This window comes from Argiope bruennichi, chromosome 7 (genome assembly GCF_947563725.1).
Source record: "Argiope bruennichi chromosome 7, qqArgBrue1.1, whole genome shotgun sequence".
Lineage (NCBI taxonomy): Eukaryota > Metazoa > Arthropoda > Arachnida > Araneae > Araneidae > Argiope > Argiope bruennichi.
Window position 1 is genome coordinate 117,891,497 of NC_079157.1, and position 288,358 is coordinate 118,179,854.

The following is a 288,358-nucleotide window of genomic DNA, read 5'->3' on the forward strand; positions in this document are numbered from 1 at the left end:
TCTGTGGGAAACATCTGAAATTAAGGCAACTCTAAAAAAGTCTTCATAACCCCAAATAGAGTTACTACCCACATTTTATGAAATTCTTATTTACAGTTGAATTAAAACAGAAGTTTCATGAAGTGTTATGGAATAACACCAATGCCATCACAAAAGTTTTTAAACATACAAAATTATAAAAAAACATTAGATGATTTATAAATATTGTTATGAAATAAATAAACTACACTTATTTTGTTTAGATATTTTCACATATATCACCAATAAAAATATTTTATTTATAAAAATTAAATTTAGTATGTGTCTTATAGAAAGTAAATTATATGAAATAATTTTGTCGTTTATACACAAGTTAAGTGTCCAATGTATTTTGAATATAAATTGATTTGATCCAAATAAAAAAAAGCACAGCTTGAGAAGATAATCCTTTCAACTTTATTCTTTATTTGAAAATCTTCTAATGGAAATTGATAAACTAATCTTCTGCTCCTTCTGAAAGAAAAATAAAATAATATTATATCACATATATGAGAAATAACCTTTACACATATTAATAATAATAAAGTGTAATATAAAATAATAGGATCACTTACCATTTAGTTCATCATTACCCTCATCATCTTCCTCTTCATCATCTTCAGTTTCAAAAGTGTTGTCAGGAATATCATACAGACGGATAACAGGCTAAATGCATAAAAATAAGTAGTTGTGAAAAATAGTAAAAAATATACTAGCATGCATATATATTTGCTAAACATGCTGACATAACATAGCTTTAACTACTAATTATCAATAAATATTTTATACATAAAAAAGTTATATCAATTAATTTAGCAAAAGCTTAGAAAAAAATTCAGTTGCTTAAAATTCTTCATTAAATATTTATGAATGTTTTAAATTGATGAATTAATATAAGTTAAACCTTAAAAACAACAACAAAAGAAAAAAAAAGAACATGGCTTGAATAAAGTTAGAAATCAATCAGCATTTCATTGAATTTAATTTAATAGTACTTTATTTAATCACATTTTTTTAAGCAAATAAGTTTCAATCTCCATTTAAATATAAAACCAAGACCGGATTAATATGTTTAACCCTTTGACGAGTGGTGGTATCACAGTGAAACCACTACTTCCTAAAAATTATTACTAAATGTGTAGTGGTTTCTGATCGAAACCAAAGGCTCTAAAATAATATTCTAATTTTAATAATTGCCAACAGACTAGTTATTACCTCTCTTGCGTACAAAAAAATGTGTAATTATTAATGCTTCTTCTTGATAATTTCAATTTAATTTTTTCAACAAGCACAAACAAATTCAAAATGCACTCATAAATTTATTGTATGAAAGCTGTCTACAATATACATATTTTTTTCAAATCAAACCGCAAAAGAAAAGTTCTTCATACTTAAAATCTTTTTAGGTGGTTTCAGAGACATACCACCAAGCATCTACGACATGAGATTCTCTACCACTTGAAACATGTTAGCGAAACAGATCTGTTTTCCTCCCCCTGACTCTCTTAGTCAAGTGGCTGATAATGGGGGTTTTGCCATGTGTTTTGTGAGTGAGGAATTTATTTACAATTGAGTAAGGTTTATATGAATAGGATGGTTGAAATTTTCACTTTTCAGTTGTGTTCTTCTTGTATTAGCAAGTAACCAAACTATGAGGATGTTAAATATATTTTCCAATATAGTATATAAAATATTGTTTCTTCATAATTTGAATATAGTGTTGATTGTATTTGAAGTCTAAATGCCATGTAAATAACTTGCCATTGTTAGCTTTATTTGAGGATTACTTGCAATTAAAAATTGTTTATTTTTCTTATATATATTTTTTTCATGTTGTAAGATTGTATAAGGAGTTTTCAATGACAATATTATAAGTTTTAGTATTTCCATAAATAAATAATGAATAATTATGTTACAAAACGAATGAAAAAGTATTAATTATTCATAAGAACAGTATGCCGTAGGTGCGCAGTAGTACTCCAGTGAAACCACCACCACCTTCATGGTGCAGTCTACTATAAATTTTTTTAAAGGTATTTTTCTCTTTCCTTAGATCCTAAGCCTGTAAATTAATTACATAACTTACAAAAATTCAGAAATTTTATGTTTGTGCACTTCAAAGGGTAATAAACAAACACTTTTTTTCTCTCTTTCAGAATTACAATAATTTACAAATGCTGTTGAATCAGATATTACAATTCAATCAACACTGAATTATAGGGGGAGTGGAAAGGATTTGATTTTAACCAATGAAGAATAAGATCAAATTAATGTGAAAAAAAAATGTAGGATATAATACTGGAGGTATTTTAAAAAATAAAGAGCAACATTTCTTCACCACATGCTTTCAAACATTCAAAGGTAATTTCAATCTTGCACGCTGTTTTATTTGATAACTCATTTCATATCAATGAGTGAAGCATTCACAAGATGGACAATCAAAACAGAAATCTCCTACAATTGATTTAAAACCTGAGAAAAGCAATTTCCTATTTCACTATCAAAATCCCTAATTAATAATGATATTTTAAGATTTTACTCATTCATTATTAAGAAATAAAGTAAATAGCTTTTTTATTATTATTATTTAAATCTGTTTAATGAGTGTGCGCTTTGCATTAGTTTAATGAGAAATGAGGCAAAGAAATTATTGAACAATCATATAAAAGACAGAGATAACATACTTTGTTCGGATCTTTCATTATAAGGTATTTGCCTTCCTTTAATTTCATGCACTGATCAATGATACAACGAAGGATGCCCCAAGCATTGTCCATATTCAAATTGATTTGATCAGCAAATTCTTTCGGCTTAAACTGTTGAGTACCCAAAATAGCATGTTTGGCTGAATCTCGCACATGAACACGGGACACATATCTAAAATAAAGCAACATTTTAAGAATTAAAAGAAAAAAAAAAAAAAAAAAAGTTGCCAACAATGAAATCTTTTAAATTATAAAAAGTTCTTAATATAAATAAGAAAATGTACATCTCATACATAAATCCAGGAATGTACGTAAAAATTACACTGAAAAAAAATTCTCGGTAGAATAAAGACCTTTCATAAATTTTTAATCTTGAATACATCTATCTATCTGAAGATCATTTCTTCATTCTCAATATTTCTTTAAAAAAACTCAGAATTAAATTATTGCATGATTGAATATCTCATTAATTGTTTTTAATTATCATTCAGATTATAAAGTTATGAAATTCTGATAATATAAATAGTTAATATGAAATATAAATGTTTTATGAAATTTATTTTTAAAATGCATGAAAAATGATAACACATGGCAGTTATGAAAAATGTTATCAATGAAATTACTTTAAGCTCACCAGTTTAAACCAAATAAAAATTAATAGCATTTATGTAAACTTTCAATTTAGGCACTTACAGTCGATTGCTTTTAAAAATGGAGAATTACTAAAAAGATATTAAGCTTTAAATTTCCACTTAATTTTAAAAGATGGTATTATATTAAAAACTAATCATAACATTTATTTTGATCTCATATTCTAATTTATTTGTCGATATTTTTTACAATTTTATCCATAATTACTTCATTTAATGAAATTTCCAAAAATTCCTATTTATAATATTATAAGTCACTGACTTTTGGCAAATTTCTGTACTCCTAATCAAATCTCATCCTTTCTGTTAAGATATACAGAAAAATATTTTTGTTCAAATGCTAGCAAATTTGTCAGTTGAATTAACGTACATTTCTCTAATTTATACTATAATTATTTTGAAAAAATGTTAATTAATCTTAATAATTCATAATTATTAGTCTTAAGTAATTTTCAAAGATTTATTTTATTTTCTGTATTATTTTAGCAGTCTCGATGATTCCCGAAATGTGTAAAAAAAGCAGTATTTGGTGCACTTTTTCAATTTCACTTGGTTACTGCTTTTTAGATTGAAATCAAAATTTGTCTAGATATATGTTTAACAACAAAAACAGCAATCTTCATTCAACATTAAAAAAGTCTGAATTTCAGCTAAATTATATACATTTTCAGACATAATTTTTCTACAACTAAAGAAGTATTGTTTTAATGTGTGCTTCAGAATAACAAGAAACATTTAGAAATATATATTTTTTGATAGATTGTACTAGTGCTTATCACACAATCCAAAAACGAGGATATGATGTTTGCAGATGTAGAGTATTCAAATAAAAGTTTCTTTGAAGAAGACAGTTGCATAATAACAATTAATTCAATTCCAAAAACCTTCATTTAAAATCTTCCAGTTAAAACTTCATACATGAGATAATAATAAGAAGGATGTGTGATTTCAAGAGTAGGACTATTACCCTTATGTATGTAATTTGAGCTACATTCTCGATTGGCCAATTCTCATTTTGACAATATCTAATGATCTATCTATTAACAAATCTCACTATAGCTAAAAAAAAAAAAAAAAAAAAAAAAAATCTTTAGGGGTACTTGAAATTATGCATGTATTAAGGTAAGCTTTGCACATTAGAAGTACTGAAGACTTCCATACATAACTGAATAGAAGAAGTCACTAAAAAAATGTTGGACAAGACAGAAGGATAATCTTCATGATTGGTTTTAAAATTGTTTTGATGAAAATGTATACCTATATACCTCCCAAAAATTGTAATTGACATGTCATACTAATTATTTCTACAACAAAGCATACAATCTACGGAATTACTTCTTTTAAAAAAATATGCATGTACTTCGCCTATATATGTTATGTGAAAACCAAGGTTCAAGATTACCTCAACCATAAAGCTTGTCAAATTACATTGCTTTCAATGGGTAATATGAAGTTGTACACTAAATAATCACAATAATTACCCAAATTTAATTTGATCAGAACCAGCCAATAATGCCTGAACAGTCCACTTGGCAAGTTTGCAAGAATTATTCTTCAGTTCATTAGCCAGAACAGCACCTCTCTGAGTATCCAACTTCTGACGCCAATCAATATTTCCAGAACACTATAGATAAATTATATAAAAATATTAATATGAACATTAAACCAAAATGATGATCAATACTTCCTGTTAAAGATAAATTTATTAGCTCTAAAATTAAAGTGGCTTATGTGTATATATAACTGCTTTTTTTTTTTTTAAGTAAAGCAATATTTCTTTATAATTAAATATGTCTACAATCACTACACAAAATTTAAATTCTATTAAAATTTCTTTCACTTTATTAAAAATAGGAAACAAAATGTATGAGAAAAAAACATTATAAAATGGTTATTGCTTAAGGCCTTTTCTTTTTAATTTCTACAATAATATTAAAGTATAATTGATAAAGTAAAGAATGAATGATACAAAATAACAATATGTATTTGCAAAACACTTACTCTTGGATCCCATTCATTCAAAGCTTTAATATTTATGAACTGAGGCTCAGAGTTAGGGCCTAACATAACAGCATCATGTTCACAGCGGACAATCAATTCTACATTATCCCCAAGGTCCCACATACGATATCTGGAATAGACAAGAATTTTAATCAATATAAGACTGTTAATTATTTATAATAAAAAAATCTAATGCTAAAATAAATAATGCTAATAAAATAAAGTAATAAAAATCTAGTCAATCAAAATAACTATATCGGTTTGCAATTAATATCATGATATAAAAATAAAACATTTCAGAATTAAACATAAGGCAATTGAGTAAGATTAAATATTTGAATTTCTCAAAATAAATTAAACAATTGTTTCATCATCATCATACCTTTTAAGGCTGATACACTTAGAGTACCAATACGATTTCATCTCCACATTAGACCTAAAATTTTCTTACTTTACTTGGTTGGTCGTTTTATACCTTTACGTGTAATTGTGGATAATGATCGATAGAAATTCTTTTTGTTGTCAAAAGAGACCAGAGATATTATCTTCCAATTACTTAAAATAAGATAGTATTTTTCTTTCGTTTTCCTCCCCTCCTTTGAATCTATATTACAAGAGAATGTTATATTTTCTCATAGCCCATAATCTAATGAAATAAAAAAAATTAAGATGATTAATTATAAATTTTTAGGAATGCTAAGGGCAGCAGAAATAAACTGTGACTTCAAAAAAAAAAAAAAATCATACCCCCCCCCTTTTTTATATTGCAGTTTTCAATCATATTGAGTTCTAATGTTAATTAATTTTGAAAGTAAGAATGAAAATTCAAATTTGACCAATCAAAAATGAATTAAAAAAGATATAAAGAAAAAGTTCCTGAAATGTAATTAATTTAAACTTTAAAATTTTTATGATTAAAATATTTTTAAATACAATTTATATTGTCTCTAAGTGGGACATATTGATTATGCTTGTTTCAATCTGCAGTAAAATACATTTACATAAGGATAAAGCAAATTTATGTTTATTAATCTGTTTATTCTTTAAAATAAAAACAAAAGCCTGATTAAAAAGAAGAATTTACAGCATTAATCAGCTATTTAGATTTTTGATTAATATATATATGAAGCTTCCAACTAATTTTTTTACCGCATGAATGTTAAAAAACTAAATACTTTTATTTGATACTTAAAATATATTTCTCATAATGAGCCAGTTTTCTGAATTTTAAAAAAGCATAACAGTTTACATAATTTAGTTTTTCATAATAATTTTTTAAAATTTTAAAAAACTTTTTAAAATGAAGGAAGCTGAAATTTCAAAGAAAGGATAATATATTAATAAAAAGCAATATAGAAATTTTAATCACATAAATATTTTTTGTAATTTATTTGTTTTCTTAAATAACATTATCATGGAATGGTAAAACCCCCCAGAAATTTCACTTTAGATGATGACTGCTTGTTTATAATGAAATAAATTGACATTAGCAATTTTTCCCCTCACCTATAAGCAACTGATGCAACCTCTCCATCTTCATCAGCTTGAATAAATGGATTAGGATTTTCTAAAGAGTACTTTTCTTCTCCCTAAAGAAAGAAAAATAGATATAAGAGTGCAATTCTTTAATTATAGATATTACTTTAGGATGTACCAAAACAAAAATATATACCATCTTTTAACAATTTTAAAACTGCTTAATTATCAAATAAAATAATCTATTTAAAATATAGTTTAAAAAATGAATATATCAATAATAATGAAATAATTGTATCTATGAAAATTGCATTCTATAATTGCAAATGAACTCTTTTTATTTAGAATAATGCTTGTTAAATATGACAGATAAGATAATTGATATAAAGTGTTATATAATATGTTGCATATATTTCAGATATTACCCATAGGTTGCAATTCTTTTGCTCATTCTTTCAGACTACCCATATTCACAAATTATGTAAGCGTTTTCTCATCAATAACGCCAATATTTCTCTGGGCCTTTCATAAGTGTAAAAAAAGGGTAATATTGTAATTTTTTGTAAGTTTAATTTTATTGGTTTTTGTTGCGCACACAAGAATCACACAAAACACTTTAATTGTAATAAAAACATAGAATTGAGTAATAAAATTTGGATGAGACCAACAGAAATTTCAATACTAAAAATGAAAGTAAATTATTTTGAATTGAAGAATAACTTTACAATAAATCTTAAAGTCAGTATATTTACGAATAAGATGGAAAACAATGTTGTTTCGGATATAAAAAACATACATATATATATAAATATTAGAAAAATATTAAAGGATTTATATGACATATAAATGTTTTACCATCTTAAGAACTTGTTGAGAGAAGTTATGGTTAATGAAAGTTGCTTCCAAGGCCAAATTTCTAGGAGAATTGATACTATTTCCTTCCTCATGAGGTGGCTCAGCAGCAGTTTCGTTTACAGTCAATAAATCTGCAAAGTTCAGAATGATTATAAAATAGTATAGAGAAAACTTTAAATATTGATTCAGAAAAGATGAATAATAATTAAAAAAACATACCAAATTCAGAATCATCCCTCTTATCAAAAAACAATTTGTTCCCAACACGCTGTGAAAAAAAAAAAAAAAACATCCAGTTAAATAACAATTTTGTTAGTATACTACAATTAATTAATTCAATTTAATAACTACAATCTAATTTTTAGATCTTAAAACATTAAGGACCACAATGAAATCTGTAAAATATATGTCTGGGTTTACATGTTTTTGGAAAAACTTGTACATGCTAAAATCCTCATACTTTGTTATTTATGAAGCAATAACAGACGGGATGCACAACACAAGAAAACTTGTGAGTGGTCCTTAATATGATAATTTATGTATATTATAAAAGCATTATGAAATCTTGAAATCTAACTTTTTGAAAATTACTACTTGGTGCTAATAAATATAACAACTTATATATATAAACTGAGTATATATATATAAGTTGTTAAAAATGTAGAAGAATAAATCAAACATGAAAAAAATCAGATTAAATAAAAATAGATTAAAAACTTATACATACTTGAACAACAACATCCCAAGAGTAAACCGATCGTGTAGCACACATAAGAGTAGCAATTATAGAATCAGTAGCAAACACAGTTCCTTCTGACTTGGTAAGCTATACAAACAATTAAATAAATAAAACATAAATGTTATTACTTAAATATATTATTAAAAAGGCAAATCATATTAAAAAAATTTCAACTTTATTTTAAATTGCTAAATAAAAGCCATTCAATGAGAGTAAAAATTACCTGACGGATGATTGGATCATCAGTAGTAGTTACTTTGTGGAAAATCCTATTAACTCTCTGAAGTGGTTTTTCCAGTTTACATGTTACTCTATCATATGATTTATCATAATATTCAACAGCTCCACAAGTGTATCTAAAATGAAAATTTAGCTATTAATAAAATTTTAAATTAGAATCTGAGATGGGGTTTCAGAAAGAAAATTCCATTGAAACAAATATATCATATAAAATATATGTGAGAGTAGGAAATATAGCAACCTATAACCAAAAAAAATACCATAATGCAGTTTCTATGAATGGCACATTTATAGCAAAAGTCATTTACATTTTTTAAAAAAAAGGGCAGGGCTGGATTTTCTATCTCATCTAGAGAATACACACACTAGTTCCTGCACTCACAGTTTTTCCAGTGTTTATTTATTATTTTATATAAAATAACAAAGAGAAAAATATGTTATAGATTCTTATTTACCCCTGTCCTTGAATAAATTTTAATTTAAGAGATCAATTTTAAGAGAAGACAAGTTTAAAGGTGTTTTTGCTTTAGAAATAAGTTCTTGATAAAGTTTAAGTACATTTCTATTAAAGCAAGTTGCAACTTGTATTCAAAAGAATATTAATAAATAAAATATTAACCATAGTTTGTTATATGAATTTTTATTTCCGAAAAGTACAGATGCTTCACTTTAGTAGCTATATTATGCACATATTAGATTTGGGGCCAATTATTGGCAGGGCCAATTTTTTTAAACCTATTTTTGCTATGCAATCTTTCATTACATATAAAAAATATCAAAATTACCAGCTTAATAGACTAAATTATTTAAAGATTATTACTTAGGAGTGCTTTAGCAATTCTAATGCAAAAGGTTGAAATTTAGATAATAAAATAGTTAAGTAAGAGAAATTTCTCTAAAAAGATTATAAAATTGCAGTTTCAAACAAGCCTTTTAAAAATTGGCTAAAACCCATGACATTCTTGATAATAAAAAGAGCAGAAAAGTTAAAAGAGTTTCCAAGGCATTGCGATTTTACTTAAGAATATGTAATAACCACAGAATATTAATGAATTTAAGCACCTCTTTCGATGGACAAGAAAAAGAAACAACTATATTATTATCAGAAATGTTTTCTTTCAGACAGGGATGATTATGGACTTGTTTATAATTTGAGATCGTAAAAATGAATTTTATGTCCCCCCCTTTGCTAAAACAATATAAAAGAATAGGACTTTATTACAATCTTCACTATCTGCAATTTAAGAAATCAAACAGGATTTCATTCGTAGCACTGAGTCAATTTCCCCTCTTATTCTGTGAAACCAGTAGGCTTCACAGCCAATTTAATCAAATTAAGATTTATTCTTGTGTATTTTTGCTAAAATCAAGAATAAAGAATTGTATTTATTATTCTTGTGAAACCTTCATTACAAAGAAAATTAAAAGGTATTACATATGAGATAATGAGGCACTGCTTTAAATATATTATTATGAATATCTACTCACACATCTTTTCCCTCAGTGACATTAGGAAGGGAAAGTTTTCCAAGTCTAGGAAAATCCATTTCTTCAATAACTTGCCATTCTGGTCTAACAGTTACAGAAGCATCACGATTCTTGACAGGAGCTTGACCTTTATTATCAAATTTGTGGCGCATTTGTTTCTGCCACTTACGAACTTGTTGGATTCTGTCCCTATAATTACATAAATAATAAAAAAATAATTAATAGTTGTTTTTTTAAATCCTGAAATAATAAAATTCTAATGGAAAACAATGTACCTTTCTCGCCCTTTAGCTGTCTTGGATAATACTTGCATTTGTGCCTGTTGGGCTTGCTTCATACGTTCTCGATTACGCAGATTTCGTTGCTGGAAGAAAAAAAGGTATTTAAGTCAAATGATCAAAAAATAACCATTCTAATTACAACTTTCTAGAATAATTAAAGTGAAGTTAAAAAAAGCAAGATAAGAGTGAAGAAACATAATAAAAGAGCAAATAATATAACAATGTCCATACAACAGCAAAATATAAACATAATCTAACTCGTAGTGTTTAACTATTTTGCACATTATCCATTCGATAATATTTCTACAAATATAAACATTATGGTAGTGTTTTTGACGCGATTTGGAATTCAAAGAAAAGGTCTTGAGATGTTAGAATAGCAAAATTCTAGTTTAATACATTTATTTTAGAACTATCACAATTTAAAATTATTTTTAAAATCAGTGAAATATGGTGAATAATTCATCTGATTGAATTTTAAATTAAAATAAAATAAAAATGGTAACTAAAACAACGAGAATTTAATTCGTGCATAAAACATTCATTTGTGAATATATTTTATGCATTTAAAATACAAGACATAAAAGTACCTTCATTCCGAGCTATATTAGATGCATCATTTACTATTTTTATTAAATATTTTATACTTACAAATCAAAAGAAAAAAAAATGGAAGGAACACAATACAACAGAAGGATCAATATAAAATCTAAAATAAATAAGTACCTGATTCATACGGAAGCGACCTCTATGATGCATGGGTTTATGAACTCTTGTAGTATCAACCAATTGGAAAGTTGTTTCATCCTCTTCATGAAAGTAAGCATATTGACTACCAGCACCAAACTGACTTTGATATTTATCTGACAAATAAAAATTGAATTGTATATATGAAAATACAGGCATATGCTGAAGGAATCTTTATGATACAGTAATAACTCGAAAATTTGATAATTTTAATAAACAGCACTTCTAATACAAACAAAATGTAATATAAATGCAGAATTAATATCCAAATGCATGGTTGAAATTCAATATTAATAATGATTTAATTGAAAGAAACTAATTTAAAACAAAAAAATCATTATAGTTTTATAATTATGATTTAGAGAATATATATACGAAATCTATAAGATTGAAATTTTCAACTGCAAATGTTCATTCAAGGACAGCATTCTTTAAACCATATGTTTTAAAGCAATAAAGGAGAATTATCATTTAATATCCAGAACAGTTAGCATACAGATAATGCACCAATTTCAAGTAAAATGAATAATGAGATACAGCAATATTTGTTTTTCTAATTTACAATAAGGTCTGAATAAACATAGCAGAATTAAAAGTTTTGTAAGATGGATAGCTGAAAATGTATGCACTTGCATGTAATAGCATACTTACTAGCATAACGTCGATCTTGATAAGTGTTCCCAGTCCAATCAGCAACCTGTACAAGAGAAGTATTAAAGAAAATGAGATATTTAAAGTGACAAGCTTTTTTATATGAATCAACTCCATAAAAGCTCACTAAAAAAACATCAGTTCATTAGCATAACAGTGTGATTTTAGTCGGTATCATATAAACAAACTACTGTCTCATTAATTTAGTAATCAAAGACATACAGTAAATTAGACACATTTTCTTCAAAGCAAATAAAACTAATAATATAATATATTCAGAGACAAATATACACTTTAAAATAAATCTACTATTATTATGACAAGTCTAAATTTAAAAGTAGGCCAAGGAATTCTTATAATTAGCATTTGTTAACAATCCAAGGAAGACTTCTTCCTTGGATTGTTGACAAAAGGATGACAGAATGAACTATAAACAAATATGCCAACAATCTAGAATGCACGCAATGATTTATTGCTGATACTAATAAAAACATTTTTATTACTTACAATTTCATAATAACAATATCCTCAACTCTAGCACATTTAATGCATTTCTACAGAAATAAGTAGGTCTCTCACTTTTGATAAAACAGTAATGCTAACAAAGAATGGGGAGAAAAAAAATCCATTTCCACATGTTCAACATTTCATCAGCTACAAATAAACTAAAAGAAATATCTTGCTATAAATAGGGCCTACAAGCTTTATGAGATTAGAACGATGATGAATTTATAAAATATAATATACATTTTTTTAACTAATGTAATTAAGCTAACCAATAAAAATTTATGGGGGAAAAATGTTGCCCAATACATGAGCATCTAAATGTTACTTAATATTCCAAAATTTTAAACATAAATTGTTCACTAAGTTTATCAGATATACTAGCATTGATATAATTAGTTTAATTCGCATCTGATTTTGCTTTTAAATTTAGAAACAATTTACCATTTGTATAAAAATTTAATTAAAAGTAGGCTTCACACTTTACCTTTCCTAGTCGATCATTTTTCGAAAACTGCTGGTATGGCATATCCAAAAATTGTTCGGGTAAAGAACAAGGTCCCCATCCTGTAGGATTGTCTTGAATATTAGGAATTTTAAAATGATAACTTGATTCTGTCATTTTGTTTATGTGCAATATGTACACAATTTTCTTCACAAAACTATGTTAACACATGCCGCCGCTGCCAACTTGCAGGAACGAACGAATTCTCACATAGACACAGACACAGTTTGCAAAATTATTAAGATAATTTTTTTATTGAATTCTAAAATTAACACCAATTATCATTAAATGTATGTATTTAAAAATAGTGAATAATTTTTGTATATGTCGGTATGCAGTAAAATATTTTAAAACTTTTTTTTATTTCAAAGATTTTAATAGCAAAATTAATAAGTATCTTTTTCCCTTTTAAAATTAATAATTCACTATCAAAACTAGAAAATTTTATAACATACTTTAATCACTAAAATACAAATTTCCAAAATTTTTATTCAGTTAAGAAGACTACTGTGATAACGGGTAGACAACTGGATTATGGGTAATGTCAACAATTCATTTTCACCATACACACATTGCGATCGCAATCACCTAAAGCGGTGTGGGTCTTTAGGTAGCCATTTTTTTTTCTGTAAAGTTTGTTTTTTTACGTTGTTTATAGAAAATACATCCGTTTAGTTATGTCCGAAGCTGCATCAAACGACAGTGAAGCATGGGCATTGTTATCTTTAAAATCTGCCCCGTCCAGTCCTACAAAAATTGTATGGAGTCCGGAACCAAATGCAGCCGCTATTGCCAGATTAGAAGGAAAGGAATTCGAGTATATGATCAGACAGCACCGAATTAGCATAGGCCGAAATAGTAGCCGCGGTGAAGTAGATGTAAACATGGGACATTCTAGCTTTATTTCAAGAAAACACTTGGAAATTTATTTTGAAAGTCCATGTTTCTTTATGATCTGCCACGGAAAGAATGGAGTATTTGTCGACGGTGTGTTTCAGCGGAGAGGTGCACCTCCGTTACAATTACCGCGAACGTAAGTCTTAATTTCATTTTTATCCTGAAATTAAATATGACATTGTGACTAAAAAATTTCTGTTATCCCAGAAAACTTTTTTCAGTAATATTTTATACTATAATAAACAGGCATTATTTTTTGGGTTTAATCTTACACTAATATTTTTGGAATATCAACTAATGCTCTGTAATTATTATTAGAAAACTTGGTTAATTTCGAAAATATGTTAGAAATGCTAGTGAATTTAGAAAATTTTGAAAGGAAAAAAAAAAATTACCTTACATTACTTGTTTTGATTTATGTTAATTGCATTCTTTTATTTAAATAAGGTCCTCTAGCAGTTGAAAATTTATTATAAATATTTCTTAAAAATGTGATAATCACACATTATATGCAAATTATTGAAATTTGGATTTTATTTAATTGTTTGGTAGCTGCTTTTCTGAGTAGTCAGTAAGATTATTGTAAACAATGTGGATAAACTTTTTTATTATTTTGTAACTTTACTTGTTTTAGAAGTATGATTCTCATATTCAAGCATGTTTTGTTGATGTAAAAAGCTTCAAAAAATATATATTTAAATATGGAGTTTCTTGCAAAACTATAATTATAAAATTTTTATCACTGATTATTGTTAATATTGATGTAGGACAGAAGTAATTATGAATACAGATTGATTGATTTGAAGTTTAAATAGTCATTTAATTTTTTATTACAAAAGGATTGTAGTTATTATTAGAATTATGGAATATTTTCATTTCTCAATATAACTTTTTCTTTTCATGTAATTTGATGTAATGCCATTTGATTGCTACGAAGGGTAAATGCATAAACTTTGCAGCAGCCTAACTTTTTTTATTGAAAAGAAAGTAATAATTTAGCCTATTTTGCATATAATATTCAACTCTGTCAAAAGTCTAATGCATTTTCTTTTATAAATCTTAATTTTTAGATAAAAATGATGCATCCTTTTTTGTAGAAGAAAAAAAATTTCTGCCTTTGAACTCCAGTATCGATTTCCACATGCATAGTATCAAAGTACTTTCATTTTTATTACAATAGTTTATAATGTGCTGCTGAAAATACAGTTACAAAAATGGTCAAAAAGGTGTTTTTTTTTTTTTTGAAAAGTATTTAACAAACTTAAAATTTAGTAATTAATAGAAATATAAAAAAAATATATAAACATTTTTATAAATATGAAATTAAGATCCCTCCATATGTATGTATTTTGAGTTTATTCTATCATGCTTATTTTAATCGTTTAATTGCTGCTGCATAAATTCTTATAATTACGAATACAAATTGCAGGGCATATTAAAAAAAATTTAAATTTTGATTAAAATTAATTACAAAGTTTGAATTGCTATCTTAAAATTTAATTGCACCATGTCCAAAATTTATTAAATACTTTTATTACTGTTAATTAAATAATTCAAAACAGATTTAAAGTTGAGCTTAATTGTATCTTTGCGCTTTGTGGTTTGAAGAAGTTGCCACTACTGGTTGCTTTCTTTGGGAGGTCAATTTAGGTATTGTAGCCCAGAAGTGAATCACCATCGGAAATTTTATTTACTTCGTAACAAAATCTGAGCTAGTTTAAGTTCTATCTAAGTACTTGTATTGTAAATTTGCTACTATTAAATATAAAGCAAAGTTTACAATTACACAACAATAATTTTACAACAGTTGTGCTAATTTTAAAAATCTTTTTTTTTTTGGCTGAATCTAATTGTTTTCTTATTTTATAATTAATTTCTTTATATTTTTTTTCTTGTTCCAATGTTTATTGCACTGCTGTTGATTTAAGATGGTTTCTTTTGAGAGAGATTAAATTGGTGACATATTTCATTCAAATCTATAATAACAAACTATAAAAAATAATTGAAATTTTGATTGACTGATTTGATTTGTTTGTGTATCATGTTCTTTTATTGCAAATCAGTTTTTAATCGTTTTATTGAGAAAAATTCATAAGGTAATTTGTTTGTCTGATTTCATTCCTCTCCTATTCTAAAAAAATCACTAAGAATAGAATCCATCGTAGTTGACTGGTAGATATAAGGTTTTTTTTATTTCAAGAATGAATTTATTTAATAGTAAAGAAAGGGACCAATTAATGCATAATCATTTTATCATTGTTATTTCTTTTTGCATACTTACCAGTAGCTACGGAATTTCTGTAGTTATGAAAATTAAGTTAAAACTATGAAATTATGGAAATATAATGAACAACTCCAGAAAACTACAATTAAAAAAAAAAAAAACCAAGGTATTTGTATGTAGAACTGTAAAATATGCTGAAAATATCCTTTTCCCACATCTTCATTTACAGCAATGCAGAATAGGGAAAGTATTTTTAGCATGGTTAGGAAAAGAAAAACACAATCTTATCCCAGCATGAATGCAAAAACTCTGGGATTATTCCTCATAACAAAAGTGAGTTCATTATGATGTTAAACTAAGTGTCGGATATCGATCTCCTAAAACTCTATTATGGATCAATATTCCTAGTTCTCAATACTCATGTGATGTAGTATATAAAACTCAATAACTCTTCAAACACTTACTAAAGCATTTAATCTACTTTAACTACATCTAATTACATTTACGGACATCTAAAACTACGACACACACAAAACGTTACATCAAAACATAAACATTAGAACAGAAGCCCGCCTAACAGAAGTTGCCAGATACAAGAATGATACAATAAAGTTTTTAAAAATAATCTCGTAACCAGTCAGTTTTCTACATCCTCCCACCTTGAGTTGGGAGAGTTCGCAACTCAACAAATCTCAAAGTCACAAATCGAGTCTTTTTGGTCCATGTACGATTCTTCCAGATCGAGTTTTGACAGTTTCTGAAATGGGACCTTCAGGATCTAATACTCGTGTCTGCGACACTTCATGAGCAGCTTGCTCTTGTTGCACTTTAGGAGTAACTTGCTGTTGTTGCACTTTAGGAGTAACTTGCTCTTGTTGCACTTTAGCTCTGACATCCTTAGCCACATCATAAGTTATCTCCAATGGAAACAGTCGTTGAATCGGTCTTAGTATTTCTCCACGGGCTGTTTTAAGTCTCACGAGTCTGGTAATTCCCTCTTTTCCGGGGATGATTTCTGTCACACGTCCCAAGGGCCAGTTGATACGCTTCTGATTATCGTTTCCTACAAGAACAACATCACCAACAGAAATAATCGACTTATTTTGAAGCTTTGGCCTTTGAATTAACGAGCCTAAATACTCAGACCTGAATCTTTTCCTAAGGTCCTTTTGCAAAACAAGACGATATTTTATCCTTTTATTTAGGCTTTTGTGATCTGCTGCATCACAGTCGGGCACTCCAACTTCTCTAATGTCTTGTAGGAATAATGATGGTGACAGTGGAACAAAATCTGTATCTCTTTCTGAAATATAGGTGAGAGGTCTCGAGTTGATTATCGATTCACAGTCGCAGAGTACCGTGATCATCTCCTCATATGACAAAAAGGCATGACCTAACACCCTCTTTAGTACATTTTTCATAACTCGAATCAACCTCTCCCACCAACCTCCCCACCAGGATGCAGTAGGGGGGTTAAATTTCCATTTAATGCGATGTATTGCTCCGTTCTCAACGATCCGGTTCCAGTCTAAAGAACGGAGCAAATTACTAGCACCAATAAAGTTTGTTCCATTGTCACAGTAGATAACTGAACATCTACCTCTTCTTGCCACAAATCTGCGCAGGGCCAACAAAAATGTGTCAGTGGAAATGTCTGATAGAAGCTCAAGATGTACAGCTCTGTACACCGCGCATGTGAAAAGACAAACCCAAGTCTTTTTCTCATCTTTCAAGTACAATGGGCCAGCTAAGTCCACTCCTACAATTTCGAATACAGCAGTGTCTCTGATTCGATCTTTGGTAATTGGGGCTGGCTCTGCATCTAAATTTTTTCCAGAATGCCTCTTGCAGATAACACATTTTGAGATGATCGATCGCACAGTTTTTCGGCCATTTAAGATCCAAAAATGTTCTCTCAGCAGGTTAAGTAGCATTTGAGTCCCCACATGTCCATGTCTATTGTGAAAAGAAACTATTAAAAGTTTCACAACATGGTGTTGAGAAGGAAGGACTACAGGTCTTCGAAAAGAATGGCTGTCTTCACGATACTCAATTTTTGTTCTCAATCTGATGATGCCATCCTCATCTTTGTAAACTCTTAAAGTTTTCAATTTCTCGTCTTTTTCGTTAATGAATGCTTCACTTTGAATGATCTTTATTACTATTTTCTCCGCTTCTTCAAAGTCCTCTGCATCCAGAATATCACATTTTCTCAATTCTTTTGGTTTTTTGCAGTTTCTAAAAAATCTCAATATCCAGCCGATCATACGCACAATTTTCTCATATTGGGAAAAGTAACTATAGTACCAATCAGGCTCTTCCGTGTTCACGTTTTCGATGGCGTGAGCACTCAAACAGGCAGTCGGGGTAGACACAAGAGTTTTCTTTCGTTCCTTCAGCACTTCATCTTCATTGACTACTACATCTGAGAATGGCCATTGATCAGCAGGTAAATATAGCCAATCAGGGCCCTCCCACCATTTGGACTGCACTAGTTTCTTGGCAGAACAACCTCTACTTGGAAGATCGGCAGGATTAAATGAACCAGGCACATGTCTCCAATTTTCTTTGGAAGTCAAAGTTCTGATTTCAGCAACACGGTTTTGTACGAAGGTACTCCAAGCATCTTCTCTTTTTATCCAAGTTATCACTGTCGTTGAATCGGACCACAAATAGATTTTTTCATGTGGGATCTCTTTTGTGATAGATGAGGCAAGGCGTGCAGTGATTGTAGCAGCCAATAACTCTAGTCTTGCAATAGTGGTCTTCTTCTTTCCCGTTGGGGAAACTCTGGCTTTAGCACTTAACAACTGAACTTTGACATACTCACTCGTCTCAACTCGAAGAAAAGCTACTGCTGCATAAGCATACATGCTCGCATCACTGAAAAAATGCAAGGAACATTTCTCATTCGCATCACCAGTTTTTAAATGTCGAGGAATTTGCACCTTTTCGAGATGAAATATGTCTCTCATCCACTTCAGAAACTCTTCTCTAGTATTGGAGTCCACTTCTTCCTCCCAATTCAATTTTCGCTCCCAAGTTTTCTGTAGCAGAAGTTTTGGAAACAATGCAACAGGACAAGTTGCACCAATAGGATCGAAGATACGATGAGCTGCAGATAGAATAGTTTTCTTCGTCACATTCTCTACACAAAGTTCCTTCAGGCTGTTCATATTTATACCCAAAGTATCCAGACCTTTGTCCCACTGTAATCCTAAAACATTCGTGACAGGAGCGCTTCTATCCTTTAAACATGTGCTTTCCCAGCCTCTTAGTTGAAAACATCTCTCAGCCATGACATTGGTCGCAACCTCAATGAAGAGTTCAAGCTCTTTCTCGTTTGGCACACTTGTCACACAATTATCCACATAAAAACTCTGCATTAATAATTTTACCATCCTCTCTGGATATTTCTTATCCTGATGGTTTAAAACCTCTTGCAAGTGGTGCATAATAACAATTCCAAGCAAAAAGGGACTGCATGACACACCAAAAACTACACGACAATGTCTAAAATACTTCAATTTACCATCTTCTCCAATCCACAGAAAACGCAAAAAATCTTTATCTGAAGGTGACAGACAAACTTGCAAAAAGGCCTTGCGAATATCAGCAATAACTCCAATTTTTTCCAACCGAAAACGATATAAGATATTTTGTATCAATTCAATCAAATTAACTCCAGTTTCTAAACAGTCATTGAGGCAAGGGGCACCTTTCTGTCTGGCGGAAGCATCGAATACAGGTCTGATTTTGGTGGTACTATTCTGCTTCAAAACAGGACGGTGTGGTAAATAATGTGCAGGGAGATTAACCTCGTCTTTAGTCACTTCTATGATATCTTCTTCCAACCACTCTTTAAATACTGCTCCATAGGCTTCGAACAGTCCTTCGGTTTTAAGTCTCTTTACAACTTTGTGTAATCTCTTCTCAGAAAGTTCAAAATTGTCAGGAAGTGGAAGATGATCTTCAATCCAAGGTAAACTCACAATATACCTATTGTTCTCTATTTTAACTGTGTCTAAGAAATGCTGCCTCGCTGCTTCTTGTAATTCAATCGCCGTCTTCTTTTCAGATGGGTCTGTGATACCAAGAGAGTCAAGAGTCCACAAATCTGTTATGCAAGCACTTGTCGTGAGCATTGAAGTGATTAATAAGCTTGTATTCTCACTATTGGCACGTCCTATAACCGTCCAACCTAGCTTTGTTTCAATGGCAGTGATTCCATTTTTCAGTTGGAGATGGTTTCCGGTAATCAGCTTTCCTGCAACATCAGCTCCTATGAGAATTTCAATCGGACCATCCAAATCTTCTGCCAAATGAATGTTGTAATCTCTAAGTTCTTTAAAATGTGACCCTCGTTTTCTAGACAATATTGAGTCACAAATCACTTCCTGTCCGAGCACATCAAAATGGCAGCTATACTCCTCGGAAACGCTTGACAAATATATCATATATACATCATGTTGGCAGGTTGAGGTATTGGAACCACCGAACAGTGAGTGTTGTAAATACTCTCTCCTTTTGGCCTTGTAATTCATTTCTTCAGCTGTTGCTTTCAGAATATACGACCGCTGAGATCCAGAATCAATGATGGCTCGAGCTTTACGTTTAGTGGTTTCTCCTCTCACAAGAATGGTTCAAGTTTGTAGGAAAACATTGGAACATTTAGACAAGTTGGCCAGAGCTTCGTCGTGTTGTATCATTGATTCTCGAACTTTAATATCTGTAGGGACAGAGGAAGAATTGGGTTCTGGTGACAATGCTCTACACAAAAATAAATGATGCTTCTTCCCACATAATTGACAGTTGAACTTGGAACGGCACGTCTTCACTCCATGTCCCTCTCTCAAACACAAGAAGCAACAACGGGCCTTCTCTACAGCACTTTGTTTTTCATGCAAAGTCAGTTTAGAAGCTTTTTTACAGTTCCATGAATTATGTTCCTCAGTACAAAAAATGCAAAGCTTCTTCTTATTGAGATTAGAGGCCAAAAGATCAGTTGCTGATGATACTCTTGTTTGAAACTTCTTCTCGTTAGATTCTCGACGACTGTTGGAAAAGCTTGATTTTTTAGGTTGATCAAAACTTTGGGAGGCTAACACAATTCTCTCTTCTCCCTCCACTTCATCCTGAAGAAAGTCTAAAAGCCGATCTAGATCATTACTTGGCATTTTCCTACATGAAGAGGTATCTTTTTCCTCGGTTGTTAAACTATACGTCACCTCCTCACTCACTCGTCTATGTATAGTTCGGAATCGCTCCCAGGCCTTTAAAGTCTCGTCAGGGAGAGAAGATTCAACTAGAGGGAACAACATTGCAGCATATTTATCCTTGGTCACTCCCAAAGTCTCTAAAGCTCTTAGTTTTGTTTCTAATTGATCATACAGTTTACGTATGGGGATTTTTTGCAACTTTTGTTTTAATAGTACAATAGATAACAGATCTCTCACGTAAACCTCGACGAGCAACTCTTCTCTGCCATAGCGTAGCTTCAACTGTTTAACCGCTTTTTCATAATTTTCACCACCAGGGGGAAAACTTTTAATCAACTCGTCAGCGGGTGAACCTTTCTCCATAGCGTGTGCTAAATAAGCATATTTATCATGGTTATCGAGATTGGAATCGTTATCAATTTTTTGAAATTGTCCCCAAAAACACAACCAGTTCCTTATATTTCCATCAAAAGTGGGTAAATTGATTTTAGGATAATGCAATAAATTGTTCGGTGTAGTACTCACCGCTCCGGAAACAGTAGAAGCCGAAGAATGTTCTTTTTTCTCATCCAAAAGATCATGTAATTTATTTTCTAAAATTCGCCACTTATCAATATAGCTCTCTGAAATGTCGATTTCATTATTGATATTTTCTTCAGTCTCTTCAGAAGCAAACAATAGTTCTCGAAATTCGTACTCACTCGCTACCATTAGTTTCGCTTTCTCTTCTACAATTTTTAATTTCAAAGTTTTATCTTCGATAGTCAAATCATTTTCACAGTTCAAAAAATCACTATGAGCAATCGTAAAGAGTCTCCGATACTGTTTTCGAGAATTTTTTAGTTTCTCCATTACGAAAATATAATAAGCTCAAAAGTTATGACTTACACGAATCGTAGCAGATATCCTGTCACGGACGCCAGATGTCGGATATCGATCTCCTAAAACTCTATTATGGATCAATATTCCTAGTTCTCAATACTCATGTGATGTAGTATATAAAACTCAATAACTCTTCAAACACTTACTAAAGCATTTAATCTACTTTAACTACATCTAATTACATTTACGGACATCTAAAACTACGACACACACAAAACGTTACATCAAAACATAAACATTAGAACAGAAGCCCGCCTAACAGAAGTTGCCAGATACAAGAATGATACAATAAAGTTTTTAAAAATAATCTCGTAACCAGTCAGTTTTCTACACTAAGCAATGATGTCTTAACAAAAATAAAAATGCTTAATGTTTATGAAACAAAATTGTAAATGCCTTAAAAATAGTGTTAAATAATTTTATCAACAAAGTAGTGGAATGATTTTTTTTTTAATTTATATATTTAATTGAAAGTAAAGGTCTTCACTAATTTTGAATAATGTTAAAATTCTTTGGAAATGTCTATTCGTCAATAATTTGTTCATATTACATGTAATATATGTACATATTACATGTAATATATGTTACATGTAATATATTGATAAGAAATGCTACAGATGACTGGGTAACCAATGTTGGAGAGTATACTTATTTGGTTTCTGAGCTCTATAAAGTGTTTTTTAATGTGTTGCTGCTGGCGATATGCGAGGATCGAACTCGCAACCTTTGGGTTCGTAGCCGAGTAACAAGACCACTAGACAAAAGAAATTTCTCATGTCTCGTAGCTGTTATCTGACTTATAAAGCGTCACCACATTACTCCCCCTTCAGTTCGTCGGAGGTGAGACGAACGATTTTTTGTCCTGTTTTTGCTGTTATTTGTGGTGATATATTGGCTGTTGCGCCTTATCCATTTTTTTTTTTTTTTTATATTGGCTGATTATTTATCAGCTTCCTTTATTTATTGGCTGATTTTTTATCAGCTGCATTTTTTTTATTGGCTGATTTTTTTTATCAGCTTCATTTATTTATTGGCCGATTTTTTTATCAGCGTTTTTTTTTTTTTTTTACTTATTTATTTCTGGTAGAGGGCGCCACAGCAGTTGTATGAAGTTTGCGTATTTTCGTCATCGGGTCACCAATGTTGCTGCTGGCGATATGCGAGGATCGAACTCGCAACCTTTGGGTTCGTAGCCGAGTAACAAGACCACTAGACAAAAGAAATTTCTCATGTCTCGTAGCTGTTATCTGACTTATAAAGCGTCACCACAAATGTGTTGCAGTGTCAAAAATCTGTGTGCTGTAATTATGCAATTCCTTATTCCAATTGAGTACCTTTTTATTAGCTGAGCTATAATTTTTGCCTGTTTAAAGTTAGAAATAAAATGTCATCACTTATTTCTCTACTTCCATATGGTTCATATTTTCACTGTTATGTTGCGAACAGAAAATGGTTTAAAAGATTGATTTGTTTGCGATTCAAAAATTTTTATATTGAGGCAACTTAAAAATTTGAGATTTTTTAATTACATTCATAAAAATTAATAACATTATTAAAATTCATATTTTATGACAAAGCATTTTTATTTATTCATTTGCTTTCATTAATTTATTTTAAGGGATTTGCTTTTTTACTTTATAAATGCTGTGTTCTGCTTGAATCCATTGCAATGTGCATATTCATATAATGTCGAGTAAAGTTATTAAATGTAATTAAACCTAAAAATTAAATTTCCCCCCGGTTGCAGTTTATGATTAAAAATAGAAGTTTGCATAAGCATTAGAAGTGAAAGTTACTAGGCTATTAATTCAGACTATGAAAAAATATTATATTTTTCAGATTGATTAAAATTTTAAAAATTATTTTTTTGCAGAATTTTATATGAATTCTTTTATTTCTTTTTATTCATAATTTTTTATTTTAGTATATTGCTTATTACTTATGATTTAGACAAAGAGAATTCACTGAGTGTTTTTTTAAAGCTGCATATTTATATATACACACAAATACATATAAAATATATACATTTAAAACACATAGGTGTAAAAATTATTTGGCTGAATATATTGTACTAGAGATCTCAAATTCAATTAAATTGCTTATAATATTTTAGAATTGTTGTGAGCCGAAAATTTCATATTCCATATGAAAAGTAATAAAAAAAATTTTTAATAATCTTATGGTTAATTTTTCTCATAGAAATTGCAAGGATTAACAGAGAAGTTTTTATTAATGCTCAAATCCCTTCGTACAAAATAATTAGATGTTCACTGCATATAAAATAAGTTTGTATGGTTGGTATTTTTTCCCCCTTGCTTTATATTTTGTTGCTCAAAATTAAAAGTGCCATAATTTTACAAAATGTATTCATGATTATATTTTCTAAAAGATGTATGATAGGACATTTGCTTTATGCTCTCCTTACTCCTACCCTTCTCCCCCCCAGTGGAGACTGCAAGTGAAATGATCTGAATGTATGAAATTGACAAAGTAGATGATAAGTGAAAGAACATAGGTCATTCATGGTGAATATGGAGAGTTGATTCTTTACTCTTCTTAATAAAATACCTAATTATATCCCATGATAATGAAGATGAAAAAGATATAAATTCATTGAGTTGTTCTTTATTGGTAAATTAAAGGTTCCTAGAATTTAAAACACCTAGTTAAATCTGCTTTTACATATAGGTACTATATTAATAATTCAACAGGGTTTCACTCTCTTGTTAGTTTGTTTATTCAAACCTTTTGGATGTTTTACCACCTTGTAAGTAATATTACCTAGGTCTGTTATACCATGACATGTGTAGTAGATAATTTCATTATTAAAAAGAGGGAAACAGAAATAAATAATATCATTAATTTTCTAATTTCAGTTTAGATCAAATTTTCCAATTACTTGAAATTAAGGAAAAAATGTCCTTCTTTCGCTTCCTCTAAATCCTCTATTTTAAAAAACTTGCATTTCTTTCACCTGTAATTTATAAGTTAAAGATAGCAATTTAATAATTTTGCTTATTTATTCAGTTTCTTATTTTATGAAAATGGACATTTCAAAATTGCATTCAAACTATTCCTTCTCAAAGTACTTTTGCTTTTAAATCAGTATTACATCTAATTATTGTTTTGAAATATAATCTTTAAATAAGTATGTGACATTAAGACTGGAAACTCCATTATTTGGTTTTTGTTTCTTAGTATACTGAAATATAAAATTATTTGAATTTTTCATTAGTAATCCAGAAAAAAGAAGGGGAAAAAAATTCAGATTATTTTATGGTATGTGTTTATGGGTACATTTTTATTTTTCTTCTAGTTTTAATTAGCAATTTATGACTTCAGAGCTATAATATCATTTCAGATCATAGGAATTTATTATCTTCACTAAAATAATATATGATGAAACAATGCAATTATGATATCATGTAATTGTAAAATATTACCATTTTTTTTATTTTTTTTTGCGGTTAAATTGTAAACAATTTTTATTTTTAAAACTACTTAATGTTCTCTCTCTTTTCCAAATGCAAGTGATACTGATTTTGTTTATGTATTTTTTTGTAACTGTCATATTCAAGTCATCCCTTAAAAGTAAATTTTTCCTAATATTGTATTGCAGAAATCTAAATGATTAAAAATTAATTCCTTAAATAATATTAATTCTTTCGATTTTTTTTTTTTAACTTTATTTTCAAAGTCTAGCATTTGTTTTATCTTAAAATATTGGATTTTTATAGACATGATACTGAATATATATCTTTATATTCTTTTAAGATATCAAAAGTTTAAAATAAAGGAAATTTATATTTAATGAATTTTATTTTAAAGAAACCTTGAACATTGCACCTGCTGCCTCTTCTCTTCACGATTACAAACTCCTTTTTAAAAATTACATTATTTAGAAATAATAATTGTAGAAATTCGGTTTTTAATTTTAAATGCTTATGGTTATATTATATAGCAGTCTTTGTGCCCACATGTACGTTCGCACGTGCTTGTTCCAAGATTTCCTCTATCAACTTCTATTCATTGACACTTCACTGAAATAAATAACAGATAATTTTCCCTCTTTGTTTATATTTAATCTAATTTTTTTTTCATCTATTGAATAATCCTTACGAATTTTGCTTAGTTTGTGTTTGCTTAGACAAGCTTGGTTTATTAATATTGTAATGTTTCATTTCCAGATTACTTGCTTAGACAAGCTTGGTTTATTAATATTGTAATGTTTCATTTCCAGATTACTTGCTTGGACAAGCTTGGTTTATTAATATTGTAATGTTTCGTTTCCAGATTACTTCTGTCAAAGTCAAAACTCAAAAAAACTTTCAGATATTTACTCTATCTTTCGCATTCGTTCATTGAATATGTTTTTATTTGTATGATGAATACTAAATGAAATTACTTGTGAAAATAATAAAGCATGTATATTTGTAACTTCTGCGTCACGTTTTAACAACTGATAATTGAAGTTATCCCCTCCCCTAAAAATGCATGATATACAAAACTTTCCCTTGTATCTAAAAGCAATGTAAAATATAAAGGAGCAGGTAGAGATGCGTTTTCAAAATTTTATACACAGCTTTTTTTTTTTTTTTTTTTCATTTTAAAAATAGTGAAATTAGTCATATTTTCATTAAATTATTTGGCTGTTGTTTTGTTTTCAAATGAAGATATTTTCATGATTCGTCGTGTCACCAAAAAAATGCATTCAGTCAGAGGAAAGAAGATATAAAAGAAATCAATGCTTCAAAATAAGTTTAATTAATCGCAAAAATAAGCTTATCCGTCTCCAGATAAACAATCTTTATGATTTTCCAACGGAAATTGATTGTCATATCTTCCAAAACAATTGTAAAAATAGTCTTTATATTATCGTGAGATTTTTAAAAAAAACACCTTTTTAACTCTTTAAAAAGCCATTTTTTTCTAGTCATGGTAATATTAAAATATTTTTAGGATTGAAATTGGTATAAGAAAAGTGATTCATTTACCTAATTAGCTAAATTTAATTTGGTTAATTAATTAATTTGGCTAATTAATAATTAAGTAACAAATAGAAACACAGCATTTTGTGCGAGATAAGGAACTGAAGCATCTAAGTTAAAGTCTTATTGAAAAATGCGTCAGAACTTATCCCAATCTATATAACTTCATTCCAAGATTGATAAATTTGGTAGGAAGCATATTTTCCATGGCCCTTGAAAGGGTTAATCATGTCAGTTTATTTCCGTACAATTTTTTCTTTTAATTTTAATAATATTTTTAATTTACTTTGAAACACTAACTGAAATAATGTTAATGAATGCTATGTTGGAATTCAAACTCATCCGTCTAACCATTCGAACGTATATATTAGAAATCATTAATTCCGTAGTAGGATTTTTGTTTCCGCTTTTATTAATATTTTCACCTTTTAATTTGCAGCCGACTGATTCAATTGAATTCATATTTTGCAGTCATACCAAATAACAAGAATATATGTTTCTTTTTTATAATGTATTACATATTAATCAATTAATAACCTAAAAAGTCAATCTGGACGATCGCATAATCGCCAAAGGTGGTTAGTATATATATGTAATGATATTTTAAATAGATAATTTAAACTTAATTAATTTCCTAATTTTTATTTTAATTCAGTCCATATTACCTTCACTCTAAAATGTTCTCTTACTTCCTGATCCAATTCCACTTTTTTTTTATTTAATTCAACACGAGTTAAATTGTTGAAGTGGACAAGTTCCCACACTCCGAGTGAAGAGATAAAAAACTGTCAGCCAAGTGAATTCTTTTTAAGCAATTCCCATAATTCCCTTACCTAAATCGACACGTGTAAAGAAATCCCTATCAAAATCTCACAGTATATAATCACGGGGATAAATATTTCATTAGCTTTTCCTCATTTCGCTCTTGTGTTGTTCTGTGTCTCGTCGCTGTTGCTTGTACATCAATTATGCCACTCGGGATGGAATAAAAGCGAACGTAATAATTCAAAGTGTCTGTCTTCGGCCTCTGTTAAAAATTATGTTTACCTATATATGTGTGTGTAACGGTCAATCTGAATAATCGGTTATTATTAATACTAGCCGGTCATTATTGATAACCGCTTCTTTTGGTCAAAGTGAGGAATATCCCAAATTATTCACTTTAACACCGGTAATTATTGGCAATTTTCAATGAAGTTTGTTCACTGTGATTAAACGGTTTATATAGGATTTGGGACATGGGTGTGCCTTTTTGTATATGTTTTTTAAACTTGCTATGAAGTTTTTCTATGATATTTTTTTCTAACTTTTTTTCTTTATTTTATAATTAATTAGTCTCGTCTTTTTTGGGGGTGGGGATGGGGGATAAGTCATTGAACAATCCCAATATCTATCTGTTGAAAAGGTAATAAAAGATATTTTGAAGCATTTAAAAAACAGAACAAAAACGGATGGATTTAATGGTGGATATAGATGATAATTTTTGGGAGGTATTGATATTGATATTGTCTAGCTATTGACAACACATAAAAAAAACGCGAAAAAACTGACATTGACCAAACTTTATTAGTTAATATTAATAATAACGGTTAATGTGATAAATGCTCATAAGTTATTCACTTTAACCGGCTTATTTGGTTATTATTAATAATGATCGGTTAGTATTAATAATTACCGATTGTTCACATTGACCATAATATATATAATATTACTCGGGTACTATTTACATTTGTTCAGATTTTTTATATGCGCTCCAATTTGAAAAGACGAAACACCTTTCCTCCAGTCGCCATTTCTCAATAAATCAGTGTACCACCAACAATATTTTTTTTTTTTTTTTTTTCCCGAACATTCCTTCCCGGCGGACAAGAGGAGGACGTGCGCATGAAGTCCTCTACCTACACATTCACTCACTCACACAGCGTTCATTCATGGGCATGTGATCAAGTGACCCTGCTCTCGATCTACTCGCCTGCGATTTAAACGAACCTCGTTTATCTTGCCGCTTCGGCCAGCGTGTTTACTTTTGGATGGGCCTCTTGTAATCCAGTTATGGTAATTGCACGTTCCATGTGCTTGTCTGCTGTTCAGTCGTCAGCGCTGCACTTCCTCGGTCGAGAGAACCGAAGTTTGTTTGGCGTTGTAGATTTTTTGGATCCTCGTAAAGCACTCGTGTTAGCTCAGTTTTGGCTTATTTTTTTATTAGAAAATGTTTAATCTCATAGATTTTCTTGTGTTTACTATTTGGTAAAAAATTAGGAAGATCTGGTAAACATTGTAGTTATCAGAAATTCGGCCTCGAGATTGTAACGAAACTCCATCTTTTTAAGTTTCCCTAAATGAAAGGCCCCGGTGGCTTGGTGGTAAGGTTTCGGCTTTGGAACCGGAGGGTTTCAGGTTCGAGACCCAATTCCACCGAAGAACCGTCTTGTAAGCGACTCTGGTGCACGTTAAATCCGTCGGGACCAAACTTCCCCATCTGGTGTAGTTGCGGAAGTTTGAAGAGAGGATGCCAGCTGAGATGTCGTTTTCGTCAGCTGACCGCGGTTCAAAATGCCGAGGTCCGTCCCAAAATAGCCCAAGTGTTGCTTTAAAATGGGACGTTAATATAACTAAACTAAATTCCTAAATGGATCAAAAACTACTTTTGGAATTGTGCCTGTCTTTGAACACGACAGCTGAAAATCGTAAATCGCTTGACGAATGAAATTCAGTATAAGATATTACATCCAAATGATATGAAATCTGGGCAAGATTAACTTAAATTTTAGGCAAAATGTGACGACGGGTCTGTTTATCCATTTGTGCCCAAGCGAATTCACTTAAAAAAAAACCCTAGGCATTGAAACTGGCATATGTTTCTATTAAATATGTTTCTTTTATATAAAATTATAAATCTGTATGAAATTTTGGGATAACACGGCTTTCTTACGGGGTGTACTGACTATCAGTATATCTTTGTTATGTAAATGCAGTCGTTTGAAAATGCAACCAGCCAATAATGGTGAACTTTTGTAGATAATCTTTACACCAAATATGTAGGTCTCTACGTAATTTTCGACTAAATCGATCTTCCATGTCCGTCCTATCAATTGTCCACGTATATATTAACACAATGCCGTCCGGCAATATCACGTTGGTGTCCTGCGAAAATTATCGTATCTAATTATAAATAAAATGATCTGAACCAGTAATAAAAGAATCCCGATTAGACAGATGTGCAGAAGGCAAAGTGTAACACAATAACTCAGAAACATTGGTCGACGAAAAGACTATGTACATTTTTGATTCTCTTCTCTAAATGATGAAGCTATGCACTCCCTACCCCTATATTTTATAAGTGTGCGAGGAGATTGAGGTGGAGAATATTATATCTGCTTTATCTGTAAGTAAATAATCCATATTTAAAGGCATGTACTAGATTTGTTTTCGAAAATGCATTTTTGATTAATGGTATTCAATTTTTACCTTACTTTGACGAACAATGGCATGTATGTATTATTAATTCCTTTGAATATTGTTCATTTCCGTCGTGTTCAGCCATTAGTACCAATAGCATTGCTCTATGGAAGTAGTGTCTGCAAAATTACCATTATGTGACGTCAAGAATGAAAATGCATGCTGGTGCGATACGCAAGGTACACTGCATAGATTATTTTTGTTTGGTATTTTGGAATCCATTGCGTGTCTTGCAGGAAGGAGGTAGAGGGGCGTGGTATCTCAGTTGCATTGTAAAGGACATACGTAGTTACAATTATTATGTGTTTGTCACATAACTCTCTCTCTCTTATGTGTTCAACTCTCTCTCTCCGAAAGGAAATGGCGTGGATGGTTCAAATTTAAAAACGGGATCGATGCATAAAGGAAAAATGATGCGAGGCATTCCATATTAACCCACAAGGTTTCACTTTTTGACCTTATATATCGTATTTTTTTTGGGGGGGGGGGCGAGGATTGACATAGCTGCTGACAAATCGAAACCTTAAAACCTGATTACTTAAGTTATATTGATGTTCTGTTTTAAAGCAAAGCTAGGGTTATTTTGAGATGGACTTCATAATTTTAAATTGCAATCAGATGACGAGGACGACACCTGATCTAGCACCCCATCTCAACTGCCGCTTCTCATCAGCGGGAAAACATTTGGCCCTGACGGATTTAACATGCTTAGATGGCAGAATTGGGTCTCGAACTTGCAACCCTTCGGTCCCAAAGCCGAGGTCTTAACCACCATGACCCTATATTCTCTAGAGTGCGATTTGATCATAAGTAACTTCGCAATCTACAATGACCCATTGTCTGCCCGATTTAGCTTATAGGAAATGCAATAAAATGTAAGAGATTCGAACCCTTAAACCGAAACACCGTATCATATTTTAAGTTTAATTATCCTATCTTATCTTTGTCTCATTGGGTGCATTAAACATTGCATTCTGTGCTTAATATGGCGGAAGGGTTGGCCTGATAACAAAAAGGCCAAATAGGCCGGAGTTCTCTGAATTAATTTCTTTGCCCATCAATATCAGAATACAAAGCCAAAAAGATTTATACCAAAAATCTCTGTAATACGTATTTTCTCACTTCTTATTGAGTACTTGCTCTCTGTTTATCTCAATGTAAACACAGCCGCGGCCCGGTGAATCATAGAAACAGTTACCGGTAACGTGTCGGGGCAGCGGTGGACTGGTGGTAGGGTCTCGGCTTTCGGAACCGGCGGGTTTCAGGTTCCACCGAATTCACTTATGCTCTCGAAGAAGTGTCGTGTAATCGGATCTGGTGCTCGTTAAATCCGTCGGGGCCAAAGGTCCTCCCGCTGGTGTGGTGAGGAAGGGTTCCAGCTCAGGTGCGTCCTCGTCATCTGATCGCGGTTCAAAATGACGAAGTCTGTCCCAAAATAGCCCTAGTGTTGCTTTAAAATGGGACGTTTATATAACTAAAACTAAACTAACTAAGCTTAAATGCAGGAAACATAAACAAAATGTTAACGTAAATCGTGGGCCTAATTCTTAAGAAAATTGGCTCAAACTGATTTTATTTTCCACTGATAAATGGTTACACAGATATGAAAAGGGAACCCTAAGATAAGAGTCAAAACTTACAATTTTTAGGTTTTGAAAATGTCCTTAATAGATGACTTAATAGACGCCTTGCCTTCCTCATTTCATTACGATGAACGAAAACTCGGCCGGATAGTCGCGAACCGGATATACGAGGGTATACTGTGCTTCTTCTTTTATTGATCCTTATTTTAAACAGTTTTTCCCCCTTTTCTAGTGCAGTGTTAGCCTATGTGAGGTAGATGGCGCTAACATCGGTGACTATAAATAGCGTCTATGAAAGGAAAAGCTCAGTGTATCTGTGATTTCATGAGTGTGAATAATCGATTAACGTGCAAATTGTCTTTAAAAATGCATACGGACGCAAGCAGTCCCCAATACGGACACATTAAAGGAAAGAATAATAGATGCGATATTATCGGTAACAAGAGACAGGCTGGCGAATACTTGGCTCGAAATTAAATATTCTCAGAGTTTCGAAAGGTGTACGCGTTGAAGTGCATTAATGGTGTGTGTGTGTGAGGGGGGTTGTTTGAAATAAGGATAAAAAAAATATGTCTATATATGTAATAGTTTTTTTTAAAATAAATTTACTTTTAAAATCAAGTTTTTAAGTTTTTTTTTTAAAGTCAGTGCAATTCTTTGTGAGCATTCTGTACATTCGATGAAAAACTAGAGCCGATGCGACAAAAATGTAGCCACTTATGAAATCAGCAGCCTCAAGACGTCCTAAAACCGTTAGAACTTCCATGGCAACTATTTTTACCACTGTTTATTTACAACTTTGCTATTCGTTGTTATATAAAAGGTGGGGCGAAAAAAAAGATTGTTTAAAAGTTGTGTTCAAAACTAAATTTGATTTTTTTTTTTTTTTTTTTTTTTTTTTTAGGAAAGAATAATTGCATGGAAACAATTTATATGACTAGAATTCTAATTGTTTAAATTTTAAAGTGATGCATGAATAGTCAATTTGCATTCATAAGCTCCGAAGTTATTGAGGAAAAACGTCAATATTTAGATAATTAAAGATCTTTCCTTTGTTAACCTTGAAATTGAGTGTAGGCAATACTGCCTGTAATAATATCTTTTAAGCAGTACTAAACATGATTCTGAAATATAGTAATTGATGATTTTGGATGGAAATGCTACTATCAATGTCAAGTGTAACAAGTTTAGTTACTTAACGACCTTTTTAAAGCAACTCTAGGGCTATTTTAGGACGGACATCGTCATTTTGAACCTCGGTCAGATGACGAGAACAACGCCTGAGCTGGCACCCCCCCCCCCTCCTCCAATCTTCCACACCACACCAGTTGGAGGACGTTTGGCCTCGACGGATTATCGAGCACTAAACCCGCTTACACGACGATTCTTTGTTGGAATGGGTCTCGAACCTGAAATCCTCCGGTTCCGAAGCCTTACTACCAGGCAACCTCGGTCCTCCTCAAGTCTAACAAAACTTCATATTTAAGAGGAAAGTTGTTTCATTTAATAGAAGTCTTCCAGCAACTTGAAAAGTACATAAACAGACATTACGTCCTTCAGTCGATCATAGATTTCAATAGACTGTTGTCATTAAATTTGTTACTAATGTTTTTCTACAACTAAAAATTAATAAATATCCCTACAAATATAATTTTTTATTATTTTGGTGCGCAAAATTTAATCATTGTTTTAAGTTCTTTCATGATAGCCTTGCATCTACCGACATTCTGTTTCGTTCGCATTAATTCTGATTTCAATGCTTTGCATGGTCTTGTGCTTACATTTTGTTTCAACAATACAAAGATTGAAGCCTATTTGCCCGGTGTAAACTGCGAGTTTTCCCTTCGAGTTTTTTCCCCTCTTTCGCAAATTTCAGAATTTGAGAAACCCTTTCGAACCCATGATTACCAGTGCTCCCAAGTTGTATCTTACATGTTTATGCATGAATTTTTATCTCAATTATTTATTTTCTTATGAGATCCACTTAATGTTTTAGAAAACTACACACCAAAGTAATGTATTCATAAGTAAATTAAAAATATTTGATTAATTTCATTTTTACTAGTACTATAAATTATTCAGTTTGAAACTAATGCATCTAAAATGCATTGCATATAATCTTTTCAGTCAATCAGTAATTCTTAAAAATAAAACAATGCGTCTTTTTAGTATTCATATCACCTGTTAATCATCCAGTATTCAAGTTTACAAAACTCTAAGCAAAGGGCTGAAAGAAGTACGAATCTTTGAATGCCTTTTTGCGTTTTTATTGCCAAATGGCGTTCTTCTGAATTTATAGGTTTTTCATAATTTTTTGAAGTACTGTTCATTTCAGTATCTTGAGACGATCACTTTTCGACGATTCTATTTCATTGAGGGGTGAGATGGGGAAGGATGAGCGAATTTCCGAAATTGATCATTCTTGACCTTGATTTCCTCCTTATTTGATCGTATTTCGTTCAATTTTTTCCCCCATGTATGTAATTATTGTGTCGTTTCTGACCGTATTATTTTATTTTCAATCCACGAGTAATCCGAGTTTACTTGAATGTTAAATGTAAACATCTGTACTATCACCCTTATTTTGGCGAATTAAATCCATCCCAACGCATGCGCAAAAGCGCGGAGGGTTTTAGAATCCCGTTGGCAAATAATAAGTAGCATTTTTGAAAAACCGTGTTTTACTGAATCGTCCCAATGTTTGGCAAAAATTTTAACAATGGCAGATGTAAAGTACGTTGCGGCTGGTTTTTTGAATGATGCTGAGAGACTTCTTCAGGATTTTATTAAACAAAACAACATGGAGTTTCCAGTTTTCGCCGAGGTATGGAAAAAGCATAATTTTTCTTTGATTTACGCTTATCGGCCGAACGGGAGGGAACTTAGAGAATTCACTCTAGAAATTTTTGAGCTTTCGGCCAGTTTCCTGAAATCCGGCTCATTATTGCATAAGGTGGGCGGAACCTTCTTATTATATGCTTTGTACCGAAATCAGATCCTGTCGCCACCTTTGAAGATTCGTATAGTACCAAGTCTGTTCAAAACTATATTAGCCCTTTTAGATTTATCAGTAGCGAAAAATAAACGATCTTTGCATTATGTCATAAGCTATTTGGTAGAGCATTCATTCGATTTTGTTGCTTCTCCGAAGCTTAAGGGTCCACATTATATAAAGAATGAAAATTGCATAGACGTCGGTAAAAATCATAATAATTTTCGAGAATCTGATGTGAAATATGAAATGACTGAAATTTCCAAAAGTGGTATGCTTCCTGAAATCGATCGTCTATTTATTGAGTACAAAAATACTGTCCTTTCACTAAACACGCCGGTTGGCTTCAATTTAACAACTGGCGATACTTCGCTGAAAGACTTCGCTCATCGCATTGATGATTTATTGACTGAAAATAAGATAGCGGATCAGGATACTAGTACCAACAATCCAAAAGATTCTGCCATAGGATCGCGCCGGGCTCTAATAAAGGCTGCTGCGTTTTCTAATCCAGTGTGCCATTATCTCAGCCATGACGAGAACAACGTTACAACCTTGAGTTTGAGCGAAGGAGTCGAATCTTCTCGTGATATACCATCCAATCCACCTGTTCCTACTACAAAAGTTCGCAAGAAACGGCGTGTTCGAAAGGGCCTAAAAAAAATCGGTCGACCCAAAAAGTTTGTATCTGATGATTCTTCGAGCGAAAAAGAGCTGCAACTAAACCCTGACGAAACCTTGCAGGAAAAAGGATTATCTGGACGCCGCCGAAGAAAACCACGTGGGCCACAATTTACGAAAATACGTCATTATTATGCTGATGATTTCGCAGAATACGATAATTTGAATGTGCCCTCAACGTCCATGGTTTCTACTAATGAAAAAAGTCCTACATATGCCCCCCTGTTTTCTAGCGAAAGTGACTGTTCTGAAGAATTCTAAAAGTTGACAGTTTCTCACTTGATTTTGGAAGTGCAGGACGCACATTTCGAACCAAGGTATTTGCTTTGTGTATTTTATGTATTTATGTGGCAGTGCCACGAAGCTGATTTATTATTATTATTGGTGTTCATTTTCTTGAGAAATGTCGACTCAAAATTTATTTACATGAAGTATTATTAACTTATTAAATATGTCAAATTTGTAATAAAGACATTATTTAATGCAGCTTCTGCTATGTTATTTGCTGTCTTACAATTAACACATTATCAATAATCTTGCATCATTGTTTTAGATGTTTTTGCGTAACATGAATTTATCTTGATCGTTTGTGGTCTACACTGATTCTTCTAAACGGTGATACATTCATTAAATATTGTAGTATCTAAGTTAAAGTAGGTATTGTCAAATTGATGTTAAAAGGACTGGAATTTTTAAGACATGCTGTTCGTAAAATTTTTCTAAATTTGTGTTTGATCTGTTACTTTCCGTTTTTAAATTACATGAAAGATTTTTTGCGGACGGTCATTGTAGTTTTGAATTCCAGTTAGATGCCGAAAGCGATATCTAAACTAATATCCATTCTCATTTCAAAATATGATTGTCTGACAAACGATGGATTTCACGCACACATTTATCTAGCGCATAGATAATATGTGATTGGATCGATAGAAATCTTGCATTCACACATTGTCTCTAATACACATTTTATGTTTAATTAGTGCTTGATGTTTAAACGGAAATGCTATGGTGTTCTTGCAAATTGGTACTTGGGATCGGTATACGAATAAAATACGTAATTGTACGCAAGCGTTGAACAACGGCCATTTTTAAGGGTGTTTGATTAACTATCTGAGAGTTTAAATGAACTATACATAGTTGAACCTGCTCCGTTGCACACATAAACAACTTATATGATGAAATAATTAATCTTGGGAAATAAAGTATCATTGATCTTTTTTTTAAGACGAAAACAACTGTATTTGAAAATTTTATTTGGGTTTGTTTCCAATTATATAATTGCACCTTAATATACATAGCAGAATGAAGAGCCCTTGTAAGATACATTACATTTTATTGTTGTAGTGTTAAGTTTTACACGAAGGTACCGTAATAATCAAGATTTTTACTGACAGACCTTGATATATAATATTACCTAGAACGAACATGTATGCCACTGTTACATGAGCTGAATGCTAGTAGATTTCTACTGCATCCCATGACTGCGGGCTTGCGATTCAGGCGTTAGTATGTTATAAATGAATAGCTTTAGAAGAAGTGCACACATAAAGGGTTTTTATTCCCTGCTCGAATTTAAAGACGGCTAAATGTTGAGAAGCGATTTGCAGCGGGAAGTGATGTCCGCGGTGGCTGGTGGTCAAGTCTCGGTTTCGGAATTGGAAGATTTCAGGTTCGAGACCCGATTCCATTGAAGAACCGTCTGGTGCACGCTTAATCCCTCGGGGCCAAACATGATCCCGCTGATGTGGTGCGGAAGTTTGTAAAAGGAACTTGGGGGTGCCAGCTGAGGTGTCGTTCGTCCTCGTCATCTGACCGCAACTCAGAATTACGAGGTCAGTCCCAAAATACCCTTAGTTTTGGCTTTAAAAGGGACATTTATATAACTAAAACTAAACTAACTAAGCTTAAATTACACTTATAAGCTTTTGGATAGTGCACACACCTCCAATTTCCTTCCGACTTGAAAATGATAGCATAATTGTCGTTAATTATTTGCTTATTAAAAATCACAGCTGGGCAAGAAGTATGTGTGCACTATCCAACTGCCGCTAGTCACATCATCAATACCTAGCAACTAATGACTTGTTCAACACAAATCGCTTTCAACTCTTTGCACTCAGATGGCTTCTCTCGGGCACCATTCTAGGGGATGCGTCATTTTTACATTACTTCTAAAATTTTGATTGTTAAAAATACATACAGTGGTAAGAAGATATCGATTCACTTTTAGGGAAGCAATTAACAAATCCTTATATTAGATGAATAATTATGCATCGAATTACTTTTCCGAGTGCTAAGGGTTAATAGCTCTATAACAAAGTCCACTCATTAGAAAGTTTAAGATAGTTTAATCTTCAATTATATAGTATGTTTTTAATTGTAAAAATAAAATGTTAGTGTTTTATTATATTCAAAGTTTTTGAACTAGAATTTCAATATTCTTTTTTTTTTTAAATATATTATCTAATATGGTAGGAAGAAACTTGACTGGAATAGAAACTTCCGAAGTAGTTCAGGTTATTGTCTTTTACACTTTGCACTGGAAAAATAATTCGATGCATAAATTATTCACCTAATACAAAGATTTGTGTATTGCTCTGAAAAACATACATAATTGTTTTAAGTCGAAATTCTGTGAAAAATGAATCTAAGTCTTTTTACCATTCTGTAAGCGTCTTTAACTATCAAAATTGAAAAATAAAGACGTCAAAATCATACACCATCTTGAATGGTGAGTGAGAGGCACCATCCGAGTGCAAAAAGTTACATGTAGTGAGAATATGTTCAGTGTATCTTTTCCATAGTTATTGTTTTAATAAAAACCAACATCTATTTGAATTCCACCTTTGTGGAGTTCAAACAGATGTTGGTTGGCGATGTGTGTGTGTGGCATAAGGCTACTTTCAAATGTGTGTATGGTGTAAGGCAACTTTCTTGTCAATGGATTTTAACATTTCTGGCCTACTGTGCAGTGTTTACGACGTTTCTGCTCTCACCTGTTGTTCGTTCCCTGTTTCTTAATCATCAGGGAGTCTACCGACTATTAATAGAATGTTCTGAAAACCATGCCGGGTGTCTGTCTGGGACGTTTTAGTTTTTTCAGGGAAGTGCAATGCATGCTTTGTGTGTTGATTTTTGTTGGACCTTGAGGATAACCTGTTTTATTCAAAATAATATCCTGACTTAGAAGTTGATGGATATGTCTGCCTACTAGGAAGTTTATGGTAGTCATGGAAACATTGAGTTCAGTTGAATAGATGTATTGTATTACATAAGAGATAATGCAAGTATTTTTTTTTTTAAAGATAAGGTTTTTTTTTTTTTTTTTTTTGTACTAAGATATATTTATAGGTGTTGAAAATTGAGAAATATGTTATTTTATGAGAATATATTATAATAATATTCCTAAACATTAAAATTCTTGATAATACCTATTAACCCACCAGTTACTTATCCTGCGATTTCCGCGGGCTGACAATCAGTTCAGTTTCTGTTGCATCCCGTGATTTTCGCAGTTTAAAGTGTTTATTTTTACTATTACAGATTTTTATTATATTATTATCGTGTAACATATAGTATCAGTTCACTTTCTTTGAAAAATATTTGAACTTATTTGCGAACATCGCATCTAAATAATGATTTTAAAAAATGACGCAGCCAGATGGTTAATGGACGATATATTGATACTTGATTGCTGAATGGAAGCTACAAAGGTGTGTGTATTTATCAAAATGATAATGTTGACCACTTTTATTACTGTTCATAATCCATTTAATCTACATTTATGGGGAAAATAAGTGCTTTTATGTTGGAAACCAAAAGTTTTTTTTAATACATTTTCAAACGAAACAAAATTAATGAAGTGATGCATTATTACTCGATTTCTAATCATAAATGCTTAGAGTAGATGCCATTGGTAACTTATGCATGTATACAATTTTTATAGTTCGTAGAAGCTTTATTCGTACTATTAAAAAAAATCTGATAATCAGAATGTGTCGCAATATGACGATCACAGCTCGATTCAAACTGAGTTGTGAGTTTTTTTTCTTCTTTGCAACCTGGAAAAAATTATTTTAAGGGTATTGATACACTATAATATCCTTTATAAAATCGAGGTTAATGACATATATTCATGTAAAATCCTGAGTATTTCTAAGATTTACGTCGCTGTTGCTTATGACACTTGTCATAGACAAACCGCTGATGAAGAAAACGATTTTAAGCCGAGAGATTCACCGTCTCTTGCTTTCAGTAGCGCTATCTAGCTATTCATGCGTCACAACAATTTTTTATGGGGCGGGCTTCATTCATGCATTTCAGTTTGAGAGTAATTTAGACTTGAATCAGAGAACGATCACCTCTAATCCAATACCCCCAGTGGTATTGTCTCGACTTGGAGGACTTTGTGGCCACGACAAATGTATATGTGTACCAGCCACCTTATACACGGAGAGTTTTCGGTCGTCGGGGTTCGAACTCACAACCTAAGGGATGCGAGTCCAACACCCTACCAACCAGGTTCTCCCTCGAGATTTATGTTCAAATGAAAAGAATATTTCATTGTTGCTAAATATAATTCGTCAAGTATGTTCAGTTTTTAATGTTGTTTAAGTATGTTTCAAGCATGTGAATGAAAAGAAATATATTTCAAGAGATAGGAAATATCTCTTATCATGTAGCCAAATTTAAAATTCGATGCATTCTTTGTTAAAAGTTTTATTTAAAAAAAGAAGAAGAATTTAAAATTGTTTATTCGATATTTTTAAACTTTCTGCACCAAATTATTACTTATAATGTAACAGCTATTACAGAATTTTGATTCTTGAACCATTCTCTGCATGAGAGGAAAATTTCCATCGTAACATTTAATGAACAAGAAATTGTACTCAAGTGTACTGTAAATTAGTTGTTGCTGGCAACTTTTTTCACGACTATTGCGTAATAAAAAACGTAGCTAAAAAAATCAAATTCGGCAGATTCTCGATGATGCTTCAGTACTTGTCTCCAAGGTTCGGCACACGGCTCAATTTTCCATCCGCTCACAGCTTGAGCTCCATTCAAATCTTGTGTTTCGCTGGACTGATCCAACGAATTCGTCGCTGACTCAACACATGCTCACTGTGCGATGAACTTCGACTTGGACTGCCGGCCTTTTATAGCTTCCGGAGTAGGGCACAGAATGTTCTCGAACAATCAACATAATTTACCTCATATAGGTCCTTTAGCCGAAATTCCTAAAGATTCCCTATTATCCATTTTGTCACCAAGCCCGGGGTGGGGGTGGGGGGGCTGCACTGATCTGGCATCCGAATAGCATTCAATAGAGCTAACCGTAAAACTGCCTTTCCTATGAAGGAACTAACTGTGCTATGAAGCATCATTACAGAATCGTAACAAAATTTTCCAGATTAATAAATTCCAGAAAAAAATTTCCTTAGACCGTTTAAAATATGATTATTAATAATTCAATTATTCTGTGTGATTTAATGCAAACAAAGTTTTTATTACATACAGAATATTCTCAAATCGGAGTCCAGCAACTAATTTCTAAAACATTTGTAATAGGCACTTGCATGTAGTGTAAAAAATGGTATAAATTAATTTTTATATGGACCCTCGGTACCATAACTTATATTTCATAATTTTTTTAATGCAACGAATTTACTTTTATGTAGAATTAGAAATTTTTATTGAATAATCTTCTAAAATATTGCAGAAATTATAACATATAATATTCAATAGTATACATACGACTTCAGTATCGGACGATTGTATTTTCCGTATTCATAGTTTTTAAAAACATGTTTTTCAGCAAAACCGCTTTTGTAGTAGTGAATGCTCAATCACTTCCGTTTCAAGTTGAAAAGAAGATGACAGAAAATTAAAGAAATGACAGAACAATGTAAAACTTAAATAGTATGAGTTATATGACTATGAATATTTGAAGCTTTTAAGGTATGACTACGTTCTTGAAGAATTCTTTGAAAAAATGTTCTACAGTAATTATATCCTTCAATTTCTGCATGAAAAAGATTGGAAAAGACAATTGGGAAACCAAAACGTAGCAATAAAATTTTAAAAATTGAGAAAAAGGGGCCTTTTTTTCAGTAAAGAGGTATGAGGCAAAAAAGTTTTAAATTAAAGGTTTGATAATGATTTGCTTAAAATTTTGCAGATAGCTTAAGAAATATGTTTAGTTCCTGAACTAAGAAATAAGCCATATTCCGATGCACATTTTTAAATATTAAGGTTAGACTAATAAATATGAAATTTTTAATTTTTGACAATTGGGAAGTATTAAACAACTATATAAAATATTTCGAAATGAGTAGATTGCTTATTCTCCAGTTCAGGAACTGCAGCATATATTGAGAAGCTATTATAGCAAACTTGAATTAGAAATATGCGTTTGATTTTTATATATGAGGATTTTTGTTAGAAAATTCCACCAAACATTAGAATTTGAGAAAATGGCATTTAAAAATGCAAAAGCGTATACAAATGTAAATATAAAAATCAGTATAATCAGTAATCCAAAAAGTTTTTTTGTCATCTAGAAAAATTAAAAATTTATAAAAATTATAAATGTATAAATTTTTGATACCTTCCTCGCTGTTTCGCGTTCATTCCATTTTTCTTCTCTGTTTCTTGGGGCATTAACTTCTTAACGACCCTACACTTTATTGGCCAGACAAGAGAATCGGGTACATAGCATTCATTCGTACCAAGTTGTAAATTTTTTTTTTTTTTTTTTTTTTTTTTTTTTGACGATAAGTCGCCAAATGTGACAACCTTCTTTATCACTTTCTAACCCTAAAGCGAAAAACGGATGCCTCAAAAATGATGAATTATCAATATTTTGTGGTTTTAAGAACTTCAAACCAAAACATCATGTTCTCACTTGATAAAAAAGAACTGAGAAACGAATTTCAGACGATTTCATGAAAAAGGCTTTCAAACATTAAAAATACTAATTTTAAAGAAAATCGTTTTTTAACGTAATTAACTACCTTAAAAATATTTTCCTATGGAAGCAAATGTAGATTAAATTGCATAAAATATTTAATTGAGATTTTTAGTTACCAGATGCTGCTAGTTATATAAGATAAGAAACAGCTGAATTTATTGTTTCGACTCTAACCAGTAGCCACAAATTAGCATTGGATTGTTGTTTTGAAAACCACGCGCTTCGTGCGACGGTTTTTGTCAGAAATGTTTTTCTTCTGTTGGTTTATCATCATTTATTTAAAGATGAGGTGAGTTTTGGCTTCGTGACAGATCGGAATATCTTAAGTCTTATTTATTTGGAGATCTGCCGCGTGTTTTGATATGTTACATTGTTGAAATAAAGTGAATAAACGCCTTTCTTTTATGTTATTTCTCTTAATTATTTTCTGAAAATGTAGATTTACAAATCAGTTATGATGAAATTAAAACATATTGAGTAGATGTGTATTATATTTCGGTTTATTTTACGTACTATCAATAAACTGTTAAACTGTTGTGATTTATGAAATCTAATCTGGGGTTGACTGACCTCACATTGGTATATTGTATTGTTTGACAACAGGTTTTAAAACTTTCGCTCTTTTTTCATGTGTTAGGATGGGTTTAATTCTTCAAAATAAGTGTGAGAGGAAAGATGAAAGGAGGGGATGTTCACATTGGTATATTGTATTGTTTGACAACAGGTTTTAAAACTTTCGCTCTTTTTTCATGTGTTAGGATGGGTTTAATTCTTCAAAATAAGGGTGAGAGGAAAGATGAAAGGAGGGGATGTTCACATTTAACAATAAAATAAACTGGGATTACTCGCAGACTGAATTAAAATAATACGAACCGAAACGATACATACACGTGAAAAAAACATTGAACAAAAAAGTATCTAATAGGATGAAAATCAAGGTCGAAGAATTCCGAAAATGCGCTCATGCTTCCACGTCCCTCCCCTTAATGAGATAGAATCGTCGGAAAGTGATCATCTCAAAATACTGAAAGGAACAGCAGAAGTTAAGAATAGGTAAAAATATCATTATTTGAATAGAATTCGGAATTAAAATATTAATTCTGGTCTTTATATAATCTTTAAACAAAGGTAAATGTATCGCTTTTCGTTAAATAAAGTTTCCGACCTTTAACTTTCAGACTTTTATTGGTATGTTGGATCTTTCGCACCGTGTTATTATTTTCACTATTATGTTATAATCATCTGTTATTAGCTGGCTCATTATAATGTAACATCGATTCCACTTTGCTTACTGTTTTTCCTAACTCCATCATCTTTATTTTTTAAACTTCTAAAATATAATTCTTTAATTTTATTGCTCTTAAGCAAATATGTTTTTATTTCTCTAAAGCAAATATGTTTATATTTTTCTAAAGGAAAGGTTAAAAAGGGGAAACTTAATGCAATAACGAAAAAGCTTTCTTTTATCATAATGTAAGTACTACAGAAACGTGCGACGTTGTAAAGAAGACACCTTTAAGGTTTATGGAAGGGCCGCGATGCCCTGGTGGTAAGGTCTCGGCTTCGGAACCGGAAGGTTTTAGGCTCGAAACCCGATTCCACCGAAGAAACATCGTGTAAGCGCATCTGGGACACGTTAAATCATTCGGAGCCAAACGTCCTCCCGCTGGTGTGGTGTGGAATTTTGGAGAGTGGGATACCAGCTCAGTTGTCGTCCTGATCATCTGACTGCACTTCAAAATGACGAGGTCCGTTCCAAAACAGCCCTACTGTTGCTTTAAAACGTGACGTTAATGTAACTAAAATTTAAGATTTATGGAATAATGCTCTATTTGAAGGGAGTGGTTAAAATTGCATGTTATGGTTTAACCTCTTGGCTACGAATTTACTAAATTTCATAATTAAATCACGCATTGTATTTGGAATATTTATTGTTTTAATTCCTAAAATAATATAAGGGTGGCATTTGAAATATTGAAGTGTTTTTAAATGATTTTGCATTTAAATTCCTTAATACTTTCACATAATTACATATTTAAAATAAATTCAGTAATTCGATGTGTGGGTTAGACTTGTCTTTTTATGCGAAGGGATTAACACATATTTTTTTTTTTATGGTACAATTGTAAACAAAGCAATTCTTTGGAGGTTTGATTACTGTATTTAATATTGAAATGAGGACATTCTCATTATATCAGTTTTAAGATTTATTTACTCGTCGTTAATTCCGGTATTTTGAATCCAGATTTTAAAACTCATAAAAATATGAGAAAGTTTGAGAAGTGGATGTGGAGATACCTTTTTGGAAACATTTCTCAGCTATAATATTCTATTATAGAAAAATATTTTCGTATTTCGGGGGGGGGGGGGAGTGTTCTGACTCTGTGACATGGGAAATTATAATTTGTTTCATTTCATTTTGCTTTTTTTTCTAACTGTTAGCCCAGATCTCAATCTCATCTACCTTCAGAGATACGTTGTGGTTTAGTGGCAGAGTTTTTCTTGCTTTCGGGTTTGGATGTCCATGAATTCTAAATTCGTTGCGAATTGGACGCTCGCCTTCTAATGTGATGTGGAAGTTTGGAGAGAGTAAAATTAATTCAGACGTGGCTCTTACTATCAGAACCGTAGTTGAAAATTACTATACTACCTTCACAAAAATATCCATCGTGTAATTTTTAAAACGAATGTTAATGTCATTAAATTCAGCTATCCTTCTTACTACGTTAGTGTTATGCTATCATTATTTAAACAAATTGGTATTCATTTATTTCATTCATCTTTGTTCATTTGTATGTAATACGGTTTGCTTTGTTTTTTTTTTTACTTTTTTATATGTGAAGTATAGAGAGAGTATAATAATCGTCAAAAAATTCGGAATTCGAGTTTTTGATGAATCTCCACTTTTTAAACATCCCGGAGTTCGAAAAACATATTTTTAGGAAATGTCCGTCTGTGTCTATTACAAAGATAACTTACAAACGCTTTCAGCTAGACGGGTGAGATTTGGTATACTGTCCTTACATCAAATGTGTAGATTTCTATCAAATTTTGAGAAAAAAAATCCGTTCAGAGGACGTCTGGCTGACCGAATAACACAATAACTGCAAAACGAAAAAAAAAATATATATATATATATATAATATTTAATATCTATAGTGCAGACATATATCAAATTTCGAGCCAAATACAGCAAAGGATTGAACGTGTATGAGTCTGCATTTTCAGAAACATGTAAACACGGTAATTCAAAAATGCATCGACTTTAATATATGAAATTTAATGTGTGATTTTGTGGCTACATGTGTAGTTATGTGTAAAATTTTTATTTCAATTAGTTGGAAAAAATGTGTCTGAAACACAAATTCTATTTTCGGATATTATAAACCGCATGCCAGAAAGTAATCGCAAAAAAAAAAAAAAAAAAAAAAAAATCGACGATCACACGATAAATTCAGTGAAAATACTAAAGTTGCGTCAAAAAATAGTATTCCATAATTTTTATTCGCCAGTGCCATGAAGGCGTTCTCTGAAATAACACCTTTATTAGAGAGTATGCAAAAACGTTTTTTGGTGACCAATCCCGTTTTCGTTTTTCATTTGTTCGAAACTATTATTTCGATGTTTTCTTACCTTACTGTGATTTCTTTAAATTTAAGATATGCGTGCGCATCATCTAGCGATGGTTGTTCCATCAGCTTACTCATTCTTTTTGATGGATTTTCAGCTGTTGAAACGTAAGCTGATCTACCAAGTTACTTACGTATTAAATGTTAACTGATTTTATAAAAAGAAGCATTTCACGTTAAAGCATTATTATATTAATGGCGAAAATTCCAATTGTTAATCTTTAACACATTGAATTGCCATGGAGGTCACCAATGACCAGCTGTATTTGTTGATAGTGCCACTGGAGTCACCGGTGACTAACAAAGCTGAGGTTATTAGAAACACATAGTTCGAATAAATATTCATTGGTTTAAAAATTTTCAATATTATAATCGTTACTAAAATGGTGTGAAGAAATTAATGCGATATTGAACACAAAAAATTAATTTTTTATATATATATATATGTTTTTGTAAGCTTAAAGTGCATGTCGCATCACTAAAATAAATAGTACAACTTAACTTGATTGATTGAAATAGGATGAGAATGGGATTTTTGGCAACAAAGGCCGTTATCCCCTAATGCCAAAAGAGTTCCTTACATAGATGTTAAAACACTTCAGAGATTGGAGAAGCATCCGAAGGTACTCCTTATTAGAAACAGATAAATATTAAGTTTTGAATAAGATAAATATTAAGTTTTGCAAAACGATTTGACCTATGAGTTGTGTATTTGGAACAAAACAAGATGATATGTTCAATGTTATTTTCATGATTACAAACGTGGCAGTGAACAAATGAACTTGTTTGTTGTAATTAATAGTTCATTAAAATATTCAGCTCATAATGGGAAATTCATGTTGGTCCGACGACTGCGTGGCATTCAACGTGTTAAAAGGAATGTTTTTCCAGCACTGCAGTTAATTTAGCATGTAATTAATTATTGTTCGTATTATAATAAATTATCTTTCACAGAACCAAGGTAAGCTTTATTACATTTGCACTAATAATATCTGGTCTATTCTACGTATTGGCCAAATACATTAGGTCGATATTTTGTATTTATACATAGCGGAAATTTGTAGGTCTCCATAAAAAGGAAAGCGAATAACAAAATCATACGCCGTTAAATCCTACATGTGATCTGTGAAAATAAGAATTTCGCGCCATTTTACTTTTTTAAGTAAAATAAAAATTTGTTCGGCTAATTGTGAAAATAGAAATGCGTTGCTGACAAACTTTATCGCAGTACTTTTACAAACGTAATGTTTATATTAATTCGTAGGTTATCGTATTAAAAAAATATTAAATGTTTTCTGTTCTTTCTAAAAATATTCTTGAAGATTAATCAGATTTTTTTTTTTTTTTAAGAAGTGTTCTTAAAGACAGGCATAGCTAATAACTCTAAGTTGCTGCGTTATGACACCTTTTATAATTCTTGGGTAAATATTTCTAGTATTTATTAAAATAAAAAAATAAATGAAAGATGCCATTCGTGAAACAATAAAGTTCGTGAAAGTTATTGTTTTCGCGAAAAATCCTTTTCTCCTTTAAATAAGCCGAATAAATTCAATCGAATTAAAAGAATTGAGTGAGAGAGAATCATCCAATCCGCGTGGGTTGCTGCATTATAAACATCATCTAACTGTAATCCATTATGTATTTTTCTCTTCCTTACCCTTGAAAATTAAAAATGTTCTGCAATGTCACCACGCAACTGCGCGTAAATACGAAGTAAAAGAAGAATCAGGAAGATGTCAACAAAGTAGTTGAATTCGTCCCACGTGACTTCGTTCTCGTTGCCAGATTTCTCGGCGCACAAACAAACGCGAACTGAGTCAAGGTCAGCGATTTATGGACGCTCTGTTTTTGTTGCTAGACTCAACTGTTATCGTTACTTGCTTAAAAAGAATAAAAAGTGTTTTCTTTTAAAACCCCGAAACTAAATACATTGTTCATAGATAAAACGACTGCGAGCTGCTGCTAAAGTTTAATAATAAATATTAAGTGAAGAGGTTGAGAGAACTGTACATGTATGTTCCATGAAAATATTCATTCAACAAACTGCAGTTTACGATGTTTATCGTTTGAAAACAATTAATAATAAAAATAAAAAGTCATGCTCGTAAATGATGTTACGCAACATTGTGTTACAGAGTGATAAATATGTGTCTGCTTGCAATTTTTTGTTTTTGCAAAAAAGAAACGGAGAAGGGGTAGGACTTCCATTTCCAAGAATCTTTTTATATCATTTCCACAGTTAAGTATAGGAAAATGGAATAAATTTTCGAATATTGTGGCAATTTTTAAAACGTGTCATGTGGATAAATCGTTTGTGTATCACTGTCTCTTTATTGTGAAAAATCGATTGCTCTCTGAATGTATTGTGCACATTAAAAAAAAACAAAAAAAAAAAAACATTAGATCAGTTTTCGATATTGAAACGTTTTTTTGTTGGTAAGATGTGGAAATTTGAAGGATTAGGTGCAGATTTAATTATTGCCATCGACAGTGATTAATTAATTAACTAACGATTTAATTATCGACAACGATTTTAAAATGATGGAAGATTTAAAAAATAAATATCTTGCAGTCTCAGTAAAAGTCTTTTATCTGACATAAATTCCGAGTTATGGCTCTTTCAAATTCGAAAAGTTTGCAACGAGTCTATAGTTTCCATTCGAGCTTTTTTTTTTAAACTTCCCTTCATGATTTTTGATTTTCTATAAATACGAATTTCTTTTTTTTTCTTTTTTTTTTCTTCCTTGCAAGAAATGTTCTGTAGTTTTATGATTTTCAATATTTCAATTTGCTTTCCTAGAATTGATGATCTCATTCTTTATTATTTTTTAAAGTAGTATTTCTGAATGTCTGGATTGATCAGAATAAAATACTTTGTGGCTAAGCAAAAAAGTGGTAGAAAAGGTTATTTTTGGCGGGTGGACTGTACCAGCTTTTAGCTTGAGATATTTTAGACATCCTGTATAAAATGCTTTGGGATTGACGTCACAGTTTCCAGCTCTTACTTTCTCCTATCCGTAGTATAGAAAAAGTATAATAATCGCCAAAAAATTCTAATTAGAGATTTTAACGAATCTCCACATTTTAAACAACCCTGAGTTCGAAAAACACATTTTTGAAAAATGTTTGTGACAAAGATAATTCAAGAACGCTTTGATTTAGACGGATGAAATTTGATATACTGTCTTTATACCAAATTTGTAGATTTCTATCAAATTTTGAACAAATTCCGCTTCTAGGAAGTCTGTCTGTCGGGCTGTTCAAATATAAGTTAACATAACTCCAAACGAAAAGAGTTATATTGATAAAATCCGACGCATAAAAGTAACATCTTTAGTGTAGCTATCAAATTTTGAGTCAAATCCGGTGGGGTATTGATCGACTGTCGGTATGTACTTTCAAAAACATAGAAATGTGTTAAATCAAAGACGCAATGATTTAAATAAATTAAATTTAGTATGGAATTTTGTGGCTTCATTTGTAGTTATATATCAAAATTTTGTTCCGATTGGTGGGGAAAAACGCGTCTAAAATATAAATTCGATTTTAAGATACTATTAACCGCATGCCAAGGATTCATCGCCAAATAATTCGCCAAGGATTCATCGCCAAGTATTAAACGCTAGATTCTGTATAAATGCTGTATTCACGCCAATGCTTAATATTTCATAATTATTGTACACCAGTGTCATGCAAAGTGTTCTCTGGGATAACACCTTTATTAGAGAGTATATGAGAAAGTTTTGGGGAGACCATTCTTGCTGGTGTGTGTGTGTGTGTGTGTTATTTTAATGTATTTTAAGATTTTTGAGATAAAAATAGATAAGGGAGGGTAAAGACAGCCACAAATGGCATCCATTCATTAGTGAGCATTTATACTCACACCAGTCTGACGTTGTAGTATGTTCAGCAGAATTTTTTTGAAATTGCCTGGTTATCTTATGTAACTTCCCTATATAATTTTTTAAAAAATAATTAAACTAACACTAGGTTCTGCATTCTCATGATAGACGCAGTGCGCATTATTCTGTGGTGCAGTGACATTTTGTCGCCTCCCACATGCGGTAGATTCCTAAATTAAGCTGTTGTAGCGTATTTTCGCGTATCACGTACGCATGATTTAATTCCTTTGGTAAATAATCTTTTTATCCTTTTATAAAAGGTAAATCGAATAATAAAATTTGAAATCTAGTTTTAATGTTGGCTTAATAGTTTTCTTTTATATATTGAACAGGAAAGTCGGTTGTTATATGATTCATTTGATTTGTGAAATAAAAATTCTTAGGTCACATCATTAACTAATAATAAAACGGAAAATGTATCGAAACGGTCGGTATTGATGATACAACCATGAATCATTGCGCATAAGACATCGACGGAAATTAATAAAAAAATAAAACTCATTGTGTGAACTATTAGTTCATTTTTTATAATCTTTGAATTTGGGGAAGATTTTATTATTAATAAAACATTATATATAGCAAAAAACATTGTCTTTTTTTTTTTTTTTTTTTTTTTTTTTTTTACATATTTCTCATGTTATCTATCCTTTCCTCGGTTTTCATTTCATCAAGCGCGTCAGTAAATGATGCGAATATTAACCCTTTGCAGTCCATTCATTTTAATGGAATGCTTAGTAAATGAATTTGAAAATTCACCAGCGATTGTAAATATGTAGCTGGCTGGAGTGAAATTTAAAAGAAATTTAGAAAGAACTCTTTATAGGTATGTCTATAAAATATGCTCAGTGATACTAGATAGTGGACCTACAATCAAAATGTGATATCCAGTGTATTGGATTGTAGACCATAAAGAGACACCTTTGCACTCGAATGTCTTCTCTCAAGCACCATTCAAGGCGTTTGCATCATTTTGACATTTTATTTATTTATTTTTTAAATTGTTAAAAATACCTACAGAATGGTAAAAAGATGTAGATTCATTTTTTCAGGAAATTCATTTTGAAACAATTGTGTATATTTATTTTTTGGTGTAATAAACGAGTCCATGTATTGACTGACTAATTATGCATCGAATTACTTTTGCAAAGGGTTAAAATGCGAATGAATAAATATGGTAAATGATGGATCATCGTTTTACAAATCTAGAGAATCTAAGCAAAAATCCTTTTTTTTTTTTTTTTTTTCAGATTGAATTTGCAATTTCAGTCGATGGTAGAACATTCTTTTAGAAAATGATTATTTATTTTCAGCGGAATGCTTTATTTCATAATTCATTTTTAACTGTTTCGCATCAAATCTTAATATAACGGTTTAGTAAATTTCAATTTTTAATATTTGACTTTAAGATTTAATTAGTTTAGAATACAAACACTGTACTGAAGGGAAATTCTAGTTGAAGAACATAATGGCAGAATCTGGTCGGAAAAGACTTATCCTTTAGTATTAAGAGTTTTCGGTAACTGTATAAATGGACCACTTCAGGTGCATTGAATGCACAGCATGCAAAAAAAGTAAATGTATGACCTTCTAATAGATGCTATCTTTTTTTCTTTTTTTAAATTTTATTTTACATATACGCTAAACAGGTGTTTTGTTTTAGACTCGCTTATGTTTGGAACTTTCCATTCTACGCTGATAAAGCGAATCTATTTTTGATAATGAAACATCTCTCTTCCTGTTTCGGCCGCAAGCGTTATCAGAAACTCATTGAAAACGATAGTCACTCGATTGTTGTTTGTATACTATTATTTGTTTTTGCTCCGCAAGTAAAACGTTTCCCTTATTAGTGAAGTTTTTTGTGATAATGGAGTAAATCTGTCGGATTATTATAGGACAAATGTAACACCTGTAGATGCTACGTATATCACCTAGGGTTTAAATGTATTTTATCTTTCTCTGTATTGTGACTCCACTTCCCTTTTCCTCCGAGATGCGCAGTAAAATCCAAAATTAGATAAACATAGGGCATTTGACGACTACCACGTGAATATCATTTGACTCTATATATCATTGCCTCAGACGAAACTTGTGTTCAATCCCCGCCCCCCTCCTCCTGAGAGAAATCTTAACGCTTTGTAATAAAAATAGTCCCCAATTATAGATCTCTCTCTCTTTTTTGAAAGTGAATCACTGACCATGCTGCGCGACTTTTCTATTTTTAGATCTTCGTTACTTAGCAACCAAAAGGATGGATAGTTTTTTTTACCCAACGAATTAATTATTAAAGCGAAATGGACCTTTTATTTTCTGCAGTTTATTAATGTTAAATATTGCACAATTTGAGGGAACTAAATGACTGTTCCAGATTTTCCACGCAGCATCTATAATTGCCCTTTTTACTTTCTTGTATATGAAGTATAGAGAAAGTATTGTAATCATTGAAAAATTCGGAATCGAGATTTTAACGAGTCACGATGTTTTAGACTTCCCTGGATTCGATAAACACATTTTTTTTTTAATGTCTTATCATATTAATTTTTTTTGTCATGACAAAGATACTCAAAGATTACTTTTTGAGCTAAGCGGGTGAAATTTGCTGTACGTTACGTCAGCTTTGTAGATTTCTATCAAATCTTGAGGAATATCAGATGAAGTTTGTATTTCCGACTATTCGAATTTATATTAACACGATAACTACAAAATAAACCAAGCTAAATGGATAAAATTCGGTACACAGATTTATCATCTATACTGTAAACGTCTATCATATTTTAAACTAAATCCTACAAGGGGTTGACCATATGTCGGTATGCACTTTCCGACATATAAAAGCTATAATTCAAAAATGCAAATGACGCCAGATTTTGGTTTCAGTCGTTCCATTCATTTTTTCAAATTTTAAGTGCAACTGTAAATAGAAACGAAATTTCAAATATTTACTCCATCGAAATATTTTTGCCGAAATCCAAGATGGCGACTATTTGGCATATGTTTCTCGAACCTCATGACGAAACCATACCCCAAATTTTCTTTATATGTAATTAAAACAAATATATCGTAATATTTAACTAATTTTTAAAGATTTTTGCCCGAAAACCCTCATCTAGAGATAAAAAAATTACATTAGTATGAAAGTTTACCGATTTTAACAGAATTATATAAATCGGTAGCACTGTACAAATGTTTTCCACTTTGTTGTTCGCGAAATCCAATGGTGCGTTTAGGGTTGAAATTTTTATTTTTTGTTCTTTCTTTCTACTGCTGCCGCAGCGCCTTGAAATCGTTCCAGTGTGTATAAACAGTGATGGGAAAATTTATTAGAGAACTATAAATAGGAACCATTAGTATTCCGAATAATGAATACTCTGCAAGGATACGCTGCTGTTTGAAGCAGCTTTAAGAAAACAAGCCGTCTCCTGAGAACATGAATGGGAAGATCCTTTGTTATCTGATTTGTTTCGTTTTCTTTCTTTCATATGTATTAACCATTTGCACTCTGAAAAGTAATAGAATTCCTTTGAAAAATGAATCTACATCTTTTTACCATCCTGTGGGCATTTTTAACAATCAAAATTGAAAAATAAATAAAGCGTCAAAATGATGCATCATCTTGAACGGTGTGTGAGAGGCACCATCCTAGTGCAAAGGGTTCAAATCTGTATTTCTTTCTTGAAAAATGCTTCAAGTTATTGAAAAATGTTTTTGTGGTTTTTAGTTTGAAATAAAAGCTGGGGGTGCTAAATTTCAATTGTGAAATATACATTCAGATTCGCTTGAGATTCAGATCCGCACATTGGCACATTATGTTTTGTTAAATTTGATTGATTATTATATCTGTTGATTGAAAAATATGATATGCTCTGCAAAAGACGGCTTTTTTAAAAAAAATCTTTAAAAAAGTATGTTTTCCTGTCCAATTTCTCATGCAATTCCTCATAAAAAATGCACTTATAACGTGCACAAATTTCCTTATAATTGGTACTTATATCCACTTTTATTAAATATAGCTCCTTGTACTTTTGGTTTTCACTCCCTTACCGAGGGCCATAGTGTTTAATGTCCAGGGGAAGGGTGAGGGGGGGGGGTGAATAACGCGTTTTTGCAAGAAATGTTTTAAGAGCACTCCCACTGCGTTCAATACTTAAAAATATACTTTCTTCGGTAAGTGATTTAAAAACTGAACCGCCATGTATTAAATATTTTATAATGTGTTCTTCAGGAAATAAATCGGTATGCTTGAAAGAGTTAAAAATATTTAAATAAGTTATTTCACGCTCTCCCTAAACATGCACAACGTAAAATGTTTTTAATTGTGTTGTGTTTGTATTAAATAAGGTGGAGGCGACATTTATCTCATCTTATGGATCGTGCAGATATCTTCTAACGTGACAACAATCATCTTTTCATTTGTGAAAAGATAATTGTAGTCACGTTGGAGTGTTTCCAGCGATACAGTAGAGATACCAATGTAGGTGACCAGAAAAATTATATTCACTCTTGGGACGCGGCTAAATTTAAAGTATCAATAGAAATCAACGCGAGAAAGAATGTTGGCAATCATCAGTAGTGGATCAGAAATTAATCCGGCAACTAGTTTCACATTTTTGAATACGGTCTATCCTTTCCTTTCTTTTTTTTTTAATTTGTACAAAAAGAAAACATTGTAATTGTCGAAAAATTCGAACATGAGCTAATGACTAGTTTCACATTTCAGATATCCTTGAATCCGAAAAATACATTTTTGGAATTATGCCTATCTGTCTGTTTATGAAAGCGAGAACTCAGGAACACTTTGAGCTAGACAGTTGAAATTTGGTATATGAAATTAAAAATTGGGGGTTCCTATTCCAATTTTGAACGAAATCCATTCAGAAGAAATTTGTCTGTTCAGCTATCTGAGGGCAAGTGAACACGATAATTACAAAATGCAAAGAACCAGATAGATATAGTTTGGTTCACTATTCTAGCATCTGAAATGTAAATAATCCATATCAAATTTTGACTAAATCCGACTAGGGATTGACCGTCTTTCAGTCTGTACTTTCATTGTGTAAGGGTATTAATTCAAAAATGCACTGATTTAAATGTAATCTGGTATGTGATACTGTGACTGTAACTTTAATTCTATGTCAAATTTTGATTTTTTCAGTTGTTGGAATAAAGAAGTCCAAAATACGTCTCAGTCTAAATAGCGACACAAGAACAAAAGAGACCGAAATTTTCCCTTTGGTGATTTTACTACGAAATTTTGATAGCGATTTCTTGACACGTGTAGTCTTATGACAGGGAAATTTAGGTATCTTTAAAAGTATGCGGTGGACATTAAGGATAGCTCAGAGCATGAGAATCTGCTGAAGTGAACAATTTTATAGAGCATGTGTACTATTAATTAAATAATAAAGGTTGGAATTGGATCAGTGAATAAGAGAACATTTTAGATTGAAGTTAATATGAGCTAAATTAATTAATTTCCTAATTTAAATCCAAATTAATTTTTCAATTTTTATCTTAATTTAGCCCTTATTAATATCTTATTTAATATTAACTTCATTCTAAAATGTTCTCTTATTTCCTGATCCCATTCCACTTTTTCTTTTTAATTAATTCAACTGAAGCTTTGTAAAAATACTTAGATCCGCGGTTCCGAGTGAAGGAATAAAAAAATAAACTGTCCAGCCAAGCACATTCTTTTTAAAAGATACCTAAATCGACACGTGTAAAAAAAAAAAAAAAAAAAAAAAAAAATTTAAAAAAAAAACACTATCAGAATCTCACAGTATATAAACACTGGGAAATATAATTTCTCCTCTTTTTTAAGCTTTTCCTCATTTCGCTGTTGTGTCGTTCTGTGTTGATGTGTACGTCGCATCTGTTTGTACATATATCATTCGAAAGTGTCTTTTCTCCTCTCTGTCTTCGGCCACGATTCTGCTTCAAAAATTTTATATATATAAATTATAAACGGGAGATTTCTGGTCATTCACAATCACTTGACACCCCGCAAGTGGAATGGTGACACTTCACAACATTCCATATTTTCAACCTCCGTATAGGCTGGTCATTCGTCACTCCAACCCCCGCAATGAAAGCTGTGCCTAAGTACAGCATACGCCCGCCGTTTCCACACCCTCCCCATGCGCATTTAATTAGTGCATAATCCAAATGGCATAGTGGATAAATTTCCGTCTCTTCTAATTGCCCATCAGTCTATTTAAAGTAGAGAAAATTTGGCCGGGTGGATATCAGACTTTCTAGTCCATTCCATGCCCATTCTGATCTGTTTTTTAAACATGTTTACTTCACATGTTTTCATGATCGTAAGAATAGAATTTTGTAATCGATTTTTTTCTTCTTCCGATTATTTCCTCTGTAGTAAAAGTTCTGAAATTTTGTACAATTTGGGGTTCCTGTTGACAATAGAATATTTATTTAATTATAAACATAGAAACAATAAGAAAAGACTAAATATCCTTCTATGAATATTCTATTCTTTTTAAATTCCGAATAAAAATCCAATTATGATTCCCATTTAGTCAAGGCTCTTATACTTGTACCTCGCGTTATTACAAATTTTGTTGTAACTTTTCAGATTTTTAGTAAAAGAAGTATTTTACTAAAAAAAATTAATATTTATTTTGGAAAGCCGCTACTCCATGGGCGTGACATGGAATGAGGATCCGGTTTTAGACTATTAAATTTGTCTGCGAATAAGTTGTTTATCCTCCATTCTTTTTAGAATAGATATTTTCTTATTGCATCCACTATTATGTTCTAAATTAATAGATTTAACCCTTTATAGTTCTATTCTTACCATCTGTAAAAGATTTTTTATGAGGACTCAAAGTATTTTCAATTGATAAATAGGGTAATCGGATGCTTAAAATTTGATTGAGCTGCTGTAATAGCTCGGAAATACATTAAGTTAAACATAATTTAAATTCAAAAGTGGTTATATATGCTTACCACTACCCGTTCACAATGTAAGGGGTTTCGCAGCGACGTTAAGTTTCAGCGTTTCTCATTAAATTTAAACACTTGAAAAGGTTTTCAGACATGAAATACCACTGTGTTATGTTCCTTAAGTCTAAAATATATTTTATTTGTTATTGAATTTATTTAATTTAAATTCAACATTTATTTTGATAAAGGAACAAAAACTTTTCATGCAGTTGGAATTTCTTAAAATTCGAAATCTTCCTGTCATTGATTTTATGCATTTTTTTTTTACTTCATTTTTGAGGCACTAATTATTTCAATACTGTAATTTGTGAAGCTTTAGTTTATTTTTTAAAGCATTACATGGCAAAAATGTTTTAAATAAAATTGCATCAGATTGCTGATGTAATGTAGCAATCCACTCAGCCAACTTAATAAATGCAAAATAAGCTTCAAACTTTAATGTAAGTCATTATTGAATATGAATTCCGTGATTTCTAACTAAAAACCATATAATGTTGTTTAAAATTACCTAAAATTGAGTGGTAAGTATGCTTACCACTTTCAGTTTTCCCTGAACGATCTCTGATAAGAATATTTGCCACCCCTTATTTCATTAATTAAATGGCAAATCAAAGACCTTTTGATGTTTTAGTATTTGCATTATCAGTTTATCATGATATAACCGTAAAAATTTTTATTTTCAAATGTCCCAGAATTATGCTCTATAAAAGGTTAAAGCTGAAGAGTTGTTGAAATAAAATATACACTTTATTCGATGTACATGTAAAACCTAATAAAAATTCACGTTCTTAAATTGTGAATTTAAAAAATTGCGTTTCATTTATCAATATTTGGTATAATTATTATTGACATGCTTAAAATTTTTTACGTAACTAAAGCACTTGCTAAGGGTTTTTTTCCCCCATTGTCTAAAAAACTTTTATTAATTAATTAGCTTTGAATTAGATATGACATCTTCTGCCGTGCCTTTTGATTGATTGTTTTTTTTCTAAAGGATATTTTTTCCCTCAAATTTAAATCAATCATTATTGCGACCCAGTTTTGCAATATGCTTATTATAATTACGGTTTTCTATCTATTTACCTTCCGATATTTACTGAGACGCTCAAAAAAAAAAAATGAAATATTAACCTAGTTATTTTTCTAAAAGTTTTAGGTAACCACTCCACTAGGTAACAGTTGTGCCCGGTATTTATTATAATAAATAACGGACATAACTGTTTTCTGCTCTTTAAAAAAAAAAAAAAAATGGCTACGCAATCAGTTTCTACTGTAAACATATACTTCGCATCATAAAAAATTGTTTAGGCAGGCTGTTTTGAACTCAAGTGTATTGCTTGAACTCGCCCTAAAAAAATCGAGAACATCGTGAACTTTCTTCCGCTGTATCTTTTAACCGCGTGCAAGCAACTGGAAACAAACTTCGGCTAAAAGGAAAGCGTTACGTGCCGTTATTCAGATTGGTATTGTGCAATACAACGAACCTTACGGCTATTAATGGGGAGTTCATTTCGATTCCAGCTAAAATGTCAAGGCGTGTTTGAAAAAACTAGTCTGTTTGCTATTGTCAGTTCAAGTAACCAGTTCGCGTTTCAGACGTTTGTTGATGTTGGCAAACCTCACCTTTTCTCAAATTGTTTGTAAACAGGCTTTCAGCCGTGACGTCAGAAAATGACACGGTTTATCACTGGATGATTTATACTTTGTTTTGTTCTTTCTTTGCCTGCTGTTCTGTTTATTCGTGCAGACGATTCCCCCCCCCCCACCCTGTGATTTATCTTTCATGCACTCCTCCCTATCATCTTTTCGTTTATCAATACGAACGACAAAATAGATACGTGTTATGTAAATTGTTCTTTTATATGTGTACTTTATCGGTTGTTGGAAATCTAAAAATTCTGTCAGGGTGAGAAAAATTGCCCTTTAATAGTTATAAAAGGGAAATAATTCTAAGCATTTGAAAGAAGAAAAAAAAGTTAAATTTGTCGAACAAAAGTTGCTAAATATTTTGTTACTTTTTTTTTTATTTTTTTATTTTGCGAAATATTTTTTATCGTAAAACTTACTCATGGAATATGCTTGTATAAGTCCCTTAACTTAAGAGTCATTAATTCAAAATGAATAATAGAAATGTCTTCAAACAAGGCAAAGGAAGATAGAGATATTACATGTTATATTCTGAATAATATATATTAAATATTGTTTGATTTAATAACTGTCATCGAACTTATTTTATTATTGAGATTATTTTCTCATATTCATATACTGATTATTTTAATTATAGAGAAGTCATTTCTACTCATCCATATCGTTTTCAAAACATTTATTAAGAGAAAAGGGGGACTGTTGTTTATATCTGAGATATTTTATCCGCTTCCCAGTCACCCGATCGAATCGCACACACATAAATTTAACTCATTTTTATTCAAAAGCTAGTACCCGGCGTGTTGCTGCCGCAGAACAGTTAATTTTGGAAATATAATTTAACATTTCAAATAGCTATCTTGTTTTATTAGGAATGATAGAATGATATTTGGTTCGTGCCACGTGTTGAGATTCTGAAGCACTTGAATTTGCAATTCGTAAACGATCTGCTTCTTTGCTCGCTTGTCGTTCCTCGTTTGTTTGAGAAGTTCGAATTCGCTTATTTCTACGTGCTGCGCTGGTAGATAGATCTACTAGGTGACGAACGTTTCGGAGGCATATTTTTTGATGAAGCAATTAACAAAATGTATGCTTCTATAACTGAAATATCGTTTGTCGATTCATTGAATAGAAAAATTTCTATTTTCACTGGAAAATTTCTATTATATATAATTTAACCTTGATCGGCATCGATAATAATAATTTTGTGTGTGTGAACTCTGAATAATATGTGCGGTTCATTGCAGCTTAAATATTGTGCACTTTGAATGGCAAAATCTTGTGTAAATAACTATTCATTAATGAAAAAAAAAAAAAATAATTAGCGCTTTCACTAAATATTTTCGATTTCATTTCACTCATATTGATTGGCATCGATGACAATCTTATTTTGTTTGATATATGTTCGATTCAATCCGAATGTGCATGAGCAGTTTGCCGTTCACTGGTTGTCAATTTTAAATTTATGTTGAATCAAAGAAACGTATGAAACGATTTCTTTGTAAATTTTATTGTGTTTAAAATAAATATTAATAATTGTACTATGCCTGTATAACCTTCACGCAAGTACAAGCAGTAAGTTGGCAAAGTGGCGCATAAAATACGCACATTCATTCATTTTTAAAAATTAGATATATACTCAAAAAAAATTAATATATATTTCCTTATAAGACTATGTTTATTATATCATTTCAACTTTGATCAAAAATATTATAAACATATTCTTATATGCAAATATAAATTCTTTTTTTTTTTTCTGTTTTATAAATGTTGTTCTGATAAAATTCTAATAAAATATTCATCGACTAAAAATTCTTTCAAAACCTCTATATTTTTGGAATACAACTTATTTCTGTTGGTATTCTTTCAGTTGAAAATAGTTGTTGCTCCTGTCGCTATGGATTCAATGAATTTTGATAGCGACTGATAACCAATGACCGAATTTGGGTAAAATCGACTTTATCACAACAAGTGAAAGGATGCTTGTCTCAAGGCTATCTATAATTTAATCTAAAAATAATTCAATAATTGTTGCTTATCGGTAGTTATTTCTTAGCAATTTACTTGTGTACTGTTCGTAGTAGTTTTTTTTAAATATTATTATTACTATTTATGTTTATTGTATAATATGTATGTATGTTATGTTTATGATAACGCGTGTCGCATTTGAATATATCAAGTATACTTCACTCATTTCGGCGTTAGTTGAAGTGCTTTCTTTAATACATTCGTCCTCGTTGGAAGCATCAGTGTTTATTATTTGGTATTGCTCATTTAAAAAAAAAAAAAAAAAAAAATAAGCTCTCAATTTTGCATTGAGACGTTGTGACGTTGCATTGGTGCGTTTTAAGTAATTTTTCATACCTGTTAGGAATTTCAGTTTTGTCTTTAACGCTCATCGCCCCCCCCCCCAATATAAAATCCGTTTTGCTTTTGTAATTCAATCGCAGGCGGCAGTGGTTTATAGCTGTTCAATAGATTTCGAGCCAAAGCTGGCAGTGTGGCTGTTCCTTAATTTTTTACTAAGAGCATCTGTAGAAACAATATTTTTTAATTCTGCCTTGTCTACTTTAGTCTGGATTCTAATTTCATTCGCTCTGGACAATGTTGCATAGCACTTGGATCAATAATAATTCGACCAACTTTGTCAAAACTCTGACTTTGTAACTTATTGATGGTCATAATCACTGGAAAGTGCAACATATTTAGCTTTTCTTTTCAAATTCGCAGATTCCCACTCCATCTCTCTTCGCATCCCCCCCCCTCCTTCATCTGATATCGTTTGACGAACCCCTGATATTTAGATATTATTTAGCCGAAATTGCTAGCCAAGAATTGAAAATTTTCGGTTATTCATTAGGGTTGCCACAAATTGTATCTAAACGTAGAATTAACACATGTTTTTTGTAAACGGTTCACCGTCAAGTGTGATAAAAAAAAAAACTTATTACGATAATAATAATTTTATTAAATATTTCAAATAATACAAAACAAACCTCGAATATCTGGGATCGGGCGACTCGCTATCTACCAATCACAAAGCAAAAGAAGCATAATGTTTACATAGCGCATTTTTTTTATATAATTATGCATTTATAATTTCATTTAGATACATTTTCTAATCTTATACCCAGAACAAAACTTTACTGACAAATATATATAATATATTTCCCCCTTTCGAGGTGATGTTTAAGAAGCGCTATACAGTCATAACATAATACATAACAATAAAATTTAGAAAATATCAAGAATTGTTAAAATAAAAATTTTGATATAAACTACTGTTTTGATTAAATTTTAATAAAAGATAAAATAAATAATTTGTTGAAAATGGATTTTACAATTATAAATGTTATTTATGAATTAATTCCTGAAGTATATATTATTTTAATTATAATATGCATTATTAAATACTTTAAATATTGAAAATTCTTTTTTTTTTCCCTTCCTAGGTGCATTTTTAGGTTTCCTAGTACAAATATAAAAATAGTATTTCAATCTTTAATTGATGAAAGCAGTCCTCCTCGGCGTTCCATACGTGAATTTATGCCTCAAAAACCAATGACACCATTAAGGATAAAAATACCTGACTCAGATATTCCTCATTTACCTGGTCCGGAAGCTCATTTCATGAGTCCAGCACCTTCACCGACTGGTACAATAAGGTTTGTAAAATTAAGCATAATGATATACTTTTTTTATAAATGTGTCTATATAATTAATGAACCACATGTTGTAGCTGAAATAACTGTGTTCATTTTTTCGGAAGGCTTGATTGTTAGCATTATAAAAAAAAATATTTATCCTAATTATTATGATCAGTTTGGAATCTGTCCCTTCCCCCTTTCCCCAATAATTTTAAAGATTTCCTGTGCTGACCATAATATTTTAGCTAATATTTTGAGATGTGATCACTGAATAAGGTTTATAGTTGAGAAATTAGTTTTAGTCATTTGTTTTGCTTTTCTGGAATATATGAAAAATAGCAGACAAGTGATTTAATCTATTAATATTACTTAAACTAGTAAGATTTTCATTGATATAAATTGTGGTTTTGATTAAAGAATATATATATATATATTTTAAATTCTTTAAATGTGAAAATCATAAGTATAAGGGTCTTTTATAAAATTTTAAAATAATTTTCTTAATCTTTAAATTTTTTTTTAATTTTGAAGACAATATTTTTTTATTGCACAGTTTTACTGTATTTTAAAATATGTAATAATATCATATTTATATTTATAAACTTTATAATAATAGTTGAATTGCTATCTGACTCATATGTATATATACAAAAACATTTAATTGTTAAAATTAAACTGTATAATCATTCAGCATATTTTAAATTCAAATTATATTAATTTTGTGGGTTGTTTTTCAGTGCTGCCAATTCTTGCCCTGCTAGTCCCCGAGGTGGCATGGGAAAGAGAAACATCACTAGCGATCTACAAATGGTGGCTGCATATGCAGCTGTAGCTGCTACATCCATAAATGATAAGACTGAACCGAAAATTCTCTCAAACAGTAACAACAACAATAATAACGATGGACAATTTACAAACAATATTGGATCTGGCAAAGATGATAAACCTCCCTATTCTTATGCACAGCTTATTGTGCAGGCTATTTCTTCAGTGCCAGACAAGCAATTGACTCTTAGTGGAATTTATTCATATATTACGAAGAATTATCCATTTTATAGAACAGCTGATAGAAGCTGGCAGGTATTATTAAAAGCATTACATTTTTAAGCAATTATATAGTTATGTATTCTTTACAGGCATTCAAGAAAAACCATCTAAGATTTTATGAAGTGTGTTTGTTTAACAATTACAATACTAAAGACTGGTTTTGTTTTGTATCAGTCTGAATAACTATCTTGTAATAATCAAGTTGTTATTAGATTTACATTGCTATCAACTGAGTGAGTATACCAAATTTGCACAAAAGCAGTTTTGTGGAATTAAGGGAATTTTAGGATTATGGTTGCGTAATTATCTGGTATGATGTGCAACAATAATTGATATTTTATCATAATAATGTATTTAGGTTTCAATACTATCACTGCATTGTGTGAGGCAAAACTCATTCAAACTGCTTTAGCTTTGGACCTATAACTACCAAATATGATATATAGATGTTACTTTTTTGGTAGTAAAGGCTTTCTAAGGAAAAAATCTTTCAAAGTTTTTGTTAGAATTTTTTAAGTAATTTAAAGTAATAGAAATCATGACATTTTCTTTTTTAACATTGAAGCATAATATAGCTCAAAAGTTATTTTTACCTCACTCCCCCCCCTTAAAAATTAGCTTTTCTGTAATATCAATCTTCTGTCTGTACCAATTTTGCTTTAATGCTAAAAAAGTAGTTCTGATCACAATTCTATAACAATGTTCTTCTTTATATATTGCTTGCAGTAAAATGGTAAGATTGTAAATAATGAATGCAAATATTTTAATAATTTTTTTTTTTCTTTTGCTAGTGAACAAAGATAAATATTAAGTCTTTTCAATTCTTTTCTAATTCATTAACAAATTTCTGAACATGACATAGTGCTTAGATGACACCCTCCCCCTTCCGTAAATTATGTGATGAAGCGTTATGAATGTATCAAAAACATTTTGCACAAAATGTTTTTATTCTTATTATTTTAATTTTACGCTTTTGCAGATCAGCTGAATAAAATTTTGCATTTTTCCTCTCCCTCCTCATATTAAAGTATTTCGATTTTTATGTTGAAATTCAATTCGCATCCAGAGCTTAAATTATTCTAAATAAAGTTATGCAGTATTAGGTCTTATTTTACATATTTTTTATAGATGCTGATTAGATTACAATTAAGGGAAATCCAAAGTCTCGTATTAAAATGTAGATTTTTGAGAAGAAATGGCTGTTATAACCTAATGTAAATTTTTAGCTTTAAAATCATTAAAGTTTTCCAGGTTCAGTGTTCTATTCCATTGAAAAAAAAAATTGTGTAAGCATGTCTGGCGAGTTGTAAATCCTCCCAATAATGTTGAGGATATTCGGAGGTTTGAGGAGCGAGTTCCAGCTTCTGTGTCGTCCTCATCATCTTCAAAATTACAAGATCCATAGTGTTATTCTAAAATAAGACAATAATACTATTAAAACTAAACTTCAGGAAAGGTGCATGAAAGTACTTTCTCCCCTCTTAAATAATTGACAAATAAGATCTGTGTCCTCACAATCTGTTCACCTATTCTTGCTCTCTCACATTATTAATAAATCTGTCCATAATTCATACAGTGATACAGCAGAAGAAGAGTATAATACTATCTGTAATATAATTAGATTCGATTTCTTAATGGTTAGAGTATATGTGTCAATCTGTAGGAGAAATAATGTTTTGCCAATAGTTTTTTTTAAAAAAAGCAATGAAATTTTTTAAAGATGTATGTAAGATAGTGCTTAAAATAATTAAAGTTTACGTTGTTTGATATTTTTTTAATATAAATCTTACTAATTCTAAATTACACTGCTTTGAAATCATTATAGTTAAATACAGTTATATTGTGTTCATTCTTTTAAACTCATAGAATAATATTTTTTATTTCAGGTTGTTTCATCTTTGTCAAATTCGTTTTCAATTTAGTGTTACTTGTAAATGATAAAAATATTTGAATTTTTAACATGAATTCTATTGCTTCATAATTATAATACTTTTAAGTTATATGTAAAATTAATTTTAATATTCGTTTAAAATTGTTTAATAAACTAAAATGAAGTTAAGAATTAATAATATTTATAAAATTTTTAACTAAAGCTTAAAGTTTTGTATGATTTGTCTTCATAATTAACAATAAACATACCGGTAATTCATTGATACATTGGGGAAAGATCTTTTGACCGCTCAATAGATTTAGTGTTAATTGATTTATAAAGTTTTGTTTCATTTTGGAATCTGTCACTTATGTTTGAAACAGTTTATCTAAAAGCATTCTGTTTCTGAAAAGTACTAGACATTTTTATTTAGAATAATTGATGTAATCTTAAGGGTATTTACATTTTATCATCACGCTTGCATATTCATAATTTTAAAGCTATTAATATGCATCTGTTAATATTGTTTAGGCTAATAACAATTTGTTTTCAGAAACAGAACTATTATAAGTTTGAGATCAATAGAATAAAAGTTGAAAAATAATTCCTATATTTATTTTGCTGTATTTAGGTGTAATACCTTGTGATTACTGAAGCTGACTGTTTTTCAGAACTCCATCCGTCACAATTTGTCTTTGAATCGTTATTTTGTGAAAGTGCCAAGATCCCAAGAAGAACCTGGTAAAGGTTCTTTCTGGAGGATTGATCCTCAGTCTGAAGCGAAACTTATTGAACAAGCATTTAGAAAAAGACGGCAAAGGGGTGTTCCTTGTTTCCGGCCTCCCCCATATGGAGGTCTGGCATCTAGGTATGTTATCTTTGATGCAGGATTATTATAGTAATACTGGTTTTTTTTTTTTTTTCATGTTTCTTAAATTTGGAAGTATCTGCTATCTTATATACTCATTTTTCAACTATTTTTAATACAAATATATTGTCCAGAAATTAATTGTGAGGGTAATATTGTTATATAACATAGAACATACTTGATAGTCTAGATGCTGTGCAATCTTATTTAATTTCATTTTATGTAAAAAAAAATGAAAATTTGTAGTTTTGACATTCTATTTCAAGACCCTGTTGACAGAAATTTTAGCAATAGAAAGAATATGCAACAGCTTATCTAAATTCCTTACATTTCGTGAGTCATTTTCTTTCACTCTGTTGATTTCTCATTTCTTACAATTTAATATACCATATTGTAATTTTGAACCTGATGCTTCAAATATTTGTTTAATAGCCAATAGTTATATCAAAAGATCCTGCTGATCACTATGCACTTTCATTTGCTACCTAACATACAAAGTGGTCAAAATTAAAACACCCCTACTCTGAGCTCTCTATACAGTGAACTACTCAGAACTACTACTTTGAACATACTATTCAAAATGTAGGGAGACACGAAAAAAAAATTAGTTCCAGAAATGCCAATAGATGGCACTGTATAAAAATATGCTGAAAAGACTCAAAACACACATTTTATTCAGACATATCAAATATTCAATCACAAGGATCTTATTTGTGCAAGGGAAAACTGCACAATAGGGTTCTCTTCTTCTGTATTCTGTAAAATCTGCATTCTGTGGACAGCTAGTTCAACTGTGGATTGTAATGGGTCGATTGAGAGGCTTCTCGCATGCAGAGTGATACTGTTTTTCAAATCTTCCAAGGTTACCGGAGGTCCTCGGTAAAGAAGATTTTTTAAGTATATCCAAAGCCAAAAATCACAGGGATTAAGATGTGTAGAACAAGAGGGTTAGGTTGCCAGAAACGCATGACTAATTACTCTATTATCAATAAGATGTTGCCGAAAAAACTGCTGTACGCAGAGACCAATGTGTGGAGATGCTTCATCTTGTATAAAGGTAATTGAATCAAAACATTAGTGCTGTTGCATTTGGGGCACAACAAAATTTTGGAGCATGTTTTGGTATCTCCTGGTTCTTTGCGTAAATTCTCAAGTCAGCAAAACTCTCAAAATGCAGCTGCAGCATTTTTTTTTTTTTTTTTCCCCCCCCATAAAACAACTTTACAAACAAGGCACGAAGCCGAGCCATTGCTAATAAGAATGATATATTTTCTATTGTACATTGCCATCTATTGGTTTTTCTGGAACTATTTTATTTTCCATGTAATCTGTTCCCTATGTTTTGTCCCTATGAATAGTATGTTCAACAATTTTGGAGCCTTTACGCTGATGGTGTTTCAATTTTGACCTAAATACAACAATTCACAAAGTGTAATCTCTAGAACTCAAGGTGTAAATTAATCTTAGCAGAATGGTGAAAATCAAAAATAGAAACCTTTTTGATAATTTAGGGAAGCATAAGTCAATTTTTATAAAACTCTTCAATAACTAATCTAATTCTTTAACTTAATTGTTTTTTGCTATTGAATTTTTGAAAAGATTTGTACATCTAAGGAGAGTGTTAGTAAAAATATCTTCTTTTTTTTTCCATGTTGCTATACTGTGGACAAGTTTTGAAATATTATTAAATATAAAAAGAAATAAAACTGATTGATATCTTTTGCTTTTGTCATGGTGCTTAAAAGTTATAGAAAGTAAAGAAAATCGACTGTTTAATGAAAATTTATTTCATTTATTTAAGGGAACATTTCTTGCTTATTTAATGAAAGAATTCACATTCAGAATATTTTAGCTCTAATTATAAAATAATTAATCTCTAAAAGTATAGCATCTGAAACAGTAAAAAATAATATTATTAAGCAGTTTAGGGTTGCTCTTCAGCTTTACCCAAATGATCAATAATTCATAATTACAATTGATGTAAACTTGTTTATTTTAAAATTGAGAATGAGAAAATTTAATGAGTTTTTCATATTTTCTTGTTCCACCTATTTCTCTTTGATACTTCCATCGATACATTTATTATCTTCAGTAAAGGAGTATAATTTTGAGATTGTAATTTTCATTTTTTTCTATCCATATCAAAAACACTTCATTTTCCATCATTTGATTGAATGAACAAAATGTGGTTAAAAATATAATCTGCATGCATTTGTTTTGCACAATTTAGAAAAATTGTTATTTTTTACATTCTGTTTGGGTTATTATATCTTTTCGAGATCTAAGTAATTCTATTTATCATTATTAAAATGACGTTTTTCTATGTATTCCTGCTTTCTGCCAAACTGCACACTCAGTTTGATTGGAGAAAAGTTTGATGGAAAGTAAGATGGCAAGATGAGCAATGAATTAATAGATTTAATTGAAAAAAGATGAATCTATAATAAATAAAAAAATTGTTGTACTTAATTTTCTAGGTGATAAATAATAATTTCAGCATGAAAAGGTAAAAGACGAATATTTTTGTTTAATAATTAGAATATTTGTTTATATGGACTGATTTTCATATTAAGATTTTTATTGGATGAGAATAATGGAAGGTATTTGATCGCCTCATAGAAACTAAGTTTTATTTTCTGTTTGAATGCTTTTTGTGTTTGCAACTTAACTCTTTGCACTTTGTTATTGTGCGCTTTATTTTATTCATATCTATGTAGAATTGACATTAATTTAAACTGATATTCATATTTCGAATAATATAATCTTATAGTTATGTATTCTCTAATTTTATTATTTAAATATACTTATTATTTATTTTCATAACCAGGCTTACAAGAAGAACTTCTGTATTCCCATTATAAAGTACTTAGTTGCATAATATTACAGAAATTTCCTTTTTGTTTTCTTTTAGGTCAGCCCCAGCCTCTCCTACCCATGGAGGTATGAGTGGCCTGGTAACCCCAGATTCATTATCTAGGGAACCTAGCCCTGCCCCTGAAATGCTTAATCAAGACTCTGAGGTCAATTCATCATATACCTCAAATCTTCAGTTTTCATCATCTAGAACCTTCTTACCAGTTCATGTGGCAGAGTCTAGGCAGAATTTGTCAAATCCGGGATCACCTGGTGGGTGTGAATTTCATAATAAGATCACTTGAGATAAAATGAACATTGCAGCTAAAGGCTTATATTAAATGGGATATATGTGTGATATGTATTGTGTATGAAATATGCATTTTGTTCTATTGCAAAGTGTTTCTATTTCTTGAAGAACTATATATATTTTGATTGAATACTATCTTCTAAACATCAAAATTTCAGAAAGATTGCAAATTTTAAAAAATAGATAAAAAAATTTTTCCTTTGTCAGTAATTCCTGATGAATTTCTAATACAAACAACAGTAATCCTGATAAACAGTGTAGAATTACTAATTAGAAATATATCCACTCTTCTTTTTACATTTATTGAAATTCTGTTGTTTATTTATTATTTGTAAAGCGTCTTAAGCTTAGCAGAATAACCAATTACAAAATTAACTCGCCCCACTCTAATTTAATAAATCAATTTATCTTTTCCTTTTATCCACGAGTATGCATTTTTAAGAGTATTTGATTTTGTTATGTCAAACTATTTAAATTTTAGCCATATACAAATTTAATAAAAAGAAATTGTACAATTATTAAGTGAAAAAATTACTTATTTCTATGAATATATATAATTTACCTTACTGTCTTTAACGCTTTACAGTTCGAAGATCTCATCAATCTTAATAAATACATGCAAAGTTATTCAATACTAAAAACGAAATGCTTTATTTTTGTCTTATGTGGATTATTGATACTTAATGAGAAAGCTGCTCTCTAAGCAGAAAATATTCTACAAAAGCAGTTTCTTAAAACATAAAATTTTTGTACACCTTAAATTTGATGGTTACTAATATGAAACTTTGATTTTGATTAGGGACTTACTGCAAAATCTGTTACACTAAGTTTCTTATTGTTTACATTTTTGGTTTGGTTAAATACATTTTGTTGTATTTTTTTCTTCAATATTTTCGTTAATTTAAATCGTTTTACGAATATTTTTTTTTGTTGTTGTTGTTTAAGTTTTGTTTTTACTTTTTTTGGTTAATTTTTTTTGTATGATTTTTTGTCTCGAAGGAAGCTACATGAACAATAATTCAGCTCCACAGAACATAAGCAGTAGCCTGCAGCCATCAACCCATTACATAAAGCCAAGGGTTTATTTTCCACAGCCTTTAAATATGATTAGCAATGGTGTTATAAATAATGGAACATATGAGGATCATCATGGGTGTGGTGAGTGGAGCTTTCATAGTTAAGCTGATCTGATAAATTGAGTAATTAGCATTGTATGATTTTATTTATGCTGTTATTAAATGACAAGTTACTTGTTTCTATGAATATAAATAGCCATAAGTGCTTTACTGTTAAAAAATCTAATACAGTATGCCCAAAATTTAGAAATGTGTATAGGGTGAATCAAAAGTTTTTTTGCCAATTTTAAAATTATATTACCACACTTGGTGGTCCCAAGATAATGGATTGTTGTGATCTGTTGGTAAGATCTCTATTTTGGAAAATTTTGTTGGAGAAAGGATTATTAATTCTGGTGTTATCATCATCATATGGGGGGAGAGATAATGATCATGACTGTTCAAAATTTATCCTTGCGTAATTCAAAACCAAATGCTTTTAAAACTTAATTGGATTACTCCTTACTCAGATAAGCAAATTTATGCGTCCTTTGAGGGGGGGGGGAATGGCAAATCTTCCTTTCATTTTCCTAAGGAAAACATCCTGGATTCTGGACAGAAAAATGAATTTCCACAAGTTGTCCTGATATTTTTCCTTTGGGCGGTCTCCTTCACATCATATATTCCTAGAAATCATTGCTATAACAATGATTTCACCATATTTATTGGATGTCAATAATGGTTTTGCATTGACCCAAACTCTCTATTATGATCGTCTGAATGAAACAAATCAGAACATCCATATTGGAGAGTTTCCTAATCATGGGAATAAATATACAAATGCTTAAGATTTAGCGTCTCTATTGTACTTACACTTTCCCACCCCTTATCTAATAAGAATGCATGCTGCTCCTGAGACAAATCTTATAGGGCTTGGAACTTAAATCTTCCATATGCAAAATTATATTAAGGTAACTGCCTACATTCAAGGCAATTTTTTTAAAGGCTATTTTTTAAGCTTTAATTTATGTTTTCTAGTTAAATTGTGTATAAAAATAATAAACATCTATAAAAAAATTTCTGTGAGTGTCCCATTTTATTTTAATTGACGAATTTGATGTAAATTTTAGCAAAATTTAACCAAAATGGTTAACACTCTACATAAAATTCTAATTCAGCAATTAAAGTTTCCTTACACACAGCATACATAACATAGTTATCTTCAAAATGAACTAAAATCTAAGAGATTAATTAAAAAGCAAAAATATTATGAAGGTTTTTATGTTGCAATATAGATGTTATTCTTAAATTTTCAGCTATTTTCTAACAAAAAAGGCTATAAGTAAAAAGGTATTTACTGTACATCAAAACTTTTAGTTCATTTCATTGACAATAGTATAAAGAACATTTCCTGAAAATTTCATTAGAAAATATTAATTAATACTGGAGATGTCATGCTAATGGTTTACAACTTCTATTGAAAAAATTATTTTGAGAAAAACGAGTATAAAGTTTACAGTTAAGGTAAAAAAAAAATAAAAAAATATTTCCTCTTCATAAAACAGTCTAAAATTCTCCACATTTACAAGCTAAAAGACAGGCCTACCTTTTCTGTCATTCCAGAGAGCAGAGATTCACTGTTAGTTAACTACAAAAAAATCCATTTATGAATTGACTCCATTAAAGAATGCTGAACTCATTCTGCATGAAAAGATTATATTGAATTTATAACATACAGTAATACTCTGCTCAATTCTGTGTGTAGAACATTGATGAAAAAAAAAAGAAAATCGTAGTGCTCTAGAGTTTGCATTGTTTTTGCCTTAAGTTACAGATTCATCTTTGGACTTTGACACTGCATGTTTGAGCTGATCTCTAGCAGTTATATAGCCAGTCCCAAAATTGAGTATACACCTGAACATATAAACTATGTGTTTACTTAACAGGCTAAATGTTACTTTAGAGAAACTGTGTTTTTTACTAATGTTATTTGGGCTCAACCTCTACCAACATATGAAGAAAAAAAATTATGTAACCAAATTTATTTTTATATAAAAATTAATAAATATAGTACTTAGATAAAAAAAATTCACAAAAAATGAGTATTACAATTTTATTAATATTGTTTCAATAAGCAAATTAATATTTAGTTTCAAAACTTGTCGCCTGGATGACAACTTGTAATTGCTTAGGCAGGGATATGACTGGCTTTGTGGTTGATTCAACTGAAATTTTGGCCCATTCTTCCATCAAAATTTTCTTAAGAGCCTCTTTATTTATCACATCCTGTTCGTGGATGGATTTCTCATAGATCATAAGTTTTCTATTATATTTAAGTCTGGAGATTAGAGTGGCATGTGCAGCTTTTACTTGCAGTGATACAACAAGTGTTACTTGATAATCCTTGAAATATGCTTCAGATCATTGTCTTGCTGAAAGATGAAGTTTGACCCTAATCTTAATTTATTGATATATTTTTGTAAGATATTCTTTAAAATGTCAAGATATACCTATCTATTCATAATGTCATCAATGAAAACAAGCTTTCCTACTCCATTTTTTTGCCATACAACCTGAAATGAAGATGGATCCACCACCATACTTAACCATTTTTATTGCATTCTTAGGAATCAGTTCTTTTCCAACTTCTCTCCACACTTTTTACTGTCCATCACTTCCATATTATTACATTTTGCATTCATCAGAGAAAATATCATATTTACAGAAAGATTCTGGCTTTGAAATATATTCTTTTGCAGAAGAGTACCTCTTTTTTTCTGTTAGTGCAACTAGTGAGTGGCTTCAGTATCGGATTATAGCCATGAAATCCTGCTTTATGTAGAACATGTCTAAAAATTTCAGCTGACAGTTTTTTTCCAGTTGTTGAGGGCATAAATGTGCGAGTTTTGGAGCAATTAATTTTGAATTTTTCTACTCTGAAGATATAATCCTCTTTGCAGTAATGCTCAAAATGCTTTTATATCCTTTTCCTAGAATATTGGCCACACATCCAATTCTGTGATACTTCTGAGTATTTTTTGGACACAACCATGACTTTTCTCAATCAATAAAGCAATTTCTCAAAGAAATTTGTCATCTTTTGGCCACTTAATGATTAAACGTACATTCTCAGAAGTTTTTCTCCTAGAATTCATTTCGTAAGTTTTTTTATGGTGAAAAAAGTAATTGCATTTGTAAAAATATTATTATTACATTTATATGCTTTGAATGCAACTGCAGAATGCTTTACAGAAAACCATCAGAAAAAGTGGTGATTAACTGACAGATTCTTTAGATGTCAATTTAATTTTTTGTTTACCGAAAGAAAATTAAAAAATTGAAATATTCTGAAGACTTTGTGTTTTTCATTTTTTAGCCCAATATACTTCTTAATATATACTTTAACATTTATGTAAATATTAAGATTAAATGGTAAATTTGTGTAATATTTTTTACACCTTTAAAGAAGAGAGTGATTGGTGTATACTCTATTTTGAAACTTGCTGTATTTTGATGGTATGTGATAAAGATGAAGAGCAGTCTATTCTGCACTATAGGAATATCTGTGTAGAAACTAATATTGAATGCCACAATTAAAAAATAAGTCAGAATTAATTTCAATAGATTAATTCTTGCTCTTTTTTTATGTGCATGTTTCTGTTGTAAAACCATATTTATAAGTATTTTTTTTAATTGACTTTTAATAATCATAGTTAATTTTTAAAAATTTATTTCTTTAGAATTATTTTGAGCTTTTAGTTTTTTATGTTGACCATTTTTGTAGAATTTTTTTAAAGATTGTTCATTTTCTTTTTTCTCTTTTATTATTATTATTTTATAAGAACAGAATTGCATTTATCTGTAGACATTTTAAATGAGGTTAAATTCATCATATTGTTTTTAAATAGTTTTTATAAAGCATTTGGTGTGATCCTGCAGTCATAAGTTGCCTCAAACTGGAGCATTTATGCAATTAAACTAAATTAAATTCTCCAAAAAGTTGTTGCCAAAGGAAATTATTAATGATCTTATTATGTTGGGAAAAAAATTATTGAATTTAGTGTTTCCATTTCTAAAATGATATTGCCAATTTTAAGAGATAGGATTTTAATTTAAGAAGGGAATAATTTTTAGAAAAGATAATTTTAAAAATTAAAACAGAATTCAGTAGTTAAAAAAAATTCAAATAACGTTCAAGTAAATTTTTATGGAGAACATTGTAACATATATATAATGAAATGCCAATGCATATGAGAAAAGGCCAAATTTTTTTGGAAATATTTATTTTTTTATTCATTTATTTTTGAAAATATTTTTGATTTTATAAAGATGTGTATTCTTTATTTATAACTTATTATTTTAGGTGTCTTGATATTTGAATTTTCTTTAATATTTAATGAATATATTCAAAACTTATTGTTAAAATTATTCTACAAATAATGAAAGTCTAAAAATCTACAGTTCACCAAAAATAGAAAAAAGCATTTGCTGAAGTAATTTAAAATGTATGACTTTGAGACTAATACTATAAAATGTATAGTAATTCAATAAAAACTTCACAATTTTATCAAGTAAAATGAAATATTATTCAATAAGCTCAAGCTGAAAGACATTTATTAAAAAGATATACAATATGCCAATTGGATACTTTAAGAATTTGAAAATTCTAAAATATGAGGCAGAATTCAGTTGCTATGTTAAAGAAATTGCAGTAGTTTTAGAAGACGGTATTTAAGATAAATTATCTACATTTGTATGTTTAACAGTACCTGTGCTATGGTTTTTGGTTTGATGTTTTATGGCACAAGAACCAATATGAAGGTTATACTGCGCCAAACAAGTTTATTTCTAATTAAAAGTTAAATAAAATCAGTTTCTATAAAAGTGATAAAAAAAAAATCATTGGTAAAACGATGATAAATTACAAAAAGTCAAAACTAAGCCAAGATGGTAAGTTCAAATTAAGGAATAAAAACCTATAGATTTTAAAAGGACAAAAAGGTTCTCATGTGGATCTCTACCAAGCAACAAGGGCAAAGTCACCGCTGTTGTTTTGAAGTAAAATAAGCGCTGCACATTAAAATAAGAGCATTCAACAAGGATATGATAAACTGTTATTCCACAGTCACAATGTGGGCATGTTGGCAATTGTTCATTTAATAACAGATGTCTATGTGTGAATCTAGTGTGACCGATTCTCAGACGAGTTAAAACTGTGACATGTTTTCGATAATTCAAAGAAGGCCAGTTTTCTATGATAGGCTTGCAAGTATGAAGTTTGTTTAGAGTTTCTGAATCCCACTGAGTTTGCCAGTTTTTGTAAAGACATATTTTTGCCTGTTTCTTCAAATCACATGCAGGTATGGGTGTTTCCAAAAAATGAGTTGCGGATTTGGCACTCTTATCAGCCTGCTCATTCCCACATATTCCCACATGGGATGGTATCCAACAGAATAAGACTGTAAAGCCACGAGAGATAATTTTATAAAATAGGTCTAAAATCTTTAAAATATTTGGATGAGCATGATTTTGGAGCGATTTTAAAGACTGTAAAACACTTAAAGAATCAATGTAAATAATATAGCTTCCACTGTGCTATGAAATAAAAACAAAAATGAAAATATCCAAAGAGAATAACAACATTTGCAAAAGCTTGCAATAGTAATAGATGTGATAAATTAATAATAAAAATTATCAATAATAAATTGAATTATAAAAAATAATAAATTATTATGTGGTAATATATTTGGTATCTGAGGAAAGCTAATTTTTTAAAATTATAATTTGATGTAAAAATAGTTTTTTATTACAATATATTAATAATTTTGGACAAAGAACATTATATTTCTTTACTCCTGATAATCTTTAACTCTCTCTATATATATTATATTATCTCTCTATATATTAATAATAAATATTAAATACAATATTATTTATAATAGATAATAACATTCTAAACTTTATCAGTTTATTATTTGACATTGACTCAATATTTTACTGTTTTTTTTGGGGAGGGGGATTATACATCTTGCCTGTTTAAAGAAATATTTGTTAGTTCTTAAAAAAATATTAAAAAAGCTTTAAAAGATTATATTTTGTTGAAAATTCCTACTATTGAAGTTCTTAAGTGAAAGTATGGCATCACAGACTACACGAAACATTTATATTGTATTTGGCTTTAGTGTCCAATTAGTTTGTCAAATTTCATAGAGATAACTTAAACTTTGCAAATGAGCTATACAATCATCCAGAATCGAAGGTCAGCAATGACAAACTTTATTTCGACTGTTTCTCATCACTAATCTAATTCATTTTTAATCGAATTATCTCTTGTAATGATAAATGAGTCCAATATAACAATCTCAAATGTTCAGCACAGTGATTGGACAGGGATAAAAATATAATATCAAAAGAAGCTGATGGTGAATGTATAGTAGTCTAATGCAGGTGATATCCATTATGATTTCATGAAACCTGACTCATTGATCATAGCAGAAGTATATTGCAACCAGTTGATGCAAAAACTTAAAAATAATAATAATAATAAGCAGATATTGGTCAATAGATTTACTTATATATGATAACCCTAGACCACACATTGCACAAATGAATGTAGCAAAACTATAAGAATTGGAGTTGAAAGTTCTTCATCAGTCTCCATACTCATGAGACCCCCCGCCTCTCCTTCCAAACGCACACACATATTCAAAAAGAAAGTAGTTTACTTTCAATTCGTGTTTAAAAAAAACTATTATTTATTTATTTTTATTATTATTATTATTTTCCTACTTTTATGGAAGAGAGTTAAAGATGCAGTTAGGATATGGCGAGAAAGTCGGGGATTATTATATTATTTTTATTTATGTATTTATTTTTTGAGAATTTGTTCATGGACCTAATTTTTCATGATCTAAGGTATTTGTAAACTAATATTTAGCTTAATAATTTTTTTTAATTTCTAAAATTTTGCATTGTATTAAAATTTGATAATTATTCAACATTTATCATTAATATTTTAAACTAATAATTTTATCTGTATATTTTTTTCTTTATCAGAAAAGCTGTATGGACAGTTGATGTATTCTCACAGAAACACAGAGCCACAGCCAGTTGATTCAACTCGCATCAACCAACAGCCAAGTGTCATCATGCAAGCTCCACCCTCTCTGCCGGGAAGTACCTTCAGTCCACCATCATCTACTTCCCATCCCAGCTCCACCACCATGGAAGCCCCTCCTACCTTCATGCAAATGCTGAACATGCCTGAAAATGATACAGAGTCCGAACAAATGAGGTTGCATGACAAAAGTTAATTTTTAAATAAAACACTGAGAAATTTTTAATCAGGGATAAATTTGTACGTTTCACATATCTCGAAGTTAGATTGTAAGTTCATTAATTCTTCCTTTTAAGTTTTGAAAACAACACGATTTTTTTTATATTTATTAAAAACATAAAATGAGCAAAATCAAATAATAATCTTTAGATTTATTTTTAAAAAGTCTATCTTTTCTCATGAATATTATTCTCTTTTATTAATTGCAGCAGATCTCTGTTAAAAAATTTCAACATGCTTAATTATATTCAAAATTCCTTTGAATTACAAATGCAACTTATAGATTTGTTATTTGAAAGGAATTTATCTAGCTTATATTAATCTGTTTTAATTTTGCATAGTATTTTTACTTGAACTTCCATTGTTCAATTAATGAAACTATTAATTTTTGACTGTCTAAGAATAAGACTAATTGATTGTCTAAAACTAAGACTATTTGAGTGTCTGAGACTATTTTATAAGTGGACTAAATCTTTCATAAATTGAATGCACTTATCATCTTTATCGTGTAAATCGCTTTTCTGGAAAAAGGAATTTATAGAATAGATCTCATAAACTTTTTTGTCTAAACATGAAAAAATACTGCTTTGCTAATGCAGAGCTTTGTTTAAAATAACCGAGGAAGTTAATGAAGCTTTCATAAAATTCGAATTTTCAATTTCCAAATATTATTTTTTGTTTTATTTAAAATTACAATTTTCTTTTAAAAATTACTTTTTATGTTTAAAATTTTACATATCTTAAGTATTGGAACATATTGCTTGATTGATTTCCCTCTTTGCATGTTATTAATAGAGGCCTGGATATATGAATAATTACATTATTAAAAACAAAATTCTTGTTGAAGAATTTTAAAGCTTGAACATGCCAGGATACTGTTGGCTTTTAATACGAAAAATTATTTTTAGTATTTTTAGCTTTTTATTATTTGATATTTACATAAACACTTTATGTGTTTACGGTTTTCCAACCCAAAAAACTATTATGATGGTTTATTCCATATAAGAGGGGCAAAATAACGATTCATTCTCTGGCCCCTATTTTGCATAGCCAAATGCTAGTCACTATATTACTTTCATTAAAATATCAAGAAATAAATGCTTATAGACAAATATGTAAGTACTGTTCAAGTTGTGTATGATTGCAATATCAGTAAGATTGTACCTTTCTGCATGCCTGATGCTGTTGTTTTATTGTTATTATAGCGACATATCTACTTGGTAGTAAGTGCTTTATTATGCTATTGTTGTAGCAATGCTTGTTTCTCATAATTGAAATTGTTTGTTAGGTTGCAAATATGTTAATTATTAATCTAAAGATTAGTATTACAAGCATTAGGATGTAATGTGGATAAAATTTAATTGTTAAAAAAATCCTCAGTTTTTTTTAAATTAATTTTTAAAAATGGCATATTTTTAAAACTGATGCTTTTGATTTATGTGTTTGTATTATGCATTTATCACTTCAAATTTTTATTTATAAATCTTGTGTGTTAACTTCTTTAAATAAGTTAGTCTTATCAGGAAAATAGCATTAAATAATGCATAACAAACTAATAGTGCAATTTCTTGGATCATCATTTAAAAAGGTTTTCTGGGCTCTTACATTTTTTGGAATAATAATTTTTTGTGTATATGTCATAGAAATGTTTTTAATAGCTTTTGGGCATTTATTATTCAAAATAGGAATAGTGTTTACTATTTTATGCCTTTAAATTTAAATCTTGCAAAAGAATTTATTTTTAATTATGAAGTCTTAGACATAATTTAATTCATTTATTTATGTCAAGAATTATAAAATATTGACATTCTCATAATACTCCTGTCAAATTGTTGATTATTTTACAAATATTTTCAATCTTCATGAAATAGTGATTAAAAATGTAAGCTTGTTCTCTAATTTTTTTCTTGTGATTTAATTACAATTATAAATAATAATTGTCATCTATAAAACTAAATAAACTTCTGTTAATCAGCTGAAAATTATTAACATATTGGTGGAGTTCTTCCAGATATAAATAAAAAATTATCATTTAAATTTAAAAATATTTTTAAATCATAGAATCTTTAAATACATAATTATTAATTTAAAAATATTTTTCCGATAAGATGTATTGTTTATTTTTCATAAGATGATCCAAAAACTTGTATTAAATTCTAATTCCTTTTCCTTTAAAGTAATAAAGAAAAATTGGAATACTGTATCCATTTCAAAATTAGAAATTTTGTTTTAAAACAAAAACACAATTCTGAATACTGCTAATATAAAACTTATAGTAAGGATATAGTGACACAGTTGCAAAAAATGATTTATTAGCCTGTAAAAACTAAAAGCACACTGATAAAATATAGTTTTAGATTTGAACATGTGGGACTTTTTGATGCTTATTCTGTTAATGTAAAATATATATATATTTTTTAATTTTATAGTAAAATCGAAATACTCATACATTTTTTCTAAAAAAAAATTGTAAGCAGCCATCCCTCCTCCCCCCCCCAAAAAAAAAATACAAATAGTCTTTATAATTTTGTTATAAACTGAAATGTGGTTTCTCTCTTTAATTATTTGTAAAGTTATCCATACAAAACTTTGAATTGTATGATTTAAACATTGTTGCTCATGATTTTTAACCGATTGAAAAGTAATGAATTAAAATGACCCAGAATTATGTTTTATATGAAAAGAATTTGGGCAATTAGAAATTTTGAATTTACTGATAATAGTTTAAAACGTATATTAGAAAGGAGAGGACTTATTACATACAACTAGAAATTTAAAAGATTTACACATTATAGCAAGTATATTGTTTATATATTTGGAGCAATCTTTATATTGCAAAATATGTATGAATTATGACTTGATAGTTGCATATAAACTAATGTGAAGTTTTGCATTTTAATTATGTGCTCAATTCAAACAAAATTTAGAATAAGTTCACACAAATTATGATTTTAGCCTCGCAAAATCAGTTTTTCATGTAAAGGTTATTTTTTATGACATTCTTATTTCAAAATATATGTATACCTTTTGCTTCTTGTTTCTTTTGATACATTGGATCATTTTAAAATAAGTATCTTTTTAAAAATATTATTAACTTTGTGCTTAAATATATTTCAAGTAAGGTTATCATAGCCATGTTTAAAATTAATTTAAAATAATTTGATTCTTTAATTTTTTTACCATAGTTATTTTTATTTTCGAAATTATTTTGTGCCAATAGTAATCTTATGTGTTGATGTATATAAAATTATGCATGTGAAAATTATTGATCATGATTTTTTATGTTTAAAAATATTATATAGTGTTGATTTAATTCCTTAGTATGTGCAATTCTTTTCAAATATTGTTGCATTTTACTGAAGAAATTACATTAAAAGCTTTTAGTTCCTATTTTCCCTGCTACTGAAAGGTGGCTTGTGAATCAGATCTGTGATTCACAGATTTTGATTTTATGGTTGTGTTTGCAACTATATCTGTTGTGAATGAAAGTTAATTGTAAACTTATAATTATGTTATTAAATTGTGTAAAAATATTGTCAGAATTTCTTAATCATCTGTACTTATGACATGTCCATAATTTTTTTTAACACAAAACTAGCTACAAGAGTTTAGAGTATAAGTGTGCTTCATAATAATAATATTGTTGAAAGAAATATTTTTTAACTCCATACAAGATATAAATATTCTATAAAATGTTAAAATGAGTGCTAATCTAAAATAAATTTTAATATATACATATATAATATAGCATAATATATATACATTAATTAGATTAATTATTTTGAATAGAATTTTGTTCTAAACTTGCCTTAAATGAAATGTACAAATTTTATAAATTATAGTATAACAGGGTATTTATTTTTGCACTTTGATTACAAAAGATTTATTTAAATATCATATGTTAATTTATATTTAAAAAAAAAATTTTTTTTTGATGAAACAGTTTGTGATGCCTTGCGAAATATTTTCATATAAATATCTCTTTCCTATTATTTACAAAAGTAAAATATATATATACTACAATCTGATTAAAGACTTCTATAATTATTATATATATTTGGTTCTGTAACATTGAAAAAACAGTGAAGAGTTATGTAAAGGCATGCAGTTCAAATATAATTTGTAATGGAATATGTTGAGAATTTATGCAATGTACTATTGATATACTAATGCTTACTTTTGAAGCCAAATGGGTGAGAGAAAATTCTGTGTATTTTGTGGAGTGGATCTTGCCATTAAAAGGATAGCCTCAAAATCCATTCTCAAAGTGCATTGAACTCAGTAAATTATGAAGTGTACAGAAAAGTTAGATATTTTATTGTAGATTTCTTATTCATTGTTGATTTTATTTGTTAACTGCTGATAATATTGTTATAGTATTTCTTTTTTGTTTAATATTTTGAATTTAGAACTTTTGTTTTAGATGCTCATGTTTTAGTGATGCTAAGAAATTGTGTATACTTGTTATCAGAATATTTACATCGACTATAGTGTAATTTGTTTTATGCAGTTTATATGTACGATTTCCTATGTGAAAAAGATTGGAAATAAGATTATTGCAGATTTTAAAAGCTATATTTTTTCATATGCACCAAAGCTAATAATTTTCTATTCTGAAAGATATATATAAGTAAACCATTGGTAGAGTGCCATTATTAGTTTAAAATGTTATGATATAAATGTAATTCTATAGTTTGAACGATTAAATTAATCCTGTATTACAAAAAAAATTAATAAATTTCAAATATTTTTACAAAAACTTCATACAAAAAGAAAATAGCTTTTTATAATTATTTGTATTAAAGAAATGTAGCTGAAATTCAAAAATCCATTCATGATCATCAAATCAAAATTTCATTCAACATCTATAATTGAGTCAGTCATTAATCACATTTTATAAAAATTGCACATTGTAATATCTAGTCATCAAATGCGACTAAATTTTTTTTAATACTTTCAGTTATTTTATGAAACATTTGCTCTTATGCTCATAATATGTGTCAATAATGCTTTTCATTTATAAGGTCTGCTATTAACCTTAGTTTCAAGACTTGCAAAGGATGAATGTTTTGCATTCTACTGTTGAGTAGAATTTTGAATGTTTTCTTTATTGAAATAGCATTCCATTTTTCTGTGCCTCTGTAGCATTGCTAAATTTTTAAAACTGTTTAATCTGTGTTACAGATTTTGAAATTTTATTGACATTTTTTTGAATTGTTTGAAAATAAAGTACAACTATGTCTCTGATAATTCAGTTGTTTTTTTCCCCCATTACACATGTAAGCAAATATTATACCATATTTTTCAGCAACATATAAAGTATCTAAATCATCCCCCTCTCCAATTGTAAAAATTCTTGAAAATGATACAATATTTGCTTCTTATCTGTGAAGTTATATATCAAAAATAGACGTTAATTGAAATCTTGCATGACCTAATATCTACTTATTCATGATACTGTGCTACAGAAAATGGTATGAAATTAGGCGCCATTTTGATGTGCTTATATAAAATCAGGTAGGAGGTAATCAACTCATTGTAATAATTTTTGCAGGTTTATCTACTTAGGTTTCTTAATAAATGTTTGCAAAGTCTCCTAAATTTTGACAATTTCAATTAAAGACAATATTTACTTGGAAAAGTTATTGCTTTTAGCTTTACATTTTCAAGTAAGCAGAAAATCTATTATTTATAGGAAAATAACTATATGTAATTTTTAGCTCAGAAAACATTCATCTATAAATATTTCGAACAACAACAAATTGTGAGAAAATGTTTAGCACTAAGATGGCAGTTGGATTAATGTTTTTTTTTTTTTTTTTTTTTGGAATAATTAATGTATAATGAAAGAATTTCAAGTACAAAATGAAATAATTATACCATACAACAAATTATTTAGAAAACTTTTATCAAAACACATTTTTGAGCATGGATATTACATTCCCTTTGTATTTCATCAATCCTTAACGTTAATTTAAAATTTTTACTTTTAACAGTTCAAAGAATAAAAATTTAAGTTTAGAGTTATATAGATCCAATTCAAAAAAATAAAATATTCTGTATACATGTATTAAGAGATATGTAATAGCCATATTTCTAGCTTTTTACTAAGTTTTCAAAAATATATCAACACTCCTGTTTTACAAATTATCAAGGCTAAAAATGTATCAATAGAAGAAATACAATTAAAAATTTGAAAACAAACAGGCACAAAGATTTGATCTAAAAAAATCAAAGGCCCCATTAAACAAGCAATTCATTTTGTACATTTTATCCTTAAATTTTTGCAAACCTGCAATTAAAAGTTAGAAAATTAATATGATAAAAATGCTTAATATACATCAACAGGAAAGGGGGAAAAAATCGCTTAAAAAAAAATTTAATGTAAAACAATCTGAAGTTATTTAAATACAATAAACATCTTTTTGGATACTTACAGACAATTCATACTTTAGGTAGGAAATCAGTATAAAAAATTAATAAAAATGCAATGAGATTCATCAAAGGAATGTAGCTTAAATAAAATTGCAAAAATAATAAATGGCACTAAGAAATAAAAAAAAAATGCATTAAAAAGTTCATATCACATACAATATGTCAAGCTACAAGTAAATACACAAAACTTCAAAGTGATAACACAAAGCATAAAAAGTTAAATATTTCGTCATTTTACAAACACTTAAATGTGTCTGACAGGATTCTAAAAATAAATGCACATTCTCGTTTGTATAGATAGGCACTTTCCTAGTAATATCCAATTTATATTTTAAGTACTGAAGATATCATTTAGTGAATGAGTAAATGTATCTTATTATAAAAGAGACTTCTCACTCAAAATGCATCTATTACAAGAATAAAAATATGACAATGTTTCTTTTTATGAGAATTTTACTGAGTGATAAATAATGTCTATTATGATTTGGCAGTGTTTTTATGTACTGCTTCACTATCTAAAAATATTACTTTCAAATCTTTTGATTCAATAATAAGTCACGTGAACAGAGGCGACTGCTTTATTTCAAGCAATCTAACTACTGTAAGAATGATTATTAATTATTGTTACACCTGCTTAATATTAAACAACACTATCCTAAATACTTTAAACATTGCAAATAGTGTTGTTTGATAGTAAGAGGACAGCGGAAGATCAGAACACACACAAAAGTTTTAAAATACTGTTAGGAAGTATGCAATCAATTTTTTGAAAGTTAATGACTTATATACAAGTAAGTTTATGCAGGTGCATGAAGATATAGTCAATGTACACATTCTTGAGATAGCGGGAAAAGATAGGAAATCTATTGTTCAGAATGACTATCATTAAACATGAGAGAAATACCCAATATAAGTAGTTTACAAAACACAAGTTATAAGCTACTTTCATTCAGATTTTCTATGTCCACAACTTGGCCATTCAGTCCACCATTTAGATGACGATGATCCTGAGAACGCAACTTCTGATGTCTGAAATTTTCATAGTGTACTAGCCTTGTAACATCAACCAAATCTTGCATATGAGTCCTAGAAGAAAAATTATAATAGTCAGTAATAAAGAAATAATAACTAACCATGAATTAATTTCCTAATTATAAAAAAAATGTTTTGAAATGTATATTTGTGAAATATATACTAACTATTTTTCAAATTTTATTTATAGCAAACGTATCATAAGGTGATACAAATGATGTCTTAGATGGTAGGTAATCAAATATTATTTATTCTCTTATAAAAATATTTATGAGGCTGATAGATAAAAAAAAATACCATACAAGATACTATTACTAAAGATAATTTACAAAATAGTAGATAGTTTGACAAAAAAAAAAAAAAACTCTTCTTATCTTGTTTGTAATTCCACATTTTGAATACCTTTATATATGAACATGTTCTCAGCAAATTCTTGGGGAAAGTTCAGTAAAAATGACTATCAAAATGCCTTTTTGGATTTTCCATTGTTAACAGTAGAAAATATAGTAATTATTGGAAAATTCCCTCACTTAAAAACTTAAGATAACAATTTTCAAAATGTTAGAATAGTAAAAAATGAAATAGTGAAGTAAAATAAACTCTTAGCGCAGGCGTCCAAAATGCGAGTACACAAATATGAGAATTATATAAATATTCTGAATTATTCCAAATTAACAGAAGTTTTGTGGCAATATAAGTGATAGGATGTATGTTGGAGTAATCAATAGCAAAAAATTATAAAATTCAAGTAAAAATGTGAATTTGGCATGTTTAATTTTTTTAGGAAGATATTTTAAAATAAAAATTGAAACTAATAATTAAGAAGGAAATAGGGGGATAATGAAATTATAAAGTTTTAATATATAATTATAAAGAATTTAAATGATATATTTCCCATAATTTGACTTTCTAGTTTGGCTTGTAGCCAAATGAGCAAAGTAGTAAAATTTCTTTTAGATCTGCATTTTTTGTTTGGGATCAACACAGAAAAATTTTAAACTGATTAGAAAAAGAATTATAAACCAATGAAAAGAGATAATTCTTCTAGTTTTAAATTAGAACCTGCATAATAACATTTAAAAAACGAAAAAAATAATGAAATTGGATATTAAAAAATTTACTTAAAAAAATAACCTTTTTAAAAAATTAATTTTAAATTTCAGTAAATTATGTCAAAAGTGTAAGTTTCTATGGAACAATGTTTTCTTCAAAGGTAAACTGAATTTTCTTTCCATACAATCATTCAATTGTTTTCAGTTTACAATAATCAATCAAAATGCAAAAAATTATACAAAGCATTGTATAAAATGCATATACCTAATGAGCATGTCTCTGAGATCAGGAAATTCGCAATGTGCTCTGTTCTCTACTTCTACTGTACCCCATTGGGTCTTTCTACCATAAATTGTGCGTCCATTAATCTGATGCTGCACATTGCTACCCACAACAGCAAATGGGATCATTTCCTGAAATACAATTGACTAATTAAATAACATTTAAATAAAAAATATTTAAAGAGCTTCTAAAAATCTTATGTTGAAAGCAGACAAGAAATTGAAATCAGGACGGAACCTCGCAAGTCTTACTTCATGTTCATCTATTTCAGTGGTGTATTGTAAATAAAAGGTTAATTTTCTCTAGAAATTGAGAATCAATAGATTTATTGTAGGTTGATTCAAAAGCCGATAGAATGGAAACGTTTTTGATAAATTTGACGGATCATGGCTTATTTGGGATATTGCAGTTCAAGATTTTGTTGAGAATTTGAATTTGCATTTTGTCAACGCCTAAGCACTTGTCATTTGCTTTTAAGTTCAATATTTTGATGAAAGTGGTATCACATTTTAAGAGTTTTTCTATTCAAATGTGATTGTTTTTATGCAAGTTTCTAAGAAAATCCAAAATTTAATTGTTTGTTAATTCAGATCTTTATTTACATTTTCCATCCAACTATCATAGATTGTAGGCAATTAAAAACAGGTCAAGCTTACTAAGATGCTATCTGTTCTATATAGGTTCTTCTATTACCTTCTTTCATTTACAAGATCAAAATCATTTTGTATGAAATAAATTGTCTATGTATATCCTTTACATAAATCCACACTTTCTAGATGAAAATGTGCTCTTCTTTTTGAAAAAGTGCTGCCCGCAGCTCAAAGTCCACAAATTTATTGAAATTAAGCATTTAGGGTATTTACCTCACAAAAATAATTTTTACACCATTTTAAAATTTCAAAAAAAGAAACCCTTTAAATGACAACAAATTTGCTATTAAATTTCCCCCTAATTTTATCTAATTTTTTAAATATTTTTTAATGGTTTGCAACAATATCTATTTACTTTAAAATAAAAATCTAAACTCAATATTTCGTAAAATATTTTAATTACATTCTCTTTTTCTATTGTTAAAACTAATCTGGACAAAGTCTGCTTTCTTTTGATACATTAATTCCAAAGTAAATTTTCACTTGCCACCAACTTAATGTTGTACACTTTTTAAAATATATTTCTCAATTCAAGAGCATTGCATTAAATGATTTTATTTCATTTGAAAAATTTTGTTTATTGTAATATTTTCCTCCATCAGCTCCAAATTGATACTTTTAATGAAGCAATAAGGGACATTTGCTTTAAATTTTTTAAAATCACAAATTTTAGGTTTCACTTCAATTTTTTAATTACTATAACTTTTTTTGGAGGAGTGTGCCATTTTGATTAAGGAAAAATTAAGAACTAGTATCTTTCACAAAACTTATTAGTTGAAAAATTCTGACAGTTCTTTTTAAATTATTTTTGATATTTTTCTTACTAAGCAATTGGAAATTAAGTGTCTTTCTAATTACATTTAAGTTTTGGAAGCCCCATTATATTTTTTTAAATCTAATATGCATAGTAGTATAATTATTTTTAATTTTTTCTAAGCTGCACATTTTTTTAAATCTAATATGCATAGTAGTATAATTATTTTTAATTTTTTCTAAGCTGCACATTTTTTTTCCTGTTAACTTTGGTCATCTATATACAACTCAGAATAGCATAATATTTTATTTCAAAAGCAGATATTTTTTAAAAAAAAGATAATTTACTTTTGCAAAATTATCAATTACCATTAAATTCTGATTTGTAGTCATATAAAACAACAAAGGGTGAATTTTAAACATTCATACAAGCTGCATGATTATTTAACAAGCATAACTATTTAACAGTCAAGAAAACCACCTGATTAGATGATCAAGCTTTCATTAAAGGCAGATATTCCATCAATGAAATAATATTAAGATTATGAATTTATATAATATAATTCTTTTCTAATATCCTACTATTTTTTTATACTCAAAACACTGAACAATGCCATATATCCTACTTAGTAAAATTAGAAGTTAACATTAATTTGCAACATGGTTAAATGTACAAGCTTTTAGATTTTTTTTTTTTTTTTTTCCCTATGTGTAAATTTCTACCATACTTTATTATCTGACTTGTTACTATAATATTAAATATAAAAATTAGTCATACATAAATATACATGAACAAGAAACAATAAATGACATCACATACCCTAATTTTATTATTAGCTACAACATCTTCTGGTTCTTCTTCCAAATCATTAATAGGATAAATATTAATACCATTCTTTTCTAAATCCTGTTTGATCTGGAAATGAAATAAAAAGTCAATATAAAGATTTCATTTTTCAAGCTCTGTATTCCCAAATAAATTATACAACAAATCAAAACAATACTGGAATCAATGTAGGATTCAGGATTTCTTTAAATTATTTTCCAACTTACTCTTTGTTTAAATGATATCCTCTCCTCTACAGTCAGAGTATCTGCCTTGGCAATAACAGGAACTATATTTACAATTTTGTCTAACTTCTTCATGAACTCTACATCAAGTGGAGTCAAACTAAAAACAAATAAATTTTAAATATCATATACAATTTGAATAAATGTGATATATGTAAATATTATACAGTTCTTCAAATTTATAAATACTGAAAAAATACAGCTAAAAATAATAGAAATTGCATACATTACAGTACATTACATTTTTTAAAATTATTTTTAAAATTTTCAATATCATGATTAAAAGGCTATATGAATTGACTATCTAGACCATGTGTATGTTAAAGCAATAATGTATCAGTGTAAGGAGGATGGCTTCTTGTTTTAAAAAAAAAAAATTTCTTTCACTAATTTCTCAATATGAATATTGAAGACATATTTTAAATTTTTTAACAAAATTAAAACTGAATGAGAAACATGCATGCATACATACAATTTACCAAGAAGTAAAACCATCAATAAATTAAAAGAATTGTTTAAAAAAATGCTTCAACATTTCTGAAGTGCATGTTTGCTTCTTACATTATTTTAAAACAAAACTTCGCATAGAAAAATACCAAGCTTAGTAAATTACAATTAAAGCATATTTTTAGATAACTAAAAACAAGTGATAACTATATATATAATATAAATATAAAATTGTCAAGTCAGTGTTTGAGAATTTAAAACCCAATTGAACATTTCATACAAATGGATTAAAGTTTTCTTTTAGTGAACATAAAACTTTTTTTCTCAAATAAAAATTTTCTATAAAAAAAATTCTGAAAGTTAAACTTTTTAGCTACAGCTAGTTTGCAGTAAAAGCAGCTGAATGTATATTAACAATGTGATTAGAACATAAGAAAACACAATATATCAAGAAAATGAACTTACGAGTGACCAGTAGGAGGAATGAAATACAAGCAGCAATGAACTCTGGTATCAGGTATATACTTTTTTCTGGCAACACTTTGTTCTTCACTGAGGTATTTTTCATACTGTTGATTGATATAATCTAATATTGGCAACCAACTAAAGAAAGAAATGTTTAGTTAAAAAAGGAAAATTTATGATTAAATTAAGCACATAGCTAGCTATTCATATAAAAAAATAAGAAAATCTTGATTTCAACTATTTTACAGTTAATAAGATATATAACATACTAGATAGTTAGTATCAATGTAGCCTTACATCTATGAATCATATTAGTGGATGATGTAATAGGTTTCTAAGTGCATTAAAAGCTTATAGATAAAAAAAAAAATAAGAAGGTCTGGTTTCTTAATGCTTTAAATACAGTTATATTACTACTACTGCTGCTAAAAGCTAAAAACAGCTTGAATACACCAATTCAAAAAATTCTATTCAGATCTATTCGACAAGACATGTTGAAGCATTATGTAGCTTTCTTCATTATAATTAAGCTTACTACCTTTTTAGATCAGAAAGTATTATTTATACTATCCAAATTTCATGAATTTCGGTTAATTTAAAATCCACATCCTCATGAAAGAAGCTTGCACAGAATCCAAACAACTTCGTTATTATCCTAACTGCATTGCTTAATTTACATATTTTTAAATATTTTGATGGGTGCTTAAAAATTATTTAATGTATTTTCAATTTTAAAAAATCATATCATGCAAATTAATATAATTCTATTATTAAGTATTCAGAAAGGGAAAAAAGCAGGTCTCTGATTTCAAACAAAAACAATACAAACTGAAAGGGTGAAAATTATATCAATATTAAAGTAAAATTAAAACTCCAGCTGTCATAAAAAATATAAATATTAGTAAAATTAATTATGATGCAAATAATGTAAAGAAAATATATAAAATATTAATGGAAAAATTCGCAACTGTTTCCTTTATAACTACATCACTTCATAATATATTCAAATTATATTTTTTTCTATACCATTAAAAGTATTTGTTTTATATCTTGCCAGTATCTTGTTTTATATCTTACCAGTTTTCATTATTGATATGATCACCAAATCCCGGAGTATCAGTGACTGTCAACCGCAGCCGAACACCTTTCTCTTCAAGCACTGTAGAAATTTTTGAAAATTTTAGAGAAAAAAAAAAAAAAAAGCAATAACAATTACGAAAGCAAAGTTTGATTACTTTTTCAGTTACAATGATACATAAACTATATTAAAAGATATTTTTCAAAACATTTACTTCAAATTTGATAGGAAAATAGAAAATTTTTCAGAAAAGCAACAAAGTGTTTTCAGTCATTATCTATCAAGCAGGTAGACCTTTTTTATTAAAAATCAACATGAATATAATAAGAGCATATATATAAAGGGTACATAAAGTCTGTATGATATAAAACTATCACATGAAATGCAATTTATTCCACAATTTTCCCATGGGGGAAAGGAAACTTATCTTAATTATATATCATTAAAAGAAGTATTTTTAATTAAATATAAATTTAAATTTAAGAAAAAAAAATGTTTTATTGATGGCAAAATCGAAGCAAAAATTTCCTAAAAGAAGAAAAAAATTAAAGCTATCAATTTTAATTTCAAAATAGGTGAAATAATTTTATATTTTCATAAATTAATACCTGCATTCTAATGCAGTTACAAATATTTTTTGATGCTCCTAAAGTAATTTAATTCTACACTTAAAGTAAATTAGTCAACAACATTTGCAATTAGTGAGCTGAAAACCTATTCCATTTTATACATCTCCACAAGAAGTTTGGTCCTGTGATTATGATCAAACACAATGGCTTTTACTTGACAACAATTACTTGAACATGCATTCGACATGTCGAGAGTCGCTGTCATATTTTACAGGAAAAAATTCTAGGAAGAGTTCATGTTTTGTTTAAACATTTTATATCATTATATTTAAATGCATATATGCAGCCATTCTAATTACAATGAGTTTTAGTGTTTCTACTTAAAAAAAGAATTTGCACATAACCAACATTTTCTTTCTGCGTGCATCTACTTACAATAAAGATGAAAGCGTGTTGATGTATTAACATTTTATAAGTTAAGACATTTACCTTAGACCACCAAATTTGGCACATATATACTTTTTGAAGGTGAGATTGTGCACTTAGAATGATTTTTTTTTTCTTTCAAATTTTTAATTAGACTTTGAATGAAAAATTAAGCAACATTTGAACATTTTTCCCGCAATAACTGCAAAATATTACAGTACAAAAATATTTTTTACATCAATTTAAAATTCTATAAATTATTTTTTCAATTATACCAATAATTTAATAATAATATATTTAAGAATAGTTTCCAACAAGAATATAAAAACACAAGAATTCTTTATAATCTGAATAATGATCAATATTAATACAAAAAATAATGAAATGTGCAAAATAGAGAAATAAAGCTTCTGCTCTTAACACAGATCATTATTAGCAGAACAAATTGCAGGAAAGTAAGTGATATATTTGTATAATTCGAAAAAAATCTGTAAAAGATTTAAATTTTTATTTAAAATACTATTAACATGAAAAAAAAATGTTAAAATTTACATTTTTTTTTGGTTACATTGATAAAAGGCTAGAAATAGCAGAGTGTAACCCTTTATGAATTTAGAAGAGTTCACAAAAAAAAAAAAAAAAAAAAAAAAAAAAGAAATGTGTAGTAAAATGAATAGAATATAAGATTTCTAAAATAATATGAATATCTAACAAATTTGAAGGTTAAAAATATTTTGCTCAAGAAACTTCTAAAAACAAATAACATAAAATATTTGATAAACATTTTTAGCACTCACTAATCTTGGTGAACCAACTGATCGTTAAAAGCAGCCAGTGTTTAATAATCCCTTAGTAATTTGCTGATTTCACTTTACCACAGTGCAACTAGGTTTCTATTCCAACTCAATGGTCAAAGAAATTAGATTAGAATATGAAATTAAGAATTGTGGAGTATTTTATAAGACAAAAAGTTAGAAATGTGAAGAAGTGTAAATAAATGAAACACACACAACACACATCCATACAATGAAAAAAAAAAATTAGGGAAAGACAAGGAGAGTTAATTTTCAAATAGCAAAACAGTGTAGTAATTAAAAAGTGTCCAGAGAAATTATCAATAAAAGAAATACATTTCAATTAAATGGGAAAATGTATCCAACTTGAATTTAATAACTTTTATTTTTTTCCAGTTTCATCTTTAAAAATCTATTTCATGCTTACATATAATATATAAACACATTCATAATTGCATTTTAAATAAAAATGAAATCTATAAATATAGTACTAATATGAAAATTATTAGGCCTTTAATGCTCAATAATACAAATTCTTTAAACAAAATAATTTCAACAAGCTTACCATGACTGACAGATTTTACTTCCGTTGTTTTAGGAATTTTATAAATGCCATTTTCATCTGCTTCATCCTTCACGCAAGTTCTTCTACTTACACTAGCTTTAAATAATGTGTTTATAAGTGTGGATTTACCAAGACCACTTCTACCTGAAAAGAATTTTAAATTTGCTCAGAAATAATATTTTAGATCTATTCAAAATAATCTTTAATCTGAGCATTAAAAGAATACAAAACTAAATTAACTTGTAAACTTGTAAAAAGCAAAATTCTTGTTTCCTTGAAGTTGAAATAATAATGCATAAAATGCTACTTGATTTAGAAGATATTTTGTTACTCGTAGATATTTACGGTTTCAGGTTTACTTGATTTTCATATTACGCCAAGATCGCCATGCTCCATTATACATAATACAACCAGCAATGTTTATTGTTTGCTGGATGATAAAAGCAACAGACTATAAAAATCCACAAATATCAATATCTCTCTACCAACATATCAATAGCTAAATTTATACAGAATATATCAATATTATATTGAATAGTTGGTGAAAAATTATAAGTTTCAATATGCATCACGAATTTGCACATATTATGCCCACAACCACACTAAGAGAAAAATAGCAATTACAGGCTAGAAAAATATATATTAAGAGAAAATAAAAAGCCAGAATTTGCTAATCTTTTTTCCTACTATTGTAAATAGGAAAAAAGATTAAAAACTTATCTACAAAATATTTTTTCTTGAAAATCATAAAAATCTAAATGTTACATTTTAATAAATTTTATTCAGATAAATGGAAAAAAGAGTTTTAATTATTTATATATTAAAAGATATATCTAATCTCATACCATTTTAAAATAAAATTGAGAATTTCCCAGGTGCTGACTTATGAGGGAGGATTACAGTTTGTATAGCGGTATGTCAATAATAAATTATTCACATGATTTTAATAAATAAACACGTACATAATAAAGACAGAAAAAATTTAAATTTCTACAACTATAACATATGATTAAAGAGCGAAGAAACCTGACAGAAAAATGAATTGAACACCAATCCTAGAACAATGCATTGTAAGAAATAAAAAAAAAAATTGATGAAGTACCATACTAAAAAATACAAACTAATATATTGTTCAAAAATAAAAGTCTTTTTAAAAGAAGTTTAATGAACATCTTTGGCCATCCCAATCACATTCCATTGTATCATTTTCCCCCTGTGTTTTTTTTTTTTTTTTTTTTTTTTTTTGCTTTGCTTAACAAGTTAATATTTATTCCAAACTCCAAAACAAATTTCAAATTGCACTCCTCCTCTACCTCATTCATTAAAAATTGAAATCACATCATTTTGAAGCATTTTTATTAAAGCTTATTTTCAAAATGATACATGAAATCTAGATGCAATCTTTATTCTTCTGATATTTTAAAATTTCAATGTAAATCCAGAAAAAAAAAAAAGAAAAAAAACTCAAAAGTAAAGGCTTTTAAAAGATGATTTCTTACTTCAAGCATCTTAACCTTTATGATTCTGGTTAACCCTTTAAAGGGCCATTTTTTTCTAATCATATTATGCTAAAATATTTTCAGGCTTAAAATTAGAATAAGAAAAGGGATTCATTTAGCTTATTAGATAAATTTAATTTGATTAATTAATTTGGTTAATTAATAATTAAGTAACAAATCAAGACATCATTTTGTCTGAGATAAAGAACTGAAGCATCTAAGTTTCTGATATACTAAAAAAAATTTGTCAGAACTTTTGCTAACCTACATAATTTCATACAAAGATTGATAAATTTGGTGGGAAGCATACTTCCGACCAAAGGGTTAAAAAAGAATTTCATTGAAATATATGCTTTATTTTAAAGACATAATGGCTTAATTCTAAAATATATTCATCTATAATCCTAAAAGAAACTAAAGAATACACCTTGCCTAATTACTATTCATAAATAATCTATAGCATATGCATAATCATAAATGTCATAATTTAAATTTATCAATTTTTAAGATTAATTATTTTCTATCAATTGAATTCAAAATTCACTTTAATTTCTCATTTGGGTACAGTTTTATTTTCTCATCTTTATCAGAATTTAAATTTGTAACAAGTACCTAAAATAAAGTTACAATATTATGTAGTAATTGTGCACCTAAACCAAAATGCGTCTTCAGTTAAATTTTCAGCAATCTCTTGAAACTACAAAAGCTTTTAATGTACTTCTAGAAGCTCTTTATCCTGTTTTCTGCCTCGCATTGCTATGTGTGCCACACACTGGGTAGAATTTTAATAAAGAAAGTTTTACAAAAATTAAAAATTCAATCATTTCTATCATCATCAATGAAAAAAATAAAATTGTCATTGAAAAAGAGCTTATTACTTTTTCCATCAAACAATGTATTTCATATGCATATAAAATGAAACTTTAGAAAATAAGGTATATCTTTATTTTTATACCCGCTAGGTTTTATTACCATATAACCAAGTTATATATTGCAAAATGCTTGCATTATGTAAAAGAGATTAGGCAGTCTTGGCATAGTCTAACAATCAAGTAAACCTGTGGACCATAAAAATAAGCAAATGCCAAAAATACAGATAAACTAGAGTAGTAAAGAAATAACTTTCATAAAAAAAGGTGAAAAAAAGATTAAGAAATTGAATCAACAGCATGGATATAAATACTAAGCAAACAAGCTGCTTATTTAACTGATTGTTTGTCTTTAAAAAGTAAATCTTAAAACTTTTTAATGACATGAAAAAATATATTACCTATAAAAAAATCTCTTATAATATAAATAAAAACAAAAAGATTCAACTCACCTACTACAATGATATTGAATTCAAAGCCCTTTTTTAGAACTTTTTTACGAATTTGTTCTTGCAATGTATCGATACCAACATAACCTGCCACATCTGTTTTTAGATTGCCCCATTGGGTAGTTTCTGTTAGTGTATCAGCCATAACTGTTATGAAAGCATTCACACTCAACTGCCCTATAAACAATAAAACCTGAATTATTTTTTTAGAATAGAAAATATTTTAAAGAAAAAATTTCATTAAATCATTTTGATTTAGTTAAAAGATCTCATTTTAAATGTTGGAAATCTTTAAAAAATATATTATTAATGACATTTTTTTTTTTTTTTTTTTTTTTTTTTTTGAAACTCAGTTATACATTTCTCAAAGAATGTATCAAGGTATTTCATAACATTATATTTCCTCGCATACAAAAATCACACAATGTTAATTTAGGAATGTTAAACATAAATTATAATTTAAAAACATTTTACTGTTACTTACTGCTAAAATATACTAATTTTAAATACAATTAATTTAAAAATATCAAGTTCAAGTCATTCATATTTTGAACGAATTATATTTAAAATTCAATAATTTCAAAGTTAAAGTAGGATATTTTAAATGCAATATTTAAATTTCAATGAGAAATTTTCCTGCATTGCAACTTCAAAAACATAAATTAGGAACGCAAATTAAATATATTAAAATAAAACCATTCTACAATATGTCTATGCTAGACATACTGAAAACTGTAAAGTCTATTGCAATAAAAATATTTAAAATTAATTCATATGCATCAATTGTAATATTATATGGTTGTAAATCTCAATCACGGTATATTAATTAATAAATTTACATAAATTAACTTTTGAAATAAGGTAAAACGTTCAACAATCTTCAAAAAGAAAATTTATTGAAAAATCTGATTAAACATTAATAATGAAACAAGTATATTTGGAATGTAAATAGAAAAAAAAAAATTTTAAATACTCGAAGAATTAGAAGAGAAAAAAAATTTTTTCTTCGAGATATAAATAATTAAGTATCCAAAAATAAAAGAAAAATATGGATCAGACATGACAGCCAACATGTCAGTAAGACATGACAGTAACAAGCTAATTAAAGAAACCTTTACGAATTATCACAAAAATTGAAACAAATTACCAACAAACGCATGTTTTTGATTTTGCAAATGATAAAAAATTATTTTCAGAAATCTAAAGAATCTGTTTTATCAACAAGACGAAAACCACTGCAAGATAAAACGAAGCGAGAAAAAAATTAAACACTGTTTCTACTGGAAATATGATTAAACATCATTTCTGTATCTAGAGGAAACAAAACAAAACGAATCATCATTTTATTTTACACAATGACAGTTGAATTCACAAAGCAAAAAATAATAATAACCTTACACTTCTTTTGATAAATAAAAACAACTTACTTTTTAAAGTAATAACATATCCAAAAGGAAAGCGACCAGATATTCACATTTATTAACTCGGGAGCGTAAAAACTGATGAAATTTTCATTTAAACATTTAGTAGAATAGTTTAAAATTATAAATTAGGCGATATACGTGCACGAAGCTCACAACACGCCGTGCAACTGATCGAAATGCCGGTCGAAAACTTAGCCGCGGTGAATCATACCACAGTTAATTCATTCTACGCTACTCTTGCATTTATGATAAGACCGCGGCGGCCACAAACTTCGCAGTTGAGTACCACAACCAGATCACATCGCTGGCGAGAACCCAGGAAAAAAAAATTATTTCTTGGTTGTGTGAAATCCGGTTTTTATACCGGGTTTCTCTAGTAGCTTTCTATGTAGCGTTCCATTTGTATTGGGAAATGAAATTTAAAATCGCTTTCCTCTGCGTGACTATGGCAGCTCTGTTGAATATTATTTGGATAGAGAAACGGAAAATATGTTTTGTCTATGAAACTTTTCAACTTATTTGTTGAAAACATATCTGATAAATTTATATAATAAGGAAATAAGATAATGAATTTTTTTAATAAAATATTCATACGCCAATTAGTGATTTTTTTATTTTAAAATAATTTTCTCTTAATTTATTTGAAGAATAAAATTTATTTCTTTTATTCTATGAAAATAAATAAATAAAAACTGCTATTATTCTCATTACTTTTTAATGATCTAGACAGTTACAACAAAAGTGCAGAATAAATGATTTCGAGCTGAAAATTATTTTACCAATTAATAATTCAAAAAATGACTAAAGAAAAGCATTTTATTTTCAGTTTTATTCAAATATTTATCATATAATAAAGATCATATAAACTGCTTTATAAATCATTTTTGGTACTTAAAAATTAATTTATTTTATAATAATTTATTTTTAAGAAAATTTGTTATTCATTTTGTCTTAAAAAAGCATTGTTTAGCAAAAAAAAAAAAAAAAAAAAAAAACGTTTAATATTTTATAATGAATTAAAATACAATAGATTTTTCAATGGGCCATAAAAATGGCTTTTAAATTAATTAGTCCCTACATTTATACAAATATAAATTTCATCATGTTAAAAAAAATGTATGCTAGATTTTAAGAAACATCTCTCTTATTACATTTTAACACTAATTACCACAATTTGGTGAAATTTTAATATTAACTAATTCTCTAATACACATTTTGAAATATAGCTTTTTTCGCTAATTATAGAAGAAAAATTCGAATGTTATTTTTTTCCAAAATTAGTCATTACTTGTTGTTTCCAGTGCAAGAGATCAGAATTGATTCAATTTATTATGGCAAACTATATACATTGAAGTCAGTGGTGGAATGCCAAAGACCGACAGGTTGTCGAAGGTTGGATTTTGATGATGTGAATATTTTAGATGAAATGATATGCCCGAAATATAGAATCTATTTGTAAAATATTTTTAGTTAAAAAATAAATAAAGTTGTGTGAAAAAAAGGTAAATAAATATTGAATGAAGAATATCTTACTTCTAAATTTTAAGACACTTTAAAATCAGCTAATAATATAAAGAGAGATTAAACTTATCAGGAGAAAAAAAAAAAAAAAGAAGAAGACGAAAGGAAGAAAGAAAGTACTCTTATAGCAAGCGATGAATTTAATTTTCTTTAGATCCTTCGCTAAATATTTGCCAGGGCCCCCACACTGCCCAGTTACCTCCTATATTTATAAAACGGAACTATTTCCCGGATTGCAATTAATGTGTCTATTTATCATCTTAAGCATTTATTTAAGCAAAGGGTTGTATAATTTGAGATTTATTAGTCAAAGAAATTACTGCTTTGTTTCATAAGTTTTTATTATAATAAATATTTATAGATGACACACTATTTGTTCATTGTGACATGTGCAATGAAATAAACTGTTTTAAAAAAGTTCAAGTTTTTCCCCAATAACTTAGAAAATATCTTTGCACATGAACCTCTTTTTCCATTACTTTAAATTTAAAGCAACAGCTGTTTAATGATAATAATTTCAACTCTGGATTTTTTTTTTTTCTTATTTTAAAATATTTTTAATGGATATTTTTTAATATATTTTCCAATAACACTTTTCATCGTTTTACTTGTTAGATTTTTACTTATGCGAATTGCGACGATATTAAAATCTTTTAATGTGTTCATGTTATCGTTGCTGGATAAATATGAATAAGGTTTAAAAATAAAATACTTCTAAAAGAATTTAGCTAGAGTTTCGCATCTTCTTAATTTTTTTAAAAGGAAAGACAGAGATTATTTTTTATTTTAATAATATGTTAAATATTTTAGATCTAAATTTTAAGTGCATAGGCATAATTATAAAAGCGGAAAGGTTTCCGGCTATAACACTGATGTTTCTTTACTCTTTATGTCTAATATTTTTTATTACTCATTTTCAAAATCAGAAACCAAAATAGATTTCTAATGATTTTAAATTCAAACGATTTCATTTCAACCTAAAAAGTAGCGAAATGCATGTCATGAAATATATTTTCCATCCATATATACTCCTTTAAAACCCCCAAACGAGTTTTTCATTTTGATGTTTCTTTTTTCGTTTTCACCTCCCTTTGACCAGGAAGTCACCCAATCCAATCGCTCAGTAACTCCTGTCACTGCTAATTTAGACTAGAAATAAACAGTCTGGTGTGGAGACAGAATGTTTTTTTCCCCCCCTTTTCTTTCATTTTTTCTCCTTCTTTTTTCCCCATTATTTCTTTTTAAAATGAATAAAGACGGCTTATTAAATGCTGCTCGTAAGAGATGTTTCTCACGCATTAAAACACAGTTGAAACATATTATTTTTTAACAAAAATAAACATTAATTTGTATAAGAAACAGGAGCATCATTAAAATATTTTGAGAATAATGTTATGAATCAAAAAGAAGCAGTATTAAACATTATAACAATATTTGATCTTTATTTAATACTATAAATAACAGCTTCATTGAACTCAGGAAAATTTGAAATTTTTAGAACAACACATTAAAAAAATACTTTTCAAGGCTTTAAAAAGTCAGTGATCTCCCTAAAATTTTCTCGGATATTCTCTATTATGGGGGTTACCTCCTCCTACCCTATCCTACGTAAAATTGTGGATTTTGGCCAAAACGTGAATGTCTCGAGTGCTCAGATTTTTATTTTCAGAGTTACACACGAGAGTTAGTTGTGTGCCTTATAATTTAGTAAAGAAAACCGATACTTGTGTATTAATTGCACTATTGACCAATAAAAATCACGAAATATCGATCTTTTGCGTGAATCCAGCATTTTTATTGAATCTAAATTGTGATCTTCGGCAATTTTGTTACAGGGAGAGGTCGATTAATCACTGTCTTGTGGTTAAAACAGGAAGACAATATATATATATATAGTTTAATTATAGTGTTTAAATGCATGAGAAAGTAGACTGGCAGATGGTCAATCCGTACGAATTTGGTTCCAAATCGGATACGGATCTACACCGAACACAGCTAAACCTATATCTAAATTTTAAGTTTTATATTTATCGCATTCACTTGTTCTCAGACAGTCAGACAAATAGACTTTCTCAAAATGGATTTTGGTCAAAAAAGTTCACAAAATTCCACAAATTCAGTGTAAAAACAATATACGAAATTTCACCTGTCAAGCTGAAAGTGTTTATGAGTTATCAAGCTGGCAGACAGGCGGATATAATTCCAGAAATGTGTTTTTCGGACTTAGGGAAGGGGATGCAAAAAATGGAGATTAGCTAAAATCTAATTTTGATTTTATTTATTTATTTATTTCGTCAATTACAGTAATTTTTATTATATTTTATATACGAAGAAGAAAAATTAACGTTAAAACGGTTGATAATAGGGCTTTTTGATTAAATCAAATTTAATTGTGGATTTTTTTAACTCGTTAATAACCACTAAAAATGAATTATTTCTTAGATAAGAACCAATTAATTTATCAATCAACAAACTCGAGGGAAAACAATTTATTCTTCGAACAAATCTAAAAGTAAATATTTTTATTTATTATTATTATTTGGTATTCTATTTATCTACTAGCAACTGATATATTGTAGCAATAATAATAAGAAAAAGAATGCATGTCATGAATTATAATCAGAGCAGCAAATGATATTTCTGATTTACATTTTCATATGTTTTTATAATTAGCTAAAATAATTTGTTAATTCCACCGGAAAAATTAACACGAAAAATTTTGTTTATTTACCTAAATTTTGTTACAAATTAGTAAAAGAGACGACTAGGAGAAAATGGAAGGGAAGGGAGAGGGAATTGTCCTTCCTTTTTAAGGTCATATATATATATACTAGCCGGTTCGCCAATCTTAATGTTCGTTAAAATTTTAAAAATTAAATATTTTATGCAATTCCAACTTTAATAGATTCTTCAGCAAAATATTTTAAAACTTCACATTTTGATAGTCATATAATTCACTCATAATATTATAAAGGCCTTCAGTCATAACGTGATATGTATCTCTCTCATTTTCTGTTACCCCTCGTAGAATTTATGCTTTAAATTAAAGTGTAAATGATTAATCTGCAATTAATATAATAATATTTTTTACTGAAACAAAGTATTTTTTTTAATAATATGATTACTGATAATAGAGTCACTGAGAGTTTAAACTTTATGGACACTAAAGAATATCTTTCTTAATTTATGTAATATCTCAAGAATTTGTCAACAAAATTTTCTCAGATTCATCATGAACAGATCGATTAATGAACAATGTTTCATTTTAAATGCATTAAACACTAAGAAAATAAAATGAATCGTTTAAAATAATCGGTCTAAAACAGGTTTAAAAAAACTACTTAAAAAACGATGTACTTAAAACTATAAGCATATACAAAAAATATATATAACTAACATAAATACAATTTAATTACAAAAGTACACAACTAACCTAAAAATAATTTAAATCATTGAAAACAGGTTAAAAAAAAACTACTTAAAAAACGATGTACTTAAAACTATAAGCATATACAAAAATATATATAACTAACATAAATAAAATTTACTTACAAAAGCATGCAACTAACCTAAAAATAATTTAAATCATCCGTTGAAAGTGGTTGTCATGACAACAATCAGAACAATGCGCATGCGTGAATTTTCTTCGCCAGTTAGGTAACGCAAATGCGTGAATTTTTCGACGCCAGTTGGGGTAACGCTAGGCAGATTATACATTTTTAATTTCCTTTATTCTGTGTTATTTTAATTCAAAAGTACTTCAGAATGAATCTGAAACATGGATTAATTAACAATGTTTCATTTTAAATGCATAAAACATTAAGAAAATAAACAGAGTCGTTTAAAAGAATCCGCCGAAAAATATTAACCCTAGCCTCATTACTGTTGGGAGAAAAAAGAAACGGAAGCCTTACTCATTTGGCGGTGGGGGAAATGGAAGATTTTTTTGGCGGGAAAGTTAGTTTTTAATCAATAATTAAAATTCTAATTAAAATTTCACAAAAAGAGACCCCAGGTGCACATTCCCGACCTCTAAGGTATACATGTACCAAATTTGATAGCTGTATGTCAAATGACCTGGCCTGTAGAGCGCCAACACACACACACACACACATTGAGCTTTATTATAAGTATAGATATAGATATAGAAGATATAGATTACAAAATAAGAAGTTGCACAAAAATTTTCTAATATGTGTAAGAATATTGATTTATCAGGAATACATTTTGTCTGAATCATTTGAATTATAGGAAAAAAACTTTTTTGTTATCATGCAAAACAATTATTACAGAGTTATTTTCTTAAAAATGATGCATCGACAAAATTTTATTCCATATGTTTATTATAATTATAGAAGGATAAAATAACAGAACTAAAATTATTTCTTATTTTTTGAAACGTAACAAATAAATATCCGTATCTTGAAATAAAAAAAAGTACAATTTAATTATTATCATTTTTATTAATTCTTTTTGAAGTCTTTTTTTTTCATTTTATTATACACACAAATAAATAACTATTTCTATGAAATAATCGTGCATAAAATGTTTTTTTCAGCAGTATTAAATTAAAACACAAACATAACAAATAAATTAAACAAAAGTTTTATGTTGTATCCGACAATTATTGTTATTTTAAAGATCATTCTAAATTAATCAAAAATATTTGTTTAACAAAAAAAAATGATTCCTCACTTTGATTTATAAACTACTGCTGAGCAATTACCCCACTAAAACAATTCTTAAACGCATAAAAATATAACAATTTTTCCGAAATATACTGTGACAAAAAAAAAAAAAAAAAAAAAAAAAACTTCGTATAAACAATTTTAAAATATATATATATTTGGCAAATATTCTCAGAAATAGTTGATTATAATATAAAAATATCTTTAAAAAAATAATGTAAGTCATTATAAGTTTGAGCCGTCCAAATAAATCAGTATATTCGAATACAGTCAGAAAATTAATTTTATTTTCTTAACACAGTGGATTTCTATTATCGAAGAATTGCAAAGAAATCAATTAAACCAATGCTAAACACATCTAATTATTTCGGGCTGGTAATCTTTTAAAATAAAAGGCATTGGCAAAGTATTAAATCAAGAGTTGATTTAGAGAACCAGTGGGAGTGGGAGTCCTAAAGCTTACTTGCTTCCATTACATAAACATTAAAAAAGAAGATTTATGGTTTAGACGCATTTTTTCCCAACCGAATGAAACCAAAATTTGACACAGAACTGCAATTGCAGTAAAACAAAATCATATAATAAATGTGACATATTTAAGTCATTGCATTTTTGAGTTATTGAGTTTATTTACTTCTGAAAATGCATACCGACAGACAGGCAACCAATCTGTGGATTTCGCTCACGATTTGATATGCGTCTAAACTATAAATGTTAAATCTGTATACCGGATTTTATTCATTTAGTTCTCTTTGTTTCGTAACTATCGTGTTAACTTATATTGGAACAGACGGACACATAGATTTCCTCTGCATAGATTTTGCTCAAAATTGAAAGAAATCTACAAATATATCGTACAAATAGACCGAATAGAATAGAGAAATAGACTAAAAACAGACCGCATATCAAATTTCATATGTCTAGTTCAAAGCGTTTTTTTAGTTTTTTGTTAGAGACAGATAAACAAACAGATAGAAAGGCATGCTGCCAAAAATGTGTTTTTCGAACTCAGAGATGCAAAAATCTCAATTTCAAAAATCTCATTTTTCTCAAAATTTGATAGAAATCTGAAAATTTGGTGTAAGAACCATATGCCAAATTTTATGCATCCAGCTGAAACCGTTTTTCAGTTTTTCTTTGTCAGAGACAGATAGACAGACGGACATTTTCTAAAAATGTGTTTTTCGAACTCAGGGAGGTCTAAAACGTGGAGATTCGTCAAAATCTCGAATTCGAATTTTTTGACGATTACGATAATTTCTCTATACTTCGAATACGAAAAAGTAATATCCAAAAGTAAAATACCAGCCCTTTCAGAACTTCACTGAAACTATATTATCATATTTTTTTCATTCCATAAACATTAAAAAAGAAGAAGAAAAAGGGAAGGAGTAGAGATACAAAATTACAATAAGACTATACCAAAAATAGCAAACGAAAAAGGTTATTACAACTCACCTCTGCCAGCGAGTATTTCAGCCTTCTTTAAGATTTTTTCCCTTTCATGGTTGTTGAGCGAAATGCCGAGAGCTCTCCTCACCACGGATATAACATTTTGACAATCAATGTAGCCTCTTCCTTCCGTATCGGCTTCCAGGAAACTATCTTTCAAAACTAGAGAAAAGGAACGAATTGTCAATGAGTTGGCGAGCGAGTCGCAGTTGAAGTACATGCACATCAAACATGTTTACAAACGTTTGCTTCGGTATTCGGTATTTCCAGTTGTATTGGATAAATGCTTGTTGCCATTTTATATTTTGCATGTTTTTTACAAATGTAAGTGCTGTTATTTGTCAGGATTTTGCATAGGATTAGTATCGCTTTGTATGATATTTCAGTAATGATGTTAATTCATTACATAGCTTTTAAAATTGTTCTATCATTATGTCATCTGATTAATCAAATGTAAAATAACCAAATATTATTTGTCAACGGATTCTAAAACCCACCGAGCTTTTGCGCATGTGTTAGGATGAGTTTAATTCGTTAAAATAGGGGTGACAGGAAAGATGAAACGAGGAAATGTTTACATTTAACAATAAAGTAAATTCGGATTACACGTGGATTGAATTAAAATAATGCGGTTAGAAATGACACGATACTCATCTACATGTGAAAAAAAATTGAACGAAAAGTATCTAATAAGGCGGAAATCAACGTCAAAAAATGATGAAGAATTTCGAAAATTCAGTTCATCCCTCAGTGAAATATAATAGTCAAAAAGTGGTCATCTCAGGATATTGAAATGAACAGCATCTTCCATCGTTTATAATTTGTTTAACCATCTTTTCGAAAAGAAAAAAATATATATGCTATTGTTTATCTTTTAGCTAATTTGATAGAAGACTGTAATCCCTTTTTCACACGAAAATCTTTTTCAGTTTCCACTTAGCAATATGAAATCATCAAAAGAAGGGATGTGAAAATTTTGATGTTAAATCAATATAGTAATGCATTATTTTAGACGTAACGATTTCTCCAATACATAAATGCATATATTTATAATCTATTTTTTAAAATTAACAAATTAATAGCTAATTTATGAAAATTAATTATATGTAAAATAAATATGTATAATAAATAATATATAAGAAATTAAAATTTCCAATACTTTATTTATGTATATTCAAACATTTTACAAGGTTTACAATTCAATTTTGTTTAGTAAAAAAATACAGTATTGCTCAGCTTTTGATCAATATAATGCAAAAGCTAAAAATGGATAGAAGTTAACATTATAGGTGGGAGGGGAGGGGAGGGTCATGCTCAAGCCCAAAGTCTTGCTTATGAAAATTATCAGTTAATTAAATGTGTAGTACATAAAAGGAAGTATAAATTAAAATCGTTACTTAAAGGATTTATAGAAAATATGTTTTAAAGAATTTAAGAAATTAAATTATTCCTAAAGAGTTAGAAAATAATATTTTTGAGACGATTCTAATAAATAGTGGTTGGTCTAAGTAAAAAAGTTCAATAAACCTACATTTATTTAGTTTTATAATAATAACAAATATAATATTAATAATAAATAAATTAATGATGTTTAACAAGCTTGTATAAACATGCGTTTAATATAAGAGATTTTCAAAAATTAGGATGGTCAGAAATGTGGAAATTCGCCAAAATTTCGAGATTGATTAATTATTATTATTTTTTTTGAGTACATATAAAATGGATGTGGAATAATGGATGTTAAATCCGTGTACTGAATTTTAGCCATCTAGCTCTCTTTGTTTTGTAGTTATCGTATAAGCGTATATTCGAACAGGCGGGTAGAATCGTGACCCCCGAGAGAAGTCACGGTAAGTCGTGAGAGGTCTCTCGGAGGTCACGGTAGAATCCATTCAGACTTCTGGATGGATTTGCTCAAAATCTGGTATAAATCTAAAATTTAGGAGTAACGATTATATACCAAATTTTATCCAACTATCTCAAAGTGTTTTTAAATTATTTTTGTCACAAAAAGACATTTTCCTTTTTTTTTTTTTAAACCTTGGGCAGATCTAAAAGTGGTGATTCATCAAAATCCCGAGTTCGAATTTTGACGATTTCATTACTTCCTCTTACTTCGTATACGTGAAAATAAAAATAATCACGTTAGGTATTAATGATTCTAAAAATTAATGAAAGAAGGAGTTATAAAAATTCTTCTAATAGGGTTGTGACAAGGAAAGATAGGTACTCCACATTAAAAATTATGTAAGAGAAATGTAAGAAGCATTTTTATGCAAGAGTTTCTTTTTCCAATGTTTTAAATAAAATTAAAAGTCCAATTCGGAGAGTGATAAGAAAATATCTAATGACTGGAAAAACAATAAAAGACTTTTTTTTTCTTTTTGGAAAAATGCACCATGTATGCCAGATGTTTCCTATTATTTATCATAACTAAGTCAGAGTTCTTAAACGGAACTTCTGTATCGGCTTGTTGATCTTTTGAATACAAAAAAATAATACTGCTGTTCTAATTTTAGAGGATGCACTCGTTCTTGATCACAAACAAAAAAAAATGCACGCGGTTTCTCTGCTTAGCCAACTAGAGTAAAACAACACGCCTGTGGTGGTCGGTTTCCGTTCCTGAGCCAGCCATATCTGCAGCAAGATAAAATGATTTCCGCTCTTGACGCGGAAATGGTTACGTTTTACAAACACAAAAATCAACCAGAACATTGATTCTGCTTTTCTTGCCCATTTTCCCAACCGTTTCATCGTTTCACAGTCTGCTGCTCATATGTTTTTGAAAGGAAGAGCGTTCGGCCGAGACAAAATACTGCGAAAAACAGAGTATCGTGTTTGCTTTTTCCACAGATCAGAAACTCTTCCTTTACGGATTACTGCAGTCACAGTTACTAATATCGACAGAGAAAGCGAACAGTAAAAACAGCTTTATTTATATTTCTTTGGAATCTCAAACACTAAAGCCAGCGGGAGTGGTCATCTCAAAACTTTCTCGCCTACTCTCCAATAAAGACTTATTCCAGAGATTGCCACTGGCGTACAATAGTTATTACGAAATATTAAAATTTGGCGGGAATTTATCATTTTTACTGAATTTATCGAGTGATCTTTGGAGAGTTATTTGGCGATTAACCCCTTGCATGCGTTAATAGTATACATAAATCGAATTTGTATTTTAAACACGTTTTTATTCAGAATAAATTTTATATCATTGGCTTGGAAAATATTATCTTATTATTTGTAAATGTTTAAATGATTAATTAAAATTTTCTTCTGAATATATATATATATATATATATATATATATTCAGAAGAAATGTATATATACTGCCTATAATGATTAAAAGTATCTTATGAAATGAATATTACGTAAGTGATTATACATATTCTACAAGAATAAAACTTGTAAAAAAGGAAACATTGTAACATTTAATCTCGAGATGTAAATAATTCGCTGGCAGATTTTCTAATGTTAACATAACTAACAAATTCTAAGGAATACTAATAAAGCTTTATGACAATCAAAGCAGTGAAATTCTTTCAAAATAATATTTATAACTTTGGCTTGAAAAAAATTATCTTATTCAGAAATGTTTTAAATGATAAATTAAAATTTTCTTCTGAATATATACAGTGGCTCCCAAAAGTGTTCGTACACTAAAGAAATTTGCAGAAATTGTGTTTTATACTTCTTAATAAAGCATTTTATTAGTTGATTTTTTTTTAATTAGCATCTTTAAATAGTTCTTAATAAAACTGAACAAATATTTTTATAAAAAATCAAGTAGTATTGTTCTAAAAAATAAATAAATAAAAAATGTCACAAAATTAGAACACAAAAGTCTTCGTACATCCAAACATTATTTATTTAAATTCATCATAAAAATATCTTTTGCGGCTTATTTTTCTTCTAATTGAAAAATATACTAAAATCGTTTGATTTCAGTATTTAATATCAGAATTATTTACTCTATTTACTTTATTCTTAGATATGACGCGCATTCGTAAAGAAACGAGTTTAGACGTACGAAAATTAATTATATTTCATTTTAAAGCTGGAAAATCAATTAGAGGCATTGCAACTATAACTAATCTACCTCATTCAACGGTGCAAAGCATAATAAAACGTTACAGAGAGGGAAAAAGGATTGCAAACAAACCTCGTAATGGTCGTCCTCAAATTCTGTCAACTAGAAGTCAAGGAAATATTGTGAGTAAATTTCTAAAAAATCCACGTCTGAGTGCAATAAAGTTTACTGCACAATATAATGAATCAAATGGAACTTCTATTTACTGTGAAACTATTCGTAGAATTCTTCGGAATGCTGGTATACATGACCGCTCTGCACGAAGAAAATTCTTTGTAAGTCAGAAGAACAGAATTGCTAGGCTTAAATTTGCCAAATCTATGATAAACCAGCCAGAGAGCTATTGGAATCGTGTCTTATTTGCAGATGAAAGTAAGTTTAACATCTTTGGGTCGGATGGGAGAATCATTGTATGGAGAGAAAAAAAAAAAAAAAACACCGAATAACTTAATCCCAAGAATTTAGTTGGAACAGTAAAACATGGCGGTGGAGGTGTCATGGTTTGGGGGTGTATGTCAGCGGCTGGAGTAGGCAATTTAGTATTCATTGATGGTATAAAGGATCATAGAGTTTATATAAATATTCTCAATAATAATTTAAAAGCGCCAGCACAAAAATTGGGCATTTTAAACAACTTTGTGTATTACCAAGACAACGATCCTAAGCACACGGCCATGAATGTTCGTCTTTTTTGCCTCTATCATTGCCCTCAAACCCTTAAAACACCAGCTCAATCACCGGATTTAAACCCTATAGAACATATTTGGAAAGAATTAGAGGTGCGAATAAGAAGTCACGACATTAAATCGAAAATTCCAACTGAAAGCAGTAATGATCGAAGAATGGAACAAGATCGGTGCAGAAGAAACCGACTGTTTAGTTAAATCTATGCGCAAACGTGTAAAAGCTGTTATAAAGAATAAATGATATTCTACTAAATACTAAACATTTATAAAAATTTAGAAAATTTCATATTTAGTGATGTTTTTTTAAAGTGTATGATCACTTTTGTGTCCTATTTTTGTGCAATTTTATTTATTGTCATTTTAAAAAAAATAATTTGCATCGTAATTAAAATTTATTCTTCACTGCTTTATTAAGAACTGTAAAAATATGCTACGAAAAAATTTTCATGTAAAAATAAGAATATATAATGGTAAATAATGAGGTTTTTAATTGATTCTTGTTGGTGTACGAACACTTTTGGGAGCCAGTGTAGTTAATTACTGCGTATAATGATTAAAAATATCTTATCAAACGAATATTACCTAAGTTATTATATTCCACAGAAATAAAACATAAAAAGGAAACCACTGTAACGTTTAATCTCCAGTTGTCAATAATTCGTTGGTAGAATGCAGACTATTTTCTAGTGTTAACATAATTTACAAATTCCCAGGAATACTAATAATGCTTTATGATAATCAGAACAGTAAAATTCTTTCAGAATAATTTTTATAACTTTGGCTTGGAAAATATTATCTTATCATCCGGAAATGTTTTAAATGATAAATTAAAATTTCCTTCTGAATATATAGTAATGTTTAAAAATATCTTATGAAATGAAAATTAAGCAAGTGATTACTTTCCATAGGAGTAGAACTTACAGAGAGAGAAACACTATAATGTTTATTTCTAGATGTCAATAATACTCTAGTGAATTTTTCCCGACTGCCCTTAAAACAAGAATGATTGCGAAATTAGCACAATTTGTTATTCTCATTACTGCCACGAAGATAAACAGTTTTATACATTTTTTTTCGGCCCAAACTCATTTGCTGACATATACGCAGCTGTGCAGTTATCTATCACCCACTGCGCTCAATTACACATTTCATTAAAACATTTTAAAGTTTTTTTTTTTTTTAAATAGCTTAAGCATCTGAAACCAGATCTTAACTAGCTCGTTTCCAATGTTTAAAAGAAGTTTTATCGAAAAACAAATAAATACGCCCATAGAAAAGGGCAGAAGTCATCTTCAAAAACGAATACTTACGAGATCAAAGGTTAAAATACGATAATGTCAACTTAATTGCTTTCTACTGATTACTTATTCTTATATAAAGTGATCAGAACTTACAGATAAAGAAAAAACTGCAATTCCAAGTCTTGTTTCTTTGTCCTAGATTGAGAAAAATATCTGGAATTTGTGCTGGTGGCAGAAATTTTTCTAATGCGATATAGTGAAGTTTTCCTTACTTCTCAACTCTCCCCCCTCCCCCCTCGAACTCTTTTATGTGATTGGTGGGGGAGGGGGGGGGGGAAGATTACGATGTATGCGCTTTGATGAAAAATCGATCGAACCTAAGTAAATATTTAAGGATACTTCTGTAATGTTAGGCATCAAAACAGAAAAATTAAAATATAATAAATGAAATTTAAAAATTTTTATCTACATTAAAAAAAAATTAATACACCGTAAAAATATAACATTGAGAACAAACAATTCGATAATGCTTTTTAATTCAAAAATAATGAATGGCGTATGAGAATTAAATACAATTTATATTTCAAAAAATTCTCATAATTTTTCTTGCAATAACTTAATTGTTTTAATATTTTCCACTGTACTGTTTAATAATTTATAAAAAATTATGTAGCAAAAGAATAATTTTTTTTTTATGTTCGCTTGTTTCTTTTCTTTTCTTTTTAAAAAGATGATGTTTCTGATTCGTATATTCTTCCTAAAATACACCAGACGATAAATTTGAATGCAAATTGCATTCGAACCTTCTGAAAAGCAAACGACTGAATAAACTAATTATGTTGATATTTTACGACATTCGCACATCTGCAGTGTCATATGTCTTCAGAAAACTTTCTAATAAATGTCAGAAGTCGAAAATCGAATACGACACACAATTTCGGAAGGAGAACTATTTTTTCTGGGAAGAATTCGTAATTCAATCAAGGGGTGTGACTCCGTTTGGAATATATCTTCACAATAAATCACGATTATATTTTATTCCGCAGACGGTTCGAAGGTCGGAGACGCCCTGTTATCGTCTGCTCGGGAAAATTACTACCTTTTCTTCCGAACTGCTTGTTTTGTTCTTAACTTGCATTCTTTTCGAAGGCGATGTAGAAGCCCCATAAAAAATAAATAAATATCTTATCTTGTCGGTCATTTGATGACTGACTACCCATCTATTATTTCCGAAGCAGAATAGAAAAACCCTGAAGAAAAAATAATAATCTAACATCCCCTAGTGAAAAGAGGGCGTACGTAAAGGAAGGGCAATAGAACCAAATGTTTTAGAATGCGCTAGAGATACTCGTTATTTAATATCTGCTCATAGTTTTTAGCAAATAGTTTTAGAGATATTTAGGAAGTACAGGGTATCCTAAAAAAGTATCCATACTTTGTATATATCTCAAATACATAATAAATCATTACCTACAAATATGAAATTATTGAATCCAAACATCAAACATAACCAGTTATCGAAAATTTCAAAATTCTAATAAATCAATGTAATAGTTTTCCAACAGTTTCTGTACCCTTAAAATGACACATTTAGAAAAAAATAAAACATTTCAAGCAGCATTTATGATGACAGTTAATAGGCAACTGATATTTTTTAGCAAACAATGAGACACAATGTAAACTTATCATCGGCCCATTAATTGAATGTATTAATTATTTAGTAGTACAAAGAAAAACTGAGACATCCCGATCATTTTTTTCCCTGACAAAATTAAACACTCGGGAATATCCTGGTTAATCCGACATCAGATAATTATAGAACAATTCCATATAACAATAATTTCATAACCGATTCCAAACATAACCTTTTGGCAAATAAAGCCACGATTATTGCTTTCTTTCAAACAAATAATTCATGCTTTCAGAATGTTCAAGTAATTCAGAAGCAAAACAATAACGTTGTTAATTTTTAGTCACATATTCCGGCATGAGGTCCAGCTGGTCACCTGAGGAGACTAGAAATAAATAAATAAAAACACATTCACAAAGTTAATATAATAAAAGTTATTAACTTCAAATAAATCATTTCAATGTTCAGGAATTAGAAAAAAAATGTATTGAAATGTGGAAATAAATAAATAATAATCAGTTTAATAAAAAAAGTGTACTGTATAGGCAACAAACTATTTAAGATATAAGATAAACAAACCCCGACCAAGTCAAAGGCCAAACGGGGGGGGGGGGGTATTAGATGACGTTACCACAAAGCAACCCCAACTCACCAACTATTTAAATTCGCCTTTGTCCGGGAGAAATTTTAAAAATATTTACATTAGTAGACACTAAGTTTCTGAGTGAAAATCAAAAATTGACTAACCGCAAACTCGCATTAAATAAAGAAAGGTGCAAACATTGATATTAAATAAAGGAATTCAAAATGTGGTCAGGTCTCGTTACGAATTCAAATATGTGGATAAGTCAACAGTTCAGAGCGATCGGATTTCCAAAGGAGTATTCAAGATGATGTCATAATCGCATGATAAATTTCAATGACCACGTAAACTAACATCCTAGCAGACACCCACTTTTAGTTTAACTTACTTTTATCAATGTCTTGTTTAAAAATAACACAAAAGGTGTTTTGAAACAAACTTTGTCATTTTGAACTATAATTAGACGACGAGGATGTCATCTGATTTGGCATCCCATTTCCAAATTTCTAAGCGGAAGGCTTGTCCAGTGTCCAATTAATTATAAATCAAATTAATATATTAATGTTAAATACGATGTCACTTATTAGTATTTAACATTTACCAGGACACAGTAGATATTTAATATAATTAGACTCTGAATTGGAAATGTAAAACAAATCATTATAAGCAGACCTCTGCAGCTCCAGATCATCATTTTATTTTAGGAAAAAGGAACGTCCAATCAGAACAAAGATCGAATTTACTCATTCAAGACGTCTGGTCACTAAATTTTCGCAGAATATGGTGATTCATTTCAATCTAAGAAAGAATCTACCATAAATTCATGCTAGCACACAGCACTTAACATTTAAACAAACCCATTTCAATTTTTGTCTTGGCTATTTTAATTTTTAATGCACAGTATATATTCTAGCGAAAGCATACTTCTATAGAATTACATTTAAGTAAAAGGGCATTTGACTTCAAGTTAATTTCAGTTTTCAAATACTTTTATTTAACTTGCCTTGTTTTCATGTTTATTAAGATGGAATTTTGTAACCGATTTTCCACTTACTTCCTTATGTGCTAGAATTTTGAAATTTTGTACACTTATGTGTACTTAATGATAATATATTATTTAGATATTTTCTGAATGTAATTATCAGTTGATTAAATGATTTAATTAATTTTTGATTCCCTCTCAGAGTCGCCATCTAGAAGTGAAATTGAGAAAAAGTGATTTTAAGATTCCTCAACATTTAAAATAATGAATTGTAAATCAAAGAACAGAAATAAGAAGAAAATGATTAAATTAAAAAATTCTACACTTAAATACACTAATAAAAGGATGTTTTAATATATGAATTGCTTTTCTTAAATTTATTCTCAATACCAGCTTTATTATTTTTTTTTTTATTATTCAACAACAAAGGAGGTGTTACGTCCAAAAAATATTAACAGATCCAACTTACGAGATCTCTGCAACTTAATCCTATGCCCGTCAGATTCAGTGTTTCCTTTTCTTTTTTGCAGCTCAGATGATTAATATGAAATATTTCTACCCAGCTGCATCGTTGCGGTAACCGGGTGGGGCATGTTGTCATGTCACATATTTTCTCGCTATTACTTGGAATCGAGCAAAAATAAAGTTGTCATCAATACTGGATAAGCCGAAACAGAAACAAAGCTATAGTAAACCAACGGCAGTGGTCTCCCCAAAACTTTCTCGCATACTCTTTAATAAACTACATTACACCTTACAAGGCATTGGCGTACAATGGTTACGAAATATTAACTTTGGCGTGAATTTAGCTTTTTTACTGAATCTACCGTGCGATTCTTGGCGAGTTATTAAGCGTTTAATCTCTGACATGCGGTTAATAGCATTAAAAAATTGAATCTGTGTTTTAGGCATATTTTTCTCAAACGACCGACTCAAAATTTGAACACAAAACTGCACTTATAGTCAAAAAATCTTATAACAAATTACATATATCTAAGTCATTGCGTTTTTGAATTATCGTATTTAAATGTTTCTGAAAGTAAAGACCGACAGACAGTCAAGCCGTTGTTGGATTTGGCTAAAAATTTGGCAGCTGTCTAATCTATAGATGTTAAATCTGTGCACCAAATTTTATCTATCTAGTTCTTTTCGTTTTGTAATTATCGTGATAACTTATATTCGAACAGCAGTACAGACGGACTATCTCAGAACAGATTTTACTCAAAATTTGATAGAAAGCTGCAAATTTGGTGCAAAGACCGTATACCGAATTTCAACCGTTTATCTCAAAGCATTTTTGAATTATCTTTTCACAGACAGACGGACATTTTCTAAACATTTCTTTTTCGAATTCCGGGAGTTTCAAAACGTGGACATTCATCAAAATCCCGAGTTCGAATTTTTCGACGATTACTATACTTTCTCTTTACTACATATACGAAATAATAATAATAATAAAACCAGAAGCAGTGGAGGATGAACAGCGGAAATTTCAATTTCGTATTGCGAACAGTTTTTGTTTCAGACAAGCCACATTATTTCATAATAAATGCAAACATTATTATGCATAATTAATTATAACAGCATTTTTGACATAAAACAATGAAAAAAAATTCCTGATTAAAAAAAGCAAAATAGGTAAAAAGGAGGATCTTTTGATCCTGGGATCATCACAAGTATGATAACATACTCTAGTGAGTATATTTTGAGTGTGTTAAATCCATTGCCTTGGAACAAATTGCCACAAGTTTGTGTGGCATGGAAGTTTGCCATGCCACATTTCCATGTGGTGGGATCAATATACTATGCGGTGTGAGCAGTATCATTACAGATTTCTAAAAACGTCACAAATTTGGAGATCTTCATCTGGAAACATTGAAAATTCTGTTGTTGTTTTTTCTAAGGGCACTTGTCATAGACAAGCCCACTGACTTTAGAAGTCATTGATTTTAAGCCAAATGGTCGTCTCTTGTTTTTCAGTAGCGCCATCTAGGGCCAAGAGTACGACTTAGCTACCCACACACACATCACAACCCTTTTTGCGGGGCGAACTTCATTCTCGCATTTCATTCGTAATTTAGACCTGAATCAGAGAACGATCACCCCTGATCCAGTACCTCCAGTGGTATTACTCTCACCATGAAGGACTTTGTGACCACGACAGATTTATACGTGCGCCAGACACCACACACACGAGGAGTCTTCGGAAGGCGTGGTTCGATCTCGCAACTCAAGGGACGCGAATCCAACGCCCTACCAACCAGGCTATCCCGGCCTAAAGGTTTGCAAAATGCGTTTATGACATTGAAATTTCTTTGAATCGATTTTTTTTTTTTGGTATGATATAAGACATGATACAAGTTCGATTGTATACGATATACAGCGATTCAATTGTATTTTCACAATGAGGCGCGCTTCACTTCATCCAAAAACAATGTGAATCCCGTAGATATTTTGAAATTCTCCTCATAAATCAACAGAGTTCAAAATAAGCAATTTTGCTCTCAATTCCCAAATTAATTTATTTGCAATTTTTTTATTTTTGTCTTTTTTATCCTTCGATTACCTTTTGGTGCAAAGTAATCCCAGAGAGACAAAAAAAAAAAAAAAAAAAAAAAAAAAAAAAAAACAAATTCAATTAATTATAATAAATTAATTTATTTATTTTATCCTTATAAATTTTTAATTTCTGCTCCAACTATCATCTATTGAATCCTTCGTATTGTTGTTGATATCGCCAGGATTTTGGGTTGGCTTATGTCTAATAGCGCAAGAGCCAAATATCGCCACACTATGCCAAAAATATAGTAAAATTGAGTGGAGAAAAGATAACTAGGAATCTAGAAATTGGGGCACCACTAACCAATGACAGATGGTGAGCCTGAGGGCCTAATACCGTCATGATATACGATCGCATTGATTTATCTGGCTTGTTGAGCATTTAAATTAATTTATTATTTAACCATTTATTATCTATTCGTATGGGTATGAAATTATGAATATACAACCTGTCAGCTATAAGCCGCGTTCCTACGACCTGTGCGTCTGCAGACGTGGCACACTTTCCCCTCTCTTGCAGTTTTCAGGAGTTCTTTGATGTCTATCCAGTTTATTGCGGAAAACTCCGGATCGCGTCCACAGGTATCAAAGAATCCTGGAAAACCAGAAGAGAGGGGAAAGCGGGGAAAGTGTGCCACGTCTGCAGAAGCACAGGTCGTAGGAACGCTGCTATATCCGGATGTAATTTAAAATGTTTCACAAAATTTGACAACACATCAGCAATACTAGTGACACACCCCAAGTCATATTTCATTTATAATAAACCGAAACGCTAATCTCGGAAAATATTTCTGAATTTTACTCTTTTTGAGTGGAATGTTAGTATATTCAGGAACTTTATTCTTATGGAAAATATTCCTGCTTTCATTTTATTTACGATTTTCACAATGGCTTGATGATATTCCGTGTTCTCAACATATAATGGTCATTTCACCTGCATATTTACTCAGCTGCAGATCTGCTGCTATGTTCTAAACGAATAGGAGGAAAAAAATATTAAACTAACAGATCATTGTTCCGAATTTTCAAGGCTCTTTTAGACAAAACCATGAACATCAAAGCAGTCGATTTGTTTTGACGAATACGAGAAATAAAATAAAATAAAGCGATAAAAAGAATGCAACGATTTGATCAATTCGAGAAGATTCGAAGCTTTCAGATTTTCGAAGATAGATCGGAAAAAATTGTGGTGTGATGATCTTTTAAGAATTCTATACATAATGATTTCGGCAACGCACAATTCGAAGAAAAATTTTTTCTTTAAAACAATATAATGCCATAAAAAATTCTTGTGCCTTGTTAAAATTTAAAAATTATTTCTTGTTTTTGATTTTTAAGCTACTTCTTTTAAGCCTATATTAATTCCCTCACTCAAACAGTCTAGTGTTTTAAAAATCAACGATAGTCATTTTTTAAATTCAATTTTAAAATATTCTCAAAAATTTGTCTTAATTATAAAGCAGCGATAATGGGCAAAACAAAAAGGTAATTAATATCATCGCAACAGGCATGCGCATAAAAGCAGTAATCAAAACAATAAAAAAATATTGTAGTAGAATATGCTTTACTAACTTATTAACTGCTTTAAAATATTTTTTTAATTTTATTAAAATTAGAGAAAATTTGCAAACAAATAAAATTGTCATAATTTTAAAAAAAACTAATGTCGTAGTCAAAGTTGGTCTTTACACCAAAGTCTATTCAGATGAAATCTGCCTATCCGGCTGTTCGAATAACCATTTAACACAATTTTGAATTCAAATCAATTAAAATGAATAGAATTAGATAAAATTCGGCATAGAGATTTAATATCTATATTTAAATAGCTAATAAATTTTGAGCCTAATCCAATAAGGGATTGAAAGTCTTTCAGAAACATGTAAACACGACAACTCCAAAACGCAACGACACAAATATATCAAATTTAATATCTGATTTTGTGACTGCAACTGTAATTTTATATCAAATTTTTGTTCCAATCGGTTTGGAAACGATTTCGGAGTCTTAGATTTCTGGATACTGTTTACGGGCCTTCTAGGATATAGTATTACAATCTGTTGGTCTGTACTTTCAGAAATATTTGTGTCGTTGTTTGTGACTTATGGCAATTTACAAGCCCGCTGACAGTTATCTGTCACCGATTTAAGCCGAATGAGCGTCTCTTGTTTTTGCAGTAGCGCCAGCTAGGGCCAAGAGTACGACTTAGCTAATCACACGTCACAGCCCTTTTTACGGGGCGGACTGACTTTATTCATGCATTTCATTCATTCATCCACAGATCGTAATTTAGACCTAAATCAGAGAACGATCACCTCTGAACCAATACTCCCAGTGGTATTACTCGCAACATGGAGGACTTTGTGATCACGACAGATTTATATGTGCGCCAGCCATCATACACGCGGAGAGTCTCCGGTCGACGGGGTTCGAACTCGCAACCCAAATTATCTTGCTTAAAGTAATTTGAAAAACGCTTGATGCATTGAAAGAGGCGAAACAAAACAAAACCTAAAGATAATCATAAATAAATTAAATTGACAACGAATGTCAAGAGACCGCGGCGTCAACAAAATTTTTCCAACATTCTTTTATCTTTTTTTTTTTCATGTAAATTACAGTGATTTTATCACCTTTCATTAACATTCTTCGGGTCAAATATCGATCGCATTTTCGAAATTATATTCTTCACATCTGTTGTATTAGTGTGTGAACAAAAATAAAATGCAAACTTACTATAAAACTAAATCTTACTACATTATAAATAAAATTATCAAATTTACATCAACTTATTTTCATTTTAAATTCTAGCATCGTTTATAATACAAAAAATTAAAAGTTCCAAAAATATCACTGTTGCCAATCTGAATTTTACAACTATTTACAAAATAAAATTTATAATTATTAAAATAATCGTTAGCTACTTTTAAATAAAATATTTACGATTTATGTCGCAACACATTTTTCTCGAGATTGTTTTTTGGGTTTTTTGTTTTTGTTTTTGGTAGTTTGTTTAGTGTTGAAAGGAAAATCTTATATAAAATTATGAGGTCCGTACCAAAATAACCCTAGTGTTGCTTTAAAACGGGACGTTAATATAACTAAAACTAAATTAATCCAGATGAATTTCTACGTTCTCGAATACGTAATATAGAGAAAGTACAGCAATCATCAAAACATTCAAACTCGATATTTTAAAGAATTTACACGTTTTAAACCTTTTTCAGTTCGAAAAACATATTTTTTGAAAATGTCCATCCGTCTGTCTGCGACAAAGATAATTCAAAAGTGCTTTGGCCCAGACAGATGGTGTTTGATATACGGACTTTATACCAAACGTGTAAATTTCCATCAAATTTTTAGTAAAATTCATTCGGAGGAAGTCTGTCTATCCGGCTATTGGAATATAAATTAGCATAATAATAAGAAAATGAAGAGAGCTAGATAGATAAAATTTTATACACAGATTTAACATCTACAGTGTAGACATTTTGCAAAATTTGAGCCAAAACCAACAACGAGTTGGCTGTCTGTCGGTCTGTACTATCAGAAACCTGTAAACGTGATCATTGTAAGACGCAGAGATTTAAATATATCACATTTTGTATGGGATTTTGTGAGTACAATTGCAGTGTTGTGTCAGATTTTGGTTTGAACCGGTCGAGAAAAACACGTCTAAAATAGAAATACTATTTTCGGATACTATTAACTGCATGCCAAGGATAAATCGCCAAATAACTTGCCAATGATTACATGATAGATGCAGTAAAATGCTATATTGACGCCAAAAGCTACTATTTTGTAACTATTGTACTTCAATGCTAAGTAAGGCGTGTTCTTTGGCATAACGCCTTTATTAGAGTGTATACGAGATAGTTTTGGGGAGACCATTTAAAACTTGTGATTTGATGTCGTATAAATAATAAAAACAACTGAATTTTCTGTCTTGAAAAAAGTTGGCGATTTTGACACCAAAGATTTCATAGATTTCTTATTTTAGCATTCAAAATTCAGCTATCCAGGTGCGCGCAGTAAATTTCATTATGTCTCTGGTGAAAGAAAAATAAAAAAATAAAAAATTCCCAAAATTTTGTTGCCAAAAAAATTTCCAACACAAGTTTTTTTGCCCCCCCCCCGACTGGAAGGACACATCATTCCTTACAGGTGGAACAGAACGCCCGCACCCCCCCTTCCCCCCGACATCACCCCAACTAATCGTCTACTCTGTAGATCGTTTTGAACAATTCTTATATCATACAGATCACATCGCGTAATTTAGAGGTGGTATCCAACTAATCCTGATAAAAAAAGCAGAAGCTTATCTTTAGAATAATATTTTATTCAACAATATGACCTACTGACTTTTTGAGTATGCTTTATTATTTGCAAGAATATAAACAATAAAAAGTCAGTATATTTATCTAAAAGTACATATTTCTACACAATTCCCATTTGTATTTAACCTGCACTTTATGTAAGAATCAGCAGGAGTATTCTTTTCTAAAACTTTCTAACATATTAATAAAAGTGTTATCGCCTCTCCGCCACCCCACTCCCCAAAATTGTCCTCTTCCCTCATAGACTTTAGGCAAGATTGTGAATACCATCAGTGCCGACATTACTATTTCCACGCACGAGACTTGTGTGTTTATAGTACAGTAAAGAAAGCAGATGTTTGTGTACATTGACAAACAACAGTTGTAAAAGATCGATCTTTTACTTGAGTCCAGCTTTTTCACTAAATAAAAAAATCTATGATGATTAATTACTGACATGCGATACTAAATACATAGCTGCAACAAAATTCAATGTGCATTTTGTACGCATTTTTTTCCGACTAATTAAAGTCAAAATTCTTCATAGAAATAGAAGGTAGGCTTCATAGAAGGCATAGATGTGTATTCACAAAATCACATCCCAAATTTCAATTATTTAAATCAGTGCCTTTTTGAGCAATTACGTTTACAAGTATAAAAAAAGTATAGACGGATAGACAGTGAACTACTAGACGAATATGATAGGAACTACATTTTAGATGCTAAACCTGCTTTACTTCATTGAGTTGCAATTGTATTCATAAAATCGCATTCCGAATTTCATTTATTTAAATCTTTGAATCTTTTTGAGTAGTTGCGTTTACATATATAGGACAGTGTAGACAGACAGACGGTGAACATCTAGGCGAATTTGGTTCCAAATCTGACAGGGACATTTTAGATGCTAAACCTACTTATAAAATTTTATGCATTTAGCCATTTTCGTTTTCTAGCTACCATGTTCACTCGAAATCGGGCAGTAAAAAAAAAAAAAAAAAAACAGACTTGAAATGACTAAGACTATATATAACTATCCTTATCTATTCTGATGATGATTAGGTGTGTCATAAAAGTGGCGTTATACAGGTGAAAAGCTCATAATTAAATTTTTAAAAATATAATATAAATAGCCATTAAAAGACTAGTTATTCAAAAAAAATCTTTCATATGTGTGTGTACTAGATGCAAAAGAAGCTAAAAACAGCCTAATACAAAATTTAAAAAAGCCGGAACAAAAAAATACAGCAGCAGGCATGAAAAGAGAAAGCAGATAAGATCTAAATGGCTCTAGTAGCAGAGCAATCATAATATTCCACAGTAATATTATTAATAATAATACCGCAGCAATATTATTAATAATATTAACAGTATCACTGAAACATAATTAATAAATGATAAAATTTACCAAAAATAGGTAGTTTAAACTTTGAAACAGAAAAATAAAAGTAAAATTAAAAAGACAAATTTTAAGCAAAGAAAAAATATAAATAAATAAATGGAAAATAAATAAATGTAAAAAAATAAGTAAATAAAGGAAAAAAATTAATTAATTAATAAATCTTATATATAGGATTTATCTACTAAGATAAATTATCTTAGTAGATAATTTAGTTCTAAATATGACAGATATCTACAAAATTTTGAGGCAAGACCACATAATAAATTTCATCCTTTATTGAATTATGGTATTCACAGTAAAACATATTTCCAAAAATGTGTTTTTCGGACTGCGAGAGACTAGAAATGCGAAGCTTCATCAAAATATTGATTTTTTTTTTTTTGACGACTTCTTTTAACTTTGTTTTTGTATTCTTCGTATATAAAGGAATTAATACCCCCGAAACTGAAAAATCAAGAAAATTTCGAAATTCATTACGAAACAGAATAAGTGCTGCTGCGAGACATGGTGCCAAGCCGATAAACGTAATCTGATACAGACACGAGTGATTGTGACAGGAATCGGTAAACATCAGATTAAAAATCTGATAGAAAGAAATTTAACTGCAGAGCACGTTCGGCAGAAACTGTAAAAAAAAAGGAGATTAACTTGAGTAGGATATTAGTTCAAACAAACATTCAGTTAGTGTCAGAATAACGTTCTCTAACTGATATTATCTGATACAGGGATTTAATATTTTTACTAAATTTCATCACAGTTTCAACCGCTCGCTTTCAATGAATTTCAGAAATTTAATTGATTTATATATTAAACAATTTTTTGTATTAGTTACATATATTTAAGAAACTATCAACCAAAAAAATACAGAAAAAATCCCTGGTTTGAATCCTTGCCCGAAGGTGACCCTTGATAAAGTCTTAAGGCCGGATTCTTCATTTCTTCTTTTTATTCCATTAATTCATTTTTGCTTTTAGACTTAACATATATTAATTTCTAATTTACATATATTTATTAATCTTTAAGGTTTAAATTTTAATATTAAATAGAAATGCCTCGTTTTATTTCAATCTTGTCTATTTGTAAAATAGGTTTAGAAACGTTCATCTATTTTTAAGAACTTAAAACGTACTTGTAAATAAATAAGCAAGTATAAAATATTTAAGAATCTTTAGTAACTAAAAATATTTGATTCAATTATAAGACAAATACAACTACCACAATGGAATCAATTCGAATTCACGTAATATGAGTCAAATATGCAGTAGCAATTTAATTTTGGAAACATATCACACCTTCAAAAAGGGACAAAAAGTGACGTCACAGTGTAAGACATTTTGCTGTTAAATATTAGATGACTTATGCATATATATTCACACATTTTTATATCATGCTTATTAACAGCACCAGCTATGAATTCGTAGTCACAACGGATATCTGAGGGTCTCGCCAAATTTCCCAGAACGTCGAATGAAATATCTTTGATTAAATATCACAGCGATGGGGTGGTGTGGTCGATTGCAGAGTTGAGTGCCGTTTCAAGAGGTGTTCTTGACATTTAACTATACAAAAAAATTATAAATTCCAATCCTAGCAGCTTAATCCAATCGAATAAATCAATCGATGTTTCGAAATGAGTAGTTTAACAAGCTAGAGGGAGTGATCACCCCAAAACTTCCTTGTATGCCCTTTCAAAAAATAACCCCCCCCCCCGCAAAAAATTATGAGTCTTGGTACGGCTATGAATGTCTTACATGGCATTAGTTAATAGTTTCGACATATTAACCTTTGGCAGTTTTACTGAATCTATCAAATAAATCTTGGCGAGTTTTTTGGCGATAAATCCCTGGCATGCGCTTAATAGTGACCGAAAATCGAATTTGCGCTTTAAAAGCATTTTTTTCCAATAAGTTGAAACCAAAATTTGACACAGAACTGCAATTACAGTCACTAAATCATATCACTAGCAGTCACCAAATCACTATATCAAATTTAACATATTTAAGTTATCGCATAAATAGTTATGAAAGGCAGATTGATAGATATTCAAACCCCAGTTGTATTTGGCGCCAAATCTGATATAAATTTCTGTATGAAATTTTATTCATCCAGTTGTCATCTTTTTGTAGCAATCGTGTTAACAGATATACAGACAGATTTCCTCCTAATAGAATTTGCTCAAAATCTGACAATAATCTATAAATTTTGTGTACGGATCATATACCAAACTTCATCTGTCTAGCTCAAATCGTTTCTGAGTTATGTTTGTCACAGACATACAGTTTACAAAAATGTGTTTTTCAAACTCAGGAAGGTCCGAACCGTGGAGATTCATCAAAACCTCGATTTCGAATTTTTTGGACATACTTTCTCTATATTGAGAATGTAAAAAGTCTGTAGTGAATAGCTTATAAGCCAGTTAACTGCTACGCTACCCGAGTAATTGTTTTTGTATCGTGGTCATGTTACTGGACTGCGAACCACAAGGTCCCAGGTTTTTATCCTCGCCCATATCAAATCGTACATTGGTGACCTCGGACGATGAACCTTCAACCTTCGTACAGCTGTTGGGGCGCCATCTACCCACAGCAAACCAAAGTCGTCAGATTCACTTGACACAGCAAACCAAATTCGTCAGGATCATTTAACGCAGCAATAACAACAACAAAAAAAAAAAAAAAAAAAGACCGCAGCAATCTAAAGTCATCAGACTCACTTGACGCAGCAACAGCAACCACTCACCCACACACGCTCGCCATAACGCTTGGAGCTACTCAAATGGGTACAGGCACATTAGACTCAATATCTAATAATACATCACCATTCAACAGCCATATCGTTCGTCTCACCTCCGACTCACTGGAGGGAGAGTCAGTAATGAATAGCTTATAATCCAGTTAACTGCTACGCTACCGGAGCAACACAAAGTCCCAGGTTCTATCCTAGCCCATATTAATTCGTACAAGTCAAATAATGCTTCAAAAGGGTAGTTAATTTAATACATCAAATGAATCATCCTAATACCAAACACTGAGTCATTAAACTTTCCTTTTCATCTCAAGTGATATAACAATACTCAGAAGTATATAGTATTTGCGTAATGTATAATGATTCTGTAATAACTAACTATAGCATTATTACAAAGTGATCGAGTTGGCGGCTGGTCTTTGACCTGACATACGAGTGCAATTATTGAGAGGGAGGAAAGTATAACGGACAGAGGCTCGTAGAAAAATGATTGCATTGCAATAAATACGATTATGTTGAATTCGGCTCAATCCTCACTTCTCATTCATGAAATATCTGCAATTGCGTATTATGAAGAAATGAAAAGAAGCTAGATCCAGAAAAGTCTGATTTCTTATTGTCCCCTAATTTATCCAATAGACGCGTCCGATATCACGCAATTCTAATGTCATATCCGTCAATTCATCAGAGTCAAGTTGCAATCTTTATATTATCGCTGAATTACAATGGAAATGTGACATTTCTATATTCAGCATTCGTTTGCCTCTGAAGTCATCTTGTTTAACTTTCCCAGCGGAGTGATGTCACTGACTGTTGTTTTTTCTTTTCAGCTACCGTTACGTTTTCGTCAGAGTTTTGAAAAACAACTCAAAAGGCATTTCAAGGATACATTCTTCGGCTCTTAGTCTTGATGTCTTAAGGAACGGAGGTGGAGGTGGTGGTAAAGGGACTGAATGTATTTTAAATGAACCTCAGTTGCAGGGGTAATTTTCATTAGGTAATTAGGTCAACTGCAGAGATAATTTTCATTTCATTCTGGTATATACCAGTAACATAATTACATAAATAGTAGATTATATTAGGAGATATTTATGTTTTTCCTAATCACAATTATGTAGAAACAATTGCTCATTAAACGCCAAAAAAACTTTTAAGATTTCTTAAATAAAAAATAAAATATTCAAGAACATTTTAATTTACAAAATAGTGTTTGAATATCTGACTTTTATAATAAAGGTTTAATTAACTCGTCTAAATTATGCAAAACTCTGCAGAGATGACACGAAAGTTACTGAAAAAGTAATGAAAGTTACAGGCAGGGCTATGCCGATTTTCGATTTATCGAAAAAAAATCGAATTTGATGCCAGCTTTTAAAAAATATCAATATATCAAAATCATGATCATGAATAAGAGTTCACGATAAATCTCGATACAATAAATCGATATTCACAATTAATTTCTGTTTTCCATTTCGCTTTATTATTGATTAGTGCTTACTTTTGTTGCTCGTCATTCTTTTTCACCTTCATACAGAATTTTTGTTAATATTTCTGTAAATACTGTCGTATTCTATTATATAAAAATACTTGTTTTAAACGCAATGTTATAAATTGTAACATGTATACATTTCTTTGGCATTGATACATTTTATTACAAGGGTTTTAACAAAATTATTTTCTAACTATCTTTATTCAAAAGAAGAAAAATAATTTTATTATATAAATTGAAACTTCCTTTTATCTGGAGTCGTTCTGATCAATCAATATGTTATTACCTCTAGATAATAATTAATAGAGGAAATGTTATTTATAACTTATAATATCTATAAATAAATAATAATGTCACGATATATCGAAAAATATCGATATGTGCTGAACGATATATCGCGATGATGAAGTTCCGTCATCGCCCAGCTCTAGTTAAAGGCATAGCAGAACAAAATCGAAACTAACCACTTTATGCATATATGATGCTCAAATATAAATATATTTTTCTTAAATACGTAGATTAAAATATATATAAGAATTGTAAAATAAAATGAAACAATATTTTGAAAAGCTAATTTATAGCTTTGGTACTCAACGAACAACAAATGTATTTATTGTTAAAATAGCTAATTTTTATAGCCTTACGTATTTTTTAATTTCTCATATAATATAACTGTCAATAGATGGCGGCACCAAAAAACAAATTTCGCGTCAGCTAAACGATGAAAGGTTTTTAGTCTCTGCAAGGAAGATTTATTGCTCTGTTAAAAGCTCAAAGGAAACAAGAGTTCGTTTTATTTGATTTTAGAACTCTTAAGATTTTTTTCTGAATATATGGCTCTAAAAATATTTACACCCGTGAATTTTTTTTTTTTTATTGAAAAATAGTTCTCCTTAAATGATTTTTTTTAAATATATATAATTATAGTTTCAAAGAAAAAAAAATGGGGATATCGACAGATATTTCAGTTAGGAGAGTAATATTATAATACACGGAAACAATAAGGATTTCTAAAATTTTCCTTAGAAAATTTACATCGTTTATAAAAAAGAAATTTGTGATATTGTCTGTCAATTGTTGGTGTTCATATGGAACTGTGCAAACATATATGAACTCCCTTATTTGCGGTTGTTAATCCCAAAATATTGTTTAAAAATTTTAACAAAAATAAATAAAAAAGAGGTATTTTACTATACACACAGACAGACAGATGACCGACTTTTTCTTCTAAAATAGTAAATCAACAGCTTTGCAAGTACAAAAATTTACAATTTATTAAGTCAAAACTGTGAGTACCTTGCTAGCCCAATATTTTTGAATAACGAAATTTTTGGGAATATAGTGGAATTTTATAGACAACATTCAACATTTGTTTAATATAATTCAATAGTTTAATAATGTACTTAATGAATAACATCTAAGAATAGAAAAGATCATAAAGACCGATTACCATAATAATAAAGGATCTCAAAATGGTAAAAAATGATGTGACGTTTAAAATTTCAATTTATCCTAACAAAATCAAACTATTCTAATTGAAATTACGAAAATAGTTTTGAAAGGCGAGTTAAATAATTAAGATCAATAAAAGTGCAATTCTAATTAAATTATAAAAAAATTGTGTTATCTGATGAATGACTATTCAAATATCTCTGCGCCTTACTGCAGATATTTTGAAAATACATGCTAATAGGGAGGCCTTCACTGTAAGTGAATATTGTTCGAAAGCAATTTTATGCCGATTTGTGTCTTTCCCCGCCAATTTGTGCATTCTTTATTCTGTTATTCAAATTTCGAAACTCTAGCACTTTATTTCCAAAGACAGACAGATATAATGCCATAAATGCATTTTTCGAACTCAGGGTGGGAAGCGCAGAGATCTGTCAAAATCTCGAGTTCATATATTTTTTTATAGTTACAATACTTTCTCTTTTCTCTGTGCATCGTAAACGAGAAAATAAAAAGCCAATTTTGAAATTATATCATTTTTTTTTAATTTAGGTTACAATAGTTCAAAACCTCTTCAACAAATTAGACCAATAAAATATAACTTTATATATATATATATATATATATATATATATATATATATATATATATATATATATATATATAATAAAAAAAGAACAGGGGGGAGGGGGGTGCATCGTTGCCTTACGAAAAACTCAATAGATGTGTATCGCATTTTGGGTAGAATGCATTGCCACGAAAAATGTTTGCCCATGCAACAATTAACGTGATTACCAAAAGGCTACATTCTTGAAATCTTGCATAACTGTATGTTCTCAATAGAGCTGGGCGATGCCGGAATTTCATCATCGCGATATATCGTCCAACACAACGATATCGATATTTTTCGATATATCGTCATCACTATCTATTTTTAGCTATTATAAGATATAAATAGCATTTCTTAACATATTTGTAGCGGTACTACAACGTGCAACTAAAAACTGACATTTGCCACGAGGTTCAAATCAAATTGATAGTGCCGCTTGGTGGTTATTTTTGATCTCGGCAAGTATGCAAATGAACGACTCCTTCAGTCTCATGCGCACGCTCTCTACACGCTTAAGCTCGCGAAGCAAGAAGAGAGAAAAGAAAAACAAAAACGCTGCCGCGACCGGAACGATTGCTGACTGAATCTTTAAGCGTGTTTTCACTAATCTCGCAATTGTACAAAGTCTTGTAAATATGTTGTAATTAAATTTTCTTTAATTTAAACCTTGTTTTCTTAGCTCTAGCATATTTTAAATAAGGCAGGCAAATTTGTACGTTAGGTAATTGAAACTAGCACTAACCCACATATTGACTAATCAGAACGACTCCAAATAAAAGGAAGTTTCATTTTATATAATAAAAATATTCGTTTACTTTTGAATAAAATTAGTTAGAAAATAATTGTGTTAAAACCCCTTTAATAAAGTGTATTGATGCCAAAGCAGTGTCTGCATGTTACAATTTATAACGTTGCATTTAAAACAAGTATTTGTATACATTAGAATATGACATCATTTATAGAAATATTAAAAAAATAATTTGTATGGAGGACAATAAGAATGAAAAGCCACAAAATTAAATCGAAAACGCAAATCAATTGTGAATATCGATTCACTGCATCGCGATTTAGCGTGATCTATTATTCATGATTATGATTTCAATAAATCGATATTTTTCGAAAACGCATAAAAAAAATCGATTTTTTTTTTGATAAATTGAAAATTGGCACAGTCCTAGTTCTCAATGACAGTAAATTATTTTAAAATTTTAAGATTTTAATTATCAAACAATTTAATCGGATTTGATTACACCAGTGTCATTATCTGAGAGTGAATTTGATAGAAAAAATTTATTTTAAGATTCTCTAATATTCATAAAAATAAATTAATATTTATACTTTTAAAAGCAGAAATAAATTAAATTAAAAAGTACTACAATTTTAGAGAGCTATAAAAGTGCGTTTCTAATAACAGTTTAGTTTTTAAAAAATTCCTTGACACATTATGGAGTTTAAATGAGAAACCAGACTTCAATAGTAGAAGCAGTCATAGCTAGATTAAACAGTGTAGTATTACATCATCGGCCGGGAGTTCCTAAGTTACCTCAAAGAATGGCAGCACGTAAAAATGAAAAAAAAAAAAAAAAAAAAAAAAAAAAAAAAAATGAACAAAAGTTCAGAAAAATTCTTTTTTCAGAAAAACTTACTTTCAATACACTTCACAAACACTTAAAAAAACGAGGGCATAATGTATCCAGACACCCCTCTGCTAAGAACGACCATTTATATTAGAAAGCTGTCATCGGCGAAAGAATGTATTGAGCGCTGCAACGTCTCTTTTTGGTCGTTTATCGACCAGCGACAGTCTGGGAGGACCCCCGAAGGTGAAGAGAAAGTCATTCATCCCTGACAGTGTGCTATACGAAGTGTTTGACGTTTATTTTTACTTTATTTTTTTTAGTTAAGTGAATTATATTTGCTCTTCAACTGTGACTTGGCGATGTTATAGAAAGTCATTCTGATAAGATTTCAACAGGGAGGAGAGATCTTAAGAAATAGAAATCAGACTTTTACAAAACTTTCTGGTATAAAGATATTATCCCCAAAATATGTTGCATGGCATTGATGAATAATATTTACGAAATATTAACCATTGGCGTGAATATAGCGTTTTTGCAGAATCCATCGTGTCATTCTTGGCGAGTTATTTGGCGATTAATACCTGGCATGTGGTTAATAGTACACGAAAACCGAATTTGTGTTTTAGACGCGTTTTTACCAACCTATTGAAGCAAAACTTTAATATGGAACTACAATTACTACATTACAAATGTGATATAGTTAAATCATTGCAGTTTTTGAGTTATCGCGTTTGCATGCTTCTGAAAATAAAGACCGACAGACGGTCAACCTCTTCATGGATTTGGCTGAAAATTTGCCGGATGTCTATATAACAGATATTAAATCTGTATACGGAATTTCATCCACATAGCTCCCTTCGTTTTGTAGTTATCTTAGTAACTTATATTCAAAAAGTCGAGCAGACAGATTTCCTCTGATTAGATTTTACTGAAAATTTGATTGAAATCTACAAATTTGGTGTAAAGACCGTGTACCAAATTTTATCCATCTAGCTCAAAGCGTTTTCGAGTTATCTTTGCCAGAGAGATACAGACATTTCCAAAAAAATGTGTTTTTCGAACTCAAGGAAGCCTAAAGTGATTCGCCAAAGTCTAGAGTTCGAATATTTTGTCAATTACAATACTGCTTCTTTCGTATACGAGAAAGTTATTTAAAACTTAAAAGTAATAAATAAAAATATTCCAATTTTGTAAATCACAAAGCATGTCCCTTAATAACACTATAATTAGATGCAATAAATATATTCATTTCACTCATATTAAAAAAAATTAATCTAAATAATAGAAGATACACAAAGTATTTGTAAACAATGAATAATACAGCTAAATAGTAGGTAAAATGTTCTTGTAGATTATAATATTTTCCATCACATGGTAAATTAACAGTTGCCACACTAAATGGAGAAAAAAGAACCCATTGTGTTCAAAAGCAAAACAGCAAATACTGGTCTCGCCTAAAGCCAGAAATAAAAAGCTTGTCGTAAAAATGCTACTTAATGACCGAAATTCAACATTCCTGACAACTCTACATTTATACTTTTTTTTGCCATTTTTCTTTTCTCTATTCCTTTTACGATTCGAAAAAAATGGGCGAGACGAGAAAAGGCGGTGTTTTGAAACGGAATAACTTCCGAGGCCTTAATTGATTCTTATTTTCTCGGAATTGAACAGAAACCAAAGGCCTTTTTCCGAACAGAAGTCAGATCTTGTAACTTAAAAGATAAGAAAAGAAAAAAAATCGTTTTCATATTTTTTTTTTCTTATTTTTTGTGACACGTGTAAATTATTTCATTCGTAATTCAAGATTTATCATGCCATTCCAGACGATTTAATTTATGTGAATTTATTAAGATATGAATGATCGCTTAAGGAGTTTTTTTATTGTTATTGCGATGATTTAATCGAGAGCGAACAATGGTGAAGTATGAAAGATCATTTGTTTTTATCGTGTCTTGTGAAAAATAAAAAGTAAAATAGCACATTTTCCACTATTAAAAGTTATAAATTTACAAAGATATGCAAACGATTTCACTAAATTATTGAATCATAATTCATCAAGTTAATTCAAGCAACGGTTAAATGACGATTATTTCTTTTAAATATTCTTTTATAACAGACGATTTTTCTATTTATTCTGAGACAGCTGATTAAAAAAATTCGCAACTATCAATGGACAGATGACTTTTAATTCTATAATTTTAGTAAGCGATGAATGGCATCATTATTAGTTTTGTTATGCTTGAGAAAAGCGCATAAATTCTTAAAAATGAAGAAATAAACCTTAGTTAACTTTTTATCAGCGGTTTCAATTTTTAGCAAATCTTAGTCTTTGTTCTTAATAGTACATGCAATCAACAAATTAAACTATCAATGACTTTTTGGTACTAGTAAGAAAAGAAAAGAAGAAAAGAAAAAAAAGAGAGAAAGAAAGAAAGAAACAACATGGTAGGACTAAACTTCATAGATTCAAATTTCAGAATCATTTTTACTTACATAATAAAACTTGGAATAGAAACTCACCTACCAGCGATAACAGAGTCTTGCTGGATATCAGAACGCTTCGAATTCCGAATGATCAAATATATTATGGTTTAATCGAGGTGCCGTATGAAATCCTGGCAACATCACGAGCAGTCCAATCACACTCTCACATGAGAAATGGCTTGAAACATCTGCTTTCTCACACGCAGTGCATGCAAAACGAATCCCAACTCGTGTGCACATGCAAATTCAGGATAAATTACTGAGCCGCTTGATTATCGTTTTTTTAGGTAATTGGTTTTTTTAATACATTTCTTTGATGCACTGGGTGGCCAATAAAATGACGTGGGAAGTTCTGAACTCTCTGATGATAGAACTGACAGTCGAGGCTATGTAATTGTGAAGCTATGGCTGTGATTGACTTTTAAATCTTTCACTGCGTAGTGTTGCATATTTCCACTACGGCAGTAATCATTGCAGTAACATATAACAATTTATAATAATGTTTGTGAAAAGATTTTATTCTTTTTAATGTTGAAAAATAGAATTTAGGCTCTGGCAATGGCTGATTTCTGACAAGGCAGCAACATAGGGCTATAACGCTCGAAGGAACGCAGGCAGATTAATTAAAAAATATTATAATATTAAAACTTAAAAGGTTAATTTTATATCTATTTCCTTTATTCAAACTCAGATTCTTAGAATACTTATAAACATCTTGCTTCTATTTTAACAATGGTGTTTTTAAATAAGGAAGACACACAGTCACAATTCTTAATAAATAAAAACATATTCATTTTCCACAAAGTAATTAGCTAAAAAATTAAGTCATAAAATTAATTCATTTTGAAAATGGTTTTAAATATTAAAGCTTTGTTAAGTGCAATTGCACATTATATTTAGTTCATTTATTCTCATTCAGTTATTAGAACATTTATAAACATAAAACATCATCGTCAAGGATGACACGATAGATTCAGTAAAAATGCTAAATTCATGCCAAAATTAATATTTTTTTTAAGTATTGTACACCAATGTCATGTAAAGCGTTCTCTGACATGGCAAGTAAGTATGCGAGAAAATTTTTGGGAGATCCTCCCGCTGGTTTGTCGTATCAAATAACAAGATAAAAATTTTTAAAAGAAAGTGCAATTCATATCGATCATATAGTAGCCTAATAAGTCAATAATCTTGGCGAACAAAAAGATCGCCAAAGGCGACTAATATAAAAGATCGTCCGCACTACCTGTTTTAACATCTTTTATATTCTTTTAATCAATTATTTTATGCCCCACCCTCCTCTGTATATTGGCAATATAACAGAAAAGAAAGAAAAATCTATGAAAAAAAATTTCTTTGCGAAATGAATGATAAATATTCCTTAATTAACTTGCAATAAAATGAGATTTTCAAACGCATAATGTATGCCAATAATGTACCAAAGATTACCAAATAACTTTAGAAAAAAGGATTATTTAGCAAGGAAAAAAATATTTGCAATTAAAAATCGTCAACAAAATAATTCTAAGCATCTAAAAAAATAACTTTATATTCTTTACAATGAATATTAATACATCTATGCATCAAATGTGATATTTTCGATTTTTTTTCTTCTATCGTAACTATTTCATGTTTTATCGCTATCGTAATAACAGAACACTGAAAACAAATAATTATTAAAATAGTTGTTGTTCCTATATAGTATCGCATACTCTCTCAAATGATAATTTAAAAAAATGTTTTTTCTTTCTGTTTCAGCTTATAATTGGGACATGGCTCAAGAAAGAGCATATCATATATTTAAAGAATAGAACACTAAAAATACTGAAACTAAAAACCAGACAAAACTCCATCTTTTTATGCGAATTCTATCTCAGAAGGTAAGAGGATCCAACTCAGCCCAACGCTCATGATTAAGAGGTGCATAAACAACATCCTAATCAGTTATAAATGGAACTGGGGCGAAAGAATTCGGTATTATAAATTACCCCACGAAAGAAAAACAAATTCTACAGCTGGTGCACCTGAGACGCCACACGGCGGTCACGAAACTTCTATTTCGAGCACGTCACCGTCCCCCTAGCACATCCACGGCGATCCTTACAACGGATGATGATGGTACAAACCTTTGGTTTCACCTTCACTGTAATTTGGAGGAAATAATTGAACTAGAAGTCACGGAAAATGAGAGAAAAGAAAACATTTATATACATTTTTTTTTTCTTTTCCGAAATCCTTCCAAAATCAAAATGAAATGAAAATCCATAGATGATAATTGTCTTCACATTAGCAGATTTTTTAGGGAACTTTCGGCTTTCTCGTATTCGTCGACAATAACTTCGAAGTATAAGGACGAGAGTCATGTGTAAATTTTAGACATCTTAACGTTGATGGATTGAGTCCAAAATTACATAACGACACAGTTAAGATCAAATATCGAATTTCATTTATTCAGCTCCTTCGATGTGAGTTGTCCAGCACTCATACAGACGGTTGTAGAAACAGACAATCTACCCTTAAATTCATTCAGCTCCTTCGGTGAGAATCACCCAGCAGACGGTTGGACAAACAGACAATTTACCCTTAAATTTATTCAGCTCCTTCAGTGAGAGACATCCAGTACTCATACAGACGGTTGGACAAACATACAATCTACCCTTAAATTGATTCATTTCCTTAGATGTGAGTTATCCAATATTCATATAGACGTTGGAATCTACCTTTAAATTTATTTAGCTCCTTAGATGTGTGTTATCCAGTACTCATAATGACGGTTGGACAAACAAGTAATCTACCCTTACATGCTATTGCAGAACAGATAACATTAAAAAATACTGATTACAATAAACTTAGTAAAGAATCCTTTTCTAGAATTTCTAGAACCTTGATAATAATCTTGCCCGTCAAATACAAGGGGGAAAAATCACTTTACACTTTCAAATATATATAAACTATTTACCTTACAATCCATCACAATTCAATTCGATGAAAAATGTGTATTTATAAATAAACTTAAAACATGGAGTATGTAATGAAAAAGCACTGAACAAAAGGCTCTGATTCATGATTCTTTTGTGTCCGAAGGCTATAATCGGGCATTTGCTTTACATTCCCCTAAAAGAATGTAACTTCTATTTTTTTTAAATGCCTTCGTGATAGGCTCATAAACATGACGCAACTCAATTGTTAAGACGTCTAGGAAGGGTTAATATCCACGTATATCATCCTCTTACGTTATCTCAGATGTTCACATGTATGGGGAACATAATTGGAGAGGCAAAGCCAGTTGATGTTCTTTTATTCCAAGAAAATAGAACAAAATATGGGCTTGGGAAGGAGACAAAGCCTTATTCAATAGGAAGGATGCCATGAAATAGTGGCGCTCCCATGATATTTGTCCGTAAGATGTTTTTAAATTCCATTGGAATGCAAGATTACTTGTAACGTTCTCCGAGATGTTTAATGTAAGGGAATGACGAAGAGGAAATGAATCATGTCGATTCAACGATTTAGTATTTATTGTATGCAACAAATACAGATAAATATTGCACAAAAAAAGTGTCCGTCATTTCAGGATTAATGGATTAAGTTGGATGGCATTAACAGACTGATAAAAATGACCAAAAAGGGTAAGGTTAACTATATTTTTATCACATGAAGGAAAACAAAAAGGAAGAATTACACTTATTTCAGAACCATCTATAATTTATTACAAAAATAATAAATAAAAAATTCTTAATTGTGCCGAATGAGAGTTAGTTCTTAACAGTTCGCTTTTATATTATTCATATGTTATTTGTTTTTAAAAATTTGTAAAATTATTATGTATCCAGATTTCAAACTATCAAATGCTTGACTCAATCATCGGAAGGTGTGTGTGTGTGTAGCGCGCGCGCGTATGTGCGGAGCGAGTGTGTGTGCGCGCGAGCATAGAAAAACTTTCCTAATTATACAAACGCATTGAAAAATGAAATGCAGCTAGTGCAATACAAATTTAACTATATTTGTATATCGTTTTAAAAGCAATTCAAAGACAATTTTAGGACAGATCTCCGGGTTTCGAACCATGGTTATACGACGAGTGCGAGACAGCAACCGGATCCTTTCTCTCCAAATCCTCCAAATTTGGTGTCATATTAATTTGCACTAGTCTAACATACACAATGAATGTGTGATAAAATTTCGAAATTAGAACCGTCCGCATCTGAAACTAAGGCCTCGCAGCCTTTAATGCTATATGTGTGTGTGCTTGTGTGCATAAGTGTGTGTGTGTATGTGTGTGTGTGTGTGTGTGTGTGTGTGTGTGTGTGTGTGTGTGTGTGTGTGTGTGTGTGTAAACATATTTTAGCAGATGTGTGACCAAATAGCAGAATAGAAGAAACTTTTAAAATTTAATTTATTTTATCTCAGGAGGCACGGGAATAAGTGATAAGGAATACATCAGTTTACATCGCGCCTCCAGAGCAAAAGAGGTCAAATTTTTTCCCTTCGGTAGTTTTGATATGAGATTTTGGTAGGTATTTCTTTGACACTTGTAGACTTAAGAAAAGAAAATTTAGATATTTTTAAAAGAATATGGTAAACATTAAGAATTTTTATCCCTTAACTCGGAACGTGAGAACCCGCTGAATTCCGCATTTTTACAAAACTTCAGTTGAATTAACTAAATAAAGAAGGTGGAATTGGATCAGAAAATAAGAGGACATTTTTAGAATGAGGTTAATCTGGGCTAAATTAAGATAAAACTTTGGGAATTAATTAGAGTTAAATTAAATTTTAAAATATCATTACACACACACACACACACACACGCACACAAACACACACACGCGCGCGCGCACACACACACACATATATATATATAATCCTGAAGCACTTTTACGTTTATATCACAAATACAATCAATCAGATAGCTTTGAACAGTGTTGAACAATTTGAAAAGATTCATAATTTTTTTATTTGAAATTTATATTACTAAAATTACATTAAAATGCAGTACTTCAAATGTACTGCAGAAAACAAAATAAAGTCTTCAACAATAAAAGCTTTATTACAGAAACAAAAAGATAAAATTTTAAGAGAAATATAATTGAAAAGTGAGTTATGTTACTTTCATTCAATAAAAAATACTAAACATACATTTTATAACAGCATGAAAAACATCTGAGATATGCTTAAAATTGTATTATTTTAATAACTTTACACCTATTCCATTTATTGTGAAAATGAACATTCCTAACGGAGTCGAGTCCTTGGACATTCTAGTGCCATTAAAAACGTAGCTATATGGATAATCTTGGGTTACCTAATTGCCCATGATACTGGAATTTCACTTTTTGATTCCTCTTGTAAAAAACGTGGATAGTAAATAATTTTTTCAAGTTTTCAACAATGGATGAAAAGCAGCGAAACAGTGAAAAACGGTTCCAATTTCATTGCAATAATGAAAGGAATTGTTGAAATTCATGCACAATAAATGTGCAAAAAAATTAAATGAAAATAAAAATTGTCAAAATTCAGGAAAAGATTTCATGACAATTCAATTCGTATCAGTAAAAAGATTTAAATATATCACTTAATATATCATATTAAAATTCTTAAATATATCATATTTGGTATGTGATTTTACGACTATATTTAAAGTTCTGTACCAAATTTTGGTTTCATTTGGGTTCGGAAAAACGCGCCTAAAACACAAATTTTATTTTCAGATACTATTAAACGCAAGCCAAGGATGGCACTACAAATGTTAATGATTCTAAACTGTGCCAATGCTATGCAAGGCGTTCTCTAACTCACCTAAGGTCTGCAATTTTTTTGCAAGAATTGGGGAATAACACCTTTACTAGAAAGTATGCGAGAAGGTTTTGAGATCACCTGAGTTGCTTAATATCTATTTTTTTTTCTGAGTGCAGAATTTTTTGGTGCAATCAGATTAAAAAAAATGACGCAACAGATATAAGAGAAGAAGATAAAAAAAAACCATAACACGAAATCCAGATGCCGAATATTTGTGAATGCGTCCCAAACGCTTCTTTATTTTCCTGTTTATCAACGCCAACACGGCTTGCTGTCAACGAGGAAAGGGTTACGATAAAAAAAAAAGAATAATAATAATAAAAAAAATGTAATCCGACCAAGTTAATGGTTCGCTTGTTAGTAAGAAATACACCATGATAAACGTTCTTGTTTTGCTCGAGTGGATCTATCTATCTTCCATTTTCCTCCTCTTTACATTTTTAAATGAAGATCGATCGTGCATGTCCCGAACTTAGCTGACCGCTGCAGTTTGTTGCTCGCTCAAGTGCTCAGAAGGACAGAGAGACAGAAGTTTTTGATGATTCTTTGTTTTAACGGGCAAAATTACGTAATTTTAGTCGTGAGTTGAGAGGTTTTTCCAAAAACCTCACAGACAAGGACGATTTTGTGTAATGAAGCATCTGATCCAGGTCAGAAAGAACTTCCAAAGGAACCGGTGAAAGAAAAGAAAACTTCATCTAATATATAAAAAAGAATTTTTTGTTCGTTCATATTTTATGCGCTGCCGCACCGTTTATCCAATTGCGATGAAACTTTGCCAACTTATTGCTCCCACTTGCGCGAAGGTTATAGGCTTAGTACAATTATATATATATAATAAATTTTATTTTGAAAAAATAACATTTACAAACAAATCATTTCATACATACCAAACAAATGAAAATTATTATCATTATCCAATCAATGTGAGTGAAATGAACTCGAAAAATATTTTGTGCAGGCACTAATTTTTTTTTTCTTCTTATTAATGAATATTTATCTACACAAGATATTGTCATTCAACGGGCACAAAGTTTAAGCTGCGACGAACTGCATATATTATTCAGAGTTTATCTCACACATATAAAATAAAGTTATCATTATTGATGACGATCAAAGTAAGTTATATATAATGGAAATTTTCCAATGCAAACATTAATGTTTCTATTTATTCAACGAATCGACAAACGACATTTCGGATATACAAGCAAATTTTTCATCCCAAACGTTCGTCACTTAGATCTACCAGTGCAGCACTTAGAAATAAACGAATTCGAGCTTCTGAAACAAATGGAAAACGACAATCGAGCAAGGAAGCAGATCGTTTACGAATTACAAATTCACATGCTTCAGAATCTCAAGATCAACATGCGGTAAGAATCGAAAGACAACTGTTATGGGCTAACCGATCACGCGCATCAGAATCAAAAGACCAACATGCGGCAAGAACCGAGGCAACTATTCTTAACGAAAAGTCGAATGGAGAAGAGGTGCTCATTCTACACATTCCCATTATTCCCACCAACTTGCCTTTTGATTTCAAACGGCTGCAGTTCCCCATTCGACTTGCATTCTCGACGACCATCAACAAGGCGCAAGGTCAAGTGTGCGGATTGAAAACATAGGAAATCCATGTTTTTCAGATGGCCAGTTGTATGTTGGATGCTCACGAGTCGGACACCCAAGAAATTTGTTTGTTTTTGCTGAAGACGGGAAAAAAAAGTCTATCCTAAAGCATTTAAATAATAAAGTTAACAAAAATAGAATAAATATTATTTATACTTCTCCTTTATATATCATTCAATTTCAATGAATATATTCATTGTCGAAAAGAAAATAAATATCGTTCTTTCTATCATTCCTAATTAAACAAGATAGTTATTTCATATTTCAAACGATATTTCCAAAATTATTTCTTCTGCGGTAATAACGACACAGGTTCTAACCAATAATAGAATAAAATGATTTACTCTTTTATTACTATGTGACATCTCAATACTGGGAAAAATAGGAATCAAATCCGGTATTTTTGTAGAAATCCGGAATAGCTAATAACTACAAATCCTAGAGATTTTTTGTATTCCAAAATATATAATGAAAATCTGGTACAATCCGGTATATTTAAGTCCTTCAAGTCGAATGCAGTATATGTATGCTTCTATTCAATTAGAGGAAAGAAAAAAAAATCAAGAAACAGACTTCAAACAAAAAGTCAAACTTCAAGCGCAAAAATAGGCTTAACAGTCGTCAAATAGGTAATCTGTTCAAATCTGTTCTAATTGATCTGTTAGGCATCAGAGGGCGCTGTCTCTGACGTCATCATAGTCAGTTATGGTTATTATTACAAGAGCGGTCACAAATTCGATATACAAACCTGTGAGAATGTTTTTAATTCAAATAGAAAAAGACAAAGATACTTTTCTGTTCATTCTACAGCATCTAATAAAAATTTGAAACAATTTGGTATTTGAATTAAAATAGAAACAAATCCGCAATAATTTTTCATTCTGAAGCAACTAATGAAATTTTGAAATAGTTTAGTTTTCCGAATTAAAATAGAGACAAATCCAGAATAATTTTTGTTAATTTTTAGCATACACTGCAAGTTTGAAACAATTCGATGTATTAATTAAAATTGAAAAAAACCAACTAACTAGAATGCTTTTTGTGTAGTCCCAAATACAATATGAAAATTCGGAACAATCTGATACAGTTAATTGAAACAAGTTCCCCTCTTCCCCATTCCTAGATATCTGGTCACATTACCTGAAGTTGCTTAAATAGAACAATTTTTTCTCTAAAGTCGAAGAAGCCCTTTACGATAAGCATAATCCAATTAGCAGCGCTTCCGCCGATCGGATATTAACTAAGTGGTAGAATGCGGTACTTGCGGTTTTGTTCCGCTCACAACTTTCGCTTTAATAGAATTAGTCTTATGAATTTAGATGAACTTTAACAAGAATTTCATTGAAGTCGCCGCATTTTCCAGGAATGTAGGCGCCAATCTTTTAGCCTGCAGCAAAGCAGGGAGAATAACGAATGAGTGAAGTACCAATAAAAAAACCCTCGCCCCCTAAACGAAAAAAAATTAGTTATTAGAATATTAATAATTGAGACAGTTCGTGAGATCTTTTACTTAATTTTACTAGTTTCATATTTGTAAAGTTGAAATTTTGTAAATGATTTTTCCTCCACTGCTTAATGTGATAAGAGTTTTAAAATTCAATGTATATGCAGGTTATGGATGATAATATATTATTTTAATATTTTCAGAACTTAATTATCAATTCATTTAACCCTTAAATGCATGATTATTTGTTTTGAATAAAATAAATCGTTTATTATAGGAAAATGGTTATAGGTTACCTAAAAAATAAATAAATAAATCTAGGTAATAATATGGCATATTTATTTTGAAAAAAGTTTTATGTAGACTTTTGGCAACATATAGCATTTCCCAAAAATATAGATTGCGTCTAATATAATTTTCAAATACAACATTAAACTTTGATAGCTTACATGACCACAGATGAGAAGTCATTTTTTAGCAATTAAACAGATCACTCCAGGGAACTCGGCAATACAAACTAGCTCTATAATTTACCCGCCAAATGTAATGTGTTCTCTTTCACACATGATTTATTGTCTATGGTTATCAACGTGCGTTCGGAAACGGACATACTCAGATTTTTGAATAAAATTAAGTGGAACTGGATGTAGACAATTGTCAACAATATACATTTAAGGATTAATCGGATTTTGATTCCATACCAGTTACAACACTTGGAAATAGATTTTTAAAGAAAGTTACTTCAAGTATTTATAAAAATGAATTATGAATTAAACTCTGAAAGTAAGAAAAAAATCCTTTTTTCTTAATACACTTACAAAAATGGAATTCAAAAAATTGTTTTATTAGATTTCTAATTTCTAAAAGCCATAACAGTTTGTTTGTTTTTGTTGTTAAGTTAAACTGAGTAGCTTGTATACATCAGTAAAGAGCATCCTAAAACTCAATCACTCCACTCAGGAGGCTAGCTTGGGGTGAGAGTCAGTTTAGAAATATCCACGTCTTATTTTAAACAACGAATGGACTATTCGTTGACGGGTGAGAACGTTATTCTGACTCATCGACAAATAACAGGAACAACACCTGATCCGGTATCCCCTCTTCCAAACTTCCATGCCACACCAGAAAGAAACTGGTGAATGTTAAAAGACCAGATAAATTACATAAATAAAATCACAAAAAATAACAAATGAAAAACACCAACAAATTATTAATTATTTTTAAAATAATAAGTATTAAAAGAAAAAAAGAACCATAAATATCTCATGAAATATATAACAAATTATAGCAAATTATTTCTTGCTACTTGGAATATAATACTATCAAAATGCTAAAAACACAAATGGAATAAAACAACTGTGAGACTGTGCATCAAAAGATAAAGCATCAAGATAAGATTATTTCAAATACATGTTTCGTTAAAAGATGGAATATAAAATGTGATACTCTCGAAATGGTGCTCTTTATATTTTTCCAGTGTCTCGTGGTCAGTCTTTCAATTTCTTAATTAATCTTATTCTTGTCTTACTCAATATAGTCTCACACAGCCATATTCCCTAATCATATCTGCATTAGGGAATTTTTCATTAATAATGTTAGTCTTAAGTTAGCTTTACAGTCAAACAGCCCAAATTAACTTCATAATATTTAAAGGATCTATTTTAGGCTTAACATTTTATTACATTTTTTTTATAATACTAATAGTTTAACGCCACAACAAACGAAAACGGCATTGGAATAATTTCATATTAAGGTGGGTTTATACATTAAGGCGTACGTAAACACTTGAAACTTCGAAAATCGTTCAAAATATCCAATATTTTTTTTTATTGCTTCAAAATATTCTTTGATTCTTCAGCTTTCAAACGCTACCAAGATGTTATCAATATTCGAAATATTTCTCGAGTTACAATTATTTTTCTTGAGGTACTTTCACTAAAAACTCGGTTTTTAAACTCATTTTATGAAGAATGAAATTTTTTCCACTCTGTTGCTTCATTCAAACAATCATAACTCAACAAGAAATGAACCAAATACAATTATTTATATATCAAAATAATCTATATGACACAATGAATGTTTTGTGCCTCAATCAAAGTTATATTTATAGAAATAAATTTTTAATAGCTATTTAAATGTTAAAATTACAGAAAAATTACTCACTTTTTCTATTCATCGTTGATGAAAAAATTGTTAAAAAAAAAACTATATATTTTTATAACTTGATTGAGCAGACAACATGAAAACTAATATTAGGCATCATTTCCAACTAGAATTGTGTGTCTGTACAAATTAGAATTTAAGATATCATGTTTTAAAAAATATGCTAATTAGCTCAATAAATATATTTAATGAATTAATAATTAGTGTCATATGGTTTTTCTTTCTGAAATGAGTTTAAATATATATTAATGACCTACTGTGAAAAAACTGGATTTTTAAAGTTATAATTTTTAAAAAAATCTAGTGTGTACGTACACCTTAAAATTCCAGTAGAAGAAAGATTGCGCATGCACTGAAAGAGCTTGTTTCGACTGGATTAGTATTTGCTATTGTACAGTTTCTGCGCATGCGTGGTCTTACTGGGCGGATTGTAGCTGACTGATTGTAAATTCTCCTTTATGATAAAAATGGACAGTTATTCAACGTGATAATCAACTGTTCATGAGAAAGACATTTCCAAGCAATCCTTGAGCATGTTTCATGGCCGAAATTTACAAAATTACGCCCGAATGAAGAAAGATATTATCTCATTTCTGAAACTGCTTAAATAAAATAAAAATACTCCTTTCACAAGTTCTGTATTCATGAAAGATATTAAATATTGATAATATCTTCCTTAACGTAAGAATCTATAAATTTGGAAACCGCTATTGGTCGGATTTATAAGTGATAAAATAAAACCAGAGCTTTGGAGATATATGCATAAATACGAAATATATCATAGAGTTAACAAAAAAAAAAGGATATATTTACATCCATTAATCTTTATCAAATACGATAAATATAGAATGAATATTTTAACTCCAACATTTGAAACCTGACCATTTACAATAAGCCATTTACGAAGCTGTTAACTGTCAAAGTGTCAAGAGATTAACATGTCATCGAACTTTCAGAATGATTACATTCAACACTTCATCGCTTTTACACTTTCCATGCATGAAATGGCGACGACATGAATATTATCTGATAAGACGATACTGTGATAAACAGTGTGATCTAAAAGAATACGTCTATCTTGGGGAGTCTTAATGCAAAAAAAGTTTTATGAATACCAGAAAGGCCGTATGATTGGCGCAGTTCAGCCAAGATTGGCTCTTGCGCCAGTAAAACCCGAAACAAACTAAATCAAAGATCAGAAAAGTTTAATTTCTACAAATTACTCGAAAATCTATTTAGATAATTTTCAACTGGATTGAGCACCTTCGAATCAACAAATTAAAAAACTATTCGTTTAGACGATTTAATGATAGATTTTGAATAAAAATTTGAATTTAACATAGAATAGGTGGCAATATTTACTAGCCTAAGAATTCCAAAGAAAAATTTACAAAAATATGTTCACATTTTATTCAATACAATTATTATTTTTTTAAGCTTTCTTCTCGAATTAAGTTGAAGATTACGCAGTAATTCTGTGGAAATTTCTTATGATAATTATGGTGTTGGCGACATGCTGAGTCAGTTCAAGTCTTCCGAATAGAAAGGGGGTTCAGTACAGAGTCTGCAATGCATTGATGTTATTACATTTCGTGAAATGCAATGAATTAAATAAATGAAACTTGGTATGTGATGTACTATAATTATAGCCCTATGCTAAATTTTGGTTTCAATCAGTAGGAAAAGAGGAAATCCAAAACACATATTCAGGTACTAGTGTCATGTGACATCGATGAATCATCAAAAAGATCGCATGCTAAATTCAGTGAAAATTCTTTCACACAAAAGATCGATCTCTTCTAAATATTGTTAGTCAATAATATGCAATTAATACATCAGCAAAGGTTTGTCTATTTTATACTACGATGCACACAACACCCATGTTTGAAAATAAAAATCTGGGCACTGATAGTATTTACGGACTTGCTCAAATTTTACAATTTTATGCGGTGGGACAGTGATAGCATTTTTATTAGCGTATGCGATAAAGGTAGAGGGAAACAACTCCCATTGGTTATTTGTCGTGCTAATATACAGAAATCCAAACATTAATTATTTTTGCTTATGGATTTGGAGGAGATCCAAAACGTGGAGACTCATTCAGATCTCGAGGTGGAATTTTTTAATAATTACAGTACATGAAAGTATGCGATAAATTTAGAGGGAAGCCATCCCCCACTGGCTATTTGTCGCGCTAATATACAGAAACCAAACATTATTTCTTTTTGTTTATGGATTCGGTGATTTAAAACGGGGGGATTCATTTAAATCTTGAGGTTGAATTTTTTAATAATTACGGCACTTTCTCTCAATTTAGTACATGATAAAATAAAAGATCGTGCCCCGAGAACTGAGCACGTAAAAGCCGCCCCACCCCCCTGTTTGCTTTGTGGGCCTCTTTCGAATGCCATCGTCCTTTTAACGAGGGGCCCGAATATTCTTGGCACTCACCAGCTCTCTTCGCACATCCGCCGTAAATATTTACGGGACGTTGATCCGCATAATGATAGCGATAATGAAGCGTTCTCGCTCGGCTGTCGACAACACCCAGCGAGGGGTCACGACTTGAGATCAGGCCCGATGAAGTCGCTGTCTTGGTGGAAGGCGCTCGTAAAAATCGGAGGCATGCGGAGATGCATGAATTGGTGTTGAGCCGATGCAGCGAGAATCGGTGTCGATTTGCAAGGTCTGTCTTCTTAAGGGGACTCTATTAGACACTTTTGCGAAATATTCACTTAGGGTTTTGAAATTTTTTATGCATATACGTCAAATAATAAATAATAATATAAAAATAAATACGTCAAATAAATTTTAAAAAATATTTTTAAACGATATAGATTTTTTTTTAAAATTTTAAACGGTATATAATTTTTAAAAATTTCAAAATATTCCAAACGATTTAATTTTTAATTTTTTTTCTTATTACTCAATGTCAATGTATTTGGAATAAAACTGTGTAGAATTTTGTAATTCCAATTAAATACTTATTTTTTAAAAATATTTTTATACACACTTACTGAGTTTGCAAAGGAATTTTATATTTTTCTGAGATGGCGTCTTGGCATAGGGGTAGCGCGTCTTCCCCGTGATCTAGGCGTCCCGCGTTCGAGTCCCAGTTTGGGCATGGTTGTTCTTCCGTCATTCTATCTGTGAGATGTGTGAATGTGCCCTCTTGTAAAAAGGGGTTGTGCAAGCAAATGAGTGACGCGTGAGTAGCAAAGTCGTATTCTTGGCCCTAATTGGCGCTACTAATCAAAATAAGAGACGCTCCCCCACCGGCTTAAAATCACTGCCTTCGTAACAGCGGTCTTGTCCATGGCAAGTGCCGTAAGAAACAACAATAACATATTTTTCTGAACTAAAATTGACTTCTAACTATCTAAAAAAAAAAAAAAAAAAAAAAAAAAAAAAAAAACTCGAAACAAAAAAAAATGTATACCCTATTTTCTATTAATGTTTGACCGAAATCTTTACTATTAATTTCATTTAATTTCTACAAAAATTAAGATACATGCCCCATTTCAAAGATATTGAAATCTAATTACAATATCATGTTCAGAAAAGCCATGAAGATGGACTTATTTTCCTCTTAACCTTCAAATATTTATTTTATTGGACAATTCATTTTATAACCATTTTTGTTGAATATAATCATATATTTTGGTGATGCAGCGATAAAAATAAAAATGCACACTTTCGTCTACTTTTGATTTATTTCAAAGTCCACTGTCCCCTTAAAGTGCTCTTTAAAAATACTCGCTCACATATTGCTAGTTTAAAAGATAACCAGCCGGAGGGCATCCCCTAAAACCTCTTCTTATAACGGTGTTATCCCAGATAATGCATTGGCGTACAATACTTATGAAATAATAACATTAAGTCGAATTTAGCATTTTTACTGAATATCGTTTCATCCTTGGCGAGTTTTTTGGCGATTATTCTCTGTTATGCTGTTGATAATATCCGAAAATCGAGTAAGTGAGTTCCACACCTTTTTCCCAAACGATTGAAAATTTGACCAAATTTATATTTGCAGTCACAAAATCACACACCAAATTTAACATATTTACGTCATAGCGTTTTTGAATTATCATCTTTACGTGTTTCTGAAAGCGCAGACAGATATCCAATCATTGGATTTCACTCAAAATTTGATTGGATGTCAATGTAGAGAAGTTAAATTTGCATAATGATTTTTATTTATCTGGCTCTCTTTGTTTCCTAGTTATCCTGTTAACTTATATTCGAACAAGCCTCCTCAAGTCCCTATGACCGGAGAATCTTCAGATGGGTCACGCGTTTCCCCCCTTGCGGTTCCCTGGGGTGCTTTGATGCCTGTCTAGTTTACCGACAAATTGTCGGTAAACTAGACAGGCATCGTTCCTTTACGGATATGGTCGAAAATCTGCCATCTGACCCATTGTAGGAACCACCTGCACCTGTGGATGTCGATCGGGAGTTTCCCGCAAATTGTCGGTAAAATGAACAGACATAAAAGAACTCCAGGGAAAACCACAAAAGAGGGGAAAGAGGGCAAAATGTGCCTGTCTCAAGACGCATAAGGAAAGTGGAAATAGTGCCTCAAACAGACCTCTGAACTTATATTCGGACAGGCAGACCTCCTCAGAGTAGATTTTGATCAAAATGTGATATATCACAAATCTGATCTAAAGACCATATACCAAATTTAATCCGTCTAGTTCAAAGCATTTTTGAATTATTTATGTCAGAGACATTATCATAGATAGATAAACAAACAGACAGGCAGACATTTTTTAAATATGCGTTTTTCAGACTCATAGAAGTCTGAAACGTGGAGATTCGTCAAAACCTCGAATTCGAAAGTCTACACTTTCGCCACAGAATATCACCGAACTTGGAATCTCTAGGATTCCCTGTCGGTTGAAAAGATATACGTAGGAGTATTTATTAAGAAAAAAAAAATTTTTTTAGTTTACATATACAATATTACATACACATATACAATTACATTACACACACATTACAACTACATTACATATACAACTATATACAATATTATAATGATGAAGGAGGTGTTCGGTGGGGAGTATGAGTTGTTAAAATCTACCTACCGAATCTTATCCATCTAGCTCACTTCATTTTGTAACTATCGTATAAACTTATATTCGAACAGCCAATAGTCCTCTGAACGGATTTACTTAAATTCTGACGAAAATCTACAAGTTTGATATGTAATATATCGAATTTCATCAGTCTGGCACAAAATGTTTTTAAGTTATCTTTATCACAGACTGACAGACATAATGTCAAAATTATCATTTTCGAACTCAAGGGATTTAAAATGTGAAGATTCGTCAAAATCACGAATTCGAGTTTTTCGACAATTACTATACTTTCTCTATACTACATATACGAGAAAGTAAAAAAAACGAAACAATGGAAAATGAACATTGGAAGTTCCAATTTTGTAGTGCTAATACTAGTTTTTGTTTTAGACAAGCCATATTATTTCCTAGTAAATGCAAGCATTATTATTACGTTGCTGTTACTTATGGCACTAACACAAGCCCGCTGACGCACTGCCAGCGATTTAAGCCGAGTTTGTGCTGTAGCTTCTGAGGGCAAAGGCCCCTGAGAACCCGAGGGCAGAAGTCTGACTTCTAGCTCATACGAGGATGAGACACACACTCGCTTTCACAACCCCTTTTTACAGAGGGTGGGGAGTATATCCACACACTTTACAGATAGAACATAGGGTAGAGAACAGCCATGTCAGAACCAGGATTCGTACCCTGGATGCCCAGATCACGGGGAAGACACGCTACCCCTAGGCCAGGACGCCGGTGGCATTGTTATACATCATTATAATAGTATTTTCAACATAAAACAATGAAAAATTCAAGATTAAAAAATCAAAATAGATAAAACTGACTTGATCTTTTGATCCTAGATTTTTTTACTTCGTATACAAAGAAGTAAAGAGAGAGAGAGAGAGAGAGAAATGGACGTATCTAACTACGTATCTAAACAAAAATTATATATATAATTAATGTCTTACAAAAAAACAGACTTCGTTATTGAATAAAAAACATTTAGTGCTTTTTTTTAAAATTGTAAATTAAAAATACTGTCCCAAAGTGCACGCACAAAACCCTATTTTTAAATTATCAAGAACTTAAATTCGTTCCACCAAATTCCACACAAATTCACACAATAAAACGAACCAGTTCTTAGCCTTCCCATACGAAAAACAAGCAACTACCATCCTCTGAGTTCATCAAAGCGTCATTCCGTCTGAGACCTCCACCCGAGTCATAACAAGACGCAACTGGTGGCACCATTAATTGCTGCGTTCCCCTCCTCCACCCCTTCCATCAAGCGATGCCACTTCATCGGAAGGGCATACGATACTTATTGGCCACTCCTCAAGTGAGTCCTCCAGATCTCTAGAACCGTGCAATGCAAGATACGGATCGTGTTGCTGTCTTCCGATGCTGGGGACAAAGTGGTTCTTTGTGAGGACTCGTAGGGTTATCAGATGGTACTGCGACTTTTCTCGAGACTGTCTTAATTTTTTTTTTTTTTTTGATGTTGATGCCCTTTTTTTCTGCAAGGAAGTATCCAGATCGTCTTAAAAAAATAAAATCGGGACGCGATTATGAAAAAAGAAGCATTTAGAACATTCAGAAAAACAAGGAAGAGTTAGCTTTGAATCGCTTCAAGGATGAGAGCAAAGAGTTTAAAAGTATTAATTTGTATCACTAATAATTAAGTGTCTTGATCTATTATCCGTGTTATCACGCATTTATCAAGTTACAAAACATAACCGGGTATATATTTGGATTCAAACGACCCCTTCATTTTCTGTTTCAATGAATAGAAACTACACTCTTGATTTAAATCTTAAATGGCACATTTTTTTTCTTTTAGAAATGGTATATTAGAATAATCGTGTTTTTAGTAATAAACTGATTTAGAACAAATTGAATTTATTTAGTTCATTAGTTTTTGTGTGGAATTTGTGGTGGAATGGAGATCATTATGATCCGTACACTGGAAGCAATAAGACGTATGTTTTCGGGGACATTTCTTTAATGATCACATTTCACACAAAACAAACACGAAAAGACAAGACATTAACGTGCGCACACTTCTCTAACAGAACAGCATCTCATCTCATTATAATTACAAAGCAATGCACTATGGGATGCGTACCTAATCAGGCATCGCTATCTTTTATCCAAAAGAGAAGATAAAGTATTGAACTGTTACAAATTTGATTTTTCGTAATTTTATTTTTTGATTAATTAATCATGCATATTTTTTCATCGTCGAAACATTTATAATCCCTGAATAATAATTATAATAAGAGTAAATATATAAAATTTGATCGTTAAAACTCATATTATGGGACCAAAGTGTTTATTTATTAATATTTTTATGAAGCGTTTTTTTGTGATTTTCTGAAGATATGAAAAGATAGTGTCTCTAATCATTCTTTTTATTTTATCCCTACTGCCCAAAATTTGTATTATCTCTGTTTTTGAAATTTCTTTTATCACTTGCTTCTGTAAAATCTATTTAATCATGCATTTGTTATGTTATTCTTTCACGGCGTAGTTAGGTGTGGAGGTGGAGAAACTTTAATTTCGGGTACTCCGTTAACCACCACCTCAAACGAAAAATCGAGGCGCCAAAATAACTTAAAATTGGCATTTAAAAATTGAAAAATCGTGGCAAATTTATTTTTTAAGGTCCTAGAACTGCTGAAAACTACTGTTACCGATTCTGACTGTTTGGAAGGATTTAAAAAATAAACAAATAAAAATTTTTAGAAGTAAATAAATTATATTTAATTTTAAAAAGAATTACATTAATATTATAGCTAATCATTTAATATTATAGCTAATTTTAAATGAATGAATTCTTTTTTTCCAAATTTTGCTCTCAAGTAACTAGACACCTGTTTAGCCAGGACAATCTCAACATTTTGTCTTCCGAAGAAAAAAATAGTCCTGAATTCAAAAGTACGGAATGTTTGAATTAAATGTTCTAGTTTTATGAATCTTTCTCACACACTTTTCTCTTTAATTTTATTTTTATTAATAAATAATTTATTTAAAAAACATATGAACTAACTTTTATTTTTTAAAAATAAACTTCTGAAGAATTCTCCTTTCCAATACTTAATATATGCAAAATAGGGTTGTAGGGTCGTTAAGGGGTCCAGTAAAAAGTCCGAATTAGTGTAACAGTTATTTATTAATAGGTTACGTTACACACAGATAATTTACATACAAGTTTGGAATAATTTTAAGATACATATATAAGAGCATCAAGTCCGAAGTTCGATCCTCGGGCTGCGAAAGGTCGACTCAGCCTTTCATCCCTTCAGTGGGTTGATAAACTGAGGACCAAGCATTGCTTAGGAATAAACACTGGGAGTTCCGCGTTAGACATATGCCTTGCACCCCAGGGCCCTTGGTCAAGAAAGCAAATATGAGCACTGTAGGTCTTGACCCACGTGGGCTCCAAGCCATTGAGTTTAGTTTATATAAGAGAAAGAATTAAAGCATGCAGCACATGCCATCGCTAGATCTGAACTGAGTCATTGCGTCACACAGCTACAGAGGGCGCTATCTCTGACTTCGTAATAGTGAGTTATGGTTAGTATTACAAGAGCGGCTACAGGGTTTTCTTATTGTGAATGCCGTAAATGCACCAGCTTGAAAGAGAAAAAGCGAACGTAATACTAAAACATTTCATTAATGTTTACTTTAATTTTCTAGCATTCATTTTATCTTTCTTTGAAAATTTTAATAATAAACTGTTCATTGTTTCTGATTTTTTTAAAATTTATTTATTGTTTCGTTTCTTTACCCAGTGTATAGGTCCCACGGGGAGGAGCCCCTCGTAATTGAGGAGGAGAAGCATTTTGGAATAGAGATTGGTTCTCGTCATCCTTGTGGTTACACGAAAAAATGGGGGTTAACTACCTCCCATCGATGACGGGACGTACTTCCTTAGGGAAGAGTTGTACCGTGGCCGGTGATGGCCATTAGGAATCAACTACAATTCTCACCAGTTGCTGCCGCGGTGTCCGGTTATTCGAGTTTTTCCGTGTGTCTTCCGGCGGTTCGCGGTAGTCAGTTTGCGATTACTCATTGTATGGCTCTCATCGGGGGGGGGGCAACTTAGAAATGGGGATGAGAAGCTTCAGCCATGGTGGTTGGATCCCGCCAGCCTGAAGGGAATAGAAAGAGGTGGGGGTTGGCTACCTTCCATCGATGACGGGACGTACTTCCTTAGGGAAGGGTTGCACCGTGGCCGGTGATGGCCCTTAGGAATCAACTACAATTCTCACCAGTTGCTGCCGCGGTGTCCGGTTATTCGAGTTTTTCCGTGTGTCTTCCGGCGGTTCGCGGTAGTCAGTTTGCGATTACTCATTGTATGGCTCTCATCGGGGGGGGGGACAACTTAGAAATGGGGATAAGAAGCTTCAGCCATGGTGGTTGGATCCCGCCAGCCTGAAGGGAATAGAAAGAGGTGGGGGTTGGCTACCTTCCATCGATGACGGGATGTATTTCCCAAGGAAATGCTTGTACCGTGGCCGGCGATGGCCCTTAGGACTCATCCACAGTTCCAGCCAGTGTTGCTGTTGCGATGGTCTGGACATTCAATATTATCCGTGTGCCTACGGGCGGGCCGGAGCAAATCAGACAGAGATTTCCCAATGTATGGATATGACCGCTTGGGTTTTACAAGTTTCCTATGACGCTCAGAAAATATGTATCGTTATATAAAATCACTGATTAAAAAAACCTATGTCGTTTGTTGTCTTCAGTAATAAAATTACAAGGGCGTTTGGCAATACTTCCCTACATGAAAGTCATCGTATCTGAATTTTTGTATGAATGTTTTTTGTAAATTTTTTAATATTTTGCAGTTTGTAGCAGAAGCACTATATTTTAAACAACCCTATTGTGGGGCCTTAAGACGGATCACCAGTTTCAGTTCAGAGTTCAAGAGTTCTGAATGAACAGATTTTAGTTTTTTATTGAACACTTACTTTTTTCAACTGAATGTATCAATTTTCAATATCTAAAACACAACAAACAAACAAAAATATTGAATTACAAATTTATTATTAAATATTTATAATATTCTGTTCCATAATCCATTCTCATGATGAATTTACATTTCAAAAGAATAGCTTCGAATTTCCCACATAGATTTTGAAGCCTCAGAATAATTTTAAATAATTCGAAATTTTTAGCTTCATTAAACTAGTCACTCACACATGCACACAAAAATATAAAAATTTTAACTATTTCGCACATATAGTCTAAGAACAAGTGATTGGTCCATGTATAAGGCGTTTCAGAGTGTCAATAAATGACGTCATACATGTACAATGACGTACATCTAAGACTACGTAAGAATATTTGAAAATTAAAAAGGAGACAACTTATGGGGAAATTTAATTCTGCACTGTCTCCTCGTTTTAGCTGTATCCAACTACCGACACACTACTATACGATTGGCTACTCCACACACGACACGATGGTGCTTCCACAATAAACTGGATTTCGCTGGATATATTATAGATGGATTTATCAAAACCATAAAAGTGTATAAAGAACAATGTTAGTTATTGTTCACGTTCATACAATGAGTTCCAGCTGTCTTTCCAACTGGTATTTTCCCTGGTGCTATTTGGTGTTTTCCAACTCAAACTGTCGCATTGACTTGAGTCTCTCTCTGGTCAGGGACCATAGTTTCGATGCATTTAAACATTATTGTCCTAATCTGTTAATGTCCAAATTAATTCATGGCATAAATTACAGAAATTATTTTTTAAATTATGTTAGAAAAAACTAACTGTGAAACTAAAATAACTGTGAAATAAAATTTCATAGCTAAAATTATAATAAATTTTTAAATCGAAAAATTGATAGAAAATAATTTTAAAAACAGTTTTTAATAACCATACAGTAGGTAAGCATAAATTAAATTTGCTTTCGTTTTCTTGCAATGCTTTGAAAATTATAAATGGGAAAACAATTGTGAAGACACTTAGCTAGTGACGCACGCCAAATTAGAATTAGAAGTTTAGAAATTTAATTAGAGGCTTTGAAATCTAATTAGAAGCTTATAAATTTAATTAGAGGCTTAGAAATCTAATTAGAAGCTTAGAAATCCATGTTGATTTTTTAGACACAGCAAAAAAAGAAACAATTGATTGCGATTGACTTAGTCTTGGAAGTAAAATTTTAAATGTTTCCAAATGAGAATGCTGATTATTAACAGGTTAATTCTTTTGGATGAGATGTTATAAACTATCCCACCTTTTGCGTCGTCGCGTACACATGGTGAAATATGTTTTAACTCACTTCGAAAAGTTGCTTATAGTCATACTGTGTAATATTTTATCTAAAGTTTTTCATTCAGTTGACAATGCTATTTTCAACGGTAGATGTGTAAATAAGTGAAAAATAATTTATACAAATCAAAATGCACCTAAGTAGGGCTGGGCGATGGCCAAATTTCATCATCGCGATATATCGTCCAACACATAACGATATTTTTCGCTATATCGTGAAATCATTATCTATTTATAGTTATTATAAGTTATAAATAGCATCTCTTAACACATCATCTTAACTTATCAGAACGACTCCAAATAAAAGGAAATTTTAATTTATATAATAAAAATAATTGCTTTTTTAAAAATAAAAATAGTTCGAAAATGATTGTTGTTAAAAATTGTTAAATAATGGTTAAAATAAAACCTCTTTAATAAAGTGTGTCAGCATAATAAATAAACCCTTTAGTAAAGTTCGAGCTGCGAATAAAATTGTGGATTCAATCTGAATTAATCCTTTGCTTTAATTTCTGAAGATGAATATTTAGCGATTAAACAATGGACAGCTTACAACCTTCTGACAACCGCAATTATTTTTCCATAATGGAATCATTCAGTTAGGGAACAGAAAACAATTTATTCCAAAATGACAAGCTTAAAGCAAGTATTTTTATGTATTAGAATATGACAGTATTTATAGAAATATTAACAAAAATTCTTTATGAAGGTCAATAAGAATAAAGAGAAACAACAACAAAACAAAACACACACTAACCGATAAGCAAAACGAAATCGAAGACGCAATTCATTGTGAATATCGATTTATATATCGCGATTCATCGTAAACTATTATTCATGATCATGATTTCGATAAATCGATGTTTTTCAAAAACTGGTATCAAAAATCAATTAAAAAATATATCGTTTTTTTTTTTTTTTGATGAATTTGAAAATTGGCACAGCCCTACCAGTAAGCTGTGTGCGACACTATGATTAAGGTTGGAGCATCGTATGGTTCAATGAATTTTTGTCGATTATAACAGTTTGTCTTGTTTTTATTATAAATAAATAAATTGTTTTATAATAAAAAATTATTTAATATTTCATACTAATTTTGAAGCAGAGAAATGGTGGGATTATATATCTCATCCTGTAAAAAAAGGACTTACAGAAATGTTTTTTTTTTCTCTCATTTTGAATAATGTTTTATGTTAAAAAATCGAAATGAATGGGGTTTTTTTTTCCATTTTTTATATAAAAAAATTCTGCGCGGGAATGCTTTTTATTTTCCTTAAAATCGTACTACTAAAAGGGTTAAAGTTATTATTTCACTGCTTTCAAGGACTTTCGGTACTTTAAATCAGTCGAAGAGAAACGTCCTTACACTTGTGTAACAAGTTGCGAAAATTAAGAGAGTTGTTGGCAACTCTATGTGATCGTCATCATTTAACGGCGGTTTAAAATTATGAGATCTGTCTACAAGCTTTCTTAGAGTAACTTCAAATTGAGGCGTCAATCTAATTAATCGCAAACCGCATGCATCATTTGTCTGCCCCAAATTTAGATCCGAGAACAGTTGTGGTACATAAGCAATGCGAAATTAAAGCCCTCATAACTTTTTACTATGTATAAATTTAATGACATATTTGTTGAATTTTGTAAGTTGTGTTCAAATCCATCAACTATTTTAAATGATTTTCTTTTTCCAACAAGAAAAGCGGCATAACTCTTTTTGGAAAAGAAAAAAAGACTTCTTGCAGAGCTCGTTTTAACCTTCCACCGATTTCCTTATATTGTACATGCTCTGTAACAATGCGCGCTCTCCCCCACCTACATTATCTCCACACCAAACTTTTAGGAGAAGAAAGTACTGCAAAAGACTACAAAAATAAGAAAGTGGGTTTTAAAAGATAAAAAAGACATTTTAGAACTTTTTTCCACTATAGAAAGTTATTAATCGAGCCTAAAACTTAAAAAAAAATGAAGAATAATTGATAACGAGATAAAGTGCAGTGCAAGAAAATATTTCATTCAAATATATGCGAAAAAATTCGCTACTTTGTGCTGAGATTAAGCATACATTTCATGGTGTTTGTTTCTTATTATTATTTGAGCAAATTTTTGTTGTTGTTTATAATGGTACTTGCCATGGACGAGCTCGATGACGAAGTCAGCGATTTTAAGTCAAGGGAGCGTCTCTTGTTTTAGTAGCGCCAACTAGGGCCAAAAGTACGTCTTAGCTATTCACACATCACATTCGCTTGTACAACCCCTTTTTACGAGGGGGGGGGGCACATTCATACATCTCACAGATAGAACAGATGAAGAACAACCATGCCTGAACCGGGACTCGAACCCAGGACCCTAGATCACGTGGGAAGACGCACTCCCCCTATGCCAGGACGCCGGCGAGCAAATTTTTAAAAATAGGAATAAGGACTGCAGATAAAAATAAAATAGAAAAAAATGTATTTTAAAATTCAATTTTTAATTAAAATTAATAATAGCATTTCTGGAATTTCCTCAGTCAAACTTGCAAACTCAGTCAAAAATCTAATAATCCTTTTCAGTACTTAATTATTAAATGATTCAGTATTAGTTAAATGGGGAACACAGTTAACACAGATATAACCACATCGTCATATAATACTTTCAGTTAGAATACTCGAGTGGCTCCAGTGCCACTACTCGAATCCAGAGGGAGTACTTTTCCCAAAACTCTCTCGCTCACTCATTAATAACGGTGTTATCCCGCCCAACTCCTCAAAAATAAGTGGACCTTGGGTAACGCAAAACCTTACATGGAATTGGCGGAGAAATATTAATTGTATGCATGAATTTAGCAATGTTACTTAATCTATCGTCTGATTCTTGGCGAGTATGTTTGGTGATGGATAACTGGCATTCGGTTCATTGTATCGGAAAATCGAATTTGCGTTTTAGAAAGCTTTTTATTTAACTGATTCAAACAAAAATTTGACACAAAATTACACAAAACTTGTAATCACAAATTCCATACAAAATTGATATATTGAAGTCACTGCGTTTTTGAATTAAGTTTACATGTTTCTGAAAGTACAGACCGACAGACAGTCAACCCGTTGTTGGATTTGGCCCAAAATTGGACAAGCATCTACAAAAGATGTTAAATATTTATATCAAATTTCATCTATCTAGCTCTCTTTGTTTTATAGTTATTAACTTATATTCGAACAGAAGGGCAGACGGACTTCGTCAGAATAGATTTTGCTTAAAATTCGTCAGAAATTTAAAAATTTGGTGTAAAGACTACAGTACACTCCCGATTATCCGCGGAATTGGGTGGCGCGTCCGCCGCGGATAACAAAAATCGCGGATAATCCGAAAAAAGCTAAAAACGGGTATAGCAAAAGAGAAAACAGTCTTTCCAACTTTGAAAAATCGTTTTATGTACAATAAAACGTAAAATAAACAGCAGGAAATGTTTCACTAACGTTTAATATTTGAGAATATCACTCAAAACTAACCTAAGATGCATTTTGTTAATGAAAACAGAAAAGTGCTTTGTACTTACGAGAGGCGTCAAGGATACACAGAAAAATGAATACATATGTGCTGTTTTAATACTGTAATGTATTATGTAATTACAAAAGCATAACTGTAAAACTACACCTTTTTGAAGAAATCAGTCATTTGTGTTTGCTTCTTGCTTTGGGAGCATTTTCCCTTTGCTTGGAAGCAAGAAAGAAAACTTAGTGCGTCAGGCGTGGATAATCCACTCCGCGGATAATCGGGAGTCTACTGTATATACTAAATTTTATTCATCTAGTTCAAAGCATTTTTGAGTTATCTTTGTCACAGACAGACAGACGAGCGGAAGGCAGACAAGGATTTTATTTAAATGTATTTTTCGGACTAAAGATGATTGGGGAAGTAGAGTTTCATCAAAATCTCACATTCGAATGTTTCGATGTCTACAATCCTTTCTTGACACTTCGTGTACGAGAAAGTAAAAAAAAAATTATGGTAACCATCATTGCTCCCATTCTGCAAACTTTTCACAAACTTCATAAAAGCAGATAATGAAATATCAGCCCAAAAATTAGAACTGGAATTGTATGCACCTCGAACGAGATATAATAATGTAAATTACTAGTAACTCTAGCATAACATTTAAAAAAAAAAAAACTCTAACCCATGGAATTTTTTTCTGGCAAACGAGGCACATGTCCGCTGAGAGGATGATTTGTACCATCCGCTGCACCGGGCTCAGAGGGGTCGGTGTTCCCGCGATCTAAAAATACAGATGTCTGCTGCTCTGCCTGTTCAGAATGCGTCAGCGGCATATCCTGTTTACTCTGCGCGGAGACCTGAGGAAAATATATATATGTATTTTCATTGTCCCGCCCACGAGGGTTCTCATGTAAGAAAAACCGAACGAGTTACTTTTTGTAATTAACCGGATGAGCTCAGAAGTGGGAACACGAGCAGTGTCTCAAAGTCATTCCCCCCCCCCTTTTTTTTATCAAAAATATGTTTTTACTAATTCGCTTTCATGTATGTCTGTTTGTTTGTTGACTACAAATTTTCAATACGTTAGGAGTCTGTATGTTATAAATCTATTATGGAGCCAGGAGAAACTATTTTATACTTAATTTAATTTTTTGAAAAAGGCTCCAAAATTGATATATTTTTGAATTTCTGCATAAAAAAGATCGGATAATCATATTCTGATGATGATTAGGTGTGTGCCAAAAGTGGCGTTACGCCGGTGAAAAGCTCTTAATTAAAATTTTAAAAAAATTAAATAGTTATCAAAGGACTAGATATTCAAAAAAACACACATAAAAACAGCATATAATATATATGAAACATATATAGGATAAACATATATGAAACCAAAATATACACTTAAATAATAATAGTTTTTTTAATCATAATTGAAAAAAAAAAGTCTTTCTTTTTCTAAAAAGAAGTATAAAGCAAAAAAAAAACAAAAAACTTTTAATTAAAAGTTTATCAATGATTTGTTTGAAATTCAGCAGATTGCTTAAGAAATATATTTAGTTTCTGAACTAAAAAATAATTTCATTTCTATCCATTCTTTAAATAATGAGGCAAGACTAATAAATAACAAGAAATTTTCAATCCTTTTTGAAGCCTTAAAACAACTATAGAATATTTCTAAACGAATAGATTACTTATTCTTTAGTTCAAAAACTGCAGAACATATTGAGAAACTAACAAATTCGAACAAGAAATATGCGTTTGATTTTAATTTATGAGGTTTTTCGCAAGAAAATTCTATCAAAAGACTATATTTTAGAAAATAACATTCAAAGATGTAAAACTGAATTTTTTAAATTTATTTTTTATTATTTTTATTTATTTTATTATTTTTATTTATTTTATTATCATTTTATTATTTTTATTATTTATTTAAATGTAGATACAAAAATCAATGCAACTTTCCAAAATTGGATTTAAAAATAAAACTCGGGCGTTTTTTTTATTTTATTTTTTTTTATTTTTAAATAAGACTTCATTCACGTATGATTATAATTCCTTTAATAATATTATGGTTATAGTTTCTTTAATAATTAAAATACCTTTATACAGTTTAATAAAAAAAAATTTTTTTTCATTAAACATCTCTTTGATGTGTGCTACTCATTATATGCAATTTTTAAATGCGCTTCATCCAATTAAATCAAAAGACCGAGAGAGTTTATTTTACGGCATGTAGAGCGCAATGACTTTCTTCAGAACAAGATATTCTTTAGTTCTTTCTTTAGAATTCAGTTCTTCATTAATACATGAAGAGAATGTTCATTCCGTTTTTATTTCGTGGCATGTTATACTTTTTAATTATCATGCGCAGTAATTTATAGTAAACTGGTTCTATTAATTTCAAACTTTTCAGTCTTATTACCACCCAAGACGAAATTTGAAATAAATGCATTACCCATTAATAATTTAACAGAAAAGAAAGTCAATATTTCAGAAGAAAATTCTGGTCGTCAAAGACGGTTAGTATGCAATATAATTAAGGCAAGCTGTATATTAGCAAATTATTCAATATACTTTAATTTCATATTTGGAGTATAAAAATTTTTTTCTTCTGATTATACAGGAAGGAAGCTCATTAATTATTTTATCAGTATTTATTTGGAGGGGGGAGGCTTGAATTATATTATTTTTTATATCCTATTTTAATTTATTTTATTAAATTATTATTATTCGTATTTTTTATTTCTTTTAATAACTTTCACCTCTAATTAAATAATTTCTGGGCTGAGTAGTAAGAATATAAATAAGTTATCGAAGCATATTTATCCATTTTTTGAAAATATAGTCTCTTATACATAAAATTTTAATTTTTTTTCTTTTTTTTTTCTCTCTTTTTCCGTCGGTGGATCTTAAACTCCAGACTCTGGGTCTTCTTTCCACTTATAGTTATGATTCAGATGATTACTGAAATTATTCACTCTTTTCCTTTACTGAAGCCTATTCGAAGCATTTCTGATAGGTTATGATGCCTCTTTCTTCAACTAATTCCCCCTCAAACAATCAATTGCAAGGGTCAGGATACCTGGTTGGTAGGGCGTTGCATTCGCATCCGTTGGGTTGTTAGTTCAAACCTCGCCGGCTGAAGATTCCCCGTGTACATGGTGGCTGGTGCACATATAAATCTGGCTTGGCCGTGAAGTCCTCTAAGTAATAAATACCATTGGGGGTACTGGATCAGAGGTGAGTGTTCTCTGATTCAGATCTAAGTTACGATCTGTGGATGAGTGAATGAAATGTATGAATGAAGTCCGCCCCATGGAAAGGGCTATGGCGCATGCGTAGCTAAGACATACTCTTGGTTCTAGATGGCGCCAGTGGAACAAGAGATGCTAAAACTCAGCTTAAAATCGCCGATTTCGTCAGTGGTCTTGCCTATGACAAGTTTCATAAGCAACAACAACACAACTAGTTGCGGTAAAAATAACATAAATTTGTGGATTTAAATACAAAGGGATATAAGAAATCTGAGAAGAAAACAACAAGTGTTGTAAAAATACGGGGGTAAAAATTAAAGAAGGAAACATAAAAGCGAAGTAATGTTGTATTAATATGAATGTTATACGTAAAAAATAGGGACTCGTGTATTGTAACTTATGGTATACCACAATTATTTAATACTTCATAACATAAGGTGGGCATTTTTGTCTTTTTTCTATATTTCCTAATTTTTTAAATAAATTTTGAATTATATTATTAATAAGTAAATTGAATTACTTACTATATTTTTTGAGTTGAAATAGATAAATTTTTAATAAATTTAATTTAATTTTTGTCTAATTTATAAGACGTTATAATTGTTTTTTCAAACTTTAAAATGAATAAAAATAAATTAGATACAAAATACAAAGTTGTACAAAAGAGTTTCAAATATGTAATCAAAAGATCAATTTCCTCAGAATAAAATAGCCAATAATAAAAACAAACTGAAACCAAAAAGTGTGGAAAACTTTTACCGGGAAAACAAGAACAACAATGTTGGGTTCTCAGACATTATTGTGACCAACTAAATTCACGAATAAATAAATAAAAAACAATAATAATAAAAATAAATTAAACAGAAATAAAGCATGAAGCCGAAGTTCTTTCTATTTTTTTTTTCATTGATATCAGATTCCACTGGCAACATTTCATTTTTATTTGTGGGCAATCTTCTTCGCACGATGGGTCACGGCGAGACGTGATTGAAGAATTCAGTTGGTTATTATTTTTTTTTTCATACTCTTTTTTACTTTGCACGAACATCTGTTTATTCAACCGAACTTATCACCATAAAAATTTGAAACAAAACGCATTCAGTTTGTGAGACAGAAATCAGTAGTCAATAACTTTTTAGAACACGGGGAATAGTAATCAAACTGGATAAATTTTCTGGAGTTGCGGCTTGTTCATGCATTTCTGAATAATCGTTGAAATTAAGATTAATTAATGAAAGAGGGGGAAATAATATTGTGAGATTTTATTTTTCAACAGAAAAATACACCGACAAAAAAAAAATAAAGGAACAATTATAAAACGTTCATGAACCTTCAATGATTTTGAATTTCAGAGAATAATTTTTCACAAGACCCTTTTATTTATTTATTTATTTATTTGTTGTTGTTGTCTAACATTCTCCAAAATACAGAATTACCCGTTTCTGCATATATACAGTGGCTCAAAAAATTGAGAGTACACCTTACTTTTACTTGATAAACCCGACTTTCAGTATAGATAACACATTACCGAGAGGTGCAAATATGTTTTTATTTTTACACATAACAAATGGTTTAATTTAGAGTAAAAATAAAGAAAAATTAACGGGAAACTTCTAAATTGAAAAGTTTTAGAAGCATTTTCATTAAACATACGCAGAATTTTGCCACAAAAAATTGAGAATACACCAATGAAATTCTTATAATATCTCGCAAAGAATGAACGTGTCAATATTTAGTTGCATGCCTTTTGGCTTTTATAATGGCCTCTAAACGTCGAAGTATCGATACGACCAATTTTTGGTGGTATCTGAAGATCTTTTAACCCATTCTTCTTTCATCACTTGTTTTAAATGGGTTTTGTTTCTAATTTTGTGTTTTTGGACCACTACTTCGAGTGTAGCCCACAGATATTCAATGGTATTGATGTCGGGTACTGTGGTGGTGTGTGTAACTGCTGTTTGCAATGAAAAAAACAAACATATTTTGTCGTTACGGGCATTCTGTTTGGAGTCGTTGTCCTACTGGAAAATGAAATTTCCATCTAAATCTAAATTTTTAGCACTTTCCTTTAGATTGCTTCGAAGTAAATCCAAGTAAACCATATAGTTCATAATGCCATATAAAAAATTAAATTTCCTAGCCCGGATGAAGCCATGCAACCTCAAAGCATGACGGAGTCACCATCATGTTTAACTGTAGGACGTAAAATTTTTGAATCCAAAGCGGTATTAGGCTTTGGTAGTACATAGTACAATGGCTGTCACTGCCAAAAATGTTGAGTTTTCTTTCATTACTAAATACAGCTTTCTTTCAAAGGTTATTGGTCTTCAATAAATGAGTTTTTGCAAATTTCAGATGCTTTTTCGGAATTTGCAAGCCGATGAATGGTTTCTCTCTAACAATGCTACTATTATATCCAGCTTGTCTAATGGCATTTCGCACAGTTTCAGCACTTACACTTCTGCCTATGATTTGAAAAATTTCTGCAACAAGTTGGATGAACCATCTGATCGCAACAATCTAAAGGAAAGTGTTAAAAATTTGGGTTTAGATGGAAATTCCATTTTCCAGCAGGATAATGATCCCAAGCAGAATGCACGTAATGTCAAAATATGGTGCCTTTTTCATTGTAAACAGCAGTTACGCACACCACCACAGTTCCCTGACATCAATGCCATTGAATATTCTTGGGCCAAAAAAGTGCTTCAAAAACACATTAGAAACAAAACCCATTTAAAACAAGTGGCACAAGAAGAATGGGATAAAATATCATCAGATACCATCAAAAATTGGTCGAATCGGTACCACGACATTTAGAGGCCATTATAGGGGCCAAAAGACATGCAACTTAACAGTGACACTTTGTTTCTTTGCGTGATATTGCAAAAATTTCATTCCTATATTCTCAATTTTTTGACGCAAAATTCTGCGTATGTTTATTTAAAATACTTCTGAAACTTTTCAATTTAGAAGTTTTCCGTTGATTTTTCTTTAATTTTACTCTAAATAAAACCATTTGTTATGTGTAAAAATAAAAACATATTTGCACCTCTCGGTAATGTGTTATTTATACTGAAAGTCGGATTTATCAAGTAAAAGTAAGGTGTACTCTCAATTTTTTGAGCCACTGTATATATATATATGCGTGTATGTGTGTGTGACACAATTTTTAAAAGTAGATTCCTGGCCGCAGAGAGAGATGACACTTCTTTTTTCTTCTCCCCACGGTGGCATGATTTATTTACAAGTGGTGCGGACATGGCACACACATTTACATGCGGCACAAAAGCAGAAGGTAAAAGAGAGGGAAAATAGTTTTCCCAGTGCTTATATACAATGAGATTTTAATAGGGATTTCTCTACACGCGACGACCCAGGCAAGGGAATCATAGGGATCTTTTAGAAAAATTTGTTTAGATCAGTAATTTTTATCCCTTTACTCGAAGTGTGGGAACGAGTCGACTTTAATTTGATTCAGCAATTTTTGAACCCGTGTTGAATTAATTAAATAAAAAAAATGGAATGGGATCAGGAAATAAGAGAATATTTTAAAATGAAGTAAATATGTGCTAAATTAAACTGGAAGTTAGGAAATTAATTAAATTTTTAATTAGATTTTAATGTATATATATATATATATAGAAACAAGAATAAAAAGTTCAAGAACTTTGCATGATTTTGAATCTAGGACAATAAAACTTTGAACTAAGAGAATAAACTATAAAATCTTTCCATTTCTTGCCTAATATATGTCCAAAATACAGAATTACCCGTTTATGTTCCGCTTTGCAACAACCCTTTGAAGATGTTTTCAGGCTTATTGTTAGTATTTTGATCTCTCTAAGTTGTAAAGCATCTGGAATACTTCCCCAACAAAAACGAACCTTAACTCTAGTATAACACTGCTGCAGTCCGTGGTACTCTAATCCAGATCATCTCCATATAGGTACAAGCAGGTATAAATCGCAGCTCTAGTTAAGTATGTATGTAGCTGGTGCAATTCAAGATATCCTGAACTGCACCATCCATTTCGTTCAAAATATAACAGAAATCTATAAATTTGGTCGTAACTCCATGTATCACATTTCAGCCATCTCACTCAAGGCATTTTTAAAGTATCGCGCTCACAGACTGACCGGCAGGAAAAAAAACAGACAGGCACAATGCTAAAAAATATGTCTCTAAAACGCGGATTTTCGTTAAAATCTCGAATTTTTTATCGATAACAATATTTCCTCTATATTTCGTATATGAGGAAGTAAAAATGATAAATCAAAATGGACATATTACCATGTTATCAAGGAAACATGCTATATTTACTTCTAAAGTGTGCAATAAATAATATTTTTTTTATTATTTCTCATGTACATTCTGACAATGTACATGAGAATGTACATTTAAGACTGACATGTAGTCTTAAATGTACATTTCTGACATGTACATTTAAGACTACAATTCTCGTTGGTGAAACTCGGACATTCAGCTCCGAAATATTGTTAATAAGATAACATTTGTGCTGATTGGAATCTAGTGCTTATGCTTCTAGTAATTTAATAATATGCATTAAGATCAATCATTTTCCCTGAAGAATGCTTTCCTTCGAAGAAACAAGAATAGGAATGGAGAAATTTTCAAAAAAATCTTACCGTCTTCGACCTGTTCAGGCAGCACCACATGGTGATCCTGAAAAGAAAGAAACAGAGAAGAAATTAACTATCAAAACTATTGTCCCATTACGATTCTTGCATATGCATATAAAAAGATACAAACGATTTGTAAAAAAAACAGGGTAAGATCAGTCATAGATTCTTAAGACTTGTTTTATCTCCACTAAACCCATAGCAAATACGTTTAAATATAATCCGATGCAATTTTTTTTCACGAATTAAGGAATGCTTCAATTTTTATCCACATAATTAAAAAGGAAGGGGCTAGATAGATTAATTTTTCATCCTATTATCTTTCGCATATTCCATTCAGAACGATTGACTTGTTCAGGAGTAATCTGCATTTTTATTTTCTCGAACACAAAGTAAAGAGAAATTAATGCAATCGTTAAAAGAGAATTATTGATTTACTTTAATTAAAAAAGAAAATGAGTGTCTTCATTTTCTCCTTTTTTTTTATTCCCCTTTTTTTTCATTTTATGCAATTTAAAATAAGGTTAATGTTTATTTCCAATTTGATTCCTAAAATATAGCATGGTAATGCTGAAAGAGGAATTAGCGAGAATGCCCCCCTCCCCCCAAAAAATACTTTCCCGCATATTCTCTAATAAAGGTTTTGTCTCAGAGAATGCCTTGCATGGAATTGGCGTAGTACAAATAGTTAGTAATAATTGGCGAAAAATTAATCCTTGGTGTGAATTTAGCAATTTTATTGAATCTATCATGTGACCCTTGGCGAGTTTTTTGGAAATTAATAACTACTATGCGCTTAATAGTATCCGAACATCGAATTTATGTTCCCAACCGATTGAAACAAAAATTTGACACAAAACTACATCTGTAATCACAAAATCCCATACCAAATGTAATACATTTCACTTTTTGAGCTGTTGAGTAAACGAGTTTATATGTTTCTGAAAGTACAGACCAAAAGACAGCCATTCTTTTTGGATTTGACTCGACATTTGTTAAATACATTCTATAAACATTTAATACGTGTACCGGATTTTTCTTTCTCTATTCGTTTTGTACTTATCGTGTTAATTTCTATTCGAACAGCCGTACAAATAGACATCCACTGAACAAATTTTGATTAAAATTTAATAAAACTCTACATATTTGGCGTAAATATCGTATGTCAAATTTCATCCGTCTAGCTCAAAGTATTTTTATGTTACCTGTGTCACAGACAGACATTTTCTAAAAATGTGTTTTTCGAACACAGGGAGGTTTAAAACGTGCCGATTCGTCAAAATCTTGAGTTCGAATTTTTTTGATGAAATAGAATACTTTCTCTATACAACGTATACGAGAAAATAAAAAGCAAAATATTACAAATTGTTGTGGCGGAGTATTCCAAAACTGTTCTGCTAAACAGTGTTCGAAGTAACGATGACTAAATTTAACGAGAACATGCACGCACATAAAGATAACAGAATTAATAAGTAATTGTAATTCATAATTGTGGTTTTCAGTAGCAAACACAAGAATAACAATCTTGATTGTAACAACAATCAAGAAAACCAATCAAGTTTAAATTTAAAGTGAGAAAAGCGAGCCTAAAATTCTTTTAATACCGGAAAAAGATCAAAGGGAGTGATCTCACCCCAATACTTCCTTGCGTACTTTCTTATAAAGACGTTGTCCAAGAGAACGGCTTGAATGGCGTTCGCTTAAGAGTTACAAAACATTAACCTTTCGCATGAATTTAGCCTTTTTACTAAATCTATCGAGTGATCCCTGGCGAGAATTTTGGCGATTAATCCCTCCAATTGGATTAAGAGTATCCGAAAATCAAATTTGGATTAAGGCTATTTTTTCTCCACCCGATTTAAACCAAAATTTGACATAGAGCTCCACGTGCAGTCACAAAATCATTTACCAAATTTGATACATTTAAGTCAAAGCATTTTTGAGATATCGCATTTAATGGATTCTGAAAGTACGGACCAACAGATGGTCAACCCCTCATTGGATTTGGCCCAAAATTCAATAGATCTCTACGATATAGATTGTGGTGAAGCTTATAAGCCAGTTAACAACTATAGGACACGAGTAATTACTTTTGTCTTGTGGTCTTGTTACTCGGCTGCGAACCACAAGTCCCAGGTTCTATTCTAGCCAACACAATTTTCACATTGGTGACCCGGACGTTATGAACCTTCAACCTTCGTACAGCTGTTGTGGCGCCATCTACTCACAGCAACCCTAAGTCGTCAGACACACTTGACGCAACAGCAACCACTCACTCACACACGCTCGCCATAACTCTTGGCGCTCAAATGGATACAGGTGCATTAGACTCAACAGCCATATGGTTCATCTCATGTCCGACTCAATGGAGGGAGAGTACTGTGGTGAAGCTTATAAGCCAGCTAACAATACGGAATACGAGTACTTAATTTTGTCTTGTGGTCTTGTTACTCGGCTGCGAACCACAAGGTCCCAGGTTCTATTCTAGCCAACTCAATTTCCACAAGATGTTAAATAGTAGTACTCAATTTTAACTATTGTACAAAATCTACAAATTTGAAGTAAAGACATATACAAAATTTCATCTGTCTAGCTCAAGGTATTTTTGAGTTATCTTTGTCAAAGACAGATAGACATTTTCCAAAAATGTTTTTTCAAACTCAGGGTGGTCTAAAGCTTGGAGATTCGTCAAAATCGCGAGTTTGAATTTTTTTTGACCATTATACTACTATCTATATATTACGTAGAAGAGAAATTAATAATCACATAATTGTACTGAATATAAAAGGAGTATATAAATGCCTTCCCAATTTAAAAGAAAAATCGTTAACAGCATCTACGAGTACACTTTATATGGGTAAAATGACCAGATATCCAACCTAGTCTTGGATTTCGATTATCCTCAAAGGATTATAAAAGTGTCGTTGATATGTTGCTAATTTGAATTGAAGTCCAGCAAGTTAATAATTGATGTTAAAAAAATATACTGGATTTAATATTTAAAAGGGACGCGTAGGCTTTTTTTCGATTCTGGATCACAAAAATTTTAAATTTAAACTCAATTGGTTAAAGATTCATCGCGTATGTGGGTCCGGTGAATATAAAAGTTGACATGAATCAGACGTTCACCAGCTGGCACGGAACACTAGACAGGGATTTTAGGTTAATCTTCATTATATAGTCGCAATTCAAAATTAAAAAATACTTCACAAAATAATACTATTGTTGTTTCAAAACAGGATGTTAAACCATTAGTTAATTAAACTAAACTAATTTTTAACCTGAGGAAGTGGTCTCTACCAAAACTTTCTCGCATATTTTCTAATAAACTTGTCCTGAACGCCAGAAAACGCCTTACATGGCATTGACGTACAATAGCTACGAAATATTAACTTTTGTCGTGAATTTATCATTTTTACTGAATCTATTGTGTGATCTTCGGCGAATGTTTTGGTAAATAATCCACGGTATAGTATCCAAAAATAGAATTTGTGCTTTAGACGCGTTTTTCTCAACCGATTGAAACAAAAATTGAACATAAAATTGCATTTGTAAATCATAAAACCCCATACCAAATTTGATATATTTAAGTCATTTGAATTATCGCGTTTACATGCTTCTGGAAGTACAGACCGACAGACAGTCAACCCGTCATTTGATTTGGCTCAAAATGTCACAGGTGTCTACACCATAGATGTTACATCTCTGTACTGGATTCTATATATCTAGCTCTTTTCGTTTTATAATTACCGAGTTAACTTATAGCCGACCAGCCGCACAGACAAACTTCCGCAGAACAAAATCTGATAGAATTTCATAAATTCGTGGTAAAGACCATACACCAATTTTCATTCGTCTAGCTCAAAGCGTTTTGGAAATATCTTTGCCACAGATTTTCTAAAAATAGGTTTCGTCAAAATCTCGAGTTTGATTTTTTTGGTGATTATTATACTTTCTCTATATTTCTTATACGCGAAAATAAAGAATTTTTAAAAAAATTAACTTGCAAACAAATTAACTCTTTAAAGGGCCATTTTTTTCTAGTCATATTATGTTAAAATATTTTTAGGTTCGAAATTATAATAAGAAAAGGGATTCGCTTAGCTTATTAGATAAATTTAATTTGATTATTTAATTAATTTGGTTCATTAATAATTAAGTAACAAATCAAAACACATCATTTTGTGTGAGATAAAGAACTGAAGCATCTAAGTTTCTGTTTTACTAAAAAAATGTGTCAGAACTTTTGCCAACCTACAGAATTTCATACAAAGATTGATAAATTTGGTATGAAGCATACTTCCAACGGCCCTAGAAAGGGTTTTAATTTTCAAATCAAAGTAAGATTGAGATAATCCCTTCTTTTCCACTTTTGCTTTGCATATAAAATGATCACACATCTCGGAAAATATGCGATTTCTGGCTCTTTCAATCCGAATTTCTGTTGAATTGTTGAAAAGTTTTTCTATCTTTTTCGTTTTTGTCAAGAATATGTTTGATAAATGCAGATCTAATCAATGAATGCGAGAACCATTCACCCTTCAATTATTCCGAGCATGTTTTAAATTTAAACGAGGATAGAAGAAGAGTATCCTTCTACTTGATAATCTCGAACTGAGAATTTCGGATTGAAACTGTTCTTCACACCGTTTCAATTACATATTCCAGATTATACCGCTTTTTATTTACCAGTAAATAGTTCATGCTAAAAATTATATTACTTAGACAGGACATTTCAAAAAGTTAACTTCTAAGTTTTTACATTATTAATTTATTTACAGCTTTATTTCCCGGCGTCCTGGCAAAGGGGTAGCGCATCTTCCCCGTGGTCTGGGCGTTCGGGGTTCGAATCCCGGTTCTAGCGTGGTTGCTGTTCTTCAAAGGGGTTGTGCAAGCGTATGTGACGCCTGAAGTAGTTAAGTCGTACTGTTGGCCATAGTTGGCGCTACTGAACAAAGAAGAGACGCTTACTCGGCTTGAACAGTTGTCAGATAACTGTCAACGGGCTTGTAAAGTGCTATAAGTCACAGCAGTTTTGTTTATTTATTTAAATCTGTACAATAACTTCTACCCAAAGCATCGCCGTGAATTGAAACTCTGGTTTGTGTCCCCTACCCCATCTCTTTTTTTACTTTCCCGCATTCGAAGTATACAAAAAAAAAAAAAAAAAAAATTGTAATCGTTAAGAAATTCAAACTCGAGATTTTGACGAATTTCCATTTTTTAGATCTCCGTAAGTTCGAAAATAGACAGTCGGAAATTGTCTGTCTGTCTCTCTGTCCGTCTGTCTGAGACAACTCAAAGACGTTTCTGCGTTAGGCTGATGATGAAATTGGGTAAAAAGTCATTACACCAAATCTCATGGTTTGTAGCAAATTTTGAGGAAAATCTATTCAGAGGAAGTCTGTCTGTCCGCCTGTTCGAATATAAGTTAATGCAATTATTACAAAACGAAGAAAGCTAGATGGCTAAGTTTCGGCACACAGATAAAACACCTATCAAATTTCGAACCAAATCTAACAACGGATCGTCTGGCTGTCAATCTGTACTTTCAGAAGCATGCCAACGCGATTTAATGATTTAAATCTATCAAATTGGGAATATGATTTTGTGACTACAAGTGTAGTTCTATATCAGTTTTTTGTTTCAATCGATTGGGTTTGTTTTTGTTCGTTTGTTTAATGGCGCAAGAACCACAGACAATCGATTGGGATAGACGCATCTAGAACACAAATTCGATTTTGGGTACTATTAACAACAATTGGAAATTTAATAAAACAAATTTAACATCAATTTGTGTACACTTATCAAATTTTGACCCAAATCCAACAAGGGATTGGACAACTGTCGGTCTGTTCTTTTAGAAGCATATAAACGCGGTAACTCAAAAACACCAATCAAAAATATAATGATTTAAATATATTAAATTTGGTACATGACTTAGTGACTGCAGATGTAGTTTTGTTTCAAATTTGGTTCCAGCAGATTGGGAAAACAGGCGTCTAAAACAAAACAATTTCACCTTTATTAGAGTGCATGCGAGAAAGTTTGGTAGATACCACATCCGCTTTTTGCTTTTTACTTACTTTTTTTTTTTTTTTTTTCGAGTCAACCCTACGTTTAAAAAATATATCTGGCCGCCGACGAGATTGAGAAATAATGCTCTTTATTTCGGAGGCTTCGACCTCACTCATAATACCGCATTCCCTAAATCATGAATTCACGTCAGCTATCCAGTTCTATATGTCCGTCACATTACACTGTCCCGAACACTTTATTCCATCTCATTTCAATCAAATCTGTCTCCAGCAATCTGTTTTAGGAGTGTCCAAGACAATGAGGATGGAAAAAAAGAAAACCACACAAAACCATCGACTACCTCACCTATTGTGAGGGTGAGCGGGCGAGGTAATGTACCTCTTAGTGAGCCGTGACCTCCAGAGGTGGTTCCAACCTTGGAATGTTCCTTGACTTTCGAATGTTATTGCTCTCACACTGAGTTTCATAACAGTTGCCGCTACAGCAACCCCGGGAGCCATCGCGGCCCAACACGGGGTGGGCGGCGGCCTATGATAGGACCTGCTGCAAGAATTGATATGTATGACAGCCTCTCTAGGTGTTTGGGACGTGATGCAGAAGATATCAAGGGGAAGGTCTCGTGGTTTATGGGGGACTTCGGGAGTGTGCGTGAGAATGAAAGCATTAAGGGCCCGAATGTTGTACACCTTATCAAAGGAGATAGAAAAATTTCACATTGCAAATGCTTTTCTTTTTAATAAAACGTGCTGTGATTTTAGATTAAGGGAAGTGGGATGTTCTCGATAATGAAAATTGCTGAAATTTCAGTTATATATAAAGGAGATTTTTTTGGAAGTAAAATTTAATATCTGACAAATTTTAGAACATATAGAATGTATGATTTATTTTAATTACAAAATAGTAGAAAAATATTTGCTTCTTAAAGTATTTGTTTTTTTAATGGCAAATCGAAGTTGTGATGCGATAGTTTTTAAATTCATAATCATAATTCGACGTGCTCAGAAAAATAATTCTGCTAAAAATCATTCCAAAATTAGAATAATATCTGAGCATAGGTTTAATAATTACAGCGAACTTACTTTCATATAATATGCTTTTATTAAAAATCTAAAAAAAATAATGTATGTCGTATAATTAGAAAAATCGAAAAAATATATGATATTATGTATAAATAACCTCTAAAAATTAATACTATATAAAATATATAAAAAAAAATGTTTATCAGATGTACAATGTTGGATATTCAAATCAAATAGGTCGATCACAGAGGAGTAACCTTATTGGTTCGATTATTTTGTAACCGGAAGTACGGTTACTTCCGGATCAATTGTCATTGGTTGTTGTTTAGTTGAACTTGTTATTATATTAATTGATTTAATATTATATTAATTGATTTTGTTTTAAATGAGAAGAACTTACACCAACTCGGTGTGTGCTGTACATGCTACAAGATGCAGAAGTTTTAGCTCATTAAAGAATTTATTTTTATATCTCCTCCCAGGTGTTTGCACTATGCTGATAAATATATCTTGTTGTCGCCAAGACAAAGTGTTTTTAAATAGTACTGTATACAACTTCACACGATTATTGGGAATAGACAGCGTTCTATATTTTGAGTTTCAAAGTCAGAAAAAAGAAATGTTTCAGGAAAAAAAGGGGGGAAGAACTCTTTCTATCATGGGAACTTTTATTAGATTCATTGTTAAACGATAATTTATCGCTGGCGTCCTGCAAAAGCGGTAGCGCGTCTTCCCCGTGACATGGGTGTCCGGGGTTCAAGTCCCGGTTCAGGGATGGTTGTTCTATCTGTGAGATGTGTGAATGTGCCCCACTGTAAAAGGGGGCTGTGGAACTGAATGTGATGCGTGAGTAGCAAAATCGTACTCTTGCCCCTAGTTGGCGCTACTAAAGCAAGAGACGCTCCCTCTCGGCTTAAAATCGCTGGCGGCGTCGAATCAACGGTTTTGTCTATGGCAAGTGCCATCAGAAACAAAAAGAACGTTAATTTATAAACTTCTAACTTTTCAAAATTATACAAATTATAAATATCAGCAAAATGCTCCCTATTTGATTAGACTATGGCGCATTGTTGTGAGCGAGGATATAACCTGAGACCTTGTGGTTCGCAGCCGAGTAACAAGACCACAAGACAAAAGTAATGACTCGTGTTTCGTAACTGTTTGCTGGCTTATAAGGTACACCACAAGACTAAGACTGAAAAATCAAATTTTTGAAGATATGAATGTCCCCAATTCCAAATGAATGGTGACACTTTAAAGGAGTCTCTTAATAAAAGCATTTCTTGATTTTAATGGAATATGTTTAACAATGGTTATATAACTTAAAATTTCCACGCCATTGCGTCAAGTGATGCGTCATAAGCAGTAGCGGATTTCCAAATAGCCAGATTAGACAGCTACCTAGACCCACTAAGTCGAGAAGAAACCGCATGCAGTAAATTAAAATCTTTATTTTAGTTGCCAAATAAGTAAGTTTGTAAAAAAATTCAATTTTTATAAATGATAAGATAATATTAAATCTTTATCAAATGTAATCAGTCAGATTCCTACATGTTTTAATGCAATAATTTCGTTATTAGAATATTTATCAAATCGAATTTCTACATCAATATTATCCTGTACAATTATGAATGGATTCATAATAGACAAATTTTCACAAAATTAATAAACAACAAACTGGCTACTCTGAGCCGCAGGAAGGCTCACGGAAAAATCTGAATGGCTGGACCGCTGCAACAGCAACACTGGCTGGAACTGTGGTTGAGTCCTAAGGGCCATCACCGGCCACGATACAACCCTTCCCTTGTAAAATAAGTCCGGTCATCGCTAGGAGGAGCCAAACAGCCACCTTTTCGTGTACCCACAAGGGTGGCGAGAACCAATCACCATACCGGAAAATTATCATTCTCAGTTGGGAGGTGCCCCTCGGGGGGATCGCAAAGTTCATAAAATGTAAAATAAAACTATGCTACAAAGTGAAACTAAATTGGCCGTCATATTAAAAAAGGATTTCATAATAGATATTACCTAGGACCGTAAAATACCTAATTTGCCAATGGTCATAAGAATTGTTTTATTAGTATGTTGGTATATTATTGTATTTAGAATCACCCGCGTTATGATGATATGGCCATTTGATGATTACTAAGGCATTTATATATATTTCACCTCATATGGATAAATGATTCATAATGACATCATTACTAATTTTAGCCTGCGTCCTGGCATAGGGGTAGCGCGTCTTCCCCGTGATCTGGGCGTGCTAGGTTCGAGTCCCAGTTCGGGCACGGTTGTTCTTCCGTTTTTTTATCTGTGAGATGTGTGAATGTGCCTTCCTGTAAAAAGGGGTTGTGCAAGCGAATGAATGATGCGTGGGTAGCAAAGTCGTACTCTTATCCCTAGTTCGCGCTTCTATAAAAACAAGAGACATTCCCCCACTGACTAAAATCGCTGTCTTCGTAACAGCGGACTTGTCCATGGCAAGTGCCATAAGAAACAACAACAATTACTAATTTTATCTTTTATGGCCTGTTGAAATTATTTAGCAAATGATAAATAAATAAATATATTCCTTTTTGAAACGAAAAAGAATTGCTAGAAAAGAAATTTTAATTAAAACTATTAATATTTTAAATAATTAATTTCATTAAAATGACCAGCGTTTTTCAAAATGTTTATAAAATAATGGTTTTTTTTTAAATTATTTATTTTAATTAATCGGAGAATGCTTTAATGAATTATTTGTAAGCATATACTTTGTGTTTTAAATTAACTAAATCAACAATTAAGTTAAATTTAAATTTGTAAAAGTCTTCTCCAAATGCTTTATGTAAATCTGCTCAAGTTTTGATTAAAATGTTAAAAAAAAATATCATGAAGTGTAGGATTAAGGATATTGCATTAGATGAATTATATATTTATCAATCTTAAATAGGTATCACAAAATTCGATTTAGATTTTGAACAAATTAGCATTTGGGTAAATGAATAAAAATAGCATAAATCAAACAGTGTTTCGATTTAGATAAAATTGATAAAATGTCTACAAAAATGTTCGTGTTATGGTTTTATTACATAAGGCGGATAAAAAAGATTCTCTAAAAGAATAAGGATAGTAAATACTCGCACGGCAAACGTTAAACGCGCACTGCCATTTCAATTTTGAAATCCATTTCATATGTTGCAGGTGGAAAAGTGACGTAACGTTAGAGCACAGCGGAAGATAACAGGCAATCAATGACAAGCGCAATGTAACATTCCCCGTTTCCCAGTACTGATAAGACATTTACAGCCAGCTGTGTCGTCGCTGTTACTTACTAAACTCCTCGAGATAGCCAGATGGTGGATCTTTTCACCTGGGTGGTCTCGCATCTGTTCATCAGCGACTACAGTGAAAGACCACATGTGGGGATTCCTCGTCCAAGAGATATTGATAGTACCTTCAAAGAGAAAGGGGTATCCAAACATCTGGGTGCTAAATGTTTCTCATTGTGAAAGGACAATGATAACTCTGTGTTCCAGAATAGTCAGTTATGAAAGGTGCATCACTAAAAGGACCTTCCAACGACCTACTGGCGCCTCTGAGGGAACATATTGCTGAACCCCGATTGGCCGAAAGAGAGCTAAAATGACTAATGTAAATTAAGAAGCGGAGATTGTCGTCGAAATAAAGTGCGAGGATGTTTTTTTTAGGGAGAGGAGAAGAAACGAATTGCAGGCCGACTGTTGGACTAAGCCCACGAGTTCGGTGTCCGAGAACTACCCCTGGAGTGGTCATGTTGACTAAGAACCTATTAGTTCCCCGTGATATTGTGGTGAACTGAGTTTTCAAGATCGATTTCGACTGTTGTGTCTCCTACTACATGTGTAAATAACTATTTATTTAACCAAGACTAGAACAAATTTTCTTTTGTATATATAGGGCTGTAAAATAACGAATTGTCTGGAAATTCTGCTTCGTTATTTGATCAGTCTAGATCAAGACATTACAGCAGATATATTTGTCGTGCAACTTGATGCCTCAAGAAATAATATACAGAAATTCAGTAACTAGATGCGAAAATCCGGGTAGTGGGGGAAAGTGGTGCATGGTCGATTGAAATAAATGTTTTATTGGGTAAAGTGAGCTTTGCATTTTCGAGCAAGAAGGGGGGAATGTTACCACATACACATTTTCCCTCGTATGCGAATAAGTATAGAGAAAGTATGACCAAAAAATTCGAACCCGAGATTTTGAAGAATCTCTATGTTTCAGACTTTCTTGAGTCCGAAAGACATATTTTTGACATTATGTCTGCCTACGAATACGATATGCAAAACCGCACCACTAATCCAGCTACACAGATGAAATTTGGCATATGATCTTTACACCAAAATTGTAGATTTCTATCAAATTTTGAGTAAAATCTGTTTCGAGAAAATGTGTCTGTTCGAATACAAATTAAAAAGATAACTACAAAACTTACAGAGCTTGATAGATAAAATTTGGTATAGAGATTTAACATCTAAAGTATAGATATTAATAAAATTTGGAACTAACTCTGTCGAACTGTTTACTGGCTGTAGGTCACTTCCCAAGTTTTAGATACATTTAAACCTATCTGAAGCTTTTTTATAAAATCCTAAATTGTTAGTTATGCTCAATATTCATGCTCAACATAAGTTGTTTGTTACTCATTCATCATTTTAGTCGAGCGGAAGATTAAAGGCCACAGAGCCTAGGCGCTTCCCAACACCCCCCCCCCCATATCATTGGCATTGATAATTCAAAAGCGTAATAATTTAAGTAAATGAAATTTGGTTTTTAGTTTTAGCATTTAAAAAATAACATCTAAAAATAGAAACTAAGATGCAATGCAAACTTTGAACCAAATTCATCAAAAACCATTCATTTGTCAGTACATTGACAAGCATATAAAGGGATAACTTAAATATGCGATTTTATGACTTCAATTATAATTCTGTGTTGAATTTCTGTTTCAATCGATCGGGTAAAAGTCATTCAAAATACATATTCGACTTTCAGGTACTTGTGTATAAACCGCAAGTCAGCGATTCATCGCCAAAAATGGAATGCAATTAGGCTCTTTCATAGCTATTGTTCGCCAAAGGCCTGCCAATTAATAATACAAAAGTACATTTATTAAAAGTATGGGAGATAATCCAGAGGAGACCACTTACACTGGGTTATTAAATAATACCTGAGGTTTGGAAATGTGCGAACAATATTGCTTTAAAGTTTTATTTCATCATTGGCGACGTTTCACGAAATGTTTATCTGAATAAGTTTTATCGAGGGTTATTAGTCAAATTAGTATGAGATTGTGTTGCAAAATAAATTTTTAGTACCATTCTAATCTTTGATTTTGTTTTGCTATTGTTTTATAAATGAGCAACATGTGTCTTGGAGGATGGACGTGATGCGGAAGACACCCGACTGTTAAGTATTCGTATTTGATGACAGAACATAAAAATACGTAGGCACGAAGAAACTCATAGATTAGAATGTTGTGTACTTTATTGAATCAGATAAAAGTATGTTGCTTTGTTTTTAGTTAATAAGACGCGCCAAATTCAGAGATTCATGCTATCCAAGATTTAAATATATTTTGAACAGTTTTTGCAGAAACAAAACTTTTTTCCGCGAATGTAATGTACAATGTAAATAAAGAATAGTAGTAAAGGCTATCTTAAAATCAACGCAAAATTTGAATTTGCCATTATTCGTGCAGTAAAGTATTGGCAAACCAATAAAAAAAACCATTTGACAGTTGATAGTTTAGGATTAGTAAAAATGGAGCGTTACACGACAAACAATGTGTTGACCTACGATTTGAATTAAATAAAAAAAACGGATTTTTTTTCTTTAAACAGTTATCTTTTTATTGAATCTTAAAGTACGCAGGATAGGGTTATGTATGGAATAACATATAGGGTAAATGGTATCCACGGTTTTATTCTTTTGTCGAAATTTTCCATGGCTATTCTGCGTATATTTTTCTGAATTTCATTGATGCAACGTTGAATTTCCTCCCGTTGAATTGCATGCGAGCTTGTGGGCTTGTAAGCATGAACCTTTGACTTCAAATAATCCTATAAAAAAGAAATCCAATGGCGTTAAATCGCGCGATCTAGGGGGTCAATTCACAAATTTTCGAACTGTGGCCATCAAACTTTCATTATTTTTGAAATATTTTTCAACAATAAAAACACGTTGATCTATCGAGTAAAGCTCCATTTTTACTAACTGTATACTATTAACTGTAAAATAGCTTTTTAATAGGGTTGTCAACACTTAACTGCACGAATGGTGCCAAATTCGAACCTTGCATCAATTTTAGGACAGCCCATTAATTAATAATTTAATGCTTTTTCTCTACGTGCTTGTCATTTCTTCTTTGTCCCTTTTTTCCCGACCTTAAATTTTTTTCTCCTAAGTATAAATAACCGCTTACAGTGATTAACGCTTCCAAATGCGCAAATAATTCCATATTGGAATCTTTCCAATGCTCATAAACATAGATAGTACAGATATAAAATTCAAGCATTTGAATTTCCAATTAACTTTTCTTACAGCTTGCAAGTGAAATGAATCTCAATTATATAATCTACGTATAATTAAATAGTAAATAATTAAAAGATGATGTCTGAAAGATCGTGGCCAGTTTATCATATGGCATTTTTCCAAAGGGGGAGGGAGGCTCCTCGTAATTGAGGTTGAGAAGCTTCTGGTATAGTGGTTGGTTCTCGTCACCCTTGTGAACATACTAAAAGGTGGGGGTTAGCTACCTCCCATCGATGACGGGACGTATTTCCTTATGGAAAGGTTGTACGGTGGCCGGTAATGGCCCTTAGGACTCAAACACAGTTCCCGCCAGTGTTTCTGTTGCGGGGTCCGGTCATTCAGATTTTTCTGTGTGCCTCAAGGTGGGTCGAAGTAGCCGTTCAAGGTTAACTATAAGGTATCGGCTTCGGGACTACCTTTGAAATCTCATATCAACACAGTTCAAGATTCGGCACACATAGAGACAGATTTTATATCCCTATGCAGTGTATAAAGTACCCTATGGAGTCCTCAATTAATAAGTTCGAGAAATCAATTTTACATTTCAATACATTTTTTAAGTTGATCAACTTATTAATTTTGTCTCAAAATGTGAAAATTAACCAATTTGGTTGATTTTCTATTTTAATGAAATGAAACTGTATGCATTTATTGATTTACTATGATACGTAACTACATACATCAACACATAATTATATTTAAACAGATGGTTGCTGTTTATGATTACTAAAATAACTAAATGAACGCAACGAAACGAATCGGAACTAGACCAGTAATACATGAAAAAGAGTTACAGCTATCTCAATACAGTGGAACCTCGTTTAACGAATATAATTCGTTCCCAAATCTTTCTCATATTCCGAAACATTCGTTAAGAGAAATAATCTTTTTCCATAGGAATCCGTAGAAAATATGACAATGCGTTTCATTCTGAATAAATACTCAAACAAATTTATAATAATGTAATTTATTATTAATTATGCATACATTTATTTACAAGAAAATTGTCTCAAGACAATTATCTTTGGCTACGCTTCAAAAATTGGCGAAAATGAGACACAGCCTAATTGTTAAATGAATTTTAAGCACGCATAACTATTGTCTAAAAGCCCCGTTCAGACAGCCCGTTCCTTAATGGATATGATCGTAAATCTGCCATCTAATCCATTGTAAGACCACCCCCGCCTGTGGACAAAGATTAGGAGTTTCCAACAAATTGTCGGTAAAATTAACAAAGAATCAAGGGAAAACACCAGAGAGGGAAAAGAGTGCAAACTGTGCCTATCTTAAGACGCGCACAGGCCGTCAGAACGGGACTTTATCTAGATTCTCAACAAACAATCCAATAATTTCCCACACTTTCAGTATCTTCCTTATTTCACTGGAAGGTTGTTGCTCTGCTGCGTCCATTATTTCTTCCTCTTTTTATCAAATCCCCTCCTCAGCTTCTTGCTGTGACACAGAATACAGTTTCAAACGCTCTTCTACAGTTCAGGCTAAGTTCTTCTACCAGCTCATCGATGTCGTGCTATCCACGTCTGACCCCATAATCTTGACCAGAGACAAAATCTTGTCGATTACAATTCAATACGCAATTGTTTAAACACCTCGGAGTCGCGATCGACAAAGCTATCCGGGGAAAACTTCCATGTGGATATAACGGTTTCTTTCAAACTCTCAACACAAATTGAGGCAAGCCAATTTAGCATGTAACGTCACAAACTCTGCAAACATCACGTATTAAATTATTCCTTTTTTCTTACATTTTGTTACATTACATGTTATTCCAATTTCTTGTTAAGCGACGTGTGACTGCATTTTATAATTCATGAAAAAATTTTATATATTGATTTATATGGCAACTAAACTAATAACATTTTCTTAATCAACCTGTCTGTGGTCGCATCTCAGTTCATTGACCCTAGGCAGTTACCAAGTCTGAAATCCTCCACTGAGCACACATTAAATATGATATATAGATTGTCCATCATGCGTAAGTTTGGACTCATCATCAGACCACATTTAGAAATAAAACATGCTTTGAACAACAACAAAAAAAATTAACTTTATAAAATAATAAATTGAACCAAACATGCACACCAAGAAGTAAAAAGTTTGATTAATCGAACAATAAAACGAATAAATTTATACAAAAAGTACTTAAAATTAAAAAAAAATATTGTAGAGTTATTACATAAAAAGAAAAATCGTCTCAAGAATAACAAAATTGGATTCCGAAAATGCTGAAATCCGCGTTTTCGCTGTGATGCGTCATGTCTATATAAAATAAAACAAAAAGCTCCATTCCAATAAAGTCCTCATTTTGTTTTAAAACGAGGGCTATTTAGGGACATTAATAGAACTAAACTAAAATAAACAACAATTAACATTCGACACATCTTGTTCGAAATTCAACTGCAAAGCTATGTTTTTCCTGCGATAAATCTTAATTTTTAATTCTATAAACGCTCACATTTAGTAAAAGTTGGCAATTCCAAACTTAGCTTCCTTATCAAGTTAGAGTGAATTAAATCTATTTGAATGATATTTATAAAAAAAAACAAAAAAAAACATTTGAAGTTTTTTCTTCTAAATTTTATCTCCGACTTGAAACATTCCACGCTTGCTCCTTCTTAGGAACAAATATAACAAATGCAGCATTTCAGATAATTTTACTTGTTTTGAAAACCTGCAGAATCCGATGAGAAGAACACGTAGTCAACAAATGCTGTAGAAGGAAAATACAGACAACAAAGCGCGCTCATTACCCGGGGGAGGGACAATAACCTTTCCTTTCATTTTGCTTCCCACAAAAAATTTGGAAACGAAGGAAAAGTGTATAATGTTTCGAAATCGCACAATACTCGCTTGTGTTCAGTTTTGAAATACAGTACACTCCCGATTATCCGCGAAATTGAGTGGCGCGGCCGCCGCGGATAACAAAAATCGCGGATAATCCGAAAAAAGCTAAAAACGGGTATAGCAAAAAAGAAAACAGTCATTCCAACTTTGAAAAATCGTTTTATGTACAATAAAATGTAAAATAAACAGCAGGAAATGTTTAACTAACGCTTAATATTTTAGAATATCACTCAAAACTAACCTAAAATGCATTTTGTTAATGAAAACAGAAAAGAGTTTAGTATTTACGAGAGGCGTCAAGGATACACAGAAAAATTGATACATATATACTGTTTTAATACTGTAATGTATTATGTAATTACAAAAGCATAACTGTAAAACTGCACCTTTTTGAAAAAAAAAAAAAAAAAACTTTGTGCGGCAGGAGCGGATAATCCGCACCGCGGATAATCGGGAGTCTACTGTACAAAGATTTACCATGCCAAGATGTCTATCTTTATATCGATAAAATTTCAGAGAATCGGAAGAGTGAGTTACAGTGTAGAAGTGAAGCGTCCATAAGGAAGATATTATTGTCCGGACATTCAAAATTGTTTTTAGAGGAAACAATGGCAGAGGTTAGACATTTTATGACTTTAGAAAATTTATATTGTGAGGCTCCTCTTTTAAGAAACTAATTATTTCAGTTTTATATTTTAGCACATTTTAAACTTAATCAACGTATTAAATAGCCATTTAAATTAAATTTTTATCTTAGTAATTCTTTTGGAAGTATTATTTATTTATTTGCTAAAACTCATAATTACGTGGCATATTCGTATTTGTGCACAATTTTATTTGACAGCAGAAACTGGGTATTTAAAAGTACTAGCAAGTAAGTACTAATACTTATCCAATCAAGTGCTGTCCCTTAGGCGGGGGTGGGACCCGTAATTTAGGATGTCTAGTCTAAATGCAAAAGTGTCTGAATACTTTTGATCAGATAATGTAAGCTAAATTCATTTCTTAAATCAAGCAAATCTATTAAGATAATATTAATGTACCCATCTGTTTCAATTTGCCAGTGCTAATATTTTTCGCGAAGTGCAAGACTTATAAGCTGTGTATTTGGGTTTTAATGTTGTCGGTATTTCTGTGAATATTGAGAGATTATCGCTACGGAAAATTCTCCATTATCTTTGACTCTACCATTGTCCCACTGGGGAGGGGGGGCAATTCATAATTGAAAATGAGAAGCTTCCGACATGGTGGTTGGTTCTCACCACCCTTGTGGGTACACGAAAATGTGGAGTATGACTCCTCCCATCGATGATGAGACGTACTTCCTTAAGAAAGGATTGTACTTTGGCCGGTGATGGACTCAACAACAATTCCCTCCAATGTTGTTATTGCGGCTCCGGTTAGATGCGGATTCCGCATCACACGAACAATTTATCTTTTGATGCTATCAACCTATTGAACCAAGACTGGAAGCGATGCTCTCCCAAACCAATACTTAAGGATCGGAACAAATAGTAATATGATAGAAATATATCTGGTGAATATGTCGAGTGGGGTAAGACATCTCATTTCAGCTTTTCTGGACATCTTTTTTTCTTACTACACAGCGTTTTGTGGGCAAGTATTGTCAAGTTGAAAAGTTACTTCATCATGCCTTTGTTCGAATTTTGGCTGTTTTTCCTTTAACGCACAGTTCAGAAACCATCAGTTATGTTCGGTAACGTCCACTAGTGATGGTTTCATTCGATTGAAGCAGCTCATAATATATAATACCAAGTTGGTTCCCTCAAACACAGAACCAGGTATATTCTGTCTTGCCATCGGTATCGATGCATGACCAGACAAACCCCACATTTCTTACGCTAAGGCGTATCCATCTGCATATCCACTGAATATTTTGGCGATCACACTACTTTCTCTTAGTATACTTCAAAGTTTTAAAGATTCAGCAGGTAAGGCAACTTTGGGATGTGTTCTAAACATTAAATGGTAGAGCTATAAGTTGAATCAAAACGAAGCAAATTAGATCCTAGAATGAAGGAAAACTAGAAACTGCTCGTTTCTAAGTTTGTGAAACATTACAGGAATTAAACTGAACGCTTTCAGCTCCTGTTTTCTGTTTGTTTGTTTGTTGTTGTTGTTTTTTTACTTTCACGTATGCGAAGTAGAGAAAGTATAGCAATCGTCAAAAAAATCGAACACGAGATTTGACGAATCACTATGTTTTAGACCTTTCCTAGTTCGAAAAGCACATTTTTATAATTATGTCTGTCTGCCCGTCAGTCTGGGACAAAAATACCTCAAACACGCTTTGAGCTAAACGGATGAAATTTGATGCATGGCACTTACGATCTAATTTGTATATTTCTATCAAATATGCAAATCGCAAAGCGTTAGGCAGATAAAACTTGTTGCACATGTTTTGCACCTAAAATATTGAATCTTAACAAATTCTGAACCAAATGCATCATTCGGTTCACCGTCTGTAGGACTGCAATTTCGCATGCATGCAATCGGAATGACTTAAATAAATGAAATTCGGTGTGTTATCTTATGACTGTAAACGTAATTCCGTGTCAAATTTTGGTGCCGATCGGTCAGCAAAAATGACGTCCAAAACAAAACACACATACTCGAGAATGAATTCAGTAAATATGTCAACTTTTGGTGCCAATCGGTCAGCAAAAATGGCGTCCAAAATACTCATTCTCAAGAATGGATTCAGTAAAAATGCCAAAGATCTATGCCAAAAATGCCAACTTTTGGTGCCGATCGGTCAGCGAAAATGGCGTCCAAAATACACATTCTCGAGAATGGATTCAGCAAAAATGGCGTCCAAAATATTCATTCTCAAGAATGGATTCAGCAAAAATGCCAAAAATCTATGCCAAAAATGCCAACTTTTGGTGCCGATCGGTCAGCGAAAATGGCGTCCAAAATACACATTCTCGAGAATGGATTCAGCAAAAATGGCGTCCAAAATATTCATTCTCAAGAATGGATTCAGCAAAAATGCCAAAAATCTATGCCAAAAATGCCAACTTTTGGTGCCGATCGGTCAGCGAAAATGGCGTCCAAAATACACATTCTCGAGAATGGATTCAGCAAAAATGGCGTCCAAAATATTCATTCTCAAGAATGGATTCAGTAAAAATGCCAAAAATCTATGCCAAAAATGCCAACTTTTGGTGCCGATCGGTCAGCGAAAATGGCGTCCAAAATACACATTCTCGAGAATGGATTCAGCAAAAATGGCGTCCAAAATATTCATTCTCAAGAATAGATTCAGCAAAAATGCCAAAAATCTATGCCAAAAATGCCAACTTTTGGTGCCGATCGGTCAGCGAAAATGGCGTCCAAAATACACATTCTCGAGAATGGATTCAGTAAAAATGCCAAAGATCTATGCCAAAAATGCGAATTCACGCCAACGATCTATTATTCGTAAATACGGTTTACCAGTGTCTTCTAAGACATCCGCGGCCTTAACGAAGGTCCACAATTTATGCTGAGTAAGAGAGAGAAAAAAAATTTATTTGAGGTATGCGAGAAAGTTTCACAGAGACTACTGTCGCTGGTTTTCTGGATGGGAAATAACAGTTGTTTTCCGGTCATGCTGTACGAAACGACGAAAGAATAAAAACACAAATATGAAAACTATGTTTTTTCCATTGAGTTTTATGAAATAAAAAAAAATAAAAATTTGTCCTTCAAAGTCACAGGCCGTTAGAACAATGCTTTCTTTTTTCAGCCAGGAATTGCAAATGAAGGCAAATTTTCATAAAACATCAGCAACGGAAGCCATATAACAAAAAGAAATCCGATATCCACAGAAAAGAAGTGTCGCCGTATATCAACAAGCTTATTGTGTTCGGATGTTAATAAAGTGCTACCGGAATCCGCAAACTAGTATCGCTCTTTGTTTTTGGAATCAAAGGTTCGTTCACTTTTCGGGACAATAGAAAAAAAAATGAAATGCTCTCAAGAATGTTTTCTTTTCGTTTATTATTATTTCGTGTTTACTCAATTTAAAGGATGCTTAAAGAGCATAAGTTTTAACATCCAATTACAACAGACTGCATTGTAATATTAATAATTAATATCTAACCATCATAATTTCTTAATAGTTATTTCATTTAAGTTTTATTTTCTTTCTAAATATTTTTATCGGAATGTCGAATTCAGAAAACAAATACAGTTTATTTATAAATGAATATCCCAACTTTGCAGGTCTGTTAAAAGAAATTGAAACAGAGTACAGCCTTGTTTTTCAAATCAAAATCAATCAATCAATTTCAAATTTTCAATCAAAAATAACAATTTGAAAATTTAAATTCAACACAGTGATACGTGTTCTATATGAGATCCCCCTCATAGAAATACGAAGGATATGGAAGCGGTACGATAACTCAGCCGGTAATTGTACGCTTATTTGTAAGCTTGGTGTGAAACTTTGAAAGAATATAGATAAACTCTTATGGCAATTTTTTTTCACTGGGGATACATCAAACAGCAGGTGTTTGTTTTCCCGCTACCGATTAACGAACTTAAGATGTGCATATTTGCAAACTTCCAGAACATCAGATCGGAGTTATCGTATCGCTTTGATATCATTCGCATTTTTGGAGCTGCTTACAATGGAACTTATAACTGTGTTGAATTTAAACTTCCAACTGCTATTTGTAATTTCCGATGAACAACCAGACAGTACATTGCTTTGTTTTCTTTTAACAGCCCTGCAAAGTTGGAATATTCATTGATAAACACCCTGTAGATTAAACGAGATAGTCCTTCCACCGAATTTCTCTAATTCTTAAACAAAATGGCACGATTGATGTTCAATTTCGGTGAATATTGAAGAAAATCGAATATTCAATCTAATTTGTTCACTTACACCAAAATTATCAAATCTGTAGTATGCGTAATATTAACAACAACAAAAAAAAGGAACATGTCTGTGACTATGTTATTTATTAGTGCATTTTCACAAAATTGATATCGATGGAAATAGTTTAAAGCAGCAGGTTTATTAAGGCAGACAAACTGATTAACCGAGTTAACTAATACAGTTAATTAACTACTCTCTCGAGACTTTTCCATTACGGCAATCAACATTTTTTAATAATTCGATTCAGCAGGTCTTTTTATGTATTTGTATCAAATTTCGTTCCAAAATTCGCAGTGGTTCTTGAGATATGCTTACTTTTGTTTTCAGAAAACTCCGCCCAAAAAGAGTCAACCCACCGAGGACCATATATTAAGTAACTTTCAAGCATTTCATAACTCCCGGTAAAGAGAGAAAAACATAATTTTACATTCCTACAACCAGTCTGTCCTACAAACAAATTTTATATCATTTGAGTGAAAAAAGAAACATTAATTTTTTAAAAAGGAAACAAAATTCATATTAAATTAAAATCATCTGATTTGAAAATAAATTTAATATTTAATTAATTGCGATATTATAATGATCTCTGAAGCTTGCGTTTCACAAAGAGTAGATCTATAAATACATATAATTTAATATACGGTCCCTTAAAAAGTGGGCATTGCAAATCGACTGTGGAAATTTTAGAATTATTGTGAATATTTCGAAAACTATTTGAAGTTCTGTTTTTAACATGTCATGTCAGCTATGTTATAATTCACTTTCTTCCACATTTAAAAATTCATTTAAAAAATCTCAAATTTGGAATATATCTGTATTTATTTCATGATTTTATGAAATGTTACAAATTTCTTATTTAAAGTGAAAAAATTTTAGATAAATATTTAATAGTTTCCGAGATACCATCGAAAGTTCATAAGACTCATTTAACAATGGAAGTGACATTTTACAAAACCGTTTGATTCTCACAATTTTCATCAGAGTTCAATAAAATTTTATTGAGAGGTTAATTTTATGACGACAAATCGACTCAGAGAAAAAAAATGATAACTGTAATGGAAAAATTTCGAGATAGTAGTTAATTAATTATGTTAATTAACTCGTTTAATCAATTTGTGTATCTCAACAAACCAGTCCTCTCGAGTAATTTCATCGACACCAAATTTGTAAAAATGCAATAATAAATAAAAAATTACAGAGATATTGTTCCATTTTTGTTTTTTTGTTGACGACTGTTATCTATAGGAATTCGTCCGAAAATAATCTTGATAGTGATCTGAAAATACAAAATACAAGGAATTAAAACAAAATCAAAATCTAGAGTTTCGTTTCCTTAAATCCACTCGAAAAGTGAAAGCGATACATTATTTCAAAATGTGAAACAACAAAAATGAAGGAAGGCATTAAGACCTCATAATTGATTGATAATTTGTTGACATGGCCGCGCCCTCCATCCATTACGTTGCATGAGTCATCCACATCTTCGCAAGAGCTCTGGCCGTAGGCGCCACTGTTCTTCCCTTTTTATTTTGCTCTTTTCGTTTAAGCCCATTGAGAAAATTCCCAAATCCTTTCAATGCTCCTTATTTTATAGTATTTAGCTCATGATTAAAGGCAAAATAACTATAATTTTTTAAAATTAATTCTCTATTAATAATGTAAATAAGTTTAAGCTTTTAATCGTTAAAATAACTTCATAGCATGGTGTACCTTCACAGAAATCTATCTTTTAGCTTGGACAATTTAGAAATATGAAGAGAGTTCAATAAGTAGAGTCAATCTATTTTTTTCCTCCTTGCTGGTTGCTAATTTATATACAATTCAGATAGCATGTTCAATCATTACAAATATAAATATGGACCGATATCCTTAGAAAGTTCTCTAAGAAAACAATCTGTTCGCATATACAGGAGATTCACTTTTAACATAAGTCAAAAGCGCGTTTAAATCGCTTTGACCAAACGGAAGCTTTCGCATTTCTCTTTTGTCATGAGTCTTCATCTCCAGGATATTGATAGTTCCATTAATCCAGTGGAATTGGTTAAAACAATGCACTGTTTGCATACCAGTAGAATAAGAAGTTTCTGCGAGTATTAGTACTAGACACGTTCCTAGTCCTTTGAGACAGCCAAGAACTTGATTCCGTGAATAAGAAAGTCGAAGAACATTTTGTAATATCTTGGCCAAGATTGATCAAATAATGAAGTAGCGTAACAAAATAATTCCTTTATTTACAATTCTATATATTTACAAAGAGCAACTTGTTCTCATCTAGGTTATTATTATTTATAAATAACAGTTCAACACGAAATAGTTCTTCCATCAAATCGAAGAATAAGTCACCAAAAAAACCTCTAACAGGCTGTTAGTCTTCTTGTTCTTGCGTACAGCCGACCACCCGCTACCACTGAACGTAGCAGTATCGACAGGATTAGTTGTGGCCGACTGCTATTTTTAGCATCGACCATCCTTGCATTGACCGATTTGTCAGACTGATGGACAGTAATTGATAACAAAGTGGACAATTACTGTCCTTCTTCCTTAGCTACAAACTCTCAAATAGTTGGTAAAAAAACTGACAATTTTTGACATCATATCCTTCAGAGTTTTAAGATTACCTGGTACCATCAGTACTGTACTTAAATCATTATTCATAATTTTCAGATTTTTTTCTTAACTCCGAGTGGGCTGTTAGTCTAAACGGCTACCCCAGGGCCACTCCAGAAATTCAACGATCTTTATCGGGTGAACCATAACACAGAAACCCGAATCTCACGAAGCTTCTCAAAAAATCAGGAACAACTTTTCCGCATTTCGAAGTCTCTCCGAATTCTAATTCGAAGCCTTTCTCTCTTCTTCTGTGAAAAAAAAAGCCCATTTCATTTTTATGAGATATCCGCCTCCGGTTTTCTCTTTGGTGAACTTGAGTTCCCTATCACCCAATAGCTGCTCAGCAACGCTTCCTCAATGGTCTCACCCCGACCGAGGGAGTGTCTGTTAAAGAACCATCTTGGTGGAAGACCGTATCTTGAGTACATGTCAATTACAAGCAACGCTGGTTGAAGTGCACCTGGATTTGATGCTTAATGACAATGGTTACTAGTGATTGATCGGTTTTTGATGACTTGAGGAGTCTCTTCATAAAGGAAAAAAATTAGCATCTGAATGTTTTTGACGTTTATCTCCCTTGAAGACATGGTGTCTCTATTTGAAACGGCGGGATATGCATCTGTTTTCTCACACCTAGATATAGTGACAACTGACCAGACACAATGACTTTCCAAGTTAAAAGGAACCACATCTGGAGGTCCGCATGCACTTAACTATGTGTTGGATATCGGGAGACATTACATCTGGTTTGGATACCATTATCCAATCCCCAAAACAATTTGACAACAAGCCACGATCGATTTTTTTTTTTTTTTTTTTTTTTTTTACTAGCTAGAGACAGATACCTTTTTACTCGAATATACGCTCTTGTGATTATAATTTATTTCCAATCCGAATCATCAACAGAATTAGAACTGATTCAAACATTCAATTATTTATCACCAGATGATTAAAAACAAGTAATTAACAGCACTAGTGATTACATCGAAGAATTATAAACGGTTAAAATAAAAGCCAGTGTTATATCGGCAGTTATAATGCGATTTCCACTATTAAACAATTCTTGTATAGAAAAATGAAAGTCAGAGTTATTACTGTTTAAAAATCGGAAGTAAAAGTTTCTCCAAACTCTATAAAAAAAAATCCCCTCCCCCGCTTTTTTTCCCATCTTGGAACACATATCTTTTAAAACCTATAAAAAGCAACTGACGCCAAACCGTCCATCAACAGAGCCTCGTCAACTTTTCTGCGTCTGTACCCCTCCGCTTCAAAAATGATTGATTGCTAACCAGAGAGATATCCGAAAGCCCCCCACCCTCTTTTTTTTCCAGATTGTTGCAGAAAAGAGGAAAATTCCAAAACTAACGAGGGGGAAAAATAATTGAGCAATCAGTTCGCTTGCCTCACTCAATTAACCGAGCACTCTAGCAAGGTGATGTATAGGATTTCCAGTGCTTCTGACACCTCCGTGACATATCTCGTTACGAATATAAGCAATGCGCTGTTTTCTGTCACTTTCATTAGTGCGTGCTTTTTTAAGATCAAATTTACGACATAGACTTGGAAATCATGTCGGTAAAAATCTCAGCGTTATGCGTCTGCTTCATGTCGCAGAGTGAGAACTAAATCTTTTAAATTCTTTGCAAAGAGTAATAAATTGTCATTGACTGAACTAGAATGTTTGGAGCCTTAAATTGTGAAAAGTAAATAAATGATGATGTCGTATTCACATTACAGCGGAAAGAGGGGGAGAGTGCAGTAGTTTCTAAAGGTAAAATCATCCGAGCACTCCAGGGGAGAAATCTGACATCTAGCTCATATGAAGATGGCAGTCACACCTTCGCTTGCGCATCCCCTTCTTACAAGGGGGCTCTTTCACACACCTCGCAGACGGAACACAGAGAGAAGAACAACCATGCCCAAAACAGGACTCGAACCGGCATGCCCCGATCACGAAAAGACGCGCTACCCCTACTCCAGGACGTCGGCAAAAAAATAAATGAAGACGTCAGCTCAACTTCGTATTAGCGTGAAAGAGTAAGAATTAGTAAGCACTCAAGGGCCACGATTCCACCGATGAACCATCGTGTAACCCGGTTCTGGTGCGCATTAAATCCGTAGGGGTAAAACGTCCTCCCGCTGGTGTGATGCGGAAGTTTGGAGAGGGAGTGCCGGCTCTGGTGTCGTCATCGTCATCTGACAGCGGCTCTAAATAACCCTAGGTCTGTCCCAAAATAGCGCTAGTATTGCTTTAAAACTGGATGTTAATATAACTCAACTAAACAAAAACTGAGCATTTACTGACAAAGCGTATTTAAAATAATTTTATTTACAAATACAAAGCATTCAGCTCTCGACTTTCTAGTATATTTACACAAAACGATGCGTTTTATATTCTGCTTCTTGGTGTAAAAGAGAATACCTATCATATGTTATATATGTTACCTATATATGTTACCGTGAAAGACCGCAATCTGGAGAATGTCGACACTCACCAGGGAATGTCAACATATACCAAATACCTCGGCGAAAAACCGAATATTTTATTATATTCTTATATATTCTGACTATCACTGGTGTATGTCGACAATTACCATGCACTAATGGTGAAAGTTGAAAAAAAATATTTTTGTTACGCTTTTAAATCATACTTTATTATTAAAACATATTATGAATGATATATGTCAAAATAAAAGAAAGCTATAGTAATTAAACTTAAAAAATTATAGTAATTAAACTATTAAACTTAAAGCTAATAAAATTATAGTAATTAAACTATTAAATTCAAAGCTAATAAAATTATAGTAAAATTTAGTAATTAAACCTTTAAACTTAAAGCTATAGTATTAAACTTAATTATGTGATTGACGTTATACTATCTTATTTGTTACAACACTTTAAACTGTTCGAGACATTTGAGTTGCACAAGAGTCCCTTGCTTTTACAATTGCATTTAGTAGTGAAGCATTTATTTTCGCAATGACAGCGTGTATAACCTTGCCCTCCACTTCTCGAATGAGCTGCAGCGGATTCTCTCAGCGACATTTCTTGAGAAGAAATCTTATCTATGGAAAGAGGCTTTTTTATACAAATGACAAACTGATTACGGGTATAAAGCTGCTTGATGGTACCAAATCTGTTTGCTATTATAAAAGTCGGAGTCTTCTATTCCAACAACAACCGCCAACACATTTCGGGAATCTGTACGACCACAGACATCAGGCATTTGCATTCGCACAGTGGTGTTGCCACTCCGTGGACATCGGCGTCTCGTTTCGACCTCCACCAGAGCATCTCGGTGATTGTCGACATACACCGATGTCAATCCGAATATATAAGAAAATAATAAAATATTCGGTCTTTCACCGAGGTATTCGGTATACTATGTTGACATTCACCGGTGAGTGTCGACATTCTCCAGATTTCGGTCTTTCGCAGTAACATATACAATTTTGACATTAATAATACACACTAAATTCCATTTCTATAGCTTCCTGTCTTGTAGAGTTACAGCTTTCACATGCACAATTAGAGAAAGACCGACGAACATGAAATCTTTTGAAGGATTTGGTTCAAAATTTGATATACATCCAAAATTTTGTTGGTCAGTACTACGTACAAAATTTCATCAAACTGGTTCGATCCGTCTTTGAGTTACTGTGTTTATATACACGATGATATGCGATAAACACGTAAGCAAATTTCGTTCAAAATATAAGTAAACAATTTTAATGTGAAAATCATAAATCAAATTTCATCCATTTAACTGGTGGCATTTTTTAAAGCGTTCTTTATCGCGTTCACAGATAAACAGCATAATCTGCAAAAAAAAAAAAAAAAAAAAAAAAATGTACTTTTTTACTCAGAGAGGTTTGAAATGTTTATATTCGACAAAATCTCGAGTTCGATTTTGTTGACGAAAACAAAACTTTCTCTGTGTACACTTTGCATATGAGAAAGTAGACATCCATATTTTCATTTAACTGGCTCGTTCTGTTTTTGACTTATTGCAGTCGCATACGCGATAATATGCAATAAACGCGTAAACGAATTTCGTTCAAAATATAAGTGCACGATTTTAGCGTAAAAAAACCATGAACCATATTTTATCCATTTAACTGGTTGTGTGTGTGTGTGTGTGTGTGTGTGTGTGTGTGTGTGTGTGTGTGTGTGTGTGTGTGTGTGTGTGTGTGTGTGTGTGTGTTTAGTTTTATAAGTCACGTTCACAGATAAACAGACAAAATTTAAAAATATATATATATATATATATCCTCCCCTTACAAAATACTCAGGGAATTCTAAAATGTTTAGATTCGTCAAAATCTCAAATTCGAATTTTATGACGAAAATAAAACTTTCTCACAGTACATTTCACATACGAGAGAGTAAAAACATATCTTGACATCAATATTTTACTACCACTGTTCATCTAACTATTTAGGGCTCTCTAGTTGCTCGTCCCTCACAAAAATAAAATTCCACCAGACTGTGATTACCAAGCCGCTAATTTCATCCTCGCAAGCCTCCAAAATTATTCTCCATGTGTTAAAACTCCGAGCGCGGACATAAAACAGAATGTGTCAACAGAATGGGACAGGAAAGAGGCAGACAAGCTTCATTCTATCAAATATCCCATCGAATTTTGGCCCAATTTATCTAACAGAAAATTGGATACAATTATTACCCGTTTAAGAATTAGCCATACTAGACTTATACATAAGCATTAATTGTTGGATGAGCTCGCCTCTCGATGCACAGTATGCCAATGCCTAATGACAGTTCAGTACATTCTTATAGAATGCCCACGTTTTAATTCTCAACGAATTCAATGTTTTCATTCTTCTCATATTATTTTAAAAAACATCCTTCATAAAGTGCCTCAACCTCATTTTTTTTAACATTTAAAAAAAAATTGTTTCCTTCTATCTTATACGAGTATGGTTCATTCTCTTTTAATGTTTCAAAACCTATACAACAGGTTTAAAAAAAATCAAGAATATAATATTTGTAACAGTGAACAGAATTTTTAATTAACCTTTTAAAATACGACCACACACCTGTTTATGAACCATATGTTTGCATAAACCTTATAGTTGGCGCTGCATAATCAGAAATGATTTTAGCGCCAGTAAACTCCATCAAACTGAAACTTAAAGCCCGAGTGCGAATTTAGTGCCCGGCAAAAAACAAATTTCGATTGCGGTTACCAAACTAGTTCATCAGGGTGGATGTGCCCTTGGGGTCGGTTCAGAATGTGTTGCTCGAAAGGCAAACCAGAACACTTTTTCGCCACTAAGATTAATTAGTAGTAGTCTGCCGTTAGACAGCATGACGAATCCACGACTCTAAAAAAAAAAAAAAAAAAAGGAAGACAACTCTTTCCTAACAGTTTCATCATTCGGCGATGTCTTCACTGCGGAATCAGGCCGGTCGGTGGTTGCACCCTACGGTTGAGTATCCGCCACGACCGATTGTTGGTTTTATTTGCAGCAGGATTTAAAAGAAAGAAGAAGGGAAAAAAAAAGAATAAAATTCGTGGACAGTGCCAGGCGATGAGAAACGTCGTGGGAGAAGTACAGCTGGACAGACAGGTCTCCTGTTACCCTGGCATCGTAAATAATCGGACTCGTCGCTTTCAGTTCTTGGAAGTGCAGGCAGGCAGTTTGTTTTATATCCGTAAAGAGTGAAGGGTGGTAATTGGTAGGGTTGATTTCGTAGTAATTCATGCGTTTGAGACAGAAAGTCTCAACGTCTTGGTAATGCGTTGTGAAAGTGTAAAAAATTCGAAAGTAAATATCACGTATTAAGGGAGTTGGTGACCTTCTCTATCTGCGAATAACAAAATAAGCCTATCCTGTCCAACTAGATTTTGAACATATATATCAGAACATTCTGTATCCATAAAACATTAATAAATATTTATTCCCCTTCCCTGGCTTCGGAACCGGATGGTTTCAGGTTCGAGACCCGATTCCACCGAAGAACTGTCTTGTAAGCGAGTTTGGTACACTCTAAATCCGTCCGGGCAAAATACTTTCCGCTGGTATGGTGTGGAAGTTTGGATAGAGGGGTGCAGATCAGGTATCGTCCACGTCATCTAACCGAGGTTCAAAATTACGAGATCCATCCGAAAATATTCCTATCGTTACTTTAAAACGGGACGTTAGTAAAAATAAACTAGACTTGACAGGTTTCTGTTCCCCTACCGAAGACGAAATTTGACGCAGAATTGCAGTTTTCACATTTAAATGGCCACTCACATAACATATATGTGATAAAAGAAACAACTATTAGTGTCCACTTTCGCAGCATGTATGTGATGCTACCATTGTGTTTCATATGTATGTTCCTTGTTGAATTATTTCGTTAATTTACATATATTTTTAAATTAATTCTTCAAAAATATTGCCGCTTCTGGCGACGTTTGAATGCGCAGACGTGTGTCTATTAAAGGGTTAATAACAGGATCATATACCAAATTTCATTTATTTAAAGTACTATATTATTGAGTTAGTCCACTTACATGCAAACAAATGTACCGAATAACAGATGGTCAATTCTTCTAAGGATTTGGATCAAAATTCGACACGAATCTGTACTTTAGAAATTTGAGTATTAAATTTTATCTATCTGATTCTTGGCGATACAGTGATACTTGGCGAGTCTACCCTGAGGGCTGAAGAGCTGCAGCATCTCCTAAATTATTTATCAAAGTTTCGAAACGTGGAGATTCGTCAAAATCTCGAATTCGAATTTTGACGAATAAGTATTTTCTTCATGTATGAGAAAGTAAAAAGGAAAATAATCACGCGGAAAAGGGTTTCTTGAATGTAGACGAATCATGTTGCATGTCTGTTAAACAACTGCATACCTTTTATGAAGTTTAGTAATCGCACATTAACAAAGAGAACATTAACAAAGTTCATATAGGGTTTTGAACCTAATCTCTTGAGAATTTTATTTTTACAGGTGGTAACAAGTTCAGCTTCTGGACAATTTTCTAGAGAAAGAGGGTGTACTAAAGGTGGTTTTACACTCAATCAGTTATAAAATTCCTGTAAGATCGTGCATGCGGAGAAGAAAGATTGCGCATGAGTTGACAGAACGGGCAATAGTAAGTGCTTGTGTCGACGGGAGAAATACTTGCTAATATACAATTTCTGCGCATGCATGGCATTATTGAATCGATTGCAGCTGGCTGAATGTAAACCCTACTTAAAAATAAGGTGGTTAACCAAACCACCTGCTCATAATTCTATACAGGATTTTCGGGCGCTTTAAGAAGGGCCTGTGTATGGCATGAATTCTCAAAAACATAAAGACAATACACCAACCCTTGCACACCTCCCCACACCAAGGCAAGAAGTATCTCCGGAGGGGGGGGGGGGAATCACATCCTAGAAGCCTCGCTCCTTCTCTGGAAGATCCACCCGGATTGGACATGCCTCCTGCCAAACATTCAAGACTACATACACTCCAATGTCGAACCAAGTTTCCACTCAAGCCCCAGACTTCATCCACTCCAGCGAATCTACCAACCCAGAACTCACCATCACTGATCGTAGGTAACAGCGCTACGGGCTGCGGATACCACAGTATCTTTCGTCAACGTCTACGCATGAATTCTAGCCAGGAAGCTGTTTCCGATACCAGAACACTCCCAAGTATCCGGTTCTTGACTATCCGGCTGAGTTTTCTTTTATCGTAATTTTCTTTTATCGTAATTAAATGAGGAAGGCAAGGCGTTGCATTGGCAACATCGCCAAGACATCGTAAGCGGGCGTCTGCTACGATTCTACTACGTGTCATGCGTAGGAGAACGCTGCTCTTTTACTGTGATAGTAAAAGAGCAGCGTTTTGCTCATTATTTATATTTTCATCAGTGTGTAACGGACCTCATTTGTGGTCGCTGTTGCAGATTCTTGCTACTGCACAATACATACAGTATACAAAAACTAAAAATCGTAAGTTTTGATTCTTATATTAAGGTTACCGTTTCACGTATGTAATCATTTATCAGTGCAAAATAAAATCAGTTTGAGTCAATTTTCTTAAGAACTAGGCCTACGATTTACATCAATGTCTTTTTATGTTTCCTGCGTTTAAATTGGGCATTACAGAATTTGTGTTAAAATGTAAACAGTTTGCATCCTTTAACTTATTTTTTCTGTAATAAATTCTTGAAACTTACAGTGCAGTATATAAACATATATAAACTACCGGTACAGAATCTTCTATTTTAATTCGACACATTGCCGGCAACGGCTTCTATGTTTCATTGGCTCGACGCCGCGTTCACATTCTACATGGATTGAGATAAATGAAGGGCTTAGCACTCAATAAGAAGTGAGAAAATATGAATTATAATAGTGAGTTTTGGTATAAAAACTTTGTCTTCTGATTTGGTCGGCTTTTTTGTTATCTGGTCTGCCCTTCCACCGTATTAGACCGGATACTTGGGAGTGTGCTGTATTTTATTTTCATAGGTAACACCGACGTTACGCCCACAGCTTGTGGACGATCTTCTGTTAAAAGTAAATTTACAAAGAATGGTGTGACCAGTTAGATCACCGGCTCATAATCCTATACAGCATGTTTCGGGTGCCTTTGCATAGCATTATCTTTCTTCCAGGACCCTTCATGATTCAAAATTCTCGTTGGTAGAAGAATGGTATTTATTTCCAAATGCGTTTAGCAACAGCCTCGTATTCAACATGAAGATCCTCGTATGCAAATTATTAACAGATGCAATGGTGAGTGTATTATTTTTAAACGTGAAGTGTTGCAACCTGTACTTTATTACAGAGTGATGCCTTTCGGAATAACTTAAATTTTGCACTTCTTACTTAATATCATTATTAATCAATAACCCTAGAGTATTTGGCCTAATGTGGTGGAAGAGTAGACCGGATAATAAAAAAGCCGGATAGGCCGGAGTTCTATGAACTCATTTCTTTGCCCACCAATATCAGAAGACAAAGCTTTTATACCAAAACTCACTGTTATAATATGTATTTTCTTACTTTATACTGAGTACTAAGCACTTCATTCATCTCAATGCGAACACAGCCGCGGTCCGGTGAATCAGAAACAGTTGCCGGTAACGTGTCGAGTTAAAATAGAAGGCTATGTACCGGTAGTTTATATATGCTTGTATACTGCACTGCACGTTTGAAGAATTTATTAGTGTAAAAGTAAGTTAAAGGTTCTGTTTAACTTACTTTTAACTGTTGTAACTTACTGTTAACTGACTGTAAACTGTTCACATTTTAACATAAATTCTGTGATGCCCAACTTGAATGCAGGAAACATAAGCAAAACTTTAAAGTAAATCATAGGCCTAATTCTTAAGAAAACTGACTCAAAATGATTTTATTTTTCATTGATATATGATTACACAGATGTAAAAAGGTAAGCCTAAGATAAGAGTCAAGGAGCTTTTTTCCCCAGTCCCTCACTGTCTCCCAAATCCTAACTCCGAAGTTATATTTTTTGCTGTTACACCAAATTATAGTCTCTGTATAGAACGTAATTTCTCCTCCATAACTTTTTTTCGTTTATTACATGTTTTGAAATCTTCACTGTGGCACACTTTAAAAAAAAACAACATTAAGCATATCCCAAGAACAATTTACGAATACTGTATGTATTCTGCAGTTACAATCAGGAACAGTGGCAACACATGGGGTCCATTACAGACTGACGAAACAATGAACAATGAGCACAACGCTATTCTTTTCCTGTCACAACTTCTATTGTGCACATGACACGTAGGAGGATCGTAGCAGACGCCTGCTTCCAATGGCTTGGCAATGTTGCCAATGCAACACCTTGCCTTCCTCATTTAATTACGATAAAAGAAAACTAGGCCAGATATTACGGAAGCCGGATACTCAGGAGTGTACTATACTTAGATGTCTTTTTACTATATAAAGAATTCGCAAGGTTATCGAATCAGCGAGTGTTGAGTTATTTTTAATATTTTTTTACCGCAGATTAATTACAAATATGGGGTTCACATAAAATTAACTATTTAATAATAAAAAAACAAAATTTAAAAAAAAGGTACGAACATAAATAAACAGAGCATTGATAAAAATAAGTGTAAAGCTTCTGGATCGTTACGTTTATAAACATTCTGTCATCACGACGATAAACTGTTCATAAAAATTTGATCATCGCCATACTCAAAAGCCGTGAGAGTATCCTTATCTAGACCTACTGTTAAACCTTGCCGAACGCATGAGTTGCGTTTCAAAAATATTAGGCGCAAAGCTAAAAGTACAACATTTTGCAATGTTTACATTCTGAGGAAGAAAATGAGTTAGGTATAATTGAACTTAAGAAAATAAGAATAATTTATATAAACCTAAATATTGTTGAAATTAAAAGGAAAAATGAAGTAACTGTTAATTAATTAATAATTTTTATTACAACTTAATAAGAAGTTAGATGACACATTTTTTTAAAATCATATTTCTTGCTTTGGACAATGATTGGCGCAACTCTTTTAAAAGTTTTGCAGGTAAAGATGGGAGAGTTTTTCTTCTGAGGAAGTGTAATTTTCTTCTTTTTTTTTCATGTGTTTTAATCTCCATTGCAAAATTATGTAGTTCCTGTTTCAGTTAGTCCATTTTCTTGCAAGTAAAAGGAGCTTACTTTCTTCGCAGCCGCTGTTCTCACTGTCAGCTGGTATTTAAATAAAATTCAATTCTTCGTTTGCAGACGTCTTTTCCCTGGAAATTCTTTGCTGCCAAATACTTTTACGATTTCGTTGGTTTCAATCTCTGTTTATGAAATCCTTTAAAATTATTGATAACTTCTGCCTACTTTCTACAATGTACAACGTATGAATGAAATTCTAGCTTGAATAAATTAAACGGAATTAATAAGAAATCGCCATAATTACGAAACGAAGTGAGCTAGATCGATAAAATTAGGTTTATATAAAGTTTACACCTATAGAATCTTGAGCCAAATCCAAGAGTGGGTAAAAATCCCTGTAGGTTTGTAATTTCAGATATATGTAAACATGTTAACTCAAAAACACAATGACTTAAATATACAAAATGTGGAATGTGAGTTTGTGACTACAAGTGTACTACAAGTAGTTCTCCGTCGGATTTTTGTTTCAATCGCTTGGAGGGGGGGGGGAATGCATTTAAAACAACATAGATTTTCGGATACTATTAACAACATGCTAGGAATCAATCACCAAAACCCTCGCCAAAGATGACACGATAGATTCAGTAAGAATGCTGAATTCAAGCCAAAAATTAATATTTCGTAACTATTTTAAGCGAATGCCATTCAAGAAATTCTCTCGGATGATATCTTTATTAGAGAATATGCGAGAAAGTTTTGGGGAAACCATTCTCGCTGGTTTATTTTACCGGTATATAAGTGATACTTCGATACTATTTTTTATTTTGTGCATATGTTTGCAAGAGTTTTCGTTCATAAGTAAGGAATATTACCTTTCTTAGCAAACCAAAAATGGTTCACAAAGGAATAAAGATTAAGAAATTTCGCGAAAGTTTAAGATTATTGTAACTAAAAACTCTAAAAAAAGTAAATCCTTTGCATGGTTTAAAACTTATTTTAGTTAAATTAATCAGCAACTTCAATCCGAAATAGCGCTATGGAGATATTTAGGTTTATTTAGTAAGGCATTGTTCAGTTGCAAGTATACATCATAAACTTTTATCACTATATTTGATCAACTCGGTCTACTTCCGTTTGTCCAGCTGAGCCTTATGACCGCATTCGAAGAAAGTCTGCAGCTTCCAGAGCGACAGATGTTTTAAAACGTCTTGTTCTATGAGCTCATAATTTGCAATGCCTAAATTTGTGATTATGAAACGAATCTGCAAACTATTGTAAAAAAAAAAATGAAATAGAGTGAAAAAGAAATTTAATCTCTGGCTAATAATTACAGGCTATTCCCTTTACTTTTCATGGTGTATTTTCACTTTAAGTGATTTTATCATGTGAGAACATGATGTTGTTTTGGTTAGGGGGCTTTGAAGCACGAAACGCGTAGGGAATGAATATTGAAGCTCTAAATAGCGTAGGCAATGAATAAAGCATAAATGGCCATTTTCATCATCATTTTTTAATCGCATGTATTTTTGCTACCTGCTTTTACCAGTATTGCATTATTTATTATGTATGCTTCTTTGAAAGCAGATGCGTTTTTTAAAAGGGTGACCTGCTTTTACCAGTATTGCTTTATTATGGCATACGCTTCTTCGACAACAGATGCGTTTTTAAAAGGTTGACGTAGTACTATGACATCATACCTGTTATTTCATCTCAAAATCAGTCGAGCTCCAAAACTTTCTTCGTCAATTAGAAAAATTGAAAATGGAAGTTTTAAAAAAATATCATTATATATATACATACAGAGAGAGGGGGGGATAGAGACCGATAAAGAAGACTTGATTGTTTAAAACCGGTTTAAACGGGTTAATGACTTAAATTAATTAAGACAAATAATGACTTAAAAAATAATAATGTTCTCACGTGATAACTTGCGATCATAGATTTCATTTTAATTTTTCTCCAGTTTTTAAAGATGTTTTTTATTATTATTTTTTCTTTTTGTTTTTAAGTGATTTATAAAGACTCGCCCTTGGTACATTTGAGATTCCGCCCACAAATATGGAATAGGGACCTCCAGTCAATATGGAGGGGGGGGGGGGTAAGGAAAAAATATATAAAATGAAAAAACCCCGAATATCCGAGTGAATAGGGTGACAACATTGAAAGAAAAATCGACGCAATTGGTTACCCCGAAACTTTTTCGCATGTCGTCTAATAAACTTGTCATGCCAGAGAACGCCGTACATGGCATTGGTGTAAAATAGTTACGAAACATTAGCCTTTGGCATGAATTTAGCATTTTTTTTTTTTCTGAATTTATCACATCATCCTTTGCAAGCTATTTAACGATAAATACGTTTGCGTTAATAATATTCAAAAATTGAATTTGTATTTTAGACATGATTTTCTTAACATATTAAAACAAAAATTTTACAAAAAACAACATTTTAAGTCACAAAATCCCATGTCAAATTTGATATTTTTAAGTCATTGCGTTTTTGAATTATCACGTTTAAGTATTTCTGTTCAATTGGATTTGGCCGAAAATTAGATCGTTGTCTACACTATAGATGTTACATCTGTGTACCGAATCTTGGCTATCAAGCTCTTTTCATTTTCTAATTATCGTGTTAATTTATATTCCAATGGCCGGAACTTCCTCTGAACATATTTTATTGAAAATTTGAAAGAAATCTGCAAATTTGGTTTAAAGATATACAAAAATTCATCCGTCTGACTCAAACCTTTTCTTGGGTTATCTTTGTCACAGACAGGCAGACAGACATTTTCTAATAATGTGTTAAACTGGGTGATTCGTCAAGATCTCGGATTCGAATTTTTTTAACGATTGCTATACTTTCTAGAGAAAACATTGCAATCGTCACAAAAATCCGAATTGAAATTTTGGCGAATTTCCAAATTATTGAACATTGAATTATTGAATCCCCCCCCCCGAGTTCCGAATATCTCTGTTTATCTGTGAGCATATAACTCAAAAATTTTTAGAGTTAAATAGATGAAATTTGGTAAATGAACTTTAGACCAAATTTGTAGATTTCTATCAAATTTTGAGTGAAATATGTTCAGAGGAAGTCTGTCTGTCCGGCTGTCACGTGTTATCACACGTAAATACGATAACTACAAAATGCAAAGAATTGGTGCACAAAATTTGGTACATAGTACATGTAAATCTGTATCAAGTTTTGAATCATATCTGTCTAAGGGTTGACCATTTATCGGTCTATAATTTCTTATGCAAAAAAAGCGATTAAAAAAAAGGGATTTATATAAATGAAATTTGGAATGCAATGTTGCGATCAAAAATTAGAGTTGTAGGTCAAATTCTAGTCCTAATTGGCTAAAAAAAAGTCGTCCAAACTGCACATTCGATTTTCTGTTTCTTTCATATCGCATGTCTGCGTTTAATTGCCGAAAAAAATCGCCAAATCTCGCACAAAGAATTTAATAAAAACACGATATTTGCGCCATGCAATTAATGTGCACGTACTGATTTTCTTTACTATACTTCGAAATACGCAAGTTTCATGAGTGGAATACTGGAAGTTAAAATCACAGCACTCCTTACATTCAGACCCTTGTCAAGGTTCTCAATTTTAATGGGGGTCGGGGGGGAACACGTTTATTGATTATAAGAAAATTTTGGTAAGACCATTCAAGTAGATTTTTTATTTGTAATTTTGTGAACTTTTTTGCTGTTTCTTCCAACATTTTGTTTAATAGAACAATAATTTTTTGAACAACGTTTTTGCATTAACAGTGCGAACAATCAAGAATCAATAGTATTACTTTTCTCTTTACGAAATAAACATACATAACATTTATTATTTAAAAGTGATACCAAATTTGTAACAATATCATGATGATATCATTTATATCATGATATCATGATGATATCATGATGATATCATTTATATCATGATATTATATCAATATCATGATATAAATGATAAAAAAACATTAGGCAGCTAATTGCAGAGCCAAATCCACCCACAGGTTTTAAACATCCTAAAACAACAATAAAAGCATATTTAAAAGTTGCTTGTAAAGATTTATATCGAATTTCACTTCGATACTTCAGATTGAAGTATTTAACTGTCATCCACAACATTCAACAAAAGCTTTTCATTTTTATGATAAAGTGCAGAAAATATATGAGCACATGCCAGGATATCTAGGAGCTTGAGTTGAAGAACATTCATTCATGTTATATATTATTTTTATAAAAGTCGCATGTCATATCACGCAGATATATAGACGTATCATAAAAAACGCAAGCAATTAATTTATTTGATTTCATGAGTACCATGAATTTTCAAACTTTTGAATATTTAGTTCAAAAATAATGTTTTAAAAACATCAGTTTTCACTGTTTCATTTATATAAAAATATATGTATTTTCGCTCACGATTTCTTTTCCTAACTTTGTTAGAAATTTAATCCTATATCTGACCAACACCATCTAATTATTCATAGCAAATAATTTTTTCTATCAATTTTCTTTAAGTGCATTAAAGAGCCATGGAAAAAAATCGGAGTAGTTTTAAATAAATCATTTTTTGATAAATTAATACTCATTCAAATTCCATTAAAAAATCATACAATTGAAGAGGAATGAAAACTGCATTTTATTTGAAAAAAACTTTGCCAAATTTTTTACTTCGAATGCAAAGTATTCTCAAATAACGAAAATTTTCAAAATTCTCAAAGCGCTTTTGAAAGCAGTCGTATATTTTCTATCACAAGTACCGCATCCAAAGGAATGACGTATGATCTATATTAAATTATTCGATTACAAATAAAATTTTGGTTATAAAATATACTTAAATTAATTATAAAAAAATATTTTTTTAATCCATCATCGGAACATAGAACATGTACATAAACAAAAATAAATGATTATAAAGCATTTCAGTTCAAAGCTATTAATTAATAATTAGTAATTTAATTGTTTACAATATGTCTATGAAAATAAACTGATCAAACAACAAACACCGATGAAAAATTAAAATATAAACACAATATTTTATTCATATACAAAGAAAATTAATCTTCAACTAGATATACAGTTAGCCTTATAAACAAGAAATTCAAATAGAATAGAGGAAATTATAAATTAAACTGAAGCAGGAATCGTCTGCGTGTGAACATTTCAAGGGAAGTCAAGAATTTTCTTTATTTATTCATCATAAATCATCATAATTATTTATTAAAAATCATAACATCATCAAATGCATGTTAGATTTTAATCCAAATGCTAAAAACAATGCAAACATAAGAGTGTTCACAATTCTTAAATCAACTGACATTTAAGAAATCCACGAACTGTCATTAACTCTGACTGTCATTGAAAAGCGAAACTTCTAAGTAATCTAATTCCATAAAAAACATTTATGGAAGTCAACTGTAATCAATTAATTTACAAGCATGAAAAAAATTGAGAAAAAAAATCACGACCTCACCCATGCAGCAAAAAAAGTCTAAAAATCTGACCTTCTGCTTGTTTATTCTGTACCTCAGAATTATATATATATATACATATAAAAGAAGGGAACGAATTAATATATACAAAAAATTGAAACACGAATCGTCAGTTAGCAACAAACAGTTCTAATAGAAAAGACAACGACTGTTTTTTTTTTTTTTTTCTTTTAATTTCAAAAACTTACCTCCACTAAATCCATGTTGGGCTTCATAAGTTTAGTCCGGTTTTGGTTCGTCTGCGAAAAAAGCGAAGCACTGTAAAAGAGCACGTGTTGGTTATCGTTTGTGTGCTGTCGACGGGCCGCCTGCCTCAAGTTCGCAACTACGTCATCCGGCCGGCGAAAATCGTCTGCTGCTTCATCAGCGCCGCTCCATGTCGCCGGGAGGTTCGAATTCTTTTTCTTTAATCCACTCCAGTGTTTACATTTGCTGAGTTATCGTTTTAATGATACTTATCGGAAACCAGATTGAAAAAGACACGTCTTGGGAGGAAACAGTGGGCAAGATGGGGGGAGGGAGGTGGAATAAAAAGAAACAAGAACAGTTTTTCTTTTTTGTTCGTATCAGAACGAAATTGGAATTTAAAAAATATAGTTCTTCAACTTTTATTTGGAAACAATTTCTGGCGATTTTTCTTCATTAATTTCTGTCGATTCTTTAAAAAATAAAATTCGAAATAGTTGTGCAAGTAATTCTGATATTCTTTACCTCTTTTCTTTTTACTGTGACAGATTCAGAATATTTTGATTTTTTTTAAATTGTAAACTCAATATCTTCCGACAATTTTATGCAGAAAAAATATATCATTCAGATATTACATAAATTTTAAGCATTTAGAATGCATTAATAAATAATGTAATGTAATTATAAATTATAATAACAAATGTATTAATAAATAATGAAAGCAAGTAAGAAGCCAAACTTACCTCTTTTCTAAAATTATCAAAAAATCATTCTCGTGATCCCATTGGTTAAGGGCTTTTATACAATTTTATTTAACATGACTTGTTTAACGTTTGTAAAGACAGAATTTTTAAAATCGATTTTTCAATTTCTTTCTTAAAAGCGAAGATTTTGCATGCAAGTACATTTTCGTTAACAAATCATTATCTAAACATTTTTTGAATTCAATTTACGGTAATAAATTTAATGAAATTTTGACACTAATCGAGGGACGCAACTTGAGAGTCATTTGGAGAAAAAAATTAATTTAAGATTTTATAATATTTTTAATATAAAAGATTTAATCAATACATTACTCTGGCATCACAACAAAGGAGAGCCGGATTAACGAAAGAGCTAGATTAGAAGAAATTCATTTCAAGAAACGTATTTTTAAAAAAGTGAGCTACATTTATTGTACAAAATATAACAGATTCTATATATATAAAGCGCTAAGGTTATGAGGCACAAAAATCGGTTTTATTTCTTATTATCGAATGGCAACAGTCAAATGTAAACAAATCATTGTGTAAATATTGGTAGGCTTCATCGAACATTTTTGCAGCTACACTGAAATGAACATTTCACTTAGCTAATTAATGGAAATGCGAAATGTTATTAAAAGTGCTCTGAATCATGTTGGCCGAGTAACCAAAGAATCCATTCAATCAGAAGAAAGAAGATATACAGAAAATATAGAAATGGGCTTCAAACAGAGAGTTAATCGAGCGCAAAAATAATCTGTACCAGATGGGTAATCGACTGTTTTTGCACTGAATACCTATGGAAATTGACGTTCTTATCTTTCAAAATAATTATGTTGCAAAAATGGTTATTGTATTATCTTAAGACTCAAAAAATTATCTTTTTAATGATAACAATTCCGGTTCCGTATAATTTTCCCTTAATGATACTTTTTAATTGGATTTGATAGATAATCTATCAACAATATTTTAAAATATTATGACGGAAATCAGATTTATCCATCAAAACATCTAATCGCATACATTTAATTTCGTAGTACAATTTTCACCTCCGCTTTTATTTCGCAATAGATATTCTTTTACTTTCTTGCAAACCTAGTATAGAGAAAGTATAGCAATCATAAAAAAAAAAAAAAATCGAATTCGATATTTTGACGAATTTCCAATTTTAGATATCTCTGAATTCGACAAACACCTTTTTGGAAAATGTCTGTCTATCTGTTACTCCAAAATGCTTTGAGCTAGATAGATGAAATTTGGCATATACACCGAATTTGCAGATTTCTATCAAAGTTTGATTAAAATCTGTTCTGAGGAAGTCCGGGTGTTCGAATATAAGTTAATATGATAATAACAAAACGGAAAGAGCTAGATGGATAAAATTTGGAACACCAATTTAACATCTATAGCGTAGACACCTATTAAAATTTTAAGCCTAATCCAAAGATGTGTTGACTGTCTGTACTTTCAGAAACATGTAAACACGATAGTTAAAAAACGCAATGACGTAAGTATATGAAATTTGGTGTGAAAATTTGTGACTACAAGTGCAATTGTGTGTCAAATTTTTGTTTCAGTCGGTTGAGAAAAACATGTCTAAAACACAAAGTTTATTTTTGGGTTTTATTAACCCATGCCAGGGATAAATCGTCATATAACTCGCCAAGGATGGCATGATGGATTCAGCAAAAATCTAAACTCAAGTCAAAAATTAAATTTTCGTGAACTAATGTACGCCAAAGCCGCCAAGTAAGTCGTTCTCTGGCATGATAAGTTTATTAAAAAGTATGCAAGAATTTTTTTGGGAGACCATCCCGCTGATTTAATTTGGATTTAGCTTATTCAATTCAATTTATATTTTTAATCGTATTATATTAACAAGATGAAATTTTTTTAAAAAATGCATTCCACATTAATCATTTAACAATCTTTAAAAAAAAAAAAATCAATCATTTGGGCGAACAAGTGTTCGCTAAAGACGGCTAGTAATTATACGGAAAATCATTCTGTGTATAATAAATATTGCAAATTATAATTCGAAATCCAATTACTTATCTTGCGGTAGTGCCTTCTTTCTCTTTTGACACTACCCTCTTCGTCTTCTAAAAACATGGGACTTAATGGATTGCTGAGAGTTCATTGTGTTGGAAAGGTAAAAGGTAAAAAGAAGTTTAAAAAAAAGGAGTCAGTGGTCTTCCCAGATCTTTCTCGCATATTCTCTAGTAAAGATGCTACTTCCCTTCCCGTATAAAATTGTAGATCTTTGGCAAGGCCGTGATTTCACGGCCAGATTTTATTTTTCAGAGAACCGCATAAGAGAGTTCTATGATTAATAAAGCATATGCCACTGTAAAGAAAGTAAAAAATGAACTTATGCCACTGACGCGCAGCAGTTAACGAAAGAGCTTATAAGCGTGCGATCGTGCATATTTTTTGGCGATTAATTGTTGATGTTTTGACGATCAATCGTCAGTGTTAATTTTGGCGGTTAATCGTCGGTATGCAGTTCAAGTATTAAAAAATCGAATATGTGGTATGGATATCTTTTTTTTTCCAGCTGACTGAAACCACTTTGAAACCACCTCTTTGTTGGTGAAACCACTTCAAAATTTGAAAAGTTTCTACATTCTAGATGTTAAATCTAGGTATCGAATTTTATCTCTCTAGCTCTTTTCGTTTTGCAATTATCGTGTTAAATTATATTCAAAGAGCCATATGGTTAGACTTCCTTCGAGCGGATTTTGCTCAAAATTCGATAGAAATTTGCAAATTTGCTTTAAAAATCCATAAATCAAATTTCATCTGCGTAGCTCAAAGCGTTTGTGACTTATCACAGACAGACGGATGGATAGACAGACATAATGCGAAAAATGTGTTTTACGAACTCGGAGAGATCTAAAATGCAGAGATTTGTCAAATTCTGGAGTTCGAATTTTTTATATTGTGATCGAACGTATTCGATTGCAATACTTTCTCAATATTTCATATACGAGGAAATAATGATTGCAAAGTTTTCCTTTATTTTTATCAACCTATGGTTATATAACCTGCTATAATTTTGAAAATATAAATGTGTAATATCCGGTCACTCATTTATTCTAACTTGTATTTAATCAAAAAAAATTATTTAAAAAAAATTCACTTTTGAACACGCGGTTTTCTTTTCACTTTCTCATGCATTTAGAATTCAAATTTTATGATGAATCATTATATAATGAATAAAAACTCGGAATGGATTTTAATTCCATTGATTGAATTTAATATTTTAAACTGATCTGATATGTTGGTCGCCAGACCTCTTACCAAATTTCATTTATCTAAATCGTTGAGTTTTCGGGTTCATATACTAGCAAATGTTGGTACCGACAGAAAGTCAAAATTTTGAAGGATTAGGCTCAAAATCTGATACAGATATAATATTTATAAATACAGATATAATATTTATAAATTCTTATGTCGAATCGATATGCTTCATTTCATCATCAAGACATTCATATTTTTGAATGATGATGTTTACACAGACACTGAATGGCGAACAAACTAAATTCCTGCAAGACAGATTTCATCGAAATTTTATTGGAAATCTGCCATTTTTGTAGGAAGGTCAAATTTCAAACCAGTCGTTTTATAAAAATAGGCATCATTCCAAAAATATGTATCTCAAACTCGGAGTTCTAAAATAGGAAAATTCATCAATGTCTAGGAATTGGGTCTTTTTTACTTTCTGGTATATGACGTATACAGAAAGTATTGTAATCATTAAAAAATTGAACTCGAGATTTTGATGAATCTCCACGTTTTAGATCTCCCTGAATTCCAAAAACAAATTTTGGCATTATGACTATCCGTCCGTCTATTTGTCTATCTGCCTGTAACAAAGATAACTCAAAAATGCTTTGAGTAGACGGATGAAATTTGGTATGCGATCTTTACTTAAATTAATAGATTTTTATCAAATTTTGAACAAAATCTATTCAGAAGAAGTCTGCCTGTTTTCCGAAATTCGGATGTAAGTTAATTCGGTAACTACAAAACGAAGAGATTTTGATTAGAAGAGAACTAGATGGATAAAATTCGGTACACAAATTTAATACCTACGTTGTGAATACATATCAAATTTTAAGCCAACTCCAACGTCCGTCGGTCTGTACTTTGAGAATTATATAAACACAATAACTCAAATACGCAATGATTTAATTATATCAAATTTGGTACGCTGTTTTGAGACGACAATTCAGAGTCAAATTTTTTGCTTCATTCTGTTTGGAAAAACGCGTATAAACGCAAATTTGATTCTTGGACACTATCCACTCCATACAGGGATTATTTGCCAATAATCATGCGATAGATTCAGTAAAAATGCTAAAATCGCTCCAAAAATTTATATTTCTTAACTATTGTATGCCATTGTCACGTAAAGGACTCTCTAACACAACAAGTTTATTAGAAAGTATGCGAGAAAGTTTGGCAGAGACTATTCTCGCTGGTTTTATTTTTAACCGATTTTAGTACTTTCTGTTCGCATGTATATAAGGAAATAATGAAATCGGCAGAGTTATTTTTTGAAGACTTCTGATCATTGATTTCTACAGTCCATTTGAATCACTGGATTAGACGGCCCAGGATCTCAGTTTGTTTCAAAATTTGGAAGAAAATTCTTTAGAAGAAAAAAAAACTGACCCATGAAATATAATTTATATTTTTATGTATATCAGTTTTCTAATTTGAACTATTTACTTATTGATAAAAAGGGCAACAAGCATTTGATTCAAATTTGAGGTAATATAGCAAAATTCGTAGAAATGTATGATAATACTAATAAAATTTGGAAGGCAAAATCCTTCAACGACTGTTTTTTTAAACACAACAAAAAATAATATAGTGGATCTTTTTTGAATTTTTTAAATTGGTACTCGGGACAATCCGGGACACTTAATTTAAATTCGGAACAAAAAAGTACAAACTGTGATTATCTATACTTATATATAAGCTCAATGTGGGTGTGTGTGTGTGTTGGCGCTCGACAGAAAAGACCATTTGACCTACAGCTACCAAATTTGGTACATGTATACCTTAGAGGTCGGGAATGTGCACCCGGGGTCCCTTTTTTTTGAATTTTTAATTAGAATTTAACTTATTAATTAAAAACTAACTTTCCCGCCAAAAAATCTTTTCATTTTCCCCAACGCCAAATGAGTAAGGCTTCAGGGTTTTTTTCCCAACAGTAATGAGGCTAGGGTTAACATTTTTTGGCCGATTATTTCAAACGATTCTGTTTATTTTTTTAATGTTTGATGCATTTAAAATTAAAATTTGTTAATGAATCGATGTTTCAGATTCATGGAGGTGATTCAAAATAACACCGAATAAAGGAAATTAAAAATGTTTAATCTGCATAGCGTTACCCCAACTGGCGTAGAAAAATTCACGCATTTGCGTTACCGCAATTGGCGTTGAAAATTCACGCATGCACATTGTGTTCTGATTGTTGACACTATTATCAACAAACGATTCTTGATTTAAATTATTTTTAGGTTAGTTGCATGCTTTTGTAATTAAATTGTATTTATGTTAGTTATATATTTTTTGTATACGCTTATAGTTTTAAGTACATCGTTTTTTAAGTAGTCTTTTAAAACCTGTTTTAGACCGATTATTTTAAACGATTCATTTTATTTTCTTAGTGTTTGATGCATTTCAAAATAAACATTGTTAATGAATCGATCTGCTCATGATGAATCTGAGAAAATTTTGTTGACAAATTCTTGAGATATTACATAAATTAAGAAAGATATTCTTTAGTGCCCATAAAGTTTAAGCGCTCAGTGACTCTTGTTATCAGTAATCAGATTATTAAAAAAAATGCTTTGTTTCAGTAAAAAATATTATTATATTAATTGCAGATTAATTCTTTCCACTTTAATTTAAACATAAATTCTACGAGAGCTAACAGAAAATGAGAGAGATACATATTACGTTATGACTGAAGGCGTTTATAATATTATGAGTGAATTATATGACTATCAAAATTTGCAGTTTTAAAATATTTTGATGAAGAATCTATTACAGTAGGAATTGCGTAAAACATTTAATTATTAAAATTTAAACGAACATTAAGATTGGCGAACCGACTGGTCGCCAAAGGCGGCTAGTTCTTAATAATCTAAGACATTTGGTCACTTTATTACAGCAAAAAATGAGTACAACAATAAATGTTTTCGATTTTTTTAGAAGATTTTATGATCTAGGAGGTAATAAGAAATAGTGTGACCCAATGAATGGATTAATATTTCCTGATACTTTATAAAAAAATTTTATTTAAAAAAAAAGATCATTTTCTTTTACCAAAACCACTTACCGATCTGCAGTTACTCCTGATGAAAGTTAATTGCCACATCTCAAAACTTAACGTCTTGCATGGTATTAGAAGGATATTCCGTAGATGTTACTCACCAATGAACAAAAACACAATGAACCAACGACATTACGACACAAACAGCAGATTAAAAAACTGCTTTTAAAATTGTTTATGACAGTAACGTTGCAATCTAACTTTCCTCTCTTCCTTCCTTTGTACCTGTACTGCTCATTGAAGACAGTTACGAGTTCCGGAAACAACCGCCGCTTTACGATTTTCGTGTTTACAATACGTGAAACCTTCTCCTATCTGCATGGGATTTTTATATGCACAATAAAATAGCTACGATCTATTGAACAATTTGCATTTATTATGAAACAAATTAATTTGAAATCAGAGGGAGTGTCCCCTCCCTCTAAAAAACTTTATTGTATACTGTCGAATAAATATGTTATATTCCACCCACTCGCCCACCCTGCGAAAAATTGCAAACCTTGGGTAATGCAGAAAAAACCTTACCTGGCTTTGGGGTCCAATAACTACAAAATATTAACCTTTTGCTTAAATTTAACCTATTTACAGAATCTATCGCGTGATGCTTGGCGTTTTATTTGGCGATTCATCTCTCTAGCATGCGGTTAATAGTATTCCGAAAATCGAATTTCTGTTTTAGAAATGTTTTTCTAAGTCAATTGAAAAAAAAATTAACACAGAACTACACTTATAGTAACAGAATCCCATGACAAATTATGTATACTATTCAAATCAAAGCATTTTTCAATCATGGCGTTTACATGCTTTTGAAAGTATAGATCAGTAGATGGTGAACTCTTTGTTGAATTTGGCTCAAAATTTAAAAAATGTCTACACTACAGTTGTTAAATATGTTTACCCAATTTTATTCATCCGGCTCTTTTGGTTTTGTAGTTATTAGGTTAAATTATATCCTAACAGCCAGACAGACGGATTTACTCTGAATAGATTTTGGTCAAAAAATTGATAGAAATGTTTAAATTTATGTAAAGACTATGAATTCAAATTTTATCCATATAGCTCAATCCTCCCGCTGGTTTTTTGTGACGTGGAGAGGGGGGTGCCAGCTCAGGTGTCGTCCTCGTCATCTGCCCGCCGTTCAAAATGACGAGGTCCGTCCCAAAATAGTGCTTTACAACGGGAATAGTGCTTTACAAAAGTGTTGCTTTACAACGGGACGTTAAAATAATTAAACTAAATTAAACTAAACCATATAGCTCAAAGGGTTTTTGAGTATCTTTGTCACAGGCCGATAGACGGACAGACAAACAGACATAATGCCGAAAATGCATTTTTTAAACTCTGGGAGGTCTGGACTGGAGGAATTCATCAAAATTTTGAATTCGTATTTTTTAACGATTACGTTACTACTTTCTTTGTTAAAAAGAAAAAAAAAAAAAAAAAAAGAAAGAAAGAAAGAAAGAAACTTAGATTACTTTAAGCCGAGATATGGGGGGAAAAATGTTTATGTCTAGATCGACCTTTCGGTTCTAAATGTGTTGTCACTTGTTTAATATACGTATATGCATCTCCTTTTTAATTGCATCAAACTATTATGGAATTGATTTTATAGTAGCATTGTATTTACGAAAGGAACAACTTCGATAAATATACTGATTGATATCACAGAGAGATATACAGAAAAACAGTTGTGTTTTAATTTCTTAAGACCAGAATAAGCTGACACTTTTTTTAATATACACATATTCATTTACTCAAATTTAGATGTTTTCTTTAAAGCCGTCTTTGTGTTTACCCAGCTATTGGAATTTTTAAATGATTGATATAGGATAGTTAAGCCTTAGAGATTATCCATCTGGCGACAGTCAAGCCTCTTTTAGCGCTTGTTAAATTTTCTGTTTGACGCCTTATTTCTTTTATATTTTGTTTACTCTGACGTAGTGGAATGGTCAACCCTCTCCAAAGCCTTTCTAATAATATTTTGCAGCTCAGTTAATCAGCGAAACCTTGAAACAAGCACAATTAGCTGCAAAAGCATTCAAGAAGCAGTTATTATTATTATTACTAAAATGGATAAATTGGGATTTTAGTAGCCAAAGCTGTCATCCTCTAATGCCAGTGAGTCAAAGTTAATAAATATCAAAAAATTTCAGTGATTGAAGAGAAATTTGTAACTAGCGCTATAAAAAAACAGTTTATTGTATCAAAACTTTAAAAAGACGAAATTTCTTGGTGATCGAAAGTGAGCTTGCTTCTAAAGTTTGTTCTGTGAGTAGAATATTTCAAACAAATAATGAAGCAGTCGAAAACGTTCGTATAATGACTTGTTTACATTTCCCTGTTGTATATATATATATATATATATATATATATATATATATATATATATATATATATATATATATATATATATATATATATATATATATATATATATATATATATATATATATATATATATGACATCTTTAAATCCAATTAATTTCTTTATTTTCATCTTGAATTAGCCCATGTTAATTCAATTCTAAAATGTTTTCGTATTTCCTGATTCAATTTCCACTTTTTTTATTTAATAATTTCGAGCACACATTCTACACTGATGATTATTGCAATTTCTTAAGCTCTGTTCGAAGGGATAAAAATTCTTAACACTCACACATACCTTTCAAAGGTACCTAAGATTCCCTTTCCTAAGTCTACACGTGTCAAAGAAATTTTTATCAGAATCTCATAGTAAAATTACTGAAGAGAAAAATTTCTGTCATTTTGCTCTTATATCGCAATATAAACAGACCTTTTTTTTTTTTTTTATCATCGCTTCTCTTTTGTATAAATTATACCTCCCTTGACGAAATAAATCTAAGTCAAAATTTCAAACGTTTCTTCTTTTCGGTCATTAATCTGCAAAATTATCTTCACATATACATAGTTTAGAATAAAATGAACAGTTTTAACAATAACATACCAAGATATGGAAAGTTGGAATCTGTTTTTGTTCGATAAATCGATCTGTATAGCCTGAAAATGTTTTAATATATACACAACCTTACATTTTATCATATAAAGCTATTCGTATTCTTTCATTAAAGTAGATGATGATGTCGTGTCCGCGTTACTACGGAAAGGGGGTGCAGTAGCTTCTAAGGGTGAAGGCCCCTGAGCCACAACCCCCGTTTGACACAAGTGTTGTGACTTTCATGATCAATAGTACACTGGTGGACAAAATTAAGAGATGGAAAGCATTTTCGCACATTTCTCTAAAAATACCGCACAAAACCTGGACAGTTGATTGCCATATATGGTCACTGTAGCGCTATTGGCCCTGAGATAAGTTTACGTATTCTTGTGGGCGTTGCTAAGCCAGCAGGAGGTATAAAAGTGCGCATCAAGCTGTTCATCTCATTCCACTCTTCAACACAGTTGCAGATTTTAGTGCATTTTTTGAATAATCGTGCTGTTTCTTGCTGGTTTTTATGTGAAATGAGTGAACATCATCGTTTAGACGACGGTATGAGGTGGTGAATTGTGGGTATACTTGAGGCAAGCCAGTCCCAAGCTCAGGTTGCTAGGGAATTGGATATAACACCAAGCGTCATTTCCAATTTGTGGAGTCAATTTAAAACTAGTGGGACAGTATGCAGACGACCAGGACAAGATCGCCTGAGGGCTACAACGGCCAATGAAGACCGGTATTTGCTCGTTTCAGCTAAGCGCCAGAGGACGGCTACAGCCAATCAATTGTCTAGGGACCTCGCGGCTGCTACAGGAACATCAATTTCGAGTAAGACAGTTTCCAGAAGACTCCACGAAAGAGGCTGTATGCCAGGAAGCCCGCTATTTGCATCCCACTCACTCATTCCCACAAAAGAGCGCGTGCAGAATGGTGCAGACAACATCAGAATTGGACACAGCTTCAATGGGCTAATGTTCTCTTCACCGATGAGTCCAGATTCAGTCTACAGCCTGATTCTGAACGGTTATTGATATGGAGGGAACCTGGAACCCGATACCATCCCTGAAACATTATCGAAAGGGACCATTATGCTGGTGGAGGACTCATGGTTTGGGAAGGGATCATGCAAGATACCCGCACACCGCTCCATGTGTTTGACAATAGTTCCGTGAATGCCCAGAAGTACAGGCAGGAGGTCCTAGAGCCCTATGTGCGTCTTTTCAGGGGCGCTGTTGGCCCTGAGTTCATTTTTATGGACGACAATGCGCGACCACATAGGGCTCTCATGGTTGATGAGTATCTGGAAAGTGAGGACATTCAACGAAGGGATTGGCCAGCCAAATCCCCTGATCTGAATCCTATTGAACATGCTTGGTATGCTCTTGGGAGAGCTATTGCGATGCGCCAACCTCCCCCCAGAACCATTCTAGAGTTAAAAATTGCTCTGATGGAAGAATGGGAGGGTCTTCCACAACCCTTCCTTAACTCCCTTATTAACAGCATGCCTACTCGTTGTGCATGCTCTCTGTCTGTCAGGGGTGACCATACACCATACTAGAGGCAACACACACTGTACAAGCCGCACTTTTATTGCCATATTTTATCCTTAAGTTCAGACTACATTGGATTTATTAACAATAGGTCTTTCCAGTGAATGGCACTTTCATTTTTGTTTTGCATACTTTATTATCATGGTATAAGCTATATCCATACCAAATTTCCTTTATTTATATTCAGTATTTTTTGAGATATTTGGGAAAATGTCTTCCATCTCTTAATTTTGTCCACCAGTGTATTTCATCGTCATATAAAGATGTTGTTCACATTCTTCCTGTAAATAAAATAGCAGCAGACGCTTTACATGCATTAATTAAAAAAATTATTATTGGATTAGAAAACATCGGTTTTAAAGTGATATGTGTAGTAACAGACAACAATTCAATCAATCAAAAAGCAATGTCTCAGTTCGCTTCTCCTTCACGGTCATATTCAATTCTTTATCCTCTTCCGGTAAATAAAGAACGACCTCTTTTTTTCATGATCGATACTGTCCATTTATTGAAGAATATTCGCAATAACTAGATCAATCAAAAGAATGTTGATAAATGTATGCTTTACCCTAATTTTAAAGAAACCACCTCAGAAAAAAATTCACAAAAGGATTGTATTAAAAATTCTCTGGAAACTAATGATAATGTTATTCACTCTAATGATGAAATGATTCAGGGTTCTAGTAGTAAATCTGACAATAAAGTAGATTTTAATACAGCATCCTTCAAAACATTAAAATTATTGTATGAAACTGAAAAGAATAACATCGTTAAATATGCATACAATTTATCCTTAAAAGCATTGGAGCCCAATAATTTAGAAAAACAAAATGTCAAATGAGTACTTAAAATTTTCAATAAATTATATACCTGAAAGTCTAAAGAATTTGGGATTGAAATATGAGTTTCCACACTACAAAGAAACAGCAGAATTTATAAGAATAATAAATAGGTGGTGGGATATTGTTAATGTAAAAATTCCATTCACGGGAATCCGTGAAAATAATGTATATAAAAAACCACTGACATCATCTGAAAGCGACAAAAGATACAAGTTTTTAGATGTATTTTTTAACTGGTTGGAAGACTGGAAAAATATGAAATGTGATACCGGCATGCTAACAAAAGAAACTTATTCTGCTCTTTTCATGACTACATATACTTTAAAAGAAATAACTAAATATTGCCAGGACGAATTCGAAATGAAATACATTCTCCCAGGAAAATTTCAGACCGACCATTTAGAGGCACGCTTTGGTTTATATAAACAAATGACAGGAGCACAATATCATGTTTCACTCTGACAGGTATTTGAAAGTGAAAACAAACTAAGAATGCATAGTATTTAAAAAAATTGTTTAAAATCAAACAAACATGGAAATATCGAACTTTTTCAGGAAGCAGTTGGCGAAAATTGGGAAGAATTTGAAAAATTTATTTTTGAAAAATTTATTTCTGAAAAATTACCTGTCGTTAGCATTTTGCTTACAGAAGAAGTTTTTAAAAAATAAGAAGATGTTTTACCAGTGTTAGTTTATTTAGGAGGTTACTGTGTCCACACAGTCCTTAAAAAGTTGAAATGCAGCATTTGCAAAAAGTTTTTAACAAATGAAAAAGAACTGGACTGCTCAACTTCTTTAATTCAGAATTTAAGTCGAGGAAAACTTTTATACCCCCAAAAATGCATTGTAAATGTAATTTTATATTCTTACATTATAATTCAGAAATTATGTACCATACATGAAGAAGAATTTTTGAAATTTTCCAATCAAAAGTATTTAGCAGCAGAGATAATTTTCAATAGTTTAGTGAATGAGGAACCAATACATGATTATGGCAAAGGCATTTCAGGACATAAACCGGAAAATGTTTATAGATTGGCAATCTGGTCTGCAGTCAATGCATTATTGAATAATTACATGATAGTTTGAAAAGCTCTTCTAAAACCGGAAAGGAAAGAAAATTTGATAAATTTAGTAAAGATATTTCTAACAAAGTAATGATAAAATATATAGTTAAATAAGAAAGCTCTTCTAATGTTTCAAAGATTTATTGGATATTTTTTTTTTTTTTTGAATAGAATACTGTTTCGTGAAATATTGTTTTTATTGCTTTCTTGGAGTTGACGCCACGGCAAATACTCATAAAACCATTATTGTATGGAATTGTTTTGAAATTAATCAAGAAAAGCATTGCAAATGTATTTTTTATATTATAATTTAAAAATTTATGTACCATATATGAAGAAGAAATTTTGAAATTTTCTAATCAAAAATATTTTGCAACAGATATAATTTTTAATGATGCAGTGAATGGAGATAATAATTTTAAATCTAGGGGAGATACACCTACTGGGAAACCTGCCCTGCACTTAATGCAAGAAAAGGTAATGCATACGAAGCACCGTACCTCCAGGGTGATGTGGAAAGCGGCTGCATTTTAATTATTAATGAATTCTACAATATATGTATGTTGAATTGCATGATATGGAAGTATATGAAATGATATTAAGAAGTGAAAAGTAATTTCTCTTCACTCTCTAGTGCGCAGAGACTTGACGTTAAGGGAATGGAGTGTACCGTCTCGTTGTGACCTCACGGAAACCAGCAGAGGCCTTTTCTATCGGGAGTTGTGCCTGAGCACCCAAGGGCAGAAGTGTGACTTCTAGCTCATATGAAGATGAAACTCATACATTTGCTTGCACAATCCCTTTTAACGGGGGGGGGGGGGCATATTCACACACCTCACAGATAGAACACAGAAGAACAACCATGCCCGAACCGGGATTCGAACCTATGACGCCCAGAAAACGAGGAAGATGCGCTACCCCTATGCAACGACGCCGGCATTAAACCAGAAATCATATGAAATGAGGAATTTCGATAAAAATGCATCGAAATACAGTAATGCAGTAAAAACCGACATTTCTATTGATCGATCTATCAGTCAGTATATTCTATTTATTTTTCCATTTTACGACGATTTACGATGCTCCTTTTACGAATCAATGAATTTGTGAAATGAACAATTATTTAAAGGACATCACTTAGAGATAAAAGGAAAAGAAGATGCTATGTTTTATGCCATAGAGTGTTTTATAGGTCTGAATTGACAGAAACTTGTTTAATTTACGCATAACATAGCCACCATTGCTTCATACGAAGCTGTTACGACGTTTTTTTTCGGAAACAATGAATTTGTGAAATGAGCAATTTCTTTGACTTTACATCTCGATAAAATGAAAAGTAAATGCTTTGCTATCGGTCAATGTGTATTCAGAAATTCTGCCGTGTGTAATTCTGCCGTGTATTCTTCAATGTGTATAGATAGAAATTTGCTTTTTCTAAACATACATGTGTCTGGTTTTATTATATCAAGCTGTCTCTACATATTCTTTTAAATGGAATGATATTAGTGAAATTACAATGACATCACACCGATGCATCCTTATAAACAGATGCTTCACTTTTGGCCAATCTGCCGATCTTTACCTGAAATTTTTTAAAGCCATTCTTATAAATATCCCATTTAATTATATGTTTTAGAAATGCTCTATTTATAAAGAATGGTAATAGAGAAATGAGTGATTTTGATCACAGCTTGGTGAGATTTGAAAACACTGACGTTTCGATATGGCATGATAATATCCATGCCACAATATCCCATATATGATAATATCCATGCAATAAAATCCCATATATGATAATATCCATGCCACAATGTCCCATAAATCGAGATATATCTAAAAATGGATGTTTTGCTTACTCTTGATATATCTATCTGGCCGAATAGATTAAAACTTTTTTTTATATTCTTCAGCCATTTATTCTTTTCATCACATCAATTTGTCATCACATTTTCTTTTAAAAGACTACGAGAAATGAGTTATGACATTTCGCCTAGATAATCTATAGGCATCTTGATTTTTTGAGTTATATCTCCTCGAAAAGTCCGTAATTATTTCTGAGATCTGTTCCAGAATTTTCTTATGACCGGAAGGTTATTTGTAAAAAGAATAATTTTAATGACATCTTATCGAGATATATTAAACAATGTGTTTTGCTTACTTCTATCTATCAATCCGAGTAGTCAGAAATATATTTAACTCAAGCAGCTATTGGCGATCAGCTGTTCGATCATGGTATTAACTTTTTAGGCTGTTAAATATTGATGAGGATAGTAGGATTTTTAAAAACTTTTTTATATTGTTATTTGATAAGGTTAAAAAACATGAATTTAATTAAATAAGTCAAAGCAAATTACAACGTGGTAAATTAAAGATTGTATATAAGAGAAAAAAAAGTGGAAATTAAATGTATATTTCGGAATTAAAGTCCAAAAAAAAGCATTTTTTAATATTGATTTTATCAATAGTAAAAGCACTTGATTGCGTGTTTTGATGGATGATTTTAAATTTTATAACATTAAAAATTATTTTTTGTAAATTGTGTATCGCATTAAAAATTTATCATAAATAATAAAAAAAAAAAAACATTGAGTGAAACTCAACGGAGGAATTTCGACAAGCAAAACTAGGCAGCTGCCTAGGTTAATTACAAAAATGTAACTTGGCTCATTACTAAATAAATATACTTTAAAAAATAACAAATTATATAAATTTTAAAATAGTGGTAGCACTTCATCAGATATGGACAGATTTTTTTTCTTTCATTACATTTATTTAGTTATTAGAGAATCCGAAGTTTCTGTTTAAATGTAATTAGGAGTTGCCGAGAGATCATGAGACTTAATAAATAAAAATTAAACTTAACTAAATTAGTTAATGCGTTAGATAAATTAATAATGCGTTAATATGTGAGATTAAATGCAATTTTTTAAAAGAAGGCATCGTAATAGGCTCTCTCCAGGACCATGAAATGCTGTTGTTGTTTATAATGACACTTACCATGGAGAAGCTCGCTGACGAAGTCAGTGATTTTAAGCCAAGGGAGCTACTCTTGTTTTAGTAGCGCCAACTAGTGCCAAGAGTGCGTCTTAGCTACTCAAGCATCACATTCGCTTGCACAGTTCCTTTTTACAGGGGGGCACATTCACACATCTCACATATAACGAACAACCATGCCCAAACCGGGACTCGAACCCAGGACTCCCAGATAAAGGGGAAAACGAGCTACCCCTATGTCAGGATGCCGGCCCGTAAAATGCTTAAATACGTAACTGCCTGCTCCCATTTCTTTATATTAATTATGATAGTTGCTCGAGACTGAATAAAATTATAGTGACGTCATGGCGATTTATAACCCCCCCCCCTCTCCGAAAGAAGGTACTTTCTTTTTTATCAAGGCTATTGATCTAAATACATGGACATTTTTTCAAATGTAGATATTCATCTTCCATTACAGTATATAAACTAATACGACTTTAAAAAAAAACTCGAATAATATTTGTGTAATTAGTAATTTCAACAACAAAATACTAAGATATAGCGAATTATATATAATTTGCTGCCTCCCTATTAATTGGTCTGAAATATGTGAAAATTGTTCATTACGTTTACTGTAGGGTGGATAGAAATATTATATTCATTCGTCCTAATAAGCATCACTTTGTGTCAACTTAATAATCTTGCGTCACCTAAATAATAAATAAATAATGTCGTAATACACGTCACTTCTGGACAGCATACCTTTGTTTATCTTTTTAAATAAATAATGAAAGTAAATAATCTTTAATAAATAATTCATTCTAATGAATATTACTTTGTGTCACCTAAATAATAAATAAATAATATCTTAATAAACATCACTTTTAGACAGCATAATTTTGTTAATTTTTTAAAAAATAAATAATCTTTAATAAACAATTTATCCTAATGAATATTATTTTGTGTCACCTAAATAATAAATAAATAATATCCAAATAAAGGCCACTTTTGGACAGCATATCTTTGATAATTTTTTTCCGAATTTTTGCTCTATTCATACCCTAAAACTTTACAATTTTATTCCTTATATGAGTTATCCATATAGTTTTGGTAGCTCATGCATTTCATAAAATTAATTTTGATTGTTTTTAATTGTAAAAAATCTCAACAGATGGCAGCAGTAGCAGGGATTCAAAAAATTTTACAAAATGCAATTCGACTGTAAGCGCTCTCCGCCTGCTGCTGGAAGTGTTGAGTTTTTAACATACAGTTATCGATCTTCCATTTCATCCTTTAAAGCTACATTATTGTATTTTTACACTATAAAAATCCGTATATATAAGAAGCTCACATGTGGTACAGAAACCGCAGTTAGTACTTATCGTTGAATGGCAACAGTCAAAAGTAAAATACCTCTGTACAAACTTTTCAGATTCCTTCACATTTTATAACTGCACTTATTCAAACGCTTCACTTAGCTGTTTATGGAGTAGTAAAATATTATTAGAAATGCTCGAGAGACAGCTCGTCGTGTCATCGAAACCTCCAAAACAAAGTAAATTAAAAATAAACGTCAAAATTAAATCGATCTCAAAATTGTTTTAATCGTCTCTAGATGGGTAAACGCTAGGAGTCTATAGAAATTGTATATCAGATTAAAAAAAAAAAAAAAAAACTATTTTCTCACGAAAAGGGATTTTGCACTATCTTAAAATTCAAAATGCTACTTTTTTAATAAATTCAATTTCATCTTAATATATTTATTTACTTTTAGTAATTTTTTAAAAAATTATATTTGACACTTTAATAATTTTTGAATTTTTAACACTTTTTCCGTGTTAAAAAATTCCAACTCATCCATCAAAGCAATCAATCACATGTGCTTTTCCTAATGCTGAATTAAGATTAAAAGACAATCCTTTCTTTAGACAGTAACTCCAGTGACGACAGACGCTTTTACTCTGTAATTCATACACTTTATAATTTACACGCATTTTTAGTAGACTAATTCATCATGTTTTTCAGTCCTGTAAACATATAAGGTGAATTTTTTTTTAAAAAAATCATTAAAATATCATTACCCACATACACACAAACACACACGCACATATATATATGTGTGTGTGTGTGTGTAAACAAAGTTTTTTAAGCAGTTTCATAGCCGAAGAGAGAACACACTTTTGAAAATTTTAAAACTTCTCTTTATTCCATCCCGGGAGGCATAATTTATGTACAAGAAGCGATGATGAAACTGACGTCCGTTCACATCGCGATACAAGAAGCAAAAGAAGAAACAGAAGCAGAAGAACGAAAGAGACCGAAATATTTTTCCTCTGTGATTTTATACTATGAGATTCTGACAGGGATTCATTTGGAACGTGCCGATTTAGGTAAGGGAATTTATGTATATTTAAAAGAATGTGGTAAACATTAAAGATTTGTATCCCTTTACTCGGAGCATGAGAACCTGCAGATTATTATTATTATTTTATTACAGGAAACTATGGCCAAAACACACTGAGGTATGTGTAATATGCATATTTTAATTTCCCATTTCGTTACTTCAAGCTCTACTGATGTATTCTCGACTTGAAGTAATGGAAAGATTTTTGTAAACGCTATTTGGTGATATCTCGGCAATAAAATCGAAAAACAGGCGTTTAGGATTCTAGTAATCAATCTTTCTAAATAATCTAAAACTTGTTGAATATGGGTATTTTAAATTTTTGTATACTAATACTATTGCCATATTACGAATGTGGCTGATTTTTTTCTCTTTTCATAGGAATAATATTGGATAAGGGAACAGTGAAAGTTACCTAAAGTAGGCGTTTTGTTTTCTAGCCATTTGTGTGACTATTTTGGGGAAAACTTATTTAATTCCCATTTATTAATCTCACATATCATCTTAAATTGCTACATTTTCGTATTCTTTGAATTGGAAACGTATTGGCGAGAAGAACAATAAAAGTCAAACTAGGATCAGATACACCGAAGAATAGGTGTTTTGAGACTGCCAATTGTTGAAAATAAAGAACTTTTGTTCAAATAATTCTTCTGTTGCTTTTTGGTAATATTTTTAAATTGTGAAATGTTTTCTTTTCAGGGGGTCCAAGACCCAAAAATTTCAAATTTTATTTTATTTATAAATATTTTTTGTTTCTTTTTGCTTAAAACGACGTTTGAATCATATTTATATCTTAAATAGAACGAGAGATATAATTATTTTTGTGGTATTTTGTAAAATTGATCGAAAGTTTTTTGAATTTTAGTGATTTAAAATAACCCCACTTTTTCTTTAAAATTTAAAAATAAATTCTTTTTAAACTTTTATGTTGTGATTTTGCTTATTAGCTAAGCAGTTATTCAGTGTAAAAAATTTCATATTACTAAATTAATTAATCAAAACCTTTTTAAAATGTGTTCCGAACCCTCTTATAAATATGAGATTTTTTTTTTTTTTTTTTGCATTTTTCAGGGTGTATATTATAATCTTAAAATATTAATATAATTAATAATTAACACAACTTTTTAATTCCTAACCTTGCGCATGCGAAGAAAAGACCCCTACTCTTAACATTGTGCATTTCGAACAGAAACCCATCATATTTCAAACAATAATTGTTTAACGAGCTTGAAAGCTTACATCTTCGCCTCTGTCGTAGGACGTGTGGCCTGGTGGGTTAAGTGATATGCCTGTTCAGATTAGTTTGTATGTCTCCTGTTCGTATCTGGGAAAAGAAAAATATTTTTATATATTTTTTCTTCTTTTGATTATTTTAATACTATACTTCAATATAATTGAAGGGTAACTAATAATTATTCTGCGAATAAAACTTCCAAAAATAATGTTTTATCTTAAAATATTAATATAATAAACACAATTTTTTTATTAAACACATTTGCGCATGCGCAGAAAAGGCCCCTATTCTTAGTATTGTGCTTTTATACCAAGAACCCATCACATTTATCACACGATAACTTACAAAAAGTAGTATTAGATTTAAGGCAGGAAAATCAATGATTTGGAGAAACATTTGAAAACTTTGCAAATTAAGAAAAACTATGTACTTAAACCTACCACATTTTTTTTTCAAATTAATAAATAAAAGAGCTTATTATTTTTTACTTAACCGAAGATAAATGAGTAATTAATATAGTGGAACTTGACTAGAACTTGAAAATTTACTTTTATTACTTAATAATTTTATGAATGTGGTTTCATTTCAGTCATTCGTTTTAGCTGCAGATGCCGGCAAACATTGAAAGTGATTTCATAGCCACCCTCTAGTTTTCTCTTAGATGCAACTAATCCTTTTCTCAGTTTTGTTCCCCTGATAAAGGCGCCCAAGATACTTGTCCTGTTTGCTCCATCCTAATTTCATCATTGCTACACATTGAAGTTTTGTCTTTTATGTTCTCATTTTTTTTTTCATCAAATCTGCATCGTTCGGGAAACTAAAACAAATTGATGAGCTGCTATTGGAAATCGTGTGTCATGATTTCTTGTAGTTTTGAAGCTATTCAAGTGCAAAGATAATTGATGTACTTCTCAAAATGTCTCTTTTGCAGTACTTCAAATGAATAGTGCTTCATATATGTATATTTACTCTAATCACAGCCCAGCAACTGATGTTGAAACCATTAGAGATAGGGATAGATTCCAAATGACGAAAACAGCTTTAAATGAAGCACATGATTATTTTTTGTGCTATTTGATCCAATGAATGTATCGCAAAAAAATTATAAAATATTAATTTCTTTGCGGTGTTTAGATTCTATTAATCATTATTTAATAAGAATATGCTTTTTAGAGAAATGGAAAAAAACCACTCTTCTGAGTCCAAAACTGGAAAAGTTATCGATCTTTGAATTTCATTATTTTAGGCCAATCAATGGTCGCTTCGAAGAAGTGGTGTTCGTTGACCATCGGATCTTCTTAGACACAATCATTAAAATGATTTCAAGTGGCTTAAAATAATTTTGCTATATTTGTGGGGAGATGGAATGATTCCTCCACTTAAAATGTTCAGAGCTTCAAGAAACGACACAACGGCATTTTCAACAAGGAACAAGAATATATTTATTCATACAACAAAAATAAGAATAAAAAGATTAACAGAAGAAGTTGATATTATCTCACTCTCGAGTTAAGAAAGAAATATTAAGTTCTTGCCGGCCAGGTTGCATAGTGGGTAGTGATACATTGATACCCACATATTTACTGATTCAAATAACATAAAAAATCAATTCTTTACATCATTCAAAACATTTTATTTTTCAATTTGAAACAGATGGCTATCTTCAGTGGTTTTGAAACTAGCTATCTGGCCACAAATAGAACGGACATCCTATGTATCTATAGCAGTTAAATAAATAATTTCGTATATTACAGCATAGAAAAATCTCGGCGGTGACCAATCATTCGACAGCTCTTAACAAATAGGACATTAAGCCGATACAATTAAATAGCCTAAAATATTTCTAAATGTTACAGTTTAATATAACTTCTATACTATTTTTACTGCCATTTTTTTGTCTGAAAACCAAATATAAGACCATAGGCGTACACGTTTAATTTAAACAATCCTGGATATTTATCCTGGTTGTATATCAAGTATATTTTTAGCTAAATCAATATTAAGTAATTAAATATTTTGTTAATTATTCTCTAACTAATCATAAAACATTGATAGCTTAACTATAGTAAATTAAAGCATATATAAAATAAATTAATAATACTTACATTTTTATTACTTAACCATATGTATATAAAGTTAATACGCTTAAATTTTCCGTTGGGAAAACTACGTTTAGGGATTTTTTAGTGTCTGAATTTTACAAATATTTGACAGCCATTTTAGAAGTATTGAAAAATTAGAAATTGTATTGAAGGGAAACTGAATGAATGATATAATGAATTATAATATTTCAAAATTATATTCATTAAATTGAAATATAAGTAAATTAAAAAGGGAAATACTCCAATCAATGGCATATGAATCAATTGCATTTATTGTCGTATAAGAAGTATCTGGGTTCCAGTAAAACCATAGGTGACATTAGAATGCAACTCTCAAATAATCGCTCAAAATATAATACAAAATGACGTTATTTACAAAAAAAAAAAAAAAAAAAAAATGTTAGGTTTCGTTAGAGTAAAAAAAGCTGGTTAATTAGAAATCAGATGTTTCTGTGTGGAGATTGACGTTTTTACTCGACGGCGCTAAAAATTTCCCTGCATTTTTTTTTGAATATTAATTTGCGTTATTTTGAAATTTTGTTGTTCCAGCAATTTCATAACATGTTATTTGATACTAATACATAATACTATATCTTGCATGCTTTTAATTGTCAAAAAAAATTAACATAAAGTAATGACTTTTTTTTAAATGGATCATTTCTAAATATCCAATTAGCTTTACATTTAGATTTCCGTGAAAAATTTACCACTAAAATGCATCCTTGTCAAAAAACAAATCCTTTTTGAAAATCCTCAGTAAAATTTATTTGTTTTCACCCAATATAATCTCACTCTTTAGTCTGTTATAGGTAACATTTCGATTGATGAATCCAAAATTACAAAATATCAGTTTATTAATATCAGCATGATAGCAATCACGAAGACTATTTTGCCACTCATTCATATTCTTTATTTTATACGGTTAATTTCTAACTTCATTAGCTTCATGATTTTCACAGATTCCTTCAGATTTTGGCCTTATGATTAAAACAATTTCTTGAGCTTAGGGACACGAGCCCACTCCAGTCGAAAAATGTGAAAAAAAAGAAGATTCCTTAGTTTTCTTCAAGCTTTAAAAACAATGTAACATTTTCTTATCATCTATTAGCGATTATAATGTTATCTTCGTCAACTCCGCTGGCCTACCTTCGATATTAGGATTCTGTTTTTCTTTATTACTTGATGCAATGTATGAATCTGGGCTCTATTTTCAAACCCTCCTAATTTAAATCTTAATTTATTAAAATTTACTCTTTGATGCATTATTAAATCAATCAAATGTTCAAAAAAGATGATATCAGATTGAATATCGACTATAATTTTGTCCTCCTTATTTTGAGCACACAGAGCCCGGAAATAATAATTATCAAGCTTCTTAAATTCGTGAAGAGATCGCTAATTTTATTTTTATTTCGGTTATTTGAAACAATAAACATAACAGGCAAGAAATTGAGTTGAAAGAATTAAGAAAAAAAAAATACGCTTCAAAAGTCTTTTATAAATAACCCCAAAATATGGGTTCGAATCATTAGTTCCAATTTAATCAGTCACCAAAAAATTCTAATAACTGCGAAAATCGATGTCAAAGATGGATGGCGCATAAATTCTAATAAAAACCAAATATCTGAGTTTAGAAAAGGACCCATTGACCCAACATTTGCCATTATATGATCCATTGAATGCAGTGCAATGCCGCACTCATCGGCCTGGATGCAAACAAAACAGGAATTCCAACGCAGGCATGCAATGGATATTGAAACTAGAGCAGGATCTCCGAGATAAGTACACGAAAAAAGTAAACGATCAGTCGTCGTCAAATTCCATCGTTTCCTCTTTTCAAATCCAAGTTCAAAATGAGAAAATGATCAAGAATTGATTATCTGGTTGTTCTTAGAAGTGGTGTTTTCTGGCTCTAAATAATGCACCTTAAGGGGACTCAATTAGGCACTTTTGCAAATTCTTCTCTTAAAATAATAAAGTTTTTTATGCATATCTATGAAAATATAAACACGTTAAAAAACTCGGTTAAGCGAAATATATTATTTTTAAAACGTTAAAAATATGGCATTTCGAAATATACCAGATGACTTAATTTTTAATTTTTTTATTATTTTTACCTTATTATCCTATATGCATTTATTTGCAACCAAACTGGGTATGATTTAGAAATTCTAATTAAAAGTTAGTTTTTTAGAAATGCTTTTTCTGAGCCCACACTAAATTTTCAGAAGAATTGTGTGTTTTGATGAACTAAAATTGACTCAATTACCGAAAAAATACTCGAAATAAAAAAATGCAAACTAATTTCAAACTATTGCTAAAATTTTTCTTTCAATGTTTAATCGATATCTTTATTATGAATTTTAAAGTAATTTCCTCAAAAAATAAGATACTTGGAGCATTTGAAAGATATTTAGACCTAATTAGAACATCTATTTGAGAAAAAGTCATTAAAATATATTTATTCCTTCAAATATTCCTTTTATTGAACAATACATTTTATAATGCTATTTTAATCGAATATAAGCACATCGCATATTTTTGTAATAAAACAGTAAAAAGGACATTTCATATTTTTGCCGTTTGTTTATTTATTTCAAAGTCCAATTACCCTTTAAGAGACACCTTTTTTAATAACTGATCAATTTAGTTTGACATATTAAGATATTTTTAGTTGAAACATTTTTTTTTCAAATTTTGTAAAATCAACTACATTTTTTTTCATTTATTTTAAAATTAGTTGCTTAAGTAATAAAATTTTTGAAAATTTATCATAATTATTATGTAATGATTTGATTACATACAAATTTAAGCATTTAATTATTATCAAAAATTATTAAAAAATAATACATTTCCAGGAAATAAACTGATAAAAATCATTTTATATGGCCTGTCAAGAGAAATAAAATCGAAAAAATTAATGAATAATTCTAATATATTTTTAAAAATGTATTTTAATTTATTAAATAATAATGGAAAAGTTTGAATGTAAGCATACATTGTAGTCCTAATATTTTATAATTCATAGAATTGATATTTTTTTTACAAACTTATATATGTGGTAAGTGAGCTAAAAAACGTATTTCGTTATAACCATCTGCGCTCTTCTATCCAACAACGATAAGTAACTACCTAGTCATCTTTGTTAGTTTGTTAGCTGAAAGCTTCATATAATATTTAAAAAATTTCTTTATCAATTATTATCCGAATATTTTCACATTCCTTGTCATATTTCAAAATTTTCGGAATCTGAATAAGATTAAATGAGCAGATTTTATTGTCTGCGTGTATGTTTTGTCTTACTGAACACTTCCTGTGTTCAACACGACAAACATGTTTTTTCCTCTGGCGAGCCATTTTTAAATTTGAATAATTGCTTATAACAAAGGAAATAATGTGAAATAAGCAAGAAGTTGATTGACTATAAAAGTGAAATGGTTAAAACAAAAATACGAACACGACAATAAAGAACAAGATGGTACGGCATTCAAGTTTGTACAAAATATTTTTAAAGTGGAAGTTCGGCATCTATAAATACTTTCGCCATTGAATGAAAGTAAGAAAATTTAATGGAGTTAAAAAATTTTCACTTAATACATTTTTAAAATCATTCTGATATCTTATAATTTAGCGAATTTAGTTTCTAGAAATTTATTGATTTACGAATAAAAAAAAATAAAGATTTTTAATCGATCTGCCTGAGACCTTTCTTAGCTTATCTAATTCGCCATTCGCTCCTAGTAACGACAGCTACCGAGATGGACGTCTGAAAAGGAAGGCAAAAGAGGCTACTAGTAGCTTACTTTTATCAATATACTGCAAATGAGTTAATCAATCTTAAAAAAGATTCATATCTTTCGAAAGCTAGATTTTATTTTTGCTTAAAAATCAAACTTCGCCACTTTTACGCGATGTGCCAACAAGATGATCAAAAGATTTTAGTTAACTTAGTTATATTTACATTCTTTTTTACTTTCTCGTATACGATGTATAAAAAATGTATTGCAATCGTCGAAAAATTCGAATTTACGATTTTGATGAATCCCCATGTTTTAGAGCTCCCCGAGTTCTAAGAATACATTTAAAAAAATGTCCGTCCATCTGTAACAATGATAATTCAAAAACACTTTGTGTTAAATGGATGAAATCTGTCATGTGGCATTTAGACTAAATTTGTAATTTCTGTGAAATTTTGAGCAAAATCTGTCCGAAGGTATCTGCCTGTTCGGTCGTTAAATGAAGACAATGAGATGGATTAAATTCCGTGCACAAATTTATCACACAAAGTGTATACATCTACAGATTCTAAGCCAAATCCAACGAGGCATTGGCCAGAAACCTGATAACTCAAAAATACACTGATGTAAATGTATCAAATTTGGTATGTTATTTTCGGAGTACAAGTGTTGTTCTGCGTCAAATTATTCTTTCATTCAATTGTTAAAAACATACAGTCTAATTTCGGATGCTATTAACTGCATGCCAGGATCAATCGCCAAAATCCCTGCCAAGAAACATATGGCCAATTCAAAAAAAAAAAAAAAAAAAATTCTTAATTCTCGCCAAATGTCAATATTTTATAACTATAGTACGCCAATGTCATGCAAAGCATTCTTAGGAACGATACCTTTATTAGAAAGTATGCGAGAAAATTTTGGGAAGATCACTCAAGCTGTTTAATTTTCCAACGGGCTAATTTTCCAAGAAAGGTTGTACATATTTCCTAGATACGCTATTATAAAATCTTTACATCTTAAAAGGGGAACGGCTAAACTCGATTTATGTTTATTGTTAATAAACAATACGATAATAATCCTTTGATACAAGTACTTCAAAAGCTAGAGCTGATTTGCGCCAAAGTAATTTTGCGCGCCAATTAAAAAAGAAGTTTGGTAAATGGTGAGAGTTTGGCATTTAGGTTTCGTTTAAGAGTTTAATTATGAAAAGCAGATTGCAGTTGGGTAGAGAGTTAGAGGTATAATAAGTAAAATCATTTTTAGAGAGCTTTTATTTTTAAAAAATGGAACTTGGAGAAATACAAATTGGAAAACAAATTATTTTTACAAGCAAATTGGAAAAATAAAAGAAATGAATTGTCAATATTCCAACCGCAATATTTACATTTATAATTCAAAACTATAGAAACATTAAGATAATTAAAAAAAATTGAAATTCTGATATATAAAAGTAAGAAGTCAATTTCATATTCATTTCATTCCATCGTTGCAATCTGCCCAAAATTTGCTCAGAAAACTCCAAATATATAAATTTCTGACAAAACTCACACCAAAACCCCATATTTGTAGTGTGTTTGTCATTTTCGGCGGTTTGTCTCTTTTTCTCCTGATGACGGCATATTTTCCTGTCTTCAAAGCATAATTATTTTTGTTTTGTTTTTTCAACAATTTTAATTTTAATTCGCTTTGTAAACAGAAAAAAATGAGTTGAGACCTCTCGCAACGCATTCTTTCATTTTTAGCTTCGTAGATATTTTCTTCTAAGTAGTTTTTCTTTATTATTTATCGAATGAATAGTTGTCGATTGCAGACGCATTATTTTTAAAACACTTAATTAAAAAAAAAAGAAAGGAAAGGAGATACATCAAAAATTTCCGTTTCGCTTGTATCTTTGAAATATAAATAAAAGATTCGCAGAGTTCTATTAGCGTCTTGAGTTCCAAATGTTAACTAACGCTCTGTCGAAAGGAGTCTCAAGAATAGTTCAAGTCTTATTTTGAGACAGATTTTGTAATTTCGAACCTTGATTAGACGACAACAATGACCTTTTGGTCAGACCCCCACCCCCATTTGTACAAATTTCCGTAGCATACTACTTTACATAGCAAAAGTATATGCCAAATTGAATCCATCTAGCATTTTAAGTTTTGTAATTATCGTGGTCGCTTGCAAACTAAAATTCTTTCTAAATGGATTTCAATCAAAATTTGACAGAAATTTAAAAATATGGTATAAAGACGGTATATCAAACTTGATCCAGACAATTCAAAGCGTCTTGGAAGTTAGATATGTATGCAAACAGAGAGGTACGATTCCAAAAAAATGTGTTTTTCAGATTTAAAAAGGTCTGAAAGTTTGACGATTACTCGTAGTGTATTTCGTATACGAAGAATTAATTACCATATCCTAAAAGCTCTCACATGATTTAAAAACTGATGTTAATCTTGTAAATAAATTTTCTATGCATTCAGTCTTCAAATAGGATTAAATTTTGAAGTTATAAATTTAATAATATTTGAAACTTAATTCATCTGCTTCTGCAATTCAAATAAATAAATAAATAAAATAGCTTACTTTCAACCTCCCTGAAATCTAAATAATAATTCGAACTTGCATACTTTTTCTGATATAATTCATTATCAAGATTTTTTGAAAATTACATACATTCAGTTTAAAATTTCAATGAATTTTGAGCAATGAAGAATTAAATAATAACGAAAGAAAATGACCCGTTCTTATAATTTAATAAGTAATATTGAAATTTCAGCTTTGTGTTACCAGATTTTATTATTTCATAGTAAATATAACGATTTTTCTTTTTCCGGTATATAAATATGATCAGAATTAAGACTCTTTTTGTTGTGGATGTCTTAATAATTATTGTACCTCAGTAAATACAATAATAAGTTTTAAATCTCTTGAGCATAAAAATAAGTTTCTCTTCAAATGTAAAACATTTTCATTTAATTCACTATAAAGTTCTGAAAATACTGTTTTCAAAATGAGTTTTTCCAAACTATCCGATTTTCATACTAAAATCTGTTTCACATTTAAATAAGCAGTAAATATGCACTTAAATAAAAAATAAAACAACGATAAATGAATGCAGCTTATCCTAAATGAAAATTATTTCCCGAAAAACACCAATCCTGTCTCATTGGATTGAAAATTTAACTGCGTTTTCATCATCCTCCAAAGCCATTTGCTAATTTTTCAAATAAATTATGCTAATCTGCATTGTGTCATCATGTGTGCTCGCGCATTCCCGTTTCTTCCTGAACTTTCGCGCCGTTTCTCACTTTAATTCCGTCTTTGAATCAGAGCAGGTGTTCGGCTTGTTTGTGCAAATTTTAATATCGCTAGCATTCGAAGGATCTGTATTGGAGGACTTTTGCCGGTACAATTTTATTTATGGGTCTTTTACCTAATTATCACTCTGTATTGCGTGAACTCTCCGATTTGTTGTACCTCTCCAATTGAACCTTAGAAACCTGAACATGGACTATATCGCATCGGAGAAATTGATGCGTAACTGATAACTGGCTGAAACTTCAAATCGTTTTTGTGCGCGCTCCTGTGTGTTTATGAAATTTCTTATTTTCTATCTAAGGTAACAAGGGATAACGGCCATTGTTGTTATAAATTCCTACCTCCTGCTTCTTTCAAGTTTATCGCCAGCTTTCGTATGAGCCATATTGGAAGACTTTTATGAGTACAACTTTGACTGCTTTCGCTGCTTTTATCTTATATTTTTGGATCATCTAAAAAACTTGAGAAAAAAGCTTATTTAAAAGAAGATGAAGTTAAGCAATTATTTATATGCATAAACAATAATATTAAAATTACGTTTTCAAGAAAAGTCGATAAATTATGGAACAAATTCTGCCTGAAAGACGTCTACAAATTCTATATATTACGGTAAGCTGATATTTATTTTAATATTTTTCTTACTCAAGTTCTATAATTATTGCAGTAATAAGCTTGATTTTGTAATGCAAGATATTTTATTTTTTCATGCATTTACTTATGCATTAAGTTAGTAATTATTTTAAAGACGATAAACTTTTTTTATATAATAATAATGAAACGGCATTAAAGAAAGATAAATAATTTTAATAATACAGTGAAACGCTGTTTATTACCCCTTTTCAAAGGGGCTAAAATATTTTTTTAATGAAACGATGTGTAATCGAAATTTTGATTTTGTTGTGTTATTAGCAAAAATTTATTTGTGCTACTAACGCAATAAAAAGTTGATTTTATTTGTACTAGTAATGTAATTTCATTTATAAATAATAATTTCAAAATTTTTAAGTTAGTGTGGTATTGAAAACGGTAATTATATTCTTAAATTAAGCATTTATCACAAAAGTACTAAAAAAAATCGTTCCATCATAGCTCATCCTTAGTACTTATATATTTTATATTTGATATCATTTTTATATGCATGCAAATAGGCATCTAATTGAAAAATTCTTGAATCTGTCTTCTGTGTTGCTAATTGCCTGTATGCATTTAAAGCAGCATGAATCGATTTGAATCCATTGAGCATTTTGACAAAGAAAACTTGAAGCTTTTCTAGTCTACTGCGTATTTAAAGAAAAATGAAAATTTAAATTCATTAGCATCGGATATACTGATACTATATAAATAGCTTTCCATTTAATTCATCAATTACAGTTGCCATACTCCTCAAATGTAACTAACTCTGCTTTTGGAAAGTCGAGTCTTCAAAACCAAAAAAGATACAATCGAAGCGTTTCGTCTGTTGTATATTATCGGTGAAATACTTTTTCCTTACATTGATTAATTAAATAATATAGCCGAATTAAGAATAAAGCCGGTATGTGATGAAACAATCTATAAATGGAAGCAGAATGCAAACGGAAAACGTATAAATGGTGATTTACCGTAATTTTAATACAAACACATTAACGTTCATGTTAAAAAGAAGCGCTTAATTTCTTCAGAATTGGTTAAAAGAATCAGGTTCGTAATTTTTTAAATTTTAAATTTATCATTCAATAGCATCAATTAAGTTTTTATTTTCCCGTGATGACACAGATTAAATATAAAGCGCATAAGCAATTTCTTATCTGTGAATTACTATCGCTACATTTTAATTAGTTTGGAATGCGATTTTCTTGTTACCCTTAATCAATGTTTCAATTAATTAAAACTCGACAAAAATCAGCAAAATAATGCATGTCAATTACTATATTTGGTAACCTTTCATTTAAAAAAAAATTTCTTTAGCGATTTGTCGTATTCTTTAGATTCTGTAGTTAGAGTTCTTATTAAAGAACTACTACTTTCTTATTCTATTTAGAACTTAATTCTTATTAAAAAAATCGAACTACCAGAAACCAGCTATCACTCCTTTGGATTTTAATTGTTTGTAAACTATCTCGAAGAATGTGTATTTTGTTAAGCAAAACTAAACTAGTTTCAGAAAAATATAATAGGTTTTTTGTATTATTATTTTGGACGAAGAGTATTTGAATTCGTTGTGATCTTTTTTTCTTTTGTATCGTAAAAAAAAATCATATAGGAGATCGTATTTGAAAATTCTGACAAAATCTGAAAGGTTTTGTTTATTGATTTTTGATCGATATCAATCTTTATGTATGTATGTATGTATGTATATATATATATATGTATGTATGTATGAGACTTCTTTATTTTATTGATGCTTTTCTTTAAAAGTCGTATGAAACTTGGAAATATTTGAACTCGGAGTCGATAAGTAATGAGCAACAGTCGCAAAAATTAAATTGTAATTTTCTTTTTTGCATATAATTATTTGAAATAAGTCCAGTTTTGAGATTGGATGAATCTAATGTACAAAATATTCAAATCTAATGTTCAAATTTGAATATGTATTGTATTCTAAATATGCATTTCAAAAACGTCATTTATACCGCATTTTAATGACTTACGGGTTACTGTTATATCGGTTATGTAATCGACTGTAGTTTTAATGAGCGCAAATATATGTCTATTCTGATTGTAGTCCAACAGTTTATTTCTAATCTTTTATAATAGGCATGTACTTCTAATTGTAAAAAAAATGATTTAAATAACATAAAGAAATGCATTCTATGAAGTTAGTCAATAAATATACTGCTCAAAAAATGATGAAATCTGAATGTTTTATGTAGTCTTTAAATTATTTAAATTTTGTAATAGTATATGTTTAATATTAGATTACTTAAACGGTTAAACGGTTTCTGTGAGTAAAATCCGCCAGTAATTGGAGGATTCTTGAGAGGCCATCTTTGATTCGGCTAATACTAATTGAATTCAAAAATTCATGATTCGCTATGTTGTAGTCGTTGAGTGCTTGGTTTAATCGTGGAATGCTTTTTACTTTAAAATATTAAGAATATTTTTCTAAATATGATGGCAGTAGGACTGGGAAACTAAAAAAAAATTAACCTCCTTTTTTCCCTAATATTACATTTATTGATTCAAATGTCATAAAAATATCCCTTACATCATTTAAACTATACAGTTAAGCCTCAATTCAAGTAAAAACTGTTGAAAACTATAAGTTTATATAAATAAATTTTTAATGAGATTGTTATACAAATGCGTTGAATGGAAACGTTTATAGTTCGATGGAATTGTAAATGAATCAACGATTAAAGGAAATATGAAATTAATTTACTTCAAAGCTGAATGAATTTTTATTTATTATCTTAAAATTTCATTTTGTCGAACGAAGATAATCGACCCCATCAATATGCATAATGGCATTTGAACTATCTGACTAAGAAAATATATAAATGAAATGTAATTTCTGTTGTACTTGAGACAAGGAACATATCGAAATAATTTAAGTACAGAATGTTGGATTTGTATTCTTTATAAATTAGATGCAAGATCGAAAGCATTTGAATTGATTATTCTCAAAAGGGAATTATTTCTTGGAAAAGAAGATACTTAAAAATACTCATGAATTAGTCCTTTTATCTTTTGCATTGAAATAACCCGAATTCGTGGATGAAGTTACAAAATATTTGATATTTTTATCCGTATTATAATAGCAATTCTTTTTAGAAGATATTATTTGAGCTCAATGAATTATGAAGGGTGTTATTTCCGTTTTTATATGGATTGAAATAAGTTTCCAAAATAAGATGTGGCTTGTAAATAATTAGAAATTTAAATTCATAGATCAGGATGTAGTATTCAAACTGGTTTCAATTTCAGAATCAGTTTCTTGTAATAGTAATAGTAATTGTAATTCCTTGCAATTCTAAAAAGACAAACTTGTATGTGATAAGTAAACAAATCGTCTGCATGTATCAGGAATAAACGTTATATCATGTATCATCTATGCATAGTTAAGTCATCAGGTCAAATGAAACGAAAAATTATTTATGTATTGATTTGAAATATCTCATAAACGTTGAAAATATGCATTTCGTACAATATTCGTATATTGTACAATATACATATATGTACAATATATATTATATGCTGATGATATATTGGATGTATTTTTCTTCATGTTAAATGGATAGCATTTTAATGCAAACGTTAATTTTTTTTTCTTTTGATTTGACCACTTTTTAATTGTATACTAAAAAAATCTTAAAATGTTTTCCATTTTCTTCGATAGTATTGTAAATTTTCTACCTAAAATGACATTCCGTTTTATTTCTTTAAGTTATGACTTATGTAAAAATATATGCAATACAATTTTTGTTATATGATCGGGAGAGAAATTGTCATTTAATGACATTTTTTTGTGTTTTTTTTATTAGGCAATATTTAATTTTTGGCATCTTTTAAAATCGGTGTCAACCAGTTCACTGCCGCGACTCACGCCTGAAATTCGGGTCCTCTATCTAATTAGATGACCCCTTCATTGCTATATCTTAATTATAGTAGTGAAGGGATAATCTAATAAGGTAGATGGTTAGGTACAAATACATATTATCTGTAAACCACAGGCGCGTAATATGGTAGTCAACGTGTTCAATTTCCTAATAGGGGGAGAGATACTCGGAAATGCAAAATCGAAAAGGCTTGGCATCAAATACCATCAAAAAAAGTATTTTCTTTAAATTTATCTGACCAAGCATTTATTTTAGCAATCTTCACGCAAATCGAGTCAGCCCCTCCTCCTTCCCCTGAGGTGCCTGGAAAGCTATACAACTCCGCCAATTTTATTTTCTGTAGTACAATTCAGCTGTCCTTAAAAAAATTTAACTATAAAATTGTTTTAAGAACACGGATATACTAATTTATTAAATATATTGTTCTTCTTTCATAATCTCATTTTAATGAGCAATGCATGGGAAAATTTTGATATTTAAAGGAACTGTATCAAATAGCAGAGATAAAAGGAAAACGGTACTATTATGAATAATTTTAGAATTGAGAATTTAATTCATGATAAATTATTTGCTAAATTTTTGCTCTTTCGAGTTCAACTATTACTGTTTTCTCTTTGCCCTAGATTTACGTATGTTACGTATCGATTAACAGTAAAAAATTTTAAAGTTTCGCTTTTAAAGAAATATGATCAGAAGCAGACTTCAATTTTGTTATGCACAGAATTTGGTCACTGTTTATCCGTAAACTGATTATGATTTAGGCTTGTTTAAATTTCTGCATCAAAAGACAGATGTCATTCTAATTTTTTTTTCCAAAGAGTTTATAGTTGGCATGTATATTTTGGACTCGGAAATTTCCATGTGTACTAGAACAGATGTCGGTCATTTCGGCCCTTCCTTGTTATCTTGCTTTCATTTAGAAATCGCAGAAGTGGTTTTATTTAGTCTTTAATGTGAATATCCAATAAACTATTGTGCAGTTGTTAGCTGGAGCCCATAGGTTATAAAATAACAATTCGTACTAGGAAATCGGACTTGTCTTTCATGCTGAGAAGGAGGGGGGGGGGAAGCAAATCGAACATCTGCACAGCATCGCGCTTCTAAAATAATTGTTAATGAGATGCAGTCGGGATATGTAGATTCCAAAAGGGGACCTGCAGTTCGGGGCAAATGAATTTACGTCTGTTGATTAGGAAGTGCAAAAAATGCTGTACTTTCAATTTACTAGTAGAAAGCAAGTTAGAAGATTCTTATAAATGAAACTTTTGAAATATTACAAAGTTATGTATGATTTTTTTCAAATGAGTTGTATTTTAAAATGTTTAAACTTGAAAATGCTGCGCAAATGCTGGATTATGCTGCGCAAGCAAAACTCTTCATTTTAGCTTTGTTTGAAAGAACTTTGCGTTCAGCAGCGAAAGCATACAATTAACACGCCGAGTCGATTTTATTTTATCAATTTGTACTTTCTTGATAGCGAAATTATAGATTTATGTAATCGTCAAATCCGATCTTGAGATTTTGTCGAATCTACCTTTAATATGTCCGAGATGTCTGTCTATGACAAAAACAACTCAAACGCTTCGAGCTATACGGATGAAATTTGAATTTGACACCAAATATGTAGATGTCAAGTTTTGAGAAAAATCTATTCAGAGGGAATCTGTCTGTCCGGTTGTTCGAATATAATTTAACGATATTTTCATAATGAAAAGAGCTAGATGGATTTAACATCTAGGGTGTAGTCGCTTATCAAATTTTGAATCGTATTTAACCAGAGGTTGATCGTCTGTCGATCTATAATTTCAGAACTATATAAAGGCAACAACTCAACGCCATGACTCAAATGAAATTTGAGACCTGGGGGGGGGGCTCAAAATCTATATCGTAGTGCTGAATTGGAAGCAATTTTTTAACATTACAGATTTGCTCAGAACAAATTGCAATATGATTGGCAAAATCATATGATTTGAATATGCTTATTAACTGAGGGAGAGATGGCATACCGGAACGATCTAAATGCTGTCTTTTTTTTTTTTTTTCGGGAACAAATGAACAACTAAGTTTTATTTATTTGATTTACAAGAACAGTGTACTCAAATGCATTATAATTAAAATGAACTTTCTGTCAAATTTCAGAATATATCTCTCGTGATTTATTTCGAATTTGTTTGCAGATCTGTGAGATCCATTTTTCCTTTCGTTGGCTAACCGACTCGCAAGTCAACAGTTCTCGGTAACGTAAGATAAAGGGGGGAGGAAGAGTCCCCTTTAACAAGAAATGTCAGTGCCATCATTCCCTGCACCTGCAAAAGGGTGTAACTTTGGGAATGGAACATTTGCGCTCGATAAATTATTTCCTACCCCTGTTGCATCGTAGGTTTACTGGGATTTGGACCTTTGGCAAGAAAACTTGGCGCGGGTGACGGTTTTTAGTTTTCCATAGCTGCATTTCCGGTCGGGCTAATTGGTGATAATGGAATGGCGATAATTTTGTAAAAATTTTATTTGATCTTTCATTTATGAGATCTTGAACATACATTTATGTTATTAATGTATCTTGCAATAAATGATAATTAATTCTATTATTAATAGAAAAGTAAGACTGTTTTTATCAGAAAAATAAATAGCGGAATTAAATGCATTTAAAAAGAAGTAAGATACAAGAGAATCTATAGCTGTTTTATTTACTAATATTTGAACAATCTCATATTTCTGAATGAATTTTCTTCAAAATCGCTATTATCTTTACTCATAAAAGGGAAAAAATGTATGTGTATGTATATATATTACAAAGTTCACTTAGCAATATCTTTAATTAAGAAACTAGCCGCCTTTGGTTACCAGCAGTTCGCCAGTATAAAAGATGTCTAAAATTTTCAAATATATTTTATGTAACTTGATCTCTTAATAGCTTTTCCTGCAAAATATTTAGCTAGGAAAGTTTCAGATTTTGATAGTTATATAATTTAGTCATACTATTATGTAGGCCTTAAGCAGTTCTGTTCATTGTATTACTTAGTAATTTCTATCAGAGCTCATAAAATTTGCCCATTAAATTAGAGTGGAAATGTTAAACTACAATTACTATAAAAACATTTTTTACTGAAACCAAGCACATCTTTTTTTTAATATAAAAGAATACAGCCTTAATTTTTCTATTGATTGGTGGATTTTTATATTAATTATCTTTTTGCTTTAGTCTTTTCCAATTTCAATTAATGATAATGTTTATAACTGCTTTCTGAGAGCTACGATAGACCTCTTCAAATTCAGGAAATAATTTTAATTCCAATTTAAGCCCTTTTTGGAGGACATCCCCCCCCAAAAAAAAGAGAATAACCTAACCTTATCTTTAAAGTATTTGAATAAAATTATACTATAATATGTACTAAACTGTGATCAATAATATTTACTCTCAAAGGATATAACATGCTTAATTTCAAGCGGTTGAAATTCTATCTTTCCTTTGATAAAACATATAACATTTATTAACTTTCATTACATTTTTTTTAAAAATAAAATGATATTCTATTAATTAAAGTGATTAAAAATTGGTTCCAAATTAACACCTTTAACACCTATGCAGAATTACATTAACTTAATAATGCTTGAGCATATGTGATTGAGTTCATGTGACATGAGGACTGGCTTTTTGAGTTAGTCAGCAAAGATTTATCAAATATCCATAGATAAAGTTAATTCATTTCTTAGTTCAGATATAATCCCAATAAAAATTAACTGAATCGATCGTTACCACACAATATACTTTTGTAGAAAATGAGACCAACTCAAGGACTTCTAAAAACGGCAGTTGCAACATATGAACAGAAAACTGCGAGTGATGATGAATTTCTTGCACGAAGAATTGTCTTCACTTTTCTAAAAGTGAAATTTTTTCAAATTAATGTTTCAATCTAGATTAAAGCAACATTCTTCTCTCCAAATAACATTTTTCAGAAAAAAAGCAGTCGGCATTGCAACAAAAGCAATGCTTTTCTTTCTGAGTATTCCAGTAAGTCTCTGAGATGGTTTAAATGTTCAGTTCCCCAAGTTTCTCTTCCGTTCTTTATAAAGACGATAGTGCAACTGCCGAAGAGTGAAAATGAGCAACGTTATTATCAAATTTTTTTAAAGCCCTAATGATTTGATGATATACTAATTGCATTCCGAAATAAACGCTTTCTTCCACATTTGTGGCCAATCCTTCGAAATTTAAAACTAAGCATATCCCTACAAATGTTCTAGAGAGAAATGTGAAATTTTGTCTAGATGAAAATAAGAATAAATATATACTAAATCACTCTTGAAATTATGATGGATATAAAAAAAATTAATTTTTGCAATTTTTGTACAATTGCCTATTTTATTTAATGAAATTTTGTAATTCGAAGTATGTTTAGATGCAATATTTAAGAAAAAAATGTTCTTAAGTGCAACCCTTTAATGCCTTTTTAGAAAAAAAAAGTGACTTTAGAAATTTTTTTTTACATAGTTGTGAAATTAGTTTTCATCTTAAGGCCTAATATTTAAATATTTACCATTGTAATTTCAATTTTGATTACTATAAAGGTCTAATCTATATAAATCTATACTTTTGACAAGAAATTCAGGGGCGAAAAAAACAAAAGAACGAATAAAATATAAAGAAATATATTTTATTTTTAGCTTTCTTTCGTGCATAGATTTAAGACAAATTGAAAATTAGTAATATATCATTGGCAGCGCTTTTAAAAAAATAGGCAGAAATTTGCTACTACATTACTTGCGAATAAAATTTAAGCTCATGATACTGTATTTGAGAATTAAGCGTTTTAATGTAGCACGTTTAGATGTTGCATTTAAATGTCATTTGCGGTACATTGGATTATGTAAAGTTAAATGTGACAGTAAAATAAGCTAGAAAAGGAAGTAATATATTTCAGATTGGAAGGAATTTCTAATTATCAACATTTTCTTATTGAAAATGTGCTTTTTTCTCTTGAGAATTAACCAGCAGTTGTTTTTAAAATTATTAATATGATTCCTATCATTTATTTTAGCCAGCCAAAAAGCTTATTTTTTTGCAAAAAAAAAAAAAAAAAACCTTATTTGAACAGCTTTAAAGTAAAAAATCATTAGCTCATTTCAAGTATCAGTTTGTGGAATACATAAAAGCATACATACATATAGAAAGAGCTAAACATTATTGATATCCATTTAAATTTGAATTTAAAGCCCTTTCTATGTATTTTTTTTCCCATTTTGTTAAATAAAGTTAAACCGTAAGAAATATAAAGATTAAATCCTCATAAAACTAAAAATTATAATTCATTTTATTAGATTAAATTTGTATTATGCACATCAGAATTATAATTTTTATACATGTCTTCCGTGTGGGAAAATCATAAACGTACTCCTTTTAATAAATACCTTTTTAAAGCAAATTTCACACACTTTATATTTATTATATTCAACATTCGTTTGAAACGTGGTAGGGGTCATAAGCATTTTTCTCAAGGAAGTTTCGTTTCGTTATCAGAGACGAGGAGTATCATTCTCACTCGTAGTGAGTTGATTACCATTTGGCGTACATTGTAAAATCGCCAAATCTTACATGCAAAGATAAAGTTTATAATGTGGTAGTCTTTCTTGACACTTGAGGGAAAGGGGGAAATTTATCGAGCGCAAATACCATAGAACCCTATCAAGTATTGAATACTAGCCGTCTTTTGGCGACCACCTGGTTCGACGAGATTAAGATTCGTTAAAATTTTAAGTTATTTTGTGTAATTTGGTTTTAATGGCTTCTTGGTCTACAGTGGGAAAATGAGGTGATCACCTCTAACAGTTCATTTCTATCATCCTCTAAAACAAGACTTTTTTAAAATCATATATCCCATACTATATAGATGCTTTACGTCACTCTGTTTATTATTTTATGTTTTTCTATGATTTTCAGCCTTCTTCAGTAAAATTCGAACTTCAAATTGAATCAGAAGTGATTAAACTAAGATTAATAGATAAACAATTAAACGAAACAGCGAAAACAGTTTTGCTGAAACCAAACATGTTTGTTAAAAATGAGCCCAGAAAACGGGATCATTCAATCATAAAATTTTGTGTCCTATAAAATATTTTTTGTAATTTATGCAATTTCTCGAATGCTACAATAAAAATTTGATTCGCCATAAAATTCAGTGTTTGATTTGATTTTTAAAAGGTTTTAAATGACTCAAATAATATTTGATCGTTTCTATCAATAAATGCACTTCTGAAAAAAATTATGAAGTCTAAATTTTAAGTAATCCTTTGATCGTTTTCAGTGACATATTCTTGGCAGTTCCAAATTTAAATTCTCCCACTAAGAAAACATTTATACAAACTTCTGGGACCAAATCTGTTCGAATTATAAAATTCTGAATATCACTATTTTTGGACAATCAGCTATTTCAAAATTTTGGATTAATCTGCCTTGTGGAAATTCCGGGCACCATTTGCCTTATTTTCTTTGATACGATGATCTAAATTCGTGCGTTTTTCATAAAATTGTAATATTTCAACTCAGTTAAGGTTAGTCGCATTTGAGTTGTATATTTTTTATTTAAAATATTAGTGTCCGAAGAAAATTCTATTGAATACAACCGACAGTCCATATAAAAATAGAAAATTCGTCTAACCATTTATTGATTTAACTACGTAAAACGGCATTTTTTTTTTTTACATCATTTAGACTATGTTTCCTATTAGATATGTAACTAACATTTTAGAAATTAGCTGTTGAGTCCCCAATTAAAGTGGGCAACGCGTGCGCACGCGTGTGTGTATGATATGCACAAACAATATAAATCATGTTTACCTTGTATACTACATATTAATAAACAAATAGTTTACAGAAGATTTTTCTTGCATTTTCTCGAAAACATGTTTCAGGCTTATTTTATTTCTTACAAACTCGGGCTAAAACTTATTTTTCTGGTTTAGTTTGCAGCAAGAATTAATATTTTAATTTTTTGCTTTTGTCAATGGATGGCAACACGTCGATAAAACATAGTTATTCCTATGCATGTGTAATGTGTTGGTTATTTTTATAGGGTGTGAAATAAATTGTTGAAAAATATGCTTACAATATTTGTTACAAATTGCTTAAAAATAAAGTTAGTTTTTAGATAGAAAAAGCTTTAAAAATCATTCAAAAATGATTTGTTAAATTTTAGGGGGGTATAAATTTTTTTTTTTATTTGTAAGTTTCGGAAATCATCGTAGGAAAACCGAGAAAATGTTGTTCTATGTTTAATTACCTAAAATTCGGGTGAAAAAAATTGCTCTTTGGTGCATATTCCCATTCTCTTTTTTCTTTCTCAAAATGGTTTAGCCTACAGAACGTCAGTGTGTGTGTGTGTGTGTGTGTGTGTGTGTGTGTGTGTGTGTGTGTGTGTGTGTGTGTGTGTGTGTGTGTGTGCTAATATATTAATAATAATAATTCTTCATTGTGCTAATATATTAATAAGATTCTGATAGGGATTTCTGACGCATGCCAATGACATGTAAGGGAAACACAAGGATCTTTTAAGAAAGAATGTGCTTACTGGACATTTTTTACCCCTTCACGCCGAGCGTGTAAAAGTATCGGCGTTTAGTCGATTCAGCCATTTTATAAAGCTTCTCTTGAATTAAGTAGAGAAAGTGGAATTGGATCACGAAATAAGAGAATATTTTTAGAATGAAGTTACTATGGGTTAAATTAAGATAAAATCTTGGAAACTAATTAAATTGAAATTAAAAGTTTAAAATATTACACACACACACACACACACACACACACTAATATAAAATATAATATAATACACACACACCTTTTGTAAGTAAAAATGATACCTGTTTAAATATAAAAGGCATATTCAATATCTTCGCCCTGTTTTCTTGCAGAAAGTTAACGAAAAGGTAGATACTTTTGTTGATTACTATACTTTAGTAACAAATTTTAGAAAATAATTATAAGAGTATTTTTGATAAGATAATTTAAGATTATTTTTTGCAATTCATTGTTTTGGGAGCTTTTCCTTGAAGGTTTTAAGCATCGTTTTTATGCTAAACGTAAAGAACCTGAAAAGGAATATTAAATTTTTCTATACGAGTAATGTTGGGCAGCTCGCTTTTCAGAAATTTTCTATCATCTTTTTCAATCTTTTATCCTGTTGTCTGTTGTAAAAACGGCAACCTAAACTGTAGCTTCTAAATAATATGAAAAAAATTTGTAGCGTAAAATTTCATACAGCATGATTCACTTGGAGTAGATCTACTCGCGTGATCATCCGAGTTTCGTGCTTGATTATTGATTTTTCATATTTGATGTTATTTTGTATTCAAATTTTTATTTGCTGTCTTTATTTCATGTAAGTGAAGCTCTAGAGTTCGCCTTTTAAAATGTTTAGCCAAAATCAAATGCATTTTTACTGATGTCATTCGTCATTTCAGGCATGGAATTTTTCAAGCTGGCCTATTTTCCGTTCGCTCATCACAGCACAGTTTTACGAGTTCATCTCTTCACCAATGTAAGTGCTATTCCAGTTTTATTCATTGAAAAGAAATTTTTAATTTTTCCTGAAGTATTTGGTCAAATGCAATTTCTGTCTTCTTAACGAAATGCAGTTATTCAAATATAATTGCTTTAAAACAGGATATTGAAATAATAAAATTATCAAGAGGAACTTTAGGTTGTTTTTTTTCCCCGGAAAGTTCTTTTATACGAGACCAGAAGTAATTAATATTTGATTAAGTTGCGATAATCTAATGGATGGCTAAATTTTTTGGATGGAAGGGTGGCAGGTTGTTGCGAAATATCAAATTTCAGTGTGGGATCTTTGGTCAAATCTAGTCATCGGTTCAATTGTCTTGTGTATACATAATGCCCAATTTTGAACTGACTTGTTAGCATGAAGTACAACAATTTCCATCGTCTACTTTTCATAATGTTGCGCTTCCTCAGAGATAATCCTTTTGATTTGATTCATAATTAGGAATGCAGTAATCAAACCAGTGTTTCCCTCACGCAACCAATATAGAATAGTCTTTTCTGTCCTCTTCATAAGTCTGCATCTTCCAAACGAAGGCAAAAGTTAGGGAGAGCGGCGGCGGGACTTCAAACGTCATGGCAAAGTCAGCAAGCAGGAATGAAAACGACAAAATAAATCAATTTTTGTATTTCGTAGTAAAATTAAAAAAAAAAAAAATGAATGAGTTATGATTGTCTTCTTTTCGTCTAAATATATTTATGTATACTTTGTCTAAAATTTAATAAATCTACAAATTGATTTGATCACATGCCAAATTTCATCCTTCTAGTTCAGTGCGTTTTCGAGTTAATTTTTTTAGATAAAGCAATAATTCCAAAAATGCATTTTTTTTTAACTCAGAGAAGAATTTCGATGTCGAATTTTTTGACTTTACAATATTTTTATTGATTATGTTACATATATGTATTTATGATAAATGGGGAAAAAATGGCAATTCGTTAATTTGAAAAAGTTCGTCAACCTTATCGGGAATCAACGATGAAGTTGACACAACAAATGTGTCTGTAACTTTGCATTGAAAAGCGCGAACGCGTTTTCCATAAATTTCACTAGGTTTCTAAAGATCGAAAGGCAGCGGATGAAACATTTTGAATCCATGAACATTTTAGGACTATTCGGAGCGAAGCTCTCCGGATCGTTAGTTAACGCCAAATTGCTAAAAGAGCAAAAGAGTGTTGAAACCAATTGCGACTTAGAAAAGGGGAAAATAATTATTTTGGCTTGCAATAAATAAAAAAATTGATATTTTGCTGGGATTAGTGAAGCTCATTGTAGAGTTGCGATACAGAAGTAAAGCAGTGGAAGTGTAATTATACACTTTTTTTTCACAACTTTCAAATTTAAACGATAGATTTGTCTTAAAAGAGAGGAATTCATAAATCATATTCTGTAAATCTTGTTAATTCTTTCTAGTTAGTTTCCAAGTCGGAGCTATCAATATCTTTCGAATATAAAGATGAATTGAATATTATGTATCAAATGATGCAATCCGTTTATGTCAGTAAAGTGTAAGCACAAACTTTCTTTGTTTATTTTTATCCGACATGTGTGAAATTTTTAATAATAGCTTTTTCATAATGTTTTAATATTTGTTTTTAGAGTGGCATATTCGGTTTTAATAACTTTAAAATTAGTAAAACAATTTATAGGGTGTAGATGACGGGAAATCTATTTTACCACAGTTCCAAAATGCCATTGTCTGTTGTAGTTAGCCCACTAGTATCTTCGCGAACCGCGGCTTTAATTTAACAAATAAAAATAGTTACTTATTAATAAGATATTTAATACTTATCAATAAAGTAAGTTCAGAAAATTTTGAATTCTGAACATTATAAATACTTATAGAATAACATTTTTGCAAGGAAACTTAAATGCAGAAGATCACCTAGAATTTATCTGATATGATTTTAATATTAGGCAGATATTTTTTTGTAAATAAAATATTTAAGAAATTTTCAGAATTAAAATTCATAAAAATCATATTGCATGAATATATGTTGAAGAAGGTAAGCATTTATAATGTGCTCCTGACCCAAATTACCTGAAATATTATTTATGTTGTAAGGTAAGTACTTTTAATTGTTTCCTCAGATATGTGTATATAATGCATTTTTATAACCCTTTACTTTCTGCGGTCACTGTGATGATGGGGTAAAAGACACTTCTCTGACTTTCTTATTTAGCATGATTAATTGAACTATCGCTTTCTGAAACCAAATTTAATTCCTTAAAATATCTTTTTTTTTTTTAATTATTTATTCTTGTATTTTGGAGTTCCCGAATTGTTTTGCATTTGATGTAAAATTTTTGAGTTTTCTTGTTTTATAATCAAACGAGAAACGTCTGAGTTGAATCTTTTTAATCGAAAAGAAATTAGCTGTAGCTTTTTTTTTTTTTTTGTCGAGATACATATGTTGGATATTCAGTATAATTTCGGACTGTGAGCTAAATTTTCAGTTAGACTCGAACAGTGGGTAAAGATAAGGTATTCATGTAAAGAAATATTTAGGAATACTTTTTTTTTACTTCCTTTATCAACTTTTTAAGTCGTCCAGAAGATTTTTTTTTTCGGTACATGTCAAAATGTCTCATACAGTAGATAACAGCTTGATAATTTTTTTAATATTAGAGATCACGCAACGTGTAAACGAGAGCCGTTTTTCGCGCCCTTGAATTCTAGATGCCATTCTTGCTTTTCTCGAATTATACTGTTCTCATTGTAAGTTTTCTGGTATACCGTTTGAAATGTAATTTAAAAACAATTTAGAAACTCGGGTATTTGTAAAGAGACGATGGAAATAATGTCGCATTTATGCAACCGGATTATCCGTGACTGTAATTGTCACCCTAGGTAAAAGCAGTTAAACAAATTCCAAAATGAATTTGACGCTGAACTGGTTCGATCTTAGAAAAAATATTTTTGCCTTACAGTGTCTTTATTTCATTTTCATTGATTTAAATGAGATGGCCAAAACATTATGTTTAACTGGATCCATCACTATTAGTTGTTGGAATGATTAATAACCTTTTTTTTTAAAGAAACTGTGTGAGGGCGTGGACTTTATTAAAATAACTATTTTTGAGCAAAGTTTCGTTGTTATATTTTCAAAATGGTTGAAATATAAGAACTGCTTTTTAAAAGTCAATGATTAAATTTTTTTTAACTCCTGAAGACTTCATAATTTGGATGGTTAAAAATAACTTCATATTCTAAAGGCAAAATCCAAAATTGTAAAGCAGCGAAAAAAATGTTCTTAGATTTTGTTAATTTTTGAAATATCTCGTTTTCACAAGGGGAGGAGGATACGAGGTTGAAAATTCCGTTCGGGATAACATTTGGTTTAATGGTAGTGTACATTTAGAATGCTCATTCTCCAAAATATTAAATCGCAATAGCCTTTCAGTTTCGAGAAAAAGGTCCTCAAACTTTCTACATAGCTTATATACTAATAATGGGGCGGGGGGGGGGACCGAATTCATACTTATAATTTTTTTTCCAAAAATTAAATTTTAATCCAAGAATTAAAAGAATACATATTTATTTTCGCATAAAAAATGAAAAGCATATTAATTAAAACTGTTTGTAAATTGTTAAGTTGATTTGAAATAAATTAAAAGAACAAATAAAAAAAAAAGCAGAAGTTGCTACCCCAGGATCGAATCCGGGTCTCCTGAATGCTACACCAATGCCTTATCTACTATACTACACGGTTCTCGGCATCGACGGCATATTATTAGTATAAAAGGTATGATGAAAGTTTGAACACCATTTTCTCAAATTTGTTTCGTTATTGCGCTTTAATATTTTCTTGAATGAACACTCTATGTACTCCCATTATACTAAATCTCATCCCGAACTCAATTTTTAACCTACTGCTTTTCCCTTGTCAGTCTAAAAATTAATATTTTTTATCTCAAGGAAAGGACTCATTTTCCCACCATTCATTGCTATTTCGTTTAAAAATTAAATTTGTATTCATTAAAAAGGATTTTCAAATATGTGGTGCATTCATATATTTAAAGTAGCAAAAACAATTTCCCAGTGACAACCGCCATACGATTTCGCTCACTTTTTTATCATACGAATGCTTAAAACTTCGATGCGTTATCAACGATTGCTTGCCTCTTCTCACCCGCCATTTTCGAGAAATACTGCAAAATAAAACCTGTACAGAAACTCTAGCCTCAACAACTGGACCGATTTCACAGCTTATTTTACCGTTTTACAAGTGTAGCGAATAGGAGTCGGTCCTTTCAACTTACCCAAGTCAGTGTAATTTTTAAAAATTTAAAAGAAGTAATTTGTAATCTAAGTGACTGCCGAATGTGGATGATTTTTTTTGCCCCCCCCCCGTTTGGCCCAGTTTCGAATTCGATACCCCCATATTGCTAAAAAAAAGTTTTTTAAAAATATATTTTATTAAAATTTGGCTCGTGAATTCAAGGACACCCTGTATTAGTTGAAATATAGTAATCCAGTAGTCTAGTCATTCAGGAAAATAAAAACCTGGAAGGCAATGAAAATCTCCCCTCATTAGCTAAGGGAAAGAAGAGAAGCAAATGACTTGGTAATGCGTCCGTTATACCAATCCGTGTAGAAGAGGATAAAATTGGGTCATACAATTTTGTTAACATCCGGAAGAAAAGAATTGTCACCTCATTCGCCAGTAAAAATAATATTGTAATGTCTAATATATATATCGCTTAAATGAAAGAAAGATTACTTAGCGATCTCATCGAAATGTTTCAGTCTACGATTTTGTTTAATATTTATGGTGGAAGCCAGTTTATATAACAAAGCGATCTTGTGTATGGTTAGCTATGGTGAGAGAAAGTAACAGTAGTGGGAAAATGGGTACAATCATCGGTCAAAGCTAGGAAAATGTGTATCACCGTAAAAACGAGGTAATACGGTAGGGAGTAAATAGTATAACAGCAATAAAAAGAAAAATGTTTAATAAAGAATTTAGACAAATATAGACATGTTCATGACATACACACACACATTCTACTCAGAAATTAGTTGAATAACTATTAAAATAGATGACGCGGAAAAGACACTGAAAAATTCTCAGTTAAAAAAAGCGAATGTAACAAAAAATGGAAACAATTGAATGATTGTAAATCGGTTACATTACATGGAAAAGCAAAAGTATAGAATTTCCTTAATAGAAGCTGATCGTTTAACTTTGCACCTTATTTAAACAATTCGCGTCATATCGAGTGGCCGTCAGAAAGCAAAGGGTTAACAGTTGTAAATGAATGTTAAATATATTTGTAATAGAATCTCTTTAAAAAAAAAATATACATTGTAAATGCGAATATTTTAAAGCAGTTCCTTAACTGCACATGAGTAAGTATGAGGAAATTCTTCCTCTAATCAGTGTCACCATCCGACTTGTGTCGCTCCACCGTTCTTCTCGTTTCGTTGGGGGGACTCCCTCGACGCGACATTCTTCGGGAAGGGGCACGACGATCGCGCATTGTTGGTCAAGCAAGGATTCGTCTTTTTGCTACTCGCTTTACCGGATGGGAGGGAATGAAAATTTGGTATTTCACAAATATGGACAAATTTAAAAGGCATATCTTTGCAGTGACGTTGAACTACAGTCTTAGATCAGAATTTTAACTTAAGACTGGGGACATATATGCCCCCATTCCTTAAGATCCATAGTCGAAGGATTAAATCAATTTTAACTCAATATCTGCCGGCGATGATAATTGCATTCCAGCTTAAACAATCATGAGTGAAGTTTTGAAAGGCACGCGTTCTGCGAACCTTTGTATAACTTAAATTTTACCAAAACCCGATTTTCATATGCAGTCGTGAAAAAGTGAACATCTGTAGGATAGGAGATAATTGTATTAAATATTTCAAATGATTTCAATAAATTCAGTTTCCTAATGAAAGAAATGGCATGTTAAAGTGTCATTTTCTTATTATTATCTTATTTTGCATGTTCATCTGTTCCTCCTTTTTAAAAAAAGTATTTTATCTAAAAAAAAAAAATTAATTCCGAATAACTCCGATATAAGGCATGGCTCGAGTTCTTTATACATTTCATAACAAATATTAAAATATAAAAATTTTGTTAAAATTGTTATACAAAAAAAATAGTATTTTCTTTAATATAATTAAAGAACTAGAGGTGAATAGTTTAAAAGAGACGAGCTATATTTTTCCAACACAACTGCAAATCTTTTTTTTAAGTTATTAACAACGTTTGTAATTTCGAAAGTTTTTGCTTGCATGGCTTCTGTTGTTATCAGTATCTTCGAAATGCAATTTGCATTAGGAAATTTACATATTTGGAGGAATCTATATAAAATTAATTTTTGGCAAAAATAGTAACTATTTAAAAATTTATTAATTGAAAATATAGTGTCTGGTTTTTTTTTTTTTTTTTTTTTTTTCCGATGTCAAAGGGCAAATTTTAATAAACTCAGGACCATGCCTTAGAATGAAATCAGGAAATCGGCTCTCAATCCTGTATTGTTCTGTGAATATTACGAAATCTCACATGAGTGAGAAATCATCGATAGTGAATGACGTGTCAAGTGCACCTGTAACCACAGTACAGCTGAAATTTCTTTTATTCCTCCCCACCTTTCGAAATAAAATATTTTCTATTTTATTACAGCATGCTCTATCTATTGAAAACTATGTTAAGTCTCCGGTTCTAAGAGCTACATATGTTAAAATATGTAAACTTCATTTGAGTTTGCAATAACCATCACCTAACCACAAATTTCATCTTGGTGTGTAATTCTTTCTGGAAAACTGAAACACACCACAAAGTTGTAAAGCTGAGCGACTACTTAAGTGATAAAATTGTATTGTTTATTTTTCGAAAGTATTTATTTTATAGATATTTTGTCTAATTATTGCCTTGTATGATTGCACATTATTTCCGTGGAATGCAGAAGTGATTCTGTCTTTTGTAGTTGGCAGTTATTGAGTTAAATTTGAATTTTTTCGTATACGTGGTTGATTAAAATGGTATAATCACTGTATTGTTCACTAATAAAAACTTTAATTGTCCTATTTCTGGTTGAAAGCATATTCTACATACTTTTAATTCAAAAATCAAAAGCACCTATTCCGAAGATTATATTGCAAATTAAAGATATATATGTTTGACACTTCAGCGGAAACTGAATTCTGCTGCAGCTCTCTATAATGGCTGTTACCTTACCTCGCGCAGATTAGAATGTCAACAAAATCATTTTATCCCAGGAGAGCGGCACATTTTGCAAATACATTTAGCAGCAAGAATTAAATGCTTCTTGGTTTTTCACGTATCAGAACCTTTGCATTTTCCTTCGATTATTCTACGAATTGAAGACGACTAAATTTGAAATTATTTCAGATGTCTATAGATGTATGTTTGGTTTAGAATAAATGAAAATCGCCAAGTCAAGTTTTTTTCACACTTAGAATTTAAAATAACAAATTATTTTAGTCATTAAAGTTCAGCTGGTCGAATCGGCTCTTGCGGTGTAAACTTGCTTAAGACATACCCATTTAATCCATCCAGCTCAAATCTAGCACAGATCAGATGTAGCAACTGTTAAATTGGGGAAATTCGTATGAATGTAGAATCAAGAGGGTCGCTTTTGTAAATTGTGAAAATACCTGGCACATTGCATGTGAAATTTTAAACACTTAAAATAAGACCATATAATTCTGTCTGAATTCGTACCAATCATTGTCTCGAAACGCTTAATATTACTGCGAGTTTAAATAACTCCAGGTATTTTTATAGAGAAAGAGCGTTAGCAAGTTAAGACTTCAATAATGCAGTATTTACTATGAAAGTGAGAGAAGAAATAAGTGAGCACAACGTTAAAACTATTTCAACGTCTGTTAAAATAATTTTAAAATTATATAAACCGTATTTAGTACTTTGATAAAGTTTCGACCAAGAGGCTCTAGAATTTCCTTCAAACAGAATATGTCGAATTGTAGGTTAAAAAGAATTTTGTATAGCCGTATCGTTCTTGTAAAATTTTAGATCTTAATGTTTATTTGAATCAATAAAAAAAAAAAAAAAAAAAAAAAAAGTTGTCTTCTGATCATGACTGTAGTTCACATAAACTGCTTGCTTTAGTGATTGCATAATTGTCCTTTTTGACTTTGTTTCGCACACTGAGGAATTCCGCTCTTCAAAAGTTCTTAATTCCTCGAGTTTATTTGCTGCTCTGATTGATAGATTGCTGGTAACTGTTAAAGAAATTTTAGATCGAAAATCTCGAAAGCGCCATGCTTCATTCATCGTTAAATCAAAGAAAGTGTTCCAAAAGTGTTTTTAAAGGCAATATTGCTAGAGCAAAAAGATCATTTAACATGATAATATAAAGATTTAAAGACAATCGATGGACCATTTTACTTATTTTATGAAAGGTTGCATATTTTCTCGTATTATAGAATTTAAAGATTTTTGTCTTTGAAGAATCTTGAAATAAATTGTGCACAAATCTGAATTGTCAAGTTTTGCGGTGTAAATGTTTTCGTTCAACTTCTAACAACTTGAAAAAATTTGCATAAAATATTCGTAATTAACTTTTATTTTTTTTTCACATTTCTAATGTAAAAAGAAAAGTACTTAATTCTTTTTTAAGGAAAGAAAACTGGTAAGAAAGTCTTCAAGTAGATCTTATGAAACTTTGTGTGTTTTCGTTTTAAAAAAATGCTTTCCTTTTCTACTATTCGATCAAGATCTAAGACTAAATGGTGCCCTTCTTATCTAATAAACAGTTAAAACTCCTGGCGGAATTTAACGGATTAAGATGTAAACAAAAATCTGTGGCAAATTATGGAATTTATAATAATTAAATACTGAATTAAAAAACTTGGAAAGACGAAATCGAGAATGAATGCTAGCTTTCACGCTGGTAAATGATCAACGATAATTGGTATTACTGTTTAAAATATTAAAATGTTCAAGAGCATTTCTAGAAAATATTTTTCTTCTAGGCTACTGTATTCCTGAACATCTAAAGAAAATATTTTCAGAGATTCTGTATTCTTGTACATTTCTAGAAAATATTTGTAACCAATGTTTTCCGTAGAAGATCGATTTGTAAATTAAAAAAGGTAAAAATGAGGGATTGTAAATTTTAAAGTCCATGGTACATTGAAATGCTTGTAGAACGAGTTGAAAAAAGGAAAATTATTTCGGATCATTTAACGTGTTTCTATAATTCAATTTCCATATGGTAAAATTTCAACTGTATTTTTTTTTCGCATGATTTGCAAATTTGGTTTGGTTTGATAATATATGATATTTAGAAGCTCATTAGGGAAACGTATTTTTCTTATGTGAACCAGCATTTTAGTTATTTTCAAACCACTAACACGGGTGGAGCGAAAAGACGTTTCGCCGTTATTTAATAACGCCTATAGATTTATTCCCAGTCTGATGGTAGGGTTTCAGGTTAGGAGACCCGATTCCGCCGAAGAACCGTCGTGTAAAGGGGTCTGTTGCACGTTAAATCCGTCAGGGCCAAACGTCCTCACGCTGGTGAGGCGTGGTTTAGCTATTGGTTGAGGTGCCAGCTCAGGTGTCGTCCTCGTCATCTGACCGAGGTTTAAAATTACGAGGTCCGTCCCAAAATAGCCCTAGTGTTGCTTAAAACGGGACGCTAATGTAACAAAACTAAAAAACTAAAACTAAACCCTGTCTGATGGTTTTGACAGTCGCAGTTATTTTATTCAAAATGTGAAATATTTTAAAATTATCCGTAGAATATGTAGAAATTAAACAGATTTTATCTGTATTGCATCCAATCAGTATCGAGTAGCCAATCATGTTTTGCTTTTCAGGTATTTTTTTCAAATTCTCTTGTTTTTGATCGTACTCACTTTTTGGATTTTTCTCTTGCCATTTTATTCTACATCTTGGAGTCTTGGTAATCTGGCTGTCTCGATAGTGATGAATTTCAAGGGAAACTCATCTTTTCTAAGCTTTTGATAGTTTATCATTTTACATGTTTACATCACTGTTGCGCATCGTTATTCGTATTTTATAAATGGTTTTTATTTGGCTGTTGCTTGCTTTTATTTATACCATTTGCTGTTAATTGCTTTTCAAAAAGTATAATCTTGAGCTCAAAAGTTTTTTTTTAATCTTTAATTGAGGAAGTATATTGTCTAGAATTGTTTACTATTCTTAAATATATCGCTTAAAAAAATGGGAAATCTCTGTTCAGAATAAATATATCTAAAATGTTATATAAAAATGTACATGGCATAAAAATTCCTTTTATTACTTACTGTCCCCTGGCAATAATTAAACATAAACAAATGACTAGCCATTCTGAAGCCAAATCTCAAATAGTTATGAAAGCTGAACGCCACGCAAATGAATGGACCTGCAAAAATGTTATGAGAAATTATTTGGACAAGGTCCGCCGTATCCTCAAAAACTTCAATTTCATTAAAAGAAAGAAGATATAACAGAAGTCAAACAGAAAGATGGATCGAGCGCGAAAACAGGCGTAACTATCGGCGAGGCTAATAGCGATGATTTAAGGAAGATATGGTGATCGATTTTCTTAAACATTATTTCATAAGAAATATCTTAATCCTCAAAAATTTTTTCTTCATTTCCATTTTTTTTTACCATGTTTTTGACACTTTAAATTTAATTCGCAAACTATTGCGAGACAATGTGTTATAATCCAATGAAATATTCAATTGCGTACTTTTGTTAATATTGAAATTTTTTTAAAAATGCTTTATTTGGACCATAACTCCGAAGTAGAATTTTCGCTTCAATTTTTATTTAAAATATACATCCCAAATTGCTACACAAGCAAGTTAAATAGACTGATAAAATTAAGGTTTTTTCAGTCTGTCGACATTAACATTTTTTTAAATGCATTATTAAAAATTTAATTGCTAAAAAGTCAATCTGAGTAATCAAGCTGGTGGTCAAAGGCGGCTAGTTATTTGTTCTTACCAGGGTAAGATTGTGTATTAAGAGGAAGGATCAAAACCCAATAATTCAAAAGGAACTTTTTACTTTTCTCATAGCAGTAAGAATTTTATTTCAACGGATGAGGAATTCATATTTTATGCAAATTACGGCATGTTAAACTCGAGGCAATAACCTTGTGACACTGAAAGTTTACCTTAAAAGTAAAGACTTCTTTCAGATCTTCCCAAAATGAATACCTTAATGCCCATTCAAGTTTATTTTCGGTGCTCCAATTATTTAGGTTAAGATAGGTTCGGGGTGCAATGTTCAAATTCTTCTGCCATTTTTGTTAGATCTATGTAAAACTTAACCATGTAAAATTTTGCAAATAAAGAAAAAAAATTTCCTATGTGGTGCATTTTGCGAATAAGCTAGATGATATTTGTATGAAAGTATTTTCTCCCAAATTTTCTCCATGATACGTTTTGCCTCTATAAAGTATATCTACTACATGTTATCTTAAATCCTATTATCTGATTAACAAAAGATAAAATAAGCATTTTTCGTGACCTGAGAATCGAGGATAACAAAAAATGTGCGTAGAATCAATTTTTTTTTTCCCGTTGATATGTTTTTTTTTTTTTTTCTCGGGCAGTGGAATATTTTCTTGAAATTAGTTTTAAATTTACTGAATAAATGCTGCTGTTAACTAAAATGAAAGCGCGTTTCAATTTTGACTTAGGTTAGAATAAAAAATTTATTGATTTGCCTTAAATGCTGCGCTCAGTGAGTTCAGAACAAACAATAAACACTTATACTAGAAATTATGGAATATTTTATCCGCAACAAACGAGATTCAAATTTAGCTCTCATTTCTTGCTGTTTGATCTGAAAAGCGTCGTGGGTGCAATCTAGAGGAGTTATCATAGATTTTTTATTTATGAAATATTCCGCAAAGCATATTCAACGGGATTCTTTTGAAATTTTTAATATTCTACAAAAGCGTATTTATTTTGGTATCTTTGATACTTAATGAAAACTAGGAAATTAAGACTATGGATTTATTTGTTAAAATAGCTTTCTACTTAAGCAATTTTCTGAGGAAAACAAGGCAATAACTGAAACAGCGAAAATTCAGATGTAAAAATTTGTAGATTTTTTATTTTTTTATAACGCCTTGTATTACGTGGTATTAAGTAAGAATGCCAGCGAACTCTAAATCCCAAATTTTGAAAGATCCGTCTGTTTTAATTCGTATAAAATACTAATGCTCCCTCTTATTTCTCTGATACGGGATTTTGTAAACTGTTCGGTATTCTGCAAATTTAAGCTCATATATTCCATTGAAATATTGCGCGATCCTTTTCATTGCATTATGCCGCTCTTCCAAAGAATTATAAAAATTGCCTCCCTCCGCTACTTGCCTAAATATAAGCTTCAAACCATCTCTTAAAGATTTAAAGGAACGCAATATTGGAAAGCAAAAAAGAAAACCCCTGAAATAACGAATTTTTTAGCATATTTCTATTGATATTTAAACATTCTTTGAATAATTCAAAAGTTAGATTTCATTTATGATAAAGGAAAGATATTTACAAATGACACCTGGATTGGATTTTTTTTCTCTCTATTTGTTATTTTTATTTTATAATTGCTAAAGTTTTTTTATTCAAGATAGGGCTTTCAAATTTTTATACGCATTTATTGCTATGTATATGATAAAATGCACATTACAATAACTTAAATAAGATTTCTAGCTTATGTTTCTAGATATAGCGATGTACCTCAATTTTTATTTCTAAATTTTCCTTTATTATAAAGCAGAGTAAAAAATTTAAATGCAGGTTGAGGCACAGCTTTCTTATATATTTTTCTAAACCTGCTAGTAAAATTTAAAACAAAAGTGAATATTCAGAAAAATTAATAGTATAATTAGAAGAGCTATAAAAGTTTAATTTTTATAAAAAGAAAATGAATCTAAAATAGCTGATCAGGATTTTGTTTAAGTTAATCTTATTTTAATGTAGAGCTTTAATAATATTCGAAATAAAAAAAAAATACTGTTAAACACTGTATCCATTTAAATAAAAGTAATCCATTAGAAAAGAGTGTTGCTTATGTTTTGATAAGAATGTTTGAATTTGTAGATTCAAATGTGTTTTATCTTGCTTTCAAAAGCTATGCAAGAATGCTGACACACTCCGATCTTTTAAACAAAACAAAAATTAATAATAGGCGTATTTTTTTCAATAAAAAAGCATCAACTAAAGTAACGTGAGAATATTGCCTTTTCGTGAGGAATTTTGATGCCCATTCTCACTCGAAAAAAAAATATTTTTGGTCTAAATTTGAAATTTAGTGCAGAGATGAAAGAAATCAACTTTTTAACTCTTCAAAGCAAATGCACGAAGCATCTTCTGATCTAGCAAAGACAAGATAGGGTGAAAACCGTTTCAAATTCCTTTGACCAACTATGTCTTCATTTTTAAGTATTGCCTTTTGGGTACTTCACATTCAGAACATAATATAAATATCCAATTGACCATCATAACTACAATACTTAAAACTTTTATTTTACTTTTCTCGGAATTCTTGAGTTTTTTTTACCTGAAGCATTCGATGAAAATTGAATTTTAAGAAAACTGTACAGTTTTTATATTGCGCAGTTTATTTAAAAGAAGACTTAACACATCTCTTATCTGTAAATGCAATAAAACTATCGGGAAAATAGCATTCATTTGGAACCATCAATCATCTGCCAATGGATTTTAATTATTTTAAGAGCCTTAATTTTTGAAGGTATTCTTGGCGTTTCTTTTCAGTGTTTATGTATTTTAAAAGAAAAAAAGCTTTTATTTCTGTAAATTTTAGTTTGGACTTCCTTTTAAACAGAATCAAGATTTATCAGTGCGGCTTTAAAGAGAAGCTGCCTAAACTTCCAACAACGAAATCTTGGAAGAATGTTTGTCATTAATAGTCCGATGACAAAGGGAATCGGCAGTGATTACATTTCACCAAAAAAGATTTTTAAAAATTTCGAATTTTTTGCTACTAATTTAAGTTTATTGTAATGCGTTTAGGGCGTTCTAATAATTTTACATAGTTGTAAAGAAGTTATTTAACATTTATAAAATATTAATGATATCTTCAGATAATGATGCATTCTTCTCTTTGGAATAATTCGGCTGTGACGGATCTTTATCTGATGACTTTGTAAAGTGGCATCTATTGTATTAAAAAAAGATTGTAACTGACTTTCATTAGATGTGCTCTTGTTTCAAGAACGCGCGGGCATTTTCTATTAATTCTTCATGCTTTGTTTGATCACAATTCGGAATGTACCTAAATGATGAGTACTTCGTTTGTTAGTTGGGGAAATTATTAAAGATTAAAATTTTAATTCACTATAACATCGAAATTTTGATGAAGTTTTTTACATTAAGATTCGAGTTTTTGAGTCTAATTCTTATATAACCCTCCATTTAAAAGGAATTCATGATGCATCCAATTGTGAAAATATGAAGTTGATAATTAGGAATAAATTTGATTGTTGCTGTTGAACTTGTTGCTAAAAAATTACTGAAACTACAGTTTTTCAAAAATTTTAAAATTTCTTGGAACACAATTTTTATTATGTTCAAAAGAAATAATTTACCGATATCGTAAAATTTTAATAAAAATCCCGTAGTTTGAAGTTGTTTATGTTGTATACAATACATACTTCGAACAATTTTGCAGTGAACTGTATTTGAATTCAAAATTCAATTAAGCCATATTTTAAAGAAAATTCTGAACTTTTCCCAGAACGAAGATCCCACTTAATATTGTTTTCGGAGAAAATATGCCCTCGTTAATATTAGCAAACAAATATAACGTGAATACTTCTTAAATGCGATTTTAAAATCTGTAATTTTTTACTTTTATTAAAATCTTTCTTCAAATTTTAAGTTTTAAAATTGCTATAGTGATAGAACATCGCTGAATTCAAAAATAGTAATTTCTTTTTCCTGTATAAAACTGAAAAATTTGTATGAAAATATCTCTCTTCCCTATTTCTTATATATGGAGTCTATTAAAAGGATGTAGTTGTCTATGAACTGGTCATTCAAGTGTCATAGTAACGGAATTCTAATACGGAAGAATTCTTTCATTTTCAAAAGCGACTGGCTGTATTAGCAAAGTACTGGAAAATTGGACTGTGTAGCATGTGATGACATGAGTGGCATAATTATACTGACTATTATCATCATTAAAATTAGCTTTGTATAATAAATGTACAACTAGGTTGCTCATTTAGGTTTGCAACGGCGTAGGTGAAGCAAATGGTGGGCCATTGCTTCAGATTTACGCATTTGCATCAGTTCGCAAAGGTTCATTTAAATTTTCAAATAAGGTTCTGCTAATAAGGTTCATTTTGATAATTCAAAAGATAGTTTTGTGTTTAATTCCATTATTTTTTTCTTTTATATTTTTATCATTTTAAGAATTAGACTTTTTAATAGAAAATAATAAAATATTTGTGTAATAAGCATAATTTATTTTGCATCTTTATCATTTAAAATTCTAGATTAAAAAGTAAAGTAGATTTTATAAAACTATTTGAAACTCAAAACAATGTTTTAAGAAGTTTTAAATGTTCCAACATTTTTAAATTATGATGTTGTGATTCCAAAATTTTATAAAAATGCTTATTAATGTATTGCGAGTATGATTATTTACCTAAAAAGGCTGGGATACCAAAATGTAAGGTATAAAATTTTTTAAATGAATGATTTTTTTTTTCGCCAATGTATCTTTTAAATTTTCTTATTAGATTTTGATAACTTTTGTGTCTCTGAATTGTTTCTGAGTGTTTCTGCGAAATTATAAAAATAACATTATGTATTTGAAGAATTTAAACTTTAAAAAAAAAGCTCTTTAAAATAGAAAGACAAGCTTCGCGTTTACAAAATAAAACAAGCTTTGAAGTTTTTTAAAAAAAAGCTTGAAATAAAAAACTAGCGAGCTTGAAATAATAATAAAAAAAAAAAACTACCGAGCTTGAAATAAAAAAAAAAAGCTAGCGAGCTTGAAATAAAAAAAAAAGCTAGCGAGCTTGAAATAAAAAAAAAAGCTAGCGAGCTTGAAATAAAAAAAAAAAAGCTAGCGAGCTTGAAATAAAAAAAAAAAGCTAGCGAGCTTGAAATAAAAAAAAAAAAGCTAGCGAGCTTGAAATAAAAAAAAAAAAGCTAGCGAGCTTGAAATAAAAAAAAAAAAGCTAGCGAGCTTGAAATAAAAAAAAAAAAGCTAGCGAGCTTGAAATAAAAAAAAAAAAGCTAGCGAGCTTGAAATAAAAAAAAAAAAAAGCTAGCGAGCTTGAAATAAAAAAAAAAAAAAGCTAGCGAGCTTGAAATAAAAAAAAAAAAAAAGCTAGCGAGCTTGAAATAAAAAAAAAAAAGCTAGCGAGCTTGAAATAAAAAAAAAAAAAGCTAGCGAGCTTGAAATAAAAAAAATAAAAAAAAAGCTAGCGAGCTTGAAAAAAAAAAAAAAAAAGCTGTGCTAAGTATTTGAAATATTTTAATGCAGAAACACTCAAATTGACTGCAAGTATGCATTTTGTAATAATTTTAAAGTGTTGCTTCAAAAAATGTATTGTGTTCAAAATCATGTTTTAAAATTGAACGATATGCATTGTGTTTAAAAACTTTCTTTTTACATTCATTTGGATGCACCCGTTTCTGTAGCATTTACATGCTATATTTTATTTTAGCAGTATTTGAAATGTTAGTTATACATTTCAATTACAAGCGTAAATATGAAAAAAAAAAGTTAAAAAAATATTTTTGTGAGTTTTAAAATCTTTTGAATCGTTGTTTAAAACTTTTAGAACAAATTATATCTATATTAATAAAATAAATCTTCATTAGCCGACACTAGCGTTTGTCAAAATATTTCTTCAAGAATTTTAAAATTTGATGCATTTAAAATATGAATACTACTTTTTTTCGAAAACTGCAACATCATAAATTATTTGACTTGAGAAATGTTACAAAATACACAGGACAGTGACTGCTGATGTAGTCCATGCACTGTGTTAAAATACTTTGTAATTAGTGCTGGAACTTGAAAACTGAAAGACTGCTGCTCAGGAACTAAGAAGACGTTATACTGTGTACACTGTAGCTTGAAAATTTTTACTGGAACCTTTCGTCGAGATTTACTTGGTGTGCTAATCGAACTGAAACAACTGGTCCTATAAAGATCCTGGACGAGAAAATGTCCTTATTGGCGAATATTATGTCCAAGATTCGTGTTCAGGAGACAAAAAAAAAAAAAAAAAAAAAAAAAAAAACACCCGAACCAACTGTGAAGCTCTATAGAACCAATAGGCATCTTTCTAATGACGGCATAGCTACTCATATCAAGCAACACTCTTTCACGGAAAGGTTGCAGAATATAGAAGGAAATCTAGAGATCTGTTTCTTTGACTTTCTGAACTGAGGCCTCGGCAGTCGCATATACTGCTGGAGTCTTTGGATAAAGAGGTCTGCCTACCATTGTATCTATAGAGATGTGCCGTGGAGAATCTCTCCTGTTCTCACAGGACCTCTTTGGACATAATGCAGAGAGAAACATGCTATGCCAAAGACATTTTTCTATGTAAAGAACTTCTTGCCGGCTGTCTACATATCCTTATACATTTGTGACACCTTAGTCCAACATTCGTGTTCCAGCTTCGAAAAAAAAGTGCCTCAACCGACTGACAGACTATGAAGTCAACATATATATTTCTGATAATGGCGTAGCTTGTGTCAAATCTCAGCTTTCTTGGAAAATGTGTGACACATAAAAAACTTGAATGTCCGATACAAGACTTGAACTGAAACATCAGTGGTTGCAAAAGCTGCTGGAAAGTACGAGATGACTTCGGATAAAGGTATCTATCTGCCTATGTACCATGGAATTGCACCTTAACGAATCTCTGCTGTCCTGACAGAACCTCTTCAACCCTTATATACAAAGATATATTGTGCCAAAGACACTTTCTGCTTTAAGACTGTATTATCCAGCAATCTGCATTCAGTATATCGGATCTTCTCATAAACCAACAAAATCGTTGCTGCCGATCAAAATGAAGCGAAATGGTCTCTTCAAGCTGTGACTGTGATCAAATGACTTTTATTTCCTGTCTTTGAGAGCATAGCAAAGGCAGTTCTGATAGTCGTTAGAAATAAGACAAGATGAGGTCATTGTGCCTGCATTATGTATTTGGCTGGACATAAATAAATCACGTGCTTAGCTTGATTGTGCTGGACCACTGATCTTTGCCGGTGCACTTAGTGTATTAACTGATGAACTCCCTCCTCCCACCCTTTGTGTCTGTGGGCTAAGGAATTCGAACTTCTGTCGAAAGAAATGATGGTCAGTAGAGAGATATTTGCCACATCAAGACTCTTGAAGCAAAAAAAAAAAAAAAAAAAAAAAAACTATCAGTGGCATTTTAAGTTGGCAACTCAAAAATACTTCATCTTTCGGTGTACTCGTCTGCAAATTATTTATCAACCACTTCTCAGTTCATTTTGACAACTAATGTAAATAAACTTCTATCGGAACTTTCACCTGGATATCCATTCATTCCATATAATGAGAAGCTGTTATTAAAACGCATCAATAACCTTAAGGTTCCTGCTGTTATGACCAACAACTGTCATCGGAAATTTTTTTGAAGATACTGAAATGATTGATATGAATGTATAAAGATTTTCGTTGTAAATATTCTCTATAGTGCAATGACTTTGGTGATGCAGTTTTCGAAAACGGTAGTATTAATAATTGGATTGTCAGAATATAGTATTTAACGTCTAATAACATATTAACTTTTATAAAATAATAAGAGGAAGAAAAAAAAATTCAAGAATGTTCATCCTAAAAATGGAACGTCTTTTCCAGGTTTAGTCATATGTGTAATAAACATTTGTATTTGAATACTGTAACATACATTGGCGCAAAAAAAAAAAAAAAAATCATTTAATGATATGTATACTTTTAAATGAGCTCGTGTAATTTTTGTGCGCGGTTTCAAATGTTAATATTGATGTTTCTTTTGTGAATCAATAGAAATACTGAAATTTATTTAAACTCTCATAAGATATAACAAAGGGTTTAAATAAAAAAAAATATTAATGAATTTGCAATTCGATTCTAAAGTAGGAAGAATAAGCATTCCCGACGTAAAAAAAAATAATAAAAGCTTATTTCTTCTTTTAATTTAAGGATACTTTTTATTTTTTTACTGAAACGTTTACAATTTTTTTTAAATGAAATGATTTTCATTTTGGTATCCCACTTCCGTAATTATATTTTCAAATATAATTACGGAAAATTCAGGAATTCTTTATAAATAAAAGAATTCCAGAATTTAATCCGTGATATGAATGCATGGGCCGAGCTGCTCTGAATGAATGCTCGGATAGCATTTTGGAATTGTACAATCTCTCAATCAAGAAATATTCTGTATAAACGTAATTAATAGAATGTCTTATTTCTATCAACCTTTGTTATCTTAATTATATGTATATTTTAAATTCTTAAATTCACATTTTATTTTAAATTTTTTTAGTATTTTAAAATGTGTCGACTGTACATAAATTCTCACTTTGTGCATATGACGAATTAAAAACTGAAACCTATGCAGTTCTAGTAAGAATTTCAATTTTTGCTTGTGGAACTGTTCAAAGCATTTTATTTGTGATTTTCAATTAAGATATTATCTGCTTTTATGTGATTTAATTTACTATAAGCGTAGTATAATATAAAGACATTTTTAAAGTGTAAAGTTTTGTCTTCAGAGTGTCATTGTTTTGTCTGCTATAATGGGAGGAAAAAAGATATAAAAAAAGAGAAAAAAAAAGTAAAGAAAGAAAAGAAAAAAAAAGAGTAAATAAAGAAAAGTAAAAGAAATAAAAAAAATATTAAAAAAAATTGGAAAATACAGAAGAAAAGAAAAAAAAAATTGAAAAAATGCAAAAGAAAAGAAAAAAATGAAAAAAAAAATAAATAAATAAAACGAAACACTCCCTTTAAGTGATATGAAATTTTTTGCAAATATTTTGATATGCTTTAACAATTTTGTGATTTTTAAATGGTATATTTGAGATGTGTTATATTAGAAAAAAAGTGTATGCATATGTTTTATTAAATATATATATATAAAAACTTCTTAACCTGTTAACTGGGTATGACGAAATATTTCAATGCAAAATATTACCCGGTTAACAAGTTAAAGAAAAAAAATTGCCTGCCATAAAAATTTTCAAAATGCCCGAAGATACAACATAAGTATTAAGTTATCTTAATTTCTAGTCAAGAAAGCTAAATAGTGGCTAAAAGGGGAAAAAAAAAACCCGCATGTCTAACCTTGTTAAAAATTACGAATGCATTGCTATAGTTTTGTAATATTTTTGTGCTGCATGTTAAAAATGTGGCTGAAATGATATTCATTATTATTATTTCATGATTATACGTTCTTATGATATTTAGAGTATTTTTAATTTTCCTATTTTAATATGCTGATATGTACCATCACTATATCTTGAAGAAATTAATAATTTTCAAATGTCATCACCCTTAGATTTTAGTATAATGGCAGACGATTTCTTTGCTTTTGAAAAAAAAAATTTGGAATCTTTATTTACTAAAACTTAAATATATTTATTTAAAAGTTCATTAATAAGATAATAACGATAAACTTTAGACAGACATAATGCTATTCTTATTTGATTGCATTAAAAAAATTTTCTAATTTCTCTAAGCTACTTTTTCAAAACTACTTTGTATTGGTAAAGATGCAATTGCTTGTTACATGAAGTTGAACGAAATGGAATTTATAGAATTTCTGAGAAAAAAATATGAAATGATTGAATTGAAAAATCACTTTTATTATGAATATTATATTTAAGTGGATAAAAGAATTATTTTGTAACACTAAACTATTATTAAATTTTCTAAAACACTTATTTACTTCATAATTATAATCTATAGTATTAAAAGTCGGAACTGAATACTTGAGCAACCTTATTCTTTTTCTAAATTACTTTAATTTTTGTATCTTCTCTTCATCTAATAATTGTAAACAAGACGCATTTGAGTAAATCGTATTTTCTAAAATGCTATTATATTCATAACTTTGTACTACGATAGCCACGCCTTGTGTCTTCGAATGAAAAATATCTGGAATCAATAAGTAGTGGTAGTAGCAGAAACCATTTTGTAATTTGAACAATGTTTCTCATCTTTTAATTTTTTAATTTTCTTTGAGTTTTTTTTTACGTAGAAGTATCAGACATCCTATGAATGTATGCTTGTTAATTAACACTTGCAAATCATAAGTATTCTCACAAGTCCTTTGATTCCTTGCCATTTCAAATACAGTTCACTGCATGATTGGTCAAATCATAAAACTGAATCTTGTCAAAATTAAAGGATCCCTATCAGTGAAGGATCGTGGAATAACAGGAAAATATTATAGAACTCTGATCCGATATTTTTCAGTGTTAAATGCAACGTTTTCTTCTGAAAGCTCATCTGCTGCGAATTCGACATGTTGCTGTATCTATTTACAGCGCTGTTAATATTTATTTCCTCGTTCATATAGCTATAAAAAAAATGAAATGTTCTGTTGTAAATTCATCCATTTTTATTGTCAGATGTCTTTTGTACATTTATAGTAGCCGATTTTATTACTTCTGTTACAGACTTTTTATGCCTTCAATATAAAGCTTGTTCAGAATAATTGCGGTTAACAGTTTCGCGAGAGCAATCTTTTATACCAATGAAAACGAGCTTGGTATTAAATATTAATGACTTATAAACTATGTTAAACAATTTCACGATTTATTGGCAGAGGATTCCACATTAGGTTGATTTGAAATTTTGATTAGTTCTTATGTAAAATTTTCAATCTTTTTCTAAATGAATAATTTATTGATATTTTTTCTTTTAAACAAATAAAATTTCATATTAAAAATTCTGTGTTTCTATGTTGACCAATGATGAAATGAAATAATCTGAAAGAAAATGCTGAGTACCCTAAAATATTAATTATATTTCTAGGGTCATTTTGACTAAACGATAGTTTTTTTAATGAGAAATTAAATTTATTTCTTCTGCATAAAGAACGGGTTGTATACGATAGCTTTGATGCTATTATTCGGTTTCAGAAAATTTTTTTGTTATAATATGCTTTGAAGCTGCCTGAAATTGCAAAGGAATTTGAAACATCTGAACATGTGTTCTGGTCAGAGAAACTTTATTTTAATATTCTATAACAATAATAAGATAAAATTGAGAATATATTAATATCAGATTCAAAGATATTACAAGTTCTTTTTCTTTAAAACCTCCCTATTTTTAGAATAAGTTGGCGAATTTCATTTTATACATATATGCAATTAAGACTAAAATGCATTAATGAAATTTTTTTCTACTATTAATTCTATATACTTGCACATTAAAAAGTAATGCACATTAAATTTTTTATCATTTATAAAATATACAAGTTTTTATGCAGTTTTTGTTTAAAGATAAAAATATTTTTTTTGCAAAGTAGCGCATTGGCGAGTTATTCATGCAATCGAATTTTTAAAACATATATTTTTAAAATTATATTTAACACACATGGAAGCAATATTGAGAATATATACTTTTGATATCCGTAAAGAAGAGGAGAGTACGGTAAATTAACGTAACGCGCAATTTAACGTAGAGTAATTCATATTCAAAGTGTCTGAATTGAATGTCTGAGTGTCTGTGATTGAAGAACTGCATATTTATTTCGTCTAAATCGTGCTGTAATTATGAAAATATGCATTTTTGAAAGGATTGCAGACTATTTGAATAAAAAATATAGATAAGAACTATTGAAGAGCTCTATATTATAGAGATATCGGTAGAAACATATATATATTTTTATTGAGAAAGGGCTCTATTTCTGAAACTATTGAAATAGTAAATGTGTGTTTCTTTGTAACCGAATTAGTAATCATCGGTCAGATCGCGCGCATCCAGCGACACTTTATGCCATTATCTTGATTGCCTCCAGATTAAAATGAGAATTAAAGATTTCATTTTTTTAATGTTTACTTCTCAATATTTTTAGGCTACTAAATTGATTTTTCCAAAATTACCGGTGATTCTTAAAATATTCCTCGTTAGTAAATTCCTTCGCAGTATTTTGTTTGGCTCCTGGTTACAATGAGATCATTCGTAAAGGCAGTGATAATAAAAGAAAAAGCATAACTTTTAGAAAAGACAAGGAAAAGATAAAGGCATGTCACATTGCAGTTTTATTTGTTTTACCACAGCAGTCTAACTTTGAGTTTTAACAATGAAGCAATCATCTCTTCCAAAATTAAAATTGAGAGAAAAGTAAAACTGGAGTTTTATTTTAATGTTCATAGAAATATAGAATATTTTCCGTGAAAATTTTAAATTAGGCCGACAAAAATGACAGTTCTGTGTTAATAGATATGAGATTCAAGAAAATTCCATTCCAAAAGAACTGCCCATTTTCATTTCAATCCCGAGAGCAGAAAGACAAGTTGCTTTGAACCTAAATGAGTTTTGATTGCAGGATTTTATCCAACCGTTACATTTGTAACGTGAATATTTTCTGAGCTCATAAACAATTTTGCTCTTGACCTGGAAATGAAATGGCACTCGAATAATTGGTTAAAACATAAATTCTGAAGACGGGACCTTTGTAGTTTTTGTACTAAGAGCTCCATGAATGCAAGTAAGGCACATTCGTTTTCAGTTCTAGAAGTGTTCTGTTAGCATTTTTTTTTTTCTTTATTTCTTCCCTTTCTTCATTCCTGAAGATTTAAAAAATGTGCACCAAATGTGGCCCAAAAGAACATTCGAGAGAAATTTCTTATTTTATGAATACAATATTCGAATACATTTTGAAGCTTTAAATTTTTACAACGGAACAAAAACGTACATAAAATCGTGGCTAATTTGAATCCAATGATCTGGAAGCTTTCCAAATAATTTCCTTTTGCAAAATAACTCACATTTAGAAAATTAGCTACTGATTTTTAATAGCTTCTTTTAACGTTTTTTCAAATTATACCTTTATGCTATATTTCTAGAGCATCTTATTATTGTGGTATTAAAAGTGAAACAAACTTTGCAGTTTCAATTATTTCCTCTTGTTGTTTGGAATAATGGACTTATTATTATTCTTTTGTCATTCATTCTTATTCTCTTCGGGATAAAATTGCATTTTATTGATCATATCATATTCAGACTAAAATTGTCCATTTATTTTTAGAGTCTGCGTTTAAGAAAATCAACACAACTCCGTTTTAGAGTACTGTTTAGCACATTTCAAAGAATTCAAAAGTTGTAAACATTTAGTCATAAAAGCAATAAAAAGGGAAAAGATAGTTCAAGGACAATCTATCAATCAAATTCTTTTGAGACAGGTATCAACTTTTTTTGTAGACAGGCTGCTATTTCTGAGAGTTATGGTCAATTCCTCAAAGAAATAGGAGAAAAAAAAATCCTTTTGACAATTATAAATATGCATTCACTTTCAGGCAAATTTGTAATTAAGCGAGGGAGAACGATTCTGTTGCTTTCCGTTCGCTGCTGCTCTACTAAATAAGTTCCATTTTTCTTCATTAGTTCAGATATTGTAAATAATATTATTCATTGGGTGGATTATAAGAGCTAATGAGATCTTTGGCATGAAAATGTGCGAATGCTAAGTGCAGAGTTGCAAACTTCCAAATACCGGTTTGCGTTTATGCATATTCACTTCAATACAGTCATTATCTGTCCAGTTTAATGTAGTCTCGTCATTTTACAGAAAAATTTCTTATAAAATAATCTTATTAAATAGAAGAATAAAAAACGAGGGAAAAAAAGGCAAATTTATTTATTTTTTATAATTTACTGTAATATGTACTATGAAGGAAAATGGCTACCTTGATTTGAATAATCTATTTAAAAAAAAAAAAACATACTTTTCATTAAAAAAAAAAATATTCGCACATTTGGAAAAATTGAGATGCTTTTGTTGCATTTAATTGAAACTGTAATTTCCCTCGTATTGTATTAAATAATGTTTGCATTTTTCTGCACTCAGTCTTTATTCAATTTCGTATCATGCCTTATTGGGCATTCCGGAATCGTGACGTCTCCATCAATGTGGAGAAAAATATACTACTATTACCATCTTCAACATCTCATATTTCTTATATTACCATTTTTACGACATCTCATTAGATTGATTTTATCGGAACTTCGAAAAATAAAGTCTGAAAACGTCGGAGGGGAGGGAAAAGCTCAGAATATGCCATTGATTAAAAAAACTTTATTGAGTGTGGTAGTTTTTATTTTGTGGAATAGAGACTATTAGTAAACACTTTTGAGCTCAAGATTCATGCTTCTTAGTTTTTCTGCAATGCTATTTAAATTGGTGCATTTAATATTGAACTTACCATTTTCTCGAGTTTCTTTTTTCGAGTTTTAGTTCCTGATTGTACATTGACTTTTATGGAGGTTTGAGAAAAGCTACAGATTCTATCTTATTTTGCAATTCAGGTGCTTCTTTTGTTTCTACGTATCATTATGTTCAGTCACGAAAAATTATAAAACATTTGTAATAAATATTTCTTGTTACAGAGAGTAATGAATGATTAAAATATGTAGATTTCTGAATGGGAGAATTTTTACCCATTCGGTTGAAATACCCTTTCATGTAGCCAAGGATGCCAAAAATATCAAATACCGAAAGTAGTAGAAGTACAACTCAATATTTGTAAAGAAATCAACAACCGGTTTACAAGAAAAACTAGTCGGCCTATGTGTTCAAGTTTCCATATTGACGTTCTCATATTCCCGAACTCAAAGAGTGTATTAAAGTAGATCTCAACAATTCCATCATAAATGATACTTTTTCTTCTAATGTATTGAATAAACTTTCCACGTCGAAAAGATTAAACTTTTCTTGGTCGATGCATAATATATGTCACATTTACATTTATTTTTTTCAAAAATTGAAATGTTTTTCGAGGAAATTAAATGCTTTAAACAATTTATTGTATTCATTAAATGCGAACTATTAAAGATTCAAAATCAGTCGATTTCTTTATTCACGGATGCAAAACAAAATATTACTATTATATTACATTTATTTAGAAACTTTTTTCTGATTGATATGTAATTGCATGTCTCATTCCTTTACTTCTTTAAAAATACTGGCTGCGCATTTCCAAGAGGAATGAATAGCTTCTCCTATGTTTTTCCTATTCCTATCAATGTAATAAGAGTTCGGATTCAAAAGAATATGAAAACGTTAGTTTGGATTCTAATATTTTTTTTTGGCAATTTTATATGGAATCGACAAAATTTATAAAGTTATTCTCTTTCTTCTCGTGCTAAATTAAACTGAAGCTCTAGAAATAAGTAACACCATTTAAGAATTAGAGCTAGTTCGTTAACATGTATGGGAACTCAACAAAACTTATCCAGTTTTCTGGTGATATTCTCAAAACTCAACTAGTAAAGCAGGTTGAATAAGTATATCAACCTGGTATATAGGTATATCAACAGGTTGAATAGGTATAGGTATATGCCTAATCTATTTGAATGTTGTCAAATAAGCTCTCGTTTACCCCTGAAATCCGAACGAAATCAGTAGTTCATTTCTTTCTAGATAGATCAGAAAATTTATTTGGTTATTTTAAATGTTAAGTGCCAGGCAGTTTACCAGTAGAAAGAGATTAAATTCCGTCCAAAAATTAAAATATAAATGTATCTATATAATACAAAAAAATTTCCTTAGTTAGAATTGAAAGGGTTTTCCAAATCCTATGCACAGAAACTCTTTTGAAAGTGAACCGGAAATGTTCTCTCACACAAAATAAGTGTCACGATCGGATTTCTGTTTCTGTCACGAAGGAAATATTAGTATCTCCTTTTGTAAAACAAAGAAAGTACGGTAAACTTTAGAAATGGGAGGGAAAAAAACTCCTGAAGAGATGTATCGATTTCCTCATTAACATGATGCCGTATTTCTTTTATTGAAATTAATAATTTTTCATATTTATTCAGAATTATTCTTCTAGCATGAAAATAAAATGAAAAGTTTGTGGAGAAAAATCTTTTCCTGGTTTCTTTGTATATCGTCTTGGGATTATACTATCATCAATAACATTCAATTATTATCCAACTTTCAGAAGATGTCTGAACACCTTTCAGTACAGTTAATGTTTATAGAACACCAAGCACCATGTACTGAATGTGTACGGAATTTTTTTCTTGTCGCCTTCCCTTTTGACATCGGTATGACTGCTATTTAATGCAAATCATTTTGGAGTGGACTAAAAAAACCAGGCTCTGGATAATGTTTCTTATATCGTTTGTTCAGTATTTCTGAAGTTTCTTAAATTTTGATGTACCTTTTTATACTCAAATGCAATTTTCAATAAACGGATTACTGTCACTGAATTCGTCCGTTTCTAAGTTTCGACTATTTGCGGTCAAAACCATTTTTAAATAGACAGGATACAGCGGAACGGGTGCGAGAAATTTTTTGGACTTAGTAAATGAATTGACAAAATTTTAGACAAAACAATCGCAATAAGTTACTACATTTAAACTCGGTGACTTTCTCGATATTGCCTTGAACGCCCTTGAGCTTTTATCTGTTCTTCCCCGCCGGATAAGTATCATTTCAAACATACACTCATTAGCAGCGTGGCTAATCTTTATGGAAGTCTTTTACGACAAAACTGAAGGAATGAATAAATAAAAAGGTGTTGTTTTTTCGCAACTTAACCACATGCGGTGGATAGATATGCCATTCACCTGAAGTTGCTGTTGGCACAAAATCTTCAACAACGTGCTACACTCGTCAGCAGGCAATTAACTTTTACAGAAGTAAAAATGGTGCTCGCCAACCCTCAACTGAGATGGTTTGTCGGAACACAGTTTACAGAAGCACAGTCTTGGATCTAAATGTCATTCATTTAGATCCAATCATTCATTATTTTTTCCGAGCTCTATAAATGTATCGGATACTTCGGATCGGATGCGAATTGCGATGGACTCTTTTGGCACGCCCACTCATGAATTTTTTTGTCCCCGCATGTTATTAAAAGCATCGACTTCCATGAAGTTTTTAACTCCTCAGAGGCGAATGAAACCAAATGCCCCCCCCCCCTTCCTCTTTCCTAATGCTAATATACTGGGGCGGATGCGACGGAACGTTGCATGATGTCTCAGCCAGCGAACATCTAGAGTCATTTCGATGGCCTGTGGTCTTTACGGATAGGGTCGTAAATCTACCAACTAACTCATTGTAGAACTACCCCTGCCTGTGGACGTCGGTCGGGAGCTTCCTGCAAATTGTCAGTAAAATGAACATGCATCAAAGAGCCCGGGAAAACCACAAGAGAGGTCAAAGAGGAGAAAATGTGTCTGTCTGAAGATACGCACGGGCCGTCGAAACGGGACTCAATGTGCCTCATCTTGAATATGCCTCTATACCTTGCCATCATTACGTTGCTAATGGGTGTTCAGTACCTTTTTTATATGAATGTCGATCACTAAAGCAAGATGTTTGTCTCACGAAAATCTTAAAGATCCTGCAAATCTTAAAGATACTGCATATATTTTTTCTGTCTATGCGCAATATCAAATTTTCATCCCCTCCCATCCTGTGAACCGGGTTTCAAAAATACGAATCCTTGTTTGGCCAACAATGCGCAATCGTCGTGCTCCTTTCCGAAAAATGTCGCGTCGAGGGAGTCCCTCCAACGAAACGAAAAGAACGTTGGAACCACACAAGTAGGATTGTTACATTGATTAGAGGGAGAATTCCTTATGCTTAAACATGTGCAGTTCGGCGACTGCGTTAAAAATTCGTATTTGTGCATGTATATTTCAAATTCCTTTCTACTATATGTATATTTAAATTTCCTTTGTACTATAATTGTGAAATTTAGTAAATACGCTAAGGTAAGTCAGCTCAGTCACTCCCCTTTTGAAGGTAAGTGATGTTCGTATTGAAGCCTTGAATGTTTTTAATTTTTAAATACCCAAAGTTTCAAGTAAGTTTTACTTTATGCATTTCTGAAGGGTATCGGGAATTTTTTGAGAATATTAATTAAACTATTAAAAGAACTTATTAACTATTAAAAGAATGTTATGTTAATTGTTTATAGTTAATTTCAAAAGGAGGGACGACTGATTTAAGGATAGATCTCATTTATATTAAATATAATAAAGTTTTTCCGATTTGGTGTGTACAAATAGGCTGAAAGCATTTTAAAACATATTCATTAAAATATTTTAAGCTTAGTTACTTCTTGACATATTTAGTACCAACCTCCTTTGGCAAACAGCCACTTCGCCAGCATTAAAGCTCACTAAAATGTTCGATTCAATATTTTATGTCACTTGGCCTCATTAAAGATTTTCAGCAAAATATTTTTAAGCTTCAAATTTTGATAGTCATATTATTTACTGATACTATTATGGTAAGCCCTAAGTAGTTCTGTTTATTGTACTCTGCATCACTTTCTAATTTTCTATTAGTGCCCTTAAAATTCAATTTTAATTTAAAGTGGAAAGGATGAAACTGCAGTTAAAATAATGATAATTTTTACTGAGACTAAACATTTTTTTAAAAATTTGATTACAGTAAAAAATAGTTCAGCATTTAAGTCTTATGTGCTCTACTGAATAATTTTCATAATTTATATCTCAAAGAATTATTCTACAAAAACTTCTCAGATTCATCGTAAAATTCAGATTTAGTTTTACTTTCAAACGGATTTAAATGATATGAATTATAAAGTATTTTATTTTATTTCGGTCTATAAATATACTCCAAAAATTCATGAAATTTAAATTTTAGGCAGTCTTTTACGGAATCATACTCAGAAAAATATTCTTGGCACTATAACTTTTAAAGAAATAAACGTTTCTATCTTATGCGATCCGATCAATTTATTTAGTTTTGAATATTACAATTTTAGAACAGGTCCACATTTTCATAATCTAAGCGAATCATTCTTTAGAAACCTTGAGAGACGATTGACTTTTTTTGAGACAGTCGAACTCGAAACAGACAGTCGAATGGTCTAAAATCGTCCGTTTTTTTTAGAATACTGACATTTCAAATTTTTATAAATGGTCAGCTTTAATTATTGATGTAGTTAACTGGAGTGCACCTCTTTTTATTTGAGAGATCAAGAATATATTGATAGATAGGATTCATAGAACAGAGGATATATTTAATGTTCGTCAGCATTTATTGATTCAATTTACATAAAATATAATTATGCTTTCCATTTAGACCATTTCGATAGAAAATGTATGTCTATTGCTAAAGGTTTGCAGAACAGCTGTTTGGCTTCGATTAGAGTAGATGTACATATTAAACCATATTTGCCTGAAATAGAACTGTTTCATTGAATTTGTAATATAGGTATTGTAAAAAGATCATTGAATCATCATTTCCTTGCCCTTGCATTTACTTTTCCGAAAATATCATATTTCATATAGACACGTGCTGAAAGTTACATTTTTGTATGTTTAATTTAGAATGATAGTTAACTTATTTTTTAATTTGAACTTCTGTCAGTATGATTGATAAAAGTTAATAGCTCATTCAAAATAGAAATTTAATTTCGTGGTGAAAACATTAGTATCATTGGAAAGATTATTTTTTGACCTACAATATTATGTAAAAATCAACTTTTTGCTGTAATAATTTCGGAAGTTATAAGTGAAATTTTAGTTTTTCCACTAGTTTTTGATTAAAATTAAAATTTAAAACATTCTCTCCGAGGGTCACATTCCTGGCTTCCAAGGTATTCACGTGCCAAATTTGGTTGTAAGTAGAACTGTCTGGCCTGTGGAGCGCCAACACACATAGATACACATACATGGAGCTTTATTATTATAGATAGATTTAAAATATTGCTTTTTCAAGGGCGAGATGAAATCAGCATTGTTTCTTGCGGGTAATTAGAAATGAAAATCCAACTAAACGGGCCTTTTCAATTTCGAAATTTTTAACACTTTGTATATAAACTATAGTTATGTTAATGTTTATATGATATCCGAATTTTCAATATTATCAATACCTTCTTTTAAACCAATTTGAAATGAATTTAAAATCTTTCCATACATCTTCAGTTCTAATAGAAAATGCATTGAGCTTTATTATTAGAGTGTGTGTGTGTGTGTGTGTGTGTGTGTGTGTGTGTGTGTGTGTGTGTGTGTGTGTGTGTGTGTGTGTGTGTGTGTGTGTGTGTGTGTGTGTGTGTGTGTGTGTGTGTGTGTGTGTGTGTGTGTGTGTGTGTGTGTGTGTGTGTGTGTGTGTGTGTGTGTGTGTGTGTGTGTGTGTGTGTGTGTGTGTGTGTGTGTGTGTGTGTGTGTGTGTGTGTGTGTGTGTGTGTGTGTGTGTGTGTGTGTGTGTGTGTGTGTGTGTGTGTGTGTGTGTGTGTGTGTGTGTGTGTGTGTGTGTGTGTGTGTGTGTGTGTGTGTGTGTGTGTGTGTGTGTGTGTGTGTGTGTGTGTGTGTGTGTGTGTGTGTGTGTGTGTGTGTGTGTGTGTGTGTGTGTGTGTGTGTGTGTGTGTGTGTGTGTGTGTGTGTGTGTGTGTGTGTGTCCTTAGATTTTGATAGGGAAAATATTTCTTCATTGTGCTAATATATTAAGATTCTGATAGGGATTTCTGACGCATGCCAATCACATGTAAGGGAAACGCAAGGATCTTTTAAGAAAGAATATGCTTACTGGGCATTTTTACCCCTTCACGCCGAGCGTGTGAAAGTATCGGCGTTTAGTCGATTCAGCAATTTTATAAAGTTTCTCTTGAATTAATTAAGTAGAGAAAGTGGAATTGGATCACGAAATAAGAGAATATTTTTAGAATGAAGTTACTATGGGTTAAATTAAGATAAAATCTTGGAAACTAAACTCTACAGGCCAGCCAGTTTAATCTACAGGTACCAAATTTGGCACATGCATACCTTGGAAACGGAAATGTGCATCTCTGAGCTTTTTTTAAAATAGAATGTCAATTTATTAATTCAACGAAATTTCGTCGTTTTTCTGCTATAACTTCCGAAAATATAATAAAAAAAAATGATATTTGCATTAACTTACAGCTCAAAAAATAATCCTTTCAATGATACTAATGTTTTGATCTATAAGGTAAATTTTTGTTTTTAATGAATTTTTAAAACAATATTATCATATTTCTCAGCAATTTATTTCTCACAAAGTAAAAATAAAATTTAATCTGCACGAAGATGGCAAAAAAATTAGCTTTCATCAGCGTGTTTTCATCACAATTACAAAAGGTTCGATTAAAAAAAATAAGTTAATTACTTTTGCAAATCAAATCTAGAAAAGTGTAGTATTCAGCACGTGACTATATGAAATGAAATAAATAGGAAATGTAATATTTTCTAAAAAAAATAAAAGCAAGGCAATGATTTTTATGATCGTTTGCAATATCTATATTATTAATAATATAAATCAGTTTTATTTAAGGAAATATGATTTTATATATAGGATATCCATTCAAATTCAGCCTCAAATGATTAATTTGTAAATCTTTACAAATATTCGTAATACTGTTTAGTACTGTTAAAATGGTCTAAATGAAGTAAATAACTATAATTTATGTAAGTCGAGTCATTAAATGCATTAAATGATGAAATGCGAGTTTTAAATTTTTTCATACTTTGCTCTGCGAGTCATATTAAACAAAATATTATTGAGGCACTATTTTTTTAAATAAAGAGTTAACCAATGAACTAAATCCATCATTAAAATTGAATTATTTATAAAAAAATGATTACTATTCTATAAAAACGTATGGTTTTTGATCGTTCCAACCACCATCTTAAAGAAAATAACAGTTCCGGACCAATCAGTGTTTGGAACTTCTGCATGATAATTTGATGAATGTATGTTTGCGTTCTCTCTGTCTGTGTCTGTGTTGATGCTCTACACATCATATGATCTAGAGCTACCGCACTTGGCATACATATACTTTGGAAGATAAAAAAGCATACCTAGAGATTTTATGAAATTTTAATTAAAAACTAAGCTGAATTTTGGCATTTTCCCTCGATAGCTTCCAAAAATGTTATAGAACAAAACTGTTTTATGAGTCGTATTAAAGTTTTTAAAAAAATTCCATTGATGCCAATGTTTTAACCTATAAATTAAGTTTCTATTTTTAATGAATTTTTAAAAAAATATCATATTCCAGCAATTTATTTTGCACAAAATGAAAGTAAAATCTGCGAGAGCACGTTAAGAGTGTATCAATGCGTTGTCACATGACAAAAACTCAATCAGTGATTAAATTATTACAAATTAATTGTTGCAAACTAAACCGAGGAAAGTGTGATGTTCAGCACGTGTTTAAATGGAAACGTAATGTTGTGGAATAAATATAACAGGTGATATTTTCCACATAATTACACGATAGCTGATTGCAAATTAGAGAAATATATATAACAATGAACGCAAATTATCGTAACGCTTTTATAATATGAGTTACTTGGCAATCGAAATTTGAATAATTATATTTAGCTGAAGAGGCTATTAAAAGAGCCAGGTACAGAAGTATTTAATTGAAAATTTTAGAAAGCATTACTCTTGACGAACCAGGTGGTCGCCAAAGGCGGCTAGTAAAGAATATTGCAGCCGACGTGCCTTATTAATGTAAAACGAAAGGAAGTCGGCAGAAGATTTCTATCAAAGTGCTATCGTTTCGTGAAATTGGATGAGCTAGACACGCAGTGTTGGGGTGTAATTGAATGCTTTCATGTAAAAAGAAATGACAAATTATGCAATGAAATATTTTGAATAGAAATAATCTGCTCTTTATAAGAAACAAGCGAATGTGGGTGATTGGGAAATTTGCATCGAGCTGACCGAAAAAATTATCTAAATTTCTGCAGTAGAAAAATTCAAACTTTCGTTACTCGTTTAGTTTCCCTCTCAGAAAAATAGAATATTAGTGTGTTTAGAATATGTTACTAAAATTAATTGGGGATTATTCTAGAACTTTCGTAATTTTCTGCAGTACATATATTTAAACAAAATATAATCGCATAAAATCCATATCCCATCCTAATTATATATTCGTCTTTAGCGATTTAAAAATTAACTTTTGGACCAAGATAAACAGTTTCTAAAGAATATGTATCATTAGAAACGTTAAACAATTTCAATTTTCAAACGAATTGTTTTCATCTCCACGAACAGCAACTGCTCGATGTACAACAAATTTGTATGGATGCATATGTCCACCTGTATCTTGAAAGCATGCATTAACAACATTTTAAATTTTTTTGCACGCTTTGAACACTCGCATTGTATCAATGCTATTTAAAAATCATGCGGAATACTAAAATATTCCAAATCGACATTTATCTTTAATCATCGTATTATGAATATACAAGGTGTACTTTAGACAAATTAGGCTCGAAATTTGATATAAAATTTCATTTACATCAAATTTTGGATATGAAAAACGCATGCCAAGGTTCCATTTATGAGCATCGTATTCAGATGGACATAGTTTCGTAACTATATCTTTCGCCATCGCAAAGATCGGTAGTGTGAAGTTCATCAACATAATTTTGTGATTGGATTTTTTTGACAGTTAAATAATGTCCTTTTGTGTACTTGGACGATGAAGATTTCACTAATGGATTGTACTCTGCAGAAAGTCGGCACGTGTTCGTACAGTCGTTACTCATAACAGATGCTGCTCATTACAATGTTTGCCGTCTTATTTGGAAGCCTGTGTAAGTAATATACTTGAGAAGCACGCAGGTATTTCTTTTTAAAATACTGATTAACTGTATCATTCTCCAACAATTCTTGCTCTTGCGATATTAAATTCCGTTTAATTCCAAATATATCAAAATTTTGATATGTGCGTGGGGAACGGGACAAAAGTTTAAAACTGCATCGCCGTTTGTTAGGATTATACAAGTAGATAACCGAGAAACATGAGTGTGCAGTCTTTTCGAGCCAAATGGCTCATTTCTAAATCATTAGACAATCATATACTGCCAATGAGAATTTTTTACGTAAAGTATTTTTATAGTGTTCGAATCAAATGTTCAGCTAAAAAAATTACTTTTTTTATGCAATCTCGGTTAGATTTATCATATTTCGTAAAATAATCTTGTCGCATAAAAATTTTTAGAAAGAAAACGTGTTCAACATATTTTGTGACATTGTAATATTTTAAAGAAAACGATTTCATTCTCATGGTACCAAAGGTAATCGATTCATGAAGCTTTTAAAATGACCACCATTTTAACGGCTGCCTAGAGAAAGAATTTAAAGGCCACTGAAAGAGCGGAACTTAAGACAACCGTTGATAGGATTAAAATAATGAAATTCAAAAATGACTTTTCTGTGATAAAACTGACCGAATAACAAAGTTTTTTTTCTTCTCCGTACTAATTTTTTTAATGTGACTGATAAAACCGCACAAAGAAGAAATATTTTATTTTTTCAGTGATATAGTTATTGAATTCGCGTACAATAATTTTCTAAATTGATCCAGAATTTCTTCCAATAAAAAGTATGATTCCTTCCATTTTTTTTCGAAATTAGCTACTAAGCAAAAAATATGGTTGATGACTTAAAATAAGTGTATTATGTGTGGAGGTACTCGAGTAAGGGTGGTTCATCTTTAAGAAGCGAGCAGTACTGCAAAAAATATTTCACAAGAATACATATCAGATATAATTCATAGAGTTTTAACGCTAAAAAAATCAAAGATTTTAAACTGCATTTGAGAAAATAATTATCGTTATCTTTCTTCGCAGGGCAATTCTAAATAAAACAGAAATGCATACTTGATTGAATGAATTATTATTGGTGCAATTTGCAAAACAGACAGCGAAAAAATAAAAGGAAGAAGTGGTTGTGGTTAAAGGAGAGCCCGCTTCCAACAGAAGCTATCTCCTGTAGATGGCTAGAAGTTGATGTAAGTTGACTTGGCTTCACATGAATGCCGTGGACTTTCAATGTTCTTTAGCGTGAGGTGGTTGCACTGGAACTGGCGCTAAAAATAAAAGGAAAGCAAAAGCTAGCCATTTATGTAGAGGCGGGAGGGGGGGGCAAAAAAAGGGCTTCACGCAGTTGTCGTTCAGTAAACTTGGATGGACTCAAAATATTTCAGCCACGCTAATTTCAATGGATGGAACCTCTGTTAGCTAATGCTCGGTAAATAAATTTTACTTTATAATGCGATAAGTAAATTTTGATCCCAGTAGCCCGTTTCAGTGCAGTTCTAGCAAGCATCAACGTTATTGTTTTTTTAAGAGTAATGAAAGTATTGCAACCATCGAAAAATTGGAACATGATATTTTGACGAAACTCCAGATTTTAAACTTTTCTGAATTCGAAAAACATATTTTTGGCAGTATGTCTCTGACAAAGAAATTCGAAAACGCTTAGAGCTGGATGGTTGAAATTTGGCATACGGTCGTTACAACCAAATTCTTAGATTTTTATCAAATGTTAAAATCCGTTCAGAAGGTCTCTCTGTCCACTTGCTTGAATATAAGTTAAAATGGTAACTCATTCATCTAGCTCCGTTTCGTAGTGTAGGTACAGAGATTTTGGGCCATATTCAACGACGGGTTAACGGCCTGCCGTTCTGTACTTCTAGAAACATATAAATTTTGCGACTCTAAAACACAATCAAATGTATCAAATCGTAAAGCAATTTGCGACTACAAGTATAATTCCGCGTCAAAATTTCGTTTCAATCGGTTGAGAAAAACTGGTTTAAAACACAAATTCGATTTTCGGGTTGTATTAATCGCCAAAAAAAAAAAAAAAAAATCGCTAACGATACTATAGGTTCGCACGGTAGATTTAGTAAAAATAATAATACTTCACGTCGTAAGTATTATGCACCAATGCCATGCAAATGTTATCGCTCTCTGGGATAACAGTTTTATTAGAGGGATTGCGAAGCAGTTTTGTATGGACCGCTCCGGTTGGTATTTCACGTTGTTCATCCGATTCTCTGCATAAGTAACGTAACAAGTTGTGATTGAATTATGATATAGAGACATAACTTTTAAAAAATTTTTTGATGTTCTGCTGCTTTGCAACCTTCAGTTGGGAGCAGATAATTTCTTAATTGGTATTTACGAAGGCACTGCGAAAATGCGGTCCATTCAGCAGTGTTTCCATTACCTCAACCCTTCTATCACCATGTTTGAAAATATTTATATATAACATTTCGTAAAACTTTTCCCTTTTACTGGAATTATAATCCTTCAAAATTTTAAAATCGCTATTTGATCAGGCAAACCCTCTAATTCTAAATGGATAAATTCTCGAGTGGAAAGGCCATTTGAAATATTTCTCAGTCCAATTCAGAGTAATTCTTATACGAGCTTAAATCTTATGAGCAAAACGACGATGAACAAGACGTGGTGCATTCCTACATTTTTTATCTAGTTGCCTACTCCTCAACTCGCACGTAGTATTAGTATAGGAATACCAACGAAAATGAAAACCATTGTTCGAAATGAAATTTACAACACGAAAATGAAAACGAGTTTCAGAAATAAGCTATTTAATTGTAAATCTTCTATTTATGCAACTATTTAATAGTTAAATCTTGTTTCCTGGCTACAAATATAGTTTTGTCACATGCTTGTTTCAGTCATTGCCAAAGTCTTGTTTCAATCAAATTTTGGACTTCCATGATTTCGAAAAACTCATTTTTGGCATTATAGGTGTCTGTTTGTCCATCTGTGACAAAGATAATTCAAAACCGCTTCAAGCTATACGAATGAAATTTGGTATACGTGATAAAAACACAATTTATATATTTATCAAATGGTGAGCAAATCCATTCAGAGGAAGTCTGTACGATTTGTACTAGGTTGCCAATCTCTGCTTTCAGAAACATGTAAGCCTGGGGGCAGAAAAACGCAACGATTTAAATGCATCAAATGTGATATATTATTTTGCAGGTACAAATGTTTCCCTATGTCAGATTTTTGTTTCAATCTTTTTTGAAGATCGCATCTAACAAATTCGATTTTCGAATACTATTTACCATATTCCAGGGATTGACTGTCAAAGTAAATAAATACATAAAAATAATAAAACTTGTCAAGGATTACGCGATCGATTCAACAAATGTGCTAAATTCAAGCCAAAGGTTTATATTTAGTAATTATTGTATGGCAATGCTATGAAAGGCGCTTTCTGGGATGACTTTATTATAAAGTAAGCGAGAAAGATTTGAGGAGACCAGTTTCTCTGGATTTAAAAAAATTTCGCTCTCAATTGAGATATTCAATTTTGTTCCCAACAAATAATTTTCAGTTTTTTAAGATTTGGTTATTAATACATGAAGTATAACTGCAGTGTCTTCTAGAGGGGGAGGGGGGGGTCTTTCTTATCATATACTGGATAAGATGTAAATATTCATCATTGCATTTCAGGAACAGGAATCTGAATCTTAGGCTTTTGCATCGATAAAAATTCGAATGATACTGCTCTTCTTAAAAATGTTATTGTTAAAAAAGAGATTTTTATAACAATTTTCTTTAAAAAGTTGATCTTTCTTTTTGGTCTAATCCAAATTTCTCTGCTTAGCACTTAACATTTTAGTGATTGCTTATTCTTGGATGTATATTGAAATTATTCTTTGAGCCTTAAAAATGATTGAATTTTTTTTTATAGATCTTTGAGGAGCAATTCATGTTTCATAAAGGGAAGTG

General features: G+C 30.8%; 4 protein-coding genes across 6 annotated transcripts; 2 read left to right on the forward strand and 2 right to left on the reverse strand.

Moving 5' to 3' along the window:
- Positions 1–412: 412 nt before the first annotated feature.
- LOC129975253 (eukaryotic translation initiation factor 3 subunit D-like) lies at positions 413–13,062 on the reverse strand. Its single transcript, XM_056088296.1, has 15 exons — positions 12,843–13,062; positions 11,852–11,897; positions 11,180–11,316; positions 10,448–10,536; positions 10,173–10,361; positions 8,668–8,800; positions 8,433–8,531; positions 7,925–7,973; positions 7,706–7,836; positions 6,881–6,963; positions 5,375–5,504; positions 4,855–4,997; positions 2,703–2,895; positions 594–684; positions 413–492 (listed from the first exon to the last, which is right to left on the reverse strand). Exons 1-15 carry the CDS (start codon positions 12,975–12,977, stop codon positions 476–478), a joined length of 1,665 nt encoding a protein of 554 aa, XP_055944271.1. The 5' UTR covers positions 12,978–13,062; the 3' UTR covers positions 413–475.
- Positions 13,063–13,411: 349 nt separating this feature from the next.
- On the forward strand, positions 13,412–83,126 carry LOC129976736 (forkhead box protein K1-like). Its single transcript, XM_056090455.1, has 7 exons — positions 13,412–13,893; positions 62,343–62,555; positions 63,275–63,617; positions 66,126–66,322; positions 69,234–69,448; positions 70,485–70,643; positions 77,597–83,126. Exons 1-7 carry the CDS (start codon positions 13,538–13,540, stop codon positions 77,851–77,853), a joined length of 1,740 nt encoding a protein of 579 aa, XP_055946430.1. The 5' UTR covers positions 13,412–13,537; the 3' UTR covers positions 77,854–83,126.
- Positions 34,797–36,190, forward strand: LOC129976737 (uncharacterized). The gene has a single exon (XM_056090456.1). The coding sequence runs from the start codon at positions 34,832–34,834 to the stop codon at positions 36,044–36,046; it is 1,215 nt and encodes a 404-aa protein (XP_055946431.1). The 5' UTR covers positions 34,797–34,831; the 3' UTR covers positions 36,047–36,190.
- Positions 83,127–83,829: 703 nt separating the features above from the next.
- Positions 83,830–214,504, reverse strand: LOC129975923 (septin-9-like). 3 transcript variants are annotated; one of them, XM_056089212.1, is made up of 11 exons: positions 214,372–214,504; positions 167,005–167,041; positions 105,405–105,560; positions 96,317–96,490; positions 93,497–93,640; positions 91,142–91,223; positions 90,065–90,202; positions 89,135–89,252; positions 88,902–88,997; positions 86,661–86,809; positions 83,830–85,397 (listed from the first exon to the last, which is right to left on the reverse strand). In XM_056089212.1, the coding sequence occupies exons 1-11, from the start codon at positions 214,408–214,410 to the stop codon at positions 85,244–85,246; spliced, it is 1,287 nt and encodes a 428-aa protein (XP_055945187.1). In that variant the 5' UTR covers positions 214,411–214,504; the 3' UTR covers positions 83,830–85,243. The 3 variants fall into 3 exon arrangements, with proteins under 3 accessions (XP_055945187.1, XP_055945188.1, XP_055945189.1); XM_056089213.1 differs by lacking the exon at positions 214,372–214,504 and adding an exon at positions 207,273–207,423 and having other exon boundaries at positions 83,831–85,397; XM_056089214.1 differs by lacking the exons at positions 105,405–105,560; positions 167,005–167,041; positions 214,372–214,504 and adding an exon at positions 97,741–98,003 and having other exon boundaries at positions 83,831–85,397.
- Positions 214,505–288,358: the final 73,854 nt, after the last annotated feature.

What these genes read in the sequence shown, in the direction of transcription:
- LOC129975253 (XM_056088296.1), bottom strand. Translation starts at nt 12,977, where the DNA reads ATGACAGAATCAAGTTATCATTTTAAAATTCCTAATATTCAAGACAAT. An exon ending in ACAGCTAAAGGGCGAGAAAG is followed by an intron (nt 10,362 to 10,447) that starts GTACATTGTTTT and finishes ATGTAATTATAG; the next exon opens with GGACAGAATCCAACAAGTTC. An exon ending in TCTGATCAAATTAAATTTGG is followed by an intron (nt 2,896 to 4,854) that starts GTAATTATTGTG and finishes GCTTTATTTTAG; the next exon opens with ATATGTGTCCCGTGTTCATG.
- LOC129976736 (XM_056090455.1), top strand. Translation starts at nt 13,538, where the DNA reads ATGTCCGAAGCTGCATCAAACGACAGTGAAGCATGGGCATTGTTATCT. An exon ending in TATGGAGGTCTGGCATCTAG is followed by an intron (nt 66,323 to 69,233) that starts GTATGTTATCTT and finishes GTTTTCTTTTAG; the next exon opens with GTCAGCCCCAGCCTCTCCTA. An exon ending in GTCAAATCCGGGATCACCTG is followed by an intron (nt 69,449 to 70,484) that starts GTGGGTGTGAAT and finishes TTTGTCTCGAAG; the next exon opens with GAAGCTACATGAACAATAAT.
- LOC129976737 (XM_056090456.1), top strand. Translation starts at nt 34,832, where the DNA reads ATGGCAGATGTAAAGTACGTTGCGGCTGGTTTTTTGAATGATGCTGAG.
- LOC129975923 (XM_056089212.1), bottom strand. Translation starts at nt 214,410, where the DNA reads ATGTGGCAATTAACTTTCATCAGGAGTAACTGCAGATCG. An exon ending in TGAAATACTCGCTGGCAGAG is followed by an intron (nt 96,491 to 105,404) that starts GTGAGTTGTAAT and finishes TATTGTTTATAG; the next exon opens with GGCAGTTGAGTGTGAATGCT. An exon ending in CTCAGAGACATGCTCATTAG is followed by an intron (nt 85,398 to 86,660) that starts GTATATGCATTT and finishes TTTTTCTTCTAG; the next exon opens with GACTCATATGCAAGATTTGG.